This window comes from Drosophila suzukii, chromosome X, assembly GCF_043229965.1.
Source record: "Drosophila suzukii chromosome X, CBGP_Dsuzu_IsoJpt1.0, whole genome shotgun sequence".
Taxonomy (NCBI): Eukaryota; Metazoa; Arthropoda; class Insecta; order Diptera; family Drosophilidae; genus Drosophila; species Drosophila suzukii.
This window is the reverse complement of record NC_092084.1, coordinates 23,461,560-23,749,198: the sequence shown is the minus strand read 5'-3', so window position 1 is coordinate 23,749,198 and position 287,639 is coordinate 23,461,560. Positions and strand designations below refer to the sequence as shown.

The window sequence follows — 287,639 nt, the reverse complement described above, 5'->3', positions numbered from 1 at the left end:
ATTCTACATATTTATAATAAATCCTAGCTATCCAATAAAACCTTCTAGCCCTAAAATACAAATATATAGCAAATCTTTACAGCTCATTTAATTCATGTTGGTATTAAACCTTAAACATTTTCAATTGAACCTCTGTGATAACCCTTTAAAATCTCCAAAAACTCCCTAGACCTATGTCATTAATCATATTATTTGCAACTGATAATCGTCTATAGATCGAGTGCAATGGCATATCGAATTGCCTGGCCGATCTGCTGCTGATGCATTATTATGTCAGTCAGTTGAAAATGAAAATGCGGGCGCATTGCAGCGCTGAAAAAGGGTTAAACCGAATCGCACTCCACGAATTATCTAAGCTAATTTCGTTTTACAATTTAATTAGTTTGAATTTCCACATGTCCCGCATATGACCGAATTTATTAGCAACGGGCTGCGCGCATGCGTCTCGCCCCCTTTTTTTTTTTGTTGTTGGGGTTTCGGAACATTTTTGTTTTGGGCTTGGTCGAAGGTCCGGGGTCTTATCGCCGTCCCCGGCTGGATGATTCAGTCAAGGTAAGGCCCGCAATTGGGTCAGGGAGCCACAAAAAACTGGGCCCCGAAAAATATAAAAAAAAAAGTGCCAAGGAAATGTACGAGTATGTTTATATACATATACCAAAACCGAACCGAAAAAAATAAAAACAAAACCCAACTGTTGTTGTCATGCGTGAGTGGGGCGTACTCACTTCCGGCCTTTTTCTTATAGCTTTCATACTCATATTTCACGGCTGATTGAGGTGGAAAAATCGGTCGGGAAACCTCTTCGCTCTATAAAGTTCAAGAGAGTCTCCCCACAGTTGTCTGCGAAATAATAGTCATTCTTAGTATCATATCAAAGGTAGCTCTTACAATCCATTCATTCAGTTAACATCTACTAAAAATCATCTCAAAATGATTGAAAAACTTACGTCTTGGTTGAGAAAAGAGTTTAATCTAAACTGTCGTCTGGTGAATGGAATTGGTCTACTTGGTATTAGTGTTTTTCTTTTGGCCCAATCGAAAAAGTGCCCAAAACGTCTGGATAATTATGGAGTGAAAAGCTTGGCCACCGCCTTTGGACTGATGGGCGTGGCCCGTCTGGCAGATGCTGGTTTTTTTAAAGATGAACCAAAGTATTCGGAAATCAAGGCACCAAAGACCCCAAAGGATCATAAATTCTTCAACAGACGTTAAGCTAATTAAGCTGTGTTTTTAGTTGATATACGTATTTGCAAAATTATATGTTTATGTAAATAAAATATATAGAAATTGGAATTGCAGATAGATTTTACAGATACTTATTTGAAGGTATTTTTTCGGACGATTTACCTATTATTTTGATCATGGCTGTGGGTTTTGGGTTAAAAAGAAAGAGCACAGGCTTGTCTAAATTTGGCATTAATTGCTTGGAAAATGTCGCTCTGCCTTGGAAAAAAAAGGGGACGGCGAGTGGGCGGTGGTGGTGGTGGTGGGGGTGGTGCCGAAGTGGGTGGTGCGGGGCGGTGGTGCTCGTGCAGTTCGCCAGTTGCAATTCCAGGTTGCCAGCGTCTGCGCCGTCTTCGTCTTGAGGACAATAAAAGTTCGTGAGAACTTGATGCTTATCGAACTGAACTTGCAGACAATGCCGCAGTGGGCAGCGGGATCCAGTCGGGAAATTGGCTAGGAAAATCAACGGAAAAGAAGAGGGGGAAAAACGGTTGGAAGGGGTGAAAGGGGGGAGGGAGCCTGCTTTGATTAGCCTGAAATGGATCAAAATCAGACACCGATGCTCGCTCCCAGAATTTCCCACAGTCGCCGCCAGCCAGCTGGCCCTTCTTTTCTTTCATCGCCAAAAACCCGAAAAAGAAAACCCCCCCCTGTCATTTTCCACTATTTTTGCACACCTATACCTCTTTCACGTGACAATCCTGCCATGTACTATATACCATATACCATACATTTATACTTAATCCTTTTTCTCACGCACCAAAAAACATTCAATAAAAAGAGAGTGGTTCTCAAGCATCCTTCGATCGATGACAAGTCGCAAATATTGGACAGCCTGCAAAATGCGCACTCATTGTCCTGGCGATTTCGCCACAACTGCCCCTGTCTCAGTTCTGAGTTCTGAGTTCCGAGTCCTGGGTCCTGAATATCTGGATCCTTGTCCTTGTTTCCCCTATTTTTATTTTTGCCTTCAGGTAGCGAGCTATCATAATGATCATCGTGGCTGCATCTGCATCCTCATCGATCGACAATGGCCACAAATCCGAATCACGATCAATTCAATTACCAACTCCCCAAGCAGGACGATCTAGCCAGGATCTGCACAGGATCGCAAGAGGAGCCACGTCACCTGCTCGCCTTTCCCATGACAAATACTTCTGGAGTTTTCGAGGCCTATTTTTGCAACTTTTCCGCTATTCGCGGACCCTCTGCACTACCAGAAAATTTAGATTTTAATCTAAATATGAGGTTTCTTGCTTTAAATAATGATATGTGCTTAAGTTTCTTTTGATATCATTATATAGACAAGATATAAGACTGAAAAATATATTTAATACAGGGCAAACATAAAATACGCCTATTTAAAACTAATATTTATTTTTAATGGGCTGATTTTAATAATCCCTTAGATTATGTATGATATATACAATTATTTTATTCCAATAAATTCAATCTAGTTTCCTGAGAAAACCCAAGATTTTCTTTCCCTGTAGGGGCTAATCAAGTGGCAGCGGAGCTGCGCGAAGGACATTGTCCCAGGATCTTTTCGCATTTTCCAACGGCGCTGCATTGTCTGCGTATTTTCTGCTGAAACATGAAGCGGCCAACAAGTGTTTTTCGGGCCGCAGGATGCAGGACACAGGAGTCCGGAATTCAGAGTTCAGAATACAGAACCCATAACCCCGACACAGGACTCCTGCATATGCGCTTAGTGTAATGGGATAAGCTGAAGGCCCGCTCTTTATATTTTATTCCATTTCCCCTCCCTTTTCCCATCGTCTTGCAAGTGCGCGATAATGAAATTTTATACTTGTTCCTGCCACTGGGCATTTCGATGGTACTTTGCTGGGAAATTGTGGGAAAATCTTTGTTAATCCCCGCCTGATGAATTGTTCGATCGATTGCAGGTGCAGCCCCATTGTTCGATCGCAAAACGAGATCGCTTCGGTTGGGTTTGCTTGGGTTTTGCTTGGGTTTGCTTGGGCCCGCTGGTGTGAGGGCTAAGCTGGGGTTTCTGGTCTCGATTTGCACAATTGCGATCGCCGATCGCCGATCAGCGATTAACCATCGAGGATCTCTGGTGGGGAAAATAAAATTGGTTTTCCCCTAAGGTGCCCCAAAGTGATTGCACATGATCGAATCAATGATCATTGGGTTCCTTTTTTGATCAGTGAAAAGTTTTATCACCTAAAATAATTATAATTATAAGCTTGGATTTTCGTTTACTTTTTGAAAAAGATATACTAGTATATAGAAAAAAGCTACAAATCCAAAACTTCGAGATTCTATAAAAAAACCTTACTATTCATTGTTCAAAAGGTTTTAAGATCAAACGATCTACATTAAAAATATCATTAGTTGTTGGTAATAGGTTTTTGGATAGGGATATCAAGTTCTGTTATATAAATAAAAGTGGTATGCAACTTTTAGTAACAATATAACATCATATAAGAAAGGATCCTATTTTTTAAAATAATCTAAGATTATGTTAAGGATATTACATCCTGAGAAAAAGACTTAAAAATTTGTATTTCCAAAAAATAAATTTATCAAGTGGACTTATTGCCTGGTTCTTTGATATAATATCCCTCAAATCTGTTCAATTGATTCCTGTTCCGTATTCCCGGGTCTTTAAATAACCACCAATTAGAAGCACTGGCTCATTACTCACTGATTCCTCTGGCTTTTGGACCCAACATGTGGGAACCTGGGAACCCTTGGCGGACGCACAATGTGGTGCAAGTGGTGCCGGTGGTTCCGGTGGTGCCAGTGGTGCTGCCATTACCGTTAGACTCACCTGCAAAGAGAAAAGCCGAACATAAATTATTAATTAAGAAGGTAGAAGTATAGTAACATCGCACAGGTAGAGCGAATTCCAGTGCAAATAAATTAGTGGTGGGAAGGTGGTAGCTGCCACGTGTGGTGCACGCAAGAACCGTTCTTTCACCCACCAAAGAATCTAGAAACAACAACAACTGGTGACCAGTAATGACCTCTAGGAGCTAAGGGCCGCCACCGATTCCATGTGAATGCCAAATGCGGAATCTTTTCACACTGCACTTGGGATAAAAGACAAAAGAAGTTCGCATAACTGGAATTAAAGCAGCGCCAGCGGTAAACAGCAGCTCGTGGGTAGAGGGCTACTAGATGGTAGTGCTAAATGGGCCAAGAGGAAAGGGGTATCCACCTCCTCCACCGCCACCACCGATCCTCGCATGCAATCGAAGTGGACAACCCACTCCAAAAGCCAAGTCAGTCACCCCGAAAAAAAAAACAGAAGAAATAGAGGAGCTCTGGAGCTGTAGAGCTCGAAAGCCTCATCAGCGAAAGAGACAATGGTGGGAATATTCTCATATTAAGAAATCGCGCGATCTTCAGCGCCAGATGTGTCCGTGTCCGTAAGTGTGTGTTTGTATTTAGTGCAACGCCAGGTCAGTACACACCACCCAAGCCACCCACTGCCTCCTCCCACTTGCAACCAGCAACCAGCAGGCAGCAGGCAGCAACTAACAGCAGCTTCCCCGCAGCAACTAGCAACAGCACAGCAGCAACTTGCAACAACAACTGCTATGTTCATGGCAAATTCGCAACGTGTCGTGGTCGTGTCTTTGTTGTCATGTCCGAGAGTGTAACAAAGACCTCGACGGAGTGCCCCGCCCACCGCCCGCTACCGCTGAGGCCACCCACTCCCCCCTACCCCCCTTCAAAGTAGCGCGAATAAACATTCAGGCGGCAGCAACAACAATAATTGCATTACACATAAAAATAAATTGTAATGAACTAAAGGAAGAGACTGCAGAAGAGCAACAACACAACAGTGGCCAATGTGAAAATCGATGCGGAAGCAGCAGCACAGAAAGGGCACAGCAGCAACATCAAAAGCAGCAGCAACAGCAGCAGCAACAGCAACTGCAGCAGCAACACCACCTTGTTGTTGCTTTCGGCTGAGGAATTTCCTCCAATTCGTCTAACTGTAATTTTGTGTCGAGCTCTCTACCTGTTTTAAATATATTTAAATAACACGCCATCAACATGAGCAACAGCAACATCAGCAGCAGCAACATTTGGGAAAACGGCGGCAACAATGAGACATATTTAAGTAGGAATATATCAACAGGATATTCGGGAAAAAGTAGTTTCTAAAGTGTCAAATAATATAAGGATATAGGGCTAACAACATAATAAAAGGACTAAAGTTTCCTTGTCAATACAAAAACACACCGAATCCCAACAGCAACTTGCAACACATGTGCCTTTGCATATGTATTCGTTTGTTGGACAATTAATTAGCCATGATTCTCACGACCTCAAATTAAGAGAAAAGCCATAACAAATACTAAATGGAAACGGCAGCAACATTAGCAGCAGCAGCACCACCAATTGCTGGCACAGCAGCAACATCAAGAGCACAGCAGCAACATTGAAACGGACAATGGACAACGGACAATGAAATGGCCCTAAGAGCTGCCTTCCAAGACTTTTTGGTTGCTAGTCGCTGGTTGCTGGTTGCTGGTTGCAAGTTGCTAGTTGCAAGTTGCCGGTTGCAAGTTGCTGGTGGCAAGCGCCAGGCATTCGGGATTTTTTCGGGGGTATGTTGGCGGAGAGTTTGTCGAGCTGGAGAGCATGTCTGCTAGAGCTAGATCTGATTTAAAGCGAAATTAGGAATAATGGCTATGGCCTGCACATGACAAACACACATATGTACTTATACACTGGGCGAATAATCGGTAGGAGGGGGGAAATGGTTTCAAAGGGAGGCGTTGACAGGCAGCAAATGCGAACAAGACAGTTTTTTTGTTCTTCTATTGGTGGGGGGCATCCCCCCACTCGAAGAGAAAAAGAAATTATCTCACGGATAATCCGAACAACACGTTCAAACTTTTTTCCACCAGCTTTTCCTCTCTTTTCATCTGCTTTTCGTTTCGTTTGGTGGCCTTTCTTCTCGAACTGCTGCCGTTTCTCGAGCGGATTCCGCCGTGGGTGGAGGATGGAGGATGGCGGTTTTTTTGGATGGAGGATGGAGGAAGGTGGGCGGTGGGCTGGTGATGAGGTCTCACCCTTTTGGGACGGCCAAAAGGCATTGACAGTGCGGGGGCGCCTCGAAAACCCGGCTGAAACAATGGCAAACTCAACTCAAATGCACCTGACGGTCGCTCTGTCCAGGCAGCGACGTCGACCGCGACACTGAGCGAAAATATAACCGAAAATAAATATTATTAAATTAAATAAATGGATTAGCAATCTTTTGATTTATCAGTGTCTAATATAATATTTAAATAAGAAAGAAGAAAGTGTGTGTGTCAAAGCAAAACTACTATATAAAAGGCTCTATAAATATTCGGCACATGGTAACATGATCTAAAATTTCATGGATCTCAGATGAACATACTCGAAATATCCATTGTTTAGGATAATTTGGTTTCTTTGAAAATGCTTTTAAATATTTTTTGGTATAAATAAAATAAAAGGAAATAAAAATTTGGCCAAAAATAATTTTAAAATTAAGAGATTTAAGATACATTTGTAAGATCATACAAATTCCAATCGTTTTGGTTAAACTGGTCTTGCATAAATTCCTATAAACGTGGTTTAACCAATTTAATATGGTTGTCTACTTCTTGGGTTCGTTGGCAGTCTTGTTTTTGGTTAAAAATGTTATTTGAAATTCTAAAATAGTTTTTTTTTCAGTGTGCATACTGGAAAGTGTTGGGATGTCAGCTCTGTGGCTCTGTGGTTGGTCGTCGCTCATTGTTGTTGCAGAAAGCCATTTCGTATTTGCTTAGTCGCGCTGAGAGAAAGGGTAACAGATTCCCACAGTCGGCGAGACAACGGTACTCGGTACTCGGCCAGCAGCAACATCTCCGGCCCAAGAGCAACATCTAGCCAGCAGCAGCAGTAGCAACAGCAACAGCAACAGCAACATCAGCAGCAGCAGCAACAACCAGCCGTTGACAACTCGTAGGCCATTGTGCCCATGAATGAAAAGAAGCCAGAGTGTTTCTGTTTCAGTATTTTTCTCCTTTATTTTTTTTTTGTTCGCTGATTGATGAATGTCAGCCGAAAGTGTGAGGGCAGGGCAGGTGTCATGGGAACCTGTTGGGCGGAAGGGAAAACGGGGGCCCAGCTTAAAGACTGGAGAACACTGAAGGTCACCCAACGTGAGAAGCGAAAAATGTGGCACACTCTCTCATTTTTTTAGTGTTGTTTGCCTAGCTTCTGGCCAAAAGAGTCAACACTCGAAGCCTTCAATTCCTTCAATTCGAACGGCAGCAAACAAAAGGCACAAGTGACGTGCGAGCCACGAGCAACCTGCAACATGCCACGAGCAACATGCAACAGGCAACGGGCGAACGGGCAACAACATGCGGCACACTAACGGATTTGGCGGATGGCGGACTTAAGCAGTCTAACCTACAAATCATAAAAATGTACAGAGCAGAGACACCCGAAAAGGGAATAAATAAACAACTCAAATAAATTCGCATGGATGCAAAGTTGAAAGTTGAAGTCGAAGTCGAAGTTGAAGTCGCCACTTGAGCCGAAAGCCTTGTAACTGAAAGATACTCGTACTTGAAACGATGCGCACTCTGCTCCGCGTGATCGACCGACTGTCGAAGGGGTTTACAAACTGGCGGACGGACAAGCGGACATACGGACAAACATACGGACAAACTGGCGGACAAGCGGACAGAGCGACCTAGGTGCCAGCCATAGGGCATCCATATGGATGAGCTGTTTGTATTACGTTTGAAAGTCATGTTGCAGATACTCTCTACTACATCTGCATATCTTGGGGCACCTGCTGCCACCCGCCGACGTTGATGTTGCTGTTGCTGCTGCAATGTTGCTGCTGCTGCAACAGCAACATTGCCGTTACCATCGCTGCCGCTGTCGTCACTTGCATATCAATGTGGCCGAAAATAAAATGTGACGTCTCGAGGTGCACGATTAAGAGACTGCATCATGAGCCCAGGCACAAGTGCAGATGCAACTCGGATTTGGATTTGGATTTGGCCGCGGATTCGGATTCCGAATCGTATTTGGATTCAAATGCATCTCAGAGTCGCCCAGTGCGTCGCTTGTCGGCCTGTGACGCAATGCAAGACGGGACTGCATTATAGAATAAACAAAGCAGCGATCGGGACACTGAGAGAAAAAAGTGTCAACTTACTTAAAAAATAAAATATCTATATATATTTATGAAACTACAAAATCCTTTCAAAAAAGGAACTGTATTGAGCCGAGATACTTGAAAAAATTATAAACGAATTTCTAATCAGTTGTTTAATAGTTTTTATTACCACAAAAACTTAAAAATTATCTTTTAGCACTAGAGGGAAATTAAAAAAAAAAATTTAATATATTTTGTCGTTCATTTTATACAATAAATTTGACAATAGGTATTTTTTATGGTTGGTATTACAACTAAGGAAGTAATAGTTTTAATAGTTAGGCAGTTAGTGAAGAAATATTTTAATACTTTAAGACACTTTCTATAAAAACGAAACCTATTCAGGGGTATGTATACCAATTATCCCAAATATCTTAAATGCTTTTTTTTGCAGTGTCCCATAAACTGGCAGATTGCTTAGGGTAACATTGAAAGTGCAGCTTCGATGGCGTCGTGTTAGTTTGGTTTGTTGTTTCGGTTTTGTCTGCCATGGGTTTCTTCTATTTTATTTTATTTTACTTTATTTTAGTCTACCTTATTTTATTTTATTTTATTTTATTTTTACCCAGTGCCATTTGCTTGGGTCCACAGCGACTCTTGCCGTCTGCGGTCGTCGGCAATTGAATTCATTGAATGCCCGACCGACTTGGACTTGGCCAACCAACCAACCGACCAACCAACCGACCGTCTTGAGAGTCGACCGCAGAGGCAATCGTTACAACAGCTAAACATCAACCAATGTTGAACAGACCAAAAGCTGAGCCTGCGTCGCGGTTGCCTTTGCAATTTGTATTAAGGATTTGCAGCTGAATGGGGCAGGGATAGCAAATAGGGACACGTCTGCGGTCTGGACGAGCATAGCGCATTTAACTAAGTCGGCGGAGGACGGACTCCCCCTGTCAATCCAATTTTCGGCTGAGCATTGGCAACATTTGCATTTACACGCACTTGCCGCAAGTTGGACATGCCGCACAGTCCGCAGTCCATAGTCCACATACATATAGACATCCACCCACTTACCCATCTACCAACCCATCCAAAGGACACACAGGACAAAGAGCTTGTGGCTCATCCTCGCCGCGGGTATCAATCGGATTTGAGCTTTGAAAGCGGCCAAAGGACAATGGCCCAAATGGCAGGGTGAGTGGGTTAAGTCCCACGCCCCATTGTGCAGCGAAAGAGGCTTGAATTAGGGATGTCAGGGGATATTATGGTATTGATAGGGAACTGGAAAATATTAGCCTCAAATATATATTTTAGTAAGCCGATAGGGAACTGGGAAATATTAGCCTTATATACACCTACATTTTATAAAACCGATAGGGAACTGGAAACTATTAGCCCTCATATATCTTATAAAACCGATCCGAATATAAAAGAGTTCGGACTTCAAAATATTGTTAAGGTTTAATTTTGTTGTTAAGAAACTATATTTAAAAATATTTTTTAAGGAGAGCAGCATCCAAAAAATTATTGAATACAATTTCCATTTTAAAGTTGTAACGGTTTGAAAATCCAAAACTTAGAAAATATCAATCCAATTGATATATCGATTTTGTAAAACTAATCTGAGAAAAAGAAAAAACTTCGGAACATCAAGGTTTTGTTTAATTATATCTTTTGTTGTTAGGAAAATTTTAATAAACTATTTTTAAGATTTTTTGTGGATACAAAAATCAAAAATTTAGAAAAACCAATCCACATCTATATCAATCAAAATACATTCGAAAAATATATTTTTGTTGATTAACTGATACAACTAAACAAAAAATACCGTAATTTATTTATTGACTTAAATTACATAGTTAGGGTTAATTGACGGGCTATGAATAATTGAATTTTATTTGAATTTTCCAGCCGCACACGCATTAAATATTAAGCCAAATTTAAGCATAAATTATGGGCCAACAATGAGCTGCCTGAACTGAACCGAGTATTTGTGGGGCTTTGGATTTGGTGCTGCTTTTTGGCCCATGAACATTCACATTCACACTCATATTCACATTCGCACCCACCGATAAAATTTGGCACATACTCGTGTGCACTAGTATTCGTGTATTTTGCACATTTGCAAACTCCACAACCGCCAGCCGCACAAGCTTAACCCCTGACAGCCCCCATTCAGCCGGCTGACAACTTCTCGCCCTGCATTGACACCTTCCAATAATTTTCGGGGGGGGTTTTTTGATGGTTGGGTGGTGCAGGGTGGTGCAACACTAGTGGGTGGTGCACACAGTGTGTATATGTGGCATGCAGGTAGCTGCGTTGCAGCTGCGATTTGTTTCACTTAGTTTTCGCCCTCGTCGACTTGTCGCTGGAAAATTTGCGTACGGCGTCGCTGGGATTTGGATTGTGTAAGACATGCACGCAACATTACCACAACTCCCGCCCATTTCCCCGATTTTCACTGCTTTTCCCGCTGCTTTTTCCAGCTGCTTGGATGTCGTGTAAGTCAGCCGATGACAAACAAAATACACAGCAAGAAATATCTTAGATTGGTATATAGGGATATTTTAATTCTAAGTAAATCTACATTGTTATAATTTTAAAAACAGGTATCCTTAAAATATTATTTTGAATAAAAGAAAAATGGATTGTTAAATATTTTCAAAATACCTTATTTTAAACATTTAACAAAACACTTTTAATAATTCCATCTCAAAATTAAATTATGGTAGAATATTTCTTAGATTTAAAAAAGAATTCGTTTTTATAATTGTTCAAATAAAAAAAATTTCTATATCTTAAAAATCATTTGACATGAAGTAATTACTATTAAAAATAAGCTAAAGAAAAATTTAGTAAAATCCATAATTATTTTTCTGTAAGTGTGTTCGAATAGAACTTTCAGCTTGTTGGCAGTTGGATTTCGGGGCAGGTTAAATGCCATTCCACGGCTAACGTCCATCCATCCATCCATCCATCCATCTATCAGTCAGCCAGTCAAGGCCACTAATTAGGTGTAGTACCCACCGCCCATCCCAACCCATCTCAGTCCATCCCAGCCCCCTTCCCGCCCACTGGCCACAACTTTTCCGATGCTAATTAAGCGACGATGCATCAAAGTTGTTCTGGAAAAACCTGCGTTTCGCTGCACGAAAATTCCGATCGGTTCCCAGCAGCTAAGGCTACAGAATTAGGAACACGAGCAGCTAAACTACCTGACATCCACATCCCCATCCACATCCACATCCACATCCACATCCACCTCGGACATTGACAATGCGCCCTCTGAGGTTTTGACATGGCTGCTCCATTGCTCCATGGTATTGAGATGTCATCGGGATTCAAACACACCGACCCGGCCAACAAGCTAACGAGTCCCGGCTTTTGGCCATGGCTTTTAGCTTTTAGCTCTTAGCTTTTGGTTTTGGTTTTGGACTTACATAATTAGAGGCAACCCAGTCGGGCCGAAGGAGACCCCGGAGTTTGTCCAGGCCAGACGATTACACGCGCTGGCCATGTTATGGGGCCATGTTCGAGCCCATCTGATTGAAATGCCAAAACAACTGACACAGCGACCGCGGCCAAGGACCCGAGTTATACACTTAATACTCAGCCCATGACATCCACGAAAATGCTGGGGGAACTACGAGGGGGGGTTTTCTTCAAGAGCAACTCACCTATAAATATATAAAAGGGGGAGAATTTTTGGCATGAGTATAGGGTTAATTTTGGGAAACAGTAATATTAAAAAAAATATTTTTGCTTAAAAAGATATTAATCTAAGGATCCCCAATTATAATAATCAAAAGTATTACTGTGTTAAGAGATTCCAATTGGATTCCAATCCAAAACCAATTAGTCTTAAAAAAATATGTGATCTATTTTACTTAATGTTTTTAATCTGTATCAAGCTTTATAAAGTGAAAATTATTGTAAGAAAAAAAAAATCATACAACTCTACCTTAGGAACATCGATAAGAATATAACTAAACCCTATAAGAGCTTTGTTATAAGAAAAACACTTACTATCCTTGAAATATCCCTTACTTCCTTTTCATGATTTGAGTTTTTCCCATAAACACAGAAAGAGTGGCAAGCTTTTACTCGGACCACAGGGCACGAAAGGTTTTGGCACCTGGAGGGCCCGAAGCTCAGGTGTGTGTCATTAAGATTCTCCCACGCATTCAGTGTCGGGTCTGAAGTGGCCGCCTGGCCAAGATCTCAAGCCCCCAGTTGGCCCCTAAAAGAACAGCAACAACAACTAGAAGATCGAGCTAAACAAAGGCAATTGGACCTGGTCTGGTTCAGATCGCTTTGGTTCAGTTTGGTTTGGGTTTTAGTCTTAGTTCACCTTAGAGTTCTGAGTCTCTGAGACCGGTTCTGCGGTTCTTGCGGCTCTCGTTGCTCTGCCCGCTCTGCTGTTTGTTTGTTTGTTGCAATAAAATGAAACGTAAATGAAATCTATTGTATTCCATATGAATAATGAGACAATTTTAATAATTTATAGACAACTTTCGGTTAACCGCAATAAGTTAGCCCAGACTCAGACTCAAACTCAGACTCCAAGTGAGACAATGGCTAAGGCTGAAGATTCCGCATCCCCACCGCAGAAAAAAAAAGAAAAGAAAAGAGAAAAAAATAAACAGTTCGATGATCCTACAACTCGGATACGGATATATACCTAAATATATATATAATCGTATATACTTATATATAGGGTTTCTCAATCTCTTTGCGCTCTATGCAGTCCATCGTTAGCCGTGATAACAAATCGCGATTGGCATCGCTTCCGATCGATCGCACAGACAAAGGTGAGAAAACTTTGGCCCTGAGGTCTGAAGTCTCAAGTCTGTAGCCTTAGGTCTTTAGTCTGGGGTCTGGGGTCTGGAGTTTGGAATACGGATGGGGTCTATGGAGTCTCGGGAGTGGAGTGTGGATGTGGATGTGGATGTGGACCATTCATTCATTCATCCAGCCATTCAGCCATTCATTCATTGACCGCAAGACCCGCAGGCCAGGCCATATAGCCCATCGTTTGTAATTGTATCTGTCGCAGCAATAAGTCAAAGTTGTCTCAACTCCCTTTGGCAAAAATTGCAACATTGCAACTTGGTGGCTCCTCGGAGGATTGCAAATAAAGGTAAGAAAAATAAAAATTGTAAAATGTGGCCCGTGGTCCAGGGTCTCAGTTACATTTCGGTTACACGATCCCCGCCTCGATTTGATTTGCCTTCTGGTATTGTTTTATGGCTTGGCTATTAGTCGAGGAAGAGCTAATCTCCGCCAGCCACAGGTCGAAATGGTCAGGAGTTCCGTCTGTCGTCTGCCGACTGGCGGCAATTAAATGGCTTCAGGGCACGGGCGATGCCTCGGGCACAGGTGAGAAGGTGGGAAGATGGGTATCCCTTTATTTATAGGATGCGTTGCGGTTGCCATCTGACCAAGTAAAGGTATTTCCAGCAAACTATTGTAATTGATTCTATCAACTTGGAATTAGTTATACTTAAATAAAAAAATAAAACTAAATACTTTAAACAGTTGTGAACCCCCATATCTTCTATTTTCATAAAACTCCAGTAAAGCCACTGCAATAAAATTTTTACCAAATATTTTTAAGAAATACAATCGTTTTGGAACCCATTATATGAAAGTAAATCCTTGGTAGTCTTTTATAAAAGTTATGTATCTCAAAATATGTAGATAACTGATACCAAGTTAACATAGTAAATACTAAATTCCCGAGCACATTTCTGCCCCTGGCAAAAACCACTCAAGATATGGACTCTCATTTACCGAAATTGCCAAATGGGCGGAGTCCCAAACCGGACCCACATACGCATATAGAGGTATGTACCTACATCCATATATACATACACACATCCCCACTGACCGCACACGCCCATTCGTCCAGTTCCAGTTCCATCCGAAGGCTCCAACTCCATCTCAATAGCCAGAAGTCCCGGGTTTTTTGGGTCCCATCCCCCGGGGGCGTTCTTCGCATCCCTTGTGGACAACACTCAGCTCCAGCCAAAATCAATAGCGCCCCAATGTCGGGTTATGTTTGTTTTCTCTGGGGGAAGGGGTTTTTTGGGGGGTCCTTTCTTAGGGTGGGTGGTTGGGTTGGTTAGGTTGGTTGGTTCGTTGGGTCCTGCCTCTGCAGGTCCTTGCGTTCGGACTCGAACTCCAAGTGGAAGTTGAAGTCGAACTCGGACAGCCGGATGCGACACTTAAACGATGTGCAATGCCGATGAAGATGAGGCAAAGTGGGTGGTTCGGGGTGGTTTAGGGTGGTTTAGGGTGGCTCAGTGTCTCGGCTGACGCTCCTAGTGAAACCGAGAAACCCGCCAGGGACAGACGCCGACCAAATGTGGCCGATGACGTTGATAGTACACGTTCCAGATGCACATACACATAGATTTTTAGCAGCCACCGCACGAAAGATACAGATACATATGTGCTGGCTTGTTGGAACTGCAGGCGCATCCTTCGCATCCTTCGAATCTTTCCTTCCTCCCCAAGGCAACAATAAAAACTTGAATTTTGTTGATTTTATTTGCCGGCTAGGAGTTTTTGGTATCCAGCTACGTAGGACACAGCTCTTGAACTCCATCCCCATCTCCATCCCAATCCCCATCCCCATCCGCATCCCCATTCTATATCCTTGAAGGCGGCTGCCTGGCAACGATTCTCCGGGAATCGCCCAACTTGAACTTTATGCGCTGCGGCTGAGTGATTCGTGTTGGAGTCGAGTCTCCTCTCCTTTAGCTACCCAAACTTATATCCACACAAAAGTGGACCTCGGACGTTGTCTGGCGGAGAGACATCGACTCCGGACTGCAGGACCCCAGGACTCCAGGACTCTGGGACTCCATTTCCATTCCCATTCCGAAAACATCTCGCCCATCGAACGCCCAACTCCATCTGCAGATGACTAGATAGCACGCGTCGTTTTTGCCACTTATTGGACAGTCTCCAGTATCCTGGATCCAGGATCCGAAACTCAGACCCAGAAGCAGAACCAGCAGAACCAGCAGTAGACTCATGACCAGACCCCTTTCCCTCTCGGCACCCGACCACCCGAGGATGTTATGTATTTGCCGGCCATGTTACCCCACCGATTTTCAACCCAAGAAAGGGGGTTTATGGCCAGACTGCTGACTGCAATTTGGAGAACTTAACCGCAACTGGCAGCCAAAAGGGGGGTTTAAGGGGGGGATTTGGAGGAGCAGGACACCGCAGGGCAGGACACAAATTGCGAACAAATGAAAGTAGCGAAAACGTTCGACTGGAGCGGCGAATCCGCTGCACATGAAGAAATTACAATGTTAATTGAGATTTTTTATATATTTTAATAATGGTTTCCTACAAAAAAAACATAGTTTGCAACTAAATATAGCATGGATAAGTATTTCTAGTTCTAAACCAAATGTATCTTTCTATCTTTATTAAAGATATTTTATTACATTTCCTTATAACTGTATACCAGCATAAATTGAATTTTATAGTTATTATTATCACATTCAAATACTAGAGATCGTAATATTTTTTCCTCAGTGCCTTTTTAGGTTGTACATGTGTTCTGGTGCCCTGGGTCTTAGTCTCAGTCCTGCTCTTGTTTCTGTAGCAGTTTCTGTTTCAGCTGCCTCCAACTTCCGCCCTCACCTCCTATTTTCAATCTTGTGCCATCATCGGAGCTCCTTTTTTTCGGCAGTTTAACTGGAGGTCAAAAGACCACTGTAAGCCATGAATCCCACCAATCTGCTGAGGCATCACCTCCTGGTTTTCGAAGGGATAGGGTACTTTTCTGCAATTCCTGGTCAAGGGGAAAGTTCTGCATTTTGAACTGGTAAACTTATAATAATATATGAATTTCCCAAAACATCTAATGTTTTATAAGTCGTCTTTCGGGTATGCAACATTATTTATTATATTATCAGGATCTTGTCATTTTAATAATTTTACTAGTGAAGATATGTGAAACTTAAGACCTTTTCTAGTTCTTACCAATTCCTATGAACCATTAGCTTCCTTTAACCCTCGACTGCCCGCACTTAACCCCCTGCAGGTCTTGCCTTTTAAGCCAGTCACAGCTGCCATATTCAAATATGCGGTTTGGCACTCTTCAATTTACAACAAATCGTTCAAAACAACAGCAACAACACCATAAATCATACACACACTCACACTCACATGTGTGTTTGTGTGTACAATAGGGCACCCATACATACACTCATAAATATGTGTGGGGATAAATGCATACATGTAAATACTGTGAGTTGGATCCTCTGCTTGCATTTTCTTACACACAATTGTCTCTTTTCTTTGGCCTCGCACAATGCAAAAGTGGGTGGTGCAAAATGGGGTATGAGTGGGTGGTGCAAGTGGGGAGGTGGGTGGTGCTTTTGGCCTTTTGTGAATTGGTGTCCAAGCGTTTTATGTTTCAATTATGCGCAACTTGCGCCCAACAATGGTGCTGCCTTTGCCGCTTTTCCCTTCAAATGAGGCTGTAAAAGGACCAAGAGACCAAAAGGATCCACCACCTCCATTTGCTTCTCCACCTCCTCCTCTTTCTCCTGCTTTTCCCTTGGCTTTCCATCTTCCTCTGCTTCTCTTCGTCTGTATCTGTATCTGTAGATGTATCTGTAGTAGCTGTCTGTGTGTTTGTTGATGCATAAATTCCATCCACATATGCAGCCACATCACTCATACGCATATGTGTTCGTCCTGCAGGAAGATGCCCATGTGCAATTTTCGCAGAAAGGAGAGGCCTTTGCACTTTGTGTGGCCCGAGCTCTCTTGGAAACTGGCCAGAACCGGCGGCTAAGTTGGCAACTGTTCGCCAAGTCCAACTGGGAATTCAATTAGGAACCTCTTGACTTCCCGAGGTCAGCGCAACTCAGTTTTTTTAAGGGTCCTAGGATCTATTTTTTACACAGAAAGTAAAAATATTTAATATAGATACAACGAATGCAGAAAATTATAATATAGCTAGGGAATGACCGAATTTACTATGATCGCAACCAAAAAATCTTTGGAACTACAAGTAATAAACAAAAATGTTTTTCATATATTGGCATTTCAGGAAACGGATGTACACCTTACAAAATGTAGCTTAAACATAAAAACTGTTAAGAAAATGTCTTTCCCTTTGAAATAAAGTTATATTTCGCTATAACACTGATCATTTATGAGGAATATCTTTAAAAAGAAGTCTTATAAAAATGATCAACATTTTATTTTACAATTTATAGATTAAACTCGAGCTTAATAATAAAATCTACACTAAAAATGGGGAAGTTCACCGAGATCTTGAGCGATCTCTGGAACCCAAACCCGATTTCTTTTTCATTCCATTTCTGACCAGTCGAACCCTTTAACCCCTTATTTTTTCAGCCAATGGAGTCGGGCGACTTCAAGCTGTGAGAGGAACTTAAAGATGTAATTTTTTGGATTTTGTTGTAATATGAATTTCTTGTAGGCATTCCAAAATGGCGTTTTCCCCTTTGGAAGTGTGTGTGTGGGGCAGAGCAGAGCAAGCTGCGCAGTCGCAATAACAAAATCGCAAAATCTCGATCGAAAATCGCAGACGATGACGATGCTGTGGCCAAGCCCAGAAAGAGACGGGGCGATCGGGCATTGAGTGGGTGTGCGAGCGGGACAGAGGACGAGAGACCGCTGGGCTTGGCCCGAGTTTTATTTTTTTTAAGTTTTTTTTTTCCATTTTACGTTGGCTTTATCAAGGTCTGGCCAATCAAAAAGTCCAACGACACAGACGCACAAGCCAAATGGAGAAAGAGTGGGCAGATCTTCCGAAAGAGAGGCAAATAGCTGGGGGGAAAGAGACAGAGAGACGGGGCGAGAGCGAGAGGGGGGCAGCGGCGATCGACAAACAGACAGGTGTGAAGCAGTTTTAGCTTTTTGCAGCCGAGACAATAACAAATATCGTAATACAGTTGCAGATAAGGCAGTGCGAGGGTATTAAAAAAAGGGGTAGGGGTACTACAAAACCTGTTGTTGTTGCTATTGTTGTCCCCCCAACCAATATTCTCTCTCTGTATCTCTCTCTCTCTCGCTCTCTCTCTATAACTCGAACAGCCGATCGCCAACGAAGACGCCACCGATCGACACGACACGAAGGCGAATCGGGCCCGAACCGGGCAGGGCCAAAAAAAAAAGCCTGAGCCAAAGCCCCAAAGCCCCCGGAGTAAATAAGTTATCAGCGGAATTGTAACTGGAAACTGAATGAATAAATAAAAAAGGGGAGGCGTCAACAAAAGCAAAAGCCAGCAAAGCGAAGCAGAGCAAAGTGGACGGACGGATAATAAAGATCAGAGCGCGTCTTTGGGAATCGAGGAGAGAATCTACAGAGGGAGAATAAGATCGTTTCGGAACCCATACTATAATAAGTTTAAAACGATTTTTCTCTATAGAATTTAAGTTTAATAGGGTTATTTTATTCAAATTATACTATTTAATAGAAAATATATTCTAAACAAAAACCATTCCCATCATATATTGCAATTTAGAATTTAAGATTGGGTATAGTGGTTGTGATGATGATACTATCTCTATATTATTAAAGAAATTTTACATCATAAGATTATCATTTATTATTAAGTATTTATTTTATTTTAAGATCACATAAACACATAAGGTCACATAGATCAATATAAATATAGCATCTTTAAATTACAAGGTATCTTAAATTGTTTTCTGTGTGGAGACTGTAGACTGGAGACTGCAGAGAGCCACTTACGCACACCAATGGAGAGTGGGCTGGGAAAAGGTGGGCAAGAGGTGGGTGGGGGCCAGAAAAGGGGGCTGGGAAAGGGGTGGAGAAGAGGTGGGGAAGCGCAGCGAATGGCGAGCGAGCGAATCGAGAAACGGGGCAATTGAAACGCAGCGAAACGAACGCGTGCCCATGGAAAATGAAGCCAAGACGCATTTATATATGGGGATGGGCAAAAAATCAGATAGTCACTATATGCTTATATGTGGTTATACATATGTATTTAGAGAAGAAGCTGTGGCTGAGATGGGGATACGAAAGAGTCAAAAGTTAAGAGATCTGAAGCCAGAGATTGCACTCACTAAACTCACGATGAGAAAAAGGTTATAAATAATAAAATATGCATCTCAGAAACTAAATCACTCGTGAATAATGTTATGTACTCAAGGTGACTTATATTTAGAAGAAGTACTTTGACCAAACATTTACATTTATACCTAAAATGCAATATATATTTATTGAAGTTCTTTATCAAGTTCTTTAATAGAACATAAATGCCACCTTAAATTGTATTATATTTCTGTTGACTTCACCTTTAATACGCATCAAAATGAGGCAAGCAATTTACAAGAAAAGTCCCGCATCACCCACTTCCTCCCACAGGAAAAAGTCGATACTTCCCCCACAACTCCTCCCTCACCATTTCTACCCAGTTTTTTTTCCCCGGAGGAGGGATATCATCCAACGCATTGCTGCCATCCCAGCTGCATATCCCCTTCGATGGCTCTGGATCCAGCTCCACTTTAAGGTGTGCAATGCAATGTGACAATGGCATCTTAATGATAATAATTATGCTGATAAGATGCGTGGGGCTCAGGGAGAGAAGGATGACGAGGGAATCGGGATTGGGGTTTGGGGATTGGGGATTGGAGATTGGGGAATGGGGCATCCATCCAAGCGCTGATATAAATCGCTGGCAAACGGAAATGGGGAGTGCCGTGGACCCAAAGAACCATCGCATGCATTTGAGGTGGGGTCCCCCTTGAAAACCTCTAGAGTCCCCCACCTACCCCCTAACCACCTCGAAAATCCCTCCAGAGACCTCAATCTTTACGTTCAGAGGCCTTTGATTGATTTATTTATTTGTGCCGGGGCAACGCACATACGGTTTTTGGATTTGGATTCGCATCTTGGTTTCGTTTTAAATCGGTAATCATTGAATTAAATTATGCCGGGGCGAAACACGAAATGAGGGGCGGAAGAAGACGTTGGAGACCAAGATCCATCCATCCATCCATCCATTTATATATATTCGTCCAAGCCTTTTGGCCGCACCCACACCCACAACCTGGAGTACGACAGCAATCATCGAGGAGGAGTTGGTCACATGCCAAAATCATCCAGAAACAACAGCAAACCAGCCACCATCTCCATCCCAATCCCAATCCCAATCCCCATCTCCATCTCCAGCTCATTGGCTGTGAAGTTTTTATTGAATTCGCTGCCAAAACACCCACATGGCCCATGGTGAAGAATCCAAAATCCGAGATCCGTAATCCAAATCCGAAAATTGTTACCAATATTTGAAGCTACAGTGCGTTATGAAAATATCATATGATGGTGATTTAAGGAGTTTAGATCTTACAATCAATTATAGGATAATAGGAATATAGCTTTTCTGTATATATTATCAGTTCCTTAATCGAAGACTTATAAATTTGATTACCCATTATTGGATCATCATAATATATAATCTTTAACTGACAGTCTTATAAGAATTTGAGAATAAATTAAATACCATAAACATTTAGTTATAAGAAAGTTATAGATACATGTAAGTAATATACATATTTAAGGTTTGTCACAGCTTTCAAGATAATACTTATAATTTTGAATATCAATCTTTTTGTAGCCTTAACCAGACCTTCAATTGCGAGACGCACTGTACCCAGACCAACAGCTGGGTGTGTGCACCGACTGGGCTCGACTTCTCGGGGGATCGGATCGGAGGTTTCGGTGGTTTCGGAGGTCCGGCAATCCAACGGATTGCGTGGGCTTTGCATTTTCAATCTGCTCTTCGGTCGCCCGGGCTATTTATAAACGCAATGAATGAGCAAACGGATCAATGAATGAGCGAGTGCGCGCTGAGCCAGCAAAATAATAATTGCTTGGCTCAATTAAAAGCAAAAGGCGAAGAAAAGACGCGGCCCAAGAAGACCCCATGCCGAACCTAGCTGAAGAATTGAAGAAAACAAAAAATTACAAAAAAAAGACTCCGAAAGACAAAAGGCCGTCAACACAGAGAGCTTTGGAGGCTTCTTCTCGCTTCCTTCCTCTGCGATGCGGTCTTTCGGTTTCTTCAGGTTTCTTTGGATTTCTTCAGATTTCCTTGGGTCTCTTCTGGTTTCTTTGGATCTCTTTAAGATTTCTTTGGGTTTCTTTGACACTGCGTAGGCGCTGCCAAGCCCGTGGATCTTAATGAATGACTGCCACGGCCCGAAACTAATCACGCTGCAGCTTCTCTTCTTGGCAAAGACCCCGCCCATCCTATGCGCAGCTGAGTTATTTGATCTTGGCCTAATTTATGCAAAATAATTATTATTCCATTTCCAAACTATAATTTTGAATTTTTTTCCATCTTTTTTTAGTGCGTTAAACTGTTAAACTGGGGGATCTTCCGCATTTCCGGTTCGCTTTTGGCACGTGCTCGCAGGGGATGGGAAAGCAGATGTGCTGGAAATAGTAAACAAAAAACAAGCAAAGCCAAGGAAAACCCATTGAAATTTTCGTTCGCGCCTAGGCAAATTTGTAGCGCGTGCGCAGGCAAAAAGAAAAAAAAAATAAAAGGGGGCGGCAGTGGGCGGCGGGGGCGTGGCAGGATACTCCACCCATCATCACTCACAGTCAGATGTTCGCCTTCGAACATTTTGCGGTTTGTTTTGCTCGCCGGCTACGCGTTAAAAAAATGCACAAATAAAAAAAAGGAAAGAAAGGAAAGGAAAAGAAAAGCGAGTAAAAGAAATTGTGTTTGCAGAGAAAAGAGGGGAAAATTGGGGGGTTCGGGGTGCTCTAACTATGACAAAGGTGCCAAGTTCTGCTGCACCACCCAACCACCACCCCCCGTTTGGCCGTTGAAAGTGAAAAGTTTGCCAAAGTGCGGGGAGGTAAATCATACAAAAAATAAAACACAAAAAAAAGGAAAAACCAGCTCACAAAAAAATCGAGAAAAACCCCCCTAAGAAAATTCGCGTCAAAACAAACGCCGGGAAGAGAGTAAAAGATTCATTAACTTGTTAGCTTCTGTTTCAGGTCATTTTCCGGGATTCCCCGTTTGGGTTTTTTCTTTTTATTCTTGTTTACACTTGGCAAGGGTTAAGTATACGCCAAGTTGGCTCTCCAAATAAAATAATAATAACAGAATCAGGCAGAATTATTTACTGCTATTTGCAGGGTAATAATATCATTGTTTAGACAATTTAAAAATACAAAATGGTATGGTATCTTCTTCTAACCAAAATCTTTATTTCTATCTTTTTGTTCAGTCATAAAGTAAAGATACAAATTATTAAAGCAAAAGTAACTTCAATTCTAGTTTCATTTATTTAAAGAATACATTTAAAATAAATAAATAATGAATAAATGGCAACCTCCTATTCGATTTTATTCACACCTTTGTGATTTCCCTGCTCGGAAAAGGAAAAACGAAATCAGAAAAGCCATGCTGGTTAATAAAAGTCAGCGAATAACAAGCAAGGCATTCACACTTATTCGCTTTTTGTGCCAGTGAAAAAAAAACTTTAAAAATTAAAAAAGTCGGCAAACAAAAAACGGAACAAAAGCCGAAAGCCGAGTGGAAAACAAAGGCGGGTGCAAAACAATTCAGTGAGATGTGAAAGGGGCAAAGGGGGGCCACACAGGACTCCCAGGACTCGTAGGACTTCCCAGGACATGCAGGGCTGGCCAAAACGGATGCACCTAGCGAGACAGTTTGGACCAAGTCCTGCGGATCGGAGTCCTGGCCCTCGGTTTTAGTTCCAGATTCAGATTCAGATTCAGTCGCCGTCTAAATTCTCAGACTCGCCGCAGCGGAAGTAACTCGCTGAGCGCTGTTGTGGCTGATTATGCTGCCAGTGGCAGTAGTGGGAAAAGGGCATAGAAAAAGGGGGTTCCAGTGGGGGTTTTTGTGTTTTTTTTTCGAGCAGAAAGGGGGACCGGTGTCTGGACCATGTGAGCAAAGCTGGCGTCTCTCCCGCTGAGCAGCCCAGAACGGGCCAGTTTCAATTTATATCCGCCATGTCCTTGCCCCCCGCGAGCATTCAAATCCAGCAGTTCCCCCTTCTACACCGAAAGAAAAAGTGACAAAACTCATACCAGCAATTGGAAAATATTCCATGAATCACTTGAGCCTTAAAGGCAGCGGAAAAGTATTTCAAACATCTTTACAGCTGTGAAAACCACAGTTTATGGCTCATTATACCATAGAAATCTGATAAAGACCTGATAGGTTATAAAACGATATGCCAAATGATAATTAACAATTGAAATATCCTCTACTTTTCGAAAATTGGTTTTAAATGTTGCCATATAATTCTGAAAACTTGTAATAGATTTAATTTAGAAATTAATAAGATCGTTCTATTAAGATTAAATTATAAAATCAAAAATCCAAGGGTTTATAAATATATGTAAAGTTCAGATACACGGAACTAAAAACTGGTAACTATGAAAATAAACATTTTCTAATCTAATAAAATTTCAAAATACCAATATATGCAATTAAAATATAAACTTGTGAACATTGAGGTAATGATTATTAGAACATTTTAGGAATATTCAAGAAATGCTTATAAATATAATATAATATAAGTTTGAGATAATGATAATGAGAAAGATTTAGGAATATTCAAAGAAATGCTTATAAATATGTGACTATTATTTAATTAAATATTAGATTGTAGCTTTATCTTAGTCTTGAGACCAGTAGGTAGAAAATGTTTCTAGCCCATAATTTGTGTGATATTTTTCCCTATCTGTGTCCTATCTGCGAGCAGTTTAATTATACATAAATACGAGAGTTGGCATTCCGCCCGGAGATCCCTATTCCCCTGCCCATTCTCCATTCTCCCCCCTTTTGGGAGCCAACATCCAAAACTGCGGCCGCAGCTGGACAAAAGTTTGACGTCCACATGACGACACGTTGACACTGCGGGTGCAGGACCCTCGGGGAGTGGGTGTTTTTTTGGGAGGTGTGGGGTGATATGGTATGGGTATGGAACGGGGCACCTCTGTTATTTGTTATAACAATTGCAAACGGCTGAAAACGCGAGGAGGACGTTGCCATGGCGAACGGGAGCAGGATAACAAAAAAGGCGGCAGCGGTCGCCTGGTCGGTCGGTCGCTCATTTAATGGACACTGTTTGGTCGATAATCAAATTAAAAGAAAAACCCAAGGTACCTAAAAAGGCTAAAGCTTAAATTGGTAAAAAAAAAAGAAAAAACAGCCACACAAAAAAGAAGAGAAGGCGCCAGGACGACCGTGAGATGTCCACCCATTGGAAAAAAACAAACCCAAAACCCCCTGGTCAGTCATTCAAAGCGGGGGGTTAAGGGTTAAAAGTTAACAGCGGGTTAAGTGTGGGCACGTGGGCAGGTGCATTCGGTGTACCCAGAAGCCAAAAGCGTGCCGCTCGATTAACGCTGACCATAAAGAATCGAACCCCAGCCCAAAATCCCCATACCCGCCAGGATGTTTGTTCACCCAAGCTAAACGGACTGCAGGATATGCAGGAATTAACTGGTCGGCAGCTGAAATTTTATTGTTTAATCGAATATTATAATTGCCATCGATTCATTGATTAGTTGGCTGCTTTGTTTTGGGTTCTTGGTTTTAGAAACTTGTGAAATATCATATTATATCATAATAGATTGGAGCCTTAAGTTCCCAAGATAATCCTTCTTGCTCGCCCTCTTCTTTAATGCTTAATCGAATATAATAATTGTCATCGATTCATTGATTATTCTGGGTTTCTGGTTGGTTTTCAGAAACTGGTGAAATATCATATCATATCATAATATTAAAAGCTATATGTTGAAATATATGGAATGGTATAAAAACCGACTTCAATTGGTACCCCAACTTCCCAGAATTTGCCTACTTTTTCACCCTCTCTATTGTTAAATCGAATATTATACTATCATATCATAATACATATGGGATGGTACAAAGCCCACTCCAATTGGAACCTCAAGTTCCTAAGATCTCCCTACTTTTTCACCCCTTCTTATTTAACACCCCTCCCATTCCATACCATCCCATCCATTTTAGGCACTCTCAATAACTTGTCGTACATGAACATTGCGACTTGTTCTCGGAAATTACTCATCAGGCCCATTGTACCACAACCCCCCCGCAGCCACCCCATTTAACCCATGTTCCCGATAAGAAGAGCACCCATGGGCGGCATGACGAAATGCTGTAAAACTCATATTGTTTTTGTTGCTGCCGGAGATCAAAAAGATTCCCACTACAAGAAAAATGTCAACAAGCGAAAAAAAAAAATCGTGAGGGTTGGGGTAAAAAAAAAAAGAAAAAAAAAGGAATCGAAATTGAAATTGTAGCAATTAATTATGATAGAATGGATATTGGGGGGATGGGTGGGTGCGCTGGAACGGGGCTAACAACAGCAATTTTGGGGACAACAGATATCGATAAGGATGGGTTTGTACCACTCCGGGTCCGATGCTCTCCATCTGGAAAACACGTCCAAGCTCCGATCGTCAGCAATTAGGCCTCTTCTTATCATACACACACTATATATTACCTGGAAAAAAAGGGCGGCAGAGCCACCCCGCTTTGTTGATTTTGATTTGTAAGACAAATAGACCGAAAACGAAGAGAAAAAACCCAGAACAGCAAACAACTTTGTGAGCAATTAAAATTGTTTGACGACATGGGGATGGGATCGAGAGGGGCTCCAAAAGGCGGATATCTATACAACTGGGGAGTGGGCAACTGGCCGAGTCAAGTGCGTCATTGTCCACTCGCTCTGTGTTGCTATCTAGATAAGATTGATAACACTGCTTGCTCACTCGGCAAATGGAAAATCTGTGCAAAAAAAAAACAGCTTACCGCCCGCGAACCGGGCCCCAAAAAAAGCGAGCGAAAAAAATGAAGTTATGACTTTATGGCGCGGGACAATCCATATTATGACAATGATATGGATATGGCCAGGGCATATGAATGTGGCCCGCTATACCAGCTTTTTATGGCTTTACGGCCCTGATTTCCCTTTGAACTAAGCCGTTTTCCGACTCCTCCACTCGACCAGTGTCCAAATAATCGCAACAATTGGTAAGATATTTTTACGGAATGACCACGGGGAAATACGGCAATTTCTTGAAACAACAATTGTACGAAGGTAAAGCAAGTGGAAATAAAAGAAATCTGAAAAATCATTGCAAAACACACCTAGGCGGGCTCTGATTTAGGCATGGCGATATCGCCGCGATAACTCGACTAGATACAAAACAGAAAAAAAGCGAACTGAGGAGACCTTCCATATGGCAACGAAGAGGGGTGCGGGTGTACGATAGGTGTGACATGGTCGACTGATATGGCCTGACCATAGGCAAACACATCCTAATTGTCTAGCAAGTGGGTAGAATGGATGTGGTGACCCCAATGTTTGCAGAAATGTCCAGTTATTAAGTCCCTATCTCTACCAACTACATGATAACTGTATTACCTTTATATGGTAACGATTCTGGTGTAATATTAACAATATTGTTGAGTGGTCAAGTCATCTCAAATAATTTGGTGACCCCGATTTTTTCACTTCGTGTTATTTTTTAATACATCCCAAAATAATACTAAACGTGTTAAGTAATACCTTAAAAACAAAGCTATCTTAAGGCTGTTTGTAAAATAATTAAACTTTAAAAGGCTTTGGAAAAAAAGATATACTACCCAATATGATTTTATCCGTTTTAAAGCCCTTTAATTTAACCCATTACTCACGTTCCTTAGCCCATAATAATTTCATCAGCACCTGACAAAAACTTCCATCAGCTGTTTGAGCTTTGCAGGAAAAATAGAAAAAAACAGCCCAATTGGGATGTCCCAGCTGGAAAAGTTTACCATCCCAATCCCACTTCCACTTACCTTGTGCAATTCGAACCGCGGGCATTTTAATTCTCATTTTTGTTTCCAGTTTCCGAAGGTGTTTTTCAAACTTCCCAGACACAGGCACACAAACCCAGCGAAGGGCAATGTCCTGCCGATCTCGTTTATAAGGTTCTTTAAGTTACTGTTTTACTACTCCTCTTCCTCTTCAATTATTTATATTGCACGTGCCTCGATTTTTTTTGCTTATTTGGTTTAAAAAAATTCACACATTCACTAATTGGAATCCTCTAGCTTTTGAATTTTTAAATTTTCTAATCAGACAGCTTCAGTTTGGTTTTTGGGGGCTTTTCCAGGGCTGCCATTTTCAAAAAAAAAAGTATTAGATATTAGTAAAACACTTGTCACTTGGGTTTTTCTTCCTCTTTCCGTATGACTTTTGTGATCTGTGATTTTAACTGTAGTATAGGAACCTTTTCCACGGGGGCGCTCTTTATTTGATTTCTTAAAGGATTTTTTGTTTGTTTGGCAGTTTTGTTGTTGTTGTTGTTGTCACAAACGCACGCGGCTTTGTATTTGTATAGGAAAAAAATGGAAAACCAATTGGCTTTTTTGTGGGCTGTATATGTAAAAACCAATTGGATTTTGTATTTATTTCTTTTATTTTTTTTTGATAACACACGCCGGAGACACTTGAAAAAAATTGCACAAAGTGTGTTTATGTAGGTATTTTTGATTTAGTTGAGTATGTAATTTGGTTTATATTTCATGTATTTTTATTTGTTTGTTTTTGTTTTCGGGGAGTTGGTTGGATTGGCCGCGACGGCTAACGGTAAAAAGCGGTGTTTTTTTTTGGGTTTTTGGCGGCGTTTGTAGTCTAGCGGTTAGCAGCTCCGTTTTGTGTGTGGTGCTAACGGTAACGGCGGAAGTACGCGACTACTTGCGACGTTTTAGCGGCGAGCGCGTCTTCGCTGCCGCTGCTCTCGGCGGCGTCGCTGCAGCAGCGCGGCAGCTTTTGTCCAGCGGGCAACAACAAAACAGCGTGCGACAAAGCACACAGACAAGCTCACACACGCCACACAGGCACACACTTGAATAACGGACAACCCACACGGGCCAACGCGAGCGAACACGAACGAACGCGAACGAACGCGTTGCAAGCGAGCACGAAAGCTTGCTTGAAAGAGAGCGCCACAGCGCCAGAGAGAGACAGGGAGAGAGAGTGCTAGAGAGAGAGTGGCGACTCCGGAGCAAGCTTGAGCTTAGGCGAACATGTCCGAACGCGACGATGTCCTGCGAGCGACTGCAGATAATTCAATTTTATTTCAGGCTTTTGCACTTTAATGCCAATCTGGCAATTTGATTTTCGGTCGGCGACGACGACGTCAACGCCGACGCAACGCCGACGCCAACGCAGCCCTTTCTTAACGGTGTTTTTGGGTGGTGCGGCGGCGGCGGTGGTGGTGGGTTGTGCTGTTGTTGTTGTTGTTGGGTGGCAACCGGGCGTTTGTTTATTTGCCGCCGGTCATGTGTGTGTGCGTATGTGGGGGTGGACATCGAGCACCCGCTTGCGCGTTAGAGCGAGACAACACTTGCGATTCGCAGGGGTGGTGCCGTTTCGCCTTTCAAACTGGTCACTCTGGTCAATCGAAGGATTCCGGCTCGGATTTACATACAGATAGCCTTGGCTTTGGGAAAACCAGCATTTGCAACCCTCTCGCCGGCAGGACACAGGCACAAACAAGGACAACAACAAAACAACCGCAAGTTCACAGGCGTTTAGGGCGCGCGCGCACCTTTCGCGCGAAAAATCAAAGCATTTAAGGGAGCTTGAGGAAGGATCGCGTTTGTAGGTGACGATTCACATCCGATTACTTACTACTGTAGCTAAAGTTCTGAACGTCAAAAAATGTGTTTTACTTTAAACTTCAAAAATAAATGAACATAAAACCAAAGGCAACCCAAAAAAACCAATTGTTAGTTTCTGTAATTAATTGTTTCAAGGCTAGAATTTATAAAAATTATGTCTAAGCTTGATAATTTAAAACCTTTTTATAAGTCAATTTTCAGAGTGATTGCGTGTATCTTAAATCTTTTCTGTATGATGTTTTTATGAAAATGTTTTTCAATTATATTACCGTTTTGTCTAAATATTAAAAGAATATATATTTAATTGTACATATATAGCACAAACTTGTTTAAGAAATAGTTTAGCAAAACTTAAAATAAGCCCCACATTTTAAACTGACTTCTAAATTATGATGCTCTATTAGACCATGTGAATACATCAAAAAAGGAAAACTCTTTGCTTAACAAATATTCATATTTCATTGGGTGCAAACATATTTTAATGCTATTGTGTGTCTTTGTTTTGTCAAAAAATATAGTTTCTATATAATATTTTTAATGAGTGTTGTACAAAAAATGTTAGGACTACAAAATATTTAAGATTAAAGAAGTCATCTGTTTTTAAAAACTCAAAAAATTTGATTTTTATATTAATAAATAAAGCTGAACTTTGGGAACCTTTATAATCATATCATTCCGCTTTTTGTAAAACGTCCTCGTCGTTCGACTGTCGAAAAGCGTCTGATGGAGCTTCGTACTTATCGCAAGCAACTGGATGCGCCAGCCGAGCCGATTAACTTGCAACTTCCAACATGTTGCAAGCTCTCAGAGATCTTCAAAGGTCATGTGGGTGGGGGGTGGTGGGGTAATTTCTAGTGGCAGCTAGCCATGGGTTAAGGTGCATCCCTGAATGAATGATCTTCCCCCCTTTTTTTGGCCCCATCCTCACACCCTTTCAACCGCAACATCGAACATGTTTGCCCACTGGACCACCCCCTCACCACCCCCACCCACCCAACAAAAAAAGACGCAAACAAAACAAAAAACTGGACGCTCTCTGCCGGCGTCGCAGCCGCGGTCGGCGTCGCTGCTGCCATTAATGTCAGGCTCTTTGATATGAGAATCAGCGCACTCTCACATATGAGAGCTCCAATTGTGCGCGAGTGTGTGTGGTTTTTGTTTAGGTGTGAGTGGGAGTGTGCGTGTGTGAGCGAATTGTTTTTGTTGTTAATTGTTTTGGGTGGTGGTGGTTGAGGGGGAAGGGGTTGTAGTATAGGGTCCGAGTTTTCATCCAAACTTTTTTCCCCTCTTAGCCCGTTCACCTAAGATTTGGTTTTAGATATGGATGCTTATTTCGGTTGATCCAATCTTTTTTGATTCAAATTTACCTATGTATTAATATGCTAACGCTTTGATATTTCATTTTTTAACCAATAAGGTATATTTTATTCGTTACCTGAATGTTTTCAGTTTTCATAAACAATATCTGATTACTTGAAGTTCGGGTTAAGTAAGCTAATAAAGAGGCAAACCAATATAAGTTCTAGAAAGACGAATGTACTCAAAACTAAAGTTTTCCATTTACACATGATATTTTATGATATGTACGGACACTTGTTATAGACCATGATATAAAACATACTCTTGCATCGTTGTTTTTGCCAAATGACCATTTAGAAATATTTTAAATTAATCAGCTATCAATCATTGGATTCCAAAATGTTGATCCTACGTTGGGTCCTTGGAGATCTCCTAGTTTTTCCGTGTATTACATATATAGCATATATATTGGCGCTCTGGACTTGCACACACACACTCGCACGCATTTTCGCACACACACACGCACACATATGTGGCGTCGCACACGCGCGTTCGTCATCGATTGGCTCTCGCACATTTGTTTGACACTCCCCCCGCCCTCCGCCCGACGCCCCCCACCGCCTTAACCCATCCACAAACCAACCCCCCCACCGCCCACCTGCCGCCTCTCTCTTTAAGTTGCACACAGGTAGCTGAGAGAGAGAGAAAGAGAGAGGGAGCGAACGGCCGCAAACAGAAAGATTGCGAAGAGAGTGAGAGAGCCACCCCAAAGTGGGTGGGAAAGGGGGGCGGCAACAATGTGTGCCACCAAGTTCCAAGGTGAGGGCTAGTGGGTTGCAGGGGGCGGGAGGGGGCGGGAGGGGGCAGGCGGAATAGGGGTCGCCGGGCATCGCCATAACTCTTATCAGTCGAACGGTAACCGCTCACATGGAATAGTCGGTTGGCGGAATGAAATGGAATGGAAAAGAAACCCATTTAATAAGCTATGATACAAAATCGAGGGCTCTTAACTGAATTGAAAACCATAGCAAATTAAAGATATCCATACCATTTTATAGAAAATTTCATAGAATTTATATACCTTTGTTATTTCTATTTATCCCCGAAAAGCATCTAAAAATCATCTAATTTAAAGAGCACATCCTGAAAAGCTTAACAAGTTTATAAAGTTTTTTCAATCATTTATGTTTTAAAAGTAAAAAAAAATTGTTTAATTTGTTGTTTAAAAATGTTGGTTAAAGTTTTGAAGACCAAATATAATAATAGTTTTCATTTATTTAAATTGAGCTTAAATCATTCTCAAAGTGGCGAGGGATCATATAAGAAACATTTCCTATTTTTAATACATATTAGACCTAATCTTTCTAATATCATTCTCTTAAGAACTTTTCAGTAATCTGGGTTGTCACCTAAAATTATAGCTAACTGACCTGATTCGACATAAATATATTACTGCATAAGGTAAAACCTTGTGGGGGTGGCTACGTCTGCCCCTTGCAAGGCAGTTATGCGGATGAGATTCCGATTCCAATTCCGATTCGGCGAGATCAAAGGATCGCGATGGATGGTTAGGGAAGGGAGGGTGGAGAGTCGCGCAATTACCCGCGAATCCGAAAGGCGAGTGCGAATTTGTCAGACTTGCGATTCGCGACTTGAGAGGAACCTTCGAAATTGCAACGTACGCAATCATCGGGGTTACACTTACATTACACATGCATGCACTGGGAAAAATGAATGGTGTATGTTATAAGATGCAAGTCTCCTGATATACAATATTTCCTAAAGCCTTTGAGTTAGATATAATCTTGGAAACTCAATTTTTATTTGATTATATTTGGAAAACTAATAAACCAAATGATATGAAAATTGGTATACACCATTATTATTTTGTAAATTTTAATAAATAAATATATTTTCTAACAATTACCAATTCTTTCAATTGAAACTTAAATTAATGAAGTCTTAAAATTAAAATAAAAATGTTTAGCAATATGGTTATTTTTTGTGATAAGTTAAATTCATTTCAGGGGCTACCCCAGATATTTTTTGCAGTGCATATTCATACCTTTAATATATGCAGATGGAGGCCCGGCTCCGTCAGCTATCGATGGACGCCTGCTCTAACCGATCCGATCCGAAGCAAACCGATCCATTGTCGGCGAGATGTGAGATTTTCGCTTCCATTTTTGTTATTTCTTGGCAAAGGCAAAACCGAAAACTGAAAATAAAAACAAAAACTGAGAAAAAACAACACAAAAACCGCCATTAACAATAACGAAAATTGCAGAATTGCCGACAATTACAAGGGGGTGGCGATTTCGGCGGCGGGACGGGGAGGGGCGCTTTCAAATTGCATGTGACATATGCAAGGCGGGAAAATAAGGCAGAAAAAAAGGAGAGGAAGCGAGGCTTGAGATTTAGAGTGCACTCCGAAAGTGCAGTTGCAACTGGAAGTTGCAGCAGGAACCCGCCAGCAACAACTGCTGCATCATTATGTCAGCTGGAGGTCCTGCGGCTGCCATCTCCCCACCACCAAAAGACCAGAAGACCAGGAGACCCTGGAGATCCGAAGACCAGAACACCAAAAGACCAGAAGTGTCGGCAAATTGCCCCAGAGAGCCCCTCAATCTGCTATCCATCATCGACGTGGCCAGCACACTTGGCCAACGGCCAATGACCACTTCGTAGTTCTTGGCCAGCTCCATTAGCTCCGTGATTGCCGCACGGCTAAGTGGCCATCTAGCCAAGTGGCTAGCCACACTGCAAAAAATAGCTAATTAGTCCTTACAAAATTGGGAAAATAAAACTTAAGATTCTTTTCTGAATTAGACATTGTAGATTGACTGTATATCTTTAAACAATAAAAAAGCTGAACATTTTTGATAACATAGGAACAAATAAATCAGTCAGCACTAAAAATAAAAAAAGTTCCACAAAACTTGTCACTATAAAAGAAAAAAAATTTTAAATGATTGTTAAATTTTGCTTTTAAAGTAATAAGATTTATCCTTCATATAAATTAATACCTACACATATAAGACTTAAGATCTATTCAGTAAACGAAACCTCTCTTTATTGTCAACAAGCAAATCATTCATAGGTAAAGAAAAAAATTTTTTTTATGTGAGAAAAATTTTTATAAAGTTTTGTATTTGATATACCAGATATACCCAAATTTAAAAATGATTTTTTACCTTTTCCTTTAAATTATATGACGTAAATTCATACCTACATAAGTTTTCAACGTTAATTTTATAATGTTTCGTTAATTTCTCATATATTACATGATTTTTTCCAGGTGCATCGGTGATCGTTGGATGGCCATAAATCGTTTTGGCCAACGGCTGACCATTATCACAGCTACCGGTTCTGTGTTCATCGCTATCCGCCTTAAAGAGGCAATATCCCTATGCTCCCCAGTTTGATATCGGTCTTATGATTTTTTTTGGCTGCCACTCATCCCATTATTATTCCATCATATCCCTCCCCCAATTTTTTTCGACTATTAATTGTCGCGTGAACAGCTTTGTTAGATCGATTTGGGGGTCAGGCACACCAGTTGGCTACCGCTATGTCAACCACTGGAACCACCCACTGGCACCACCCACTCACTGAGCCACCCAATTCGGTGGCACCGATTCCCATTCGATTCTCAATGCCAGCGGCCATCCACAGTTGATCGATTAAACGACCTGCCGAAAGGTGAGAGGCGGAGTGGATGGATATTTTGGGGACCCGGTCTCCAATGAGTTAATGTCACACCAAGGAGAAGAAGAAGTCACAGTCCGCTCGCCAAGTTGACAAATTGTTGATTGACGCAATCCAGCCAACGAAAAAAAAGTATAATAATATATCCAAAGAAAGGCCGCGTATCCAAGGAACTGATGGCATTTTTGGGTAAGAGTTAAGATGGTAAACCATATGCATAGGAAAAAAATAGTCTTTTTAAGAAAAAATTTAATTCTTATACCGTGTAACTTATCATCCATTTATATTTCGGTAGTTGAGCGTAAATAACATACAGCTGCGGCAACAAAAATAGCACCAGTGTGTAGGCAATTCTTCTTTGTGCTACAGAATGGTAATTTTTTGCAATATTTTTATTCTGTTTGTAAGGGTAAGTAGGGTTACATATCTATTAACTAAAATAAAAGTGGTTACGCCCACAATACGGATGGTTTTTAAAATTTCGATACATTTATCAAAAAAGTAGCAAAGTTATGCGGCAACAAAAATAGCACCACTTAAATAAAAAACTTAAAAAACTTAAAAATAACGCGATTTGAAAATTTTTTTTGATTGAAATGTATGATTTCATACACCTTAAGGTAAAAAAATATTGTTCTAAAGCTTGGGCTGCAACAACAACAACAACAACGACCGACCTTGACGTCACTAGACACCAGAATCTTCCCTTGGCAAAATTGTTGTCTGGCTCTTTCAAAATAGCTCGAGGGCAGTTTTTTTTCTTCGGTTTTGCATTAAAAACATAGTTTTTAACATTTCTGCAAAGATTTTCGATGTGTTTTAGTTCTGGGGCTTGTAAGGTCCCCATTATACCATTTAGCTTAAGGGTTTTAAAACTTTGTACGACTTTCTGACTGATTTTTTTTGGGTTATAACCGTGGTAAAGCTTCGGAAATAAATTAGTTTTGTATTACGAATAAAATTGCATCACAATTTCTGAGCTATCAAGGTGAACATGTTGATCCTGTATGGGTTTACATTATGATATGGTACCAACATTATAGTACGAGAATATGCCCATACCATTATACTTGCTTCACCATTATTATTCTTTGCAAATGTGAAATGGGGACTCAATTTTGGATATGTAGGTTACCTGATGTGAATTTAAAGTCTTTTTCATCTAAACATGAGCAATTTTCAGCCGCCAGACCATATAAGAGTGTTCCTTTTATTGTGGGCCTTATTTAAAACTCGCCCTTCAAATTCACCCATGCTCTGCAGTCTAGGGAGATTTTTTTTTTGGACGTCAAGCGCATAATTGATTTTTATGTACATTATATCCAACTTTTTATGTACTTACAAATATTAAAAAAAAAAAAGCGACTTGATAGGCGCCTAAAACGGGACCTACTTGCATTCATGCAAATGACTTTTTAACAGTTATGGGGTCATTGCGGCTTTCGTACTGCGTGCTATTCTTTTGTGTTCTTGTTTTAGGTAACTACTAATCATTATTTTAAAGAATTCAACGATTCAACTTAACTTATCTTTTGCATTGCCTTTATAAATTAGCTTTTTAAATGTCCTTCTATCTGTATCATTACAGCGCGCTAAATGACCCATTGGGAACACTATTTTATGCATTATTTTACCAATTCACTTAGTAGTACTTATTCTTAATACAACAAAACGAAAAACAGCCAACAAATCTGAGCAAATGAAGTTTTATACCCAAAAACCGTTAATAGTGCTATTTTTGTTGCCGCATAATTATGCTACTTTTTTCATAAATCTATCGAAGTTTTAAAAACCATTCGCATTACGCCCACAACCATTTTTACTTTAGTTAAACGATATGTAAACCTACTTACCCTTACACACAGAAGAAAAATATTGCAAAAAATGACCATTTTGTACACAAATAAAAATTGCCCACACTTTGGTGCTATTTTTGTTGCCGCAACTGTATGATATTATATCAATTTCTAGTATCTTATAGACACACTGGTAATAATCCTTAACAAAAATAGTTTACGAATGTTGTGAGCAACATTATCATCCCATATATAATAGGCACAGATCTTGGTATTTTTTTGTGAGGAAAAAGATATAGTCACTTAAAAAAAATATTTTAAAAATGTAAAATTTATTTTATGATCCTCTACCGTTTGGGTTATATTGATGAGGAATTTTTCCCAGTGCCCGGATGGTTGGGGAGTCGGTCTCCTTTTGGTTCTTTTGTGGTTTTGGGACGGGGTCGCAATCGCAATCGCCCGGTTGGCCGCTCTTTCGACCGCCCGACTGGCTGACTACTTCTTGTTGTTTCCGCGCACTAAACAAAGTTTATCGATTTAACAAATTTAACATCGGCCAGAGAAAGAGAGCGAGTGCCACATTTCTAGTCTGCCGTCCGCGTCTCTGAGTTCCTCTGCCCCAAAGGCCTCTGTCGACTTTGTTTAGATGACCCAACAAACTCGGCCTGTGTCCTGGCCACCCAAGTGATCGATTATACATTCGATGGCCATGAAGGCTAACAACAGGCGTCCTGGCCCCTCGTCCTTTCTTCCAATCGTCCTTTGGCCCGCGAAAAACCACCGGCTGTCCTCATTGCCTGCGGTGGTTGCTCCGGCGGACCTTGTTTTTTTTCGGGCCATTAAGGTGGGTGTTTAGGGCCAACTAGGTGAAGGAATACCAGCGGAAACGAGGTGGGCTTGCTTTTGGAGCAGGAGCGTTTTCAAATGTCCTTACAGAATCTCACAGAGTTAGAAATGCATATATTATAAGTGAATCTAACGAGAAATGGTTGTGGTTTCACAGTTGAATGGGAAATTATATTTCGAAACTATAAGCTTTTTACCAATGATCATCATAAAAATTATTATAAAATTTCCTTCTCTCATTTTTGTCAAACTATTATAAAACATTTTGAATTTTAAAATTGTCTTCATATCTTGAGGTTTGCATATTTGATTTTTCCTTAAAAGTTAAAAGACTTTGTGCTCTACCTCAAAAATTGAATTACAATATCTCAATGATCTATACCTTATTTTAAAAGATGTTTTCATTTAGGATCCCATCTGGCCTTCTCTGGCCTGGGAATATTACCCCCTTCGAAGTGTCGGCACATCTTTTGGGAAAATAGTTAATTGAAATTCCAAATTTCGGGACAAGTGCATATAGCACTTGAACCTACTTGAAAGAGTCCTGACGGGATCCGCGATGTCCTGGAGTCCTGTCAGTAATCGGAGATTCCACTCGAGAGCCGTTGCCTTTTCAATCTGATTTTTTGTGGAACCCGTTGCTCGGTCTACATTCAGCTTCGGTTTTCAATGAGGTTAACCAAAAGGCGGAGAAGTCGCAACCAATCACCCACTTCAAAATCGGTATATTGGTCGTCAGGCAAATATAAATTAGTTTAAAAATATTTTAATTATTCAAAAACTTTTTAATATAGATAGATATATAAATAGATAGATAGATATATAGACAGATAGATAGAAATATAGATAGATAGAAAGATAGATAGATAGATAGATAGATAGATAGATAGATAGATAGATAGATAGATAGATAGATAGATAGACATATAGAAAGATGTTATAGATATTATAGGTATTATTATACCTAACAATTTTAAATGTTTAATACATTAAAGGATCATTGTTATCTTTCAAATATTACATATATAAACTATATCTAGCTGAGATGGATTCATCGTAAATCGATGAAATTCCTTTTGGATTACTATTATTTTGACCATAAGTGTATGTGAATCAGAGTTTCACTCTTTTTCCCCGTCAAGTCCCACTGTCTCTGTCTCTTTTTTTCCCTCTGCGATGATGCGATCACTGTCCAAGTGACAATTTTTGGGATAGGGATACGAAACAGTAGCACTTGGCCATAAATAAAACCCAGTGACAACAACAGCACTTGATATGTTATGTAGTTTGATTTGCCTGCCCTGCCCGTCTTGAAATTTCCGACAAAATGAAAATATTTGGGAATTAATGGAATCTCAAGTGTGTCCACAAATGGAACATTGACAAAGGCAGCCATCTTGGGAGCAGAGTGGGAGATATAGGGAGATCAGGGGGCGATCGGGGAGATCGGAGATACTTGGGTATGCATGGGATATGGCATATAAAGCGTATAGTACAGCCCCACGGCCAGTCTGGCCGTTTGTCCCACGGACAAACATATGGCAGACACATGTGAGCAGCCGAACTCAACTCAGGCCAAACAACGGACCCGGGTCTCCGATCTCCGATCTCAAGACCCCGCGTATTGTTATTTTAAGCCACGCCGCCGTGGAGATCACAGATCCCGGGGATGAGACGAGGGTTCGGGGATGGGGACTTGGGGTGGCTGCCTATACGCTATGCGCGCTATAAACGCTGGATATGTTGGATATGCTGGATGGAACACTGTCAGTTGGCTTGACACCGACAATGGTATGGCAATGGAAAATGGTATGGTCTTTGGTTTCGGTTTCCGAGACTCTTGCGACTCACTCGCAACGCTCCACTTTTGACCAGCCCCTCCACAACTCAGAAATCCAGGAGGGGGAATTCGGACAGATAGAGATGGTACGCATCGGGAACATCAGAACACATTCATAGCAGGGGGTGAACTTGAAAATCTCATCGTTATGTGCAACAGATATTTATATACATTTTCACATTTATTATTTTTAGGTCCCGGTATGCGCTGGAGCATTGTGGAAGTCAGGCGTTAGGAACTTTTTCATATTAGATATTTTGATGGGTATTTTAAAGGTTTTGAAATGGTTTTTTTGGATCTTAAATGCTCTGAAAAGTTATTATGACGATCTTTAAACCATTTTATTGTGGCAGGTTATAGATTTCCAGTATACCAACGAGTTCCAATGAGCAAACATATCTGGGAACTTGAATAATTGGCTAATATTTTTACCGCCATCTGATATGATATATCATTCTGTAAATACCAAGTGGTGTTTCTTTCCACTTTAGCTTTGTTTAATGTCACTATTAGACTTAATCTGGCATTAATCTCATGAGTGTGTTTAAGTCTGGTTGGTCAAATCCGGAAGCTGGCCTTTCCATGGGCTTTCGTTGCGTGTGCTGGGAATGAGGATGGAACTGGGGACACAGAAGAGTGTAGACTAGGGGGGACTGAAGACTGCAGACCGTAGACCGTAGACTGTAGACTGTAGACAACCGCAGACCCAGTCACGAACGAAGGGGGAGCGGCTCTTGTGGCCTGGTCTGCATTGGTTTGCCTTAGCTTTTTGGGTTTCTCTAGCCGAAAGCCGGCTTATCTTAATTGCAATATCGCTGGGATATCTTCCGATGGCAATCAGCGTGCACACAATGCGAATTTATCGTTGGGCCAGTGGGCTATAGTCTACAGTCTGGTTAACATATATATTTATATGTATGTTGTGTATCTCCCGATCTGTCGCCGGGTCGCTGAGATCTCGTTGGTGGGTGTGTCGCCGCCCCCCAAAATGATGGACAGATATGACAAATGAGCTGCTATCTCTCCAACAGAGAGCAGGTTAGGGTATGCACAGTTCACCTGAAGCTTATTAACTCCAAAATCTTTTGTTTCGCCTTGCTCTTTAGCTTTTAAGCGACGACAACCCACGCAGTCTGCGCTATGAATTCGAATGACTTGCCCCGGCCAGATCTTCCACATAATGAATGAATCGGTCCCTGGTCTATACACCGGGAAAAATGCCATTGACAAATATGGTAAAAGTCAGCAAACTAAAATTAATAAGCCCCTTCTAGAAACAAACAGTCAAACTTAACTTAATAATAAATAATAGTCCTTAGTGAGTTCGCAGTTTATATGATCGCATGTGATTTCAAATATTATTGGTACCTTTAATCTATTCCTTCTTTTTTGTAATGCTATGAAAGTGATGTTTAAATTTGAATTATTTTTTGAAATATATATAAAGAAATTCCCCAAACATTATTCTCTTTTTCCGGTGTTTAATCTTCGGGCCTGCTATTTTATTACTATTTTTTGTACTTGCGGCCTAGCCCGACTCCAATGACAAATGGCTGGCTGACTGGCTGGCAAAGGCTGTTAAGGTGGCGCATGACACCACCGCACAACTACTGGGCCAAGTCCAACTATTTAGCCGGAGATGATTAAATATATATCCAGGGGTGGTGGTGGTGTATCCCCCAGCTTTTGGGCCCACTTCCTGCTGGATTCGATCCTACACAGATCTCTTGGCCGTGCCCCACATCGATGAATATGAAATGAGCTTGTGGGCCTACTCGAATCGGGTTCGGTTTCGGGATTGAGACTGGGATTGGGATTGGGATTGGGATCGGGATCCCTGGGTCCCGGGTCCTATGTCTTATGTCTTGCTCCCATTTGGCCAGATATCGCGGCTGCTGCATCTGCACGCACTAGAGCGAGATATCCATAGGAAGATAAAGATATAGTAAAGAGAGATGGGGCTATGGGTTGCCCAAAAGCGTAGGCTGGGACAATTTTGTACTTGTAAGCGATCGCACTTTTTGGTTTTCGTTTTTTTTTCGTCTTATTTTTTTTTTGTTGTTTCATTTTTTTGGGTGTGCCTGCCCCTCTGCACCTCAGCAAAAATGAAAATGAAAAAAAAAACCCTGCCCAAGTTGGGCAATTGACGGGGCATGCCGGCCACGCCCAGCTTTCCTGGTCATCAATGGCACAAGCCCAAGAAAAAAAACGACGACGACGACGACGATGATGATGTTATTTCGCTTGGTGGCAGGCCTGGGCCAAGATTTAGTCGGAATCGAGGAATCAAGCTGGTGTGGGCACACTCACATAGCCATCGCCATCTGATGGATTGTCATGCATCGGCGACGCTCCGCTAATCATATGGCACCAATATGCGTGGACTCATCGCCAGGGACCCAAAGTGGGGCTTCACTTGGAAAAATATATACATTTATGATAATATATCATTTTTTTACCCTGGCTTAAAGACATTTTCAGACCACTATGTGGTATACTTAAAAAATGGAATGCCTTGAAACAAATGATTGAAGAAATAACTTCTGGTTGGCCAAAACTTATTGTCAATAAATTCTTCGGTTTGAATCTTATTCTACCACCCTAAAAAGTCAGTGTTTTTCGCAAAAAAAACATGATGTACCCCCTTGTAAAAAACGACAAATTAGGTCAAAAATTTTTTTCTTAAAGTAATGGGAATCGTTAGCATAGGAAACAAGCTGTTCAAAACAGTCGTTCTTTTAGCCGTACGCCAAGATTCAGCTTAACTACGCTTGAAAAACCGTAAAAAAGTGTGCATTTTTGACCAAAATCAGAAACCCTTTTTTTCGGCCTAAAAAATCAGTGTATTTGCTGCCATTGGGCAAATAAATGTCAGAATGAGGAATGTCATACCTCGTTGAGCTCGTAGTTTAATTTACATACCATTGGCATTCAAACCTAAAACTTTTTTTTTTCCAAACCATTTTTCGTCAAAAATATCACTCCATTTGAAAAATGCGAAAATTGGTCAAAAAATAAATTTCCCCTTAAGTGATAATGGTCATTAGTGTAGGTTTCAAGCTGCTCAAAACAGTCGGTCTTTTAGCAGAACGCCTTGATTTGGCTGAGCTATGGTTAAAAAAACACAAAAAATTAAGAGTATTTTTGACTAAAACCAGATTTATTTGTTCCCCCTAAAAAATCAGTGTTTTTACTAGCATTATACAAGTAAAGGTCAGACTGAGGATTGTCATACTTCTTAATTTAAATTTCAAGCCATTGACATTCAAATCTTCAAATTTTCAATACTGGACACTTTTTGTATGTGACCGTTTTCGAAGTTTTCATATCAGTTATTTTCTGTTTTTTTCTACAGCTTACCTTATTTTCCCTATTTTTTGCAAGTGTTCGGCCAAGATCCCACGAATGTCGGACCTCGAACTTATGATTTTGAGCACCTCTTCGATTTCAGCTGCCTTACTTTTGTATTTTAGTGGCAATTTCGCGCTTGAGCGGCGTTGACAAACGAAAAGCAAGAGGCCAGCGCGAAATCGATAGTGAAACCGGGCCAAAATCAGCTGGACATTGAGATTGAACCTCCGAACTGTCGAACTGCTGAACTGCTGAACTCCGGATGACGCGGCACTTTGCATTGTAGCCACATAGTTGGTAATTCTGGATTAGTCATGGCAGGGGCAGAGATTGGGCAACGGCAATTGCCCAATGTGACAGCTGATCTCGGAGGAGGACCCATGGAGATGGATCGATCCAAGTCGATCCAAGGCAAACGAAAACGAACCGACCCAATCCATTGATGACTTGCCCTGACAGATGCGGAGGTGTGGGCATGTGGCTAGAAATAGAGAGAGAGATGATGATGTTGCCGGTTGGTGGCCTCGACCCATGGGCTCATTATTTAAACGACGCTGCTTTGGCTGCTAAAAGTCATCAATAAAGGCTAGCTGACCACCGGTCTGGGCTTGGCAATTGCCTCGCACATGCAAATGCGAGTGGGTGGCACTGAGTTCTCCAGTTCTCCGCAGCCAATGTGAACCGCACCCACAAAATGCAGGCCACAGGCGGATGGGAGCAGTCACAGCTAAAGAAACTCAAAAGTGAAAAACTCAAAAATCGAGAAAAAAAACGGGGGGCGAAAAAACTTTAAGGAAGAGCCACACACACAGATTGTCGCCGAGATTTCACTGTAAGAGATTGTGGATCAGGCACAGCTTCTGTGTGCGGACTCACATTTTTCAAAGGGGGTGCTCCATTAGCTAATGGACTCGATGTCCACTTGTTGTGCAAACTCAATTTCGGGCTTTGTGGACAGAAGTCGCATGACGATTAAACACCAAAAGCCAAAAATAAACCACAATAGCAATGCACTGCAAACATATCTTATCGAAAAACAAAACAGATAAATAAATTGTAATTTCAAAGAAGCTTAGCAGTGTGGTCAGGTAGCAATATTTTCAGCAGTGCAAGGTCACACTGCTAAAACGTTAGACAGACAGTGTGGCCATTCTTTCAAATAACAAGTAGTGTAACCATGCATGGTAATTAATATCGTAAATATTATTTTCAAATATGTTCTTAGTTCCCAAATTTCTTTTCTCTGTGGCGCATTCAAAAACAAAACTCTTGGGCGGCTTAGGGGGAGGCTTTTCCTGTTGGCCACTTGTGCGGGTCGCTGTACCTGACGGTGGGTTTTCATGTGGTTCACACTCGAGTGCTCACAATTAAAATACAGCCTGTCCAACTGATAAGCCTTCCTGCATTCTTTTCCTTTGTCAAGGCAAAAGCACAACACAGGAATAAATAAATACAAGAAAAAAAAAAACAAGAAGCGAAAAAGAATTGAAAAGTTTTGCCCTGAACCGAAAGGAAATTTAAAGGGGAGGACACGCACCACACATAACACATGACCAGAACACAAACACCCACCCATCCCAGCACCACTTTTTAGCCCACATTCAAAGAGTCTTTGAAAAGTTATGCGAACGCAAACAAAACTTTTAATTTGGCCAGTTTGAAAAGGTGAAAAGAAAGCAACGAGCTGGGGGCCAGATAACGATGACCTGGCCAAGACGACCTGGCCCCGTATGAAATATTAATGCCGGACTCTTCTTCACAGATGAGATATGTGATGTGAGATGAGGGTGTTGGTTGATGGGTGATGGGAGGTGGGCGGTGGGTGAAGAGTGATGAGTGGGTGGTTTCCTCACTTTTTGGTCTGTTTTGGGGGGGGAGGGAATTTTTAATCACCCGAACGGACTTCAATCGAGGCGGGATATTCGATGGCATCGCGTTAGTCTAGCTGCGATTGTTGTGTGGGCAGCAGAACATTGCAACTGCCACTGCGGCAGCAACAGCAGTACAATCAGTACACTGGGAAAAATTTGAAAAATCTAAAAGACAAATTTTATACATTTTTTTTGTGGAACCCAAATTGCGGAAGAAGTATTATTTAAGATATTATTGGGTTTTTTTAAATCGAAATAAACGTATAATTTTTAATCAGGAGTTTTTAATTTATTATTTTAATAATAGTTACTTTTTTTTGGCTTAAACTTAAAACAATATAAAATAAAAATTACAAATTTGACATTTAAGTAAGTGTACTTTTATGAAATCATATGGTATATGATATAAGTTATCTTTTAAAGAATATTATACACTTCAAAATTATATCGTAGTCCCATTCTTCTGATCTTATTAACTTCCCCAAAAATTATAGAAATCTCCTAGGGTTGGACCTTTGATATAGATTTTTGCTGTGCAGGGAACTGCATCGCTCTACATGCCACATAATGGGGCATCATCGCCGGCTGTCTGGATGTGTGCCAAAGTGCAGAGCGGAAGTCATGACTAGCCAAACACGAAGCGATGAGTTGGGGATGGGGTATTTTGGATGAGCTAGGGATCGCCGGGGAATCGGGGAGTCTAATCGGGGGGCCAGGGATATTTTTTTAAGGGGGCCCCGAGACGTCGAGCTGAAACCAAAATAAGAAAGTTCGTACATTATTTCGGGCAGACACCAAAAATTGCGCGACCGTATAATTTGTGCGCGTGAAAGTGAGAAAGGTCCCAATTACTCAGAGGGGGAAGAGGGGGAGGGGGGCTTTACCGTGGTGGTACAGTGAAGCACCCACATCGCCGGCAACCGACCGACTGACTGACTGACTTAGCGAGTGGTGCATCGAAATTTGTCATAACCACGATTAGGATTTTTTCCTAAGTGTTTTTTTTTTTTGTAATTTTGTTGGTTTTTTCTGGAGCTCTTATGGCCAACAGAAGTAACCAGCGAAAAGTCGGTGGTGCGACACGAGCTGGCTGCACCACCATCTAAAATCCGAGAGCCCAAAGCCTGTGAGCTTGTGTCCTAATCGTGCCGCAGATAGATTCGTGAGTTTAGCATACATATGTCGGATGTAAATCATTTGACAATTCCGCAGACGTTATGTGCCACGTCTTCCAGACCTCTTTTTGTTTTTGTATTTTGCTTTAGTTGTACTTTTTCTCCAGGTGCTACTGTTTCCAGGGGCGGCGGGGGGCGGCCAAGGGGGGGTTGACACCTCCGCAGTTTGGAAAAAAAAATGGTTTTCCTTCACTGCACTTTTCCCAGAGTCTGCCGTTTTTCGGGGGCTTTCAGTGGGCGGCGGACAACGGATGTCTAACGAGACCACGGGTTAGCAATTAATTGATATCGATATATTATCAGGAAAGGCTTTATAACAAACTGAATTAGATCTTACAGTTTTTGGGAAAACAGATCATATTAAATTGGGACTTGTAGATATCCCTAATGAAATACATAGACAAACATAGTACTAATAGTGATACATAGGTATATAAATTCCTCTAAAATCAAAAGTTATTTATAACAACCTTAACTAAGGTATACCAAAAGAAGTAAAGTACCATCAAATACTTTAGATACTTTAGATAATAAAATAGTTTAGATACATTGGTTATTTTTTGGAAAACTGCCAATCAGTTGTTCTTAATAAATGATAATTCAATTCTTTGTATATACATTATTTGATCATCATCATTTGATTGGAAGTTATTATTCACCGAATGAGTTATTCCCCATTTAGGTGGAAAACTGGAGCCATTCTGGGCAGGATCGTCGTCTTTTTGGCCTGGCCATTATTAATATGGCTGGGCATTTTATTGCCAAGATCGTCGTGGTCTGTTCTAGCGTTTTTCGTGATTTATTTTTTAAGCAAATTGTCGCCAGTAATCCAACAATCCAGCAATCCAACAAGCCAACAATCCAACCATCCAGCAATCCAGCAACCCAGCGGTTCAGTAGCTGTGGAGCTGTCTCCGAATGGCTGCCATGTAACGGGGTCCACAGGGCGGGTGGTTGATGTTATGCCCAGAGGAAAGGGGGGTCTTTGGTGGCTCTGGGGCTTTTGGACTCCAGGGGAATCGTGCCTGCCCAGCGGAGCATCTGTATCTGTATCTGCGGCTGCTGCTGCTTCTGCTGCTCCTCTTCCTGAGCAAATGTCGCATGTGATTTCCCAAAAACTGTTTCCACGCTCGCTGCCCACCGAAAAGCCAAAAGCAAATGTTTGTTCAGTGGTGCTCTGGTGGTGCTTTGGTGGTACAGGGGGGTATCCAGTACTAGTGGTGCTTACTGCCTGGTGGTTGCCAGTTGCGGGGACCCGAGGACAGCCGCTGATTATCATCAAAAGATCGGAACTGAGCGGAGAGACAAAAGCGAAGACGCTTCTTCTCGTGTGAGTGGCTGCCTAGCGAGCTTTGTTGTTGCCCCATCGCTTGGCTGACTGTCGCCTCTCGAAGGCCCAAGTCGCCACCACCGGCAGCACCACCCCCTCTCCAATTCGGAGACACCTCCCCCTGCCCACGCCCCTGGAAAGCAGAGCGTTATGCCCTGTACCCACACTCCTCACAACAACAAAAAAAAGACAGGCGCTAGTGCACAGAAAACAATTGGGATGACCTCTTACTAATTTACAAATATTCATCTAGAGAAATAAATAATTTTTAATTTCTTATAATTATTTATTAACCACAAATACCATTTTTCATACACAATTTTTCTAATCGAACATTTTTTTGGAAATATTTTGAAAAACTATGTGGGGCAAGTTTACCAACTTCAAAAACTAAGAACATTTATCTTAAGAAACATATCAATTTAAATTACTTACTAAAAATAGATTTATTAATATGTCCTAACAACAAATTCATTTTTCCAGGCGCTAGTTTTTCTGATCTTATTTTTTCCGGAATTATTACAAAAATGTGAGGCCAAACCTAAAAACTTTAAGAAACTCCTAAAACATGTTTTTCCTTAAGAAATAAAATCTGATCTATTCAAGCGTAATTTTGTAATAAACAAAATTATAAATACCCTCTCAAAAATAAATATAAATATGTGCTAACAACAAATTGTATTTATCAGATCTTTTATTTTTCGGATATATTTTTCAAATTAGGTTAAACTTAAAATCAAAAAACTTTTAGAAAAAAAATTTTCCTTAGAAATAAAATCTGATCTATTCAATAGTAATTTGTAATTATAAGACAAATGATAAGAACACCCTCTCACACAGATTTTTTCTCCGTGTAACTTTGGCTTCTGCGGCAAATTAAAGTCCAAGTGCGAGTCAAATTATTTTTTTACAAGTGAGTTACTGTTTTCATTGCGGCTCTTAATGTAACTAACTGTTTAGAAATATTTATTATTATTGTGGCTCTGGGCTGTTTGTGTTTGTGTTTTCTTGTGCTGCAGGTGACGCTGCCTCGTTTAATCGGTTCCAAAGCCTTGATGATGATGATGATGCGGATGCCAAGACGACGGCTACGACGATTATTAAAAATCACTCCTAGCCAGGCTAAGCGCATCTAAGCGCTGACTGGAAATGCCCAGATGCCCATGGCCCGATAAAGTGGGCTCGAGTTTCTACTTAGATAAATGGGGAAAATGGGGAATACGGGGAATATGGGGGCGAGTGCCCACCGAGCGAAAACCAAAAAGCGAAAAGCTCAAAGGGAAAGCCCGAGGAAAATTTCAGCTTGATATCTAGGTGATCTTCAGCCAAATACCATATATAAACATTTGTCAAGTGCGGTCTTAATTATGTAGATTTCACTGCTTTCAGGGAATTTCTTAAACTATTGGAGAAACAATGAATTTTGACACGTAAAAACAAAGTGATGGTCAAATATTACCTCTTAATTAATAGAAAAGATTTCACATAGTTTGATAGTAAAACAGCCTTATAGTTTAATTATTGAGATAACCTAACTATAACTTAAATATTACTTATACCATTTATCGGTTGATATTACAGATATCTTAAAAATCATTTTCCTCCGATTTAAATTAATGCTTTAAATTTCCTTTTATTACATAGTTTTGCTTATTTCTGGGTCAGTTAATATACCAAATATAATTGTTTTAAATATTCAGACCACCAGCATGTGTAGACCACTTTAAAGATAATTTGGGACAATACCACCCCACCTTAGAAACAAATCTTCAAAAGCCAGGCAAGTATTATTTGGCCCACTCATCGGACTCTCCAGATTTCAGAGAGCGATTACCCGAGGTTTCACCCATATGATGACTGCACCATCTAATTTTTATTGGGTATGGGGTTTTTGGGAAGGGGTCTTGAACAAAAACTTTTGGGCTGGGGGATGGGGGTGTGGGTAAGGTAGGGCTAATTGCAAGTGCAATGACTTCCGCGACTCCACTTAAATGCGACTCGCACTTGAGCTTTGTCATTTATGTATGTATAAACAGATATATGTACAGTGGAACCTGGACAGTTGCCGCCAAGTTGTTTTGGCCGGGCCGAGGGAAAACACACATGTTTAGATACCGAGACAGAGATAACACTAAATTGAGGAGCAGAAAGGGGAGGGGGGGTGCTTGGTCTTGGCCTGGTCGGTTTGGGCTGGCTGCCCCTTGTCGCTTTCGCGGCTCAGTTAATGTTAATGTGCTCCAAAGTATTCTCGGCTATCTGTTTTGTGGCTGTGCGTGCAATTGTGACCAGTGGGTTAAACCAATTTCACGCCGGTAAAGCGCCAACAGCGTTGCAACCCCGGATGGTGTCATCTACCTTGTGCCTGCTGCCTGCTGCCTTCTGCCTGCCGCCTTCTCCAGGAGAATCCACATCCAGAAGAAGGGCTAGCTGGTGGCCCTCTGCTCGGAACTGTCTAAATGCGCATGACGTACACTTTTTGGACTCGCCGAATGGCGAATGTCGCCAACGCGCCGTGATCTCTGACGGAATGGAACTAAATCTAAGGCAACATTGAGAAAAATGCAATGTAACAAGTATTTAAAAATAAATAAAATGTTAACAGGAATTTATAGATTGATTTTATGAGGTAACAAACACCAAATTGTATTTATAATAATATTTAATAATATTTTTATCTTTATAAAATTTAAAAATAAAAGCCTTTAATGAATTACTTATGCTTAAAATGCTAAATTTGTAATAGTTTACTTCATTTTTGTAAGTATTTTGATTATTGGAAAATATAAAAATTATAAAGATGTGTAAAAATGGCATACCTTTTTGCTTAAACAGGATATAGTTTTCGAGGAACATATTTGTATGCCAAGAGAAATAGTTAAACAATATTCACAAATTTATAGATTTATTCTAGATTTTTACCTTATCTTTTTAGAAAACCATTTAAAAATGTGGATTAAAACAAAAACATTTTTTTAATTGTAATAAAGACATTTTAGATATTTCTCTCAGTGCAGACAATAGACCTTAGAAATGACAGTTGGACTGCGACAAAAGCGAGCTCTTCCAGTTTCTGGCTTCCCCGATCTCCGGCTCATTTTTTCTAGTCAGTCAGTGGAGCGCGAAGGAGTGCGACTTTAGACCGGGGATGGTAAGCTACGATGGTATGCTATGCTATGGTATGGTAAACTATGCAGTACTGGGGACCAAGAACCTAGGGTTAGGGCCTGGCCATTATCAACTGGCGCTGGCCACGGCGGCCCCACAATTGTCAATGTGTGTGGAACTCATATTAGGCCATTAAATGCAGGGCGATAAGAAAGTTCAGCGGAACTGAAGCGAGCAATTTCAGGCTTAGTTTAGTCTGCCATATGGTATATTACCAGGGGAGGGGGGTGCTATGGGGTCTTTGAGGGACTTTGGGGGACTCTTGGGGTCTAAGTCTAACCAACGTGTGTCCACTACGAAAAGCATCACGATCTGGCCCAACATGCAGACATGTGTCGATACATGCTGGAATATGTGTACCCGGGTAGATATATTTTAGATGTGGCCACAGCTTATACAAACATAAACCACTCGGCGTGCTCAGCGCCAAAACATAATTTTCGCCAGCCGAACATACACATACAGCGGACCTCGAGGCAGTTCCAGATCCATACACATCCATATGAAATCCATTATACGTACTCCAAAAAACCCGATTCAGATCCTAGCGAGCGGCTCAAACAATTTTATTGATTAATGAACCATAATTAGAGACATTTACAATGAGCAACAATAATTCTTCATTACCAAAAGGCGAGCGGGATGCGCCACACGCTCCTCTAGTCGACAGTGGGCATCCGCTAAGGAGTCCATCGCCCCCTCAGGCGGTCTCTTGAGTCCACCAATCGATTTACTCGAATCACTACTGTGCTCGCTTTTCGGCGACCCCGCCACGCAGTTGAAATGCAGGTTACAGTTGCCAGGGGCACTGCAAGAAAAAGGGAGCTCGAACAAAGGACTAACATGTCTGAAAAAATTATGGGCTAACTAGGAAGTTTAGTATTTTCAACTTGATAAAAATCTACCTAAAAATCTAAGTAATTTAGGTTAGAAAACAAAGTATTATTAAAAAAAAACATTTTACATTTATACGACATTTAAATAAATGAATCTAGCTAATAAAAATTGTTTGTATACTACATATTGGAATTCTTAAAATTGTTGCTATCTGAAAACTATTCATTTAATAATGTATTTACATAGATTAAAATGAAATTTAAATTTATAGTCCATTAGGGCTTTAATATTGATACTTAACACATTTTAGTCAATATAGATTATAAAAACATTCAAGTATGTTACAAACATGAATAATAATATTTATTTTTATTAAAAAATATCCAACTTATCCAACCAATTTAAAAATTCTATACAACAAGGGCATATTTAATCAAAATGTATACTTTTACTTGAATTAGCGATAAATAGATGTCTTATTTATTGGGCTTGTTATCCATTATACAATAATGATAATCTTAAAGAACTTGATTTATTTGAATAATTTCAAAACAAATCGCTGTTAAAACACCATATATTTTCTTAAAAAGTTGTAATTAATTTGTGGCTTATTTTATGTTTTTCCTGACACGTTTTTCGCACTGTGTAAACTCCCACCGCACCACTCTTGACCCATCTGCATTCGTGGAGCGATCGTGGCTCACGCGCACAACTCATTCAATTTCAGCACAGACACGACTCCAGCGGATCGCTCTGCACCACTCCATTCCGTTGCCCTGCGCCACTGCACCACTGCACCACTGTCCCCCACTCTGCAGCACCACTGCAGCACAACCACAACATCCACGAGGATCAGAGATCCACTTCAATGAATGAATTCGGCGTCTGCGCATTGCCAACATTCGCATTCGCATTCCCATTCTGCGTGGTGTGTTAACTTTCAGTTGGGAAATCGGGGGGAAAATCGAGGGAAATCGGGAAAAATCGGTCTTGGAACGTGTCAATCGAACACGAAACAAACAGGACGGACAAACCGCCAGGCGAACTCGGACACACACTCTCCATAAATACGTTTATAGATATATATCTATTTTTTCGGGGGGAGCTCTACTCTAATCACTTCCGACTACGAGTTCATAAATCCTCCAAGCCTTTTTCTCCACCTGAATTTTCACCTGGGAATGCATTTTCCCAGGTAAACTCCGCATTCGACTGGTCATCGTTGCGATAGGTAATTGAAAGCGTTGGGAGTCACTTGATTAATCGACAAGAGTAGGCGATTTAAAACGACAAATGTGCGAAAATAAACGAATGAAGGCCATAAATTGATTTAAATGGCCAGTGATTAGGCTATTGAATTTAAGTGAGCTACCAAATGGGTGATACAATTAATCTTTTTACAATATTTACCATTTATATTCCAAGTTTTCCCGAATTTGATCAGTCATTACTTAATTCATTGCTTAACCCATTACTTAACTCATTACATAACTCATTAACTTAACATGTCCCGTAACCATTAGAACTAGGGGTACTTAATCACCCCAGCTTATCAATAGCTTGAATATATTTAAAATCTCTGGAGTTCTAGGTCCCTGAACTCACGCCCATTGCTTTTCAATTATTTATATGCGATTTGGTTTTAGTGTAGGCCGTCGATCGATTAACGATAACTCAGCCGGGCAGCATCATCATGGATCCAGACTGACTTTACTTTTAGCCACTGTTTTTTTTTTGTTTGTCTTGTCTCCGAGATGGCCGCTCGATAACCGCCGCCAACAAAAGGAAAATCTATAGGAAAACTGTAGGAAAACTGCACAACAAAACAGTTGAGAGCCTCAAATGAGTTTTCTGCACAAAACGACGAGGAGGCCAATTTACTATGCATATTTATTTGGGAAAATAAGTAATCAATGGCGGGAATGGCTAAAAGGGGAATGGGAATCAGGTATTGGATACTATTGGGAATGGGGAAAGGGGGAATGGTAATAGAAATGGCAATGGCAGGAAGCCAAAAACACGACACCCATCCCCATCCCATTCCGTCTCTAAATAAATAAAAGCTGATTTATGTAATTTCACAAATTGCCTCGGCTTCTGGATTGCCATTGCTCCCATGATCCACATCCACATCCGAAACCAAATCAATGGCAATTATTAGCGGCCAGATCGGCTGACCAGAGATCAAAAAAAATAAAAAGAAAAATAAAAAGAAAAACCTGACCCACCGAGTCATGGCCAAGAGCCACAAAAAGCAAAATCAAAAGCAGAAACCAAACCAAAACAAAGAGCCGCTCGGTGCGAAATTTAAATTTTTCGCTCGAAACGCTTCTGGGGACATTGTCGCCCAGCGAAGGAGGGAGCGAGTGAGAGGGTCCGAGGCGGAGGGAAAGAGACGGCACTTGCCGTGGAGCGGAGACGTGGGAACTTACTTACTTGTAGTCCAGGCCAGTCCGAGCCCAACTCCCCCTTTCCGGCCCCATTCCGCCCCCTGGGCAACTGCAACTGCAACTGCCGCCGCTGCTGCACGCTGCTGGGAGCAGGCTGCACTGGGAGAAAAACATTGCAAGAAAAACCTAAAGCCAATATAAAGGATGGTGACCCAAAACTTTACCTCTGGGGTGCACAACTTTACTAATTTAAGACCGATTTCAATGTGCCATACATCTAAAGAATTGTGATTGAATTTCCTAACCAACTGCATAAACAGTTTTCTATATCTTGGAGCTCCATATTTTTACCCATTTTCATGTCTGATATTTTGAAGCTATAGGTAGCTTGCAAAAAGGTGACCCTAGACTAGACGTGCAAAGTCCATAACTTTACTAATTAACATCCGATTTTAAAGTGTCCTACCTCTAAAGAATTGTAATTCAATTTCCAAACGAACTTCATTAACAGTTTTCTATAACTTTGACCCATTTTCATGTCTGCTATTTCCTAGTTTTCGGTAGTTTGCAAAAGGGTGACCCCAAACTGGACTTCCAAAGTCCATAACTTTACTAATTAAAGTCTGATTTCAAAGTGTCATACCTCTAAAGAATTGTGATGAAATTTCCAAACGAACTCCGTTAACAGTTTTCTATAACTTTGGAGGTCCATTTTCGACCAATTTTCATGTCTGATATTTCCTAGTTTCCGGTAGTTTGCAAAATGGTGACCCCAAACTGGACTTCCAAAGTCCATAACTTTACTAATTAAAGTCCGATTTCAAAGTGTCATACCTCTAAAGAATTGTGATGAAATTTTCAAACGAACTTCGTTAACAGTTTTCTATAACTTTGGAGGTCCATTTTCGACCCATTTTCATGTCTGAAATTTCGTAGCTTTAGGTAGTTTGTAAAATGGTGAGCCTAGACTAGACTTCCAAAGTCCATAACTTTACTAATTAAAGTCAGATTTCAAAGTGTCATACCTCTAAAGAATTGTGATTCAATTTTCAAACAAACTGCATTAACACTTTTTTGTATCATTAGGGTTCATTACTCGACCCATTTTCAGGTCTGATATTTCCTAGTTTCCGGTAGTTTGCAAAATGGTGACCCCAAACTGGACTTCCAAAGTCCATAACTTTACTAATTAAAGTCCGATTTCAAAGTGTCATACCTCTAAAGAATTGTGATGAAATTTTCAAACGAACTTCGTTAACAGTTTTCTATAACTTTGGAGGTCCATTTTCGACCCATTTTCATGTCTGAAATTTCGTAGCTTTCGGTAGTTTGCAAAAATGTGACCCCAAACTGGATTTCCAAAATCCATAACTTTACTAATTAAAGTCCAATCTAAATTGTCAAACCACTAAAACTTATTGATGAATACCCTTACAATTTGAAAAAAAAAAAATTTTTTGTATTATATGGCAGATCATAATTTTACCCATTATTATGTTACATAGGTACTACCAAAAAATGCATGACTACCGAAAGGTAGGACTCAAAAACGCAATTTCAAAATTCATAACTTTAACAGTTCAAATTACATTTGTTTGAGACTTGGAGGTTTACTTTTAAACCAACATTCGTGTAATATACTTTCCATTTTAAATAGCTTGCAGAAAGGGGACCCAAGCATTACATCTAAAGACCCCATTTTGAACAGCCTAAACTTGATTTTAAACAGAAATACCTATAAAACCGTATGACTGCATTTTATATTTAATTTTTGTTGTTTTTTGTACCCCATATTTTTTCTCGGTGCAACACTGGCCGTGGGCTGCTAGGCTTGCCGCAGAATATCGCGCACGAATTGCGGGGCAATGAAACACAATGAAGGCGAACCACGCGGCCCATCCAGCTCGGCTGCCCCAACTTGTGCTCCCACTTTTCTGCAGCTCCTACTACTTGCAGCTCCTCCAGCGCCAAAAGCCAAGTGCCGAGTGCCGAGTGCCGAATGCCCACTCCCAGTCTTGGCCACATAGCCACATGGCCAAAACGAAACTGAGCCAAGTCAGGTAACTCAGGTAACTCGGGTAACGCTGTTGGGCAGCCAACAATGGTGCTATGGCAGCTATGTGGCTGTGTGGATCGATTAAATTGGTCGCTAAAGGTCGAAATTAAATCACGAAATAATTGTTACACCAAATAAGTTCTTCTATGTCTTCTTCTTTGCGGCTGATCTTCTTCTTCTTGCTCTTTTTGCTCTAGCCAGGGTCTAAGCCATCGTGCTGGTTCTTAACCGAACTGAACTGAACTGGCCCCTTGATCTATCTTCGGCCCTGATGACCGTTTCTGGCCCACTCGGATCCCCCTTTTCACCATCCCCAATCCACATCCACAGTTTTCCATGGGACAGTGATGCTCTGCTCGAGTTGCTGGACTCGGTACAATGCCCTTATCGAGTTGCAAGTTGCAAGTTGCTAACAGCTAGCAACAGCAACAGCAGCAGCAGCAATATCTGCCCCAGGCAATTACCTCGTGTCACAATAAATTGTTTCGTTTTGGCTTTTTTTCGGGGGCCCAATCGGACCCATCAGCCCACCAAATCACACACAAAGAAATAACCATTTTAGCCCTTTAAATATTTATATTATTTTTCAGAGTGTAAGGAATAGAATATAATAGAATAGGATATTGTAATATCAAAACATATCTGAATTAAACATTGTAGAGAAAGTTTAATTCAAAAGAAATATCATAAGAAATGTCAAGTTAATATAAATACATTAAGGTCCAAATATATAATATTCTAAAAATAAATATTATGATTAAATATATAGATATAGTTTGCCCCTGAACTTTTTAAAATGAATTCCTTCAGTAAGTCAAAACTCAATCAAGTGTCATAAGACCTTGACCAAAATATCTTAAATAAATAATAACTAACTAATTAATAGCCAATTTCTTTCAGTGATCGGCGATCCAGCAAACGGGCGACCACAAATCTTTCGCTTGTTTGACTCGCCGTGTAATATGTAAATTGAAAATGCTAAACGCCAGACACTCGACCTAAACGCTGCACAGTCATAGATACAGATACGCGATGTCGATACAGATACAGATACAGATACAGCTAGAGATACGGCTTTGGATTGGGATTGGAATTGGGATTTGTATTTGGATTTCGGCTTGGAAACAGATGCAATAACAATATCGGACAGGGAAACAAACAGAGGATCAGGTCCGAGGATCGCCTGGGGCTTCCAAAACCTCAGAGGCCGTGCGAATGTTGATGGAATTAGTTCAGCGGCGGGGATTGGGGAAGGGGTCAACTCGAAGACGGGTCAGAAGCTACCGGAAAAATCTATAATAAATACGAACAATAAACAAAAATTACATATTCAATGGATAATTCAAGGCTGTGTTAATATGAGTAAAAAAACTAAACCTCAGCTTTGGTTGTGTAGAATTCACATCCATCTTTGCTGATTGATCAATCGCTTGGCCTGCCTACAGTTGGACCCCATTAAGACCGACCATTCTCTTTGCCTTTCTCTTTGAATCGCAACGCTCTACTCTACTCTGCTCTGCGGCTAATTGAAAACGAAAACGGAGACCGAAATAATATTGAAAAACTCCCCAGAGCGGGGCAGAGATTTTTCCAGCCCCCCCCCCCATCCCATCCCATCCAATCCCCTTCCATTTTGGGGATCCCCCGGGAAATCCTCTCGAAGAGCACAAGAGCGGGACAACAATTGACAAACGATTGCCTGGCCGTACAAATTGAGTTATTGTAATTGCCCAAAACGTTCAAATCCATCTTCGGTCTCTCTGTTTTTTCCGTTTCACTCTATTTGGTCTCTTTCTCCGGGTTGGAGAATTGGGGGGTTTTGTTGGGGGTCTTAGAGGGGTTTTCGAGGGGGAGTTAGGGGGCTTATCCAGTGCCACGACTTCTTGAGTGGCATGTGAACGAACGTCTTGCGAAATGCGACCAGGATTTCGGGGATGTGGAACTGCACCATGGCGATGGAGATGGATCCAAGTCGCGTTTAGTGGGTGACTGATGCCCAGAATCAAGGTGCACTGCAACCGAAAGTCGCAACTGTTGCAACCGCAACAGCAACTGCAACTTGGCCCTGCTCAATGAGTGATTGTATTGGAGTCGAGCGGAGGTCAGGTGATGGACGACGGCGAAGACTCCAAAAATACAAATACAAATACAGATACAACTACATAGACAAATACCAATCCAATTTCAAAGACCGCGGCTCGAATCCAAAATCCGATTTAGACGGTGGCAGCAGCGTGCACCGCCATCCCATCCCCACATGTTTGTAAATTACACACGATCATTAAAAGATTGTATTCATGTCGAGATATTTCGCGCACCACTGTAGTACCTATTGTTTTACAAAATATTAAGGGGTATTTAAGGCAAAGTCAAGGTTTGGATGGTAAAACCTTACGCAAGAGTAAGCGGTTCTATGAATCTAAGTTCACAAACCATTTTAAAATTTATGAAAAGGACGGATTAGAAGAATGATTATGGATTTAAATAAAATACATACAATTTCAATAAATTGTTAAGATATATGTACATATATTTTAGAAATTTTTTAAGGGGTTTTCTTTTAAATAAACATATGGGAAGCATTACTTCGAAATGACATGCATATTTCGAAGTTTGATAGAAAAAGTTTTATATCCAAAGGTTTGATATTCAATTTAAATATTTTCCCTTAATTTCCTACCTTGATTTAAATAATTGTATGTTAAAATAGGTAATTAAAGAGTTTTGTATAAGATATAATGCTTTTTGGGTTTACTTTAGATCCTATATAATACGAAACGTTGTAAATAAGCAGATATTTATTTTTACTGATTAGTTTGTATATCACTAACTAAAATGATATATATTATTTCCTACTAGCATTTCCAGGGTATACCCCAGGTAAAACCCATAATTTTAGCCAAAATTCTCACTTGTTTGGAGTTGGTTCGGTTGCATGTCGGTGGGGCAAGCAGCGGCATCGCCTGTCATAAGCGGCAGGCTTTTTGGCTTGGGCCGCGGATTCGGCTTCAAAATTCAACCTCGACTCCGACTTTCGTCTTTAAATTTGCTTTTGGCTTTAATGGAGCAGCCCAAGCTATGCAGGTACGATTTGCAAGTACGGCCACATTAGCGCCACGAGGAACCACTGACAGGGGGCAGTGGAGGCTTAAGGGGGGCCGGGGGACAAGGGGACCAGGGGCCCAACATGCGATACACGTACTCCATAGACCATACCCCGAACCATAGCCCAAAACCACATCCCATACCCCATACACTCCAGCCAAGAGGCAACAAGGTTGTTTGTCCGACATGATGATGAGTGTTTTAGGCGGCTGGAGTCGAGCAGGTACACTTCGGGAAAAATTATATACAATTTAAGATCATTTCATTACGAAATATGTGAAAGAACTTGAATAAATGTCTGTTATATCAAAATATTTAAATGATTTCTAGCCTTTAAATATTAATCATTTTTAAAACTATCAATGTGTGTGATCTTGCTAAATTTTAAAGCAATATTATTAAATTCAATGTCAAATATTAAAATGATTTAAAATATTTAAAAGCCATTTTTATTAAAACATAATCTTGTATTTTAGTTAATAATTTTTTTGAGAGGTTTTTGTAAGAATGGTATACATTTTCCCATCTTTACAGGTATAGATACGGGATTTTTATGAATTTCTTAATGAAAATACTATTTTGTATTTACTTAGATTTTCCAAGAGCTGCCTATATTTTTTCGCAGTGTCCAATGTTCATGACTGCCCAAGATGTTGCCGAACTTTCGGACAAGTCGCTTTGGGCCCGGCTTTTAGCCAGCGAGTAAGCATGTAAATGAGCGGCGATGCGAGCTGCGAGCTGCGAGCCCAAGTTGCATCTGAATCTGAATCTGAATTCAAACCCGAATCTGAAGTTGCAACTGTCGAATGTTCGATGATGATCGCCGATGACGCTGATGACTATGATGATTATGATGGTGTGTGGTGGATGGTGGATGGTAAATGGTGGTGGTGATGGCGACGTTATTGTGCCAAGGTAAGAGATCGTTGCCAAATTGTTTTCGACAAAAATTCTTAAAATAGAAGGTACCGATGGCAAGGATTTTTTTATGCCAGTCACTGCCAAAAATTACAACAAAAAGCGGCCGAAAGACGAACCTCTCGCCGAAATCGATTTCACAACTCAGCAGATCCACTGATCTAAGACTAAAGGTACAGATGCATCTAGAGAAAAAATAGTTGGGGCTTCGGTAATAATTATTCACATTTAAATATAACTAAGGATAATACTAAACTATAAAGAAATACAAATATTCCTATAAACTATATGTGACAATCTTGTAAGTAAATTTTTGGTTAACACAAAATACTAACTAGGATAGATACATATATATTTTTCAGTGCACTGCACGAGCGATCTCCCCCGCTTGGCGGCAAAAGGTGAAGAATCCTTTGGATTGTCAAAATATTGTATGCCAAATACGGCTCACGAGTTGGCCAAAAAGTCTGAATGTCTGCCTGATTTTCCCAGCTTTCGGCTGGAAGTCGAGGAGCCGCATAAATACCAAATAAATGTCCGGCTGAAGCAATTGACACATTTGCATTTGGCCGGCTAGCGAATGTATCTGTATCTTGTATCTTATGGCTGTTTAGCTCTTTAGACTGCACTTGCAATTTGTCCGCTTGTGAGAATGTGTGAACTTGAGTTAGTATTTTATGTTTTTTTCTTGTTTCTATTTCTATTTACTTTTTTGGGTTTATAGTGGGCAGTTCCCGGCGAGAGATTTCGCACCAGCTGGGGGCTACAAGGGGGCCTCGGCCTCTCAGTCATTTTTCAGAGTCTGCTCTTTTTTGGGGGCGCAGCTGGAGCCAAGCCCGCAAAATGTTCATAATTCTCCAGTTGTCAACGGGAGCGGCTTCTGCACTCATCGGTCGGAGATACGGATATACACGGCCCTCGCCATTGCCAGCCAATAAAAGCAATTGTGCCATTTGCCGGCTAATGTCTGAGGTCCATGTCGCAGACGCTCCTCAGTCAGTCAGTCAGTTAGTCAGTCAGTCAGTTAGTCATTCAGTTAGTCACTTGGTGGGTTAGCCACTTTGCCACTTTAGCAACTTGGTGGCTAGCAAAATGCCATCATGGGCTGCGCCACCAGAGACCCAAAGAGTCATCGTCAGCGGTTTGGGTCCTACTGCATCACGTTTTCGTTGGCCAGCCACCAAAAAGATTTTGACTTTTGATTGCCGGCAGAAGCAGCCAGGCAAATTTCAGTCAACCCCAAAAAGTCTGACCGAAGCGAAGCTGCAACGAAAATAGCAAGGAAATGCACTCAAACCAAAGATCGATTCGGAATTGGGAATAATAAAATCAAATACATGAATCCATTAAGTAATATATTTAACCATAGTATAATTGGCCACCAGAAGTCAAGTTTCTGATGAGGAAACGGTTGTATTTTTGTTATCTAGCCAAGTTACTATGATTTTACCCATTTTACAACATTTCTATACTTAAATCTCTTTAAGGGATTTTGTAAAAATATTAAACCTCTTATAAATTGACTGCCATAACTGCCATATTCAAAGGACACCTTTTTTTCTCTCTGCAGTGAAAATAGCAAAGTGCAAAACCAAAAAAAATCGCTAAGCAGAAAAGCAAAACAGCAAAACCGAAACCGAACTGGTCATAGAACGATTCCAATTTCAATTGCGATTCATGACCGCTGGTCATGCTTGCATGCTCCACTGCCACTGCCCCTCCTCAACCTCAACCTCATCCTCATCCTCCTCCTCATCCTCTCGAGAACTGAGCTCCCCCCTTCGAATCGGAATCTCAGGGGTGCTGGCCAAAAAAGGGACAACCCGGCAGGTTGCCCCCGTACCGATGGCGATACCAATACCGAATTGGCCAGGTCCAGTCCTCTGGTCTATTTGGAACACCATAAAGTTCAAGCAATTTGAACTCTTCCCGCTCTCTGGCGTTCCCAAGTTTCCACAGTAACAGTAACAGGCAGCTAACTGGCGAGTCGTGAAATTCACAGCAGTCACATTATGTGTTCCGGGCCAAAAATAAAAAAAAAAACAGAAGAAAAGGGGGGGTTTTAGGGGGATTCTGTTGGCCAAGAACGTTGAGAGCGGAAAGTGTTGGGCCCACTCAAACAAACAGTCCACAGCAGCCAGCCATTTCTCAAGGGGCATTAATTGCCCACAGTTTCTGGGAATTTTTAAAGCACTCCCAAAGTCCAAATACTATGCTCTATAAGTTACTTGTTTAAACCAAAAAAATACGAAACATTTGAAATGTATTTCAGTACTCTGAACAACATTATAATGATATACTTGTATAATGGTATGCAAAAAATAAAAAAGGTTTGGTAGTGAATGTTTTTATAGGGATTTCCAAATCAATTTGTTCAATTAAATAACTTTCTTAAAAAAGAATTACCGTACATATATGTTTTTTACCACATAATCTATTGTTACCCCCAGTGTAGCATTAAGCAAAGATTCTAGTTCCACCTAGTTGGTTCCGCTCATCTGACAATATAATTAGAAATGGAAATTTTCGGGACTAAGCCCCTTTAAGACCCCGGCCGTTTACACATGTAAGCGATCGTGTCCGAGCCAAGTTAGCATGTAAATGACGAAACATGATCGGACCCCGGATCTCGAGATGGGAGGACTGGAATCTCAATTAGTCTGTAGGTCGGTAGTGGTAGGGCCCCTAGGGAAAGTCCATTAGCGAGCCGAAGATCAAGGAGATGCCACCTCGCTCCTCCCCCTCCATCTGCCGATGATCATAATCCCATCGAAACGATCTAACGATCTCACATATCCAATGGATTTCGCACACATTGGAAACGGATTTTGGCAACAGATGCCGAAAGGTAGCCCAAATATGTCCCCAGATCTTATCCAGCATGTGTATTTTCGGCAAATGGTATTACGTACTACGCCTACGAGGGAGTAGAAACGAAAAGAATCGAAACCCCAATTAAAATCAATCACATTTTCCCCGGGCAAAGGACCGAGCGGCCTCATAAGCAGATAAGCCATCCTCATCATCGGGATCGTGGCGAGTTTCCTTTCTCTTCGCCGGCCCAATCCCATCTCGTCGGTATTTGCTATTATTTTATTTTCTCTCTTTTTTTATCGGGGCCCACACAAAGAAGTCCCTATTTGGCGTGCGAAAAACGTGTATGGGGCCAGGACTTCAGGAAACCCTAGATCATTGTATAATATTTGTAAAAAAAAAAAGAAAGAAGAAAACTAGAGGGAAGAATAGAAGAATGGAGAAACCGCTAGGCATTTGTGTCTCAAGTATGCGTCCTGCGTCCGGCGATCCTTCAATGTTGTATCAGGATGTTGGTACCGCTATAAAAACGATCCGATCGTCTTAAGTTTCGCATCGGTTTTTTGTGCGTTTCGCTATTGAGTTTTTTTTTGTGCGGCCCTTGAAAGGACGTTGTAGGTGGATCCCTTGCGCAAGAGGGCATTGTGATCTGTTTTTTATTAATCAAAGAACTAACTGTATTTGGCAGGGAATGCCGAGGGTCTAGCGGGGTCAGAGTTCGTTTCAATACACCTCGCTGGTCATGGGAGAAAACTGAAGAGGCTGCCAAACATGAGGGACTAAGAATCATGTGGAGAAAGTTGTGGGATCCTCAAGTTGCTGAAATTAAAAGCAAATAGCTAACAAATAAGGGGAAAAAAGGTTCTCGAAACCTCATTAAACTTTCCATCTTTAATGATATATAACATAAAGAAAAGAATTTAATAATTTTAGGAAATAACAAAAGAAATCATAATCTTAATAGAAATATCTTTGAAGTATTTTTTCTGTTAAAAATATTTTTACTTTCCTGCGAAATCAAATATAACAGGTCTCCCACTTCAATGCATATTTACATCCATAAATAATTGGTTTCACCTATTGTTTCCTGGCATATTTTACCATTCCCTTTCAAAGGTGCTAATCGATCAACCTCCAAGCCCTCTAATCCCATCTGGACATCTCTAATAAGCCAGTTCTTGACCCTTGCGTGGGAATTATTCTAATCGAGCACTTTCACTCCACGGAGAACCCTTCGAAAAACGCCAGAAACACCTGATGCACGGATTGGGGCGAGAGAGGAAACGCCAGACGAATGAATGAATAGATGATCCTGGAGAACATGTGTGTTACAAATTCAGAAATCGCTACGCTATACACCATACATATATGGCATGGGGAATTGCTACAGACCCTAATGGCCAGCGAGATGATGATTTCCGGTGGTTCCCACAGACGATCGCCAGTTGATGATTGCCGTGCACATGCACACCCGCATCACAAGTGCCAGGATCCACAGGATACCAGGTTCCTAACTGTTCCTTTCTCTTTTTCGGTATGCTGATCGCGTTCGTATATTGGCACTGGGAAAAAATCTATATTTTAGGAAAATATCAACAGAAGGAGTTGAATATTCCAAGATATGATAAATGTCACGATAGATATATGATATATGATATGATATATGATATGATATAATATGATATGATATGATACGATATGATATGATATAAGTAAACACACATAATAATATTACAATGACACTAAAAAATTACTTTTATTTGTAATATATTTCATGAGAAATCGGTATTTACTATAGATATAAAAATGATCTTATTCGGAAAAAACAGTTTATCAGAACTTATTAAACAAAAATTAGATATATCATTTTGGTAAGACGAAAATACTTACAATTACAATTTTTTCCTTGGAAATACCTTTTCTCTCAGTGTATCTGTATCTGACTGTGATCTATTATTCTATTTTCAGCGTGTTTACAAACACATCACAGCTACACACAGATCGCCGAGCTCTGAAGGCAGCGCCAGGATGCTATTCTACCTGAGTTTTGCCCGATTTATGTTTTCTGGGCACATCTGGTACCGTTAAGCGGGCCTTGAAATCGAAAAACCCGAAAGAGAACTGGACCCAGCAGGTCATCGCAGGTCCCAACCTTTCACATTGCACTTGGCAGCCGATTCATTTTCGTGTCGACTGCGGTCAGTGGCAGGACTTCCTGCCAGGACATTGGCCCTAATTCGTATTTCACAGCGACTGCTGCTGTCGATGAGCGAAAATTGCTTAGCTCACCGAGTTTCCCTCCTAATTATTAGACGGCAAAATCAAAAAAAAAAAATAAAAAGCGGAAAAAATAAGGGAAACCACAGCGACCAAGTGTCCAACAATTGATCCTTTTGCGGATCTACACCTTAATTGCCTTTGCCGAATGAATGGGGAAAACAAAAAAAAAGCGAGGGAAATGCAATTTACAGACAGATCCCAAAAATAAAAAAGAGGAAAAGGGAACCCAGCATTAACTAATGAAATAGATGGCGAGTCAAATGCTTTGGTCATTCCAAATCAATTGACCGGACAAAAGGGAAAAGTCGGCGAAAACCCATTGAACGGCAAAGAGTTGGCGGGAGGAAAACGAAAATTGGTCAGGGGAGTGAGAAATTGAGGAAGTATTTAGCATTAGATAAATTAGAGGGGGTTTTACTGGAAGATAATTGCATTTGAACGTACTGTGCAATTTGTCTTTGAGTGGATTTATTTTCTGTAGATTAAATTAGGCTTACAACTTATAGATGTTTTTAATCTTATTATATTTATATAAATATTATTAATATGATTAGATTTTAAGTACTTATAATGAATGCAAAAATCACAATACAAAAATATAACAAATTTACCTTTCATTGGTAATAATCAGTTATCTTTCTAAATAATAAACCGTTTTTAGTCAGCAGCAATAGCCACCACAGAAAATGACAATACCTTTAAAAAACATTATTTAATATAGTTAGTTACATCAAATATTGCAATGCAGAATAATGACATAAAAGTTACATTAGCCATTACTGGGAACAGTTTTAATATAAGTACCTACAATAAAATGCAAACATCCAAAGTAAAGATATAAAAAATGCACACTTCACTGGGTTCACTTAGATTTCATTTGATCAGTCATCCCTTTAATGAATAAATATTTTCTGGTCAGCAGCCAGCATAGAATAGATATGGAAATCAGGGCTCGACCTCCTGTCCTCTCTCGTTTTTTATGGATTGTGTGTGACTGTGACCTGTGAACCCGAATCGGAACCGGATAAAAAAAAACTATAGTGGGAATGGGGTGCGAAATTGGTTTGGTATTGACAATGCAAATGCGGAAGAGGATGCAGATTCGGATGGGATGGTAAGGTATGGTATCGTATCGTATCGTATCGAATAAAGTGGCGGGTCAACCGAGGTCTGCCAATGGTGTTACCCCGAAGATGCGGTGACCCTACAGCTACCCCTCTCGGGGTCACCCGTACCCTTACCCTTGCCCTTACCCTGATATGCCAGTATGCAAAGGACGCATGTAAATTAATAAATTATAGTCAACTAATGCGGCCCTCACACCCTTTTCCCCGGGCCCATAAAAAATTGTCTGCATAGTTTTTTGTTTTTCTATTAGTTCCGGTTTTTCCAAAGGGGTAAACTCTTTTCGCAGCCCTTTATCGCTTTTCATTTTTTTTTTGGCAGGACATTGCACCACTTGGAACAGGGATGCATATTAAAAAAAATTCAAATTGTGAAAAGGAGGCGCAGACTTTTTGGGATATTCAATATTCGCGGGTACAGGAAGTGGCGCATGGATTTTTCTGCATCTGCAGCATTGTGTCGTGGGAATTGAAAAGCGCCCGAATAAATCAAAGTGCAGTAGCTCACAGATACATATACAAAGACACAGATACAGATACAGACACCGAAACGGATACAGATACAGATACAGATAGGAGTGCATCATTAGCGAGCGGATGCAGGCATCGCTGCTCCACTCGAAAACCCGAATGTAAACCAAACCAAACCAAGTCGAGATCCAAGGCGCCAGAAAACTCAGAAATACCGAGGGGGGAACCCAAATGGACACACATGTGTCACATGGTCCGACTCCAAGAGAGTGTCGCATCCGCGACCTCCCCCGAACACTTACTTATATGGTGCATATATGGTACATATGCAATGCCATCCCCATCTGCCGCATATCCTGCCCAGGATCAATGCTCCTTTTCACTTTCCCCGCCAAAGTATTATAAGTTATTAGAGCCTAGGTCAATGTGTTCTGCGTTTCGGGGAAATCGGAGTGTTAAAAAATGCAGTCTTATATGGGGAAAGGGAGACATTTGAAACTGAAAAAAGTACAGTTGGATTTATAAACCTATAAGGTCTTTGATTTGAGGGATCTTTTTTCGGATGTACTTTGCTATTTCTTATGAGTTTATAAACAGTTTGCATTTTATAAAAATTTTAGCTTGCATTTATAGTCCTTTATATTGATATAGTATTTTCATTATATTTGATCATTATTTACTTGGTTTGGTTTTGTTTTGATGGTAATGGATAAGCTTATAAAAAAACCAGCAAAAAAAAATATATATTTTTAGGACGATTGTGTAACTTTTTCAGCAATTTATGCATATTTGTAAGGTATTAGATACGATAGTTCTATGAAAAAAATATTAATAATATTATAATGGTGAACTTCGAAAAAGGAGATTCATACATATTATTTGTATTTTTAATAAAGGGCGGCCGAATAACTTTTTCAGCCATTTATGTATTTTTTAGGTGTAATATAAGCATAAATAAAGGTAGAAAATGGTATCATTTTGAAAGGTTTATTATTTTTTAATATTTCTTAGCCCATCAAATTAAGTTCAAGAACATTTTCCCTACTCAACCTTGAATGTCTCATTTTCCTAGCTGTAACAATAAGTTTGATTGCATATCAACGGCGACTCATGGGGTTACATCAAGCCAGATTCAGACAAAAATTTGCCGTGTGTCTGCGGCGGAAAATCGGGAAAGTGGCAAGGGAAAAGCGGCCTGCAATGTACAGTAACACAAATCGAAGCGGACACTATAAATAGCCACCCTCCGCGACGAAGACGAAGACGCCGGCTGTGGCGCATCAATATCCATCCATCGGTTGAGGTTGAGGTTGGCTTGGCTTGGCAGGAGTACGGAGGATATATAGGCTGGATATGGATGCTACTGGTACTGCAAGATGTACTGAGTATCTCTGGATATTTCAGGGGCGTAGTGCTGGGGGGACGGGGGGAACGGGGGCGCGGCTATTCCCTTGTCTGCCGGACGGTTGGCTAAATGAAACACATTCGAAGCGACATTAAGTAAACAGACTAGCAACCACGTCAATGTCAAACGCACTCGCCGACGTCGACGTCGCTGTTACCGCCGCTGCCGCTGCCCCCGCCGCTGCCCCGCCGCTGCCGACGTCGCAGTCTCCGTCGGGCACATGTGCGTGGCCATGTAACGGGAAAAAGGCCGTGTGGACACCGCTGGCAGGACCCCCTTCCCTATTCCCATCCCCATCCCAACCCACGCAGCCCCACCTCTGTTCTTTCTGCCCCACAGTAAACACTTCCAAGTATTGCACTTCCAAATTACGCAAGAATCCCTAAAATGAGTACGATTTTTCAAAAAATTTGCAAAGAAATTTGACCTTTGATTTTTAAAATTAAATATTCCATTTGGCTTGATTTATTTTGTATTTTTCTATGGCATTATAATGTTAAATATTTTAATATTTAATGTTTTGATTGACAAATCCTCTTATTAAAATGAGTTTATTGTATATAGTTTCTTAACAATCTGGTACTTTTAAAATTGTGTAACCCCCTTTCAGGTATTTTATACCCTAATAAAAGAAACTCAAAGCCAAATTTCCATTTTAATCGAAAAAATATAGCTTTTAAGTCTTGGTTTAAAATTATTTAAAACTTTATGGTGAACAATCGTATTGCGGTTTTTGTAAAATAAGGAACATTTTTGAAAATAGAAGAATGAAATAGAATACTAAAGATATTTAGCAGTACACGACTTTCTATCGAGTACAATTTTTTAAATGTTAATAAAATAATAAAAAAAATGTATTAAGAAAAATAATTGTAAAAAATTTGGGTCTTAAAAAACATTCTATCGGTTGGTTACTGTAGCACCATATCTCAGATGCAGGAGTTGTCGCCTCAGTGGCATCCTCACGGTCATCAGCGGCAGATGAAGAAGAAGAAGAGGAGGCGACCACGTCCACCCATCCGCATCCACATCCACATCCACATCCACATCCACATCCACATCCATATCCACATCCATGGGGGAAAGAGAGGGAAGAACCCAGAACTCCAGAGCTCGACGGATGCGCATGTTTATTTTAGTCGCCCCATGTGCGCTGCACTGCGTCCCACCAGTCATAAGAATTTATCTATTTTGGTACCAAAATGTTTCGAGGGTCCCCTCGCGACCCCCTCCCAGTCCGAATTTCCCCGTTTCCCCCCGCCCCATTTTCCGACCCACTCCACATTTTCCTCACAATGCCAAAGTCAAGTTCAACGGCGATCGCACTCCTCTGACAGTTTCCCGTTATAGAATTTTCTGAAAAAGAAAACGCATCACCACATCCTTGGGCAATAAATGCGGAGAAATCGTTTCTGGATTCTGGGACCAGCAATTATTGTATAACTTCTAAATGGATTTTGTTTTCTGGGAGGGCTGGCCATTAAAAAGTATAGTCTATTAAGGGCTTTACTAATTTTAAGGATTTAGCCTTTCGTTTTTAGATTTTTACAAATGACTTGAAAAATAGTAATATTATGTTATATCTTTCTTATGAATACAAAATTCTTATTTTACTAATAGAACTACTAATTTAATTATTTTAAAGGAGATTCCTAATTGAACTTTTTTTATTTAGTAAGAACCATTAAAAAAGCTCTGACTTTTTTTTAAATTTAGTTTTTTAACATTAATATTTCTGTAAAATAATAGAAATTAAATGAGTTTTATATATATTATTACAGTTAAATCTTTGTTTCAAAATAAATGTTCTTTCATGTTGGTGTTATAATATTTCATATTGATATTATCATATATTACCAAGTTTTTGTTTCAAAATAAATGTTCTTTCATGTGGGTGCTATAGGGTTTCATGTTAGTATTATCTTATATAACCAAGTTTTTACTAAGAAATGTTACTTTTTAGCGACTAAATCATGATAAAACGGCTTAAAAATAATTTTGATTTATCAAAAATACTTCGACAAGCTACGCTTATAAAAATCTTTCATCATTTCTTGTCCAAAACAAATGCAAAAATTACAAATCACAATGATGAGCCGCTCCCCCGTCCCTCGGAAAACCCCTGTGGAAAACACTCTTCAAACAAGGGCCCAAAAACCATTTTCAGCCCTCGAGGTTGTTGGCTAATTTCTGTTACACTGTTGCCGCATTTTTATTCTTATTTTTTCGCCTGTGCGCAATTCAATGAAAATAAATCTCAACCGCAAACAAAGTGTTCGATTCAATGGACAGCGGCCGGCTGTTGATTTGTCCGTAGAATTTGAATATGGATTAGTCAAATCGTGCGTGCGGCGTTGCATACGCCAAAAATCGTATACCTCACGCCCATGGATTTGCATTTCGGAGCTGGCAACTCGAAATTCTGGCAAAAATTCTCGAACTCGGACCCTCGGACAATCCAACAATCGGTGGAGGAAAAGGGAATTTAGCGGGCGGCAAATTGATTTTATCGCCGTGCCAAATGCGTCAGATGCCAATAAAACAATTTGACGGTTCGTTCCTCGACCATTGTTCCCCGATTTCCCCTCCCCAGGCACTTTATGTATTTTCACTGTGGGTAAAAACAATGACCCAAAGTCAGACGAAGGCAGCCAAGTGACCGGCAAAAATATTATATGAATAGCAAAAGGAATACTTAAATGCGGTATGGGCATCTTTGATGTGATTGCGCTGTGTAATGGAGGGCTTAAAGATGTTGGTAAAAATTAATTACAATTTATAGAGTTCCGTAGAGACTCTAAAACTACTTAAAACATAATTTAAAAAAAACATTATTTGAAGTTTATAGGAAATATATAGTGTAATATTGACTTAAACCCATAGTAAAATTTTATAGTTAATAAAAAAGTATTTTTAAAAAGGCTATATAAAGTAAATGGAAGTACCTTAATACAAAGTTTTGATGCACTTCAAAAATTATTTAAGTTAAGTCTAGAAAATAATCTAATAACTAATATCGCTAAAATAATGGTTATGTATATATTTTTAGACAGGTTTTTAAAAAGGTTAACTTTCAAAAATGGTTAACTATATAGAAAGTTCTTCTGAAAATTTTATTCATGGTAAGTTTTTTAGTCATGTTTTTAAAATCATCTAAAAGGGGAAAATATATGTTTTACGGATGAAATTACAAGTACATTTAACAAGATATAACAAAGGGTTTTAAGCAGTGGTGGATCCAGAATTTGGCTATGGGAGGATACGAAAAAAAATTGGTTGAGTAGAAGTCAAAAATTTGGAATAGAATACATATTACGTATAGTTTTTTACCCGAGGCGGGGATCTATCCCCCATATCCCCTCATTATCCCGGTTTAAAGACCCAAAAACAAAGTTTTTAGTGATTTTACTGTAGTTCCTAGTAAAACAAAAGTTACGCAATAGTTTCTGGTATACCACAAATTTTCCAGCTTCACCAGCCTAAGCTGGATGCAATTTTCCCACCGTCGTGGCAAAAGGGAGGAAGTGCGGGCAGGACATTTCTGACAGGGGCGTCATCATCCATACCGAATCGCCTGACAAGTGCTGTGCCAATTGTTTTTATGATCCCGAGCAATTTGCATACGGCTGGGAGACAATAGGCCTGATTGTGTGTGACTGGCGTGTCGATATCAACAAACCTTCATGTCACTCTATATAGGCATAATGCTATATGTGGTATGTGGTTTGTGGTATATAGTCTCCTATATGTGGGAGGTTTTTGATGGTGGTGGGAGATATTGCGTTAATTAGCAGCCTGGTGCGACCATGGCGAATTCTGTCGATCCGGGACAAAAGATCCAAGCTGATTGATTCCGATTTGATGGACAGATGAGGGCCACGACCAGGGGAACGTGTTGCCGCTGTCGAAAAAAGGAGGAGGTAGAAAAAAAAAGAAGCAGCAGGAGCAAGGAGCCAGGATTCAGGATCCAGGACCACCCGGATCATGGGCCATTGAAACCAATACGTCAAACGTGAGATTACATAAAAACCGCAAAAAATCTCCAAAACAATGGGCAAACCAGAGAGTAGGAAAAAGGAGGAAAAAAAAACAACATACAACACACCACGATGACCTTTCGCCCGGCTTTGTCCTGACGCAAATACTCGTAAAAAATGGAGACTCTTCGTCTCCGACGAGCCAGCATGTTAAATATTAAATCGCCATATAGGTATATATGGTTGTTTTGCTTTTTTTTTGGATTTCTGCACGTACCGCTCGCCGTTTTCCTGACAGCCTCCTAAAGCGCACAATGGACTTGGTCCAAGGATCTGGTCTGCGTCTTCGTATTCCTATTCGGATTCAGATGCTGATGCTGATTCCGATTCCGATTCTGGCCACCCGGCAACAAAGGACCTTTTGGCAGCAGGGGCAATCGGTTGGCATAACATTTTATTTTTTGGGGTCGACGGCTTGCGAAAAAGGCAGCTGTGACAGCCAGCGGATTTCGGTGCTAAAAAAGGCACTTAACCCATTGATCAGCATTAGCAAGTGAGCAGAGTCCAGAGGACTGGAGTCAAAATTCCACTTAGGGATCTGGGATAGGCAAGAAGGTATTCTGCGTTAATGTCTGCACGCTTTTAAAATTATAATTTCATTATAAAACAGATTTAATTAAGTTCTTGATCAAATAGTGGAACTTGAATTTCTAGGAAGCCTTATTTTTATTGCCTTAAAACTTATGTTACTTGAAAATCAAAAACCTTACTTATAGGTTTAATTTAGAAGACGATAATAAGTAACTTATAAGAACACGATTACAGTAAACTAGAGCTAAAAGAGACAAAAACCTTTGGGAACTACAACATTCCTATAATTTTTGTTAGAATATCAAACTACATATAACAAGTATATATTATATTTAGAACTATTCTCATGATTTTTGTTATATCATATATTTTATAACTGATTTATAAGAACACGATTACAATGAACCGGACTTAAAAGAAACAAAAACCTTTGGGAACTACAACATTCCTATAACTTTTGTTAGCATTTCAAACTACATATAACAAGTATATATTCTATTTAGAATTAAACCTCATCTTGAAGTCATAAATAACGATCTGCGGCCCATCGACAACCCTTTTGCGCGGATGCACGTGCACCAGAGTTGCCATAAACCCAACCCAAGTTGCAATGTTCGCCGCGCTGAAAGACACTTGAGATGTTATATGTGGCCTGGTGATCCCAAAGATCTAAGATGTGCGACGACAGGCTGCAACTGCAGGATGTTATGTTTATCATTGTCAATTGGATCTCAGTTTCTGCATGGCGTCCACTGCGGGGTGGGTCCCCGTTTCCATCCAGAGGCACATGTGCATCTGGGTTCCCGTTCAATAAACACGCTCCAACGTCTAACCCAACTAAAACAAAAAAAAAAAATACTACAGAGCTCGAGCGTTTTATTTATGACATCTTCAAGCGCGACAAAAAGGGATCTCGAATTCCTACTTGTTCGTATTGTAGATACATTTAAATACACATGAAGTCAAGAAAAATACGTACAGTTATGTAGGTCCCCTCGAAATACATTAAAAGTAAAGGATAAAAAACAGATGTTATAATATCAAATCGGTGTATTATATAGAATACAATATTATTATAATAAGTATAATAGGAAATTAGGGCAGTGACAAGGAATGAAATAATAACAGGCTTAATTTTACAATATATATTGTATATTGTAAAAAAAATCAAGGTAGTAATTTGAATACAACATTTTCTTTTAAGATACACAAATAGGGAACAGAACTTGTTCTTTCCCTCTGGTAATCAAGAAAATTCCAACTTAATCACTCAACCCTTAAACTGATTTCCCATTTTCTGCGCAATCTTGGGTCATCATATAATGGGCAATTAGGCTATGTTCAACAAGAGTTCTCACCTCTGACCCCTGTGACAATTGACCCCTAGGATCCTATCAAATTTCCACTTTTCTCTTACAACTTCCAAAGAAAATCGCTCGCTCGAGTTCCTTGACCAATTCTCGACCCTTTTCCTTTGCCTTTTCCCTTACTAAATGTATGTATATCCCTTGATTTGCATATGTGTAAGCTGTGTGTGTGCCACTCACATGTGTGCACTGGTGTGCGTTTGTCCATAAAACCACCCCGATGGCAACCAATTCGAGGCTTCCAATTGGCATTTACGTTTGCGCGTGTCCAATAAGCATGCTACCGCCATCTGTCGGCCAACGGCTGAAACTGGCCGGCCAACAGGTGGCGCTTGGTGGTCATGCGATAAAGAATCTTTATAACTTCTAATTCTATTAAAATTAAATAAAATATGGTGTGGTAGCTTTGGATATAATTATTAAATTAGGAATTTTACTATGAAATAAGAATTTGAACGAGTTAGTTTTTTTAAAAACAGCTAAAACCGATATTCTTGAGGAAATATAACCTATTGTGGTTTTTTAATTAGATTACACATCAACCTGAACAAGTTTTAAGAATATGATATAAGGTAATGTGATATAATACCAGTAAAAGCTCTAACATAAGGTATAAAGAAAGATCGATAAAAGAAGTAAGTAATAATACTAATAATAAATCTCATAATATAAGATCTTATATATGATTAGGTTAACGAGTAAAAATAGGTCTTGGTAATAAAGACTTGCTATAAAACCTGTACCATAATAGATCGCGAATAAACGATCGAGCACCTAAAAGTAGGCAACACAAGATCGTTGCTATAAAAACCTCCGATGGCTCTTGTCCACAAAAACCTAGTACAGTCGCGAACCCAATCAAAAACCGATCGATTTCTGGTCCATCGGCAAAAGTTAGTGGGTGGTTGGGTGGCTGGTTGGGTGGTTTAAGTGGGTGGGCAGGTGGTGGGGCCATCGTGTATTGTTGTTGCCGTCAGACTTGCCGACCATCCCCTAAACGGGCGTCCAAAACACATGTACATAAGCATAAGCCCACATATATGATGGGCCGAGGCATGTACATAACAAACACACACAGGCTAACACAAGGACGAAACGGTTATAATCGAAACAAACACACTCACACACACACTTAGATACAAGCGAAAGGACCAAAGGAGCCACCCTCGCTCGCCGTTTACATATGTCCTGGGTTGGTTTTTTGGCAATGCCAATGCCCGGTGGATTTTGAATTTTCGCAAGTGTTGGTGGCGGATGGCGGGTGGATCGGTGAGTGGGTGGTTGTTGGTCCTTTTTGGGTGGTGGCGGTGGTCGACTGGTCACAAGGGCCAGTGGTGGGTTTGTTATTCATTTCGCAAACCACCCTTTCCGCCCCTGCGGAATCGCCAGGATAACCCTGGATACCTTTCTTTCTTCCATTCATTCTATAACTTCCATTCCCTTCCCCCCCCTCCCATTCAAGCAACAATGTTCGCGAAAAAAGGACATTTTATGTGTGCACCATAAAGGCATTAGCATTATCGCTCGTTATGTCCTGAATGTCCTGAATCCCCCTCGGAATCCCCCTGGCGACCGCCTCTGTGTGTTTGTCCACCCTCCGAATCCTGGGCGGCATATGCAAATGAGCCAGTGAGCCTGTGAGCCTGCGAGGTTGTGAGGCAAAAGCCATCAATATCCTGCGCGTCTGGCAGCGCAAATTCAAATCCAATAATGCTAGGCAAGCGGATCTGGACTAACGAGAGTGGCTGCACGACATGCATATAAGGAAGGCTAGCCAAGGGTTACTGCGAATGGGGTTTACTCCTATCGAAATCCAGAAAATGGTTAATCAAAGTTGATAGGAAAATGTATGCATCTAATTTAAGAAATGGACGACTTTTAAGGTTATTTCAAAAAACCCTTATATTAATTTTAAAACCTCTCTGACACCAAGGGATTTTTTGGTTGGTTCTTTAACAATCCAAAAATATTTCGAAAATAATATATATTACAGTTTTGATGTGCTGGAAAATGCTGTTACATCTTCAACTCAGAAATTAACTAAACCTTATAACAGGATTTCGGAAAACAATGCTTCAAAGATATAAATGCAAAAGAAACGAAGTCATTTGGATCACTACAACCGAAGATATAGAGGATCAAACATTTGGATGCATTTTTTAAAATGGTCAGATTTTTGTCACATTTTACAAAATTCTATATCAAATACATTTTGCTTTAGTAAAATCCTGATACATGGTTTAACTTATTGGCCGAATAGTAGCTATACAAAAATGTTAGGGAGATCTAAAAATGTGACATATGAAAAGGTGTTCAAAATTATAACTAACAACCGATATTTATATCTAACTTTTTGGGCTTACTTAACAATAATACGATTTAAAATATTATTTCTAAAACTGTGTCAGTTTTACACAGAAAATAGTCCGTTACTAAAAGAGAATTCCAACAATTAAACTTCCTAAGAAAAATCTACAATGATAACTAAATATGATATTGCTAAAAACATATATAACTAGAACTATATATATATATATATATAACATTTATGAAACAGATTTATTGACTTGTTTTGAAGACCTTCATAAATGTTTTCAAATTACTCAAGAATTTCTAGTACCAAAATACTTCCTAAATAATGGTGGCCCTATCTCTATATATTTCCCCCTACCCTCTTGCAGGGTATCTATCCTTCGATTCGAATTTTACGAGTACCCTCGATGGCCGCTAATGCTGGCCAGAGTTGCCCGCTTTCCTTTGATTTTCCCCCATTTCGACCGACGTCTTCTGTCCTTTTCCCGATATCTCCGTCTCTATATTTGAACCAGAGTCCTCGGGGAGAAATGGAGAGAAAGGGGGAAAAGGGGGAAAGCCGAGGAACGTGTGCTCCCAGTTTTCCACCAAGCGAATTGGATCCGAAGACTCCTGTGTACGTGAGTGTGTGTGTGTATGTTTGTGAGCGATGTATGGCTATAGGGATACATACGTGTGTATGTAAGGACACTCGCACAAACACATACTCGTATTTCGGTGCTCATACATAGATTTTATGTACTGGCAAGTTGCCAAAGCGCATTAATCTAACGACCACATCCGGGCACACACAAAAGGGGCTGAAAGATGGGGGGGGTTGGTTTCCAAGGGGGGTTTTCCCGAGGCGGGGGAAAAGTGGGGAAAATGTGGGCGGTGAAAGACTACTCCTTATTCGACTGCTTATCCTGGGACTGTGCGAGTGTCCCTATGCCATTGCTTATGCTTATGTCCTTCGCATATTTGTCATTCGCCTCTTGCAAATTTCCCGATTTTCCCAAACGGTCGTCGTGTGCAAATATATATACATACAAAATATATATGTATGTATATGTGGGCATGTAAATATATCAGTATATATGTATATAGGGAATGTTCGACGTGGTGGGCTGCTGGCGATGTGTTTGCGAGTGTTTTGCATATCAGAAATATAAATCACTTGGCATCAGACCAAAGCCAAAGCCAACGGGAAACCCGCCGTCCAGGAAAACCGAATCCTGCCCAAACTCCATCCAGCTGATCTGCCACATCAACCATTCCATTTTCTATTTACACAGCGAAAAACATTTTAATAAAATTTAATATTGTGAAGTTATGAAGGTTTATGATTATATTTTGATTGCAATTTTAGTTTTACCTTGAAAAGGACATGAGCATTGTGGAGTTCTTTTACTTTATAATTATAACCTTACCATTGATTTTAAGATTTTATAAATAATAATTTATAGTTATTAAGTTATATGATTATATTTTGATAACAATTTTAGTTTTAACTTGAAAAGGACATAGGCATTTCAAAGTTCTTATACTTATAGAGTATGATATATGATATGATATATGATATAAGATTTCAGTATTCAAAGCACTAAAAACCATTAGAATCTGTACATTTTTGATTAAATTTAAAATCAATGCAAGAAATATTCTTTTATTTCGGTTTTTAAGAAATATAGTAGGCTATTTGACTGTATGTTTTAAAAAATAATATTTAAAAAATACTAAAATACCAGCAAGTATTTTGAAATAATCTGATTAGCTTTTTAGCTATAATAGTATTAAAATACCACCAAAAATTTTGAAATAGTCTGACAAACTTTTAAGTTAATCTTTTGGCATTAATCAACTACATATTTTTTCAATTGGCTATCGATTTATATACATTTTTTTTCTCTGTGCAGCATCCACTTGTTTGCCCAGCAGCCACTTGACTCCCCAGGGAAAATCTCTTCTTGTGGGTGGGGCGACCATCGAATGGGAATTTACCGTGAACTGCAAACTTTTTGCGAATGCTAAAAATTTACCCAGATTATTTTTGCTAGGCCACAGAAAGAGCGTTTGGAAAGACAGATAGAGAGGCGGCCCAAAGCCATCTAAAACCACCCAGCCACCCAACCACCCAACCACCCACCCACCGAAATACTTTTTTTGCCGCGAATGTTTCGGTTAGCAATTCGAATTCCGAAGCAGTACAGTTGAGTATGGAAAATGGAATTTTCCTCGTCGACATGTGTATGTGTGTGTGTGTATAAGCGACGCCATTGTGTATTGTACATGCGCACACACACACATACACACACATGTGAGGAGCACCACCCCCACCACCCACACATCGATACATACCAAAAAAGGAAAACTGGTTAAGCAAAATGAAGAAAGAAAATTCCGAACTGAAGAGGTCAACAAATCGAAGTTATTTAGGGGATAAAACGTAGTCGGTTTGAGGGAAAACCAACCGCACACAGATGACTACCATTTTGTTAGGGGATTTTAGGCTAAAAATGAAATAAAATAGCATGAATTTCCACCCCGAAAACGAGCGATGACCACACCCTCCCCGATTTTCTGACAGAGGACACGAGCCTAATCCCACACACAAACATATATTATTATACTATATATACATATATATATATATTCCCAATGTGGGTAGTTTGGTAGCAGAATTTTTGACCAATGTGCTGGCTGCATTTGCGAGATGCGAGTTTTGAGGACTTGGACAGCAGGCACAGGAATTGCAAAAAGGATGAAGGATGCAGGATGCAGTCTAGAGGCAACATCCTGCGGCCTGTCTCGACGATGGCGTCGCAACGGCGCATCTGCCAAAGGAAACTCTGCGATTTTCCGCACTCGGGGAAATCAGATTATGCCAGGGAATTTTATTTAAATCGCTCCTTGACTTAAAGAAGCCCCTCCTCATGTTAAAACATTGATTTTCAATTATTTGATGTAATACAAATATTTTTACTAAGTTTTCTTAAAGCGACTTAAGATTTATGTAGCAAAACAAATTTTTTTAAATATATTGAATGATTTTATATGAGTATAACTATCATTGAAGCATTTTAAAAATATAACAATTGTACAATGCTTTTTTTGGATTTTCTGTAATCCAAAAATGGCTAATATATTTTATTAAAAAAAAAAAAATGTTTAACTTACTGTTAAATATGTTATAATTCGGAAATTTTGTTTTTATAGTTATGCATATATTTAATTTTGTTATGGAAATATTTTTAACTGAATTTTTTATATTCCAAAAAAGGCTTGTATATTTTATCAAGCAAAAACACCTCGTGACGATCGCGCTATCAACATACAACCGTTCTGATATTAACTTTTCTGATGATGTACATTCGAATAAATAAATACACTTCCCAAAATGTTCTATAATTGGATTCTATGATTCGATTCGACTCTATGATTTTGAATGTGCAATGTCAGAAAAAAGTAATAGGAATAAGAAAAAATATGGCTAAAATGCAAGTTTCGATTTTTGAACAAATCTTTTTTTAGTTACTATTAGTTTTATTTGGAGAAACTTTTTGCATTAAAAAATGTCCCCTTTCAAGTCTAGAAAAAAGATCAAAGAGTAGATTCTCACAAAAATTCGGCATTTTAAATAAGTACTGAATAGATTATGAATAGTCTTGTATCATTCAACCGGAATTTGAATGACCAAAATGTACATGAAGTAAGTTCAAATTATGAGTATACTTTTGTTTTGTGTAATATATAATTTGGTTATGGAAATAATTTCAATAAATTCACATTAGTTCATAGAATATCATAAAATAATTTTGTATTGCCACAGTAGCTAAAGCTGCAATAAGAAACATAGGTTATAGGTAATTTCCAATTGCCTTTTAACCTGAGAATAAATAAATAAAATAAGTAAATTTTTTATTTTTTCCCTACCTCGAATGAACAACAAACAGGTATTTCATTCAATTATTTGCCAATAAAAATATGTTTACTCACTGAACCGTGCTACTTTTAATTTGCCTCACTCCTTTCACCACCTTTTAGCTGTTATTTTCCAGTTCTTGGCGATTGTCGACTAATTAAGTCCATCAAACGCTTAACCTTTGACCCTGAAAAGCGAGCCAAACGGCGAACAAAAAAAAATAAGGAGAGCAAAACTTGAGAGACAGACAACGATTCTGAGGAATTTTTCCCCGGAAAAGCGAGCGGAACCAGCTGATAAATTATGCAGTGACCGTTGGTGGGAGGGGTCAGGGGAGAGGGGCCGAGGAAAATGGGTGGGTGGGTGTTTGGGTGATTGGGTGGTACTTTGCAATTTTGCGAGTTCATTTGCCCCCCGCCTTCCTACTTCATCACTTTCACTTTGTCTTGCCAAAGCGAACTTGCCAACTTGTTGCTGAGACATTTCTTTTATTTGCTCCCCTCCACTTTCTTCCAATTTCTCCCTCTTTTCTTACTCTATTTTCCCCCTTTCTTCTCCTCTTATCTCATTTGGTATTATTTGCTTTAATAGCTAGACCAGAGAGAACAAAAGTCAGAGGATAAAACAAAATTCGTATAAAACCCACCCAAGAACGACACCGCCCACCGCCCACCTTTCACTTTTCGCCAGCCAAATAAAAAAGTTTTTCATTACATTTCCCACTTCCGGGAAGGCAAAATAAGAAAAAATAAAAAAAATTAAACTCTCAAGCGCGACGACCTTGAAAAATGCCAAACAAAACAGAAATAATAATCGTAATAATAATAAAAATGGCTGAAAAGAGCCAGCAAAATAAATCAGTCTGCCAGTCAGCTTTCTCCCGCCCACTTTCTCCCACCCCCCTTTTACCGCTTAGCGTAATTTCTAACAACAACAAGCCAAGGGAAAAAAACTTCCGCAGACGTTGGAGAAAAAAAAAAAAAGAAAAGCGCTGGAAAAATATGGTAACTGGTGGGTGGGTGGCTGGTGGCTCAATGTCGTCAATTAGAGACTCATTACGCTCACATTGCAGACGGCGGGCAGACTTAATTTTTCGCCCCTCCTTTATTTTCCCTCATTTCTTTTTTCTCGTCCTGCATTCTTTTATTGTTTCCTTTTCTTTGCCTCTACTACCGCGCTCTTCTTTTATTTTTAGAAGCAGTGAAAAAGTGAAAGAAATAGAAAAAAAAATTGTTTCATTCATGAAAAGAAAGCTTCGGGAACTTGGACAACTTTTGGTGTTTCCCCAAGAGTGTTTTTTTTCTCATCTTGTCGTTGTTATGTATAGTTACGTAAGCGTCTAAATTGAAGGGACTTAGGGCGGAAAACCATGGGATGATGTGCCTTAGAACTATTAAAAACTATTACGAGTCTAAGGAAATGTAACACTCATAAAATAGTTAAAATTATATAATAAATGGTATGCTAGTCAAAGATATCTATTCAATTTAATATGAATTAAAAATGTTTAGTACAGAATAGTTATTGCCAATTCAGGATAATATATAAAAAAACAAACTGAATAAGACCTTTTAATAATCTACTTAAACCTAGTTAGTATCCTACATATTTTTAAAATCTCATGAATGTTTTTTATTCAAATTCTTAATTGTCATATTCTTAATTGTCATATTCATAATATTCATATTAATAATATTCATATTACAAATCTTTTTAAAATCTTATGAATGTTTTTTTTTTACAAATTCATAATTGTAATATTCATAATGTTCATATTCATAATATCTATATTCTTTATATTCATATTAAAAACCTTTTTCAAATCTTATGAATGCTTTTTTTTATTCAAATTCATAATATTCATATTCATAATATTCATATTCATAATATTTAAATTCATAATATTCATATTAAAAACTATCACTTTTAAACTTCGATTTTCCTAAGCCTTTATTAAAATTCTTTATATTTATCTTCCTAATCTTAACTTTTACATGTTGTACGATTTTTTACTTTAAAAAAATAGGTCTTAGCCCTAATGATGTTATGTTTTTACGTGATTATTTTACACCCACCAAACCCAGTTATTTCCACTGTGCAAGGCCGTTGCCGCCGACGCTGCCTCAGACTGTAAATAGATGGAAAATTGTGGCATTTAAAATTAAAATTCAAATTGAGACTTGACTTGGCAAGGACGTGCCAGACACCCCGCCACGCCCCCTCAGACGCCCCTGCCACAACACCCCCCACCCCCCCAGACTCTCGCCTCTCCAGCCATTTTCTATTTGCATTTCGCTTTTCTTTTACACAATTTTTTCAGCGCGTTTTTGTGTCGCATTTTTATTTTATTTTTTTTCCTTTTTTATTTTGTCGTGATGGTGGGGGGGGGGCACATTAAAATGAGGCAACTTGTTGCGGCAGCAACAGTTGGGCCAACTTTAAGTGACCTTCAAACGGTGACAGACAGGCAGACAGACTGTCCCAAAAGGCTCAAAACTAGGAGCTGCGAAAAAGGCGGAAAAAAAGAGCTTGCATACTTGCGTAATTTATGCCAAGTACCGTGCACTTCGAGGACTCTTAAACACACGACGGGGTCGCCAAAAAATTTTTAAATAGTTTTATCCAGGAGCAACAGAAAACAGAAAAAAAGAAATCGTTGGAATGGCGTGAAGACCACTTGAATAATTTACATTTCCTTTGGATGCTGATTGGTGGTGGTGGTGATGGTGGTGCCGAAATAGAAATAGTGGTTGCCCATCTCAGCGGGCAGCGGTGCCAGCTGCCAGGATTCGGGTTAAAAGATCCAGGAGCAGGACTACAGGACACGCTATCGATGATCCTGGCAGGCGACAGTGTGTAAAGAAGTTCCAATTCGGACTCGAGTGGATGCTCGTCACGCTGCGATCTGGAATCTGGAATCTGAAATCCGAAATCGGGACTCATCATCAGTGAAATCGCGATAAGCAGCCACTGAATACATTATCCCGAAATTGGTCATCCAAAAGAGTCACAAAATAACTCAGGAAGGAAAAGGTGGTGCAACTTTGCAGAGCATAAAAATCAGATATATACATTTTATAGTTGGAAAAATGGATAGTATGGTACAAGTGTACCTGAAAGAAAATATTATTACAAATTTTTTATTATTTTAAGTCACACAACTTTTTAATTCTAACTATAATATATTATAGCAATTTAATAACCCATTGTAAACCAGTTGTTTCATGACCTATAAGACGCAAATTTAAATTGTTTGACTTCTTATAAGCAATATGAAAATCGAAGTAAATCTCACTTTATTTCTTTGTTTTAAAATGCCTTCATAACCAGGTTTATTTTTTATTTTAATCACATGAATTATTTTTTTTTTTGAACAAACAACTCCCAAAATCAAATTATAAAATATTATATTGATATATGAAGGCAAGTTTACTAACCCATTGTAAACCAATATTTTCAAGACCTTCAAGAGGTGAATTTAGATTTCAACTTCATATGAACTTTATAAAAATCAATGTAAGTCTTACTTGATTTCTTTGTTAAAAAAAGATAAGATAAACATGTTTATTCTTTATTTTAATTGCATACATTTTATAAAATAGAATACAAATATATTTTCATAGTATTTGAAAGTTTGATAAGAGGTTTCTTTATAAAATCTTACAAAAAAAAGGATTAAGCCAATTCAAAAATTAGAATAGGAACCGTTTTTTGAATAAAAATAAATAAACAAAATAAGTATTAACTGAGTTGTGATCCTGAAAACATGGGCTTAGAGGCCTTATCTTTATAGCAACTGTTTATCAGGGTTTTTCGGCACAACCTTTAATTAAAAGGAGTATAAATTCCGGATTCTGTGCCGCCCTTTCCTCGCTCACACATGTTCCACTCGCATTCGCCGCGCTCCAGTTGGGATGATCAAATCGCGGAAATTAGATAAGGATAAGGATGGGACGTGGTCCTGATATGGGATACTCGTGAATAATATCCTTCGCCAAGGAGTCGGGAGTAATAACTTCTGTGCCGTTTATGCGGCGTGTGTGTCGAGTTACACACTCTTACCCTTCCATCTGGCATATATATATATTTTTATTTTTTTGACGGGGGAAAAAAGCAGTGTACGCTGCCAATTTGCATGGGTAATAATTCTCGGGGAGGTCGGAAAACTGGGAAAACTCGGGAACTGTCGCGAACCGTTGCCGTTACATTTATGTCCGTCGCCTGTCAATCGCTCTCTCAAAGGGAAATTTATACCTTTTTCGAATTTTAATTAAATGGTCGACACATCCCGATTCTCTATTCTCGATTTACAGTCCTCCTTTTGCATATTGCGATTTTTTCCCGAAGGGGGGGATAAATGTAAATGTGCCTTCCTTCTAATTGCGGCACACAAGAAGGGTTATATACATATACACACATCTTGAGCGTAATCCTTTGGGCGATGCATCCCAGATAATTGAAGGCGAGAAAATTTACATGCACTTCCCGAATGCCAACCCTTTTTTCATTTTCCCCTTGCTCCTTTGCACCTTTTTGCATTTTTCCTTCGACAACACCCCTTTCGTGTGGTTTTCCTTTAGGATTTTCGGGCATGTAATTTGATTACGCAACGGAGCAATGCAGGTGAGGTCCTCCGAGTTTCCCAAGGATCGAAGGTGAGTTTTTCCTTTGAATGCGAGACATGCAAAAAATTGGGTTTTGGCGCAAAGGGCAGGCAAATTTCGCAGACGCATTTCTTTCGCACGATCGGTGATCCCTTAAGGATGATTTTTGCATGCCAGCGAAAAAGGATTGCGGCTTATTGAATGTGATTGACAGGCTTTGTGCCCAGGAGGTATGGAAATTGATTGGGATATAAGAAAATTTAGCCATGGGAATGCATTGGCATTAGGCGTTTCTTAAAATAATAAAATAAATAAATAATAGAGGGCTTACAAATTTAAAACGCGAACAAGCATTTCCTTTAATGACTATATTGCTTAAATAAATTGGTATCTTTTATAAAAATAATGAATACTCATAAAGAAATTCTTAAGAATTTTTATGATCAAAGTAATTGAATGTATATGTATTACATATTTCCCTCAGTAAATATTTAAACATATTAAAATATATAGGCATTTATACAATCACATATGTCTTTCTAAACAAAACCACCACTGAGTTCTTAAACTTTTCCACAAATATTCCGACAATGAACTCTGCAAACAGTAAATAAATACACATGTCAGCGATAAGCAAACACTCGATTAACTCCTATCGATTTCGTTTGCCTTCGTTTCCAAATTTGTCCCACATTTTGGCTAAGGGAAAATACCAATTTGATTCATGGTAATTATATTGATTACAATCAATCTGCAAATTGCCAAACGCAATCATTGCAAAGTTGAAAACTCTTTGCCTTGCAAAAAGGCAAAAAAAGCAGCCAAGGAATGTCGTTGGTTGTCAACGGATCCTGAACTCAACTGTCGTAATTGAAAACTGTACCTTCGCTCCCACACTCACACACATGCAAAAAGAGAGAGAGAGAGAGGTATATATAGGGGGCAGAAAGAGAGAGCTACACATCACACGTCAACGAAAAGTATTGACTTTTAACTCGAACACCCAGCCACCCAGAAAAACACACCCCCTCCATCCCAATTCCCTAAGCTTTTTGTTCTTGTTATTAGAAGCGAGTGTGTGTGTGTAAGGGTATACACACATACACCCACTCACACTGGCATACATCATTTGTCGAGCCAGCGAATTTCACTTCATTTACTCAAAGTTTGCGCCATTAACATATTGAAATCGATTTGCAGGCAGCAAAGTCTGCGGGTGAGAAAAAGAGGGGCATACTGTGAGCGAAAGAGAGGGCGAATGTGGACTTAATTAGGAGCCAACTCTCACATATATGTATGTATGTGCATATATTTAAACGCAAATGTATGCGAAGGCCCTCTGGTCAGAACGCCCTTTTCTGTATGCTACGAAAACTTCACTCGCTTGGCACTTTGTGTGTGTGTGTGTGTGGGTGTACAGGCTGTCAATATATGTGTGTTTGTGCTCGCATCTGTGTGTGTGTGTGTGTGTGGGTGAGCACACATATGCTCGCATATTGGCAAGATGGCCGCTCGGCTCGCTAAAATCCCACGAACTGAAAGGAAAGGCAGGGCAAGAGGAGCCTTCTCTTCATTTGCCAGCACCAAACTAATTTATGCGAATGACGGGCAGGTTCTCGAGGGTTAAAACGAGGGGGGGTTTTAACCGAAAAAAAATAAAGAAATGGGTGGGGGAGTTTCCAACCATGGGTGGCTAAAGCTGCGGGCTTAATCATCTAGTTGCTTAGCCCCGCTCTGGGGATACACAGATACGCACTCAGAGAAAGAAAAACATTTGCCTACTTGCATCTTAATTTCAGCGATTGAGTCAAAGTGTGGGTGCCATATAACTAAACATCTAAAAACATTAATCTTTAAACATTATATATATCCCGGAGAATGATATTTGATATATATTAACTTAAAGTAAAAATCGTAGTTATACATATACGTTTATGTACTGGTTGTACTGTAATAACGATATTTTTAAATCTATTCTTTTTATATTAACATTTAAATTTTTAAGCTAAATTAGCAATACTATTAAAATTATACAACTGAAACCGGATTATTAACTTTATATGATTTGTTCCAGATTTTTATATAAATAGACCGATAGTTCCTATAAGAGTTATAAGATTTGATATATTATTTTCTTGCCTTTTATAAAATATTTTCCAAATGTTAGACTTAATTAATAATACCATGAAAATGTTATCGTTGCTCTGAATTCTGAATGATTCCCACATATCTAATGTTTTGAGTTCTCAAGCATCGACACATTAACAACGAAGTTAATTCCAATTTCGTATTTTTGCCCTTTACCTATTATATATTTTGAAAACTAAAAAATGTTTTCCCCGAACGTAGATAAAAAACGATGATGTTTTACTATTTTCTAGTATTTCTATTGTTTTTGTCGTTATTCTTATGGCGACTATATGATATAATCATGGCGTAAAAAGAAGTATGATAAAAAAAAACAATGATGTTTTACTTTTTTCTAGTATTTATACTATTTTTATCGGTATTTTTATGGGGACTATATGATATAATCATTAGATCATTTGATCTTGACCGTTCGTTTGGTATATTGATGGTATATTTGATGGGGAATAATTATATCTAACCAAAATTGTTTTGGGTAAGAACAATATTTCGAAAAAAAAGAGCTATAATGGTCAGGACTTATTTAGATTAACTGATGGGACTTCTTAGGTTTGCAAATTTTTACCAGTGTTTACTTAGGACCCCATGTGAGTGTGTATGTGAACTGGTCGCCATTAAGGCAACGCATCAATTTTCCCTAAACGAAAAAGGGGAAGTCAATGGGTGGGTGAATGTGGGTAGTGGGTGGTGGGCGGTAGTGAGTGGCAGTGGGTGGCAGTGGGGCATTTCTGGGGCGACCAAGTGGCCAACGGCGACGTCGGCTGAGGCAGCGACCGCGACAGCGACGTCGGCGCACCCTTTTAACCGAAAAACCTGCGCAGCGTTTTTGGGGTTTGCAAGGGGAGGTGGGTGGTTGGGTGGTTGGGTGGTTGGGTGGTTCAGTGGGTGCCCCAATGGGTGGGGGGAGGTCATTGAGTGGTTGTGGACCGAGATTCTGGCCCGAAGTCGTCTATCGCCGGAGTGACAGCAACGGCAGACACACGCACACATGGGGGCATTCTATATATAAGCACATATACACATATGTGGAGCCAACCCCCCACCCCCCATGTGTGCGACAGAGAGGGCTGGTTGGGTGGGTGGTTAGAAAGAGAGAGGACGAGAGCCAGCTTCGTTTTTAAGGGAAGCAAAATGTATTGCTCATCGAAGGCTATCGAATGTGGTCGTCGTTTTCGCTCGCTCGCGTTGCTCTGCCGCTGCCGCTGCCCCTGTTGGCATCGCTGCCGCACCTCTGCCGGCGCAGAACAATGGAGCTGGACGAACATGTTGCGTCGCATGTGTGGGTGGGTTGTGTGTGTGTGTGTATGTCCTGTCCACCCGTGTGCGTACGCACAAACACACACATGTGAGCCACCCACATGCGCATCGTTGTTGCTGCCTATCTTTTGCCCTCCCATTGTACCACCCCCTTTTATCGCCTAACCTCCCCAAAACCCCCAACACCCTCCCCTCCCCTCCCCCCTTTTGCCTGTCAGTCCGTCTCGGCCAGTCGCTTCGTGTTTTATTACTCGCGACCTGCGTACACGAAGATGGCGACTGCTCCAAACTCGCACACAAACTCACACATGAGCATTGAATATTGGTAGCGCCAGCCGAAACCATCACCCACATATGTATGAGTGTGTATGTGTGCACATATATACAGTCCAGCTCCCATAAACCGAACCACTTGCGATCTATTAAGCCTACAGGGGACTCATTGAACAGTGAACTTGGAACAAAAGTTGCAATGCTACGATTAAGAAAACTTAGGAACCTTATTATTTCCAGAAAAGTAAAGCTTAAGTTTAATTTTCCACAATATGTAGGTATATGTAATGTAGGTAGGTAGGTATTTGTATCCAAAACTCAAATTGTATACCTTACTGTAGGTCCGATGATTTAAAACCGAAATTCGGCATGAATGAGAAAATAATTTTCAAAGATTTATGTTAAATCTATGCCTTTTAAAAATTTGTATAACTATTATTTATCTTTATTTTCTATAATTATACAATACTATATAAATCTAGAAATTGAAACGTTTTTAAAAGGGATCAAAAAAACAAAAAAATATCTTAAAGCATACTTGTAGGCGCCAAAAAAGAGATTTCAAATCTCTAGAGATCTTAAAAACTCAAAATTTTGTTTGGCAAAAGTAGTTGATTTACCGAAGTTGGACTGTACATGCATATGCATATATCGTAGCACGCATTTGGGCGCACATTTGTCCGCGTGTGTGTGTGTGTCCGTTTGTGTGTGTATGGAGTTGTGCTTTCTGCTTTGCACATTTTGAACTTTCGCTTGCTTTCGCAGCTCCATCTCCATCTCCACTTCAACATTTCCATTCTCCATTCCATCTCGCTCGCCATCGTATCTTTAATTGAAGGACTTTTGCGCAGCTCACACACACACACATGCCACTCCATCCTTTCTCCATCTCTTTCCATCTCTCTCTGGCACACTTGCCGCCTCTTTCTGGCCAACGGGGAATGGCTTGGTCCATGTCAGTGGCTATGTGAAGAATGAAGCAAATGAATATCTCATGCTTATAATGGTCGCCAAGGCGACAACGCCAAAAAAGTGGGGATGTCGGGAAGGTGAGTGGGGGGGGGGGGGGGGGTTGGGTGGTTACTTGGGTGGTGGACCTTAAAAGGTGGCAAGTTGAAAGATGAGAAGTAGCAGTGGCAGCATGTGTGAAGCTCCAAACAGCAAGTAGCCCTTTGAACCACCCCCATAACCACCCACTCCACTTTATTGTCTTGTCCCTCTCTATATATGTAAGTGTGTGTGTGTGTTTTGTGACTGTGTGTGTCTGTGTTTTTGCTCACATGTGTGCGAGAGTTGGAAATGGATGTGGAGAGCACTTTGAAGCATATGCACATTTCGTGCTATCGAAAGAGAGACACAAATGAAGGCAAAAGGGGGTGTGTGTGTGTGTGTGTGGGTTTTTTGGGTGGTTCAAGAGGTGGCAAAGGGGGTGGCTAAAGGATGGCAGGGGAAGGGAAGGGGGTGGCCAGGGGGTGGACCATGCTGGGCAGAAACTGAAGCTTATGTAAGCCAATACATACACAATGCGCAATATTTATGTGAGCACTTTGCCCGTACATGTGAGGATGTGCATGTGTGCTTGTATGTGTGGGCGATTCATTTGCTGCATATACTCAAACGCATACACACTCACACAAACGTTTATACATACATACATATATGGACCCTCGTGTGAATTAATTTTCATATTCGATTGCTAAAGATATAACAGCAAGTGGTTGAAACAAAATTGTATGGCATCAATTAAAAATGGAGTATCTAAATACAATATTTAAAGCTATTGAGGTTATCTTATGATTCGGAATTTTTAAATAAAAATCAATGAGGATGCAAATTGGTTTATATGTACATACGTATATATGGTTTCAGGAAACAATTATTAAAACTTAAAAAATATATCTCAAGATTTTACTAGAAGGTCCTGATAATTTTGCAATACAATTTTAAAAAACATTTATGGAGACTATGAAATAAACAAATAAGTATGTATTAATAATGTAGGCATGGTATACCTTCTTATAAAGTAATCAAAAGGTTTACGATCTCAAAAAAAAATTTGAAAAATATTAGCTTACATACAAGTAAGCAAATAAAGCTAAACATAGTAATATATATATTTGAATTATAATGATTACTAAATAAAAGCCAAAACATTTCTAGAAAATCAGCTTAGGGTCATTATTCTTAATAAAATTAAATTGCTAGAAATCACAGTCAGATTGTCGAAATAAATATTGAAAAAATATGAAGGAAAATAACAAAATCAGCCAATAGACTTTCTTATCGGGAAATCACCCAAAGCCAAAGGACTCGAGTGCTTTGTTCGGCAAAAGGACATCCCGAATAGTATCGATACCTATCTCAGGCCGCGATAAATTAGCCGATGGAGTCGTGTCTTATCGCCATCGCAGCTTGTAAAAATTGAGAGCACTTCACACCTCGCATGACCCGGCATCTCATCTCATTTCGAATAACTCAGATTGCCAAAAAAAGTAAGACCCTTTGGATCGGCTTTAAAAATAAGGGGCACGTAGGGCCCAGATGCGAAACCAAATGGAAAATTGGATTCCCGAAAAAGGGATGCGATTGGGTTAGGGGTTATGGTTATGCAAAGTAGGTAGCTGCGACCGGATGTGCAATTTCAATGACTGTAATTTGAATATTCAAATTTCAGAGCGAATGTAAAAAAATAAGTATGTCGAACACAAATCAATTATTTGCGAAAATGATGGAAATTAGAATGCAAGCAATGCATCTGCGCGCGAACGGGAAATGTGAAATGGTAAAAGGGTGTGCTTTCACCGAACCCAAAAAAGAAAATCATGTATTGTTTGCAATGTTGCAAAAGGATAACAGCGAATGCAAATTTGCATATTTATTGATTTGAGGATGGAACGGGGGAAGGGGCATTTAATGACAAGGCATTTTGCCGCTGTGAGTGTGACAACTTCCTGGGTTTCCAATTTTTATTTTTTTTTGTGTGTGTCCTGGTCCTGCAGAGAAATGCAAATTATAATGCCCGATCTGCGTCTCTTCTCGCGGCTCTGCCCGATCATTATAATCTTTTATTCTTACTACTTTTTTTTACCGGGGTGGGACACGGCATAGTTTGTAGAAAAGGGGCACTGTGTTTAATCCCGATAGAAAAGCGAAATGAAAACACAAACCAAATATGCAAATTTCCATAAGGTTATTTCTGTTTTTCGTTCATTCACAGGGCGCTATTGATATTGAAAAACGCGAATTCGCATAACAGATGTCCTGTTTGAAGGATGTGCGTGCCTAACTGGCAAATGGAACCGTATCGGAGTAATTCGGAGGGAATCCAAAAAGCAAAAACAGTCGTCAGTCGAGTCCAAAGGACAACACATCGTTAGGCGGCACTTGGGCTAAACAAATAAATAAGGTATGAAATAGAAACTTTTAAAAAATGTATTTTTATAAGATTAAAATCAATTAGAGGCTGGGATAATTCCAAAATTAATGTGGTATGGATCACTTAAAGACATATTATTTATTTTCTAAAAATCCCAAAGTAGTCCCAATCACTTTACTTTTATTTGTCTCTACAAAAGTAATTTAATAATATTAAAAGAACTCTTATTCTGAAAGACTTAACATTTTCTTAAATAAGCTTACCTTTTAAATATATTTTTATTTAGTATATTTCTATGGTATAGTATGTAAATACTTTCTTTTTCTTTTGAGACTTCGTACTCATGCTAACAAAATACTTTCCGAAAAAAACAATTTTATACCCAAAAAAAAATTGGGTTTATTAAAATAACCCAATCTAAAATAATTTTTTCGTTAACATAAAATATTATAAATATTATTTTCTTTTCACCTTAGACTCAGTATTCCAGCTAACAAAATATTTGCCGAAACGGTGAGAATTGCATTTAAATGGTATAATTTTTCTGTTTCGAAAGCAATCTCCTTAACTTGAATACTGAGCCTTAAACACCACATTATATATAAAAATCGTTTCCAAAAAAATTCCAAAATAAGCCTGGCACTTGAGAAACTTTATTTGACTTTTGCCCGACTCAAGTCCTCTCACAATGGCTGTCAGGATATTTGAAGACCTCATGGGGAAAACCAAGGGAACCAAGATCAGGCTCCACAAGTAAGGGAAGAAGCGAAAAAAGGGGTTAAAGGGTGCCGGACAGAGGGAGAGAAATCAAGGACGACACAATCTGAATTAATGAAATGTGTGACGCCGAAAGGAAGCGAATTCAGCGCTTGATTGACACGTTGACAGTCGCAGGACACCGAATACAGAATACATAGGTCGCAGGACTTTCGCAGCGGAACGGGTAAAAGCACAGCCGGCTACGAGACCGCCGATCCAAATCCGAATCCGGATCCCGTTGCGCCAGCGATCCTGCCCTGAGATTGTACTCCCAACTTCCTTTCCTCCAAACCACCCGTTGTGGAATTGTTTTAATATTATATTTAAATCAGGAGAGCACGCAAATGAATGTCCTGCGGCGATCTGATCAGCACACTTTTGTTTACCATACCCAAATGTCAGAAAATAATGCCATCAACTTAGTTTGATTTTGTGAACTATTTGAAAAGAGTAGACATTCAAATAACACACATAAGAAAAGAAAAGAACTACTTCTGTATATGAAAAATCTTATAAAAATCGATTAATGACATAAATATCACTGAAGCCCGATCAGTTAAAGTCTAAATCGAAATCAAGAAAGGCCCAGTTCTTACTTGGCATCTAAAGCCGTTGCGCTTTCGTGCCCGTCGTTGTTTTAATAAATTAAATTCCGGAAAATCCACAGGAAGTCTGTCTGTGCATTTTTCCTCTCTGTTTAGGGGAGAGGGTAGGAAAATGGGGGGCGACTGCAGTGGCAGCCATTCATTCTATCACTTCCTGGCTGCAGCAGAAAAAGAAGCGACAGCAGCGCATGCCGACACGGACTTAATTTCATTTAAGGACTCGCCCCGGACTTGGTTTATCACACAGAAAGAAATACATTGCAAATAGCAAAACAACTTATATTTGGAGTTCAAGAATTTTCTAATACAAAACCAGCAGTACGGTTTTGCTTTATTTGCAAAATTAGGCGAACAGCAAGGTCACACTGCATAGGTTAAAGTTGCCTGGTCACTCTGCATACAATTTTTGCATGTTTCCTCTGCTATTTAAATTATCGAATAAAATTTTTTTCTTTCAACCTCTTGAGAAAGTATTTTCTCAGTGCTCTACCACCATTGGCAGGGCATAAAATAAATGTAATAAAAGATAAATACAAATGCACCACCAGTCAACAAGTGTCGAAACCCCCACCGACAACCGCCAATAATCCAATCGAAGGAAGTCAGAAGGCACAACCTATTCCAACCAAACACGTGCCCTTGGCAAAGGTCCTGTCCCAGGAGGTCCGAGGTCCTCTCTGCGTGTGTGTGTGTGCCAAGTGCCAAGTGGCGAAGGTCACTGCCCAGCCGATTTCTGGGTTAATTTCGTGAAAAATGAAAAATTAATTGAGAAATAATGTTGACAGGCGCTGACCACCACCAACGGGGGAAAAAGAACAGAAAATATATAAACAGGACCGGATCTGGAGACCCCCTGCCTGCAGTGTCAATGGGCTGTCTAATCCCAAATCCCGATTGCACTTTGCCGCTCCGGGGAAAAAAAAAGGGACTCGATCGTCTTGAGGACACGTGCTCCTGACCAATGGTCAAAAGTTAAGTCGCCGTCAAGGCAAGGGCGGCCATTTTGACCAGCTGCCAACGAGCCAGAGAGCCCAAAAGGTCAGCCATCATCATTATCACGCTTATAAGCCGGGTTCCTCGTTCCCAGCCCATCCATCTATATATATGTGTGTATATAAAATTCCTTTTCCACCCTGACTGAGAAAATCAGGCCGAGCAATTGGTATGCAAATTGAAGTAAACTTCTTGCTCGATCGTTGTGCGTTTAATGAATTTGTACCGGTTTCGGAGGGTTCAGGATTCGGTTGTTTGTTGGGAATAGCAAAAGGAATAGGAATACCGAACAAATCCAGGGGGTTGGTCAATGGGTCAGAGGGTACGAGGGTGCGTACGAGTGCGACTGGCCAGTGGTCAACTTGATTAGTGACCGGGCCCCGAGGTCGTCGAGGCAAATCGCAACCCCGGGATAATGAAGCGTGCTAGCAGCGGCACGGGGAGTGATCTCTTTGGTAAAAACATTGCATTTTTCACATTAAACAGAACATAAATCACGAAATTAATGGGGCGCTGTGCGTGCGGTACAACATCCCTATCTCTCTACATACAAATTGTGTGCAAATAGGGAAAAAAAAATCTAAACTGGACACTACGAAGTAGTAAAGTGGGCTGGGCACACGATCACAACATGGTTGCCATAATATGCTGAAAATATTTGACTTACTGCTTACATCCTTGTGCGGCATGAATTATTATCGAATTGGCCATTATTATCATCATCATCAGGGGGGTGGCTTGTTGTCCTCTAAATATTGTGCCCCCGTGGTCATCGTATATCATCGGATTAAACTCGAAACTGGAGAAGCACGTCTCTGGGGTCAAGTGATTACGATGAGGAGAAATATTGGAATTTAATTGAAAGGGAATGAGAGAGTGTCCTCTTTTGGGCATTAGACAAGTGGGTTTTTCAGGGGGTTTATGATAACATCTTAAAGATTTTTTATTAGATACAAAATTATAGCATTTGTAAGTAAATATACAAAATTAAATTCAAAACAACATATAGTAGTAAACAGTTTTTTCTTGAAGTCCAAATACCTCATTAAGAAAGTATTTTCTCGTTGCGCAGTACAGATAATTGCATTGCAATTATTCTATTTCCCAGAAACCCTAATTGAATCAAATTGAATCATCTGCATAGAATCCAAAGCAAATTCACCTGCTCTAGGAAAAGCGTCTTATCAACCAGCCATTTCCACCAGTTTCCCTGACAAATGCTGTTGACATTTGAACTAAAACCGTTTTCTTATAATATGGCAAATAATAATCCCTAGCCAGATGCTTAAAAAAAAACACAGAAAAATGGGAAAACAAGAAAACTATGCCACTGACAGAGCTTATACGTACTTTCCGCCTCAACTGCTTGAACTGCTTGCGGCGGCGGCCACGCCCCCTCATCCCCTACCGCCTACCACCCACCGCCCACCGCCCACCTCACCTACGATGTGGAAAAGCTTGAGCTCTTTTTATTTACAAAAGCGAATGGCAAACAAGGAAAGCTGAGGGGAAACGAGTAAGAACACACACAAAATGTAATCCCAACGAAAAGTAAATTGTATTTCAGAGCAGACTTGTTGATGTACGTGTGTGAGTGGGTAACTGTGTGTGTATGTGTGCTTATGGTACCCTATAAAAAATTATATCATTTTGGAAAAAAAAATATATATTGCTATTCGATCTATAGTTAATATTAGAATTACTATATTATATCCCTTTCAACACCCAAATGTGAATACTACTTTTTTTAGCTTTAAAATATTTGTGGTATGATACTATATATAGGTTATATAACATTTTATAAACTGTATTATATATATGAAATTTATAGCAATATATATACAATGATGGCATTTTTCCTTTTAGGGTAATTCCTGTTCCGAATGCCCCTATTCCCATATGATTTCGCCCAGTCTAGGACTTCATTGCTCACCCAAAGCCACTGAAAATCTTCTGCGGTGGCGGGGTATGGGGTATACCTAAAACTAAGTCCTCATCACGGATATGAGCAAGACAATGACAAGGAACGACTGAATTAGATGGGAATTACTTCTAAGCGAAGACAGCGACAAGAACAACAACATCAAGTGCTTTCTAAGCAAGCCCTTCAAGTTGAGATTTTCCAGGGCAATAAACCACAAGCCAGTCGAGGATTGAAAAGTCCCTATGAGCTATATCTCTTAAAGCTTAAAATATAGATACCTAAAATCAAAATAATTAGGGCTCTATGTGATGGAGGTTTTTTAATATCTGTAGTGCTACGTTCCAATCATTTCTAGTCTTAACATGGAAAAATGTTAACTATTATTTTATAACAAAATGAAATCATCAAAACTAAAGGCTGTAATATCTTTGTTTCTTATCATCAACGATTCCTAATTTGATCGGCTTTATCTTTGAACTACTTACGTCTGCCTTAAAATAACAAAAGATATATATAGTAGTGACATGTACCTGTAAGATTTCAAAAACTTTAAGCCTTAAATTCTTAGTTTCTTCGTATCAACGACCCCCAAGTTGATACTCTTTGCATGGAAACTATTTACCTCTGCCATAAGTGCATTCCAATATGGAATATTATTCCTTAAATTTGATCACCACATCTTTGAAACTTAGATAAAATGACAAGAGATATTGATAAAGACGTCGCTATATGTAATATTTGAGATACATGTTCGCATCCCAATCATTCCGCCCATCAAATGGCGGGAACTTGGAATGGGGACAGTGGAGAACAAGTGCCCACCTAAGGACCACCTCTTACCTTCCAAGCCCCCCCACCGAATGTACCGTTGTCGCATTTCCATATCAGGACTAATGGAACATTCCCGATGCTCTGGCATCCGTCGGACGACTATGTGTGTCCGACAGTTTTCGCTGCCACTCAAACCGCTCAGCCTTCGTCTCCATCTCTTTTCCGTTCACTTGATGTTTTCCCGAGCTCACAAAGTCGATAAATATGTATACACATGTACACACACACACATATACAACGGCTCATATATGTATATATGTTCATATATATATATAGAGGTGGGTGGACTTGGTGGGTCCTGCTTTCCACCATTTCCCCCCAACTCGCAGCGAATTTCCTTTCCTGCTCCACAGCTGCACATGTCAGACTCGAACTTTTAGCAAAAGACTGTTTCGTCTGCTTCCGCTGTCGGTCCTTCGTCCTTTTCCCCCCCCTGAAAAATATTCGGGTTCTCAGTCACTATCCGCAGTTCGCCTAACGACCCATCCCCAAAACCATCCCATTCCCAAACCATCTACCTCCATTCTCGCGGGTCCTTTAACAGTCACCGATTTCTCTGCTTCCAATAACAATGTGTTCTCGTTTCTCTGCCCTCCAGTTTCCTCCGCTGATTCTACTTCTATGGTCGAGTTAACTTTTGCACATCCAAAGGATACTCACACACACACACACGAAGGCAGGGAGACATACAATTACATTTTTGGGTTCTTCCTGGGAGAGACTTCCTAACAATGATTTCTATTATATTAATCATGTCGAGAAAACATTCAAGTACTCCACTTAAATCAACTTATTTATCAATACAAATGTAAATATAACTGATCTTATACTCCATAAACATCTTCCTGAATAGTAATTGCTCTTGTAAAAAACAAGGTTACCAAGGTTATCCCACAAACACAACTCTTTTAAATTGAAAACAAATAAAGTAGAGTGATATTGAAAAACGTAAATACAATAATGGCTAGGATATACATAGGTTGACTTCATGTAAGCTCCAATTAATGGATGATGAACGTATTTTTTGCTAAAACCAAGTAAAAACATAGGGAAAAACAAAGGAAATTAGAACGCTTTGAGCAATACGATGCAATGGAAAAGCCATCAAAGAAACATAAAACACAGAACTCAAAGGCATAATAAGACATTTTGGAAATTGTGGAAATTTACAAGTTAGTTAGAAATCTCCTCCTGCTTTAGTTTCACTCAGCACACAATCGCTGGCACATGGATATTACGTACATATATGTACTATAGATGGAGCAAAGAAGGGGGAGTGATGAGGTGGGTTCAGAAAGGATTTTAGATCCTATTTTCCCATGGAGTGTAAGGACGTCAGTCGGTTTGCCACCGCACGAATTTCGAAACTTTTCCCAGACTCACACACACAGCAATTTTCATTTGTGTGCGCATGTGTGTGTCTTTGTGATTTGAATTAAACTTTGCAACTCACACACACACACATACGACATCACATCCTGTGTGTACACACACGTATGGAGAATTTTCCTGCAGACAACAAAAGGACCCAAAAATGGTGGTAGGGGCTAGATGATGAGGAAGTGGGTGGCTGAGGGAAAGGACATAGACTTGGATGGACGGCGCAATGGAACTTTTCTGGTGGCTCCTTCATATACGTGAGTGTGTGTGTGTGTGGGGGGGGGGGGGTGACATTTTCCACTTATGTCCCATGTCCTATGTCCTTTGTACCACCACCACCCCCTCGCCCACCCCTAGTTCAACCCTTTTTTGGGAAGTTTTGCCTCAAAGCTTTGTTGTCTTCGAGAAAAGCAAAGTACCTCGAGTATATACCCATATATGTATGTATTTCGGTTTTGAGGGGACGGGGGGTTTTGGGACTCGCAGATATCCTGGAAAAGAGCCCTGTGACAGCTCTTGTGGTCTGCCAGCGACATTTGAACATTCATTTCATTTATTTGGGCACATGCTTCACTGTACTGTACTGCAAAGGGAAAGGAAAAGCCGGGCCAACGATGGTCCAACCCCAAATCCCTGAAATTCAACCCGCTCAGCCCTCCATTTCAATGTTTTCCTGTTTCCCCAAAGAAATCTAAGGGGTTCTTAAAATAAATCCACATAGCTACCTTTATTTAGTTATGTACCTACAGCTGTGGTCAAAATGATAGTGGAATTAGTCTATACCTGTCTATAAAATAAGTTTCTTAATCAAATACATATCATTATCATATGATATTCTTGACCAATAAAATGTTCAATATATAATACAATCCCCCCTTACAATCATTAATAAAATTTTAGATATATTTCTATTATAATTTAAGCTTGTTAAAATACATTTTTGGTTATGAAAAAACCTTCGTTATATACATGACATGTAAAATATCATACACAAAACACTAATTAAATTTTTAAGGGATTAAAAGTCACTGGCATATTTCAAGACCTACTATTTAGACCCCAGCTGTTTGCACAATATACCATCAAGGAACGCCCAACACCTTCGTCCTTTTGATGAAATCAATAATCCAGACGCACCTGACTCCCGGCCACAAAAGCCCTGCGATGGTCATTTTGGCCATAACTGTACATTAACCCCCATCGGCAGATGGTTTTTTTGGGGGAAGGACCAAGTCGAAGTTGAAGCCCAGGGAAACGAACGAACGGACCCAGACGCATAAACAACTCCAGACGCGGAGGAAATCAGTGGACTATTTTTGGGGATTTTTCGGAAAGATGGGGGAAGGATACTCGCCGTTCATATTTCACCCTTACCGTATAATTTTTTTGGGGGGAAAGGATGGTACAGGGACATCGACGGACTGTCGACGTTGGTACGTTGGAAAGCAGGAGATAAGTAATAAATATTTCACGTCAGCCCGGTCCTCGGACCAGGACTTGTGCCCCCAAGGACCCAAAGTCCTAGAGTCCTGCCCCCCTCCGACCAACCTCCTTCGATAAACAAAGTTCGGCGTGTCCAAGTTTTTGTGTGACGCGACCGCGAAAAGCGGTAACAATAAATACACGCCCTGTCATCCTTTTGCCACCACTCGCCCCTGCCGCTCGAAACTCTTCCTGTTGTGTCCTTTCCGTGGTCCTTGCTCCTAGGTCCTTGGTCCCTGGTCCCTGGTCCTTGGTCCTTGGTCCTTTCCGAGGCAATGTCCTGCGCATGGACAGCAGACGTTCGCCGCGAGTTAGCCCTTGGACTTGCGACCAAAAATAGCTAGAGAGCCCCATGCAGATTACTGAATACACTGCGAAAAAGTGTTATAACAAACACCCCAAACAAGCTAAAATATTTTAGGGTTATTAAAATTATAATAGAATATATCCATCTTCCTAATACTGTAAATTGCACTTATTTAAACGTTCTTAATATTTTATTGGCAAATAAAATTTTATTCCATATCCACCTAAGTATTCAGCCATTAAATTTAAGAAAAAATTCCGTAAGTAACATTATATAATAAAAAAATTATTAAACTTCTAACTATTTGTTACTTTTTAGTATGAGTATAAAGAAATCAAACTTTAATCTGGCTTAAAACAATTATACTAACAATTTTGTCAGTAAAGTATTACATTCAAAAAAGTTTGTAGGTCAAAAAAAAATCGTCGGTTGTTATGGACTCTCCTAACCTACAGACCTTTCTTGTAATACTATCAAAAATTTAAATTAAATTTTTTAAGCTTCAACTTTTATAAAGTTGTACTGTACATTCGCAGTAGAAGTCAATCGTTCTTTGAATGTATAAGCCTTTTTATTTTATAATTTATGTGCCTGATTTACCAATATATTTCTCTCAGTGCTGGGCAGCCAAGATGACGACCCCCATTTCGCGGCTCGGATTCGCCCTTGAATCATTTCAATTTGAAGTAAATTGACATTACATTGCCGTGGGTGGCGCAGGGCCCCTTGACGTCGGAATTTTCCGGGGTGGGTTGGAAAACTCAATAACTATCGGCGTCGGATGGAAAATGGTGGGAGGTGTATCGTGGGGTGGGGTGGTAAATGAAATGCGAATCGAAGGCGATGACTCTGCTTCTCGGCCACGGGGCAGCCACGCGTTGACTGACAGCCCCCATGGAAACAGTCTGGGTTCTGGGATCTCGGATCCGGGATCCGGGAAAATCATGAGGGCAGGAGAGCCCAGACAGCAGCAAACAGCAAACAAAACCAAACACAGACAGAGAACCATGCAACTTTAGACCAGACTTTGGACCACCATTATAAAAATCTATAGAGCGGGTGGGAAATCCAAAATGGCCGTCCAGGCTAGACCTTTGTCCAGCAGGAAAATCAAATTGCGAGTGAAAACTTTCCACCGACCGAAGGCAGAAAATTTCCGGGAAATTCACAAGAATTGAACCAGAATGCTGTTTAAAAAGAAATAAAATGTAGGCAAAATCATGTGCCCTTGAGGTATTATAAATACTTATTTACCGAGCTAACCTCTAACCAAATTAAATCAAATTCCGCATTATTTAATTCAAGTTTAGCAGCCATCATCTGGTTGTTGACCTTTATGAAATTGAAACCCAAAAATAGGGGGGCTAAATCTGTAAATAAATTCATGCTTCCCAGTCAATGAACTTTATAATTAATTGCTATTATCAAACTCATGGCATGGGATAAATTAGATCAATAAATAGTTAGGAAAAGGTAAAATGATTGCAATTAAACATTTTGCAACTATAATAATTCTCTAAAATACAAATCTAAGCCATCTTGACCTTAAAATACTACAAATACTTTTATAGACCAATCAAATGAATCAGATTTCCACAAAATCCATCAGTTAATCGAAGCTATACAAACTAATCCATTAGGATTTCTTCTTTGTAGTTGACATCATTCTTCAGTTTTCTTTAGTTGGGCGTAATCCCCGCAGTGGGTTAACAAAGTGGATACAGTAATATGAAATCCTTGTTCCGGGGTTCAGGACATCCCACTACCCCCCACCTCCACACCCACATTCTCCTCTGAGAAAATCTCAAAAGGGTTGCCAGCACACAGCGGCAATCTTTGGTTTCTTGATTAAAAAAGTAATTAGAAAACTAAATGAAAGTTTTACGCAATGAGCAAGGAGGGCTGTGTGAAAAAGAGGGGGGACCAAACAAAGTTTTTCGGGTAAAATGGGTAAATAATGTAAACCGAAATGACTGTACATGCGAGTAGTAGTTATTCACACCCCCACCCCCCACACACACGCACGCCTTTGTTCTCGATTCTCCACTCTACATTCTCCATTCTACATTCTCCATTCTGCAGGATGTGGAAAAGGATGCGAAAAGTGCTCACCCCTTTCGCTTTTTGGGTGAGGAATGTGTCCTGTAGGGTTCACTACATCCACATACATAGCCAAATGAACACATACGTGCCACATATACACACATATACATATATGTATGTACAAGGGGGTGGTGGTTGGTCACATGGCGAATGGTGGGTGGTTGGGTGGTTGGGTGAACGGGTGAATGGGTGGGTGGGCAATGGTTTTTGGGTGGTTCTTACCCCGGCACATACGCTCGCGCAATAAATGTTTTCGAATGTCATTTGCTGCAAAGATGGCGACCATTAATATGGAACGAAAGGATTTGTTTTAATTTTGTTGCCCGTAGCAAAGTTGCGATATGTGTGTGTATGCGGGGTGGTTCAACAATAGTTGAGGGGGCGGGGTTGGGCTTTTCCATTTAACCCCTTCCCCTCTCCCATTTACCACACACATGTGAAAATTACAAAACTCACAACAATATATATGGTTATATGTGTATAAAGATACATGTGGAGCTAACATATGTAAGTAGGTGGAGTCGCTGCTCCTTAGATTGAGTAATTAAATGGCAAAAATGTTGAATTGCATTCCCTCCTTGGATTGGTAATGGTCCCTAAAAGGAGCTGATGAATTCCGGCGCATTAGGCGTGGCTTGTCCTTTCAAATTTTCTTGCTTGTAGATGTTTCTAAAGGGAAGTCTAGGAACTAATCAAGAATTAAATCAGCCTTAAGTGAACATACATAAATAAATACACACATAGGTATATTATTCTGCTGTAAGTGACATGTGTTTAAGTAAAAACAAAATCATAATATGAAAGCTTTTCAAATTTACGGACTCACATTCTTAAGCAGCGTAAATAATATTTCAAATGATTTTTTATTAAAATATTTCCAACGTTGTCAATCAACAGAATTACAACTAACAAACTAATCGATTCGAATTATGATATATAAGTTATGAACACAAATGTTTAGCATTATTTTAAATTGTGAAAATAATTTATCAGCTTTAAAACACTGTTTTTTTCCTAAAAAATATAGTAAAATAAGGAAACACCTCTTGATAAAGGAAAAAAAAATGTTAAAATCGCTACTTCATCATATAAAAGCTCTTATATAAACTCTTTTCAAGAAAAATGATTAAATATTATTTAAAAGAGACATATACCTTTATTTTCAATTATAATATTTTTAAAAAGGATTTAAAAACAGCCGAAATATAATAAATTTTAAAAGCTAAAGAAAACCCATTAATTTAGGTTCAACTCTCCCAAGTAATTTATGAAAATAAACAAAGCTGCTCAAAGCACACTTCACATTTTGATTATAATTTGTTTATTTTCCGCGAACCAAAGACCAATGACCAATTAATTCAAGGATGCTAGGCAGTGGATATCATGTGTATATATATTCATATAAATCCACTCATTAATTCCCCCGCCAGCGGTGGGGATGTTAGCTTTTCCGTGAAGGCTTTGGCTATATATGCCTAAGGATAAATGGATCTATGTGTAGGTAGGGCTATGTGGACGTTACCCGGGCAACATTTAAGTCCCTTTCGAGGACCCACCCCCGCTATAAAGATGGTGCGTGCCTGTTGTCCCATAACGGATATTTGCGTTGTCATATCAAAGTCCCATATGGCCCGTAAACGGCGGCGCAAAGTGTCATCAAAGCCTAGAGGCGAATCCTATATACAATACATACGTACATATAAAGACGGACGGACATAAAGGCTGGGGAATAAACGAGATGTGATAATAAAATACAAAACCAATAAAGGAAAGAGCTCTTTACACTTCACTTGCTCACCAAGAGTCGTTTGGGTTCCCCGGTTCCCCCCGTACCATATAACACCATTCTAAAGATGGGTGCCGCAACTTCCGCAGCATGTCAAAAAACGAGAAAGCCTACGGTTATTCCAATGAATTCGCGGCCTGGCCAAAAAGAAGAAAGTCCTCCCCCCCCCCTACAATCTCTCTTAGCCAACGGTGCGTTACTTTCTTTTTTTGGGAGGGGGGTAACTGGAAGGGGGCTTCATCTGGATCATCATTTTTTATTTTCCGCTTGAGCCCCGGCAGGCGAATGTGGAAAAGTACCCAACTCGACCAAATGCCAATGACGGTTTGCCCTCACCGCCGACATCCTTAAAAAGTGTATACGTGTATGTGCCACTTTTATATTCGCTATCAGCCATTTAGCCACACTCACACTTGCTGAGGAAAAGTAAAATGCACTGAGGAAAAACTAGAATCATTTTTGGAATGTTTACAAAACATTTCTTTCTAACGAAAATCATATATCTCTTGCAATCTAATAGTAAACTTTAATGTTAGACAACTTTCTTTTTTCCTTAAAAAATGGACAGCACATTAAAAAACTAGATTTTAGGTACCTTTTTATAGACAAAATGTGAAAATCAATGGATTTAGAAGAAGTTTCCAAACAATATGAGTCAATATTGTAATTATAAATGACCCATAATATGTTACATATTTCGTTATCCCGCGATCCTTGAATTTTTCTCATAAAATCAGAATTGGATTACGGTTTAAATTAATTAGAATTTTATAAAAAAAGAAGAGGTTTCCAAGTAAAATAAGCCAATATTGTAACTAAATGTCCGATAATATTCTACATAAATTTGTAATCCCGTGATCCTTGGATTTTTTTTTTAAATCAGAATTAGATCACGGTTTTAATTAATAAGAATATTATAAAAAAAAATACCAATCAAGTATCACTGAAAATCAGTCGTTAAAAAATGATTTCCCATTAAATTCGACGTCGAAATATGTCTCATTTTTGTAAATTCCTAAAAAATATTTTATAAATTTTAAAAATAGATATGTGTGTAATAAGATGTACCCCTTTTGTAACGGTGTACACCCACCATCCTCCCCCAGTTTTTCCCCCGGTACAGTGCACATTCATATGTCACCTCCAACTGAAACTCCCCACCTCCCCCGTCCGTTTTTACGGCCGTACTTTCGTCCTTTGGCTTGTCCGCCCGTTCTGCCGTCAACTGTCAAGTTTAGTGATGCCTGCCTTCGCTGTCAAGGATATACATACATACACACTCGCTTCAGGATAATATAATGCACAGCATCTGTTTGGGGGAGTTGGGAAAAGGGGGCTCCATCGCCACGAGTTCCGCTTTTTTCGGATGGCCTGCCAACCGATAACAATGGAATTTATCGAAAATCAATGCAAAAACGATCAGTATATCATCGCGAAAAGGTTCCGTTACAACAAAGCTTTGCAGACAATAAAAGGGTGGCAAACGATGAGAAAAACATGGGAGGCTCTCTTTCACCTTTATATTTTTATAACAGTTGTATTTTATCTATATATTTTGAAAATATAATATTCCTACCTTGTTTACTTATATAACTTTCTTTGGTCTTCTGTTTTTGGTACACATTTATAATCATATACTTGTATCACACCATAGTTAACAGTTTAAAAGGTATTTATTGATCTAATTCAACCGCGTGACGATCACGTCAGCTTATCACCATATACTAATTTCCACTATCAGCGATAACTAAAATAAGGTGAGAATAAACGGAGAATGAAGGATGAGAGAGCTTTACATGCTTGGGTTTTTGGATTGGCGAGAAAGGTAATGAAAGAGAATGTGCAAAATGGAAATGTTCTTGAGTGCTGATAAGGAAAATCACCGTTAAGCTGGACCATCATTGTCTTATTTCTGATATTATATTCCGATTCTCTTCTGTTTTTCACAAAGAAACGGTTAACTTCTGTGTGTATAACATCTTAGGGAAAAATAAGAAAGTTTTAAGCAATGTGCGTTGTATTATATGTAGGTATTAAATGTATCATTTTTTATTGGGAATAGTTGTTTAATTATTGAACGTTTAAGTTAACTAAAACTATTTGATTGAACATTGGAATGTACCTTGAATATTAAGTGCCATTCAACTTTTTTTATTAATGGTGATACTTTTGTCAATCAAATACATAGATAATTTGATTTCTTCAATTTTGATATACACATTTGATTAATTCCCCGCCTGATTACGTGGTAAGTGCTTACCAACCTGCTTACCCGCCATCATGAGTTAAGCCCCACAGACCCGTAGAATAATGGCACAACTGACTTGGGACATTTGGCAACCACCCATACACCCACAACCACCCCCTCTTAAAAAAAACCCCCCTAAGCGTTTGTCAGTTGCCATTTGACCTGCGTTTTTTGCAACACCCTCTTGCCCCCCAAAAAAACCACTCACCTCTGCAACCCCCCCAAAAAAATGCTATCTGAAAGGGTGTTTACCTTTAACGCGTGGTATACACGATATGGTCGCTTGTGGGTGGTTGGGTGAATATGGGTGGTCCTTGTTGGTCCTGGGCAGCTTCTGGGTACATTTTTGGAATATATTATATATGCAAAGTATTCGTGAATTGGTTTTTTCGCTTATCCAACTGCCAATTTTCTATATAGAATGTGAGAGTGAGCCGCCTGTCGGAGTTATCTTATGGCAATTTCGCAAAGAGGGCTCACGGCCCATTTTGCACACAAAAAAAAATAAATACAAATAAAAAACACCCACCCAACCATCAGAGTTTTAACCCCCCGAAGGTCCCAGCTTTTGACGTCAATATCGCCTGTTATTTAAAATGGGTTTCGCTGTTGTTGTTTGTGCTGTTATTGTTACGCTTACGCTTTGCAAAAAAAAAAAATAAAATAAAACGCCAAAAGGGGAGGGGCTGTAAATCCCCCCTCAAAAAAAAAAAAACTGAAGAAGACTTGGTGCGGAAGCCAAAGATAACATTTTTGCACAATTCTCTGGTGTCATTTCCATGCACATGCCAATTGATGTGTTTTTACTTTCACCGTTTTCCACACCCTCATCCCCCTGGATTTTCTCCACACCCCCTAAATTTTCACCCGTGGCAACTGCCAAACGGAAGGCGAAGAAGAAGAAACGGGAGCTTAAGATATTGCTGAAAGTATTTAAGGAATATCAAATGCCCTGAGGTACAAGAAAATACTTTTTAAATAATTCCATCTAATAACATGTCAAAATAATTTTACGCATTTCATTAAATCTGAAAAGGAGTTAATAAAAGACTATTGACACAGGGATTGGATTTTAAGCTATATATAAACCTTGTTTGTTATATTATAAAATAATATAATTATATTCATATTATTTAATAGTTTATGAACATATTATTTATTAAAAAAAATAGTTTGGTATTTATTTGTAAGCGAAGGCATTAAAAAATCAATAAAAATAAGTTTTCAAAATAAAATAAGTTAGGTTAGCTAGGTTTTCTTATATCTTATATCTTATTTTTATTTAATTTTGCATATAATTTTTATAGTTGGTAATAGACCAAAAATATACCTTAAGAACAGTATACCCTTACACATTTTCACCTTTGCTGTTTGCCAGACCAACCTTAGGATGAACTTTATCCTGCTGAAAGTCCTAGAGAACTGAAACCCCCCACTCGCAATTACAATTACCAATCCGAATCACATTTGTGCGTCCATTGCGGATTACTTGACTTCGATAAGAAGGCGAGGCAAAAACAAAATAGCAGAAAAACCGTTCGATAAGCCCTGGATGATGGGTCAAAAGTCGGAGGAAAGGACTCGATTGCAATCCGTCGATGGCCTCCAAGTGGTACTCCACATGTCGCACGAACTCACTCGGGAAAGTAAATGAAAACTCAATTGATTTATGATACATTTTGCAACGGCAACAACTCACTTCGCCTCGTTTCGTTTGGTTTTTTTTTTCATTTTCTTTTTTTGGGGCCACTTGCGAGTCACGTTTAGATTTATTACCTTTAACATTTCTCTGCGCTAACAAGTTTATCCCACCGATGAGGGAGTAAAAAAAAGGGGTTGGCGGGGCCTTGGGGGCGTGGCGGGGTGTGCATACAAAGCGAGTGCATAAATGCTAACGAACTAACTAACCCACGACGACTCTCCATGACTGACTATCCATGTAGCTGGAGGATTCATGTGTGTGCCAGCTTTCAAGGGTGGACACAATCCTATTGCACTTTATATTAATTATACCATAGATCTTATAATACAATATATCAAGAAAGGTAGTTCGAAATAAAGGTTATTGTAGAACATATAGTATAATATCAAAAGCTAATATTTTCTGTATATTTCATTTCATATCCACTTTATAAAATACCAAATTTTTAATTGGGGAACCAGATATAACTTAATTGGGATTTGATATCACTTCATGTCATTTTAGGTGTCTCAAAGTATGCAACAATATATTTTAAGCGCCAAAGTACAATGGGTTCTTACAGAAATACAACTATCCTTAATTCGTTGCATACTTTTAGACACCGTTAACAAAATTTACAAGTGATTTTAAGCCCCTAGTGTGTGTCACTTTTTTTAGTGATGATATTAGGAAGTCTATATTTTAGAGAAACCTATTCAAAAACACTTTAAGATCGATCTTTAAATATATATGATTTAAATACTTACAGCAGTAAGCTTAAAAAGTTTATCTCAAGCAAGATATGTAAAAAAATGTATATGGAATAAAGACAGGATAGGATCTTTAATACATTTCCATTTCCACAGCCATTTATTTTAAAGGTCCACCCTAACGTACACTCGTGTTAGTGTGTGTGTATCCCTATAAACGTCGTCCTCAATCACATGTCAAGCAACACGCTTTGCGGTGTTTCATTTTTGTGCGAGGACCTCTGCGGGCAGGGGCGGGCTTAAGGGGGATACTGTCATGGGGACAGTCAAATACATATGAGATAGAGACAGAGACAGAGGAAAATGAGGGAGAGCGAGCATGGACGGGAAAGAGAGGGAGCGAGGAAAGGAGTAGGCGAGCCTGTGTATGTAATGCCAATCCTTATATACCACGGCTTATACATATACCATGCATGTGCGAGTGCCCCATGTGTGCGTGTGTGTGTCTGAATAGTATTGCTCTTTTGTCCTAGTTGGGTCCTTGCTAACCGCAACCACCGCCCACCCATATCCTCCCCCCCCCCCCCCCCCCCACCATGCTCCTTTTTAGCCAGGACTCGAACTGAGGACAGCGCTGAGCATTCCTGTCGCTTCCACTCATGTAAGCAAAATAAGTGAAGGAGAAAAAACAAAAACAACAGCGGGGCAAAAACCAAGAGGAAAAACAAAAAAGAAAGGTAAAAGCGTAGAAGAGTAGAAGAAAAGGCAAAAGGAGACCGCCAGCAAGGACCAGACACAGATGCCAGGCACCACCTGGACGGACTAACTGCCATTTCTTGCAAATATCCAAAGGATCCCAGCTCCTTTTCCTTCGAAATGGGAAGGCTTTTGCACTGTAAACAAATATAGTAGGCTTAGGTAATGAACTCTAACTTGATGTGTGATTTATTTCCAACTTCTAAAGCACTTAAAAAATGTAATGTAAAATAATTTAAGAACATTTAGACTAATCCTATCCTAATTTTAAAGTTCGACTTCTTTTAAAGTTACTTCTAAAAAAACCTTATAAAATCTATTTACAAACCTCTTTAAAAGTGATAGCAAGCTACATTATTTTATATTTATAAAAACTTTCACCTTTTTTAATTGCAAAACAAGAACTTAGACACCAATTTCAAAAGCTAATTAAATAATTTTTGTTAAAACGTAGTTTTACAAAGGAGATTTCATTCGGTCTGAGTAGATGCTGAAAAGTATGCAATGCTTTTTAAGAATTTCTTAGACTTCTTAGAGTAGATACTTTTCTTAGCGTGTGGCGAGTTTCGTGCCCTGGCCATCGAACACGAGCTCTGTCCTCCAACTGTCCTACCATCGTACACCCCAAAACCCCCCACCCCCTCCTTTTTGGGGGTATATATACATATATGGGTATATATGTATATTCAAATATATAGTCGCCTGCATGTGGGGACAACTTTTGAGTGCCAGACAGCGACCGGCAGAGCAACAATAAATGGAGGAGGATGGGTATGGTGAGCAAATTGAGTGGGCGAGGAATTAAAATTTCAACATGACTGCCGCCATGATGCTTCGCTGGCCACACACACACATACGCATATACACACGGGGAGAAAGAAAGAAAGGGAGGGAGGGAGAAAGCAGCACACACATGTGAGCCTGGATTTAGCTTATACTATATGTGTATTTGTGGGGGTGGACAGGACATTTTCAAGGGGCGGGGGATTGACAGTTGCTGGCGGGTGGGTTTTTGGCATTTGCTGTCACACACACACCAACACACACATATACACGCACATAATCCCCACGTATGTTGGTGTGTGTGTGGGTGAGCTTGAATGGGTCTACTTTCACAGTAAGTATCCAGTGAAGCGTTAGGACTCGGCAGCCATGATGTCTTTTGTGGCCATCCGGCAGCGACATCCTCAACGGGGATGTTCCGTGCGGGTGTGTGTTTGTGTGTGGGTGTACGTGTGTGTGAGCCCCACATCACAGCCCACATTTCCCGCCCCCTTTTCCTGGCCCTGCTCCTTTGGGGAAGCTGCTACCAATGATGCTCCCCACGTCAATAGGTGGCTGAATCTGAAAATGCACAGTGAAAAAGGTATTTTTATTATTTAGTAGGTGAGAAAAAAGTTACATAATTAAAAAAAAATATGTATATTAACATCAGTATCCATAAAATTATTATTTAATATTAGTCATTCATATAAATTTGTATGAGTACACCATAAAAACCAAAAAGGTGTCTAAAACGCTTGCAAAATAATGTTTGAAACTGAATTAATTCCAAAAGAATGCATTCCAAAAGAAGATCTTTTTACTGCATACTTTTAGACACCTTTTAAAGCAAAACCAAACATTTTTAAAATTGGAAACTTATTTATTTTTTATAAAACAAAATGCCTACGAAATATTACCATTAAATTGAGATTCTTTATTATAATAATTTTGAATATATGTACTTAAAATGTTGTTAATGTTGTAACAATTTTGCTTTATTTTCTTAGTGTGTATATATGTTGGCCTCCCTTTCCTTGCCATTTTACCTACTCACCCGTGGGTAAAAGTCTGTGTGTGTGCTTGTACACCTCGATATGCCAAAAATTTAACTTTAAATTGATTGCATTTTTCGTAGCTACTGCTCTTGGGCTTCATCTTCACATTTCGGGGATCTTAAGATGATGATGATGATGCGTGGCCAAGTTCATTCTATTTATTACCGCCGGGCCTCAACTGAGCAAACATTTTCCGAATGCCTCCCCATTGGTTATAATCCAGATTCACCTCCTTACACGGCATCCTTGTATCCTTACGAAAACCAAACTATTCGCACGCTTTGTGTTGGATCAAACACATTCCATGGATCCTGCAAAATCATCTTTGCATAAATTCCAGAGTTTTCTAACCCCTTGATGAAGAGAAACTATGGAATTATTTTGCTGGGAAAGTTGTGTTCTCCTTGGGCTTAAGAAAATCAATTATCTAAATAACCGAAATATTTTTGAAGGATATTTACAATAGATAGATAGATTTGCAATACCAATTGTTTTAAAAATAAATATTATTTTATGTTATATAATATTAGACTTCTCTTATAAATATTATTATTTTGATTCTATAAATTGTTTTGTTTGTTGTCAATTTATATTCTTAACCATGCCTCAAAATATTTATGTCAAATATGTATTATGTATTTAAAAGAGCGCAACTTTATTAATTTTGCAAGCCAAACTACTGTCGTTTGCATACCATAATGTAATCCCGAGTTTACCCGATAAACAAATCAAGCAAAGATACTTTCCCCGCCCCCTTTTAAATATTTTCCATACCACATTATATCTGAAATCTGTTTTGCCAGACAGGCAAATCAATCATTAGCAGGCAGACTCCGTTCCAAAAAAAAAGGGTTGGCCAATCCACCGCAAATGAAGAGGATCTCGCTCGTTAGGATGCACCGGAAAGTGCAGTCTGTGACCCTCGACCCTCGAGTTCCGAACCCCGAACACCCGAAATCCTCCCTCCAGATGAACCACAGCCGACTGATGAGACCCTCATCTCGCTGTGTGTGTGTGTGTTTGTTGTTTGCATATTAATGTTGGCTTTTGTATCTGTTCCACGGCAACCGGCAGCTCTCGAATTTTGATTGCGAATCTGCGGATTAAGGTATTTGCGCACGTATAATTAATTGGATGGCACGGTTGGCAGTTCGCCGTTCGGCTACCGGTGCACGTGTCCCGGCTATAGACAAGATATATCCCGACGACATGCAGATACTATAGTGCACTATCTATATACATGTATATATGGGCGGGGACTTTTGATGCAGCACAGCGGGATATGCAGCCGCAAATGCAAACGGCATTTGCATTGAGACCGAATCCTTATCGAATTACTCCGCGGTCCTTTAAAAAACAAGTTGGTAAGGGGTTACCAATTTTTGCTGGTGGAATTTAAATATGTTGATGATTAAGGCCATACAGTAAATATAAAAACTGTATACAGTAATCTTCATTATATTTAGTAATAAATATTTATAATTATAATATGCTTCTTCTATATACAATAATCTTCATTATATTTAGTATAAGTATACAAATTTATGTAAGAATTTGTATTAAAATATTTATAGGATTGGCAGTAAGTATAGAATATTTGAAGAATTTGTAATGCATAATATATTTTATTTTTATATCACACCATTTATTAAATATTGCTCTGCCATCTGCATCCCTAAGAATATTATATTTATTCGCAACACAATTTATTCCGCTTCCGAATTTTAGAATGCAAATTGCGAGCTGCGACAGTGACATATTTGAAAACACGGGGAGCAGTTGCAGATACAAAAAAAAATGAAATTCAGAAACAGATTCAGATACATGTGCAGATAACAAAGTGTGCAGAGCCAATTTCGATACGCAATCAATAATTCTAATCAAGTGCGATTGGCAATAGAGGCGGCTGATGCATAAAAATCGCTGCCAGCTTCCTTTGTTGCCGCTGACTTTTGTCTCTTCGATTTTTAGGTGCCCATAAATATCTATCACCTCTCTACAATTTCTATCTCCGGCGACATGACCGTAAAAAAAACACGAAAGCAGCTCGTTTGTCCATGGGGGTGCCCCCGTTCAACACTCGAAAAAATATTGGTACAGAACATTTAAAATTGCTTTTAATTTATAGCTGATTTTTGTATATTACAGGGCTTAATTTTTTATGTGTCCTTATAAAAAGTTGCCAAGTTATCTTAGTTAATTTTTGTATATCCCAGGGTTTAATTCTTTCATGTGGCTTTATAAAAAGTTGCAACCTTAAGAATCGTTTTAAAAATATTTTTTCAAAAATTCGACAGCCTTTAAACTTTTTTTTAAGGTTTTTAATATTTTTCTTAAATTCCCCATTTTTAAAGACCATGTTTAAATATAAAATTAAAGTAAAGGAAGTTTAAAAATGTGAATTCCAAAATTAAAAAATAATATTAAACAATTTTTTTCTTGTAGTGGTAGAATCTGCAGTTTACCTTTGAGAAAAATTGCTAAATTGACAGGCAATCGTTTTCCGCAGTGTACCGCTCACTATCTCTCTGTGTCACACGCATAAAAAAGGGTAGGGACAACAGCAACGGGACCATCAACTGCCATCGTTTCGGTATGTAAATCAACTTTCATTGTTCGACAGCCAGCCGCGACAGAATCACATTTGAATGCTTACAAAATAATAAATTATCAAACAAAAAAAAAATTCGCAGCATAAGGGCAGCCCGAAAAAGTGAAATTGCAGTGGCGAAAAAAAAGGATATTGTATTACCCCCTAACCCTATAACCCATGGGTGGTGCAGGCACCCCAGCCGTATAAAAAAAGAAGCGAAAACCTTAACCCATTCCCATACTTTTCCCCGGTAGCCGAAGCAATCAGCATTTGCATGCTGGGCTGAGGAACGGGGAGGAAAGGGGTGGCTAATGGAAATTTGACACACAAATCTCATATAAAACAAAAAAATGCAAAATGCGCATTTGTATCTATTGTATGTGCTGTATCTTTCCATCTGCGAGTCCCTCTATCTGTCTGAATTTCCAACGATCCGCCCGTTCGACGTTATATGCTATATGGAATTTTTAGGGGCGAGAGAGCATAAATCGCAGTGTTGCCAAAATGGGATAACAACCTCGGATAAACATGACACCCAACTGTCAATAGATATTTCGCGGTTGTTTCCATTATGTTGCACACGACTATCTCTCTCTCTTTGAAGCCCGAAAATTCAAATCTGAACAAATGGATGAGCATGCAGCTATTTGATTTATGTCAAAATTCAAACGACCAAACTCCACCCCTTCTTTTTCTTTTTTTTTTAGGTTTTTACATTGGTTTCGATTGGATTCTTCGTCTTGCAGGCGAGATTCTTATCATTAATCAGGGGCCTCGTCAATAAATGTCAGCGTTGTGAAATTTCAATTTCACACCGAAACAACCTCGACATTGCCAATTGTCAATTGTCACTGTTATCGTTATCGCTTGGCTTCTATCGCCGGATTGACATCTTTATTAGGCCCTAGGAGCAATCGGCAGTCAGAGCTACTTTTAAACAAAGTGGTTTGGATTTATTGGTTAAAGGGGCACTGGATCATTTTAAGTGGGTGCCTAACGAAAGTACTAACTTTAAAAATAAAATCTTTGATTATTATTTATCGATACAATTATCGAATTTAATCGTTCTTATACTACCTCATTAATAAAATGAACATATTTTCTTTATTTTTATTAATGAAATATTTCCGATTTCTTTCTATTATTTTAAAAAGATAATTATTTTCTATCAAACATTTATGGAAAATTTGAAGGAGGTGCACAATTAAATCCAAGTTGGGGCTTCTTAAATCATAGCTATTTTCTTTAACATTCAATTTAATATTTGTTCCCAACTTATCGGCTTAGCAAGGCTTTGGAATATCGTTAAAAACGTTGAGTAATTAATCATGGCAAAGGCAGAAAATTGACGAGAAACCAGTTGAAAGCGGGCCACACCCTTTGGCCAATACCAATGCACTTGTACATACACGCGGGCCACACATGAAGCTCACATTATTGAACACACACGAGACAAGGCGAAGCTAACAATTGCATACCCACCGCCCCCTTAAACTTTCCACCCCCCACCCTCCACACTCCGCAATCCATACCTCCCTCTTTTAGCCCACTTGGTAGCCACAATTGCGAAACTGGTGAAACGGGCTGAGGCTTTGCAATTAGGAGGAGCCACGAAGTCCTCGTCGAGCCATCGTCCTCGTCATCGGTCGTCGTCTAAACAGAGAAAAGAGAACAGAAACCAGAAGATGGGGGACTATGCACTGGGAGAAATCTATTTAATTGAGACCCTAGTTAGAACTTTAAAATATTCTTAAAGATACAACTATGTATTGATGAAAAGTCAAGTTCTTCCGATTCATTGTTTATCGAGAGAATAATCGATTTTTGTAAATATCTGAAAAATGATTTTGTAGAAATTTATTACATTTAATTACCTGAAAAACATACAATATACTTTTTATTTTTGTAAAAAATATTGATGTATTTTGTATTTTATCGATAGATCATTTGATCATTTTCTATCGATCGATATTTTTGTCAAGAAAATATATTCACTATAAATTATGAACTGAAGCAATTTGGAATTCAATGACTTTTGATTGATTAAAGAAAATGAAAATATAATTTTAAAGGAATATATTTTTAAGCTATGTTATAATTTTTTCCCGTGTAAAAGGGGGAGCAGAGGACAGGGACGTGGAGTATGGGAATCTGAAAACTGGGAACATGGCCATCGCCGGCGCTATATACTCGTACTTAGCCATAAACTTTGGTTGCTTGCAGTTAAATTACCACACATGCCACGCCCACCACACACGCACACACACACACACCTACTCGCCCACAATCGCCCACCAATATACGTATACACATATATACATATATCTATGTGTGTGGGCCGCCAATTAAAAGCGGCATTAGAGCAGCGGCTGCAGTAGCAAGAAAATGCCCACGAAGATCTGCCGAAAATTCAGCCAAAAATGGGTGGGTAAAACTGGGATAGGGATTTTTAACAGGGAAAGGGGTAGAAGTACGTGTATGGGGCATATGCAAAATCTTCTAACCATAAATTGTCGAACCGAAAACTTCAACAACACAAAAGTTCCGAAAAGCCACAGGAGCTGGGGAGTTGGAAAATGAAGGGGATGGTGGAAGCAATCCACATCCGGCACATCCATAAGATGCCACATGCGCTAATGAATCCTTGCCTCCTCCCCCGCCCCCTCGATTTTTGGGTGTATTAGATGGGGGTTCCATGAACCAGGTGGTCTGCCCAAAACTAGTATTTGAACTTATATCCCAGAACCCCACTGCTCAGCCATAACAATGCGTCCAATCGAAGGCGAGTTGAGAGCACGCCCCCAAAATCCAAGGGGGTTTCTGCCAAAAAGGATCACAAATATATGGGGTTACAAGTTATGGCAGTACATATAATATAGTTTAGAAGGCGAAATATATTGTTTCACATAGGAATAGAAGACCCGAAGAAAAGCCTTTAAGAAATAAAGGTATAGCAATTAAAACTCTATATAATATGTATGTTTTATTTTAAAGGCTTACAAATTTATCTACAAAGTAATACAGTTTTGAAGGGACTTTACAAATAGTTTATTGAAAACTTATTGTAAGACATAAACAAATATTTATTTGCAACTGATTAGGGTCACTTGGGAGGAAATCAGTTCTTAACTAAAAATAAAACTCTATTGTAAAAACCTTTGGTAGAAATATAGCCGTTTTTCTTTACTAGTTTGAGCTCTGCATTGATTCTTAGAAACTTAAGGAGAGTTTTGTATACATTTATATATTTTTAAAAGGTGAAAATATATATTTTCACTCTGAGATTTAAATACCTATTTTACTGGTTAACTTTATACATTTTTATAAAGGATGAATAAATTAAACTAAAAATAACAGCAATGTGTTTTTTTATATAAAAACAAAACATTGGTTGGATTTCAAAAATCGAATTGGGTAAAAGGTTTCTTCTAAAAATAATAACTGTCTAAGTAATTAATAGACAGGGGTTAATTGTTTTTAAATGTTCAATGATTTCCGCTGGCAAAATCAGCATTTAATATTCATCAAGGAATATTTTATGAACATGGGTATATATAGATTGCTTCTTTATGTAGAGTGTGATTGATATGGCCATTGTCCGATTCGCGGAGGAGTAGAACAGAAGTGAGTTGATAAATAAACTGCCGGGGCAGGACCAACCCTAATCCAAGTGCACACATACATTAGCCCACAAACACACATAAGCACACACGTACATAGGGGGACACCAACACACTCACATACACACATGTGGCACTCCAACCCCAAAAGCACGAAATTGAAAAGATAAACTTTTGCAGCCCAAAAACAACTGACAGAACCCAAAAAAGGGGAGCTCACCTGCCACCCCCAAAATACCCCACCCCCTTCCCCTTTTGTAGATGTATTTATATATATATATATATATATAGGTATGTATGTGTGTGTGTGTGTATTGGCAATCGGTTCGAGCTGCGCGTGTGTTCCACTTGGTTTTGCAATGCCACTGATAACAATTCCCACCCACGCACACAGCCACAGTTACGTATGTATGTACCTCACATGATAAATGACAATGGGAGGAGGGGGGTTCCTGGGCTGGATATGAAAGGACCAAAGGATATGTCGGTCCCAACTACGAGTTAGCTAAATCAACAGCGAAGCGAAAGCCACCCCGCCAGCAGAGCCAAAACATTAATAAAACTTTGGCTGCTAACGTCCAAGTTGTGCCACTGCTGTACCACACACCAAACACCTTCCCCAAAACCCTTGGCAACCCATTACACTGAACGAAAAATAGGTCAACATATATATTTCATATACCATATTCGAAAGGCACCAGAAACGAACAGTTTAAGTACTTTCAACTATTTTTAAAGTACTAAAGCTATTTTTTTGGGTTTTTATAAAAATAAAAGGTATTATTTTGTATCAATACAAACTTAGACAGAAATAATATCAACCATTTCTTATAACCAAGAAATAGTACAAAATGTGGTTTCACCTTTATATTTTGATACATTAAAAACTTTTTCCATTTTAGTTTAGTTTTAATACACATTATATTTCATTTAGTAGCATTTATTGGGCATTCTTATTAAGTATACAATTTTAATTTACTTTTAAGCAATAACAAAGATAATATACAGAAATATCTCAAATATTTTATGATTTAAAATAAGATTTTTATAAAAAAATGATATATTTATAAAAAGTTTGTGCTTACAACAGTTATAAGTTATAAGTAAGATGAAAAAATATATTTATATCTAAAACATTTTATAATTTAAAAGTAGTTATAACCCAATATAACCCAAATATAATATAATAATCATAATACTCACAAGCTAAACTTTTTAAGGGTTAAAGATCAGAAATCAAAAAAAAGGCTTAAATAAATTTTACGTCAAGGTCACACCCATTTTTTCTCAGTGTATGACAGACACTAAACTGATACTCAATTATCCACACCCACACATGCAAACAGAGTGAGAAAGCGAGATGGCGAGAGCGAGCGCACGGCATATGTACTTTCATATGTATTGTCTCCTCTCCGGCATACATATATGTGTATGTGCGAGGGTAAGGGTGTGTGTGGGTGTATCCTGGCAGCCATTGCCATTGCCATCGGTTGTCCTTAGGCTTCGTTGCCCGCTCAGTGGCCAAAACCGCCGTGCTAAACAATCTGAGCCCCGTTCGACGCTGATTTTTGAGAGTTGAGTTGGCCCACTTCAGAGGCCACCCACCCACACACACACACATGCATATCCTTCGAATCCTTGGAGGTGGGTGTATCTGTATATGTATGTGTGTGTGGAGAATGCCTGCGCATGTTCACCGCTTTCGACGTCACGTGACCAATGGAGTTATCCTCGTCCAAGATATCCAAGTTTATTGTGGTCTTAAGAAAATTGATTAAATGCGAGATTGCATAAGTGGGAATAAAAGGGTTGTAAAAAGGGAAATGGGAAAGCTCCCTGGGGAATTTTTAAATCATACAAATTACTGTTACAATTATAAATGTATATATAGTTAATTACAACTTAAATATCAGTCCTATTACCCCTTTTCCCCTGTGAAAATGAATAATAAATACAGTTTTTTGCATTTTAATGGTTCCTAATTGCCGCACAAATAAAAAATCTTTGATGGATGTCAGTATTATGGTTCCCCCAAGGAAATCAAGCAAAATTCAATAGAAAAATCCAAACCTTTTAAAAAAATGATTGAAATTAATTAAGCAGCGCTTATAATACTATCTTACTATCTTACCTTTTCAATAATAGATTTTAAAAATAGTAGAGGTTATAATTCCAAGACAAAAAAATTATCAATTTTCCCCCTTTGAACAGGATGTTAATTGTGGAAAAACAATTGGAATCTTAAGTTCAAACAATAAAAACAAACGAAATGCGATAAGAAAATCAAAAACAAACCCTAAACAAATTTTTTAAATATCTAAACAATTTTGAAAAAGGTTAAAAAATCACCTCCAATCTCGTTAAAAAAAATATCTTTGCTTTTCGATAATAAATTATTATAAGCTTCTTATCAATCAGTTTCAAAAATATGAAAAATATAAACAACAAAAACATAAATTTAGAAGCAATATAAAACTTCTACTTTTCTATGTAAATACATTTTAAGAAAAATCATAAATTGATTCAACTAGTTTTTTATTGGTTTTAAATTTTTCAATTAGTGACTAGTCACAAAATCCCATTTCTTATATCCCTAGCAGACGTTCCTGGAAACCCAGAATATCCTTTCGTAATCCCCCCGGCTCTCCTTAACCCTTGCGCTCGCTATCAATTATGCAATGCACACTTGAAGGTTGTCTGATTTGGCAAAGGACCTAGGCATTAGGTGTCCCGGGGTCTCCTCGGTTCGAGGTCCTTCGGTCGGGGGGTTATGCTTATGCCGGGGTTACGACGGGGTTATGCCGCTCGCGGCGTGAGCGAAAACATCTGCCCCGGTTTCTGTTTCTGTTTCGGTTTCGGTTGCCTGCCCTCCACAAAAAAAAAAAAAAATGTGTTTTATAGAGTGGGAAAATCGGTTCGCTCCTCGCTTGGCTATATGCAAATGAGATGGGCGCGCTTATATTTATGAAAAGTAAAATATGATGCGTACAATCAGTTGTGCTCCGTTCATACACACCGTATATACATACTTACATATATATAGCCAACGTAATTGCGGCCAAAAATTGTATGTAGAGCAGCGGCTCGAGCTTAAGGAGCTGCAGGATTTTTGGCAAGGATGTGGCAGGGGGCACAAGAGCGTCTTTTGGATCAACTCACAACCCGAGAAACGTTATTCCACGCAAACTGCAAACAATAACAATCATGCATAAAATATAAAATATACAACAACAAAAAATACAAGCGAGGGGAAAGGACCTTTAGGGGGGCCAAAAAGGACCCAGAGAGGCGAACAGATTGCCATCGCGCATACGCTGCGTTGCCTGGAAATTGAAAAGTGCTCGCTGATAGACAGAGGAGCACGCACCTGCTCACAAACATGCAGAAAGATAGCTCCGCTGGATGTTTTTGCGATGATGAGAGCGTGACACGTTGTCTATAAGGTTCCAATTTCTCAGGGATTATATAGGATCTTTAAACGTTTTTCTATTGCAAGAAATGACTTGTTAGGATTCTTTTTATTTTGATTTGATTTTGAAATTCTTAAAAGTCTTAAATATATTACAAGGATTTGTTCCGAAGTCTTTAACTATATTTTATCTATTTGTAATTAAACAAATATCTATTTTTTCCAATTTCTCAAGGATCATATGGTGTTTTGAAATTTTTGTTGTATTTTAAGAAATTAATTGATTGAGATCTTTATAATTTCAGAATTTATTTAAGTTTATCGAGGATCACAGGGAATTTTTAAGTATTTTTATTTAACAAGAAATGATTTTATCTTGTATTCTTATAATTCTATTTTAATGTACACTTCTACAAATTCTAATTTTTTTCTTTTAAATATAAATTCAAACACATATTTGACTTGGGCTGTCCTAAGAATTTTCTTAAAATTAAAAATGTTTGCTGTACGTTTTTTATTAAAATTTCTTTCAAACATAAAATTCTAAAAAAAATGTGTGGGTTTTTTTCATGAGTATATGCATATCTAAAGTAAAAAACAAGTTAATTTTGAGAGTTTCCTTTAAAAACACTCGCCTTAACTTTTTGACTATTAATTCAAATACTTACTCAAATTTTGAGACTGTTCAGACATCGCATCGGATTAAACGTAACTATGAGAAAGCAATTTTTAAGCTATGCCCCGAAGGCAAAAGATGATGTGGCACATATTTGGCAAGCCCACGTCTTTGGCCCCTTTTTCACCAGTCACGAATCCATAACTCACACACTTTCCATCCCTAACCGCCTGTGTACTCATGGATATACATAGATATGTATATATTTTGCATACGCATACCTTGGCACACAAACAAACACTATTATCTGAGGCCATTATGCCCAGATTGATGTGCCATCGAAGGGAGTCCCAGAGATTGGATCCCCAAAAATGGGGTTGTATATCCCTTAGGGGGAGCGCAGGGGGGCGAAATATGAAGTACACTGCATGCTTGGTTGACCCGATAAAAAGTACTTTCGCCCCCTTTAGAATTTTCCCATTCTTGATATTGAATTGTGAACTCCACCTGGAACAACAGCAACAAATAACAAGCCAGTAATAAATGCAAATCATAATCATAACCAAGAAGCAATCCTCCAAAGGAGTATTGCCTTGAAGGCAATGCAAATCCAAATCCCGTTTGCCAAATTAATTAACCAAAGATTTGACCTGTGTCTACCGACTTCTGAAACTCCAGCTCAACCCAACGCAACCCAACCCCTTTTTTCACCAAAAAGTACTGGGCGTGACAACAGTGCTGTCCCATAACCCGATTCGACCTGATTTCGACCCCTCGAACATACTATACCATGGGTATATGGGTATATATATAAATCAAGCTGGAAATTGCGCAGCGCGAGCGACGACCCTCTTCAAAATATTTAATACCGCAAGTGACCCCTGTCCACCATTTCATCAAAGTCCAATCCTCGGACTTCGTCGGCCAGATTCCTCCCCGTATAAATCGCGAGCGAATAATAGAGGGCAGGGGCGGCGATAAGAAGGATTTTGGGGGATAGAATACCTATGGAAAAAATCCCTATCTCAAAAACAAAAGCTTAGAAATAATATCTTATGAAAAAACACTGGTTTTAAAATATATCTGCAAAAGCAATAGAACAATAATATTAGACCTTATATAGAATCCTAGGAAGTCCGATCTCAAACAGCTTAAAAATAATATCTAACTGAAAACATTGATAACACTTATTTAGGAACATAATTTTAAAATAGACCTGCAAAAGCGGTTGAAAAAAAATATATCACGGAAATAAAACTTTAGAAATATTATCTTAAGAAAAATCAGTAATGGTTAAGATCAACATTCTTAAAAAGAATACCGGAAAAAGCTTTGGAAAAATATAGATACTTAAATATAAAAAATTTAACTCATTAATTAAAAATCTTTTATATTTTATTTTAATTTAAAATAGATAGGTACAAATGGAAACCATAACTCAGTAACTAAAACTATTTTATATTGTATAAATTACTACAAAAATTAATTAATCAGGAATTAAAAGTTGATAATGATTTTTCTAATTTTCCAATGTTCTTCTTTTTATTATGGCTTCTTAACCCCCTTAAAAAGCTCGCTACCCTCGCCACTGGATGGAAATAAGCCGGAAAATCGGGTTGACAACTTTCCCAGATGTCCGCGAACTAATTTACATACCGTATTTCGCATGTCTGTTTGCCCAGAGTGACCAGTGGCCATCCGGGGACCTTTTGGGCGGGGTGCAAAGGTTACGCGTGCGCTCCGTTCGTGCCCATCCAAGTCCAAATACACATCCCCATTCCCAGGACACATCCACATCCACATCCTTATTGAAACCACAGGATCGGAGTGGTGCAAACCACTCGCCGTGGTTCAAAGCTGTCGCCGCGCCCAAAATTCCACAATTTGAGCATGATTTATGAACCAAATGCCCAGTGGTCAGCTGGAAATGATTAATCGATGCCAACAATTATCGAATGGGTTTATTTGCGAGGGCTAAGGCTGTTAAACACTTCCTAAATTGTAGGGACTTTTTGAAAAGGGGTTACCAAAATAAAGCATAAAGGTTACCAATTTAACAAGATTTATTTACACAACATTGCTATTTTCAAATATCATCTAATATAATATAAATATATACTCAAGAAGTGCTCTAATTGATATTTAGCAAAAATATAAAAAAATTTATAAGTAATAAGTTTTAATTTTGTAGTTTTACTTTATTTTACTTCAGCTTTTACTCTTTTTAAATATCATCTAATATAAAAGAATTACTCTTATTGATATTTAGCCAAAATTTAAAATTGATAAAAATAATGTCAGCCTTCTCAATACAATTTTTAGCGACTAAATCTAAATAAATAATATAACATTATTTAAAATAGAACTTTCAATTTATTGATTTACCCTTAAAAATGTTTTTATTATCACCGACGGTAATTACAATAAAATTTGTCCCAAAAAATATATGTTATATGTGTCTAATCTATAAATTTATATATATTAAAAAGAGAAAAATCTACGTGTATTAAATTCAATACATATAAGATAAAATTAAACACCTTAATCAGAGATAAATCTTAAAGCGATTGACTTAAAGAAGGCCGTGAAATCCAGCAAAGCAGTTGGGATTTCCCCCTGTTATTTTCCGCACACCTTGAATGCCAAATGAAAAGCGCGAAAAAAAGGGAAAACAGATGTGACAAGTGCAAGGCAAAAGTGTAAGGATACACGTACATATATATACTATATGGCATGGTGGGTGTACGAGTATATACTACTTAGATACGTATATAAATGACGACCTGGTAGCAACGACCTTTGCACAAAAACACACATGGTTACCATGCATATTTTTCCTGTTCCTTACAAGAAAATCTGCATATAAATTATGTAAATTTGTTCCATTGTTATATTATTAGATTTCAATGCATATATATCATATATTTTCCATTTGTTGTGACCGGTTTTCGTGGCAATTTCATTAACGAGTTGATTGGAATTTCCATTTCCATACCGAAATGCCAGCCAAACCCGTTTAAATACAATCCTTTAGATACATTTTTGGGGCATGCAACAGTTAGAGGGCTTTATGTAAAAATCCGGCTTTTATATGGATCCTTGGCAGGTGCAAAATGCAGCGGCAAGTGCAAATGAGGCAAATTTCAAAGTCAAGTTTACACGCAGCAAATGCTTTTGTGCATCAACGCGCTCCTAGTTTTCCCTCGACTTTTCTGCGACGCCTTCTCGTTTTCCCCGGCTTTTCCACTGACTTTTCCTCTGGCTGAGGTCCTGGGCCAGGGCTTTCGCACACCTTCCCCACTTTTCCCCCCTGAATTTCCCCACCCCACTTGCACCAGTTGCGACTGCATAAGGAATGCCACACTTTGCCCACACCATAAGTCAATTTTTTAGAAATCCACACCACAAAGATTATTTATATTCAAATAATCATCTCTTTAATTTAAAAATGTTTGGACAAATAACAGTAAAAAATACTACACTACTGTCTAAAGTATCAAAAATATTAATATAAATATTTCAACATTATTGGAATTTCCTTTGAATGCTAAACCAAAAAAAGTTATAGTTTAACAAAACATTTTTATTGAATTTTTATTGCATCAAATTACAATTTTTTCTTCATTAAGTTTTAGTTTCAACTATTTAAAATAAACAAAATTTGATATATTCTTATAGAAAAATTAAAAATGAATTGAACAAAAGTTTAAATGAAGATATTATTTTAACGACCATGTTCTTATAATTACATAATTTTATGTTATCTCTTATTTTAAACATATTTTTGTTCTTTCAATTGAAGTTACCACAACATAAAAGTAACAAACCTACCTACATTTTTATAAACTAAATTTTCTATAGATTTTCCATTGTTTTATTGAAATTCCAGTTTGGTTCTAAATTAAAAGATGTACAGTTTTTCTACATTTTATAAATTTATCTAATTTTTAATAGACCACAACCGCATATTGCTAGTATCCTGGGCACAATTGTTTTGGATGCGCTTTAATTTTTTTTCGACAGCGACTTCTCTGGGGCCTTTTTATAACACCTTTCGCTGCAGCCTGTGGATGTGTACAAAAAAATATATAAAAATAGATGGGCGGTGGGGTAAGCAAATGAACTTTATTTAAGAATGAGCGGGAATGAAAAGGAGCGTGAAATAAAAATGCAAGAATTGTTCTAAATCTGAGGCAGAAAAGTGAAAGTGCTTCGCCTTAAAATGCAAAAAAAAAAGAAAGTAGAAAAACTGCAATGATATTGCAAAAGGTAAGTGGAATAGAAAAAGCTATAGGAATACTTCAGGCAATCGGATTATGAGTATTTTGTTCAAGGAGTGGTGGCATATGATACTTGAATATCCTTTGTGCATCCCTTTGGCTAGCTGGTAAATTGATGTAAAGTTGAAAACTTTCATTTGGCTTTCGTAATTAGTTGGTAGTTGCGAGAAAGCCATGCGAGTGTGTGTGTCTTCATCCTTTCCACATATGTACACATGCATGTATGTATTTTACATTCTGCGCGTGTGCGTGAAACAACAACAATTTCGCACACATACGAGTCCTGCGAAATACATAGACGGCCAGCAGCTGTCTCTTTCTCGGCAGCTCGGACCCTCTCTTTTGCACACATGTGCGTATTTGTCACGTTTCATACATAAAAGTAGCATGTTACGTGTTTTTCAGGGGGGTTGAAATATATGGGCGTGGCTTCTGTTGGCAATATGTGTGCGAAAGAGAGGGCCAGTCGGGCTTAAAGGGAGATGGCAAACAGGAAAAGAGGCCAGTGTAAATGTAGAATCGCCAAATTTCAGTTTCTATGACAACTGATATTCATTTACCTCTTAAATTGTAAGCTGTCGAAATATAAAGTTAGTGCAACTTGGCTAATTACATATCTTATAGTAAATTCACTTTTTTATTTGGTCATTTACCCTACTTTTTTAAGGTTTCAGCACTTTTCTTTCTTTTTGTTTTTATTTCCTGCACATGATATCCTTTTTAAAAAAAGCTCACATATTGAAAAAGCGCGCCTTCTTAATAAAGCTTGCTGTTTCAAAAGCGGCTTTTGTAGCTTAAACAAATAAATTATACATATGATCAAAATTTTTAAATAAAATTGAATTTTATGAACAATAAAATGTTTGGTTTAAATTTTAAGAAGAATGTTTACAATTTGAAAAACGGTTTTCTGAGCTTAAGTAAGCTAACGCTAACTTAAAATTTCCTTAAATAAGCATGTTAAATTCCTTTATTGTTTTTAATTTTGTTTTCCTTGGGCAAATAATATTTTGAAAATTGCGCCTTCTGAAAGCTCACTAGAGGCTTACACACAATTCCACCAGATGGCGCTGGTATAACTGGGCCAAATAATATTTTGAAAAGGGCGCCTTTTTAAAAGCTCACTAGTAGCTTACACACAATTCCACCAGATGGCGCTGATGTAACTGGAATAAAGCTTAGTGCGGTGGATGACACCGCTAAGTTAGCGGAAACATCACTCTGCATATTTTAGTAAGAACATTTTTGTGGTACATTTCAAAAATTAAAAAGGTATTTAAAGTATTTTTCTCAGCGTCCGACGCGGTCACACTGACAACGAACAAAAAATAAAATAATGAATTACGAAGTAAACTAGTTGTTTTTAGTTTGAAAACAACATTTATATTATTTTTTTAAGTTTTTAAACGAATTTTAGTGCAATTCGTGAAAGTTTTAATGAATAACTAGATCGTTTTCGAGTTAATCTGTGGAGCAAAACCCGTTTGTCGACTAAGAGCAGCGGGGGTCGGCAAGAGGTGGAGAAAGGGGGGAGTGGTTGGGGAAGGAGAACGAGGTGGGGAAAGAGGAGAAGCGATAACAAGAACGACGCCGAAAAAAAGGTAGTTAACGAGTTGGAGTTGACAAGCTGGAAAGCAGTGGAAAGAGCGAGCGAGAGAGGGCGAGAACCTGGAACAGGTTACCCCTCCCCTTCCAGCGATCCACCGAAGAACACAGAATCTGCATAACGTTCGAATTCTTCGGGAAGAAAAGAGTGAATCTTTAGTGAAGAAAGCCCCAAGATCGGATTCTTTGGGAAGAACAGAAAGGAAACACCAAGTGAAGAAGCCCACAAGATCGGAGCCCTAGGAAAGGCAAATAAGAAACCCCAATTTCGAATTCTTCTCTTAAAAAGATAATAGGAACCTTTAGTGAAGAAATCCCCGAAATCGGATACTTTGCAAATAAAATCAAAGAAAAGCCAAGTGAAGAAGCTCCCAAGATCGGAAAACTCCGGAAAGGGGGAAAAAACCCAGATTTCGTATACTTCGCTAGAAAAATAATAGAAACGAGTAAAGGAACCTAAAGAAATGAAGCCTCCCTGCTTAATATACCCCCTGGTGCTGATCCTCCTCTATCCCCGCATTGCCAAGACCGCATCTAGTGGTAATCCCAGCGCCAGTTCCAGTTCCCCGCCAGAAATTCCCACTTTCCGGCAATGCGAGACCATCCGCATAGAGATGTGCCGCAAGATTGGTTATAATGAGACCTCCATGCCCAATCTGGTGGGTCACGAAATGCAAACGGATGTGGAGTACACCCTGCAGACCTTCGCTCCCCTGATCGAATACGATTGCAGTTCCCAGCTGAAGTTATTCCTGTGCGCCGCCTATGTGCCCATGTGTACGCCCAAAGCACCCGTCCATGCTATAGGTCCCTGCCGCAGTCTCTGCGAATCGGTGCGGATACGTTGTCATCCGATTTTGCAGGGTTTCGGATTCCCATGGCCACCGGCTCTAGATTGTGAGCGGTTTCCGCGGCAGAATAACCACGAGACCATGTGCATGGAGGGTCCCGGCGAAATGCATCAGCCGCAACATGATCAGGACCCATATGGCTTGCCGGGACAGGGGATACCAGGTGGATTGGGTGGAAAACTGCCGCTGGATTGCTCGGGACTGGCCAAATCGCATCTGTATGTGAGGTTACCCAGATCCGGACGGTGTGCACCGCTTTGTGAGGCGGATATACTGTTCACGCCGGCGGAAAAGCATCTGGCGGAGATCTGGGTATCCACGTGGGCCTATGCCGCCTTGGGATTGGCCCTGGTGGCCACTGTCTGTCTGCTGGCCAGCGATGGCAGCCGCTTGGCCAGTGCCAAGTGGTCCAGACTGTTGTCACCCCTGATCTGGTGCCACAACATGGTCACCCTGGGCTGGGCAGTGCGATTTGTGGTGGGGAGAACTGGCACTGCCTGTGGCACGGATCCGCAGGCCCCCAATGAATCCCTGCTTAGCGTGGACGGACTGTCCAATGCCTCCTGCGCCAGTGTCTTCCTCATGCGATACTACTTCGGAATGGCCGCCTGCGCTTGGTGAGTTATTCTGTATGAAAGTGAAAACTCAAAAATTTGTATTTTCAAAATATTTAAATTTGTTTTAAAACGAGTCTAAAGAATTATTTTTGACTAAAATCAAAATCCCATTTTTCCGCCCTTAAAAATCAGTGTTTTGAATGGCATAATGCGAAAAAAAAGGTCAAAAAGAGGTATGTCATACCTCGTTAAGCTTGAAATTTAATTTCCAATCCATTGGCATTCAAACCTGAACATTTTTAATTTTTGCCATTTTTTGCAAAAAATAGACGATGCACCCTTAAAAAAAATGCGAAAATTGGTCGAAAAATAAATGTTCCTTAAAGTGATTGGGATCGTTAGCATAGGTAGCCAGCTGTTCAAAACAGTCAGACTTTTAGCTGAACGCCTTGATTTGACTAAACTATGATTGAAAAACTGGAAAGAAAAATCGTATTTTTGACTAAAATCTGAATCTCGTATTTTAGACTAAAATCAAATTCCCACTTTTTCGCACTAAAAATTCAGTTTTTTGGCTGCTATAAAGAAAATAAACGTCAGATTGAGGAATGTCGTACCTCGTAGACCTCGTTGCTTAATTTCCAATTCTTTGGCATTCAAACCTGGAAATTTTTAACTTTTCGCATTTTTCGCAAAAAATGCAAAATTTGGTCAAAAAAAAATTTTCCTTAAAGTAATTGGGATCGTTAGCATAGGTAGCCAGCTGTTCAAGCCAGTTGGTCTTTTAGCTGTACGACTTGATTTGACTAAACTACGACTGAAAAGCCACTAAAAAATGTGTATTTTTGACCAGAATCTGAATCCCAAAAACAACCGAGCTACCCCCTTACAAAAAATTAAAAAATTTATCAAAAAATAAATCTTCCTCAAAATGATGGGGATTGATAGAAATTGAAGCAAGCTGCTCAAAACTGTCCGTCTTTTAGCTGTACGCTTTGATTTGGCTAAACTACGACTGAAAAACCACTAAAAAATGAGTATTTTTGACCAAAATCTGAATCCCAAAAAAAACTGATGCACCCCCTTATAAAAATTGCGAAAATGGGTCAAAAAACAAATTTCCCTTAAAGTGCTAGGAATTGTTAGCATATTTAGCAAGCTGCTCAAAACAGTCGGTCTTTTAGCTGTACGTCTTGATTTGACTAAACTACGACTGAAAAACCACTAAAACAAATGATTATTTTTGACCAAAATCCGAATCCAAAAAAAAAAACAATGTACCCCCTTATAAAATACGCGAAATTGGGTCAAAAAATAAATGTCCCTGAAATTAATTGGCTTCGATAGCATTTGTAGCAAGCTGCTGAAAATATTCGGTCTTTGGCTAAACTACGACTGAAAAACCACTAAAAAAATTAATATTTTTGTCCAAAATCTGAATCTCAAAAAAACGATGTACCCGCTTAAAAAAAATGCAAAAATGGGTCAAAAAATGGATTTTGCTTAAAGTGATGGGGATCGTATGCATAGAAAAGAAGCTGCTCAAAACAGGCGGTCTTTTATCTGTACGCCTTGATTCGGCCAAACTACAACTGAAAAACCGCAAAAAAAAACCTGAATCCTTTTTTCCGCCCTAAAATATCAGGGTTTTGTCTTTCCTTTTATAGAGCCCTAGAGATCAGGAATAAACTTAATTTGATACACGTTGATTCTTCTAGTTCTAATCCAAAACTTTCCTTTTACTTGTTCCAGGTGGGCTGTGCTCTGTTTGGGCTGGCACCGCGACATTCGTCGGCACAGTCCCGACTCCAAGGGCCATGTGGCCATTCCCGCCAACTTTGGGGGCAGTCCAGCGAAGAGGAGCAACTTCAAGGCCGCCCAGCAGGATCTAACGCAGAACAACTTTGTGTGCTTCGTGGCTTGGGGATTGCCCGCTTTCCAAACCGCAGCAGTGATTGTGGCTCGTTTTGTCGATGCAGATGAGTTGCTGGGTAAGATTTGCTATTGATCCCCTAGAGATAACAATGAGTAACTAAATTCCCATCGCTTCTAGGCGCCTGTTTTGTGGGCAACCAGTCGGATAAGGCTCTCCAGATATTGGTGGCCACGCCTGTCTTTTGTTACTGGATCTTCGGCTCTATGAATCTGATTTCCGGCTATCTGGTGCACTGTCGCACCAAGGAGATCTTGAGGAATAGCAATACCCTGAGCTTGCAACAGCAGCTCCAACAGTTGAGTGCTCACAGTAGTTCGGGCATTGGCGTATTCCTTTTCATCTATGGACTGGCGTGTGCCCTGCTTCTCTTGGCAGTCATCTACGAGTTTGCCAACATTGATGTTTGGCTGGGATCGGGAGATACGGATACGCCATTGTGGCCCTTTTTAGTGCGAGCCTTCATGGAACTAATGCTGGGCATTTGTTGTTTTGCATGGGTCCTCGGACCGAGTATATCCACGCTGTACAAAAGGCAAGTGGGCAATGGCAAGATGGTGAAGCAGCCAACCGCAGGAGGAGGAGGAGCTGGCCACATGGACGGTAACAGCAGCTCGCGGGGATCGCATGTGGCCTGCAATAGTACGGTGGTCTCGTATCATTCAGTGCGGCCCTCGATGGCCAGTGCTCCCTTGCCACAGAGTCCCTACAAACTGAAGACCTCGCCGGGTGCGGGCTCCATATCGCTGAATCAAATGTCCAACTACTCGCTGGGTAGGAGCATGCATCACCAGCAGCGCCATTCGCCGCATCACCATCACCAGCAGCAGCAGCAGCTCCAGCAGCACCATCACCATCATCACTCCTCATCTTCGCATCGCCTGTATTATCCACCGGGTAGCTATGCCTCGCAAAAGTACAGCCAGCATGGCAGCTACTACCCATATTTGCAGCACTACGGCGATGAGACGCTGCTCTAGGCGGGATTAGGCCCCCAATTTCCAGTCAAATGTTCCTGCGGCAGCTGCTGTGCCAAAGTCAGTCCCAGTACTATAACGTAAAGTGGTTGTAAAAAGGACTTAGGTTTAGGGTATCTCTACTGCACAGCAACTCGAAATGGGGAATGGACTAGTTGTTTGTTATAAAAATGATCGTAAAATAACCATATCCTAACTATTTTTAGGTACGTTGCCCTCCCATAGAAAACAATGAATAATACCTATATCCTATGTACTGTGTATATAACCCGGGAAATGCCCTCTTATTTAGTTTAGGGCCTTAACGATAGGTCAAAGGACATCTATCCAACCCCCACAATGTATTGTAATTGCCCTAGATGGGCGTCATATCCTATTTTTGGTGTGTACTTAATGTTGCTCCTGATTAGTTGCCCCCTGCGTTGCCTTTTTGCCGTTTTGGTGTAACCAAATTCAATAATCGCTCTTGCCTTTTAGACATCTAGACTTAATGTCGCCTGTGCGTACATATATAGCATTTTTATATTACTTTTTTTTTTTTGAGATAGAGAGAGAAACACGCAGCAACCAAATACTGTGATACGCATGTTCATGTCTTCAAAAACTAGCCCAGAAATGTGGGCGCTAACTTGCTGTCTTCTACTTCCACTGATGCCGAAACAAGTGTACTTAACAAATGAGAAACAAATGCAATTGCAATCCTAGACGTAATGCCTAATTGTATTCAGTGTGCCATTAGCTTTAGGGACTTGACTGAGCAAGTCAAAAACACAAAAATGCCTTGAGAGATCCGTTTTTTAAACGAACTTTGTGGGATTGAAATTGTTAAAGGGATCCTTGGAATTTCTATACAGTTCTTCGTTATAAAAATCAATTTGCTGGTGTTATAAACTATTTTTATACATTTATTCCACCGAGGTTCGTTAAATATTTTTTACTTCAACAATTTCAATGCCCTAAAGATTCGCCCAAGAACGGAAACCGGAACAAGGCCAATTTTAACTAAACCTTTATACAACTAGGGACTATACGAATCGTATAGATCCTAACTAACAGTATATGTATTTTGTATTGTGTACTTTTTTTATTATTATATGTAACTTATTTGCTAGCGAATAAAGTGTCGAAAAGTTAAGATCTGTTTTGATTTGATTTGATTCCTGCGGGCTTTACCAAGTAAAAAAGAGTCTCCAAGTGTACCAGTACTCCATGAGCATTTGTTCCGTCTTCAGCCAAGAAAACCCCACCCTTATGTTGGGTGGTTTTCCGCCTATTGCCGAGTGGGTGGCAAGGTCGCCTCACTGCGTGTTGGTCCGCACAAAACAATGGTCTCATTGCGGTTACTGTTGTTGTTATTGTTGTTGGCCTGCGGTTGCCAATTGTCAAGGTCCTCGTCGCCATTTTCCTTGGCCCTCTGGTAGTTTTCCATTTCGCTGGCATATTTGCTGCTGGTGATTCCCAGCAAGGAGGCCAGTCCACCGCCAACATAGTCGATACCGGCCAGGAATCGGTTGCCCATCCGACTGGCCTTGTACCGGAGGCGTGGTCCCAGCGCCATTTCGTTCTGAAAAGAGGTTACAATGAGTCACGATAGTGGTCAGCAAGTGGGTGGCACATGTGCCGGCTGTAGTCAGCCTCTTATCTTCAGCACCCAGGGTCTAATTGTTTACTTTGTAAGCGCACAAAGCCGTAAATTTCTATGGCAAGATATGAACTGTTTACAAATTCATCAAAATGTATTTATGTTGGGTGGGGTGAAATCACTTTTATATTTAATTTTAGGTATCTAAAAAATTGCTATGAAAAAAGGATAGTCATCTTTGTGAAATTCTTTTCATGGAATTCTTTATTTTGCTATGTACTATACTTAGCTATCCAGTTAAATATTTGTATTTAAACCTTTATGATCTACCCGTTAGATGATAATTGAAATCATTATTTGTCCTAACAAAACAGTATTTGTTTTGAACTTTATTAGCTTTACTGGCGTTTAAAAAGTGTTAATCAATAAATTTGTATAGGACGAATTATTGAATTTTATAATATCCAAATTCTTTAGTTCCAAATGATTTAGTATTGGCTTTTATCAATGCTTTTTTTAGCACGAATATTACCTCAATTTCCATTCCTTATTCATTCGTAACTTAAAAAATATCTACGCGAATTCTTGAGCTTCCTATGGAATGTTTTTCTAATGTTCATTGACCCTCAATTGAGTGTTCACAGTATATATTAGTTATCTATCCAAATCGGATATGGCAATCTTTCAATCACTTTTAGAGGACACTATCGTTAATTCCCGGTTGACCCACCTCATTCAAATGGACCTCGTAGCATTTGTCGCCCACTTCCGCATCCGCTTCGTCCTCGCTGCCGGAGGACAGCTCTTCCATGACTCCATCGCTGAAGTACAGCATGCGTTTATTGGACTGCAGTTCCAAGGCGGTCACATTGTCCGTTTCGGATGCACTTGCTCCAGATCCAGATCCAGTTCCCAGTCCTGAGCCTCCTCTGCTCTTGTTTACATCCACGTTATCTCCCGACATGGTTTAATATGGTATGCACTATATATTTAGCCGATTAAGTACCGCTTCGATTGATGGACGCCGCGCGAATGTTTTTAGCGGTTGAGCTTCGCTTCGTTTGAATCGCAGCCGCCGTTTTGGTCATGAAATAAAACGGGTGCGGGTTGCCAAATACAATTACAACTGCGGTGTGTGCTGCTGGGGGGAAGAAATGTCCTTGGGTTGGGGGTCACCGGCTGCTCACAGTCGCCGAGAATCGCGTGCCATGGGGCGCTTCACTCAGCCAGGTGCAAATCAAATCAATAAACCAAAAGCCGCTTCCACTGCCACATACAAAAACAACAACAACAAGGCACCCAAAACAAAACAAAGGCGCGGCAGTGTGACCAGAGAGGGGCTAACGGCAGAATGTCCAAGTTTGGCAATACCATCCACTCGTGCAATAGTATCGTTAGCAATAATTTAGGTTGTATTAAAATAAAATAAGGAAAAAACATTCAGAAGACGAAGACTAAACAACTTAGCCAATAGTTATTAAAAGCATGCAACTAAATTTTATTTTTATTTTAACTATTAAAAGTGTTTCTTGGCTTAAAAATTATTATAAACTACTTACTTATTAAAAAACTTATTGCGACTAGAATCGTGATTTCTATATTTATAGCTTTTGGCAACTTAAGCAAGAATTGAAAGTGTTTATTGACCCTCTGTCAATTTGTTATTTGGATTTTGTTATGAGCTGCATCGCCACGGATCTATTAAAAATATGTATTTGTATAATTAAAGGTTCATACTTAAATTAAATTTTTTAAGGTCTCTCCCTTATTTAATTGGTTAAATTGGTTAAATATATAATACAAATAAATTTAAAAATATTATAATTTTGTTTTTGTTCTTCCTAACTATCGGTTGCAATATATCTTCTCCGCCAACTCTGGTCACACTGAACAGCTGTTCCATTTGCGTCGTTTAATTTGTTTTTTTTTACAACAAATTGCATCCGAATCTTCCATATAGGGGATCCAAAAATGGAGTCGCCCACCTCGCACCTGGTGGCCAAAGGTGAGTAGTCCGAAAAAGTGCATGCAGTGGCATTGGGGTCACCAATTCGCGATTAGATTTCCAGGTGACAGGCGTTTCGCGCAGTGGACGCGTACGCAAAAAGTCGTCGAAACTGTTGGATTTTGAATCGCCGGAGGAGATCGAGAAGCGAACTAGGCGCCAAAGTGGCGGAAGGCAAACATCTCGATATTCCGGACGTGGCAGGCCATCGAATGCCCTGCGGGATGTGGACATCGACCAGGAAATGCTCGTGGATGAACCCATCATCTCTGATGGCGAGGATTTCACCGCGGAGGCATCGACTACCGTGGCCATCCTGAATTCGGACGACGAACTGGACAACCTGGTGCAGGATCTCGTCGATGGCGTCCAGGCGGAGGCTACCAACCAGGCGTCGCCCGTCCGCCAAAGTCTCTACATGCGCGAGAAGGCCAACAAACGGAAGATCCTCAAGGATGGCAAGGTGGTGACTGCCAAGGTGCAGCGCAAGGACAAGGGCAAGCAGCGCTACACCGCCTACAGCTTGTGGGCCAGGGAGGCGCGTAAGAAGGACCTCCAGGATCTGGGTAGGTTATGGGCTATAAACCTTAAATACTAGTAAAAGAAAAGGAAACTTTCAGAGTTTGGGAATAGTTAGCATTAAGTTTAGGCTTTAGGTAATGCTTGGATCATCCGGTAACTCAGTACTCTTAAGACATTATAAAATCCTATTTTCCTTTGTTTAATGTTCCTTCCAAACGCGAATTCTTTAGCTCCTTGCTATCTAACATGGTCTTTCCTCCAAAATACTTAACTGTATCAAACATGGATATAGCGCGACTTTTTTTTCTACCTTAATAGGTAATGATCAAAATATTCTTTCAGAAATATTGTAATTTTCGGAGATTGATAAATTTTAAAGGGTACTACCATCTTAAAATATTCATATTCATTAAGTATATTTATACTTAAGTTTAAACGCGAATTCTTTAGTTTCTTTCTTAAGTTTATATATTTGGTTCCGTATTTAAAATTTGTTTATTCTAATATTATTTCATTAACATATACTAAAACACATATACTATACCCCTCTCTTAGACTTTACCAGCGCCACAAGACGCCTCAGCGAGATGTGGGCGAATGTGTCCAATAGGGACAAGAACGCCTGGCGGCGCAAGGCCAAGATCCAGGCGTCCAGGGCCAGATCGCGCGACAGAACCGGTCTGAATGGCACACCTCAGGCGGCTAGTAATGGCAACACAGTTCTGGCAGAACCCACACCGCACGAGACGAGCTTCCAGAATCGGGCGACGACGAGTCGCACTCGCAAATTGGCCGCCGATCGGCAGCAATCCTCCCTAGACGCGGCGGCGGCGGCAGCAGCGGCAAGTACTTCAACACAGAGACGGAGCATTAGCACACGCAGTGCCAGGTCGCAAGCCTCAACAAGTGGGGCGAAACAACAGTCGCTCACGGATGCGGATGTGGGCAGCCGGACTGGAGGACACCAGAAACATGAGGAGTCCCAAAAATCGAGTATCGAGGTGATCGATGCGGCGGCACACCTAAAACTCCTGGGCGAGAGCCTCACGGTAATTGGCGAGCGTCTGAAGAAGCACAATGGATACGTAGCACTCTCGGGAAGTTTGTCCGTGCTCCTCGACAGCTTGCTCTGCGCCATGGGACCGTTGCTCTGCATGACCACACAGATTCCGGGGCTGGAGAACAAGGTCGAGCTAAGCAAAAACCTAGCCGACACGCTGGATAATATCGCCTACGTAATGCCGGGTCTTTAAGGGGAATTTCGGGATATCATAGCAACCATACAATGTAAATCTTAACCAGGCAGCTGAGCTTCCAACTGGGGGCTAAAATCGCCATCGGCTTATGTTAATTAAGAATTAGCCGTCAAGCAGAAAACTTTAATTTACACATTAAATATCCTTAGTTATAAGCAGAAGCATCTCGATCTTGAATAAGTAAAACTATCTATTCCCTGTACTTGAGTGGTTTTCTTTTGTTGGAAATGAAGAAACTAGTATTTTCCTATTTATTTTGCCAGAAAAATTTATATATTATGTTTATAATTTAGTTTTCATACATCTTCATCAAACGTTTATTATATTTAAGAATCCATTATTCCTTATTTTCAACGGATACTATCCTTTAAAATATCGCTATATATATAAGAATGTAAATAGTGCTTTGTTTCTTTTTTTTGTACATTATTAAGCTTGAAATTATAGTTATATCCCTTTAAGTTATGAAAATTATAATATTTGTAAATCTGGAATCCAATAAACTTTCACATCTTTGGTAGTAAAACTAATTAATTTGATTTAATTTGAACTTGAAAATATTTTTGAAAAATTTTTTTAGAATGTCTTTTAAAACTTTGAAATTATTTTTCTAAATACACAAATTCTACACAAACCTTATAATAAATAAATTCTACAATAATTGGAGGGCAAGACAAAAAAGATTGTTATACTTAAATCTTGATTTTTAATATTAATTGGAGTTCTGGACTACAGCCTTCAATTCTAACAATTTTTGGAAAATACACAGCACAAACATTAATATACGCTTTTAGGAATGACTGAAATTTCTCGAAAATAAATCCTGAAATGATTTTCGAAAACTTCAACTATCGCAATCGATAGGTATCGGCACGGTGTGTTGCGGTATCGAAGCGAGCGACTGTCATCGCTAGTTTGGGCATGAACCGCCCGAAATTGTGCCAGATTTCCATTTAACCGGGATCGGGAGTCCAGATCCCCACGAGAAACAACCATGTTGAGACCCCAGCTATCGATGCCATTGCCACAGCCGCCCGGTAAGCGCAAAAAGCCCGCGGAACTCCAGTTATCGTGCGGATGGCGCGGTTGCCAGGAGATTTGCACGGGCGAATGGAACCTCAATTCCCACATTGCCGAGCATCTGGAGCAGTATGCCCGGGACCAGGACAGTGAGGAGGATCAGCATCACTGCACGTGGAACTCCTGCGACTTCTGCACCGAAGACCTGGTCGAATTCGAACGACATTCGTACTATCACGGTTACTACCTGCACCTCCTGCTGCAGGGCAAACTGGAGTGCGACCTGCATCCAGAAATACCTGCCTGCACTGCTCCTGCCCGCCTCGTGGACAAGCTACCCATTCTTGGCCAGAATTTCCGCTGCGGCTGGACGGACTGCGAGCGGGAGTTCGTCTCGATTGTCGAGTTCCAAGATCATATAGTAAAGCACGCCCTGTTTGAGTACGATATACAAAAGACGCCGGAGGATGAGCGACCCAAGACCATGTGCAACTGGACGATGTGCCACAAACACATGGGCAACAAGTACCGCCTCATTGAGCACATCAGCACGCATTCGAACAAGAAGCTGGTGGCCTGTTTCCACTGCGGTGAGCTATTCCGCACTAAGACCACGCTCTTCGATCACCTGAGACGCCAGCCGGAGAACAACAGTGAGTGGTGCAGGGAATCCTCCACAACTTAACTTCATCCTCTTTCGGAAAAAAGCTAAAGTCTTAATTTTAAACTCTTTATTTGCTAGGCATAGTCGATATCCCTCTTTCACCTCTCACTGAACAGGTTGTACTTAAGAAGTCTACCTTCGTAATGCCTTTATAATGCTAGTCCTAACATCTATCTATAGATATATACCTACCATCATTGTGTTTTCTGTAGATGTTATAATGTCACTATAATTGTGGTGTTTTTTGTAGATGTTTCAATGACATTACAATCTGTATCAAGTGGTGCTTTTAATAAGATATTCCATGTGGTTAAAATCTATTCCTATATACCTAGAAACGCCCTTTTTTCTTTCTGCAAAGTTAAGCTACTTAACTACTTTTAGGTGGTAATATGTATTCTAGTCAAATAATTCTAATCAAGTTTACGCATTTCATTTATGCAATACAAAACCTCCATTTTGCAAACATTGATTTTTCAAGGGATAGATGAATGCAACTTTGATAACAATCACCATGTATTAAACCACATCCATAGGGGTGAATTGTTTGGTCAGCTCAGCTTCTCATTGATTATTGAAAACAGCCCTGCCAAATGTTGTCTGAAGTATACCATATCAAAATGAGGATGTGCAGCCCCCATCAAAAGAAATAATGTTATTAGTCAAGAAGTAAATGAAATAATATAATTAGAATCTATTTATCTCTACTGTTGTTATATTTGTTTACCCTGAAATCTGTAAATCTATCCATTCACAGCGAACAGCTTCCAGTGCGCGCAGTGCTTCAAGTTCTTCGCCACCAAGAAGCTACTAAAGAGCCACGTGGTGCGGCATGTAAATTGCTACAAGTGCACCATGTGCGACATGACCTGCAGCTCGGCCAGCTCGCTGACCACCCACATTCGGTATCGCCACCTTAAGGATAAGCCCCTGAAGTGCAGCGAGTGCGATACGCGCTGCGTCCGGGAATCGGATCTGGCCAAGCACATCCAGATTGTCCACTCGAAGACGGTGCACCAGTGCGAGCATCCCGACTGCCATTACTCCGTGCGCACCTACACGCAAATGCGAAGGGTGAGTCTGTCTTTTGAGTACCCAAACAAAGGCTAATACATCTCCTGTTTTTTTTTTTAACAGCACTTCCTGGAGGTGCACGGCAACAATCCCATTCTGTATGCCTGTCATTGCTGCGAGCGCTTCTTCAAGAGCGGCAAATCACTATCCGCCCACCTGATCAAAAAGCACGGTTTTCGGCTGCCCTCTGGTCACAAGAGATTCACCTACCGGGTGGACGAGAACGGATTCTATCGCCTGGAGACGACGCGCATCGAGAGTTTGGAGGTGACGCAGCAAATACTATCGCCTCAGGTGAATGTCTCGCTAGAGGTAGATTTGAAACCGGGCACTGGCACATGTTACGAGATCGTGGATCCCACAAACACCGAATTCGAGCGCATCATCGTCTCGAATGATCCGCACGAGGCGCAGCTGATGGGTGAGGTGGTCATCTCGCTGCCCAGCCTAACGGAGGAGCTGTGAGGAATGCAGACGTACGGAAACAACGGCAGCTAACACTTTTGATCTCGCGTGCCCCCCTTTAATTTAAGCACTAGCAGTTAGACTTAAGTAGAAAATAGGAAAATGAGGTGACAATTCATAACGCCCAGGTACAAAATGCCCATGACAAGATTAATCATAGCAAGTAATCAAAATCAAGGGGTAACGCCACTCCGGAATTAAGGAAACAACTGCCTTTGGGTAATAACTACCCTAACTATATGATGAAACTAATATTCATTGTTTTTGTATTTTGATCCCTACTAACAACTCACTTTTAAAATTTCAAGATTTATAGATAATTAACTAGAGTCTGTGTTTTGTTTCGTCTTTAATTATTTTGTGAACCACTCTTTTGATTGCCCAAAATTTTCGTATTCAAAAAAATATACACATAATTGTGGCTCATTTAGTAGATGAGTATATAAGTCGAAACACTATTTTTTAATTAATAATGCAGAAATGTTCTTTGTGTAAATTCATGTTGCGTAAATTTGACTTTATAATGTACAGAGCGTGAAAAATGTAAAAGTTGTTAGGCTCTTTAACTCATAGTTTATTTGAAATAATATTTCTTTTGGTTCTTAAATTATATTTGGTTCACTTTATTTTTAACATACTATTTAAATGCAATTAGTTTTCAAAGCTTTAAAACACTGTTCCCCGTTCCACTTTAACTTAAAAATGCAAAATCGTATTTGTGTTTTAACTTGTCCTCAATACGTATTGTTTTTACATGGGCTATTAAATTTTCGTAAATTATCAAAACTGGGCGATATGTCGTCACCGGAAAATTCATTGATTCTGTACAATCATATCTCTAAACCATTATTATTATTTAAGGTTGTATATGCGTGCCTGCCCCTCTGTGTGTGAAGTGTATGTGAGTGGTTGGCATTGCCCTGCAGTTCTGTTCATCAGTAAATCACCAATACAACTTAATTTTCATTGATGAGGTTGGTCATTGATTAAAGGAACTGCAGGGTACCTATCCCGGATCGGGATCCATTTGTCATTTAGTCCTAAGCCATTTGACAGTTTCCAGTAGCAACTTTATCGATTAAGGTGTGTAGCCAATAAAGAAACAAAGCCAAGAAGAAAACCGCTTTTTCTTTGTTTTACAAAGAACAAATTATTATGACTATCTCCCTCTAAATAGCCTTCTCTTCAAATAAATATTTTAAAAAGGTTAAGAACAGATGTTCCTTAACCATTACAAGATAATAAAGGGATAACAATTTTTCAGAACGTAAAATAGAACTGTTGATTGCCTTTTCTAAATGGAATATCTTTGATTAGAAGGTACTTCCTTTGCATTTTAGTTTAGGTGCGGTACTGGGTAATGTTGAGATTCCATGATATTGCATCAATAACAGACGCCACTTAATTTTCCTTGGGTTATTAGGTGAAATCTTTTATTTTGGAACTCGGGATTTGAGAATTAGTTTTCTTATGAAAAAATCCCCTCAAAGAAACCAGTAAATAAGATTCCATAATGAGTTTTTCCCTTTATTGTTTAGAGTAAAACAATTATATGGGAAAGACATTTCGACTAAACTCTAATTTAGATTGTACCAATCCTGAGGCTGGTACTTCACATATTAAGCTCTTTTTGCCTGGCCATTTGTTTGAGGTTAGCTTCCTCTGCACTCGAAAAAAATAAACACATAAAAATTGTGATTTTTAAAGGGTTTTTTGTTGTTTAATTCTGGGATGCTTAGACTCGCTCTCAAGTAACGTCGACATATATTTTGGGGTATATGTTCACACCGGAAAAAAATAAAAAACACAACACGGCGTTCCAAATGCTTTTTCCGATTCCGAATTAGATTCAATCCGTTTACTTGGCGTGGGTCTGGGCCTTCCTCAGCTGGGTGAGGATGTTGGACAGCTCCTCACGCTTCCTCTTGGCACGGATGTGTGTGCCCAGGCGGCGCTTGAGGAACTTCAGGGCCCTCTTATCCTTGGACACCTTCAGCAACTCCATGGTGCGCTTCTCGTAGGGAGCATGGCCCACCACCTCACGCACCAGATCGCGCATGAACTTGGTGTGACGGGTTTGGATCTGCAGGATAGAATATTACGAGAATTACAATCGATGTAAACAAAAGGCGGGATCTTGGATCTCGTAGTTGCGGATAAACAATACTCACGTTCTTCAAGCGAGATCCACGCAGACCCTTGACCTTCTTGTCGCCGGTGTACTTGACATTCCGGATCTTGGAGGTCTTGTGGCCCTTGTTAAGACCGATTGCCAACTCGTAGCGCACTGCCATCTTCACTGTGGGTTGAAATGGGGAAATATTAGTTCGATTTTTGGAATTCGTGGAAGATTGAGGAATGCCAAAAAAAAAAAACATAGTTAATGTGTGGTTTAAGTTAAGTTATTATAATATAGTATTATTATTTGACCGTCCGCGTGTTCTAGGAAACCGCCGAACTAGTTTTTGTGTATATTTGCAAATCTCAAAACTCCGCACCACGAGGTTTCTTATAAACTGGGCCTGAAATATGTGCGCGTCTCTTAAGGATATATGTAGATATAGAAATAGACTGGAAGTAAAGGAACAGATTATTTGGTATAGCCCATATACTATGTTCCCTTCCAGCCGCACGCACACTTGCAACACACAAATAATGGCGATTTCCACGAGCACGCGGGCCCCAAATAATTCCACAAAAGAACACACACAGAAAAAAAAATAGTTAAATTTGAGTGTAGGCCCCGCTCTAATAGATGATTTGGCACAATTTACCAGCCCTTCTATTAAAAGTCGGATTATTTTCACGGAATAGCACTCTACCTCAGTTGCTGTTAAAAAAAGAAAGAGCAGGAACAGGAAACCAGTGCAGTATGGCGGCCAGAGATGGGCGATAGGCGGGCGATAGTATCGATAGCTTGTGGCAGAGCTGCCAGACAGCTGCAAGGAAAAATTAAAAATATTGATATTTTACGGTCAGAATAAGCCGCAAACTAGCTTTAAATGGCTATAAGGCAGTACGATTTTATTTTATTTTTGGAAAAAGATATATATTGAAATAGAAACGAATTCAAATAAAATTATTAATGAATTGGGTGTAATGTCATAAATAACTTGAACAAAACCATATTTTGGTTTTACAAAGAATTTTCACTTCTAAGTAAAAATATTTATTTTACTACTTTAATATTATTTAAATTCCGTCAGATTCTTAAATGGTGCACTTCTTTTTATTCATAAAAACACCAATCGATTTGCACAATATTGATAATAAATTCAAACACTTTCATAGTTTTATTAAACATTGACCAATAAAATTATTTTAAGAATTTGGTAAAGCAAGTAGACAACAAAAAATTTGTTCGCGATTTTCAGCTTGTTTTTCCTTAAAACATTACAAGTTATAAAAATTAAAGTGGAGGTCAGAATGTTATTTGTCTACCTCCAAAAACATTGAGCTGAATATTTTTTATTCTAATTAGGTTATTACTTCCAACTTTCAATAATATGATCTGAAAAAAACTGTTAAAAATATATCTTGAAAACTTTGGTTTCAATTTATTTTATTTTGTGAAGTTTTCTTAAATTTAATGCCAGACTTACTATTAAAATGGTCTAACATTAAGTAATGGGCTTTTAGTTTTGAAGAATTTTTAAGGAAAATACAAAACAATTGGGGTATTTTTATAGCGCAACGCATTTACCAACACTCCTACGCGCAGCACGGCGGCAACTCCGCTCCAGCAGCTGCCACTTCAGGGTTGCTCGCCCACAATCGATAGGTATCGATGCAAAGTAGCAACCCTGTTCGTGGATGTGTTGCCATTCGATCCGATGACCAGTTCTCCACACACGTTTTTTTCGGCTTTGTGCAAGCAAATCGAGTGCAATTCCAGCGAAAACCCTTTCCTTTGTGCGCGCCGCGTGCAACTTGGCCATTTGTTTGTCGCGAATCGTGATTCCCCGTGAGGCAAACGATTGGCAGAGTTTCGGCAAGGGATGGCAACACTGCCGCACGCCGGCCATGTTATTGTGATTTGTAAAAGGTGGAACGTAGACACGTGTTTAATTCGTGCAGCTCTGTAGCGCTGAGAAATCGCCTTAAATCGCCAGCAAATAAACAAGTAGACCATACAAAACACGCGAGTGCAGTACATTCAATTGAAAACCCCCAAAAATAGTGAGCAAAATAAGTTATCCAAGCGGTTGCGAGAGGTAAGAAATCGAAGCACGCGGAACATAACCTAGTACAAAAAGTGCGTTGTGTGTGTGTTTGGTGTGCCAAAACAGAGAGATGGTGGCAGAAAATGGTGTCATGTTCTGTCCCGAATGGACTTGTGCCACTGTCTCGAGTCCCGAGTTCTTTTTGCATGCAGTTCTCCTGCTCGCTCTCCTTTCTCTACGCTTCCCTACTCTCTTCTATTTTTTTTAGTTTTTGTTTAAGTGTATGCCCGTCTGCCGTTGTTTTTGTTGTTGTTCCGGCAAAGTGACAGTGGGTGGCAAAGGGAAAAATTTGGAGTTAAAATCGACGATTACACAATGCCATCGCACAATCACACTCACCAAAACACACACACACACTCACACATACTGAGCATAAGTATGCTAACTCTGCGTGTGTGTGTTTCACAGCTTTCACCGTTAATTTTGGGTTTTTTGTATTTTAGCTAGAAAGAGAGCCAAAAAGGAGCAGCCACTCCCACAATATATATAAAAGATATAGATATATTTCCGCCCGATTATACAATCCCCGCCCATTTTTGGCCACCATATGATCGGAAACCACGTTGCCAAGATTATAACAATGTGGATTTTTCGGCTAGCTGGCAATGTTGTTGCACCTGGCTTGTTGTTGTTTTGATGCCGCTCGCTCTATCCCTCTCCCTCTCTCCACTCTTGCTCTTGCGGAGTTTAAAGGGGAATTTAACATTTTTCGGCTGTTGCTTCCCCGCCCCTTTCGTCGGCTTCTTCATTTGACCGCATGGAAATTCGAGTTTCGAGCAACAACAACAACATGCAAGTTCAAAGTCAAAAATAACAACTAACAGAAAGACAAAAAAACATGCCTAAACATGTTTGTTTGCATGCCAAGACACGCACGCACACACATCAATATGCATGTGTAAACAAGCTTACGGAATAAGAAATTATTAAGAAACTTGAGAATGGCAAGACGAAGATTATATACCCTGCCTTTTAATCTCATATAAATATGTACCTCTAAAAACAACAACCTTTGCTTTGAAAAATTTGTTTATTATAAATCAAAAATCTATCATCTTAGAAATTAAAGAAGTTGTGCAATCATGTCATTAGATAAAATAGTTAAAATAGTGTTTGTTAATTTTATTGAATAACCAAGTTCGTAAGTTGCAAACTCTTAAGTAAACTTATAATACTGCCAAAGAAGGGTATGCAAAAAATCCCCGTCACCCAGTTTTTTTACGATTCGGAATTGCCACAGCTGTCTGGCCGATTGCCCTTCCATGGGCATTTTATAGCACCCCATTAGGCCCCACCCCCTCGCACGACCCCTTTGCCAGCACGGCGATCTGTCGCTATTTGTTGTTTGGTTGTTTGGCGATTGGGCTTATCATCTGTCCACTGTGCGGCCGAGGACCTTTGGGCCCTAACGAAGTGACGAAATCGAGGAAGGGGTAGCTCGCTACAGTGGAATGAAACAGATTGAGATAGTTATGGGTGTGTTCTGTAATCATGAGCCTCTGTCGTTTGTTAAATTATTAATATAAATGCATATTAAATTATAAAGCCGTTTCTTCAAGAATCCCTAACAATCCAAAATTTTACTGGATAAAATGCTCTTAATCCCCACTGTTCAGCATGACTAGCACATTTTGGGACCACTGTGCGGAAATGTTGACAAAATTTGAATGTGCATTTGTGGCGTATTTGGATGGATTTCGAATAACGGATTTCGGATTTCTTTTTGTTCTAATGAGCTCGCCACTCTCTTTCTCTCCGTCCCTCTCTTTCCCACTGGGCTGCATGTGTGTTTGTGTGTGGGTGGAAAGGGGCGCTAAAAAAAACTTTTCACGCATCCTCTCTTTTTTCGCGGAAAGGGGCAGGAAAAGAAGATGAAGAATGGCGGATGGAGTGAAGAGCGGAGAATCGTTGCCGAAATAAAAAAAAATAAGCCCGAAGAAATGGCAATTAGAAGGCGGGCAAAGTAGTTTCCCTTCTTATATCGAGCAGTCGATATCTCGAACCTCTCGAAAAATTTCGCCGGCATTTCGAAACCGAAAAAAAGCAACAACCAAAAAAAAAACAAACAAAAGCATACAGACTCCAAATATAATCAAACCCAAACGAATTGATGCCATAAAACGACAAAAAGAAAAATACAAACGAAATCTGAAGAAGAAAAAACGAACCAGTTTTTTAGGCCATTTAGTGAATTGGTGATATCAAATAGTGATATTTATTTAGTAAAGAGGTGAAGAATTTCTGGCAAACTGTTGTTTTCGTAACTTTTAGTTTTGTTTTGTAATGATTTCGTAACATTTGCCATTGCCATACGTAAACGTAACGGTTTCTTCTTGTGCTCTCGCACTCACAATCTTTCCTTCTCTTTCTTCGCGTTCTTGCGCACGCGCTCTTCGCTAGCGATCTTGCTCACACTCTCTGTCCCCCTGCATCGCTCTCTCTCACTCTCTCTCGTTGCGTTTTTCCCTTCCGCGTGGCATTCAAAATCGCTTTGCACCTTCTTCGCTCTCTCGACATTTTTGTTGTTGTCTATATTTACGTATTTATTTGTTGCTATAAATACGCAAAAGTTCAGAAAGGAAAAAGCCAAAATCAAACACACACACAGGCACAGGGGAAAAAAACTTACAAACACGCATGCACACTTATGCAAACAAGCACATGCACGCGGGTCTCGTGATTTTCAAAAAGAATTGAAAACCTTTTAATAGGTTTTCAAATTTAAATATAGTTTAATTTTCAAATAATAGTCATGTGGTGGTTTTTACATGCTCAATATATCTAAAATTATTTCCAAATACTATGTAAATCATATACCGAATTCATTCAGCATTTGGTTATTCAACAAAAATACAACTTTGTGTACTTGTTCTTATCTTTTGTCATGACAAGCATTTTAAATAACAATATACGACGCTACTTAATTTGTAAATTGTGGTCTTGATAAGAATTCAGCAATATTTGCTGACTATACACTAAACAACTAACTATTTGATTTGCAGTTTTATATATTTCATATATATATTTATAAGATACGGCATCTGACGATGTTGAAAAGATTTACTTTAAGCGATATATTGGATTTACATAGGGATCATATTATTGTTTATTTTGTTGAGTTCTGTCTTAGAATATCATTACTAAGACTTTCACAACTAATGCATTTGAAAAACAAAATCAAAAATTATAATCTAGCAACCCGTTTAAATTCCGTCTGAAATTTACATTTTGATCTAGGAACCCGTTTAAATTCCGTCCGCCTTTTATTAAAATTCACCCTAGCGTGGGACATTTATTTATTATTACTTTTCAAAAGGTATTGGAGAATCTGGGGAAACTTGTTGAAAAAATAAATAAAATATATTGATCTCATCTAACTGAAAACTATCCACCTTTTCAGATCTTTCAATATTCAGCGAAAATGGTATCCAGTCGTCCTCTACTCTACCTCTCACTGCCCGGTGTAGCATTTATACTCGGCGTCTTCTGGTTTCGGCGTAGAAATAAAAATCGTTTAGACAAGCCCGATGACGAGGACACATCGGCCATCAAGGACTCGGCGATTGAGCCCACTCTGCAGGCGCGCAAGGCCAATGGAGTCCTGCAGAATGGTAAATTGCCGCAGCAACCGGCCAGCAAGTCGATGAACATCAATGGAACCATAGCCAACGGAAGCGGAAGTGGTGGCAGTAACAGCGGAAGTGGCAGTGATGAAAAGGATAGTCCCACTATGTTGTATGGCAAATCCGCACCGATCAAAATCCAGAGTAATGGACGCACCTCAAATGGCAAGCATCAGCAGCAGATCGATTCCGAAATGCTCAAGTCAAAGATCCAAGATGCCGAGCACAAGAAGCTCTGCTCCATAGATGAGGATTTCGAGAATCTATCATCGCCACGTGATCTACCAGATTCGGTAAATACACGTGTATCGTTTTATAATCGTAAGGCCAGTCAAAAGACAGTGGAACCGGTGGTGATCAAGGCCACACGTACACCGAAGATATCGCCGGAGAACTCCTTCCTAGATACCAATTACACCACCAAGGAGGAGTGTGAGCAGAATAACAACTGTGAGCCCAAGGAGAAGGGAAAGAAAGAGGATGTTGCCAAGGAAGAGACCACCAAGAAGTCCAATGGGGAGCAAGAGCAAGAGCCGGATCAGGAACCGGAACAGACGGTGCTGAAGGAGGAACTGGTGGACAGTAATGGCAATCAGAAGCGCAATGTGGATGCGGCCAGCCCATCGCTGAGCATTTGCAGCGTTCAGTCGGGCGATTCCGGCAAGGGATCCAGTCTGCCCCGCTCGGAGGCGACACGCGTGAAGACCACCTATGAGTTCCTCTTCCCCATCAGCCTGATTGGTCACCTGTACGGCCGCAAGCGGACGTTTATTAATCAAATCAAGGCCAAAACCCTGGCCAGCGTCGTTCTTAGCAAGAATCCCTATTCGAGCAAAGTGCGCATCTGTACCATTGAGGGTACCGAAAGCGAAATTGATGCCGCACTGGCCATGATCCGTCAACGTTTGCCTGCCAAGCGGTATCCCAACTTTACCATGCAACGCATCCACTTTGCGCTTCCCCAGACCATAGTTCCTCTTTCGACCGAAAGCCTCTACAATCTACAAGTGAGTGATGGTGTGACGATGACAATGACAATGGTGACGATGCCGCCGACACGACATGGTTATAGCCGATTAGCTAGCTAATTAGCTGATTTGATTTGATGATTTTATGGTAGTATTCCTCCCGTTGAATACGCAGAGAGTATTTTTGAATTTCTCTAAGTGGTTGGACACTGTTCCTGTCGTGTCGGCGCAATCGGAAAGTTTAGATTTCGAGTCCCCATCCATCCATCCGACCAACCAACCAATCCATCCATATATCACTAATGCCTTGGCTAACTCCTAACCCGCAGCTGAAACTGATCGAGGGCATCAACAATGATGTGGTGGTGAGCGCGGTGCTGTCCGGGTCGCATGTGTTCATCCAGCACCCGCTGCATCCCTCGCATCCATCGCTGCCCATGCTGCAGAAGCAGCTGTACGATAGCTACTCCACCATGGAGTCGCCCCTGCTGCCCAGCTTGGAGGTCAGTGCCGTGTGCGTGATACCCATCAATGGGGTGTGGTATCGCGTTCAGATCGTGGATACGGATGCCGAGGACGAGGAGCGTTGCCTGGTCAAGTTCCTCGACTTCGGTGGCTACATGAATGTCGGCTTTGACACACTTCGCCAGATTCGCACCGATTTCATGAGTGTGCCCTTCCAGGCCACCGAATGTATCCTGTCCAACATTGAGCCCATCGGTGAGTGTTTATAATCCATGATGTTTACCAGATATTTATCATATATTCCTTGGTTTTCATGACAGGTGAGACCTGGTCCATCGAAGCGGCCGAAATCCTCAACCAACTTACCAAAGGCATTGTCTTGCAAGCACAAGTCGCCGGCTACAATAGTCACAACATACCAGAAATCTATTTATTCGCTTCTCTAGGTCCCAATGTGAGTATGAACCATCGATCAGAGAGAGATGGCATGTTTGTTGAGAGGGAGATAGCTGGTGACAGCGCGTGACATAATGGCAAACCTATTTCCAGCTTACTCTTCTAATATTATTTTATTTCTATGGGAAGAAAACATTCTTTTGTGCTTAAAAAGCCATACTTAATTTAAAGTAAACCTACCATCTTTTTAATTATTTGTTTTTTCATTTTTATTTATTGTTTATTTTAATACTTTAATCAATTTAAGGAAAAAGTCAAAATTAATATCTTACCTAAAAAATAACAAGTATAAATGTTTTAAAATTATATTAATATTAACAATAACAAGTAAATATCTTAAAAATTAAAAATGTGTAGAAGTGATTGTGTACCTTTTTAAAACAATGGGTTTACTTTTATTTTAGCAAATCACACCAAATAAATACACCCGCCTGTTTTAAAATGGTACAACTAGTCTTGAACAGAAAGTTTCTAACTCGTATTTTCTAATTGCAGAATGTAATCTTTATCAATAAGGAACTGGTCGCCAGAAACCTCGCAAAGTGGGTGGAGATGCGTGACTAACAGCCTTCGTGAACAACTCAACTAGTAACCAAGAACTAAATGAAAACTAAAAGCAAACTTAAACAACAATCACTCAACACACAAATCAAGCAACTTGGCAGTGCAACAAGGGAATGCTTGAGTCTTGTGCAGCAGGCTCCAAAGGGCTGTGTATCCGGATGACGAATGCGGATGCAGCTTTTTTACAGATAGCATGTAGGCACATAGAATATAGCAAACGGTAGATTCCAGAAGAACTGCCAAATTGCAGAGGCCCCAAACAGAAACAAAAACAAAGCAACACGTTCGTTAAGTTGTAGAATGCGACTGAGCCTAGGGAAAAAGCGCCCCCTTAATCATTACATAACATAACAAACACAACACCCAAACGCAAAATACACACACGCATATATGAATAAGAGCACCGAACACCTCACTAACACACACATTATACACAAAAAAAAGGCAAACGTTTGTTTGTTGACTGCCCAGGATTGGATACCAAAATGGGGGAAGGATCAGGCTAGGTTATATGATTTGTGACCTCGTGGCACCAACGGGCGGGCGGGCATCCTACGGATCGGCTAGAACTGTCGGATTTGAGAACGGACCGCTTAAGATATTACCATACTCAGTTTATAAGTAGGCATTACTCTACCTAGTGTAAATAGTTTTTATAAATTTAACAAAAATGCAAAAACAAAAATACACTAAATATAAACTTAACTAAAATATCAAGCGTTCATCAGATATAAAGAAAAAGAAAAAAAATATATATATCTTGGCAAAAATAGAGAGAAACCTGATATAATTTAAATTTTATGTTGCTATTTGCTGAGATCTGTAAATATTATAATAGGCCTTTTTAAAACTGATAATATCTGAACGATCATTTTATATATTTACATGCATTATGTAACTTTCGTTTAATTTGTATTCATACTGAAACTACTCAGACAACGACACCAGACAACCAGACACTTCACTTCACAGCAATTACCAACAAGTGTAGGCGAATTTGAACTCGACGCAACTCAACTGCGGCTAAAACAACTGGGGAAATCTTCGGTTGGTCAAATATTATTTTAGTTTATCACAGCTCTTTGGGGGTGGGACTTTTAAATTTATTTCCGTACAACTAAAGAAGACTATGCAAATTTCACATTTACGATTCGCGATGGCCGAAACCTATATAAAAACAGGAATTAAACATATTATGATTTATGTCAATGGGAACTTGACAATTCCTCATTTTCCAATCCTCTTCAAAGGGATGAAATCGCTCTGATAATGCAAAATGTCCGAAATAAGCTCGAAGAAGTCAAAAAAATCCGTAGAATGTGAAAAACAGGAATTAAACATATTATGATTTATGTCAATGGGAACTTGACAATTCCTCATTTTCCAATCCTCTTCAAAGGGATTGGAAAATGAGGAATTGTCAAGTTCCCATTGACATAAATCATAATATTTTTAATTCCTGTTTTTCACATTCTACGGATTTTTTGGACTTCTTCGAGCTTATTTCGGACATTTTGCATTATCAGAGCGATTTCATCTTCTATATCTTCCTCGGTAGAAAAGTTATTATGGGCACTGAAGTCCTCATTCATCGATATCGGCGATATTGAAATTATTCCCTGCCTGATCCAATATTCCAGTTTCCTAGTTTTACCATTGATAATGTGTTTTGTTTTCCGGACGCCTCCAAAGGCCGCTCGAAACGCGTGTTTTATAAATATTTTTTTGCAAAATTTTTCACCCCAAAGTTTTCGTATGGTTTTGCCATCAAGAACGTTGGAGAGTACAAGATTACTTTGAACAGCTGAAAGTAAGATGGAGATGATGGAGTTAGAGAAGAAAGGAAATTAGAAAAGAAACAACCCCTCACCTCACCTCAACACCCGCACTTAAGCCGCAGAATGCCTAACAGAGAAAAACCACTTGAAAAACAGACAAATTAACAAGTTACAAATTCTAAATATCTATATATGCGTGTGTGCCATTGTTAGTCAACAAACAAACATAAAATAAAACAAAACAAAAGAAAACAAAAAAACAGAAAAAACTATTAAACAAACAGAAATGGATACGTTTTCCCCCAAAAAACCCATTGTAAATAAAATCCATTTTGACAGACAAAGAAATGCAAAAAAAGAAAAAACAAAACAATAATTGTTGCTACCAAAACTAGCCTCTTGAAAAACGGAGTGAAAACCTCTAAATGCCTTTCTTTCAAAATTCTTTTGTATACGCAAGAATAGCTAACTCTTAAAGCAAGGAAATTGTTGCAAACTAATCGCTTACCAGTTAGTTACCAATTCTGGGTGTCTAGCCTAGCAGCAAATTAGGTAGAATTGTTCTAAATGCAGCACAACCACAACAACCACAACCACAATACATCAATAATACAATAACACACTAACCAACAAATCAACCAACCAACCAACCATGTTAACCATATTTATTTTGTTCAAAAGAAATGAGTTTTATTTGAAATGTATTTCACATTGAGAATAGATCGGCAGCAACGGAAAAAAATATATATATCATTTATGAAGATTTCAATATGATCAATCAATCATAATTCAGCTAAATAGTCGTCGTCGTCATTGTTCTCATTGTCGTCACCGTCATAAATAAATAATTTAGTTAATATAACGTACAAGTGATGATCCACACACATATTATATCTATTTTGTCAAAATGAAAGACTTGGCGTGTTATTCTTCTTAGTTTACTATTATTATTATCGCTATCATTATATCATTATTATTATTATTACACTTTTTTTGCTGTTTCTTTTTAAATCTTTCGTGTGTAATTAATTTACCATTTACTTGATAATTTAAAGTAATTCATTCTTATTGTTATCTTAAAAACATTATTGACTTGATCAACTTTTGGAGGGGCCAAGGAGGTTTTTGGCGAAGGGGATGGGGGGATCTCAAGCCCCCATCCCCCACTTCGCCCCCTCCCGCTGCCTTCCACACTGTAGTGCAAATTCGTTTAATGGATCCTTGTTTTAATGTCGCCTTTGAAAATTCTAATGAGAGAAAAATACATTTTAGCCTATGGAACATTACTTATATTATTGGTTACTTTTAAACGAAATATTAAACTTAGTCAAAAGTCTAATTTCAATTTGTATTCGCCAGAGTTGTCAACGTTCTCGGTGTTTTATCGAATTCATTGTAGATTTGTCACTTGTACAATTGTTGATAAACTGATAACTGACATAGAGATAATGCAAACACAACAGACATGATGTAGAGCACATATTGAAACTAATCTTAGTGGATAGCGAGAGAAGAGTGTCCTCCCTTAAAGATCATCGTATGTGTGTGGTACTTCTATTTTTTTTCTTATCTAGTAATGCTGAGAGACAAGAGTTACGAATAAGATTTAATTTATAGACGCATTAAAGTGAGAATAATTTACAAATCTAGTTATTAACTAAATATAATGCAAGTACATTAAAATAAAACATTATTGAAAAGGAATTAAATGAGATCAAGAGTTTTCTTATTGGTGGGGTTTGGGTTCTTCTTTCAGCTCTTCGTTTTTAAACGGTTCTACAAGGAATTATCCTAAGAAATGGCATATCTTACCGCTGTATTTTATAGCCTTCAATGCTAAACGTACAATCTAAGTTTATAATTTATGTACTTACCCGACCAGTGTCAAGGGTTCTTATCCAAAAGTTGGATTGTTGTTGAAGCCCGATAAGGAAGTTGAAGTCATCGTCCTAGTCCGATATGGTTTGCGATCCCCCAATAATATCGATTTCTACTTTCCCGAAAACCAATTCCCATGATTCAATGCAATTGATCAAATGGAACTTGCAATTGCCGCATTGTATTGTATCGTCTGACGTTCCATGATATCTTAGATATTACGAGTTTACGATATTGAACTTGAACCAACAGTTCTATGCGTCACAGTCGATGGCCAAAGATTTGTTTTAACTTTGGAATCAGTCCGTCCGGTTAGATCGAGGTCAGAGTAAAACTTTCATTGACCAATGTTTGGAATTCTCCCGAATCTATATGTGCTTCCTTAATTACCCTTGCGATTATCGATTCCTAATTGGTTTTGTCTGCAATTCTGTTTTTTTCATGTTTCTTGATTGGTCATTTTGGGGTGATTTCTCAGCTGGCCTAATCTATATAGAAAGTGGCCAGTCACGGCCGGTTCGGATAAGTTCGTAAAGTGGTTTTACTGTGTCTGCGTCTGCAGGTCCGTCTATCGGGAGGTATTTACTACTGCTGACCATTTAGGGTTGATATTGGCCTGCCGGTTTTTATATCTAAGTCAGGAGTTTTTCTACATAGCGACGGACAGTGGGCCCTGGCTACGTTGCCCCACTCCATTTTGGGTGGTAAATCCATGTATCCACATGTGATTATCTATCTCTACTTTGGGGTATACGCTGTGTTATCAGGCATCTTTTGCTTCTTATTCGGGGTTTCCTTACACCCAGAAAAAAATATTCCTACCATTTAACAAACCCACGATTTTATTTTTATTACCACCAGCTTTTTAAATTAGAGTAACCTGGAATTCGTAGGTTATCTCACAGGTAATATAAATGGCACGCTAAAAGTTAATTAGGAAATGGAAAGCATTTGCCTAATGACTTATTTACATTCTTGTGTTATGGCAGCAGTAAGATCCAGTAGATTGGACGGTTTTGGATGTCATACGAAGAAGATTTTGAATACCTCTAAAAATAAATATGGGAACTCAACAGGTGAGTAGTAAATTGAAATGGAAAATTTTATATTATAAGGAATGGTTTAAAGGAGATTAGACTTTCTATGATCAGTAACCATTTCCTCTTTTATTCTCGAAGTTATCAATATTACATATTTACAGGTTTAAAGGAAGAGTCATTTTCTATCATCAGGAACTCTCCAATTAAACTTTTCTATTTTGAAATATGAAATGTTATCTATTATCAGAAACCATATCATGGTAATGGTAATGATGATGTTATATTCTATAAGTATTATTTTTCAAAGACTCGAGGATGAATTACATTTTTAATTATTTAAAGAGTGATATGCCATCTTAGCTTTGATGCTTTGATTTTAGTTTTTTTTTTGAGTGCAGACTGTTTATTTGAACGCCGACACATTGTTGGGTACACTCCGTACGGATTTCTTCTGCCTTTCGGTGGGTACTTCCTTATCCGAGAATTGGAACCCCCGTTCTGGCCGATCTTCGTGATAACTACGATCGCAAAACGAAGAGCACACGAGAGCACGATACTAAAGTTTTCCACCCTCCCCCACTTCGAGTTCACTAAGTGTATTACCTGGTACAGGTACTGCTGCAGGTTTTCTCTGAACGGGCATGAATGTGTGTGAATAATTTCACGCTTATTACCTGCTGAGCGCTGGCGAAAAAAAAACGCTGCTTGACTTTGGCGGTTCTTAAAGCGGCCAGCACTCGTAAAGTTCTCAGTTCCAGCCGCGGCGTTCACGGCACCACAAGCGCGCCTCCAGCACCGCCAAAGCCTTAAACCCATAAACAAAAAAAAATAATAATTAAAAAAACGATTCCGAAACTGCAGTTGGAGTTGCCAAACCAACCATAACCAAGGGCTGGTCAATGCAATGTGCTAATTAAAAAAAACAGCAATTAAACAGCAAAACGCAAATAACCATCAACAGTTGTTACAAAGCGAGTAGTCGTATTTTAAACTGGAAACAAAAATGGAGTTGAAAGGAGTACAGCCGACGAATGGCACTGCAAATGGAACCCCCAACGGATCACCGGAAGTAAGTCTAAAAAAATCAAAGAACTTATTATATCCCTAATGGAATTGCTTTTGAGTGGCACTCGAAAAATTCAAGTGGCTAGAACATCAGATTAGAAACAACGAAACAGTCCGAAAATTAAGTATACGCCCATTGGGCAAAACATTCCTTTAAAAACGTCATTTATAGAACTTAATAGAACTATAGGATATATAAACATTTATCAAGTTACCCTGGACTTTCACCCACAATTATGCTTTTGATTAGCCCTTCGTCATATCTGTCCATTCATTTCGCTCAGTGTGGGCTTTACAATCTCTGAATGACTTTATGATCATTGTGATCATTAAGGCAGTTAGGGTTTAATTGCAGGCTAATCGACCGACAAACGAAAATGCGATTTACGGTCCACCCCGAAATGTGGTAAAAGACTCTGTCATGTGGATACTATATGCATATCTTATACGCTTTACGATCCCCTGCGCCACATAAATATCTGAGTACGACGTCTTTTGTTCTATTTAGAGCTCAATAATGCCCTAAAACCGTTAGTTATCTGAGCAACTAGCGCCCCGCTTTAGATCAGCAAAAACTATACTATATATGCTATATGGCCGAAGAGCTGGAAACCAGTTTTCACTACAGCAGCCATAAACTGACGAACAAATAATATATATGAGTGTTTTCCGAAGTGACAAGTTCGCTTCGCCTACCTCCATTATATATTACAACATTTCCCAGAAATTGCAATGCATTATAAAAAGACATGAACAAAATTGGTTCTTATAAACGTTGCCAAAGTTGGTCAATAAGATATCAAAAGTTTAGTTCTTGTAACTCTTTACTCACAAATAGATCATAACAAGAACTCTAAATATATTTCTCAAATTCTCTGTATCTCAGTAATTCAGTTTTTGAATAATTTCTCGATTTAAAATCTAGAGATAAGATCTTTAATGATTCCGCAGTTGCAAGTACATCTCTACCCTAATACCTACATGTAAATTGAGGTAATTCCCCTAAAGAGTCATCCTACCTTGATTGCATGCGAAATGCAGATGCTCTATGGATCATCAAGGTTTTTTTTTAAATAACTAATTGATTTAAAAATAGTTATTTCCCCAGGGGAAAGGCCCGCACAAACTGACATGGCCAGCTCAAAGCAAAGCTACATTAAATTGCGGTCAACATAAGTTGAATTTATGGCTTATACAATTAAGGTAATTCCCGAGTTAGAATTTCCCAGAGTGCAAAAATACCCTCAATTATGCATTAGATAAATGAACATCGGTTCAACAGCCTGTGGTACAAATATATTCACATTTATAAATATCTTTGTAAGGCATTCAAAATGGAAAGGTAATAAGAAGATTGTAACACCTTTGCCCCTGGAGATAAAAATGGATAAGTAAACAGTTGGGCTTCGGCTATTTCATAGATATCCCATATGTAGATATGTCTTGATGATGCAGTTTCGTTTTCATTTACCTCCCTAATTGCCGAGGCTTTCCCGTCCCATTGCCCACTCCACCAGATGAGTTATTGTTTTATTTAAACAGCTTTTTTTTCGAATAGTACAAATATGTAAGCGGCAAAACAGTTCTCGCGTTCCCAGCACTCTGATAAAAAAAATGAAAAACAATAGCAAAGCTCCCCAACAGCTGCTGCCGTGCAAATAGATGGGCTGCAAATAGATTTTAACAAATGGCAATCAAATTATTACAAATAATAATAGTAAAATTATAATTTAATATTGTTGCAAGGTATTTCACGAATAGAAGTTATACGAAACTTTAGAAGCAACATTCTTTACAGATGGCTCGTGATTTAGTCGGAACATTTTTAAATGGGTCATTCGATACTCGATTTTATAGTATTTTAAGATTTAACTGTTACATGAGACTTTTTTCTTAGTTTCTTAATTAGAAAATAGTAAAGCACAGTAATGATTTTCTACACCAAAAAATAAATCGTTTTTCCGCATGCCTCAGTTTTAAACGACAGATGGTTTTTTGCTCAAAACTAATTAGTGCTTTCGAATATTAGTCACCAGCTGGAATTTTTGTCCAATTCAGGTGTGAATAGTTTCAAAGTCTGGAATCCAGACCTACAAATCTCTTTTTTTTTTTTTAAATAAGTGTTTATTCATAATAAGACATATGAATACTATTTGCTAAGGGATTCCCAGTTAAGGTATCCGATGACTTAATTGAAATCATTATGAATGAATGAAAAGTGAATTTTTCACAGTTGCGCATTAGGCAAATTTCTTTTTCCCTTAATCGGGTGGGCGTGGTTTGTAATTTGTAATTTATAATTGTTATTAATTGAATTTAACTGAGGTTATTACCGTAAACAACTTTATGACTTTGCGAAATGAATTTGTAGGTGGCTTGAAAAAGATTATAACCCGCATTTGTTTACTACCGAGATGATTCCAAGATCCAAACTTACGTCCACATATAGCTTCAAGGAATTAATGATCTTTGAATGATCTTCAATAAATAACTAAGGAATTCACAATAAAAAATCGAATTTTCTTAAGAACTTGTTGTAGTCCAATATACTTAATCGATAACTTGGCGCCTTCCTTCAGTGCCTACTTGAAAGTGATTCTAATCTAATCATAATTGGGCGTACTAAGATAAATATTCCATAATGGGCATTTATGTGCACTATCAGGCGAAGTCAGGTGGCGCATTAATTTAACTTGTCCATGGGTTATCTGACTTTGTATCTGGAAATGGCGCACACATGACGCAAACGTGTTTGTCCAAGAGTCCAAAATTCGGGGCTTGACTGATGCTTAAATATTTAGTCATGTGTCTGGTATTTTTGCGGGCTATTAAATCTTGTATTCCCCGAATTGCGATACCACTTGGCACACATTTGCTTAACAAAATTGGCAATTCGTTTTTAATTACAGAAAACAGATGCCGAGAAACAGACTGCGGAGCGTACCAATTGGGGCAATGGCCTGGAGTTTCTCATGTCCTGCATATCGGTATCCGTGGGATTGGGCAATGTCTGGAGGTTTCCATTCACGGCCTATGAGAATGGAGGAGGTGCCTTTCTGATACCCTACATCATAGTGCTCTTTTTGATTGGTAAGGAAGCTGAATCTTATAAATTATCTTAAAGCACAGCATATAAATATTTAATATTTCGATGTATCAGAGGATCATATAAGATATTTATTGTTATAAATTAGGGTTTATTTGATGTTTCGTCATATTTTGTATACTCTTTTGTAGGTAAGCCCATGTACTATTTGGAGATGATCATGGGGCAGTTTACGAGCCAGGGAACGGTGAAGATCTGGTCGGTAGTGCCGAGTTTTGTTGGTGTGGGCTATGGCCAGGCCTTTGGCACCATCTGCATTATCTCGTACTACTCCTCGTTGCTGGCCCTAACCCTCTACTACCTCTTCGTATCCTTCCAATCGGAATTACCATGGTCCTATTGTCGAGATGAGTGGACCAACTGCGTGAACTCGAGACCTCAGGAATATGTGGAAAACCTGCTAACCGGCGTGTCCCTGGCCAATGAATCAGCCAGAAATTTAAGCACTTTTGCGACCAATACAACGCAGCTTCAAAGCAGCTCCGAGCTCTACTTCCTGTAAGTATAATACTATATTAAAGTTCAAATACAGAAAACCTTGAAAATAGGCAGACATATTTGATGACCAAATTGGGTTATTCATTGTTGGTTCAAATTAAATATTGTGGTACACAGAATAAATAAACAATTGAAACATTTTCTTTCCTGACTTGTGCACAGAAAGCTAGTTCTTTTCATTATCACCCATGCCATTCACTTACCTGTAAAGCAGATTATAGTCACCGGTGATGCAAAATACTAAATACTTATTTAGCGTAGTCATCATTTATTTGGATTTCTTTTGTTGTTTATGTGCTAAGTGCAGTCAGTGACAAATAAGAACGAGAATTTAGCTGATATTTGTGTAAATTCTTTATTGTCTCACATAAATAATTTACTGCTCAAAACAACGATTGAAAACCCAATAAATTTTCCTTAAAGTAATTGGGATCGTTAGCATAGGTAGCCAGCTGTTCAACAGAGTTGGTCTTTTAGCTGTACCCCGTAATTTGACTAAACTACGATTGAAAAACTGGAAAGAAAAATCGTATTTTTGACTAAAATCTGAATCTCGTATTTTTGGCTAAAATCGGAATTCCACTTTACCGTGAATACCATTTTTCGTAACAAACGATCAGTGTCTTGGATGGCATGAAGGTCAGTCAAAATAAACTAAAATTCGTACGATTTTTAAGCAAATACTGTGAAATCATTAGATAATATTTTTTTTTGAATACTTGCGTTATTAGGTTAACCTTTTTTTAATGAGATCATTTCTATTTAATGTCATAAAAATATTTTTGTTACCTTATTTTATTTGTTACCTTATCCTTCTTAGGAATGTAGTGATCAAGGAGAAGCTGGACATAACGGACGGCGTTGGTGACCCCAGTTGGCAGTTGACCCTGGCCCTGTTTGTCTCCTGGGTGGTTATCTTTCTGGTGATCATGCGTGGGGTCAAGAGTTCCGGCAAGGCGGCCTATTTCCTGGCCCTTTTCCCGTACGTAGTGTTGTTCGTCCTTCTTATCAGGGCGGTGACTTTGGAAGGTGCCCGCGAAGGCATAATCTTCTTTCTGGAGCCCCAGTGGGGGGAACTCTTGAACCCCACCGTTTGGAAGGAGGCGGTGGTGCAGTGCTTCTTCTCCCTGGCCGTTGGCTCTGGACCTATCATTATGTTTGCCTCGTACAATCGATTCGATCATGGGATCTACAGGGATGCCATGATTGTAACCACACTCGACACATTGACCAGTCTTCTGGGTGGAATTACGATATTTGCGATATTGGGCAATTTGGCGCATAATCTACAGATTGATAATATCCGTGATGTGGTGCGAAGTGGCACGGGTTTGGCCTTCATCTCGTATCCGGATGCCATATCAAAGTTCCAGGCGGTTCCGCAGCTCTTTTCAGTTCTCTTCTTCTTCATGCTCTTTGTCCTGGGAATCGGATCCATTGTGGCCCTGCAGAGCACTATTGTGACCATTATTTGCGACCAGTTCAAGGGATGGAAATACTGGAAAGTGGCGCTGACCACCTCCGTGTGCGGTTTTCTAATGGGCTTGGTCTACGTAACGCCAGTAAGTTCCTTATAAAATATCAATACGTAATCTCATATTTTTTAATAATACATACATTTCTAACGTTTCAGGGTGGTCAGTGGATCCTCACTTTGGTGGACTTTTATGGCGGTACCTATGTGGTCTTTATTCTGGCCATTTTCGAACTGGCTGGAATCGTGTGGGTTTATGGTGAGTGTACTTTAAACAGGCCAACATTTCTTACTTTTGGTGACCCATGATAATCCTTACAGGTCTGCAAAACTTCTGCGATGACATCGAGTTCATGTGCAATCGTCGGGTTTCACTTTACTGGCGGATGTGCTGGTCCTTCTTCACGCCGGTCATGATGATAATTATATTTATATACTCAATGGCCACCATCGAACCAATTAAATACAGCGAAATTTATTTCCCTGAAGCCGCCAATGGTAAGCTGTTAATTGAAAAGTTAATAGTTGGATTGGAGTTAAGTTTTTATTGCCCATTTTATTGCTAATTTCAGTTGCTGGCTGGCTGCTGTTTGCCATCGGAGCTGCCCAATTTCCACTATGGGGTATTTGGTACATCTCGCGTCATTCAGAAGGCACCATTTGGAAGGTAACACTAAATATAAATATGAAAATATATTATTATTTTTTAAAGGATCCCAAATCGTTAATTTTAAATGCATTTTTCCTAATTAAAAAAGTTTTGTATTTTATAATATAATATTAGTATCTATGTACATATATCATTCTATAAAGAGTGTTATGATCTAAAGTAGGCAATTTAATTTTAAATAAAGCTTTTGATTTCCAATTCGTCATACTAATTAAAACCGAATGTATCCCATTTATTTACAGTCCTTTAAGGCCTCCCTGAAGCCCAGTGATCGATGGGGCCCTGCGAATCCAGATACAAGACGTGAGTGGGTAATCTTCAAGAACCAGAAGGCTGCCCAAAGAGCCGCCGAGAAAGAGTCGTCTAAACTCGGATTCTTCTGGCGGAAAGTGACAAATTTCTGTGGCAGCAACAAGTAAAAGATCGGGGAGCAGAGATGGGGATATCGTGGGGATATCAGAGATTACGATTAACCATAACCACTTGTTATTTATACGTACATATACGCCATTGTCAGCCTCTATGAAGCCATCACAAATGCGAAGCAATCCTTCGACCGAATATATCGCATCTATCAATTAATAAATACCTTTTTTTTTGTTATTCTATGTATGTACAAACTTAATTTCTATATGTGATAATATTGAGCAGAAAAAAATAAATTATTGTTATCAAAGAAATGTTCATTGGTTTTTTATTTATATATATGTTTTTAGGACCACTTCTTAAAATAGTTATATAATGTAAATCATCTCCTAAACTTTTATGTGGTCATCTTTATTTTACCAACTTATGACAACAACAAAAGCCTAGAAAATTGAATATTTTCTTCAAAATCCCATTTCGTAATCCACCAATTAAAAACATCCATTCCCAATTTTTACTTTTATTTTATTTTTATTCAGTTTTTGTTTGTTTTTCTTTCATACAAAGCCCTTTATTATTGTTAAAATTTCAATTATTCTCTTTGGTTTTTTCTTCATTAATTAATAATTTACAGTTTTATGAGTTTTCCTCTTTCCCCTCGACTTTCATCGATCTCTCTCTTGTTATGGTTCTTCTTTCTTTTACTTATCGTTTCCTTGGGGTTGTACATTATAACAGTACAGCAATTGATTTTATGTAATATGGTAAATTTGCTATAAATAGTGGGAATTCTTATGAGGTAAATGCTTAATGAGCAAAAAAAAAACAATTACAATCGTCATCAGATCAGATCAGTTTATACTACATACATAATACATATAATATATATATGTATACAAAATAACAAATCGTAAGTCTAATAAACATTCTTAAAATTCATATCTCAAATACAAATACAATATTTGCTTTAGCTGTTAGTTGTTCTTAATTTGTTTTGGTATCGGTTTTGGTTTTCTTTTTGTTTTTGTTCAGTGTATTCGTTTTGGAAAGCGACGTTCCTAACTTTTTGGGATCGTTTTTCAATCAAGCATTTTACTATTTCGTGTATGTAGGTGTTGGGTTTAGGTTTAGGTTTGGTTTTTTTTTTTGTTTTTAAATCGTAAAATACTAATTTAGCAAATGTAGGCACCCTAAATATTAAAGCTTTTGCAAAACACGGTTCCTCGATAAGATATAACAATATATTTTGTTTGGGGTTTCCCTTTTTAAATTTAAATATACAATACAGTAAATTCAAAATAAACTATTTCATTAGCCACTGAATTTTTTCTGTTTTTTTCTTTTAGTTTTTTACTTTATTTCTTTTAGAAATTAAATCTTTTTTCCTTTTTAGTGGTTTTAATTTTAATTTACTTCAATTTTAGCATTAGTGTAGGTTTAGTTTTAGTTGACATTCGTTAGTTAAGTTTTGGGTTTCTATTAGTTTTTCTTCTCTTTGTTTAATTCATGCAATGCATTCTAGTTTACTTGGTTTTTTTTTTCAATAAAAAATTGTTTCTTCCTTCTCTTACATTTTTATTGTTTTATTTAACATAATAATTGTTTTCCATTTGGGTTTTTCTTATTAGTTTGTTGTTAATAAATTGGTCTTTGCTTCGGCTTTCGATTTAGCTACTGAATACATTACTATAATACATATAAAGTCAAATATGATCTTATTAGTGTGGGGTTTTGGGTTTTTTGGTTTTTAGGGCTTGGTATATACCTCATAGACCGTCTGTACATGTATATACGAGTATATGTGTGTTGTATATCTAGATATTGTATATGTAACCATATATATTTTGCATACCTCGCTCTAGTTGGGGGCGCGGGGAGGGGGAAGGGTTATGGGGGATATTTTTGGGAGGACCCTTTTCTAGTTCCTAGCGTGTAAATTCACCAAAATGACTGCGTTTTCGTCATAATCCGGTTCGATACATTTTCGAAAACTCGAATCCAGTTTTTGTAGCGTTGGCATTGGCTGGGCTATATGTATGTTCTATTGGACCTGGTTTGGCTAGAAGAGTTTCGGCTGAAGCGTGATTCTCAAAGTACCCCTTGAGCTCTATGATTCGCTAAAGAAAAGAAAATATATATTTTTTTGATTCAATTCTGGTTTACGTGAACAGAAATACATAATATACACAAAAGCTGGACGTGGGACTCGGACCTATGTATGACGTTACGAAAGTCAACCAAGGACATTGTGCAATACGATCCTTATTTGTGTTTTTTTTGTTTCTTTTCTTTTTTATATCCCAGCTCAAAAGCGGCTAAAAATCTTCGGTATTATAAATTGTTACTGTTTTGGGCTCAGTTTTTGTAGGAATTCTTTGTTAGTTGGTTTGCTTTTGCTTTGTTATTTTGGTTTAAAGTTTTTCGGTATTTTGTATAATAAAGACCTGTCTTTGGAAATTCGGTCCCTCATATCAAAGTTTTTGGTTTTTATCTCGTGTTTAAAGGTATTTTGTGGGGCTTAGGAAACCAGTTCAAACGGGATTTTGATCTTGTACCAATTATTCAATTCAATTCGATTTGATTTTAATCGTATATCGTTAATTGTTAATCGTATATCGATCCTTGTTCGGTATTATTTTGCGTATTCGTTTTAAGTTGTTGTAGAGTTGAAACCCAAATATGCATAAATACATAACGTTAAAGCTGGGCGCATTCCATATCTCGTTTCAGAATCTGTGTGTTATTGTGTGTCTTTGGGTGTCTGTTCCGATTCGATAACCGATATTCATCGATCTCTTTAGTATAGTTCTGATCTGTTCTGTTCTGTTCTGTTTGGTGTGTTGTCGTCTTGTGTAGATCTTTGTTATTTATTGTGATAAAGCTATTTTGACAGCAGTCTTGAACGTTCTTTTCAATTTAAATATTCAATATTATAAATAGGTATACACACATTTGTTTAAGGGTTCATTTAGTTGGTTTGTTTGTTGTTTCTTCTCCTTTGACTCATTTACTTGTCTGGGGTTTTTGTTGCATGTATATAAGTTAAGACCTATCAGACAATTGGGGGAACTTTATGGGCTTTTCTTTTTCATAAAATCAAACTCAAGCCAGGGGTTTTGGAGATGTGGAAAATCAATACGGCAAAACTTTGATACTCTTATTAGTTGGCTAAAGTGGACTGCATCCTATGGCTATATAATCTATAGTTTACAGATATTTTGATCCTTTCTGGCCCTGGTTCTGTATAATATGCAGAGTCTGTCTTACTGACTGGGAAATTGGGAGACGGGGCGTGGTAGGAACCGGGATTTTTGGGGAGGGCGGGGCACTATTCGGGGAATTCAGTTGTATATCTCTTTTGCCTTACATTTGGGAACCTAACAAAGCGTCAGAAGGTTGCATATTACCTAATTTTTTGTTACTTTATTTTTGCTTTGTTTTTCTTTTGGTTTTAAATAACTTCGATGCTCTCAGTTAATACTTTATAGTAAGTATATAGTATATATAATGTTCCTTTTAGAATCTTTAGAAAATCTTTACGTAGCTCGGCCACTTCTGCTATTATGTCTAAACTATTCTGCTCTACTCTTTTCAATTTCAATTTCATATCAATTTCAATTTCAATCCGCTTCTTTTCGTTTCGGTTCTATTATTTTCTATCTGGAGCTTGTAGTTTGTTCCGTTGTTACACATTTACCAGCTAGTTTGTATATTAATGCGAATTACTTTTAATATGTTACAAAATTTCAATTAAAATTGTTCACTTTAGTATGTAGACTATACTAAATAGGTTCGTTTTCTTGAATTTCTTCTCAATTGTTTCTTGGTTTTGTCTACGCTACTATATCATTATATCATCGTCTTAAACTTCGTTCGAAAGCTATTCAGGTTCTTAATTGAGTTAATAATTCTTGGTAGAAAAGAATAGGCCAAAAAACAACAACAACGAAAAAATATATATGTATATATACTATATATATTATAATATATGTGTAGAAAAAGAAGACAACAACAAACTTGTTTCCTTTAAACATGTTTCGTTAGTTTAGTTAAAGCCAGAGCTAGTAGATGTTAAGTAAGAACTCTCATTTGTGTGTGTTTGTTTATCTTTATCCTCGTTTTTTTTTTGGGGTTTTCCGTAGTTTTCATTTATTTACTTTTGTTTTTGTTTTCTATCTCTTACTATTTGGTTTTCTGGTTTCGCTGTTTTCTAAATCTCGTAACATACATTTTACAGTTAGATAGTTTTTCATTGTTCTTGGTTGGGGGGGGGTATTTTAGTTTTTTTCGTTATGCTCGTTTTGTATATAATTGTTGGGGGTTTTTTTTATGGGTTCCTCGTATGCTTTCACTTTCGCCTTGCACACACAGTCAGGTCAGACACACATCCTTCGGATACAGACATATACATATATCTCTTTATATATATTTACACACAAATTTTGGACAGACGGACACTAGAATTTGCCATGTTCGTGGATGTGTTGCAGTTGGTTGAATGCACCGGAAACGGAAGTGCTAAGGGGGATCTTTCAAGGGGGGTTGCCTTTCTCTGGGAACATATGTATGGGTTTGCAGTTCTACTAGGGGTATACAGATACTGGTCTCTAGTGGGGTCTTATGGTGCCAGATTTTTCAGGTTTACTTTTGCTATTTTTGCTTTGCTGAGCGTTATTCGTTTATATACTTCGATTCTACTCGTACATGCTGCTGTCCTACGATCTATATATGTCCTATGACCTTACTTTCTAACCATTCTCGCCCTGTACACTCGCATTCACACACATGCACACTATGTTATGCTATGTTATGTTATGTATTTTAGTATGCAAGTACAGGCTGCCTTGGCCCAAGGTGAAATATTACAAATACATTTAGCCTAAAACTTAGAAAAAAAAAATTTACATAATTGTATATATATGTATACATATATTCTGTTTGGTTTTTTGTTATTGTTTTTTTTTTGGGTTGTTTTTTTGGGAGTTTTATTTTTTTTGGGAGGGCTATACATCCATACAGTTACGGATATATAGTATGTGTGTTTGTTTTATGTATGTATATTATATGTATATGCTAACATTTGACTTTTTTTCTCATCTCGAAGAGGCTTATTTACAAAAGGCCGAGTTCGAAATTCGACTTGTAGAATTACTAATATTACTATTACCTCTATTATTCCTATCACTATAGCTAACACTATTAACTACTATTATTGCATACACGTTCTCTTTTCCTAGTAAACTTATTCGAGGCAATCGGCTTGCCACTCTCCGTCGCAATCGGTTCGTTCATCGTTATCGATTTGACAATGCCACCGCTAGTTCCGCTTCCGGTCGCTGTGAATGCGGGCGTTGAACTCGATGGCGGTACTGTACTCATGTGCACATTTTGCTGATCGGGCGAACAGTTGCTATTCGTGTTCGATTCGGCATCTTCGGGTATCACTGATATTGGTATTATCTCTCTTTCCATTTCCAGCCCACTTATCTGATGCAAAATGTGTTGGTCTTGCGATTGTGTCGATGATTTCGATAACGATAACGACGGCGATGGCCCGCGTTGCCTCAGCGCTGTCTCGGCGATCGCGAATTCGGGTTTAGACTTTGACGTAGACATTGATGTTGATGTTAAGTTTTGGGGTGCGGATGTTGATGATGATGTTGGCCAGCATCGATCCGGCCTTATTGTTAGCATCTCGATGTTAATCACGGAGTTGGAGCGCTCTCTTTCTGATATTCAGCTGCCGTATTTGTTGGAAGATGCGTAGCTATTAACTGCAGATCCATTTGATGGCATGTGAGTATCAGGCACTAAATGTGGTGTTCTACTAGATATAGGTGGCAAAATAGGGCTTGTTGGCCAATGGTAAGTAGCAGCGGCGTTATTGGATGAGGGAACACTTCTATGCAAAAAGCAGTATGTTAATTGTCGTTATCAAGTACGCTTTCAAAAATAAATCAAATTTTTGTTTCTGTTTTTTTTTTGTAGTTAATGGCCATGGTTTGATTCGATGGAAATCATGAAATGTCAGAGTGATGGAAAGCCATGAAGAGTCAATAAAGAGAAATAAATAGAAAATTGAAAGCCCTAAGGTTAGTGTTCGTCCAAAGATAGAAAAATAAAAGAAGAGCCAAAAAAGTAACCTCAAGGATTTTTTTAATGGTTTCCTTTTGTAAATGTACTTGTAATGTCCTTCTAACCTTTTTTTTTAATGTATAAACTTATAATAAAAGGAAAACAGGAACAAAAAATGAACTTCTTTACTTCAATTGACTTTCTCTAAGATATAAACTATAATTTTCTCAATCACAGTCTTAAATCACTTGAATCTTGCATAGAAGACGGAGTAGGTTTCTCTTTTAATATATACAATTTTTTTTTTTTTTTTGGGTAGCCACAGGGATTTTGGGTTGTAATTTGGAGGTATCAAGTGTGTGCAATGGACAACTACGTAGTATATATTTACAAATGAGTACGCGAGATGACGGAATGGATGGGTTCGTATAGGGGATGTTTTTTGGGATGTGGGGGGATCTAGGGACCCCGATATTCCCGGCAAGGAGACAAACGACTCGCAGACGAACGAACAAAAACAAATTGAAATGACAAGCACAAATCTCGCTTTAATGATATAGACATATGGATGGATTTAAGTGTGTGTCTGTGCTTGGATGAGGATAATGGGCATGGCTCATAGACATATAGAGATAGACAGAGACAGAGACAGACAGAGAAAAAGAGACAGAGACAAACAGAGAGAGAGGCGAGAGAAAGAGAGGGGACGACTCACCTAGAATGGGGAAACAGCATGGGCGCTGCATTGAACATCGATTGGGGCGTTGGCGCTTGAATGGGGGCAACTGCAGCTGTGTCAGGATGTAAAAAGTTCCGCCGCTGCTCGATCCGCTCCTGGTGCTGGGTCAGACATCGAGACAATAGGTCTGGAAGGCTTTCCATGTGCTCCTGCAATAAAATATTTCCAAAGGGGGAATGGGTTTTTAGTAAATCACAACTGAAATAAACCAGCACCGATTGTTTGTCATACTTGTATGCTCTGCATTTTGTCCTCTAGGTTGGTTAGGCGCTCCTCGATGGCATCCTGACGGCTAGACATGTCCGATATTATCTCGTAGACCGTGTTTTGTGTCTGCGAACGGTATTCACACAATCACAAACATGCATTACACAACGGCTCAATCACAAATCAAGTGTGTTCTATAAAGCCATACAGTCGAACCTCGATAAATCAAATCTCAAACAGAAATATCTTTGATTGTAAGCAAATCAATGTGATTTCTCTGGAATAATCTATTAAAAATATCCTATCGATATAAATAGAAGGTTCTTGCTTTCAAAGCAAAAATCGTTATCGGTTAGTCATTGTCTATCGATTTCTGCAGTTTAATTGTTTAAATTATTATTTAAAAGTAATCAATAACGAAGTTCGACTGTATTTTTTTCTGTTTTCTAACTACCTTGGCCATGTCAGTTATTGTGTTTGCATTATCCATTAGTTTGCGCTGATCCATTTTTACTTTTCGCAACCTGCATCGCATCGGAAGAATCATCAATATTATAGAGAAAATTATTTAAATTCAATTTGTTAGATCGCCAACACATAATACTAAGCGCGTAAAAATAATTAGGCATTTTCTTACAATGAAAACACACTCACAAACGATTAATTATTTGAGTGTGGAAGATTCTTCGTTTCGTCTAGCCGAAAACTCTCTTTCCATCCAGGAAAATCACTCAAATAGATTATTATTACATATCGGACAAATAGGTAGCATTGGGTTTCGAAACTTTAAAAACACAAATTTATAAGATAATTTAAAATGTCCGATAGATAAGTATAATTTTTAAAGTTCTAGAGGCAAGTCCATATATCTTTATAGTTACGAATCGCACTGCTCATAGATAAGATTCACTGAAAATGTTATTTATTTGTTTATTATTATTTTTTTGGTGTGAAGAATTCGTTGTGCCGTAGTTTATATAAAGATTATACAGGAGTAAGCAAAAAATTCCATATTTCTTTTTGGGCGTTAAAATTGCAGAAAATCGTATCGTAAAAGTATCATCATATCATTCGGCAGACCCTAAGCCAATCCCCGGGCGTAAAATATGAGGTGGCAAGATGAAACTAAGACGATACACAGGATTTAATGGGACGGGATCAGAAGTTTTGGACAGAGTACAAGAATCGGGTGTTACGAATGCAATGGAATGCTGTGATGGCCTTTTGATTTTTCGTTTGGCAGTTAGTAATTATGATGTAATGACATTTGGGCACTAGGCAAAAGCACAGATGATATTGCGATAGTTTTAGATACGAGATTCTAGAATATTTAACGCAGCATGCTAGGTTATGTGGCTAGTCTCGGTTATTGCATAACGTAAAAACAGGGCTTTACAACCTATTTACAGGCTAGTAAAACGAGTTCAATCATTTGTGGTTTCAACATTTCAGTTTAGTACTTGTTAGGTAATTATCGTTTTTAGTATTTTAATTAGTTCGTATTTTTTCGTTTTTCGTTAAGGTTACACTTTCTTTACGTACGGATGTATATACAGATATCTGATGGATGGCTTTCCCAAAAGCTTTTCTACGATTAATTGATGGGCACAAAGATGATTCGATTCTAAATATGAATGGAGGGCGTCAGGACAGGAAACAGGACAGGGTTAGTTTTACGAACCAGGGAACGGATACTTTCTTTTTTTTTTTGCAACTAATCTGACAAACATATAACGTACAGATATTTATGTGGACAAATGAGAGCTTGTTTCACGAGAATAGATAGAGACGAAAAAGCGACAGAACATATACGATCAATGATTTCCCCAATCCAAAGACCCTGGGGTCTACTACTAATTCGATCTGATATCATTTTGGTTCTTAGTAAAGTTCTTAGGCACTCATTTCGATTTAAGTTATTATCTTTTTGATTGGTATTCGTTCTTAGTTATTGGTTGGTTTGGTTTGGTTTGGTTAGTTGTTTGGTTGATTGGTTGTTGATAGATCTCTAAAAATACTCACGCATATATAGCTAGAAGGAACTTTCTTTGGTGGGTTCTTACACGGCCGGGATTAACCCGTTTTACTAGTCTTGTATGTTTGTAAATGAGCCAAGTTTCACGCAGAACATTCGCCGCAGCATTTTTCAGCTAAATTTTGGTCCAAAGAAGAAACGTATACAAAGTAATTAGAATGCAATATGGATATACATGGTATGTACATGGTATATGTTTGTTTTTTGTTTTTTTTTTGGTTAATATGGTACGAGTACGAGTATCTCCGGTTTGGTCAGTCGGTCGCATCGAATCGGATCATATCTTGAGACTTGAGACTTGGAACACGATCAATACCCGTTTGGTCAACTGCGTGTCCATCATGAAGTTGTGCACATGCTTCTCGGCACGGGTCAGCTCCAGTTTCCGGGAAACTACGGCCACAAGTAGAGCCGTACAGCCGGCGCCCTGTAACGACGATGTGGAGAGTGGTGAGATTGGGCTTTGGTTTTCGAATAGCGCGCGCAACTGAGGTGAGTTTCGACCTGATCTGAGATCGGAGATCTGGGATCTGGTATCTGGGAGCCCCGGACACCCAACTCCGTAAGTGCATATATTAGTTATAGGTATTACTTGGTCAAATACAGAAAAGTGCCTTAATATTAAAGGAATATATACTGAATCGAGAAAATATCCAACACCCTAATAATATTAATATTTTATAAAAATTTAATTTTAAAATGCTGTTCTATTGAAAAAACATTACATTTGTATAGCACTAAAAAAAATATACAATTTATTTCTAGTTATAGAGTTATAGAACTCGCTAAGTACGTTTTCACTGATGACTAACCAACAAATTGTTGAAATTATTTTCCAATCATTGAAATAGAATACAAAATCTGACCCAAATTATAGATAATAGTATGATATCTAAGGAAAATGTTGCAATATTCTTAACAAGAAGAGAATTTCCCCAAATTGGCTGAAATTGGCGAATGGTCAAAGGCAATTTTCTTAATTGTGACACAATTGCACTCATTTTCTTTGATGTTTTTTTTTGTTTGGGGGTGGTTTTATGGGTTTTCTGGGTTTTCGGGGTTGGGTGCCCGGCCATCTGTAATGTCAGTTGGTTATTTTCACTTTTGGTTTATGCATTCAAAATGAAAGTTGCTTTTGTTTATCAAGTTATATAGTCCAGAACTTTTTTTGTTGCTCTCACAATAGATATAGTAATTTTATGGATGTTACAACATGTATATATGTTATGTTTTAGTTTGTTCTATTTTTCTTCTTTTCTTTTTTCTTTTTCTGTTTTCTTTTTTTTTCTTTTCACTTTGTTATTTCGTTTGCTTCTCGATGGTTGAACGATTAATGGGTGAGTGGGTTGAATGAGTATGGATGTCTGGATGAATTCCTTCTAATTGATATTACGATATAGATGGATAGATTCGAATGCAGCAACGTTTTTGGTTAGAATTTAGAGATACGGAGTTGGATGTGGCGTTTAGATTCGGATTAGAGTAATATCAAAAGAGTTAATGGATTCGGGTTCGGCACATGTCTATATGTAATACAACAGTTAGAGGTGTCTGGCAGAGAGTTACATACACACATAAGTACGAAACAATTAGCTAGGGAACAAAGTCGAAACCATAAATCACAATTCATAGTTAAGTTAGGATTGGAAATATCTATCATAGCTTTAATTACTTTTTTTTTTTTTTTTTGTATTTTTATTAAGTTTTTTGGACCACTACGACATGATAAATATCTCAAAAAGTCTAAGAAATAAGCAAGATAGTCAGACGACTGGTAGAGGGGGAAATCGAAATATAGTAGTTATATATTATAGAGAGAGAGAAGGAAAGTAAGCCACACAAAAGCAGAACTGGATAAAAAGTGGAGAAAGATAGAAGTATGGAAAAGAAATATTTAATTCGGTTATAAGCACTAATTCCTATGCTTGATTAGCGATTTATTTATAGTTATTTTCTTGGTTTCTTCACTCGACTGGAAAATTGCTCAATCTCATCTTGGTTTTGCCTAAAAACATGCGATTTTCTCCTCAACTCAAAGTTCTTAAGCTCGTTTTGGTGATTCAACTAGGTTTTTTTTGGATAAATGTATGTACAGTTTTAACTAGAAATATTACGATTCAGGTGAGTTTAGATTTTAATATATTTTTTTTCTTTGTGTTTGTTTGTTAAAAGTGGCGGCGAGGGGCGGTTGTGGTGGGCGGGTAAACATTCGTATGCAGCTTATGTAATTATTTACACGTGATTTTGTTCTGTTTGAAAGATCTTGATATATTTTAATTTTCCACAAATAATTTTTTTCTTTTGTTGAACATATAATTCTTGATTGTTATGTTGTGTGCAATTGTTGGTAATATTTTGTTGTTAAAAACTCACCATTATTCCTGTACTGACAGCGATACCACGTCCACAGTACGTATTCGGAACAATATCACCGAAACCAACACTCAAAAATGTTATCGCTATCAGCCACATTGCATTCAAAAGATTCGCATGTTCTTCATCATGAAATCTGTTCCATAAACCAGCACGCGATTTTGATATCGATTTCAGTTTTTTTTCGTTTCATATATATTTTTGTTTGGTTCGAAATATATATATATTTTTTTTTGAATTGATTATGGAGTATGGATTTAATCAGTTGTAGTTTCAGTTTCAGTTTCAGGGGTCAAATTGAATACACGCGTTTATTTTTTTTTTAAATGAAAGGGAAAGAGAGATAGAGAAAAATATCGTATTGTTGGCTTAATGTTCAAAAAATAAACCATAAGAATCCATTAAACAACTAAATTGGCACAGGTAAAATAAGTCGAACGTAAAAATCAAACAATAAAATCGTAACGAAAATAGTAACAAAAACGATAAACGATACAACGGAAAAATTAACAATTGTGGAAACGAAAGGTAAAAGTTAGAATGGGCATTTTGCATATAGGAAAACGAGATTAACAACAAATGGACGAGTAAACGGGTGAGCGCACACAATACAGTGGTTCAAAAAGAGCTTGATGGGGTTTATATTGTTTTTTTTTTTTTGGGGGAGAGGTTTTTGATTTTCGGATATATTGAAATGTTGACAGTTATGAACGTAACCGTTAATATATATGTATATATGTACAACCTTGGGGTTTTTTTTGTTTTAGCCCAATGTAAGCTTGCTGTACAAAAATGTGAGAGTTGAAAATATGTATTTATATTTTTTTATGTAATCTAGTGATTTTCTTAAGAATGGAGCTTCTAGGGTGCAGAAAACAATTCAATTTAATTTTCCAAGGCTCACACACACACACACACCGAGCCACTCACACAGGCACACTCACACCCAGACAGTTATATGTGCACATTAATAGAATTTGCCGGGGCTGTCAGAAAAGATTTGTTTTGATTTTTGTTTTTGTTTTTGCCAGGAAGCAAAAACTTTTCTCGGTTTTTTCCTCTGCTTCCTCTTTAAAATATATCTGTGGTTGTGTGTGTGTGTGTGTCAGGATTTTTTTGTTTTAGTTTTTGCTGGCAGAAAAAGGACAAAAAGAAAAGTTACATTGTTATCTGCGCTCTTTAATGCTGCAAAAACACACTCACACACACACACACGTGGTGATTATGCACATATATTTAAATATATATAAGTATGCTTATGCTTATAATACAGCACACAAACACACACACGCACACAAAGTGGGTGGTAACATATATGTATGTTTATTTATTTGGGTGATGATTTACAACAGATTGCCAGTGTGTGTGTGTGTGTGTGGGAAGGTCGTGTTTGCTTGTATTAATCGCGGTCTGAGTGAAACAAAAACCAGATAGAGCGAGATGGATATAGATATGGAACTATTGCTTGACATTTGCTTTCCGCATTTTTTCAGTTTATTTTGGCTTTTTTTCTTGTTTTTGTTGTTTTGGCGACGATTTGGGCAGACAAAACGGAATCTAAAATATGTGCGCTGAAATGTATGCTACGAAAAATGGATATGTGTTCTTTTTCCTCCTCTTGTTTGTGTGGGTGGAGCCTCCATCAAAACGGATTTTGGATATTTGAATTTGAATTTATATCTTGGTAAGGGCGGCAAGGGGAGGGGGGAGGGATTAAGAGAACGACGACAAGATAGGTCAGGGAATACGCCCACACACGTACACAGTGAAAATAATGTGTAACATTTAAGCATCTTTCATATCGAACATCGAAATTTCTTTAAATTTTCCTCGTATCTAATTCAATACTATTACTCTAAAATATATTGAATTTAATGTTATCATTGTTTTTTTTTTTTGCTTATTAACTATTACAAATGTTTGGTATATTATTCTAAAATTTTTTTAATATCTGGTATTTTTTTAAATTTGAATATTTCTTATATTATTTTCATCCAACAAAATTTTAAAATTTTTTGGCAGCACACAGAAATTAGGTGACTTAAGACCAGCCAAATGAAAGGTTTTAAAAAACTTGCTCCTAAAATTTGAGCAAATTTACTGTATAAGACAAAAATCCAGTGTTGCAAAACTCTATAGATTCTGTGATGCCAAAATAAAAATTTGGAATGTAGATGATAATATTGAAAACAATCTTTCTATCAAAACTTAGTGATACAATTTGTTTGTGAAATATTCAGAGGGAAATGTAGAGAAATTTCAAATCTCTAGAGATTCTGCATCGCTCTGTGTAAAGAGAACTGTGTGCGTGCGTGTGTATCGGTTGATTTGGCAGGTACAATTACTATAAAATACTATGTATGTACATTTGTGCGGAGCGGGGGTTTTTGTTTTCTTTTTATTTTTTCGGGGGCGCCTCAATGGCGGCTACTTTTCTGGGGCCCCCCCTTTATCATCCTTCTCCTCCTCCTCCACCTTCTCCTCTTTATATTCTACTACTTTCACTTCTGCTTGCGATGGGTTTTGATTTCTCATATTTTTATGCATGAAAGTTTGCTGTTTGCTGTTGTTGTTGCTGTTTTTGTTGATGATGATGTATGTACTTGTTGTTGTTGTAGTTTATTGTTTATCTTATTATAGGATTTCCTTATTGTTTGAATAAAGAAATGTATATTTTTTTTTCTGTTCTGTTTTAATCTTTGCAACTGTTCTGTTCTGTACTGTTCTATTTTTGGTATTTATTTTAATTTAGTTTGTTTTTGGTATTTTTAAGGTATTTTCGGTATCATAAATGGAGTTTTTGGGAGTCTTTGTTTATTTTTGGTATTTTTTTGAGGTTTGAGGACTTTTTTCTTTAGGTTTTTGAGGAAATACTTACCACCATGCCACAGGTGAGGGTGATACCGCGTCCACAGTACGTGTTTGGCACAATGTCGCCGTAGCCGACACACAGAAATGTGATGGCTGTTAGCCACATGGAGTTTAGCAAATTCGCGTGCTCCTCATCGTGGAACCTTTTTTTGCGGATCGAATCGGTTCGGATCATATCGGTTTTTGGTTTGGAATTTATCGGCATGCGTTTGGCATTGTGGGAATATATGGGGTACGAATTTCAGTCATTTCGTTTTGATTTTTCATTTATGATACGTTTGTTTTTTGTTTGGTTTTATTGATTTTTGTTTTGCCGTTGTTGTATTTTTTTTCGTTAGCGGTTTTACGTTTTTTTTTTGCGGTTTTCAGTATACAAAAATATATATAGAGAATTCGGTATTTCAGATGCGTAGTGCGTATTTCGTATGCGTATTCAAGTTGCGGTTATTCGGTTGTTGTTTGGTATTTTTCATATATATATTCGATTTCATACATTTTTGTTGGTATATATATTTTTTTTTTTTGCAATTTGTGGATACAGAAGTAGGGTGAGAAGTGGAGTAAACAAATAAACAGATGTGAAATTATGTGAACATTTTTTGTTTAAATTTTTCTATTTTTTTTTGGTTTTGGTTTTTTGTTCTCCAGAGAAATTAAGAATACAATTTGATAAATTTGTTTCATATTTTTAGACAATTTCCATGTATTAAAAGAGTACTCATAAATACAACGGAAATCAAAGAAATAATTAAAACAATTACAAAACGCAAAAATAAAGAAAAAATTTGTTAAGGGAAAACAAAAAACAAGAAGGAAATTAAATGAAACAGGAAAATAATTTGCTTTATCTTTTTGGCTTGTTTTTTTCTTTTTGGGCAACGAATTAAAAGTCCTTAATAGAATATAAGAGCGAGGTAGTAAGATAGATTGAAAGATACAGATAGGTAGATAGATTCTTTTTGTAAAGAGGGCGGCGGGGTAATATTTTGAAATATACAATGACATGGATAATATTGAATAATTATAGTTTGGATAGTAGTTTGGCAATTTGATTACAACACTTGCTTCGGCATCGGTTCAAAAACTGCTTTCCTCTCAATAATACTCCTTTTATCCTCTTCCTGCTCCTTCTTCTTCTTCTTCTGCATCTCTTCCTGCCGGGGCATGAAAGTCTGATTGGAAAGGGGGGTTCTGGGATTGGGCTTGGGATTTGGGTCTTTGTCTTTCAACTGATAACTCTTGATCTGAACAGCACAGATGCGCACATATGTTGGTACATATATAGTACTTCGCACTCACACAAAACGGCGCACACTTGTGACTACATGCAAATCGACTAAAATGGCCCATCCGGCAGTTATGCCCCATAATACCCCGCTGTTCTACTCGAAGAGGCCACCACCTGAAGCCCTAGAGATGTGGCCACTAAATGCTGAAGCATGCCTGCCGGCACAGCTCCATTGGGTGCCGTTTTCCGAAGGGCGAGTGGGTGTGGGTGGCTTGTGTGTGAATGGAGGGCTTAAGCAATTTGCAAAGAAAAAATCATAATGAATGCCAAGAGGCCAAACACTGGGAAAACAAAATTTGTTTTAGGTATTAAGGTTGTTCCTGATAAATAAAAAAATGTTTATATTTTAATATCTCACCACATGAACGTTTATTATTAAGTAACAATATGCTTTCGATGCACACAAAGCACACACTGACACAAATAGCAGAAGGTGCATGGTCACACTACGCTCCTGAGTACAGTGTGACCATGCAGTCTGACTAATACTAAATGAAAACGTTATTAATAGCTCAAATTGTGAGTTAAAAAAAATTAAAATATAAAAACGGACACTAACATTATATTCGTTTGTGCTTGTCTGTTCGGTGTTTGTAAATACCCTTTTAATGCCGCACAAAAAATTTTCTCCTGCTTTTTCCCCACATTTTTTCTCACAGTCCCCCCCCCTGCACTATTATCTAACTCACAGAGCTTTGATCCGAGCTGAGCAGAGCATGCATGGTTGGTTAAGATACATTTTCCAGGGATCTCCAACAATACGCACATACACATACAGACACACATACAGACACATAGATAAATGTTTAAAAACGGAAAATAAAGTTGGGACCATAGGAGGGACCCGGCTATAAAAACAGACATTTCGGAACATAAACTTTTTTGGAAATTCAGAACAAAGTCTACCAATTTCTACAGAAAAAAACATTGAGATACGAATTAATTATGGATTTCGAAACAAAATTCAACATCGTTACAATAAATACATATACGTGGGCTGTGTGAGTTTGGGTGTTTGTTTTCTTGATTTCAAATTGAAGGACATACATATTCGTTGTATTTATTTTGTTATTTATTTCTCAATGAGCTTTTTCATTTGTTTGTTGAACAGTTCACAGTCCATCGCCATGTGCCAAAAATAATATAAAGTAATGAAAATGGGGAAAGGTAAAATCAGAAACAAATCGAGCGGAGGATGTTGCACGCAAATCAATACGTGTCACTCATCTGAGGCGAAAATAAAATAAAAGTCGAGAATATTTAAATGGCATATAGTAGTTGAGGAAGAAGACGAAGAAGAAGGAGGGATGTACAAGTGCATCTGTCTCTCTGTTACTTTTCTGTCATTTGGCTGTTATTGTCCGATTTTCGACATGCCTGTGCAGTCGATGCAAAAAATAAGTATGATGTATGTTTGTATATATGGAAAAAACTGCACAGACATGTGAGGATATATTTTGGCTACAGGAACAACGCAACAACAAGGACGACAACAACAACAGCAGCAACAACAACAACTTATGGAGAGGTGTATATGCCTTCGTCACTATACTGAAACACAGCTGTTGGCTTTATCGGTTGACTCGAAAGACTTATGTATTTGGGATCCCTATACAAAAATATATGGATGGGTATTTGCTTTAATTTTCCTTTCGATTCGTTTTGAGTTAACACTTATGTTTCAAGTTTATTTTTGTTTACATATATAAGGATGTTTAGATATGATCTACAGCAATGCAGGCGCAGTTAAGTCCACAATTTAAAGCTTAATTGTTTAAATAAATATGCGTTGTAAGAATGATTTATTTTTATTTTTTTTTGTTATGTTTCGTTTTCCAAAACTAAACAGCAACAACAACAAGAACGAAAAACATAAGGAACGTCGTAAATTCACAATAAAATTAAATGAATAATGTAAGAATCGCAAGAACAACTGAATTGCATCAATGTGAGAGTGAGAGGTCAGAGGAAATTGAAAAAGGACAGAAACAGGATACCAAAGGCCAATAGACTGGGAACAGTATAGAGAGAGAGCGAGAGGGACGTATGGTGCGCCAATTCAATTATGAAAGGTGTCATTATACATGGTTTTCTTTGGAAAAGCAAGAAGAATTTGCAGAAGAGGAGCGAGATAAGTAAGGGCAAAAGAGAGCGATAGAGAAAAATAGACAGAGCTAGCATACAACGTTCAAACACAAAGATTCAAAGTTTTAAAAAAGTATAGAAAAATTTCAAATGGGTTAATACTGGCTTAAAGATAAATATGCATGTATGTTTATACGATTTAAACGCGATACAGAGAACTAAGATGGCTTAAAGGAACCGTTATTACTTTTACTTTGCTTGAGATGCATACAAAGCACGCAGTGTGACTGCACTTTTAATTGGAGCACGGTGTGACCATGCGTTTTTATGTGATCTTGCATCACCTTGTTTCTCTGCATTCTCATTCAATTCTTCTTACTGCACTCTCCAATTCTACGTGGTATCTTTTTGATTTTTAATTTTCATCTGTATGAGTGTGTGTTTTTTGCTTTGTTGTTGTTGCCCCCTTCCCCTCGATAAGTGCAGGACTTCAATCAACTTTCATCGAATCTATCGATAAGTTGTCAGTTGTCAGAAAAGGGGAAAAGTACAGGCAAGATAAATGTAAAAAAGCAATCAGCAATCAGGGTTCTTTGGGAGAGGATGGGGGGAAGTGGTAAAAAACAAGCGAATCCGAATGCCAAATGTAAATAAATTGAAACACATGCAAGCATTATCCATTATCCAATCGTTCGCTACGTGACAGTGACAATTGCATTTCGATTGTTACAGATTCGCATTCGAACTCGTTACAGTTTCGGTATTTCGTCGGGGATTTCGTTTTCATTTGTGTATGTGGATAAAATGCAAGCTACATGTAAATTCTTTAGCACGTATGAATAAGCAACAATGCACATTCGCTTTTACTTTTTTGTATCGTGTATGTTGTAAGCTGTGGCTGTGCTTAAGTCCCCCTTTGCCCCTTTTATCCGGACTCTAAAATATGTATTCAACAACTTTAAAATATGTGTTATACAGGAGAGTACGAAAAAAAAGGCAAATACAACTTGTGACGAAGATGTTTTAATTTTTTAGTTTAGTAGTTTTTGTTTTTCGAGTTTCTTGGAGAAGACATTACGTAATGCTTGGCACATACATTTATGTACATACATACATTGATATTAAATACATAGTTATGTCAAAGTATTAGTGGCAAACACATTGAATCAGAACGTTAAACGGAAATGGCGTTCAGAGTAAAACTTAAGAGATATACGGATAACGCAAAACGGAGTACGGAATAAGAAAAACGGAAAAGCGAAAAACTAAGGAAACCAATCAACCATTGAGACCAAAAATAAAACGAAAGCATAAGAACAATCAAAAATCAAACGAAAAAAATAAAGTAAAATTAACTTCTCAAGAAGTATAAATATCATATCATAAATATAATAATTGAATATGGCCATTACCTTTCGCACTGTCGCAGCGTCCAGGATGCGATGATCCACAGCGAGACCATGAAAACCAATAGAACCGTTCCCGGGCATATTGTCATTAGAGTTTTTAAAACGAATCTAAAACGGATTGGCAAATAAGGGAATTAGTGGGAGCATTATAAAAATTATAAAAAAAAAACTTAGTAATCACTGCGATTTTGAAAAATCCCAAAAAAGCGTATAAAAGTATGCAATAAGAGTTCATTCCGAAAACCGATGTTAATAATTTCACTGCATACTTTTAGACATATTAAAGAGTGCATATATGCTTAACTTAAATGAATAATGCTATAATTATAATATAAATATAATACTTACTTATATTTCTTAACTCACCTTGTGTTAAAATTAATCCTATTGAGAGCGCCAATGCTCCGTGATGATGCGTCTGTGAATAGCTTTGAATGCAGCAGCATTACGCGGCAGATTAAATATAATCGAAGGAACATAGGTAATGATAAAGCTACGTCATATGGCACCATTTCGGTGCCAATTGTTTTATTCTTATTGGCCAATTTCGTCGTCCACTGGAAATAGTATTCGCCAGGAATTGGATGTATAGCGCATATAAAAAGTTCTAACCCTATTTGACTAATTCGTTGCCATGTCATTGCGATCCTCCAATCGTCGGCGCAGTTATCTATCATGAATAACTGTGATTTTTTTTTTCGATTTCGATTGGGATTGGGTTTATAATCGCATATAGACATAGACACATGGGTATACGATTGTTTAGTTCGTTGGTGTGTGCCAAAAAAGAAAAGTAAACGAGAAGGGAAGAAAAAGGAGAACAAGTATATAATTTATTAATTATAATTGGAGATTTATTGATTGGGTTTTTGTTTTTTTGCGACTAAACAAAAATGAATTACACTCAAATATACGAGCATGAATTATTTGACAAGTACAACGTCAATGGGGTGTATGTGTGGGTGTGGGTGTGCTGGTGTTTAAGTGTGTGTGCCTAGGTGTGTGTTAATGGTTTCTGTTTTAGTGGTGGAAGCAATTTCCGAGTCAAGTTCAAGTATCGTAGGCTAGGAATCTTCTCTGAAATTCATTTCGTGTCTTATGTTTTATTTCTTATTTTTACTTTTTTTTTTCTTTTTATAGATATAGGTATGTGTGTATGTGTTGTGCGTGTGTGTGTGCTCTGGTGCATGTGTGAGTGCAAGTACTTACTAGAAAGCAGCGTGCGTGTTCTCGTGTAATTAGCACATTTCACTCGGTTTCGTTCTTGTTTTCTTGGTTGCTGTTTTACCTTTATCCTTTTTCTTAACTTTCTCGTTATCAAATCACTTTTTCTAAAGTTCAAAATCACCCCACACTTGACTTAACCGGGGGTAATCGGAAGAGTCCTAAGCTTAAACTGCATTAATTTAATGTTCGCAGTGCAATTAGGCCATAAATACAAAACATCTATCAATATCACAACAGCTAGGCGGAGTAGAAATGGCGAAATATCGAAGTTATCGGTGGTTTTACAAGTATTATCGATGGTTTTGGAAGCAAAATCGATAGACATTGATATTTCCCCATCTCAATTGCAAAGGCTATTCGCACAAGAAGCTAAATGATGTGAATTTCCCCTCTTTTGCTGGGGAAAGGCATGGTCTCCTGATTTGTGTGTCATTCGTTTTTAATTGCATATGAGCCATTCGCAAGTTAAGCCGACTGATTAATTGATTATCGATTAACGACAAGGTCCGGTTGCAAGGTCTTTCCTATCTCACATTCACAAAGTCCTGTGTTCTCTTTTTGGTTGGCCAACTTTAGATGTTTTTGCCTCTAATTTTGGTGATAGATGGGTTTGATGTTTGATAGTACATATATCGATTAATATATATATAAAGATATATATATATATATTTTCAGTATCGACTTAGCAATGGGAATGCTCATATGTATGCGGGTATGCTTGTATGTATGTTGTGCACATGTACATCTATGTTATATATGTGCAAGCCGATTGGAAAATGTTTCTCAAATGATTTACGAATTATTGGAAGTTTTAATAAGGAAACATAACCTTTAAAAAGTAAGGTTCAAATTGATTTTAAAATGACAAAGTAAAAGGCTTTGGACGTTTTTGTTTTTGTTTAGAGTCGTTCCAAGACCAAAGAAAAACCATTCTCAAACAACTAAATTTGTTATATCTCCAATTTTTTTCCAAATGGAATCATAAAATTATATTAGGACTTTGGAATAAATGTTGCAAATTTAAAAAGAATTTGTAGTTTAACAGTAAAGTTTAGAGGTAAGTAATTAAGCTCATTAAATGAAATCTAAAAAATGTTAAAATATTTTCGTGTTTTGAAAATTGTTATAATCTTAAAAACCTTCTACCATCTATCAGGAAACTTGCTTCTTAATTCTTTTAAAGCACCACCTTAATTTTCAACATTTCCACAATCGATTCGCACATGGCCAGTGTTTACTGTATGCTGTACTGTACTGCAAGACAAGGTGAGATTGCGGTTGGGTGGTTTGGGTTGTTTCTGGGTGCAAAGCTAAGCCACAGTTTTCGCTATATAACAGCCAAGCGGTTGCCTTTGATCTTGGATGGCGTGTGACAGTATTATTGGTTTTGCAGTTTTTTAGTTTAGATTTCAGAAAAAAAAACAAAAAAAAAGGATTGACTATATATACACTAGACACGATATAGGTACAGACGCGGGTTCAACTAAACATCGACTTGAAGTTTGCTTGATTGCTGCTTTTTGGCTTCAGTATGCATTTTTGGGTATACATATGGTATACATTTATATATGTACGTATACCCAGTCTAAGTACGATCTATGGTTTATCTACTCTAGGCATGTTCTGTTGGTTCGGTTTATGGTTTTCAGTATTTAGTTTTTGTTTTCTGTTTTTGGTTTTTGATTTGAGTTGGTTTTGGTATTGGTATTGGTTGCTTCCGTATATGGTACATAACACTATGCATGGTTTTGATTTGGATTTACTCACAAATATTGAAGTATGTATGGTAGATATTATAATAAGTATTACTTACTGAATTCTGCAAAGCATAATGGAAGGTAATTACATATTAAAATTTTACTCTTAAACATCAACATTAATTTAGGGGTATAAACATTTATTCGGAGTTATTATTATAATAGAGAGAGAACAAATTGTGTGAAGAGATTTCGAATTATGAGATTTTTGGGAGGGGGTTTATTGTATATATATATATAGAAAGTATATCAGCTGACTGACTGGTTTGATTGACTGGTTGATTGACGACTGGTTTTGTTGATTGATTGACTGACAGACGACTGATCAATGACCTGACTTGATTGAATCATGGACATGGAAATGGTTAGATGCAGTTGTGAGAGTTTTTGGGGTATAGGGTTTATTTTTTTCGTTTTTGCTTTAGCTTTTTCGATTGCGATTGCGATAACGAGGCTGATTTGCTGACTATCGATAGCCATATCGAGTTATCGATATGGAAACTTCAATTACCAATCCAAATTCGATCACTGAACACAGGACTTTGTCCCTACAAACATTAGTATTACAGTTTCATTCGATGAAGCTAACGAAAGTTCAGGGTTTTCGAGTATCTCCACTTCTCTTCGGTTTTATTCGAGTATTTTGCTAATAGATAATATTGTTATCAATCATGTTGTTGTATATAATAATGTTTTGTTCATGTTTTTAGATAGAATCAATAGAATTACGAACTAGGCAAATAGATGCTCCCATGCTTTCTACATATTTCTAAGTTCCAAACGAAATGACCCCCAACCGTAATTTTCTAATCGGTTGGGGTATGTTTTCTAGTTATATTTATTTTTCTAAATATTTTTAACTCATGCCAACGATAATTTTTAACACATGTCTTAACTAAATTTACTGGTTTTTGTAGTTAGTTTTTTTTTTTTTTGTAAGGTAAACGAAACGAGAAAAGTAAGACGAAACCAATAAGTTGAAGAAGAGGAAGTAGAAGTGGAAATTGTATAGATTATATATAAATATATATATATATATATATGGATCATATATATCAAAATGTTGAGCAAATTAAACAAATTATAGTGCTGTACATGCAACTGGTATTTGAAGCGCATATTGGAGGTAAACGAGTACGAAAACAATTTTGGTATGGAATGCATTGAATTGTCATTAAATTCCGGTCTATATTATGTTTAGCGGATCTGCGGAAAATGGAAATGAAACGAAATAAAATGAAAATGCCAAGATCGATTGATCGATAAAAAAAATTTCACCACAGAGGATGTAATTTTTATTAAGGGTTGGGTTCGCAAAAGGTTGTTTTACAATCTGATAATAAAATGTAATATATTTTTTTTGAAAATTTTTTTAATAACACAATAGGTTAGCTTAACTTGAGAAATTTGGCTTAAATGATTTTTAATTATATTTTAAAAGCGAGGATTTTGAATTGAAAAACAACTGTGGTGAACAGAGTGAGTGTGGTCAAGGTGAGTTGGGTGAATGAGAATGGTTAGCTTTATGTACAGTGTTTCAGCTTTCATAACCTTTTCTTTTTTTCGTTTTAGATTTTTTGAGGTGGAATGAAACTCTCTTCTTTTGTTGTTTTTGTCTTTTGTAGGGGGACTTTATGAAAAATGTCCAGAGAAATGGTGGAATGGAGCGAGGTAAAGAGGGGAACGTGGGAAGGTGGATTGTGGAATGAACGAATGGGGCAACGGAACCGGAACCGGAAACGGGTTGTCACTTTCTCTCACTCACACTAACTAAACACGGCACATGCACTCTCTATCGCGGTCTTCCATACTCTTGCTCACGCTCCCAATATGCGAGAAACACATTGAAAGTAAAAGGAAAAACAATGGAAAGTAAGTTGAAATCATAACCGGATACAAGAAAACGTTTTTCAACAGCAAACAAACAAACTAACTAACTAACAAACATACAAACAAACCGAGATGGCGATGATGACAGGTGGACAGGAGGGGTTCTTGGGATTTCGAGGGGTTAGCATGACCATAGAGGGGAAATTAATTTATTTTTTTTTTGGTTGGGGGAGGGGATATCTGGGGTACTATCGGTTATATGGTGACAGTGAGCGAGAGTGACGACGGCAACGTTAAACAGTTAACGATGACGACCATCAGCAAGAACATCAATAACATCTGGAAGAGAAGAATACAATTTGCACTCACTCTCACCTGCACTTCCAAAGCATGGTAAGCTACTATAAGTCCTAAAAGAATCACAGTCGAAACAGATATTAAGGTTTTTAACGCTGTCGAGTAGAAGGATGCCTGCAAAATAGGAGAACAGTGGGTTAAGAGATTAGTTATAAGAGTCTTTAAAGATTTATGGATAACATATTGGTCAGAATTTAATTGATTGTGGCACAGCTGAGATTTTCAAATAATTTCGAAATAAATCTATTAGGTATTATTTATTAAAAATTAAGAGGAGAGAAAAGAGCGAGGATAGCGTCTCAAATTGCTCTGGTTAAAAGGGAGACAGCAATATTTAAAACTCTCCGAAATGGAAAAAGAGATCAAAAGCAAGATGGCGGACGTATCAAAGTGATACGCAAAGTATTTAGATAGAATTGATACAGCATTTAAAAAAAAATAATCATCAATATTTAAAACTCTCCGAAATGGAAAGAGATCAAAAGCAAGATGGCGGACGTATCAAAGTGATACGCCCTGTATTTAGATAGAACTGATACAGCATTTTAAAAAAAAAAATCATCATATCACTTGTTAAACATTTTTTAACAAGTTAATTTTGAAATTTTTCTTGTAAAACTATACGCATGGTTTGCTTACCTTTGTGTAGACACCAGCACTGCTCAGCTCATTTTCGATTACCATCACGATGATCCCGAACATGCCCATGACCAGGGCGTAATCGCTGATCCGTTTGCGCTTCTCGAAGAGGGCTTTCCTCTTTCCCAGGCGATAGCCCACATTGGGTTTGTGTTTGGCCGAGTTTGTTGATGGCTTCCTGGACGTATTGCCGCCAGTAAGAGCACGTTCTTCCATATACCTGCGGGGTTATTGGAGTTCAATCAGATTGACAATGGGTTCTGCAGAGCCCACACTCACTACCACACTTCCCACTCCACACTCGCCATCCATTTTGTTGTGCTACATTTTCCACTACCAATAAATCGATTGTTGGCTACTTTAATTAACGGATGTGTTGGGGATGTAATTATAGTATCAACACATTTTCACTCTATACAGCTATTGGTCTCTAGTTGGTTTTAATAAACTGATGGTTTACTATAATACTTTAATAACAAGGGATTTGTATTGGTATTATATGATAAATCATTAATCTCTTTAGTGATTTATGTCTTTGTTCTAATATCGAATTTAATTTAATTATTTAATCTTCAGTCAATGCTTTGATTGCACTTCCATTCATTTTAGTTTCTTTGATTCTTTGACCTTTCAATTCTATTTTTTTTTAGCTATTCAACCTTTTCATTAATTGTATGTTTTTTGCGGTAAGAATATCTAAGTATGCATGTAACATTAAGCTCTTTTAATTCCCTGACATGAATGTTTCTATTTATGGATTGAAATCTAAAGCTACTTGTGATGTGACTATTTATTTATAGGCTACTAATGAGCTTAACTAATGTGGGTTTTTCTCTAATTGGTATGTGCAACACTTTTCATAATATCTCAACAGAAGAGTATGCAATTTATAAGCTGATCTATTTTTGTTTAGATGGTTAGATTTTATTCCTGATTGAGCAGGTACCAACATAATGGATTGACTTAGATAGACTGCCAGTGATATTGTTGAATTTCCTTTCATTAATTGAATTTTTATTTAATCAACAAGGCTGTGCCTTAGTTGTTTTGTTTGCCTTTTATTCAAATACCCATTATTTAGTACTAAACAATTAGAAGGGGATTAATCGTTAACTCCTGATCCACTTTCCTTACCATTTTCACAGGTTCTCAACCCCATGAGGACATTCCACAGATCGCTGACTAATGCTTAAGTGGCTGGAGGTCTGTCGAGACTCCTCTGAGGTGGGGTTACTGGGGGTTAAGTCAACCCAACTCAACGGAACTCAAGTCGAGCGAATCCAACTCAGCTCCGCTCAACTCTAGTCGGCACCTTAATAAATCTTACAGCCTGAATGACAGATTTGTGTGTTTTCGCTTTGCTCCGGCTTTCCTAAATGTGTCATATCAATTTGTATCTTATAGATACACAGACACCGATGACGAAAAACGGAAGGGAGCGGGCAGGGGGTATTGAGAATTTGTGGGGACCAAAACCCCAGCTCTTTGGATGAGCCAAAGATGGCCAATAAAAATTTTGCTGACAAATGAAAACATATACACACACAAACACAGCAGGCTGTCCTCGTTTTCGATGCCCATATAGCCACAGTCACAATCGTAGTCATAGTCATAGCCATATATCCAATCCCCTGTCTTTTTGCTGCCCCCTCTATAAACTGCTGAACTGTGCCAAATTGCCAACGTGATTGCAGGAAAATATCTTGCCATCCACGACATTCATAGAGATTTATGTGGACACCAGAGCAGCAGAGGACCAAAAGAACAGAAGACCAGGACTCAGACCAAACCAGAATCGAATCCATTCGTGAGCTGAATTCACTTTAGAGTGCTCAAATTGAATCGGGCCGGGCTCTCGAGCGCTTCCCAATGAATATTACACCGGACATTTGCCCCATTTCAATTTTCGCCCACGCAATATCATCATCATCATCCCGGGGTCACTTGTCCTGACATTGACAGCTAATTACTGTCCCCGGGTCATCCATCAGTCAATGATTTGCTCACAGTTACGGTTATCGTTTCCCTCAATATCGGGCTTCAGTGGCACGGCACTTTCATTAGCTCGTACACTGAGCGAAAATTTGACTTTTAATTAATTTCAAAACAAATATATCGGGGATGCAACTTTCAAAGAATGAAACAATATATATTAAATTCGGTAGTACAATTAACTAATTTAGTCAGTTTATTCACTGCATACTTTTAGACACCTAAAATGACATATGAAAGTGGTTTGTACACTAGGTCTGATGAGTATGGCACCCCCTATATTGTGATTTGTATCACTACGATTACTTTATTCTATCATACATATATTCCAAATGTATCTCTTTGTTTGTGCAGCCTTTTATTTCCGCATCTTATACTCTAGTTTGCTTTAATATGTTTTTCAAAAATTTCCTATTTATAAAAGGGTTCTTTTAAGGGTTATTAACCTCTGCTTTTATAACCTCACTTTTGAAAAACAAATTTATAAATTATGTTTAAAAGGGAATGATATATATTTATTTACATTAAAAATTCTTCAAACTCTTTCCATTAAAAAAAAAATGTATGGATTTTTGTACATCGATTTTTTTTGTAGGTGTGGGAGCAACAAAACAGTTTGGATACAAACTCTAGATGGAGGAGTTTATCGACTGGGCGGGGGAGGTTAAAAGGTTAATGAATGCACGCTGCTGATATATACATACTCTACTGTCGGTTTGGATCGGGCTATACATACATTTCATACCTAGGGTAGTCTGAGTGGATACCCACTAGTGCCTCGGCCGCTTCTTCGTTGCATCCAGATGAGATCTGTTCCCGGTTCGCAATGGAAGGTGTTTTCATCGAGCCAGGAATTGAGAGTGTTGACGCCGGTTTGCGGAGCTAGAATTTATTTATATGCAAAACCATTATCAAGATTGATTTGAAAGAAAGTAATCGAATAGTGTTTGTTACTGGTTTTGTGCTGGGGTGCTTAAGCAACTAGCATTGTGTGAAAATCTATATAAGTTAAATTGGATCTATATACTTTACCATTTCTTATTGTTAGAACCTCTTAATAGCTAGCTTTCTTTATGGTTTTCATTTTTAAAGAAAACTCTGTTCCTTCTCATTGGAATAACAAATTTCACTTATGAATATCTGCAATTTGAGTTCCCTTCACAGCCCACATCCGCATGGAAAATACACATAGACTCATCTTCCTGCCAACCGTACTTTATCCTCCGCAATGACGACATCATCATATGCCACATCCCTATCCCTATCTTCACTTCCTTTGCCCAGTTTTCATCTTGATTCTTGATTCGGTGTAAATCCAATTATTTTCGTCTAACCAAAAATAGACGGGAAAAAAGTGGAATCGAGATGAAAACCGGAATTGAAAGGGCGGGCGGTGAATAAAAAGAAATCCACTTGCTTTCTGCTCCATCTTTATCTGGCTATAAGATAGAGTTTTGCGTGAAAACAAAAACCCAAGGAGCTCCTCTTCATGCTTTCCTTTTATACAAATACATATACATATATATCCCTCTAATGGCCGAGAAAAGTGAAAAGGAAAAAGCGGCGTGTGTGTACAATTTGGTCTTCATATTTAAATGAAAACTAAAAGATAAGTAATCTGCTTTCCTACTTGTCCTCCAATATGGGTGCGGTTTTGCATAAGCACTGAGGGCGAAAAAGAGAGAGAGAAAGTCGAAAGAAAGTAGTAAAAGTCGTAAACTAGACACACACACACACACTGCCACAGAGAGAAAGCGAGAGAGGGCCCCACAGGACCGCCTAAAATTCAGCTTGGAAATAAAATTCCTTCCTTCCTTTAGCTGCTATTAAGTTTTTTTTTTGCCTGAATTTAAGCTTCCTTTGCCTTCTTCCTACTGCTCACTCAGTTGCTAAATCCAAATATTTGTTTATAAAGAACAGCACGGTCCCCCCTTTTCGTGTCCCATTCAAAAAAGACACCTCTCTGGGAGAGAAAAGACTACGTGACTGGGCGACAAGGCCCGAGCTTAACTTGTACTTCACTTACGGGATCTTGTGAGAAATAGAATAGAAAAAAGAAAGTATGGGAAAGCTCTGGACTGGCTCGGGGGTCCAAGAAAAGCAACCAAGTTGAGTGGTAAGTACATAACATTATTTTTAATTTCACTTTCTGAAAATGTTTCAATTTTCACTTGGAGTTGAATGTAGTTGCAGCCTGCTTTCGATTATTTCTCATTTAAGTTGTGCCAAAAGTGCACTGAAAGAATAATTTGAGTAACATACACATCCTCAAAATGTACTTGTAACAATTCCAATTCAAAAACAATTTTTTAATTTTTGGAAGAATCAAAGGGTGCAGTGTGACCAGACGCATTGGCCACTATAAACTTAGCTAGCAAGGTCACACTTTGGAAGTATAGTGTGACCATGCCACTGGTTTTATGTCCTTTTAATTGATTTTTAATATTGGTATTTTCTTTATTTTTAAGAGTTATTTTTTCCGAAATCTTTCTCCTTGTGTGGTTGTTTCCCCACTAGACCAAACACATTTCTATTTGTCTATTTGCAAGTGCAGAATGCTGTCGCTTTGAATGGGTAAAGCCATAATCAGTTTTTGGCTTTCGCAGTTTGTCAGCTGCTAGGTGAAAGGCAGCCACTCCCCTGTAATGAAAGCTGCCTGCTTCTGCTTTCTCCCTTTCTATCTCTATGTACGCTTGTGTGTGTGTGTTTGCCCCCAACCTGCGTGTATGTGTGTGTGAATTGGTTTATGCTAAGTAGATTTGCTTGAATGTGGCTCCCGTTCCTCGTGCAGTTGTGTTACTTGTGTCACTGTTTAAGCCAGCTGAAAGGAGATGAGCCAAAGTTGTCCGACTTGACTGGGATTTCCTGAGGTTGAGGTCTGTCTGCTCTGCCGCCCTGCTCTGTACATACAGGAGGCGATCATGTGGATAATTTGACAGATTCGTGGGCGTGGACGGGCTGTCCTTTGACCCCCGGCCCCGGAGTAGTGCTATCCTAATTGAGTGAAACGACAAATCGGAGTGCAAGTGTTTTGTTTTCTTTTCGACTGAGTGCCGGTCAAAGGGATAGAAGATGTAGAAGTAAAGAGGTGCTAATGTAATTATATATATATCTAGATTTACCTAGGGATTTCCTTATAATATTTAGACATCAGAGAAAGCAACGAAATCTATAGAATACTTTTAGAAACAGTGGCTGTTTATGAACTTAAAGGACAACCTACCTATAAACGTTTCATCTGTTTTAAAGTCCCAAAATGTAGCACTCTTTGGATCATGAAAACCCGATTATTGTAAAGTGTATACGAAATGTAAGCCAAAGCTGAGAGTCACTTGAAGTGGCTAAAATCTCTTCAAGGACACATTTCCCAATTGAAGCCGGTAAACACGACTTAAAACACGATTCCCAGCCCTGCCCTTACAATCATCATTTCGTACGACATTTCCAAAAACAAAATCAGGGAAAGACAAATGGAGAACTTGGAAAAACTGGGGGATTTTGGGGGGATGGGAAATGGAGACACTGAGTATCCGAATGTCGTTGCCACAATTGTTTGTTATCGTTTGTTTGTTGCGTGTTGGACGAACAGGCGCCCAGCCGGCAAACCCACACAACCCACATAAAACACGACCCCCCCCCACCCCAAAAGAAAACCCCGCGCACACACGCACAATTTCGGGACACACGCAACGAGGGGGTGGCAATGGGAGGAAGGACCTTTTTGGGGGCGGGCGGGACACACACGAGACCAACGTCAACATCAACATCAACGCCTACTTGTCAGCAAAGGGTGTGGATTTTGGGGGGTGGCCAGTAAAGGTCCTGTTTTCCCCACTCATACACATATGCAAAAGGAAAAATCTATTTTTCGGCAGATGCGTGTGTTTGTGTGTTGTTTTTTTTTTTATTTCTCGGCTGCCATGTGCTCATGAAAGCCCCCAGAAAAAAAAAATATATAAAAACAAAACAAATTGCGCATATTCTGGGACATCTAATGTCAATGATGTTAATTGGATTTCTTAATTAAGTTGAAAAGCGAAACGGAAAGCGTAAAACCCCAAGAATAATAAAAGCGGCAGGGAGAAAACTCAGTAGAAGATTAAATAAATGCCTCGAAGAAAGTAATTTAACTTGAAAATGTTGCAAGTTTTAGCCATTTCCGGGGGCCCTTCAATTGCCAAGACCATTGAGCATAAATTATAGGCAGCCGCATTTATTCAATTCGTTTCAAATGGAAAGCCATTGAAGTATAAAATAGCAGAGAAATTCTATTTACACTGAATTTCAAATGCGAAATGTTTATGAATAGGATAACTTAGAAAAACCCAAATTGTTCATGATGGCATTTCAATAGTACCGCACGAAAAATCGTATTATACGCCACTTGTCGTGGAATTCAATTAAATTCCTGGTAAATGGGAAAATCCATGTGTGTGTTTAACTAAGCATAATGAAATTTGAAAATCCATACAATCATTTGGAAAGGCCACAAAATAAAATTAGCTCGGGGGCCAATCAACATGGGGTTAATGCAATTGAAATGGCCAAAATGGCAGAAGGTTGGCTTTTGGTTAAATAATAGAAATAATATTTATTTGCCTTAATCATTTAAACAAATGGTATTTAAATGTTATTAAAACAAGGTAAAAGATCTCATATTAAGAAATAAAATTGGAAAAGCAAACTAGGGAATCTTATATTCCTGATAAATTGACATTCAAGTCTTTATGAACTAACTTCGAAAGCAGTGGAATTAAAGGGTTGAAAAGTTTATTGCGAAAGTGCAATTTTGTTGGGTAATTTTCCGTCTTTTGCGGCAAACTTTTGTTTTCGAAGTACTTTAGTAAGTTATTTCGATTGGGCTGGGTATATGGAGACCAACCCCATTTACCCCCCACTAATTTTATCTGTCTCTTTCCTTTTTGTAGTTTTTTTTCTGTTGTTTTGGCCGATCACGCACATGAAAGAGATGTTGTTGTTGGCATTGGCATTGGCATTTAACCGATGCCACGCCCCAAAATTATTTCTCACCTGCGTTCTCACCTCTAACCAAATTAACATACTCATTGCCGACACACAGTTTATGAGCTTCGCATGGACACGCATACTTTGCCAGCTAACAGGGCTAACACTCACACACACACATGCAAAAGGAAATTGGTGGAAATTATCGAGTTTCCTATACAAAACGCGGCCAACACGCAAAAAGTAAAGTGAAAGTGGCAAAAGGAAACGAAACTAGGAGAGAAAATACGAAATAAGCGACGAAATTGGTAACCAACTCGGGGTTAGAAAATCCAGGGTGAAGAGGTCCTGAATTTTCGGAGGTAACGATTACGATAAGGCCCAGCCTCATAAGCATGTGTGTATGTGTGCATGTGTACTCGTATATGTGTTTGTGTATTTTTGGGGTTTCCCCTTCCTTTTGTCGGTTTGCCTTGGTTTCCGTTTCCGCTTTCACCCCCCCCCAAAAGCTCACTCACTCGTTGTTGCCTAATAAATTTAGCGTAATTCACATTACATTAAGGTTACGTTTTCTTTTCTTCACCGGGAAATCCAAACACCCCCATCGCGCCCTACAATCTCTGCCAGCCGGAGTGCAGGAAATATATAATGAAGTGTTCGCTTTGTTGGAGCTTAATTAGGCGGATAAGTAATATTTTTGCCCTGCCTTTCAGCGCACCCTTAAGATTTTTTTCAGCACAGGGAAAAAAGCTCTTGATTCGTTTTTAAAAGGACTTTTCTATGATATGTGGGGATCTATCATAAAAAATGTTTTCATTTTACTTTATTATTTTGTTTGAAAAAGTTGTTACTATCCGATGTTTAGCATTTTCAAAAATATTTAAATTGTTATTACAATATCTAATGCTTTCAATTAAATGTTACTATATTTTCTAATGATATTTTAAATGTGATCTTTGATAAGTGTATCATATAATATGTTTTCTTATTACTAATATACTATATTATTTTTTTAGAAATTGTAACGTTACAGTTCTAAGCATTTCAAAAATATCTAATGCTTCTAATATAATATTGATATATTTTTAAATGCTAAAAACTTATTTGTTTAGATAAAACTATTTGGGTTCGTTCCAGAAAGTATCCTTTTTATAATATTCCAAAATTCGTTAAATCATCAAAACTTTTTTCAGCAACAACATACTGTTAGATTTAAGATGACATATAAATTATGATTTTTTCTCAGTGAACTTGTATGTGAGTTGTGTATTTGGGACCTGAAAACTTTGAATTACACAATTAGTTCACCCTGAGTGCACATTTTGGTCAGTTGGGGGTTACCCATTTCTTTCCTTATTTCTTGGGGAGTGACTGCGGTTAGTTTGTAGTTGGTCCTTCAACACTAATCAAATCGGTTCCATTTGCCATTAACCCCGAACTGGGGTTCCTTAGATCTCCTGGTTGAGATTGATTGCCGGAACCACCGACTCTGGCATATATGTAAGACCATTCCTAATCAGGGGGGCGTGGCAGATCGGGGGCGGAGATGGTGGCCATAAGGCAACTGAGGCTGGAGCGTGCCAAAGCGGCGCATTCATTTAATATAATAATGATAACTCGACAATGACAGGGAGATGTCTTCGGGCCAAACCCTTCAAAGGCGACTCAAATGTGGCTAATGTCAATGGGCGGGGCGTGTCACTGGGCTGGTATATAGGTATATAGCATATATATATATCGGTATAAATATATATTTATGTATATGCATGTATATAATGGGCGAGGTGTTAGTTGGACTTTGCATGTTGCAGGTTCTTATGATCGAAAATCAATATATCTAACCCTATTGTTACCGCACACTCACACAGTCCATTGAAATGCGAAAAGACAAACGCAAGAATCGTTAAGGTGACTCAAGTATTTAGTGGGTGGGGGGGTATGGAAAACCACAAAAAAATAATAGAAATTGTTGAGGAATTGAAAAATGTTTACTTTCGACTTGTGCGCCAAAGTTGACACACTTTAGCGACTGCATAATGAAACGACTGGCAATGGAACATATTAAAAATACAAAAGAAAAAAAAACAGAAAAAGTCGCACAGGAAAACAAACAAACAGAAAAAGACGGCAAAAACTCAAATATTTGCCAAACCAAAAGGTAAACATGGTAGCAAAAATTGGGTGGGCAACTAGAAAACGGGGGATTACGGTTAAAGCCAAAGTTATACTGCAAAAATCGAATCGTATTTTATATATGAGATCTCAAGTAGTTTTCAATGGCTATACAAATTTAAAAGTATAGAAAGTAAAACTACAGAAAAATATACAGGTTACAAAAAACTGATGTAGCTAACAAGAAAATTGTTTATGCATTTTAAAAGTATTACATGTTTTTAATCAATAAATATTTTGTATATATGGAAAAATTATATTAATATTGTAAAACATGTGTCTTAAAAATATTATATTTGTTGTAAATATTGAAACACATTTTACATATACTAAAATATATGTGGATATATTATTTATTATAAATAATATACTATATATTATTATATATATAGGATATATTTTTATATATTTTTATATATTCCTATATCATATTACAATATTATAAAATACAAAAAAAATTGAAGTTGGGCATGTTAAACAATATGAGCAATAACTAACTATTATAAAAAAAAAGTTAAATAAATATTTTTAATACAATTTGATTGCTGCTTTTGTAGTTTTTGATCTTGTTATCTGAACAGAAAATAAAGTCTATGTAACATATCTTGAAAAAGAGTTTAAAGGTGTTCAAAATAAAAATGCCACAAAAGGTAAAAATATTTTGTAAGCTTTGCATATAGGTTTTTAACCAGCCCCCTTCTTTCATGCACTCACCGAAAATGTTGTGGGGAAAATCAGCCTAATTACTCATTTGACTGATTACTCATTAGGCTGATTTTCCCCCACAAGATTTTCGCTGAGTGCATGAATGAAAGGGGCGGGTAAAAGCCTAACCAAATAATTAATAAACAAACGATTCCAAATAGACAGAGCCATTCGCCTGGCCTTGACTCGAATGTTTTCACTTTTGGATGGGCTGCAAAGGGTCAGGAGATGGGGGGTTTGTGGCTATTCGATGGCGTCGCTGAGGTCTAGGGTCTAAGTGGGTGTTGGAGCTAGCCAGCTAGACCAGCTAGACTAGCGCTAGTCTGGGGCTAGCTGAAGGTTGGACCCAGTTAGGGTCGCATGCTTGCTCAATTATCGAGAGGGAAATACTGAAATGCAAATAGCAGGTGGCTCGAAAATGGGGGAAAAGGGGGCAAAGGGGCAACGAGTCATGGGCAATTTGGTCTCATTTACAATGATTTCCTTCCGCCATAATGACAAACTACCCAAGCAGGTTCAATTTGATTCGACTCGATTGGAATTGAAGTTCGATTTGCTGTTGATTTTGTTGTGTTTGTCCTTATTTTTTTTTCTTTATTTATTTTTTTCTTCTGATTTTTTCATTTTTTTTTTCAGGACATTCCAATATGACGGTCATGGCCACGTGCTGCTCCCATTTGCCCAGTGCGAAAACAATAACAGAACTTGCAGCTCACACACGTGGACAGGTGAGTGTGTGTGTGTGTGTAATAAGGTTGGGAATATCAAAAGAACATTTAACCGGCGGTTGGGGAAAAGCGCAGGGAAAACACAGCAGAACAGAGCTGAAACAGGCATCCATCCATCCATCTCGGGCACGTGTCCCTCCACGTTTGTATATACATATATTATACAAGATACACTGCAGGAAATTACAATGCCTTGGCCTAAATATTCCTGGGAGAAGTGCGAGGAACCCAAAATGTTCCTTTGTGACGTAGCTAAGAAGGGATTTGGCCGAATTCCTGCGAAAAATGCCCCCAAGACTGAAGTCCAACCTATTTTAAGATGTATTTCAAAGACCATTTACTTCCTTGTGTATATATGCATGCATAATATACACTTGGAAAAATACAAAGTTAAGCTTCTAGTTTTCCCATGTTACGAGTAGTATGCTTATCCTTCATGTCATTTTCTACCAATAAAATAATCTGTTTCCTTTTTGTATTATAAATAATACAAGTATATATATGGTTAGAAAAGAGATCCCTTCAAATATTTAAGAAGAAAGGTATTCAAATATATGATTTTTAATTAAAAATGTTGCAGCTTGAATTTAATTGGCATATTTCAAAGTACAATTTTAAAATTTAAGGCGGTTCCAAAAAAGATCCAAAGGCTATCAATTATTTTAAATGTACAATGAGTTACCTTTTTATTTAAAGGAACCATTTTGAAATATTAGGTGTTTTTGAAAGGTATAAGCTCCAAACTGTAAATATTTTCATGTAAATATATCAATTATAATTTTTCCTCTCTGTGTACGTTTGTTTGTGTGTGCTGAGGCATGGAAATTTAATCCCTTAAAGAAATTCTCCTCATCCCGGAACTTTTTGCCCTGTAGATTTGTTTATGCGTGCGCCCCATAACGCGAACGTTCGAAAGGCGAATTTGTTAATTGAAAATATATTTTTTCTTTTTTATTCGGTTATTTTGTTATTTTCCACCTTCAATTGTAAGGCACCTACCAAAAATTCGCGGAAAACGAGGGGAGATATATAATCCAACCAACAGCAGAGACGTACGTAAACCCTCGGCCAAATCCCATTTCAAGTGAGTTTAAGGTCTTAGGGGCCAAGCCTGATTGAGTAACTTAATAATTCAGAATTGTTTGCAGCCAGTGGGCCTCATTGGGATTTGCATCTTTTTAAGCGGCGAACATGGACCCATGCGGCGTATGCGTTATCTTTCGAGTGCCAGCCGCCCACTTGGCCACGCCTGCCTAATAATAACAACAACAACAATAACAGCAGCAGCAAACGTTGGCAACATGACGTATACGCAATAACCGACATTCACCATCCGCCCCGTTGCCATTCATTCTTTTTTTTCTTTTTTCTTTTTTTTGTTTTTTTCCTTTCTTTCTTTCATTTATTTCCCGTTTTTCTGCGTTTTCCCCCCTCTTGTTTTATTGTAGATTATTTGGAGTTTTTCACGTTTCGCTGCTCATTTCGTTTGCGCCTGGCTCTTCGATGCTCTTATCTTGGCCATTGTTGTTACATCCAAGGCCTTACATAACAAGCGCCCAGCCAGCCACCCACACACATTTCCAGTGCCACTTGCGGTTTATCAAACGAAGCGAGTTGCATAAGATTGCCATTGCCATGGCCATTGCTACACGAAAAAATGTCATTTTTTTCCACGCCCCCCTTCTTTTTTTTTGGCCAAAACTGTCAGCCGGCTAAGGGATACGGCTAACACGAACGCACACACGCACACGGCATGTGACAAAGTCACAAAAAAAAAAAATAGAGAGAGAGAGAGAGCGCAGAGGAAATGTCAATCAACAAGCCGGAACTGAAACTTAATGCAACCGGCTTGAAATTTCTACACCATCGAAAACAGAAACAGAAAATGTCATAAAACTAGGAGTAAAAACTACCAGGGATGAGGGATCAAAACCTAGGAGAAAAGCCAAGAGAAAAGCTGGAAAAACTCAGCAAAGTTAGTTAGGTTGAAGGAAAATCAGGTAAGACAGGGCCATGAGAAACAACACACAAAAATGTGTCCATGTGCTGCCGGTTAAATGGGTTGACTTGAGCCAGTCTCCAAGGGCTATGACTAGGATAACTCAACTTGAAGTGTAGCAAAAGCACCAAAGAAGAAAAAAACCAAAAAAAAAATAACAGAAAACAGAACGTCGGGCCAAAATACCGAGAAAAAGGGAGAGAAAGCAGATGAAAGTATGGCCAAAATGTGTCGTAACTCTTAGCCGGAATGCTGAAGAGATATGACAGGCAAAGCCCCTACTTGTCCTCCCCCCTCGAGTGACTGTAATTATATTAATATTATCCCTCTCTTACTTTTACTTTGAAATTTACACGAGATGTTTTCGTTGTCTTTTATAAAGTCCAATATATATATATATTGGTCGCTTAATGATGGACTTTACTTCAACTTGTGTACTTCATCTGCCTTTCATAAAATATTCAAGGCGCAGAAAAGTTTATGGTTGAACCAAAAAAAAGTTTGAATCACTCTTTGGGCTTCTTTCTTTGCGCCCTTCCATTACTCACATATTGCAATATATATCTATCAGAGTATATATATCTTCTCGTCCGCACACATATGCGGGAAAATCATAAATTTTGCCTACGCTTCGGTTGAAAGTTTTCGCGTATTTTTTTCCTCCGCCGAGTAGCGGGCGCCAAGAAATATGCTATATTTTCTATCAGAAAGTGTGGAGCAACGATAAGAGGTCTATCTACTTTTTTGAATGGGTTTTTGCTGATGTCAATTTATATATACATTCAATAAAGTCGATTGATATTTTCAGGTAATGATGATGTTCTCTGTTCTATTTACACTTTTAATAATGGTAAAAAGGCAATATATTATATGGGGCTGCAAGACACTTATAAAATACAAGATGGTTTTCTATTATTCGCGGCCATTTTTGGTAGGTATTTTTTCTTCAATAATATTTATCAGATTCATATTACTCATTTCCTAAGTTTTATATTTGTTTGTCAATCTTGAGGATTATAAAACCATCTTGTTAAAAATTACTAAATTAAACCCACAAACTTGCTTAGTTATAAATGTACTCAAATCATTATTGATTTTCATACTTGTTAATTCCTATTTTATTATATTCTTAAAAAGTAAAAGAACCATAAGTTAAAGCTGTCTTTATAAGGACCAAGATGTACTTATCTTTGCGAAACCTCTCAATATAAACTACATATACGGTAACTTTCTTTGTTCCGGCTTTCCTCTGCCACTTTATTTTCCTTTGCCAATTTTTTGGGCCAACATCTTTATGGAGAGTATTGCAAGAGATATTTATCTATGGATGGGAAATATTGTGATATATTACTTTCGCCTTTGTTCGGCGTTATCCCAGCTCTTTTTTCTTGTTATTTCTGTTCTTTAGCTGTTTTCTTCGGCTTTATGAGTCTTTTATGTGTATGCCCTCTCTGGCTGTTTTCCTTTTTTATTTCCATTTACTTTATTTTTTACTTTCTCTTGGGCCGGAGGCGATGCTTTGCCGGCAGAGACGTTGGCAGAGGTACTCCCGTTACTTTTGCTAGGGCTATTTTATTTGTTTTGCTTTTTTTGGTCAGTTTTTAAATATCCCCCCCAAATATATCCCACTAAATATCGCATTGTTATTCACCTTAATTCGCTTGTTGGTTTCTTCTTTCTCTTATTTGCTCGTCTTCCTCTTCTGCTTCTTGTAGTTTGATTTGTTTGTTATAGTTATCCCGTTATCGCATTGTTTCGTCTTTCATTTTCAATGTTTGTTCGACTCTCTGTGTGTGGGTGTGTATGGGATTCGTGTGTGCGTGTGCGTGTGAGCGGAGTGGGTGTGTGTGTGGTTGTTTGTGTCTGAGTGTGTGTGTGAGTGTGTGTAAGTACCGGAATCCGGTTAAAAGAAAAGTAACGCTATTTCTTCTCTATTTTGTTTGTTTGCTGTTGTTGTTGTTAATAATAACAATTTCACATACACGCACGCACTGGAAAAAAAAACGGGACTCGTAAACGTAATTGTAAGTGTAACGGTAACTTGAACGATAACTGTTGTTGGTAATTGTAATTGTAATTGTGGCTATTAACGTTATTAAAATTATTGTAGCTCCTGTTCATGCCTTTCTTGTTGTGGTTGTTTTTTTTGTTTCATCTGTTATTATGTATATATATATATATATAATACTCTTTTTGTTTTATATATATATTTCGATATTTTTGTTGTTGTATGTTATTATTTATTGTATTATTATTTTTCGCCTTTGAAGGTTTAGCTCTTCTGCGCTCGCTACGTCAGCCATGGGTGTAAACACAATACAGACTGAAACAGAAACCGACCGAGAACTGAAAATGAAACGAAACGAAACGGAATCTTCAAAAGCGGCGGCGAGGACGCCAACGGCCAGCGTCTCAGTCGCAGTCGCCGCTGGCAGCGACGCCGGCAGCAGAGCCAGTTCGAATTAACTCGACCACAGTTTTTCCCGTTACGAAGGAGAGAGCCAAGAGCAGTGTGCGAAGTGCGAAGAACGAAGAGAGGACACGAAACCAGAAGCAGAACAGAACGGAACACCCGATCTCTTCGCTTCCAGATCCCGTTACCAAGCCACAGTTGATAAATAGCCCCAGAAATACAGTGAAACCTACGGAATGGCAACTGAAATTTGATTGCTGTCTTTAAAAGTCTATAAATAATCCATATTTTTTCCCGATCAAAATGTAACTTGGCTTAAAAGTTTTAAGTTAAACTAAGCACAGTGAAACCCCTACAAAAAATTGTAAGTATTTGAAAAAAGCTTTATATTTCAAAAGGTTGTTTAGTGGTTCGAGAAAAAATGCCTGATCACACTATTAAACAAATTGTAACCCAGACTTAACTTCGCATTTTATAAAAGGTTAAAAGGAGAAAAAATGACAAGCAATTGTTTTTAGAAACAAAATTGATTGATTAGTAGGAAAATTCATACAAAATTAGAATAAAAGTAATAAAGTTGAAGATTATATAAAAACATATTTTTAAAACGTTTAAATTTTCAAATTCTTAGTAAATTACTATTGAAAATTTTTTACAGACCGGTGCGAAAAAAGCATTTTTTAACACTTCCAAAACTTGTTAGTAAAGTATAGCATACTTTTTGGAAAAGCATACATTTGCAGGATTTTAAAGAGTTAATTAAATTCCTTTTTTGGAGATTGACCTGTACCTTTAAAAAGTGAGCAGCCTGCAAAGGGGTGTTGGTGTGTGTTTTGGGTGTGTGGCTAAGGGGTGCTGCCAGTCTTCTTCTTTAGACCCAGATTTGCCTGTCAAACTGTCTTTATCAGCTGTCGCTGCCGCCGTCGCAGTCGGTGCTCTCGGTGGCAGAGCTGCCTGCTGTTTTCTTTTTTACTTTTCGCTGCCATTGCAATTGCAATTTCGTTTTTGGGCATAATGAATTGGCAATGTCATGTGTGTTTAATTTGGCGGCACGCTAAAGGAGCACCCAAAATCTAAGGTGGGGAAGGGGGCAAAGGGGAGCGAGAGTTGGAGAAAGTCGGAGAGAGAGTCGGCGCCGCCTCGCCTTTCACTCTCTCCCTCTCTCTTTTTTCTCTCTCTCTGTCTTCTTTTGACTGATTTCCAATTCACTCAACTTTAGTCCTCTCTCTCTGTAGGAGTGTGCTATGGCCATCTCGCTTGCACGCACCCACGAATACACGCACAAAGCAGTAGGAGTAGCGCACCCACACACGCACACCAGCGAACTTTAAGGAGAGGCAGAGCGACGTCGACTGCGGCAGAGGAAGAGAAATAGAATTGAAAAGAAGAAGCTGCCGTTGGCGCTTCTGCTTCTTCTTGATTGAACTTTGAGCTTTGGTTATGACTTTGGGTTATTCTTTTTTTTTGGTCCTTCAGTTAACTAAAAAGTAACTATAATAATGGTCGACTGGCACGCGATACGAAAATCAAAATTGAACTTTACAAGTTAATCCTTTTGCGGTTACACACAGACAGTCGCACATCGAGAGATACTCCTTTACGAGGCATTCAAAATTACTTTTTTAGAAAGCAAGAAGAGAGAGAGAAAGCAGTACAAAAGACAGGGGCGTAGACAGAGGGCGGAGTTTCACTAAAACTACAAAAAGGATCTTGAAATATTAGCTGATAAAAATGTTGTATGACTCATATCGAAAATCATTTAAAGATATAGCCATACTCTTAGGGAACCTTTCTGATGTTTACAAATTGTTTTTCAAGTAATGACAGTATAATTATTGTTTTTTTTTTTTTGTAGAGCAAGAAAGAAATGTTATTTTTATAAAAATAGCAATACTAGTATTAACTTTTATTTGATATAATCAAATATGAAATATTCGATGTAGCTTATGTGGAGTTATAACAAGTTAATGAAATGATTTTTAAGGGTTTATTAAGGTACCATTATATTATGAAACTACTTTAGAAAAAAAAATTTTGTTTTATTAATCTAGTAATATTATAAAACCATACATTTTAGGTTCACAAATTCTTGAGGGGTATTCTAGCCCCCGAAAACCACTTCTTGCATCCGCCAGAGGAAGAGAGTATGAGCGAGAAAGAGAAAAAGAGAGAGCGGCTTTGTCCGTGGCCTTCGGATGGTCCTGCGCATTGGATAACTCCGATTTGCGTAAGGTGATGGTCTCCGCGCCCCTCCCACCGCCCATGCTCCCCCGCAGGACCCCCGTACTCCCCCTCACATCTAGGCAGTCCCAAATGGATGCTCAATTCAAAGTTCCAGCTACGCGATTTCATTGTCATCGGCAATTGCCGCTGCCCCAGTCGTATTCGACTGTAGTCACGTTGTTCAGCTATATTTTGTGCATGCAAAGGACATACGATAGAGCCTCGATAAGGATGGTCTTCAAATCCAAAGTTTTGTAAACTACTTATCGTTTTATTCAAGTCCCTCAGTCGTAAAAATAATTTGTTTTAACTGTTTAACTTAAAAATATTTTTTTTATTTTCTTTCAATCCATTTCGATTTTTTCAGATTTTTTATATGCATAAATCTATCATTAGTCTATGAATAGGTTTTTTTTAATATGTAAAAAAATCATGAAATAAATTTGCTTCATTCGTCGAAAATAAATATAAGAGTTGGTTAAAAATGTTATATAATTTAAAAATATAATTTAACATTGCCTAGCATTCTAAGAACTATGTAAAAAATTTTTAAGTGGGTCATTTCAAGTGTAATGTACAATGTATGTCCAAATCGTTAGGAGATTAGGACAAGATTTATTTATTAATAATATATTTTAAATCAACATTTAGTTTGTAAATAAATTGATCAGATACATGTTCTTGAAATGGTAACACCATGTGGCGGTTTGCTTTAGCGAGGTTCCACTGTCGGCCCACCTCGCTCTCGCACACACGCACACACATAAATCACACAGATACACCCGCACTGGCACACACTTAAATAACGCTCTCACAGATACGAGGATGCATTCTTCGGCGCTGATGAACTGACAAATGAATTGGCCTAGCAACCGAAGTTGATGGCATAGCGACGCACATCCCCCACATTCTTTCAATCCTCGAAACCCACCCACTTCTCTATTCCATTTAGCCCCTCTTTAAGCCTTTAATACCGCATCAGGAATCATAAGGAATCACACTCGAGCCACGGAGAACTTCAATGCATATTGCATCCGCATCGAATTCAAATGGGTATTGCATTGCCTTGTTTTCATCCGTCTAATTAGGATCGGGCCCTTTTCAACTAGTACTTATAAACAGAGGAAAAAACATAATAATTCAAGGCTATTTCTGTTTTACTTTGTAAGATCTTATAAATCTTTACCTATGTTACAATTCACTTTAAAAATAAATAAACAAATGATATACATAGGTATATATTGAATTTAAATATAATAATTTTATCAAACTTTAGGTTTAAGAGACTCTTAAAAAATGTATCTATGGTGTGAAACGAAAATTACACACAAATAAAGATATATTTATTTTAAGCTTAATAACATTTGGCTATATTTTTTGCGCAGTGCAATAAAGCGGCTTTTCTTGCCGGGGCAAAACAATCAACAACTTGAGCTCGGAATCCCTTACCTGGAATTCGTGGGCGGCAACAACCACTTCATTCATATGGTACTACAAAGCCTTATTAAAGTGCCACTCATTTAAATAAATTAATGCATTTTGTGCAGCTTCAACGGCAATTGTCTCGAGTGTCCATCACTTGAGGATGACATTAACGTGCACATAGGACATCGCACCTAAATCCGAACCTCCGGAGTCCGCAGTCCGGACTCGAGACCCCCTCCATGTGACATACCCATCTCATTCCATTCCATATCCTCCTGCTTTTGCACAATCGTCGACTCGACCCAGATATCAAATAGAAATGTCAACGCAAACGACAGATAGTCAAAATGTTGTCATGTCGGATTTTGAATAATTCATTGAAATGAAAACTTTATGCATTTGTCAGCCATTTGCCATTCCGGCACCTCCTGCCCCCCACTTTCTCTCGTTTTCAATACGGGGATTCGGTTCTTCGATGGCCAGGATTGGATCCATCTTCAGCGGTGGCTTAGTCCTTGATTGTCTGCCCATAAAAACGAGCGGAGGCGACTAAAAGCTGACTCACAAAAATTCTGCGGATTAGCAAGTGGCAATTTGGGGATCTTTGTTTTGACTAGCCATGTCTTGGTCCTTACTCAAGTAGTTTTAGTTTAAGTCATTCACAGCAATCGAGTTTTCAGAGGTTTGCTCTTTATTTAGTTTTCAGGATATGTCAACAACAAGCTTTAAGTTCACTTAGAACATTTAAGCTTATATTTAATACCTTTTTTTTTTAATCTTAGCTAACGCTTTTGGAGTTATAAAAACAAACTTTAAATTAAACGGTTTTTTATAGAGCCTGAAAAAACATTTATGTCACAGCAATTTCATTGTTAATTTAAGCAATAACGGAACAAAAATAAAAAATATATTGACCATAAACTTTAAGGATGTGCAACTTTAATATATGCACATGGTAAATTTATTAAGTGTCATTTATCTCTCCTTCAAAATTCCTGAAGTCGCAAACGAAAAAGAAAAAGAGATATCTTGATAGGATTTATACTGATCATACTGCTTTCATTAAGATGATCATCATATCTAATTAACTTTTTTATCTGGGTGGGTCAACTTTCTTAAAATCTGGAATGCTTAATAATATATAATATAAAGGGTGTCAAACAATTCGAAAAATATAAAGCCGTAAATCACTTGTGACTTTTGGCAAAGAGTTATAACTGGTAAAGTTAAGGACTCTAGATCTTTATGATATAGAACCCTTCTAAACCCTCTGGGGAACGTCAGAAAAGCCCCCTTATCGCTATACAAATGATCGCGGGGTGAATGAATCATAGATCAACCCGGTCATCGCTGCACCTGCACAGGTGTATGCCCTCAAAGGCCGGACATTGGGACATCTGCTGAACTGACCAAAGCACATATGCCTTGGCAAATGACTCAGAACAGCTGTACAAGGGGACTCGGTATAGTCGGTATAGTCGGTAGTCGCTGTATGGCGCGACCTTTAGACGACGGCGACGATTTCAGACCCATCCATTCGAACCGTTCAATGTGCGATGTGGTCTTTAGTTTTGCGGCGAACGGTTTACGGTTTACGGTTCGGGGACAGTCCTGAAAGCTGAAAGTGCCTCTTGTCATATTTTATTGATGGACACTTGGGCAAACAGCGTGCATGCACTTGCTAAGATATATGGCCGGGCATGGGGCACTGTGGCACATCCATCTAAACGGATATATAATATATATATATCGTATAAACTGCAGTCGCGGTCGAAGACTATTATCATGAAATTTTAAAAAGTTCCTCGACTATTTTTCGCCGCATAATGCCGTGGCAATAAGTTATTGGACTATTGAGGCCACCTGGGCCAACATTTTTCACAGTCGCGTGAAGGCGAATGGTCGTTGGAGAACCCATGTCCAAAGTAAACCCAAACGTAGATAGACTGACACACAAAGTTGACTCTTGGTCGATTGAAAGTCCTCGAAATACAGACATGTGGACATCAAGTCAAAAGTCGGAAAGTAAACGCCTTAAATATTTCAGATGACACCCCGTAATACCCATTGGGACTGCATGTGTATAATATTTATCATCATCTAAATATGCACGCATGTGTTGTTCCGCCCCATTTACATTTGAAGGGGGGGTACTGGAATAGGGAATATACTTATATAGCATATAGTATGGTATAGCGGACACTCATCGATAATTCATGTCCACGATCTGAGGACCGGTTTTTTTGTTCCCCAAGGGTTCCGTTCTTTCATTGCCCATATGCCATTAATTACGCCGCGATTGGCATTGTTTAAATTGCCCCAGAATTGCCTGGTCAATCGGCAAGGAGCTCTATATATGCCAGATATGTAACCAAGAAAATAAAGCGGTAGCCTTATTTATGGACTATCTTTAACCCGAAAATTTTGACCCTGAATCTACTTTATTGCAATTCTCACAATATAGAGATGACGACGACGACGATGATGATGCGATCGTTATCCAAATCCGAATCGGATTCGAAAACGCCTGCCTTGTAAACAATATATCAAAGCGATTTATACAGATGCTCGAGTCGACGGGCGATACGATCCGAACACTTGAGCAAACTTTATGTCTTTATGGGCGTTTTTCTTGTGTTTCGAATACTGATGATGGAATAGCCAAATAGGATGGCCACCCCTCTTCAGACCCGCCCCCTTGTCTGCCTCCTTTGTTGATGTGCCTTTTTCCCACATTTGTTTTGTGTTATTGCTTTCATAGCCCCCACTCCTCAAATTAATATCCTGCCATTATCTTTCCCATAAGGGTGTTTTCAATTGGTCACTCTTTATGGCGTTACCTAGTATATCTGGAATATATCTGTCTTATATTTAGAGTGTTGTATACTGGGTATGCAGAAAAATAAACAATTAAAAAGTCGTTACTGTAGAATTCATCAATTTAAGGAACTATAACTTAAATTGTATCACTTGTGTATTTTTTGCTCGTATTTCAAAATTATTTTTGTTACAGCAATTATTACTGATTATTATGTCCCACGTTCCTCATTCTGTATTTATATTATTATCAGCACATTACCCTGAGATGGAAAGACATCTTAAAGTTTTAGTTTGCTAAAAACGTAGCCTGTACTTTTTATTTGAAAACTGCAATCTGTATAAAACCCATATAAATTCCCAGTGGCAGTATTTACTCTGCAAAATTTGTTTTCTTCTGCTTTTTGTACAACCACTGAGATTTAGCAGTTCGTCGAAAATTTGGTAAAACTTTCGCCACTTTCTACAGGGTAAAAAAGTTTCGTTGCCCAAACCTTTTCCCCAAGAGCTCCATCGTGTGTCTGCAAATTGTTTTTGTTTTGTTTTGCAGATGCTTTGGTTGAAAATAACTTCGAATCGTACAGAGACAGTAGAAAGAGATGGGAGACAGAGAAGGAGACAGAGACAGAGACAGAGAGAAGAAACGCGGGCGATTTATTTATTTTTATAGTTTTGGACTCTGTGGCAACGTGGACACGTGGAAGCCGCCGACGAAATGGCGAATGGAAATGGGCATACAAATGGCCAGCAGATAAGCTAGATACGTCATAGTTTTTTGTCAGCACTGAGGAAATATTTTTAAATCAATTGTATAGTTCGAGCATAAAAAACTTGCTACAAAATGCATATACATTTTACAACAAAATTTTCTCATATCTCTTGATCAACATGTCGTATGCGTGTTCCTCCTTGAAACCTTGAAGCCAATAATAACGTATACGACTCGTTGTACAGTTGGAAATATTTTGTAGCATACTTTTTGACACGTCAATAAGTGTTTTCAAGGCTTTTTGTATCAGGCGCGAATGTATATTTTACTTTAACGATCATTGAAATCTGTTGGTATTTAAATTAAAACAGAAAAAATGTCTTAAATTTAAAATTTAAGAATAAAGTTATATTAATTTAAATATTTTTCTTGTTACCATTAATGATAAATAAAAAAATTGAGAGCTGTTTCTTAAGGCCTTTTTTTCATTTTATAAAGTTTCCATAGAAATATTAATTATATAAAAATATTATCTATACTTTGACAGCAAGGGGATTTGTTGGATATTTAAAGCACATCAATTTTGCAACTCACGATATTTTCGATTGTTTTTCAAAAAAATAGTAGTTGTAGTATCTAAGTTTTTCAGGAAAGTAAAGTAAAATACAATTACCATTTTAATGATTTTTTAATTTACTTGTTAGTCCTTACCCTCGAATGGAACGTCAGGAAACATAGATGTTCGAAAACAATCGAAAATATCGATAGTTAAATCGATGTTTTTAAAGCTCTATGTTTTTAAGTTATCCGTAAAAGGTCTGAAGCTGTGATTTCCAATTGAATTACTATTCGCTTACAACAATCAAAGGTTTGCCCAAGAAGCAAGCTTTTTCGCTGATTATGCAGGGAAACAAGACGAAATTTTTTGTTGAGTGTAAGTAGTCTTACCAGAATGGGCCGCTCGTTGGCGTAGGACAGCTTGCGTGTGTTGCGCAGCGTTTCCAGCCAAAGGGAGTTCCTGCGGGCGGCACTCGTGGTGCCACCGACACTGCCCGTTCGCGTCATCGGCGTTAGCCGCTGCGACATTTGCGTCTGCGTTTGCGTTTGCGGTATCTGCGGCATCTGGGGCTGAGGCGACGTCATCATCATCAGCGTCAGCGATGGCGAACGCGAGGGGGTGGGCGAGGGGAAGGGCGTGATAGTTGGGGAGGGGGAGGCCGATGGGGTCGATGACGTTGACACGACCACCGGCGTGGGCGGAGGGGGCGTGGCATGGCATTTCCTATTGAGAGCGCCCTGATTACAATTGTTATCCATGCAGAAGGCCGGCGACATGCTCTGCTCTCCTCCAAGATCCAAAAAGTTCTTTTGGGACTTCACAATATAACGTTTTTCCTTTAAGATCTCTTTTCTTATAATAATATCCTTTTATTATAATAGGATCAAAGTTCTTTTCACTTAATATTGTGTTTTATTTCATATTTTATAAGAGATTCGTTCCGCGGTTGAAAAAATTTCATTTAAGCATCCAAAGTTTAAATCTTTACTGAAGATCAAAAATTTTCCAAGAATGGAACATTTTCAAGAACCGTTTCCTTTGTCCAGCTCACTGTTTTTGTTTTCTTAATGGAAGGCAAATATTTATGTTTTCAGTAAATTACCAGTACATACAAACATGTTGCCTTAATTACTATTCAAAGATATTTCGAGAAAAGAAGTACATTGTTTATTTTAATTGGCAATTCTCAGATTTTGCCGGTTACAGGCTAAGACCGCAATGTTTAAACAATGATTTATACACTTTCTTCCTGGAATTCATTATATTTCACAATTTCGCAGGCCAAGCAACTGGCGCATTGTCAACCAACATGAAACAAAAACACGCACAGCAAAAAAAAAAAGGATTTTCTTCGCGGAAAAATCAAATCCATGAACCGCAACCGATGAAAAACCGATGGGTTTTGATTTAATTTTAATCTGAATTGGGACTATTTCGGACCAACAGTATTTCGACTTTAGACTGCGTAATTGTCCAGAATGTAAACAGAATCCGGGAAGCAGCAAACACAATTCAGCATTTCCACAAGCCGTTCACGTCCATTATTGACCGATCCGATCGGATCCGATCCGCAACCGATCTGGAAAATGAGCGACAGACAACGAGAGTTCCCAAGATCCAAATTGAGATCGAGATCGAGAGCGATCCCTTCCGACGGTGCCGCACAAATGGTCTGGCCACCAAAAGTTTTATTTATATTCCAATCTGGTGCGCTCCTGCCTTTTTGTTCTTCTTTTTTGTTCCGCTAATACAACGGAACCAAGGAGAACGATTATGTCCCCGATCCTAAGTACCGACTTTTCGATGCCCAGTATTCAAAAAAGCTAATTATTTAATAAGTAGATAAGATAGATGAGAAGCCGATAAATCATTTGACTGATATTGATCCATTAAGATCGTCTAAAATTCAAAATGGATCAAGAAAGATGTGAAATCTGAAAACTGAGTGTATTGCTTCAAACCCGAACCCAAAAACCAAAATCGTAATCCTCAAATTTTAGACCGACAATATACCCATGTTCACTGGTAATACCTCTTTACAAAGAACAACTTCTTCCATCAGCATGCTTGGATCGTGTGGATTGCGGATCGCAATTGGAAGGTGGGATCCAAGTGGACAAAAAGCAGCAGGTGGATGGCCCAGATGAGAGAAACTATTTTCGAGAGCGATGAGAGAAATATCCGTTGGTGAAAAAACGGAGAGAGGGTGTACGGGAAAGAACGCAAACGGGGAACACCTGATCGCGTCGACGTCATGGAAATAAAAATGTTGCAGCTTTTACTGAGGGAAATGTTAAACGCTTCCGCTCAGCACTTAATTGCGGGCCCCCGAAAAAAAGACAACGCTACACCTGACAAATACCCTGGATATTTAATTAATACCAAAATTCCTAACAGTCGATATATTAAAAAAATATTTAATTTGAGAATATAGTAAATATATAAATATCTCATATTTTAAAACTAATGTATTGAATGGCTTAAAAAGTTTGACCTGGAAAACCATTTTTTCGAAATTACACTTTTTCCCCGTAGATAATTCCCCCTATAAGATTATAATATTATCAAAACTAATCGGTGCAATTTGTTTTCATCACAAATAACGACAATCAGTGCAAAAGAAATCTACAAATTTCCGACAACATCTTACCTGCGGCGATAAATCTTCGGTTAAATCATATACGTAATCTAATTAGGGGTGATACATTAACTACGGATCTACATTCAAGAACGGATGCAAAAGCATACGGGTTGCTGAAGCGGATTTGGAAGTGGATGCGAGATTATGGGATGCGGAAACTTAAACTTGAGCTACAAGCGGCCAAAATGCTCAAAACGGTTTTAAAACAGGTATTTTTGAGTTTCATTTTTTTTTGTTTTTTTTTTTATTTCAGTGAGATTTCTATGGGGAGATTGAATATTGGACATTGACGCAGTGCACACTAGGAAGAAAATAATGCCAAACGCAAACCGATTGCACAGAGGCATTTAGCATTTTGCAGCATAATGCATAATGTTATCGATAACAAGCTACTTGACCGCTGGGAGGCGGAAAGGTCATTGCGGTGCCATTGAAAATGAACTTTTGGTATTAATTTGGGTTTTTTTGTTTTTTGGTTGGTTTTTTTTGGAAGTTTGGAACTACTTTGGTTCATTCTAAATATTTATGTACACATAACACAAAATGGTTAGTTTTGGCAAATGGGTTTTGTTTTGTAGTTTTGCATTATTTTTGTTGTTTGTTTTTCTTAAATACCATTTTGGAGCATTGGAGCGTTTCGTTAGTGGCCTCGGTGAAGGCTCTTCGAAGGCGCAACTTTCGGCTTTCGGACAAGGTGCGAGGCATTAGAAGAACGCCCTGAAGAGATTGCGAGAGTTGATGCGACAGCGATTAGTACAGATGATTTAAGTTAACTTAGTTAGTTAGGTAAGCTAAGCTACTTTCGGTTGGGGATTACCAATTGGGAGTTTCTGGGTTTTTGGGCGGGGACTTAGACATAGGATTATGGATCTGAACGGATGAAAGCGATTGAAATACCTAGAAATTAGACATAGATATAGTCCTGCGAGTACAGTGCGTTGCGAAAGTAACAGGTGGTTTATCCGATTTGTATTAGTTTGTTTTGATACTATTTGAATCTTTAAAATACAACATAAGATTATTATCATTGACCTAATATATAGATTCAATGAAAAAAGCCATAGAAAATAAAATGTAAATAGTTAGTATGTTATTAAACGAAAATATTTATTTAAGTATTCTTAAAATGTTTTAAAACTTTAAAAAATAAAACCAAATCGATTAACCCACTTTGCTCTTACAAAACGCACTGTCCATAAATTTAGATAAAAGTATACAAGAGTTTGGTTATTTAAGAATACTGTCGAAACTACATACATAGATATTATAGATATTAGTATTATAACTAAGGGCTATATTTGATTACAAAGATATGATATATACGGTAGAGTTAGTAATGAAGTATTAGATATGTGAAAAAAGTATTAGGAAGATATATATCTGAACCTAAGGGACAGCCAAAAGTCTATTATGAGATACTAGTAGTATTTATGCGCCAAAGGGGTTTTCAAACTAGAAAAGTAGGGATATGCCTGATAAGTAATGACGGCACGTGTGTGATCCTGAGGGACTGCGAGGTTTTTTTTTTATATAAATAGTGTGTGTGTGTGGAATGGATGAAAAGTTCGTTGCATGTTGCATAATTAAATAGAGAGCTTTTAAACAATAAAAACAACAATGGAGGGGTCAACAGCAGCGGAAAATGGAAAAGCGGAAAACCGAAGACAATTGAAAACTTGAAATACGTTGAAGCTTTCGCTTTACACTTAACCCCATGCGGGAAAAGCTTAGCGGAAAGCTCGCGAAACGAAAGCGAGGGGGTTAAGTGTAAAAAAGGTGACCGCAGGGGAATTGCATATACAAATTGTTTGTTGTCTTTTTTATTCGTGTTAAATGTGGCTTGAAAGCTTTTGGCCCATTTGCGTGGAGGGCCGTTAAATGTGGGGGATTCCCCCCGCTCATTTATACCATTTACTTTCGCTATCCTTACCGCTAGTTTTTTGAAAACGAAAAGCTCTGAAGCTTCCATAAATGTTTTACTGTTACCGCCCCCCCCTATTTCTCCCTTTTTTAAAGACTACTTCTTATCCCCCTGACTATTGCCGAAAGTGTCTGCCAGAGAACCCAACGCAATTATCTATAAAGACTGGGGGAAAAAAAAACACAAAATAGGGGGCGGTAACCGGGGTCATCGGAAGAGAAAAATAGGAAAACGCGACGGCAAATGTCAAAGAGTGAAAACATTCATCAATCATGGTAAGGTCACTGCCAGCATGAAGGAAGAAGCGATATCATTTTTTCCCCATCTATATATATTTACTTCTCGTTTCTTGTTGCTTTTTTTTTTTTTAGATATTTATGGACGGCAAAAGTTCAGACACGTTGGGCGTAAATTGATATTAATTATAAAGGAGAGATGAAAGATATAGATAGAGCGAACTAGAAATGGTATTTTCCCTAGCACTTAACAATTCAATTGCCTCATGAATAATCAATTTGCCGGCTGCAGGAAAGAAATGTCTTAATTGCGTTTGCTGGATATCCACCATTAAATGGTAAAATTCTAAATGCTAAATGCTCTTGGGCCCACCTACTAAGACCCCATTTCCATTTTCCATTTCCATTCTGTATTTCCCCACCGATCAAATGGCATGTTATGCCCACCGAAAGTAATGCAAAAACAAAGCTGAGAAGAAATAAAGAAAAATTAAAAGAAATATATAGGTAGGTATATATTTTGGGGGGGGGGGGGGGGGGGGGGGGGGGCGGCCAAGCGGGCAAATGAACAAAATAATTGTTGAACCAACGCCGCGTATGAGCAATATTGATTTTCACTAATTGGATTTTGGCGCGCGAAATACGTTAAATGGCCTAAAGAGGGAGAAGGAATAAAGTCAGTGAAAGCAAACCGAAAGAACAACAGCAACAAAGTAAGCAAATCACAAATGGGCAGCGTTTTATGATTATTAGAAAACATCTATGGCATAAATAAAGAAATACGAACTGAGCATAAAAAACATCTTGGGAGGGGATTTTCTTGTGTTTATGGAGATGAGTTATTGGCAGTGTTTGTGACGGTGATAGATACATCTAGGAAATAGCATTGGAGTACGGTAAACTATTGATAGATTCTATAAGTGGGACATAAAAAATGTGGGCGATTTGACTAGGCCTAAAAATATCATTAATAATAGTCTACTGCAGACAATCAAGAGCCCACATAACATATTTTTCACAAATGCTTTCTTTTGTAATTCTTTAATTACTATGGTCACTCTTTTATCGCTTCCTGCAAGACTGGCCACTTTAAATTTCTAATAATTTTTTAACATTAAAACTTTTCAAAATACTTTAAGTTAATAAATACCACATGTACTCGTAATTAAATTGACTTCTACTTTTTTCCACTGAACTTGAATATCCCTCAACCCAACTATACAATCTACACAAGGAATGATCTGAGAATTGTCTTTATGAACACAGAAAACATCGAGTGCGATAGTGGCTACATAACATCCAATTTACGGCTATAAACTTATGTATAGAGAAGGGATATGCTGAGTTAATATACTATATAGGATACATAGAGGTCTGTGTATACACCGAGCGCTAAGGGTACTCTTGGGCCACTCGGGCATTTATGAGCTGATTGCAGATGGCTTATGTACATACATGAATTATGTACAAGGGAGTCATGGCATTGTGGGCACTCGAAAAAAAAGGGGCGAGATTAGAAAATCGCTTTTGATATGTTGTAAAGGAATTAAGCTTTGTTTTAGTAACTTTAAATAAATGGAATAAACATATCCTATTATATCACATTTTAAAGTAACCAGCGTCTTGAGCTCTTCAATGATATAACCATGTTTATATTACAAGGCTGGTCACCTTAAAATTTCACAATTGTTCCAAACAAAATGGCAACGCTGTATTTTGATATATATTTTTAAATGTTCTTAGAAGAGTTATGTTTATAATAAATTATGTAACCTTGTTTACTTCACAGTGCTGGTCACCTTAAAATTTCTTTTTTTTTTCCAACCAAGTTGCAACAATATATTTAAATATATATTTAACATTGTACTTAAAAGCAATGTATATATGAAATCAATTGAGGATACTAAAATTTAAAGGCGAATTTTCCCTGATATTTTTTTCGAGTGCGGGTAACTAAGTTTGCCTCATCCTTAAAAACGAAAAAGGGAGGTCGGGTGTTCTGGCGAAGGGCGTTTTTCATTTTTTATTAACCGTTGAATTCTCACCTGCTTGAAGGGCCGCATTCCCCCATTAATCCGCAGGGAGTCCGCTGCAATGCCGGCGATTCCATCGCCGGAACTTTCGCGCAGTTGCTTCAGCGAGACGTTTGGAACCGTATGCGAATGCGAGTGGGCGTGGCCAACGCAGGCGGAATGCGGTCCGCAGCAAATTGCCGTACTGCTCGATTCCGGCTGTGAACTTTGCCGTATTATCCGTGATCCATTCGTTGGCGATGATGTGATCAAAACGGGTGGCACCTGCTGTTGCTGCTGCTGTTGCAAATGTTGCAGATGTTGCTGCTGCAATTGATAGTGTTGCTGCTGTTGCAGATGATATTGCTGCTGCTGCTGTTGCTGTTGCGGCAGGGCCGAATTGGATATGCAAATGGCCATCGAGCCACTGAGATTGCCCTGCTGGAAGGCACTTTTCACACTGTCGCGGGAGGCGGAGCGATCGATCAGCGTGGTGGGCGTGGTGGAAGCACGTCGGCTGCAATTGCGGCACGCCCTACAGCGACTGGGCACACTGGGCGGTATGCTCGATGCGAGATTCTGATATGATGAGGTACCCAAATTGGGATGACTGCCCGGACTGGAGCTATGGCTATGACTATCGCCGGGCTTTAGGCTTAAATTCATAATTGATATGGTCGGTTGTTGCTGTTGGTTATTGGTCGTCGTGGTCATCGTTCCGGATCCCTTTCCCGATCCCTGTTCTTGGTCCTCTTCGTGTACTTCAATGTCAGGCACTATGCTACTACGGACCAGGCCCTGTTCCACATCCTCATCATGACCGGCGGCACCACTGCCACCTCGCATACTCTCCTCCGAGCCCATCCTCACATGCTGCGACTGCTGTGGACTCGTCAGATATGTGGAAGTGCGATCCTGCCGCATCAATTGCGGCTTGGAAGCCCCAGCACCAGCTGCGGAATTCGATCCCGTTGCCGATCCACCACCGGAACCGGAACCCGTCACCGATCCGGATGAGGAGGTGGACGCCCCCGTCGTTGGGCCATTCGTGGAGCTACTCTTCACCTGGCGGAGCAGGGCCGTCCGACCGCCGCCCTTGGAGGGATTCGAGCTGCTCACCAGCAGCGAGTCCGTCTCCTCGGAACTCACGTAGCCCGAATTGCTGGTGTCGTTTAGCTTCTGAATTGACATCTGTAATACAGGAAAAATCAAATGTTAAATTCATTAAAAATGCTATCTGAATTGTATTAAATTAAAAACTTTTTTTTTTAAATTCTTTGTATAATTATTTTGTCAAATTTAACTGCTCGAAAAATATTAAAACAATTTTTGGCTGATAAAAAAGTATAATATAAAATAATGTGAAGTATTTTTTTAAACTTTTTTCTTGGAATTGTTGTTATAACATCATAACAATAACTTAATATAAACAAACGCTTTTACCTTGATGGTAGAATAGTAACAAAAATCTCATAAAAATGTAACAGTGCTATTTGATTTCATTAGTTTTCTTTTCGTTTTGGTAAATTTAAATCATGTTAAGTTTTTCTTGTAAATGTTGTTATAGCACCAAAATTTGATGAACTATTTTACGGACCATAACATTAATATAAACAAAAGATTTTGATTGAATGGCAGAAACTGAACAAGACTCTCATCAAAAATTTAACAGTCTGCATTCGATTTCGTTTATTATTTATTTCACTCTTGTATTAAATAATTAAGTGTAAATAAAACCACTGCCATCTTAACTTAATTCATAGTTTAAGGAAAACGAGCATTAAACAAAAAGAAAATCCTTATGGAAATGAAATAATCAACTTAACTAAAAGAAACTGAAGGTAAAAGAAATCACAAGTCATAAAGTCAGAAACAAGTGAAGTGAGTCCAAGAAAAAGACAAAGGAGCGGCTTAGGAGCCCATAAAGAAAATGGAAAATGAAATGAAAGACCGGTTCGAAAGCTGTGGCCAAGCTTTCCGGGAAAACTATTTGCCAGAAGTTGGACCTCGTTGGCCAAAGAACTGATAAGCCACAAAAGCTTCAAAGCCATCGCACACACATGTGGCAGGAAAAAGCGGGAAATGCGGGAAAGCTCGTTGACCGCAAGTCACCCATATGAAAAAAAAAAAGAGAAACGGAAAGGACAACCTCAAAAAAAAAGAACGAACAAAAAATTTGAAACAAATCTCGAAAATGTTACAAATGAAAATCAATAATTCAGCTATAAATACGAACGAGAATTGTAAATGAGGTTGGTAAAAGCGAGAAATACATCTAAAAAAAATGAAAACTAAAAAAAATATACAATTTATAATAGGGGCATCAAAAAAAAGTTTATTTTAATGTTTGTAATCAACAGTGCCTCAAACTTTTAATAGTTTTCCAACTAACTAACTATATAAAAAATTAATTGGACAAAAATAATTTCTCTTTAAATATTTGTTTGTTAAAAATGTCAACTCAACTTTAAAATCGAATACACTTTTTGGAAATTTTCAAGTCCAGTCTAAATTTTCTCACAGTGTTCTTTTGGGGCAACGGCAAACGTTGTACCAGGACAAAAGGACATTTTCGGGGACCTGGACGAAAAATGTGAAAATTTGAACACCTGCAGAGTAATGAATTCTGCTGGATGACTGGCTGGCATGGCCATATATATCCATATATATCACCGACATTGTATGGCCCACATGTGCAGGCACACATACCATACCATACACACATAATATATATGAATCCATTATACGTTTGCATGTCGAGCGTGCCGCTAATAATAGTTGGGGGCCCCATAGCCCATAGCCCATAGACCAAAGACCAAAGACCATATCAGAGGAGTCCGTGCCAGGCAGAATGCCATAGATACAGATACGGATGAGGGCAGTGGCGCACGCAGGAGTTGATCCAGGGGGTAGGGTAACTAAGATCTTGAAAGGATGGTCCTAAGTCAAAAATCCCTTATACCTTTTTCTTAGTTTTCCAATTATTACTGAAGTAAATGTAAGAAAAAAAAGCAAAAATATCCAAATTTTGACTTTAAAAATACTATTTATTTCGAATATTGGTATACTCTTAGGTCTGGTATTAAAAATATTAAAGTGATAAGGAAAATTCTAAGGTTTTTATTATTGTCAGTACATCGTGTAGTTTTTTTTCTCCATCTTAAGTACATTTTAAAGTACAACCCCCTTTGCACGCCACTGGTCTAAAATACCCCCGAAGATATAAGGGACGGACGAGGAGTGTGGAACGTGCGGAACGTTCTTGCTTCAAATTGGGTTAAAATTCTTTTTCTCTCTTGACGACGGCAAATGCAATCGCATTTTCGGGTCGCAAATGAATTCAATTGTTTATGAGCCATTCTTGATGGGTTATCCTATAAATAAATATCATCCATTGCTTATTGATTGATTTGTCAGTCAGTCACTCTGGTCGAAACGAATAAAAAAAGCAAATATGTATGAGTCAGCAGAAAAATATTCATTCATAGATGAATCTGGAATACTTGATAAACATCTCGTCTTTCGAAGCGCCGAGCCTTAATTCGATTTCGTTCGATGAGTAGAACTGATGAAAATTTAATCGCACCATTAAAATGATTGCTTTATCGAGCACAGGCACGTACAGTGCGGCTCAGCTGTGTAATTCATTTGGATTGTTTGACGATAATCGCCCCATAAATATTTGTAAATTAAACACTGATTTTAGCAAATTTATGAGATGCTTTGCCAATGAGAAAGCATTATTCACTAATGCAAAAGCTATCACTAAAAGCAATTAAGTAATCCAAATTTGAATTATATAGCAGCTAATTAATTATACTATTTTTGTATATAACAAAATACATATTCTAAGGTCTCGAAAATATGTAGTTATAACCTATAATTCCCCTTTAATTAAAGGTAAAGTATGTAATTCAATTGCGGCGAAGTCTAGAACATAATGTGAATAATTATATAATATGGAAATACATAAGTAGTTACAACTACCAATCCAGCCTTATAAGAATACCAATCAATAACCTTCCCTTAACCCATAATATTCCATGGCCGCCATAAGCTCACCTACTTAAATTGATAATTTACTTTTCTCCTGTACAATGGCCAATCAAATTCGATTGCTAAGCACAACAAATCACGGTAATCCAAGGTGGGAGTCCCCTTGTTACGACACCGCAACATGGGGCATTAAGCCATCAATCGCCTTACAACCGGGCAACGCACTGTACAGTACAGTACATACACCTACTGACAGCCCCCCCACAAATTCCATTCAGCATGCACTGGATAGAAGTAATGGAACCAAAAGGACAAAATAAAATAAGGAGATGTACAATGTGAATGTCCTCGTCGATGGTCAAAGGAGGAACCTCAGCTCCGAATGGGCCTGGAATAAGTTAAACGGGTGAATGTAGGTAGCTATATATTATATATGCAGGTCGGGGAGCCCCAGGTGACCCAGATGTCATTCAGCACTCAGCGTTAAAACATGGCCCGCAACGCAGCTTGGCCAATAACAATAAAGCCAAAAGGACCATGGGCACAGGACCTCGAACTACAATCGAATTGTAGTGCTGTCGTTTCGGCCTTTATTCCATCAATTGTTGCATCCCCTATTGGCCGCCATTGAAGTGGAAATACCTGTTATTCCGTAATTAAGTGCCAATTGCTGGCTTTATTAACTCTGGATGGGATAGAAAGGTTACATTTGCGGTATGTTGGCATTTTAAAATGTGCACTAATGGCTTCTATTGTTTAAAATCAATCTATCTGTCAATCAATTAGATAAATTATATAAATGTTGCCATGGGCACAATAAAAGGAAAACCTCTTAAAAAGGAAAGAACCGACATATTTCCATGGAAATAATTATAAGGGTATATCAACAGAATATATCTTTAAAAATATATAAATATAAATAAATAGTATAATAAATTGAAATACGTGCCAAATTACAATCCAAATAATATGATCTTATAATACAAAACCACCATAATTTTATAAAGTATTATAAAAGCGATATTTATGGTCGTTTTTTATCTTCAGCTTTAAAACAAATATATAATGATATTATTAAAAAACAGAAATAGGCTTTTAAGATGTTGTAAGCTCCTCAAATCGACCGGTTTCCCCTGACTTTCTTTTCTTTTCCAGTTAACCTCCTTTTTAATGGCCAAAAGAACCGACAGCACTGAAAGGAAGGCAATACAAATAATTTGGAGCGACACAGACAGGAGAATTCTATTGTGTAATGGCCGCCTCAGGTTCTCAGGTCCTCCGGTTTTCAGACTGTGACGGCGTTGTTTAATGGCCAACGGGACGGGCCGGGAAACCCTTCAATCCACAGGATTCACACTCACGTTCAGGTCCTGCTGACTGCTGACTGGCAGCCATGTACAGATAAAAATTTATTGCACAACTCAAAATCAGAGGCAGAGTGCCGAGTGGCCGAGTCCTTTGGCAATTTTTTTTTTGTGCCCAAACAGGAGCAGGACCCTCTACATAAATTTCATTCGCAGAGCACACAAAAAAACAAGAAAATCGTTAACTTGGCCAGGTTTTATCCTGTGCCAGGAGTCCCCACACAAAACATTATGCCCCCTGAATTTTCACTTCCCCCTCCCAAAAAAAAAAAAAAACCCACCTCAACAACAACGACCTCGTTGCATTCGTCAAAAGCTCTGTTGGCACTTTTTTTTCTTTTCGAGCTACGAAAAACGAGTGGAAAATATGGAAGGCAAACAAAAAAAAAAAAAAAGAAATAGAAAGGATGCCACAGGCTGGCCAAAGTTGAGGGGTCACCCTCTAATTGCACGGAAACCCTGGGATTATAAGGACCGACCCTGATAGCTTCCTCTGGGAATCTGTACACTTACCGCCTCTGTAAACCGGCTGCTAATCTCAGTTTGGCTCTTAACTTTGACTTTTGACAGTTTTAGCACGGTCAAAGGTTTCAGTTTCAGTTGAAACACCGGTCTAAAATTGCATACTTAGATGGGATTTTTGGGAAAAATGTCACCGGTAAAGGGAATATGCTTTATACGTAGAAACAATCAGGCAAAGATTATATTTTCTGGAAAATTCTCATTAAGGGCCAGGAAGTTCTTTTGCAAATTACTGGTTGTAAAATCTAGTATTTCTTGTACTTTTGTTAACTAAAACTCGTTATTCTTTTCATCAGAATACCATATAGTTAGATACAAATTATGGAAAATAAGCAGAGACTAACTTTCCTTTAATATTCTGTTTAAGGAAACAGACAATTGTGTTGTAAATCCCTGGGTATATAAGTATTACTTTAGTATATTAACAAGAAATAGTTATTCTTTAAATAGTAGTAAATTTATCATAGTTCCCATCATGGAAACAAGCTCAAAAGGTTTTATATATCATACAAGCAGCTATGCTACTTCCAAAAACCTGCTAGAAACACTTAATAAATAACAATTGAATTAGGACTTAAGCATCACAGCTAAGGTAACAACAGAAAGTTAACAAAATCACCTGGGGGATATGAAAAGGCTACCTACAGAGTTTATGAGTTTACCACCCTGCCTTTCAGCACAAAAGGACGCTAAGCCACTTTACCTGCAGTCCTAGACTTTGCCCAAACTTGAATTGATTGAAACACTTGCCTGGAGCGGAGCTCCACCGTTTGCCAACCTGACAACACAATCTACTTGTCGTAGTTGCGAGTCCTGACATTTTCGATATGGGTCTGACTTATCCTCCGGGCCCCCGGGCCAAAAGTCCATCAAAAAGTGTCCAAAGAACAGGCAAACTCACAATAGATGATGGACAGCGCAAAAAAAAAAAAACAATGGGGCTAGCCAAGCCGGGCCAAGTTAATGAAGCCATCAACGACGAAGTAGGAACCCTACTTACAATCCGTGTGCCAGGTCGGCTGCCATATATAGGCTATATATATAACTACCGACCGAGTGGGGAGAATCCGAAACCTAAACAGAAACCGAACCGAAGGCAAAAAAAAATTGTTTTGACAAGAATTGACATTGCTATCCGAAAGTTGTCGGCACCTGTCAAGATAGATGCCACCGATATACCCACATCTACATCTAGCCATGTACTTATGCATACCATATAGACATCAAACGCACACTCCAGATCTAAATCCCCCCCTCCCCCTTTCTTTTTCACCACCCCCAGGGACTTGGGCTCAATATCTTTGGCATCTTGTGTGGAAAACAATTACACATGCCTGAACATTTTTAATGGCCGAATGCGGGCGGGCGGTCTGAAGGTCTAGAAGTCTGAAATGTGAAATCCGAAGTCGTGGGGGGGGGGGGCCGTTACGCACTACACTATGCTGAGTCATAAACGATTCTACCATTTTCCACATTTTCCTTTCTAATTGAGTGCGTATATACTTAACATATGCACAGGTACAGTCGGGGGAAACATAGTAAGGCAATTATAGTGTATATATTCCCAATGGGACTTTGTACACTAAAATAAAATAGTCTCATGAATGGTAATTTTTAAAATAAGTTACAAAAATGATTTACTCCCTAAGAAAACATTTTTTAAATAAAGTAAATTTAAAAAAGTTTTAACTTAAAAAAAAAACTGCCATTAGTTCCTAATGTCATAAATTCAGAGCGTATATTTTTTTGGGTGTAACTAATGTTTTCGCCCAATATAGTTTACATTATATCATTAAACCAGTAAATTTTTATGGTTCGAATCACTATCTGTAACCTACAACTACAAACTTAAATACCACCTATTCCATTATAGATTCCATTTTACCTTGTAAAAAAAAACCAAATAAATATAATTACGAAGTCAAAGTGCCTAATTGTTTTGCCAGCCTTTCAAGCAATATGCCATGAAATTGTGGACACACGGCAAAGGTTAATTTGCACTGCTATTATCTTGTCCGCAACTGTGTGCCTTTGTGTGCATGCTTATATAGACACATTAACATTGTGGGCCGAACAACAAAAACGCTGTTTTCCTTTGGGCCAAGTCGAAGCTGTTAATACCCTAAGCCCCCCCCCCCCCCCCCTCCCCCTCCGCTCCAACCACCTTCACACCCGTCACCCCCTTTTAGTACGCCCCCTTGTTAAGCTGCCAGGCTTTTGAAAAGGGTATTAGCCAAAGGGAAAATCGGGTAAAACTCAGTTGGATGGACAGACGGGAAAATTGAATAAGCGAAGCGTTGGCAATATGGATATTCGGGTTCATTGCTTTGACATTGATGAGACAGGACAAGGCTAGACACACACAGACCAACACCCACACACACACACACAAACGGACAGACAGCGGGCAAGGTTATGGAAAGTTGGGCGGCATGTGGGCGCGGTATGGTGCGGTTAACAAACACACTAAAACCCACAAAACACTCGGGCAAAATCACTCACACACACTCACACCCATACACAGCTGGACTTATGTAAATTGACTATGCAAACTGTATAAATATTTGATCAATTTCCATGTCTCCTCGCGCATTGTAAGCCGCAAAAATAAATGTATTTTTAAGTAGATGCAACCACAACTCACACGCATGCAGCTATAAAGATTTATAGCTATACGAAATACGGGTAAAAACCAACCACAAAAAAGGGCGTTAACACTTTTTTTAAATTTAGTAATTGTGGCAATAGTTGTTACAGAATTTAATGGATTTTTTGAGTTAAATCCTTACTTTACATTTAGTAATTGTTGCAAAAATTGTTACAGAATTCATAGAACTTGTTAAGTTATTTTATCCCTATTTCGCAGATCCCAACAATGATCATGATATAGAAAATATAGATTCTATTCTATCATTTACTTTATAATACTTTTTAGAAGCTTGGAGATTATTATTTTCATATATATTCTTACAATTAATATTTTAATTATTTATTTATTGGCTTTATCCCAGTGCTACAAGTTATTACTTATTTGTAATGCACTTGTCACTAAATGGATTAGAAAGTTTCCATCAATTTCTTATATCCTTCCTATATCCCCCCTATATTCTGCAAAATTTAACACTGAAGTCGTTTTATTAAAAAACCAAATATAACATCTATATCTATCTGAGATTTTTGAATATTCATAACTCCTAAGGATTTAATATAGAGATTTCCAAAACCAATTATGAAATCTATATCTAAGATTTTAAAATACTCATAACTCCTAAGGATTTAATATAGAGATTTCTTTTCCTTTTAAACTAAGTCCATACAATTTTTTAATTACAATAATTTCAAGGGCGTACTGTTATCTAATCAAAAATTCGATCGGTAAAAGCTGTATATTTTCCAGTGTACAAGCGGAATCAATCAACAGTATATGGACGCGTCAAAAATCAGCAAATGTGAAATACTCACCCACCAACATCCCGGCCCAATCGAGGTGAAAGGTTATCGGGGTCCTCGGGGCTCCTCTCGACTGCCACTCCCCCTTTTTCGGTCACTTCGGCCCCCCCCCAGGACCCAAAAGTAAATGAAGCAAGAAAGAAAAAACGAAGCGAATAACGCAAAAGCAAAAAAGGAAAAGGCCACAGGCAATCGATGAATTCATTTTTGGTATTCACCGAAATTGTTCAAACAATTATCGATATGAATAAAAGAAGCAAGAGCTTTCTCCGGCGATTTTTATGAATAGCAATCTTGAGGGGCATTGAATTTTCGGCAGGGATTTATTAGAGGGTAGTCCTCCAAACAAAAGTTCTCGATATTCATGAATTCAAGTGCCGAACTGAAAGAGGCTAAAGTTGACTCAAGTGGTTTTTCCTTTGCTGAATTAATTATCGATAACGAGATAACGATGTGAGTGCGTGTGTTTTTTCCATTGTCCCATTTTTTGCCAATGTACAAGCTAAATTAATGCCAATATTTATGGATGTTTTTGGCCGATAAGCTATCCGAAAATCAGGAAAGCCAACTTATTACAACAGGCAGCTATTGCGGCTGGTAAATGTCAATTAACCATATAATTTGCATTTGGTTTGGCATTTATTAGGAACCATAAAAAGGAAAATAAATGTTTTGTATAATCTACATTTCCTGTAAACTTCCTAATAGCTTATTAAAATTCAATGAAAATAATAGGTAGGCACCCATTGGCAGTAATCTTTTTTAAAAACCTACTAATGAACCAATCCATACAGATTATTAATTTAAAAATAAGACAGATCAAAGCAAACTCAATTCTGAAGAATTCGCCACAAAAGCGTGCCACATACGAATAATTAACTTTTTGAATTCCCCGAAAAAGGCCAAGTACCTTATGAGAAACAAAAGCAAAATACTGAAATATGGAGCTCATTGAACGGGAAAAAATAAGAAATCAGAGATGATGACTCGTGGACTATGACCACAGACATATATCTATATATATATCTATATGAACATATCGTATAGATATATACACCCTCGCTGACGTCGAGTGAGTGAATCGTAATGAGTTTTGAAATGTACACCAGGACGCTTTTGTGTCATTACGGGGCAGAATGGAAAATGGGGCCCCCATCTCACTGCCATTAGCATTTAGTAGGGATGGAACAGGAGGGTTGATATATATCCACCTCTGCAGTGCCACATCCGACAAGAATATCAAGAATATTGGACGGGATGGGTCGGTTAATTGGAGCGCATGATTGATTACAGTTTCCATTAATTACGCTCACTTTGCTCGCTTTTCTGGTCATTAACCATTCGACAGGGGACTTTGGGGAAAAGCTATCAACGCGAAACCGGCGGGGTGACGACTTTTAAATTCAAAAGATTAACGAAATAAATCAAGATTCGATTTGGGATTGGGGAATTCGGTGGGAATGCAATTTTCCATTAGTCCATTAGCTTAGCAAGAGGCTACTTAAGATTCCCAGGGGACAGAAGATTTGGGAGTTCTTGTTTAAAGATGTATATTTATGCGTAAGCAACTAGGAAACGGGATTGGCATCTCGGGATCTCAGGTCTATTTATGGCAAATTCCCACATCGCAGACATATTTCACATTCAACACGATCTCTCTCCCAAAAAAAAAATAAACATATACAAGTGCATTGGGTTGGATATATACATATATATCTGGGATATCTCACATCGCCTCGTATAGAAAGCGAAAGCGAAAACTGCGACATCCAGATGAAATGAATTGCAAAAAATCTAAAATGAAAAAAAAGAACCAAAGAAAAGCCAAACAACACCGAAATTTCAGGGGAAAAAGTGTAAAAATGTTTGTGTTTTCTTTTCAGGAAAGTTTATTTGATGTATTTTTGGATAATAGGTTGGGAAATAAACACAATTGACATTTTATTTACAATAGTAGCAGTATGGTATAGTGGTATATATATTTATTTATATACATCGGGGTTTATGATCTCTATTATTTACAGTAAAAACAAGAAATACCTAATTGGGGTTTGGTTTTTATGTGTATTTCTTAGCGATGGGTAATTAACAATGATTTTGATGAGAGGAACTTTTCGTTTTAGTGCCTTTTGAGATAATAAAAGAGCTATTAACAAATTTGGGTTATGGTAGGACGCAGAAAAATAGTTTTAGATCAAAGCGTATTTCGGGATTTATACTTATTTTTGTTAAGCAAAGTGTGTAGGTATTTTGTTGATAAAGATTTGTTAAGCAAAGTGTGTAGGTATTTTGTTGATAAAGATTTACAAACTATTTTCTTAGCTAAGTATTGCCTTAATAATCCTAATGAATCACAGTTCTTTTCCATTTATAAGGTACTTTATAGTCTCGTTATATAATTCTTTCTTCTTTTAATTGGAGTTTCCAAGCAAGAGGTATTAGTTTGACTTACAAGCCAAAGGAGCCATTAAATCATTTTCAATTGTCCTTTCTAAAATGCCATTAGAACTTCCATATCCCCAACAAAGCCTGCATTCAATTACTGACCCAATTCCAGTAATTGTCCCATTCACTATGCTTTTAATTTCCGTTGTAAAAAGTTCAGCTTAAAGTTCAAACCCCCCGAATGGTCTTAAAGTTGCCCCCCATCGTACTCAATAATTTATTTTTAGTTATGTTTTCGGGTTCGACCACAAACTCAATTTGGCTCTTCATGAATTTTCCATGTGCATCAAAGTGTGGGAAAACGGGAGGTCGCAAATGGGGGGGGGGGGGGGGGGGGGGGGGTTAAAAGTACGGTGACGACGGGGTCATTGTTTTACTGGGTCGGGATGTCTGAAAGTCGAAAAATCTCATATTCCACCCTTCGAGGACTAATCCTTATGCATTTGCATGACCGCAAGCAAGCCAGCTACCCACTGCTCTTTCTTCACGGGTCCTTTCTTTGGTAACGGATTTGGTCCTTTGCTCCTGTTGGGTTCCTCAATTTCCTTCCTTTGATTGCACAGCTCTTGAAAGCTCCTGTTCGTTCTTGTTCGGTTGCGGTTTGCGGTTTGGTTGCTCAGCCAACTTGGCCTAATCTGCATATACTGCACGGCGAGCAAAAATGTCAAGTATTCCGCACTTGAATCCCGTTCTCCCATGCTTTAATGCCGAAAAAAAAAAAACAAAAAATTCCAAATAGACAGTTGGTAAGGCCCCACATTCTTGTGGGAGTGGTCCGAAAATCTATTTAAGCCCCTGTTGGTATGCCAAGTTGGACTAATTTTTGTGAAACAAAACTTTTGCCTGGTTTCTGTGCTGCAGACAATTTTTGGGGAATATTTAACATAGCAAGAAGAATTTTTGATTTATTTATGAGATTGCGGGCACTTTAAAGTTTGTTTCGGGTAATTTTGGTTCCCATTAGGAGTTTCTAGATTTGGCAAGTTTCTAATTAGTTTAGTGGTTACTTTTGGGAGTTATATTAATTGAGGAAAGTTGTTAGTTATTTCGTTTTAAGCAAATAGCAAAAAATAAGTCTAAGGAACTTGATATTTTTGATAGTGAAAAGAGTTAGAGAAAGACTTTATACAAATTATAAGGGATTTAAATATTATAAATCACCAGGAAGTCTTTATAATATTATATATCTAACAGTGATTTTATATTTTAGTAATACTGAGAATAAGTTATGAACTATTTACTTCTATTTCTTGGACTCTTGAATGCTTTATAAGTCTTTTGTAACCTTTTCAAACTAATAGTTCATGTTTTATAATATATTTTATGTGAACCAATGGAATGCTATTGTATTGTAGTAACTGTAGTAAGTTAAGTTTATTCAGAACTTATATAAGGCGTAAGGCGAGTGAATTGCTCCTTATTTTCTTTTAAGCCGTTCTAATAAGTCCAAGACTTTTCTCTATTACCTTCTTCACTTTTACTTACTCTTAATTATGTAGGTTTAATTTCTTGAGCTGATAAATTGTATTAGTTTGACTTTTAATTCTAAAGCTATAAGGCACTACCAGTTTTATAAGAAAAGCTCTTAACTTTTAATGGGCTTAAGAACTTCTAGTTATTCGTATCCTTTGCTGCTTTTGGATGTGTTTCTTCGGGATGTGTTAATTGTGTGATTTTTACCCGTTTGGGCAGTAACTTTCTCTCAGTGTACGTGTGAGTGTGTTTGTAAGTGGCCAACTGCAGCTGTGAGTTGAGGAATGTGCACGCATAACTCATTTAGCATTCCTCCTAGCTCCCTCCTCCGCCTTCTCCACCTTCTTCTCCTTCCTCTCCTTCTGCTTCTCCTCTTGCTCCTGTTTTCCCTTGCCCTTTTGTCCTCTTCAGCTGCTGCTTGCACTTTGGTTACAGTTATTGTCGTTCGTGTCGGTATGCCAAGTTTGGTGTGTGTGTGTGTGTTTGTGGGTGTGAAAGTGCAGGCGGGGTTTGCGGGTGTTAGTAAATATGCTATCTTTGTTGCAGTTGTTGTACACCGATAAAAAAATATTTTATTAAATTAAACTTATTTTAATGAAATTGTTTATATATATAAAAAGATTATTACTTTGGGGTATTTGAAAATGTATAAAAGAACAGGTATATAATTTTCGAATGACACTAGCTGAACTTCAAAAAGGTCTTTCTCGTTTTCTCTCTTTTCCAAGGAAGAGAAAACGGTAAATTGCCTTTTTCAGTATCAAGTTAACATTTTATATACATACATATAAAAAACGATGAATATGAAATCAATCTGTACATATATTTTTTTATCTGTTTATTACTTTTAGCGGAAGGGGTACCCACTTTGATATTTTGCGACGCCTTCCAGCTATGTTCGTTGTTCTCGTTGTTTTTGTTCTTGTAATGGCTCCCTTAGTTAATAGCTGGTCCCGCTGGCGTTGTTGTTGTTGTTGTTGTTGTTGTTGTTGTTGTTGTTGCTGCTGCTGCTGCTGCTGATGTTGTTGTTCGTGTGATAAAATCGGCAATATTTGGCACGCGCGTGTCACTGTGCTGGTATACCAATACAAAGCAAATGCTGCTGCTGCTGTTCGTCCATATTGCCATTTATGCACATGCATGAGTCCCTGTGTGTGTGTGTGTGTCTGTGTCTGGTGTAGACGTGTGTGTGGTGTGTGTGTGAACGCGCGCGACAAAGACGGAAAATCGTTGGACTTATGTATTGGGGAACTGCAGTTGTTGTTGCTGTTGTTGCTGTAGAATTTGCGTTTGTTGTCGAATTTGTTGCTGCTGCATTTTCTTTGGCATTTCCATTGGCCGCATTGGGCGCTTATTTTTCTTGCACTTGTTTTCTTTTTATATATATTTTTTAACTATATATATTAACTATAGAATAACAAGAAAAAAAATGGATATATATATATTGTTTATATATAGATGGGCAGGCATCTTTATATACATATATGTGTGTATATTTATGTGTGTACGACACCCACGACAACGTAAAACGAACGGAGAGCATTCAACTCCACTGCATGTCGAATTTGAACTATTTTACGGGTTTTTATTTTATTTTAATATATTTTTTTTGGTTGCATCTGTGCCTGTCTATTCTGGTCCTGTCTTTTTTTTCGAGGGGCTGTCGCAAACTTTTTCAGAGTTCAAAGCACCGAGAACTGATTACATTTGGCAAACTTTGTGTGTCGAAAACTTTGCCCTCTACCAAGGGGTGGGGGGGATTTTTTAACTCTCTTGCGCTCTAATTAACGGATTGACGTTGAATCTAAGCCGCTGATTGCCGATCCTGCTCTCCTGTGCTCCAAATGGCCTGTCTACACGAACTAGATTTAATTAAAGTTGCAAACTTGGTTAATGGTATTTACTAAATACAATAGTTTTCTTGGAACAATTTGTTTTAACTTTCTTATGTGCTGAACTAACATTTCATTTGGCATTTCCAAATACAAGGAAAGGTTTTTTAAGAACTTTACTCGTGTAGAAAGGCCCTAAGCCGCTCTCCCTATCTTTAACATCTAAGCTACTCTTGAGATCACACTTCTCTTTTCTTGGCTTAATCTCACTCTTTATAAGATCTAAGCTTTAAGCAACATCGCTCTTTTGCTAACTGTTGTTGTTCTAGCACCTGAAGCCGTTGTTTTTGATTATAACACCTTACTGTGTGTGTGTGTGCCAGTGTGTTTGTGTGTGAGTGTTAAAGTTTTTGATTTTTTTTTTTGGTATTTTTTTTGGAGTGCGCGACGTAGAACTCTCAACACACAGACAGACAGACAGACACAGCATATAACGGGACGGAGGGCGTCCGTCTCGCTTTCACGTTGATGTTTCCGTTAGTGTTGTTTGTGCGATACTGACTCAATTTGTTGCTCGGCACCGTGTATATAGCATTCGTCGGCATTCCCTTGCTCTCCTCCTTCTCCTGCTTCTTCCTCTGCTTCTGCTGCTGCTTCTTCTTCATTCTCTCCGCTCGGCTGTCGGTCGTTTTGTCGTTCGGTCGCCCAGCGGCTCTCTCCCTTTTCGCTTCCCCTCTTTCGCCGCCCGCTTTCTCCCGCCACTTTCTCTTCACCTCTCTGTCGCACTTGTGGGCGGGAAGTCGTTTAGTCCGTCCAGCGGCGGGGACATTTAACATTGTCTTTTGAGGGGGGATGGTGGGGCGCTTGGGGGTGTAAAAAAGTTTGGATTGCACGTTTGGTAGGGAAAAACCCCTAAAGGTATGCTATTTTTAGATATCAACTTTCAAAACTCCTAGTTAAGAACCAATAACGATTACATTGTATCGCGGAAATCTAATAATAATGATAGCTAAACAGAAAAAGCGATGAAAATAAATTGAATTTCCGAACTTTTAGGGACTGCCTTATATATCTAAAGAATGGAAACCATATTAAATATATGTACAGGACTTTAAAACAATATTCTTCAGTAATGTATATTTAATAATCAGAAAGTCCTTATAAAGTTCAACAAAAATGTTGGTCTACATGTCGTATGAGTAATATTTCGGTAACTAACCATGAAAAGGCAAGTTTCTGACATTTCTATATACAATACTTGTGATTTATTTTAGCCACCCCTGCAGAGAACTCCCCACGACGCCACTGGGCCACACTTGCCACTTGTGTGCCACCAAACGAAATAAAAAAAAAACACCATACAAGTATAAAGACACTTCGTTGAGTGCATGCAGGGCAACTGAATCGGGAATCGGGAGCTGTTACTCGGAATCGAAAATGGAAACAGAAATGGATTCAGAGTTTAAACCGGAGTCGAAGCTGCAGAGTCCCGAGACCTACAGGAGCGGAATAATTAGATAGCAATTACCAGGGATCTCTATGAAATGTACTACCATTTTCCATCTCGTTACGCTATAAACCTTTGTCTTAGTACATTTCCAAAGCAATTATCATCATTATTCCTAATTAAAATTAAGTTGTATTTATTTTTGTGACACATTTTATTTAATTTAACACATTTTACGGTTTATTTGAGACGGGGAATTAGAAATATTAACCTAATTACAGTTGGATCCACTGAAGCTGAATGGAAGATTAGAACCCAACTGCCCATTTTCTTATGCTCTGGTTGAGCTGTAAGTATCCATTAAATTCATTAGAGTGCCTTGGCACTTGTCAGTTTTACTGCCACATTTCAGTTTACGAGAGTATGAGAAAGCAGCCAAAAAGCACTTAACATTGACCTTAAGATGTTTAGACCTAGGGTTCAACTTTAAATGCAAATGAAACAGCTTCTAAATGATTATATGTGTTATTTTAATGATTAAGAATAGTGCTATTAAAAATTAATGTTCAGTTTAAATAAATGTCGTGTGAAACTAGCCAATAGTGTTGATGGAACTCTTTTAAGTAATTGTACAGATAAAAAATACAAGATATACAAATAGATATAGTTATAACAAGTTCTTGAGAACTAAACAAAGGTGATTATTAATAGAGCTGTTAAGATTTTAGTTTTCATTTTCATTGAGTGTTATATTTTATATATATATATATTAAAATTACAGTTCTACAAAGGTAATGCTTAAGGATATATGTATGTATATTTGGTATATCTCTTTGAATTCCCATTGGAACCTGGAATCGCTGCCTCTAATTCGAAGGGTTAGTGGGTCAGGTTCAGGTCCGCCCCTGGTTGTCGGTACTCGTATTCGTATTCGTATTTCTATTCGTATTCGTGTTTTCTGTTTTCAACTCCTCGGATTCGGGTTCTGAATCGGAATGGAATCGGGGTCTCCAGAGTTCCGTTGCGTCACCGGCGTTTGTTTGCCGCCACCTTTAATGGGGGGAGTTGGTGGGTTGGTGGATTGGTGGATTGGTGGGTCGGTGGTTCAGTGGGTCGTCGGTGGGTCAAAGGGCCTCCGCCGGGGGGGAGGGGGCGGTGCACTGTTGAGGTAGCTGCGTGGTAATGGTGAATTTATGACTCTGTGGGCGGGAACAGATGGAAGCGAAAGGCGCGGAAGAGAGAGAGGAAAGAACGCTCCCGGCACTCGGCGCTTGGCGCTAACGGTGGTTGTTGATGCCTTGTTTTTTGTAATTCCCATTCACATTGTATATTGTATATTTCCCTTTTACCATTCTTTCGCGTTTTTGCGCTTGCCGCTTTTTGTTTTGTATGCGTTTTCGGTTACAGCTCGAAACTGGCACGAGTCAACTTTTATCGCACAATACACACACACATGCCACTCAACCGCACTAACACAAGCGCACACTGGGGGGCGAAATTATAGAAATGGCTAATTAAATAAATTAACCAAGCAATAAACTTAAAGCAATGATAAGAACAATAGTATTCACGTACAATCCTTTTACGATTTTCTCATGCCTAATGGGAAATTGCTTGATACCCATTATGAACTATTTAACATTTTTAAATATCTTTATTTACTTTGATTTTTTTGCTTGAAAGCCCTTATGATTTATTTAACATTTTTAAATATCTTTATATACTATGTTATTTTTTATGTAGATCTTAGACTATACAAAAAGAGTACTATCTCAAGAAACGTTGTTTACTATCATCATTTATAAATCATTTTTCGGAATTGAAGGAATGATATTAAATTGGAAAAGATCCTAATAAAAAAAATGCTGTTTATTGTGGATATCTTACAAATTTTAAATTTTAGAATCTTACAAAATACTTATAAATGTTTTTAAAAGGAAAATGTTAACAAAACATATAATATGCAACTTATCAAGAACCCTGACATCTAATATTTTGACCTTAACTGTCAATGAAAGACACACACATGGACATTGATTTGGCATTTGTTTTTGCAGGCCCGCTTTTGACTTAATGCCGCGATTATTATGGCAAAAACACACAACCCAAAATAAAAGAAAAAAAAATAAAAAGAAAACCACGCCAAAACAAGCAACAAACTAAAAAGCTTTTATTTTTCCCCAGGTGGGTTGGCTATCGAAAAACTAATGCCAGAGCCAATGGGCTCTATGTTAAACCTAGAGATTTCGGTCGGCAAAGGAATATGGAGAAAAAATGCTGACAATTTCGTTTTTAGGTTATACGATATCCCTTACCTGTCCAAACTTCATTCCACACACTCACACGTTTCCATAGATATAGAAATATGTACATATATATATAAAGGGCATATTGATTTGTGTTTTAGTAAGCCAGGTATTTCCCCCCTTGCTCAACCAACCCATTTAAATTGGGGAAATTTTTGTACATAATTTATAAAAAGCCTTTTGACTTAATAGTTGCCTCTGAAACAAAGTTATTCAGGCGAAATAAGTTTGGGGCCCCCAAAAGGTTTCCAAAAATAAACGAAGCCAAAAGAATCAATAAGATTGTGTCTTTTAGATTCGGGGCTTAATTATGCCATAGGACATCAAAAAATGTATTTGGGACTGGAATAATTAGTTAAGATATTGAATACTATGGGATATGATAATAGGGTTTGTTATTCGCGAACCCTTTTTTATATATTTATCGCAAATTGCTAATCTCTTGCACCTTGTCTGGATAATATATATCACCTGTCCTATGCCTCAAAACCCATCGAAGTTACAAATTGTATCTGTCCCATTAATATACAAGTCCTGCTGTTTCACCTTTAAAAAAAGAAGACAAAATCGAGAAAATGATAGACGCGAGTTTGGAAAGAAAATGCCCGATTATTGGGGCCTGGCGCAGTTACGTACCATCCGAAAATTGGAGCACATTAATCAAACCAATTAATACCAAAGGAAAAAGGTCAGCCGTGGGCTCGTGACGCAGCAACAGGAGCGAAATTAGTGGGTTGAAAACGGGTTGAGGGCGGGGGTTACCCTCAGTATTAACCCTACTAATTTTCAAAATGGAAATGCCTTCATTTGGAAGTTGGGTTGGCGGGGGGCGTAGGCGGGGTCGGGGCCTAGGCGAAAATGATTAACGAACCAGCTTGCGACAGACAGCATATCATAATTTATTGATACCAGGCACACACTCACGCATTCTCGCCCCACACACACACACACACACACACGAAGGACCCTCGCAGGGCCTCCGGAGCTCAGTAATTCAGTAGCCCAGTAGGTGACTCCGTGGTCAAGGCTCTGTTGCCGTATAAGTTCTCCACGGACCCAACAGCTAGTTGGCTGGCTTCCTGTTCATGCACTCGAAGAAAATCCAGTTGATTATGATCATCAGGAAGCGCACTCGAAGTAAACCTCGTTCGATCATCAGAATACTATAATAACTCATATTTCTATATCTTTTTATGGATATTTTAATCAGACTTAAAGAACATTTCAACGGATGGTTTTTTATTTTCTTGACTTATGAGGTGATCAAGGGGCGTATACGTAATATGAAATTAATTGGATATTGATAAAAGCATTTTCTTTACCTAGGGTATATGTTTTTATCATATTATACACGCTTAAATACAACAAAAATATTTTATTAATAATTTAAGTTCAAATATTTTTGTTGTGGTTTATCACTAAAAATACAAAAATATGTGTAAAACTTTTTGTGCTTCAAGAAATATTTCAGTTTAATTTGAAAACATTTTAAAAAAGTGAGCCAAAAAAATAAAATTTTACTTAATCAAATTAACCAAAATTTAAATTAGTAACTCCCTTTTGGTCTACATAAAGTAGTTACCAATTACATATATCAAAAAGGTTACGAAAATAATAGACCTAATGTTCCCCCAAGGCTTTGGTATTCCGTTTTGAAAGAACATTAGATCTTTTAAATATTTTTGTAACACTTTTAATATAAGAAGTTAAGTAATAAAATGTTTCGTTAACTTAAACTATTCCTTTTTTTCTGGGTGTATTACACCTCACATGAGGGACGTCACACACACACACGAGCAGTTTGAAAATCGGTGACCTACAAAACATTTAATCGTTGCCAACGGCCAAAAAGTTTTCGGTTACTTTCGGCGTGTGGTATTCTCCTACTTTTTTTATGGTGACGGTTTTTTTTTTTGGGAGCATGGGTTTGGGGATTTCGGGGGCTCTGGGAGACGAGCTGAGAGACACGCACGTGTTTTTTTTCCAAGGACTCGCGGACCGAAGGACTCGAGGACATCTGCCTGTCGGCCAAAGAACCCAGCCCATTTACACCCACTTTTACCCAATAAACGACAAAAAAATAACATTGAGGCAAACGCGTGTTCGGGGTTCTTTAGTTTAGCTTTTCGATAAACAGTGTTTAATTGTAGTTGTAGTTGTAGTTTTCTTCTTTTTTTTTACATATCTTATACACAACATTTAGTCAAGAGATGAACTTAAGTGTTAGGCTTGAATTGAACGTAGAGTTAGGATATAGTACAAACTAGTTTAATATGATGCGAGCAATCCTAAGTAACCTATCCGAGCGAAGGGCTTATCGAAGGTATGGCAAATCGCATGGGGTAAAGTACCAGAAAGTATGCCTCATAGGGATAGAGATGAGTTTATAGTGAGTGGTCCGTTGCCGGTGGTTTCAAGTATGAGTATAAGACACAATTCATTGCATTCTGAGGATGAGAGGTCGATCAGGTGTGGGTCTAAGTGTACTATATATGCGATAGGTATCAATAAATCGAATAAACTGCTTCGTTTTTGGCACGCCTCAAACGCCCGCACAGACTCACAGACAGACCATTTATTATAAAGCTGAACCGGTTTGAAGGAAGGGAAGGTACACACACTCATTTTGGAATCATCCTACTATATATATATATATATATAAATGGTCTCTTAGACATCGACAACCATTTTCTTGTGGATATCGGTGTTGCCCACCACCGAGCAGAATTCATCGAACGATATCTTGCCATCCTCGTCCTTGTCCGCAAAGCAAATGGTCTTGTCCACGATCTGCTGCAATTGTGTGTCCTTCAGATTGTTGCCCACCATCATCTTGAGCACTTGGAAGAGTTCCCCATTCGAGATGTAGCCATCATTGTCCATATCGTAAATCCGAAAGGCGAATCGCAACTTGGACAGCTTATCGCCGCGCACACTAAACTGCGATACTCCTTGGATGAACTCCTTGAAGTCCACCTCGCCGTTGCCATCCGCATCGAAAATGTCGATCACCCGCTGAACCAGCGGATTCTGCTGCAATTCCGGTAGCGACATGAACTCATCTATGCTCAAGGCCCCCGAATTGTCCAAATCCAGTTTGCGGAACCGCTTGCCCAATCTCCGGATCTCGTCAGCATCAAAGTTGGAGCACATGTCCATGGGCAGGGAGGTTTCATTACCCATGTTGGCTTTTGGTTATTAAATTCTCTGGTCTTGATCTGCGGAAAGAAGTTATCGTTAAAACGGTTTAACTTTCTTATTTGCAGGGAAAATAACAACCAAATCAGTTTCATCATGCTATATGTACCTATTGGAGTGTTTTCAAGATCTGAGGAGATCCTATAAACAGTGAATAAGATCGTATGGAACATATGCTATCTTTTCAAAACCCGATCGTACCAGATGTGTCTACAATTGAGAAAATTACATGTGTTCTAAAAATTATTCACATATTCAGGATAAAATATGCTTATAGCAAACTTTTAGGCAGGTACACATAGCTTTTTATTTCCTCAATTATAAAAAAAGTTTATGGGAGTTCTAAAGTAATGAATAGTTATATAGACTTCTTAAAAAATATTTTTGCTTCTCTGTGATATAAAAAAAATATTTATGAAGATCACAAAAGGACCACCTATGCTAGAAATTATTTTAGATATTGTTCTAGATTTGGTGGGTATTTTTTCGCTGCGTGTACAGTACGACCTCTTACCTGTGCTTTTGGTCTCCGGATTCTGGGGCGTTCAATCTCTTAATTTTCCACCGACTGACACACTCTATAAAGAAAAGGGGGGAGTGCAAGTTATCAGCATACTTTTAATTATGGCTCAATCGTATCGATTTTCCAAATTTCCAGGGATTTTCACTACTCGTTTCCGCTTTAACAAAGGAGTGGATTATCGGAAAATAAACCGTTTTAGGTAGTGGAAATAAGCCAGGAAGCTTTGGTATTGCCCATTGAAGGATTCCTAGTGGTACCCATAGATATTTACCATAAATAAACAATAGATCTGGTTTGTAAAACTCCCAAAAGTGCTCTCTACTCGCTCGACAGCAAATACACGACTGTGGACGAAAGAGAGAGTTTTTCACCATTAACGTGGATGCACTGTCTTTGTGTGTGTGTGTGAGGTGTGCGTGTGTGTCGCGGAGAGAGCCAGGTAAATGCCAAAAGTGAGAGCGCAGCTGTCAAATGCAGACAGCTGTTGCTTTTCCACCTGTTTTTTTGGGGGTTGGAAATCGTTTTGCACTGTCAACGTCGATTCCTTTTTACTTTTAAAGCATATTTTTAGGGTTTACAAGAGGCTTTCCCAACTTTATATAGCATACTTATTGGTTGACAGTCCTTTAGGGTTACAGGAAAACGCGTTAGGAAATTATTATTAAATTCCTGGTAGAGATGGACCATTGCATTAGGCTAGAGACGAGGTCATTCGATAGTTATATTTAACACCTTTTTAAGTAAACATTCGATAGATCTTAGTCACTTTAAAGAACTTTTTACATATTATTATAGGAAGTTATTCAAAAATCGCTTAGTGGCTTTACTACGAAATATTCTGTTTCACGGTCCTATTAGGAATTTTAAATAATATGATATATTATCTAATAGATATTTATCTTAAATTTAAATGTTTGCTTAATTTAGGAAACCTTTATACTATTCAAAAATTTGTTAAAAATTTATTAAATAAATTTTATGTATAACTATTTTTTTAAATTTCAGGAAATAAAAACCTGGCGATGAAGTATTTTAATATTGTTTTATTATGAACGGTCCAAGCCGAACAAAAAACTTAAATATTTTAAGAATGTTATAACAAACACATTTTGGATTCGTCGAATTTTTGTTGATACTTGAGTGAAGAAAATATGTTAAGCAGTTTTACTTAATAAAGAATACTGCATGAAACTTGCCCAAAAACATTAAAAATGGGCTCCCAAGAATTCAAGAATTACTTACATACAATTTAAACATATAGAGGTATACAAAAAATATGAGATTTGAAATGGCACTCAATCCGCAGCAGTTATCTGCTTCTTTTTTAGCACTAGATAATCCTCCTCATCTGTGCTAACATCATAAATATCTCGAGACTTTACCGGAGTCTTAACTTTGGCCTTCTTTACGTTGTTTTCTAAGGAATATATTTTAGATATAGAAGAAATAATTTAGACATTGATCAAATACTACCTTGCGTAACGCGCTCAAGTTCATCTTCCGTATCAATGCCCGACGAAGCATCTTGATTTAGATCCCCGTTTTTCTGACCTACTGGATCAGCATCATAGGTAGCCTTCACCTGGTTGTTCTCCACCATGACCACATCATCCTCGCTGGACTCGCGTCGCGAAGTTGGTCTAGTCGCCTCATCGCACACCTCCTCATCGCTTTCCGGCTGACTAAGATCATTGGTATCTAAAGCGTATCGTCGCCAGGGCAGATACTTCTTCAGCTTATAGCATTTCTCGATCCAACCGCGTGTTACAATCTTTCCCTTGCCCTTCACTTGATTATATTTGGGAGTGTTTTTAAAGGCGCATCTGGTTGGGTAGAAGTTTATTTGTTAGCAGGTGTATTCTTTTTTAATAGGTCTTCACTTACATCAGGTGAGTACATCCTGGCTCCCAATCAGCTTTATATTTGGCACCCAAAGCGACGGCTTTCGCACGCAAATCTGCACGATCGGGATTCTGGAAGGGTAAAAGATGGGGATTAGTTCAGCAGTTCATAAAGCATCCCTAAATTAAACAAATATTTGTACCTGTATGCCGCTGATTACCAGGAACACTCCATTTAGCAACTGATTGAAGGGACGATATTGGATTGGTGTGTCCTTGACCTTTTGTTTTTTGGCGGGCGTGGCAGATCCTGCGGTGGGCGATGAGTGCCGTTTTTGTGCAGATGGACGAGGACTTTCCCTGGCCTTTGAGGTATCCCCGTGCTTGGAGGTGTCATGTCTAGCAGAAGATTTATCCTCCTTCCTGCCTGATTTTTCCTTCGAATGGGAACTTTCCTCTTTTTTTGATGGTTTGTCTTCTTTTGTCGAGGATTTGTCGTCTTTTGTCTTTGATTTCCTTTCTCTAGAGGAAGATCTGTGTTCTTTTGACGAGCTTTTGTGTTCTTTTGATGAAGATTTCTCCTCTTTGCTGCTGGACTTATCCAAGGAGTGCCTGCTGGACTTGTTCTTCTTGCTTTCCCTCTCCTTTTCCTGCTCCAATCGGCGGCGATCCTTGTCCGCCTCCAGATGCTTGCTCAGCCGCTGTTTCTTGGCATTCCCCTCATCGACAGCCTCGTCCTCGTCATCATCGCCAAACAATAGGGAAGCTCGATTGCGATCCAGGGGCTTGGCCTCCGAAGGAGCAGGAGATCCTTGTGGCAGTGAACTGGGAACAGGCGATGGAGAAGGTGAGGGTTTGGGCGAGGGCTTCGGCGAGGCAGAGGGCGATGCAGCCAGGCTGGATACCTTGCCAATGCTTAATCTTCTCAGGGCTGTGGAGCCCGCATCCCGTATGGCAGCCGCTGTGGAGACAGCAGACGGTTGAGTCTCCTTTTTCCAGCGCTGAAATCTGGTGACCTGATTGTCTGTCTCCGAGTCTGGAGACTCCTCGCGAAGCTTAAACGCTCCGAACTGCATCATTCCCTGGGGCAGCAGTGATTTTACCTTCGGAGGAGCCGCCGAATTAGCCGGAGCAGCCACCACATGAACCTTGACGAAGGACAGGCCATATTGGACATGACGATTGAAGGGCTGCGTGCAGACAATCTTCAGTAGCTTCCACTTCTCCGGCAGGACACTTTCCACCAGGGCCGAGCCACTGAAGCAACGCACCCGGTTCTGGTTGCTCGAGTTCTTGCTCTCAATGGGCGTCATAAACGAGCTGGACAGCAGGAGCTCCCGGAAATCGTCTGTCTGACAGCCCGTCCGGCTGACCAAGACCTCTATAAAGGCGGCATGCTCGTTGCCAATATCGATGCCGGTGATCTGCTGCGGTTCCTCGAATTCGAGGATCACATAGGCGGATTTTTCACCGGGCGACTTGATGCGCCACTTTTTGCCGGCATTCTCCTTCAGCAGATTCGCCGCCACGTGCACCTGGCAATTGGTAATGTTGTTACTATATGAATCTAAAATCTATGTATCAGTTCTTACCGCATCTTCACTGCTCACTTCCCGTACGGACTTAAAAACAGCAATTGGCATTTCGCAATTTCATCAATTAAATTCAGACGCCGCTAATTTGGCGGGAAATTCCTTTGGCTAAATTTGTGGAAATAATAATTCCGCTTTTGACAAACAAGTTCAATCTTTTGGCTGTGGAATTGGCAACTAACCAAAGTGCTTGTTTATTTGTTTTATTGCCAGAGACAGATGTAAACTCTGATATTTTTGTTTTGACGAATATTTTAAAAATAAACACTGTGCTAATCGCACATCTCTAATAGTGCTGGCACACTAGCTAGTTAATACTAAATATAGTCGTATCTGAAATCTAGTATTTTTTGCGATAGTCGAACATAAATAACAGTGCTGTCAGGCTTACCGCCAAATATAGCTTATTATAAAACTAGCTAGTTATTATTAATTATAGCTTTTTATTAAAACCAGTTAAAAAATAAAATGTTTAACTATTTGTTGCAAGTCTAATGATGTTTATGATAATTCATTTCAGAGCCCAAAACTGACCATTTTCTAAACTGGGATAAATATCTTCTGCTTCATGTATTTGACTTATCTACATGTTAACTTTTATAACTCATTAATTAAGTTCAACTCATAATTAGTTTATTATCCCTAAAAGTTATTCCGTCAAAGTGCCAGCGTCAGTGAAAAGCAAAAATGAATGACAACAAAAAGTGAAAGTTTTGAAATGAAAACATATTAAATAGTGATGATCAATATTAGCAAGCAGTGACAAGCAAATAAGATAAATATTTAAAAAATATAAACCCACGAAGAGAAAACAACTAAATATTATAAGTAATTTAAATTACAAGAATTAAAAGGGGTTAACTCACATATTATATATTCATTATTGAGCCCTATTTTATTAATTTAATTAGTAAACCGTGACTGACGATGACATCGTTCACGGTTAACAGATAGCAGCAGTTGCCCATCCCTGATTCCCCTTGTCAATGTCGCAGGCAAATAAATAAATATCAACAAATTACAATATAGAATGAGCGCGGATGCAGGGACCAAGGAGATCATGGCGCCATCGCGGGACAAGGACAACGGCGTCCAGATTGAGGAATGCGATGTGGATGCCACCAACTCGAATCCGCAGCCAAGTGCCAGCGATTGGGTGAACTTCTCGCAGTGGATGCACTGCTTCTGTGTGGTCACCTTCGATCTGAATCTTGGCCAGGCCCTGGAGCACGTCTATCCACCGCAGTTCATGCCCAGCGAGCAGGAGGTTAGCAACATCTGCTACATGGCCTTTCCGGACTCGAATTCCGGCTGCATGGGCGACACCAAGTTCCATATGCGATTGCGCTGCACATCGCGTCGGGAATCCCTGCCAGGATACAATGCGGAGTGTTCGCCTGCCCTGCGCCAGGATGCTTCGCACTACTGGGGCTTCGTCTACTTCCGGCAGAAGAGGGATGCGAATCTGCCGCGCGGTTACTTCCAGAAGAGCTTCATCATTATCACACGACTGCCGTTCTTCAATCTCTACTACGATATACTCTCGCAGCTGGCCCCGCGCTACTTTGACGAGGGCACGGATGTTTTGAGGCTGGCCAGCGAGCAGATCAATCGCCAGTGGCCCGGCCTGAGGGTGGGCAATCCCCTCCAGCTGCCCCTGCTGGAGTGCAGCTATCAGATCTGCATACCCCGCACTAGTAGCAGTAGGAAGTCCACTGCAGATAGTTCGGGAGGCTCAGGGGAATCCCCGCCAGCCCTGGCCGCTTGTCCGACGGCCAAAGTACTGACCTCCGTTAACGAAATCGAGCTCTTCCGCTCCCTGGACTTTGTCATGGAGCAGCTGTACACGTTGTGGGAGCTGGTCATCACCGCCGAGCCCATCGTTGTGGTGGGCACCTCACCCGCCGACTGCTCCCACATGGTTCAGACCCTCCTGGCCCTGATAGCTCCACTGGAGTACTGTGCCGAGGCGCGTCCTTACTTCACCATCCACGACAGCGAGTTCCGGGAATTTACGCAGGAGTGCACCAGCAAGACCACACTACCCGCCTGTATTTTGGGCGTGACCAATCCGTTCTTTGTTAAGCTGCTCAAGGATTGGCCGCACATGCTCAGGCTAGTGGACAACCAGGTGAGAGGGATAAACAAATCGCACAAAACAAGTTACTCAACTCTATCGCCATCTCGCTCATTTTCAGAAAAACATGCAGCAGCAACAGCAATTGCTGATGGGCCAAAAGCATGCGAGGAACATCGCTTCGGCCACCTCCTTCTCCAGCTCCACGGAGCTGGCCGGCCGACCCCTGAAATCCAGCACAGGACTGAATGGCAGCTCCAACAATGGCTCCGGCGATTCCTCATCCGCCGGGCTGCACAGCAAGTACAGGCCGTATCTGAAAAAGGACAAGGCGCTGATCAAGAAGGTGCTGCTGGGCCTGAAGACCAAGCGGCCGGAGCATGTGCAAACCGCTCTGATCAGGCGCCACCTCCTCGAGTTGACCCAGAGCTTTATGATACCACTGGAGCGTTATATGGCCTCGCTGATGCCGCTGCAAAAGGACATCAGTCCGTTTAAGTCGGCGCCCAATGCCAGCAGCTTCAAGCTGGACGACTTCTTGGCCACCTTAGAGACAGCTGGACCGCAGCTCACTTCGCCGCTGAAGGGAGATTGGAAAGGCCTGTACAGACGTTTCTTTCGATCGCCCAACTTTCGCGGATGGTACGAGGCTCGCCACCGGGAGCTGCAGCTAACGCTACAGGATCTCCAGCTGCAGGCGCTGTCGGAGGCGAATCTGGAGCACTGGGCACACGACAAGCAGGAGGTAGAGATCATCGACATGATACTCAAGCTCAAGCAGAAACTGAATCTCTATGGCGACAAGGCCACGCAGCTGGAGGGGATCAATGGCACTCAGCAGCAGATCCGGGCACAGATTGAGTGCATGAAGGGTCTGCTGCCGCCGGATCTCAAGAATGTGGTGAACCTCTGATCGTAGTTGCACCAGCCTAGCTAAATCTTGTACTCCACCTCTCTCTGGCTGCTCCATTTCCGCCCAAGGACTGCCGCCTGTCTGTTTGTCTGTTATCCTGTGATTGTGTGCGATGAGTGTGTTTATATCTCGCGATCCTTGGGAGGAGGTGCTCTTCATTATTGTAAATAAGTTTTATCCGGAGATTAGTCGCTGTATTTGTGTCTAGTTTAATTGTAACATAATCCCAAACAAACAAAAAGAGAAAAAGTTGAATGTTAGTCCAAGCCAAGTATTAAGTGTAATCGATGCGATATCCTTTAAATGTTTTCAAATCTATTCGAAGCGTTTACCACTTCTTAGGTCACCATAACAAATGCTCATGTCCTTGACTGTCTCAAATAAGAAAACTATACTTTTTAAATGGTTCAACCTAACCAAATAATACGAATTTGTGTAACTACATTTTAATATTACCTCGATGGAGTTCTTAATGTTAAGATATTTTTGTCATACATGTAGAAAAAAACATTGTTTATGCAGCTTATGAAAATTTCCGATGGGTTGAACAATGTGATTTAAAGCCAGTTTTGCTCTACTTTTATCTTGATTTCAAATCGTTGTGCAACTTTGTATATCGCTAAAAATAAAGATTGTTTATGTCTATGACTGTCAAATATAAGATAACTTTACATTACCTTAAAGATTAAATGCTTTTTTCTGATGGGATCTCATTATTATACCCGTTACTCGTAGAGTAAAAGGGTATACTAGATTCGTCGGAAAGTATGTAACAGGCAGAAGGAAGCGTTTCCGACCCCACAAAGTATATATATTCTTGATCAGGATCACTAGCCGAGTCGATCTAGCCATGTCCGTCTGTCCGTCTGTCCGTCTGTCCGTCTGTCCGTCTGTCCGTCTGTCCGTCTGTCCGTCTGTCCGTCTGTCCGTATGAACGCTGAGATCTCGGAAACTATGAGAGTTACAATACTCGGATTAGGCACGCAGATTCCTGAGATTCCTGCGCAGCGCAAGTTTGTTTCAGCACAGTGCCACGCCCACTCTAACGCCCACAAACCGCCCAAAACTGTGGCTCCTACAGTTTTGATGCTAGAATAAAAATTTTAACTGAAATGTATTGTTCTCATCAATACCTATCGATTGACCCAAAAAAAAGTTTGCCACGCCCACTTTAACGCCCACAAACCGCGAAAACCTGTGACGCCCACAATTTTCATGCTAGATAAAAAATTTTAACTGAAATGTATTGGTCTCGTCGATACCTATCGATTGATCCAAAAAAAATTTGCCACGCCCACTCTAACGCCCATAACGCTTAAATCTGTATACCGCCGGTAGGTGGCGCATTTTAATCTCGCTTTGCTGCTTGCATATCTCCATATAGCTGAGTAACGGGTATCTGATAGTCGAGGTACTCGACTATAGCGTTCTTCCTTGTTTTGTATATATTTGTTGGGGAAACTATCATTTTCTTTAAAATTAAACAAATGATTTGCAATAGGAGTGCCAAAATGTTTATTATCATATAAATATAAACAAAAAATACAACTTAACTGGTACATGAACGTTATAATAGATAATAGATGCAATAATTTGATGGACATGGTGAGAGCGCCGTCGGTGGAATGTGAGATTAGATGAGAAAGACAATGTCGTCGGCCACCATGATCTGGTTGTCCTCGGTCATGCGATGGACGGCGGCCTCGATCTCGCCACCGGTGAATGGCTCCTGGTTGCCATCGTTGATGGCCGTGGTGATCCTGGCCAGCGGTAGGCTCTGTTCGCGTGCCTCGCGGAACAGCCTCTGCAGATTGTTCTTGAACTCGCCCAGCCGTGGATCGCTGATTGAGGCTGGCTCTGCCGGCGGTGTGGCAGCCACCGACTGCTCCTCACTGGAGGTGACCAACTGGGAGGAGGCTGCAGAGCGAGCGGGCAACGATCGGCGGGTCTCGCGGCGCGTCAAATCCCCAGCATCCGGCTGAGGTGTCTCAATATCCTCCTCATCGCTATCCGCACCAACAGGCACAGTACGTGTGCGTTTCGAGCGACGCGATGGGGATCGCTGGCTTGCCTGATCGTTGCCGTCCTCCTCCTCGGATCCACTGTTCCGGCGACGTTTGCTGCCGCGCTCCTTCTCCAGCACCTTCTTGAAGTAGGCGAACTGCACCAACTCAATGGCTGCATGGGCATCATCGATGGTAACGGACTTGGACATGCGTGCCCTGGCATGGGCGGTGGATAAACGGATCAGGGTCTCCAAAGTACGGGCCGTAATCGGCTGGGTGCGAGCCACATCGGTTTCCACGGCCTCCTGGGAGCGCAGGCGCGAATACTCATTGGCAATCGCCTCGCAAGCCTGCTCACCCAATTTGGGCTTCATGCACTTGGCAATGTGGATGTACTTGCGCATGAACTCCACGGACAAGATCTTCTCGTGACGCTGACGCGATTTGCCATGCAACAGGGCATCGTATTTCTCGTAGACCTCGGTGTCCTTTTTCTGTAAAAGCAATTTATAGTTAAATATTGTCACATGTTATAAACAGTGAGCCCAAACCCACCTCATCGCTGCTGGAGACAAAGGACAATGAGTCCGCATAGGAGCTGCCCATGGACAGGGGTTCACCGTCGGCCTCCTTGGGATTGCGATAGCGATGCATGCGCACCACATGGTCCGAGATCATCTGGTCCACATCGCTGTCAATCACGTCCAGCATCACGAAGAGCAGATCGAAACGGGAAAGCAGCGAATCCTGCAGTCCAATATTCTCCATGGGCGTTTTGTATTGATCGTACTATAAACGGATATTTAATTAATAAGGAATTCTCCAGAAAATTAGCCTGTAAACTCACCCTTCCGTACACCGGATTGGCGGCAGCCAAAACGGAGCATCGAGCATTGAGCGAGGCATGAATGCCCGCCTTGGAAATGGTCACTCGGCCCTGTTCCATCACCTCGTGGATGGCTGTGCGATCGATATCGCTCATCTTGTCGAACTCATCGATGCAGACGACGCCGCGATCGGCCAGGACCATGGCACCCGCCTCTAGACGCCGCTCCCCGGTCTCCTGATCGGTGGTAACCGCCGCCGTCAGACCCACTCCACTGGAACCGCGTCCCGTGGTCGGGATGGCCCGCGGAGCTGTGTTCAAAACGTAGCGCAGCAACTGTGACTTGGCCACCGAGGGATCACCGATGAGCAGGATATTGATATCGCCACGCAGGCGTGTGCCATTCGGCAGGATCTTCTCCACGCCGCCGAGCAGCAGGCACAGGATTGCCTGCTTCACATACGTGTGTCCATGAATGGATGGAGCCAGACTCTTGCTAAGCAGCTCGAAGATATCGTTGTTCTTGGCCAGCTTCTTGCACAGCATGATGTCCTCGCGTGAGATGTCCAGATTGCTTTCCTTGCTCAGCAGTGATATGTTGTTGGCCAGCAGAACGGTGCGGAAGGTGCCAGAGGTGTAGCCACCCCGTTTGCCCGGCAAACAGCGGTAGCTTCCAACGATTTGTACCCGGTCGCCGGGTTTGCAGCGATCCACTAAATCATCGTCGCAAACGATGTCCACAGAACGGGGCAATTGACCCGCCGGAGCCTTCTCAGGCATCTCCTGAATGGTCAGCGTCTGGTGATCCTTGTAAACGGACAAACCGTATTCGGTTTCCAACAGATTGCCATCCTCGTCCTTGGTGGGATAAGCGGCACCGGAGGGCACAGCCTCGAAGGACGTGAGATCGGTGTACTTGCGCTCCATGACTTTGCGGGTATTTGGACAATAGTGGACACTGCGCACCACCTTGGGCCGGATCAGGGAGACCTTGGTGACAATGCCCTCCACGCAGACCATGTTGCCCAGATACATGGAGGTCAGAGAGCGCGGCGTCACATGCCGATTGCCAAAGCAGCCCTCGAAGCCGACGAACAGATCCTCGTGCATCTTGGCATAGCTGGGATCCACCGTCGAGGCGTACTCCTTGAGGGCCCGCCCGAAGGCCAGCTGCTCATCCGCCGCATTGCCCAGGAGGCCCAGGGCGCGCTGCGGATTCTTGCGCTTCAGATCGTTGACATTGACGATGAGGCGCTTGCTCTTCTCCGCGATCATGTCCTTGACGTGGCCGGCATAGATGCCCTGATCCTCCTCATCGTCCAGGAAGTCCACATACTCGCGCTGGATGTCCTTAATGAACTGCTCCCCGTCGTGGGCCATTGTTTTGTGTGATTTGTTGGGTACTTCGCGGGATATACACTATATAACCAGCTTCGAACCGTTCGGTAGCGCAAATTAAACACAAATGCAAACAAATCGGGAGAATAAATTGCACGCCGTATGCGAGGCTTTTTTGGCGGGAATGCAAGTGCAGTGTGACCAGGCGGTGTGCACTGCATTACTAGCAGCCAATGATATTTCCAGGGCTGACGAAATTATCAATCGAAGTATGAGCACTCTGCATAAACAGATAATTAAAAAGTTAAGTAGTGGAATCAATTAATTTTTAAATTTTCTTGCTATTTGGGTAGCAAATCAAATAATCTAAAATGCAGAATTGTTTAGAAAATTAGATCTATGATCCCCATGTTCCAAATTCCACCACTCCACTTTTGTTGTCTCGGCTAACATAGAGAGGACACCCTCCTAGCATACTGAAATCTACGCAAAAGTACGTTCACACGCGAATGTTAGGAGGGTGTCTCGGCTAACGCTACCATTTCGTGTCGGTGTTTTTGGTATTTTTCATGGTATATATCAACGGTATTTCGAAAACGGTCCCACGCAAATATTAAAAGGGTGTATCGGCTAGCATAGCGAGGACACCCTCTTAACATTCAAATGAGAAATTCAACTCTTTTGCATGTCAGGCGGGTGTCTCCGCTAGGTTAGCAACGGCACGCATTTTAGTGTGACCATTTTTTGACTGTTTTGTTATCGATGTTTGCCATTCGATAAACGATACAGCTAGAGCAACAAAGCCAAAGTGTCAGCACTGGCTGGAAACTCGAAACTGTCACCTGAAAACTAGCTCAACTCGCATTACACTCAATTCAAATGGTGGAAAAAGGAGACTTGCAGAAAATCCCAAGAATTTTTTCTTTTTAAAGAGAAGGGCAGTGCTCGATAGAAATTGCAAGTGAAAAAAATTTAAAGTTTCGAAAACCGCGATATTTGTTTCGCCAACCCTGCAGTGGGGGTCTTGTTTTTTTGTTTTGTACCCGTTTTCATTCGCAAACGAAAAGATTCCTAAAGAAAATTGAAGAGTTAACCAGGTAAAAGAGCTAGGAACATGGACGGCGACAAGCAGGTGAGCAGTGGAGACTTGGGTGCAATCCCTAGATTCCCTAACCACATGGTTTGATCAAACATTGCAGCTGGAAAAGCAGCTGGAGCAAGAGCTGGACGACATGCCGGCGCAGGATTTGGACGACGACGATACCTACGATGAGTACGATCTGATAGTGATCCCCGACCAGGCCAAGACCTCGCCAAAGAAGGAGACGGCGGCGGCCGAGGAGGATGAGGAGGAGGAGGAGATCCAGGAAGTCGAGGACGACGACGACGACGACGACGATGAGGATGAGGAGGAGGAGGAGGAAGATGCTCCGCAAAGAGTCGTGACAAAACTGGGGCTGCGCTGCACTTGGCCAGATCCCGTCGCCAGCGAGGATTTGACCACCATTGAGTTGATCTCCTCGGACGATGAGCCGTCCATGGAGGAGGAGCCAGCTGGCAACCGTTCCCCTTCCTCCTCCAACAGCAGCGATGTGGTGGGCGTAATCGAGGACTCCGACAGCGAGCTCTCCAGCGACAGTGACGGACCCGGTGGAACCAACCAGCTGGAGCAATCCTACGAGGATCTAATGGCGCAGCCCAACAAGCACTTCGCCCAACTGGTCGCCATCAGCGAAATAGCTTTGTAAGTGGGGAAGGGAAATCTTATATCTATAGAAAAACACCTAATTCAATGATTTACCCTATCTTTCCCCTAGCAAACTAAACGACCTGGAGAAGATCGAGTCATCGGTGCTGACCCTACAAAATCTGGCCACTGTGCCGGCTCATATTTGGCTAAAGTATCTCAAGGCCCGCCTGGTGGTCACCCAGACGCCCGACGAGCGCAAGGAATTCGAGGAAAAGTGCGCCAAAGCACTGAGCTTCTACTACAGTAAGTCAAAGAACGCCTCCTAAATCAAAAAACCCACTAATAACATTACTTTACAGACATACCGCTCTCCGAATTCATTGTAAACTACCTGGTGGACCAGGGAAATGTTGAGAATCATGTGCTCTGGGCCAAACTGCTGGCCGACTACCACGTGGAGCGTCCAGACTTTGGCGACAAGCTGCGCCAGGTGCTGTCCACCATCACCGACGAAAAGGAGGCCGCCGCATTTGAGGAAGTCCTGCAGAAGCACTGCGTCAGCTGGAAATGCGGCAAGGAACAGCGCCAGGTCATCAAAGCCATCGTGGACGACTATAAGCGTTATCTGGACGATATGAAGACGCAGCACAGTGACTGGGATTGGACCAAGGTACTCAAGCAGCATGTGGCCGAGGCGCAGGTGGTGTTCTCCGAGGAAGACCTCAAGAATGCGGTGATCCGCTTCTTCTTTGAACGCACTGTGTCCAAGTTTCCCATAGCCGATATCCTGTGGCTCACCTACATCGAGTTCGTCCAGGGCGAAGGCGGCACTGCCGAGGAGGATGAGGAGGAAAACGCCGAATTGGCGGCCAAGAGACTAAGCCGCTTGGGCAAGGGCTTCTTGCGCTGCAACGCACTGGAGTTGGCCAGGCGCGGCGTACGCAGTCGTCCCAGTGTGCGGCTGAATCACAAATACCTGGATCTAATGGAACGCGCCGACTTCGAGCAGACCGCAGTGGACGAACAGATCCGCACAATACTGCAGCGCATAGTGCCCGATATGACGATGACGGTGGAGCTGCATCTGGACTATTTGGCCTATCGTGTGCGCAACACCAATGCCGGCGACGAAGAGCAGGCCGCCAGTCTGCGTGCCGCCTTCAACAGCGTCTGGGAAGAGCTCTCCTCGCTGTATGGCGACAAGGCAGACACTCGCTATGAGGTTCTGCAGCTGTGGGCCCAGGTGGAGTACACACACCTGGCCAGTCCGGTCAATGGATCGCACATTTGGCGCCAGATAATGGGTGAGTAGGCTTTGCTGCCCGTCTTAAAAACATTGTATTCAAATCATTCTTTCCTTAGGCTATCCTGGCAGCTCGCAGCGCGGCTCCCTTTGGCTGGGTTATGCCCAGATGGAAAGCGAGTACAATGCTGGCCAGGGCACTCGCGATATTCTCCGGGAGGCCATTTCACAGCCCACCCTGGAGGATGGCATACTGGTGATGGAGCTCTATCGTCGCTATGAACGCTGCTATGGCACCTGTGAGTCTATTGCGGCCTGTCAGGCCATGGAAATGCCAGGTGATAGGCCGCGTCCGCGCATCAAAGTCCAGCAGGTATATCCTCGCCAGCAGCAGCAGCCACCACAGAATCGGGAGCCATTGAATCGCGAGCAGCGTCGCCGCCAGGCGCATGAGCAACAACAGCCGCCGCTGGGCAAGAAGAGGGCTCTGCCCAAATCCGCATCTCGTACTGAATCCCCAGAAGGCTCACAGCCACCATCTAAGGCCAGGCTCGCCGAGAATCCGACTGCTGCAGAGGCAAAGGAATCTAACTTTAAGTATTCGCGTGAGTCGCAACGGTTAGCCACAAGTTTCATCCACTTAAGGCATTTTTATTTTTGCAGCCAATTTGGAGATCAACAAGATCTTTGTGAGGAACCTGCATCCCGCCTGCACCAAAGAGGAGTTGCATGGGCTATTCTCGCCCTTTGGCAACATCAAAGATGTGCGCCTGGTGCACAAGCAGTAAGTGGAGGGGTTTTAAGTCAAGGATTTCAAAGCTAATACTTATGTTTTCTGGACCAGGAACAAGCAGTTCAAGGGCATTGCCTACGTGGAGTTCGAGAAGCCAGGAGAGGCTCAACGAGCAGTGGCAGGATGCGATGGTCAACTGCTGAGGGGCATGAATGTGAGTGGGACTCTCCCTTATTTTATTCAAAGCTAGAATGATAAACTTAATTTTTTTTGCAGATTTCCGTGGCCATATCCAACCCACCACCGAGGGGCTCCACCTCTGATGCTCCAAAGCCCAGTGTGGCGCCCAAGAGACGCGTGCCCACCTCGCTGATACCCACGACTTTGGTGCGCCAAGAGGTGGCCGCCAAGAAGCGTCGCCTGGAGCAGGTCACTTTGGAGCGCGACGGCGACGGCGACGAGGCCACTACGTCATCGACTCCAGCTGCCGCCGACGAGTCCACTGAGCCAGAGGCCAATGGTAAACCAACCATCCCCGTGGAGGAAAAGAAGGAGGAAGAAGAGCCAGCCGCTGCGCCAAAGTCAAACGATGACTTCCGCAAGCTATTTCTTAAGGATTAGAGTGTAATCCCATCTGGCTGAGCCAGGGAGCCAGCAGCTAGGAGCTAGGAGCCAGCCAAATGTTAGGCCCAGCGATTAGTTTGTATTTAACGACGAATATTCGGAAATTACATTTGTAAGACTTTAGGCAGCCGAAACTGAACCAAAAGGTAAATTTAATGTACAAATTGAAACAGACAGACGTAAGACAACGGTTTGTTCGATCCGTAATTGGTTTTAAATGTTAACCAAGTAAAACAAATGCAGAATAAAACGTACATCTCAAAATGTTGCCGAAAAAAAAACAAGAAAATACATATGAATATAAGTCAGTTTTATAAATGTTAGCCCTCTAGTTGAGAAATCCTTATATCTGTGAATCCTGGAAATCCAGAAAATGCCACTACTTGTCGTTCCACAAAGACGATTTTAAAAAGTACCCGAAACCGAAATAAATGTACAAAAAAACGTGAGTTGATTAAAACAAAGGTTGTTTTTAATGATTTTTAATAGATAAGTGCTAATTGAACTAGGTGCGGAACTTGACGCTCTTGGTGACGGAGGCCTTGATGCCGGACATCTCGCCGCCGTACCGCTGGAGTTCCTTGCGCACTGTGCGCACGGCTCCCTTGCGCCGGATGAGGGCCTTTCGGTATTTGCCGCGGTGCTTGACGCGCGGATTGCGCAGCTCCTTCTTGCGGTGCGGAGTGAGGCCCTTGTTCTTGGCCATCTGGTAGGTGATGCCACGTCGCGCCAGCTCTTCGTCCTCCTCATCCTCCTCCTCCGCCTCCTCATCGTCTGGCGCCTCTGCCTGGCTCTGATCCTTCTCCTCCTCCTTATCATCATCATCGGAGCTCTGTTCGGCCTGCTCGCCATTGCTGTACTTGTTCAGGATCTGCAGCTTGGCCTTGCGCTGTGCCACATCCAGCACCGTAAAGGCATCGCCATCCTGGATCCTCTCCAGCAGCGCCTCCAACTGTGGGCGTATGTACTCCTCGTAGCGCGGCGTTAGCTGCTCCACCAGCTGCTTGATCTGCACCAGCCGCTTGACCACCGGATGGAACTTGACGCTACTGCGGCGTGCCTTGAGCAGCAGATAAAAGGCCACATTGGAGCAATAGGTGGAGAGCACGGTGTGGTAAAGGCTGGCGTACTTGAGAGCCGGCACCATAGGGACATTGTGGTTCCTAACGTAGTTAAGAACTGGTGTGATGAGATCCTTGACCTCGTTCAGATGCTTCTGAAAGTCCTGTGTGAGGCCAATGAACTCGGGCGAGTCCTTCTGCAGCAGCTGCCGGCGTTCGCGGGCTGTCAAACCGGTCAGATCGGTGGTCACCTTGGTGACTTCGCCCTCCTCCACCTCGTCGTCATCGTCACTGCTTCCGTCGGCCGCTTGGACATCGTCCAGCTGGAAATCGGCCTCGCTGAGCCGTTTGGCCAGACGCAACTGTATCTTCTTGGCCTCCTCCTCCTCGGCGCGGGCCTCCTCCTCCTCCTGGGCATTGTAGCTGCTGTAGTCCTGGTCCACGAAGTCCGTGTTGTAGTAGGTGCTGCGCTTGCTGCCCCAGTCCATGGTGTTGGGCAGATCACGGTCATCGTCCTCGGCGCCCTCGATGTCACTGTCCCGCATCAGCTCGGCCACATCATCCTGCTCCTGATCCTCCTCATCGTCGTCATCATCGCTGAAAGCCAGGACTTCCTGGACGGGATCTTGCTGCTGTCGCTTTTTGCGCTGCTTGCGCAGATCCTCCAGAATCTCGCGCTCCTCCGCATCATACTCCTGCTCGGAGCCGGTTAGCTCGTAGTCGTCGCCCTCGCTGTCCATTTTCTGGCCGGGATTTGATTGCCTTTTTCAACAATTAAAACTTAAAATTTAAACGCAACACGTGCATAAACAAACGCAGACGAAATATCGATAACATATCGATAAGTTTAAGCCATCTAAGTTTGGTCATCTCTAATTTTCAGTTATTTCGCCAGCGTTGCCTGACCAAAGAACCGCGGCACTTAAAATTACAGTTGCTTTTAGGAAGAAAACTTCCAAACAAAAATTCCCAGAATGAGAGGGCGCAGCATGATGGGAACTCTAAAATTGCAGATCAAAACATTAATGATCCAAAATCAAGTATCCCAAATACCCAGAATACAACAAAAGATGGCTGCAATGAATTCGCGTGCAAATATTGACCAAAAGAAGCTTATAAATCCGGTGAGACTGTTTTAATTAAGGTAATATCATCAAATAGCAATAGTTTCCCTTTAAGATTCCTCCCGAACCCAACGAGCGTGATTCGGCGAAGCCATGTGACCACGGAAAGCCCACTGAAAAGCCAGATAAATCGAAAGATGTTTCACATCAGGATTCCCAGGGTCCTAAGCCACGTGACCAGAAAAAGTCCACCCCGGGGTTAGCCCCAACTAATACCCATTTTCAGATAAGCCCTGAAAATCCTAAAATTGAACCTGTAGATCTCTTACATCAGGATCCTCAAGATTCTAAACCATCCGACCAGCACAAGCCCAATATGGCCTTAACTGAAGCATCCCCAGCTTATTCACAGCTTCAGTTGCACGCTGTAAAGCCTAAAGATGAGCCTGTAGATCTTTCACATCAGGATTATCAAGATCCTATGCCATGTAACCAGGAAAAGCTCACGCCGGGGTTAACTGAAGAATACCCAGCTATTCCGCATTATAAGATAGATCCTGATAAACCTATAGATCTTTCCCATCCGGATCCTAATACTCATTTTCAGATGGCCCCTGAAAACCTTAAAGATGAACCTCTAGATCTCTCACATCAGGATACTCCACCAAAGGATTTAGCTAAATCATCCCCAGCTAAGCGCTGTTTTCAGATGGTCCTCGATTTCCCCACAGATGAACCTCTAGATCTTTCACTTAAAAATTCTCAAGATCCTAAGCCATGTGACCATGTGGTCCCTGAAAAGCCTCAAGATAATCCTCTAGATCTTTCGCATCCAAAACGTCACAACGTGGAACAGCTTAAGAAGCCGTATTTAGCTTCAAGAAACTTTAAACCGGTGAGTAATCCTAAGAACACATTTATTTTGATTATCCACCAACTATTTTCCTTATCAGCTGGGCCCGCCGCCTGAGCCTCATCTATTTTCTATGTCCACCTCAAAACGGGCGCTTATAAATTTGTGGAAGGCATTTACTGAGGAGAAACCTATTCGCCAGGTGAGTTTTCATAAGATTATGTCAGCCAGGGCTTTAAAATATTTAAAATTCACTGTTTCAGTCGATCTCTAATGATCTAAGCGATCCCGGCCCTGCGGCCTCGCATTCCAACAACTTTAAGTCCCAGGATAGTAACATAAAAATTGATCCTGTAGATCATGTACTTCCTGTATCCACCCTAAAACTGGAAAATATAACTTCGTGGCAAGCATTTGCTGATGAAAAGCCCATTAGCCAGGTGAGTTTTAATAAGATCATGTCAGCCAAAGCCAAATATTTAATATCCGTTTTTCAGCCCGACACTGATGATGCGTTAATTGATCTCCTAAGCGATCCCGGTTGTCCGTCCTCAAACTCCAGCTACCCGAAATACCAGGATGGTAGCAAGAAATTGCGTTTTCCTTGCTTGCGGACGCTTGATCTGTCTCCGAAGAAGGACGTCCACCCAGAAGCCAGTCTTAGTACCTTGGCTACTGAGCAAATTCCCGACAGCAAGGAGGACTACATGAGGCAGTGGCTCTTGGCCGTGACTGAATCAAGCTTGTCGGAGGATCAGAATCCCAAGGAATCTGAAGCAGAGCTAAAGCCTCTCATTGAATTGCCTGATAGCGACGACGAGGAGTTGGCCGATGGGACAAATCCCTTTGCCAATGATATGACAAATGCACAGGAACTTCCAAAACTCGAGGTCCTAAGTGCTGAACAGGCGGAGGAGCGAATGGATGACTATATACAGCGATTGCGGTTCCGCGTGGCAATTCCAGAAGGATGTTTGGTTGGTTTAAGTTTGCCATGTACAAGTAATTTAGTTAATGTTTCTATGCCTAAACAGACGGATGACATATCTAGGGTGGACAGACCCAGTGATGCCGTCGTCTTGGGCAAGAAGCTGCCTCCCATGCGTCTGCTGGACAACTGCAAGGAAAAGGATTTCATCGTGATCTCCGTGTGCAAAGTAAGTGAAGCTAAAAACACTTGGAATTCAATTTGTAACTTGTATTTCCCCTCTATCCCCAGGTGTATAGCCCCTTTCAGTTTTGGTTCCATTTCGTAAACCAGACGCACGACACCGATATGCTGGAGGGAATGACCAGAGACATGAAGTGAGTCCATGCGGATATCCATCTGATATCCAGTCAATAATAATTTTTTGTTCTTGCACCCGCAGCACGTTTTATAATTATGAGAATAACCCCAAGTACGGCATTCCCGTATCGAGTTACTACCTGAAAGCCGGCTATATTTGCGCTGCAAAACACCGAACCGGGTGGCGACGGGCCAGAATATTGATCACACCGCCAAAAGATGCCGAATGGGTATCCATTTACTATGTGGATTATGCATCGGCAGCTGAAATATCGCCGGATGATTTGAAATTCTTGCCCCAGTGCTTTGCGGATACACCGGCACTGGCTGCCCGGGGCACTCTCTCGCACATCCATCCATTGGACATTCACTGGCCACAGGATAGTACGCAGCAATTCCGGCGCTTGGTGTTCAGGAGGCACGTGCACGCCCACGTCATCGAATTGGATGCGGAGGAGGGCATACTCTTTATGCGGCTCTCGCAGAACAAAGACTTTGAGTTCTCGATCAACAAAAAGCTAGTTGATGCCAAGCTGGCTGGGGAGAGCCAACATTACACACAGCGGCTCATCGATTACAATTGCGGAAGAAGACTTCGTTACCTCCGAGAACGATTACCCAGGTGGGAGTTGGATACTGTCCTATATAATATACCCTTTACCAACCTTACTTCCCTGTTTTTATAGCTTTGAAATTCTGGAGGCGCGATTGATTCCCCTCAAGGACGAAGAGTTTGAAATGGAGTTCGATGATATCATATATGCTCCCTCCTTCTACAAACATTACCAGCTGCCCAAGCTGCCGAATCCCTTTCGTGCTGGCCTCCTGGAAGCGCTGGCCGCTTGGATGCCCGGCTATCGAAAGGATCAGGAGCACTGGTGCCGGATTTACAGGAAGGCCGATCAAAAAATAAGGGAGAAAGCGTTGGAAAGACAGAAGACGGCTCTTGAGAGGTATGATAAGTTTTGTGCTAAGATCGACGAAGAAGAAAGGCAAATTCTTCGGAAGAACCTTATGCATCCGAAGACCAAAAGAGAGTTCATGCTGTACCTTCAACTAAGGGCTGAAGAGGGTCCAAAGGAAGAGCACACAAATCCTGTAGAGCAAACGGCTCAAGTAAATCCAGCTGAGCATGGAGTGGAAAAAAATCCACAAGACCAAAGTGAGAAAAAGGTTACAACACAGCAAGTTGAGAAAGATCCAGAAGACCAAAAGGAGGAAAAGTACAAAGATCTGCAAGCGGAGGAAAGCGAACCAGAAGACCAAAAGACTGAAGACTTAAAGGATCTTGCACAGAACAAAAAGGAAGAACATAATGCGAAAAATTAAAAAGGAGAAATGGAGTCACCGGAGCAGGCAGCCCAAAAACATCCTGGGCTGAAAGAGGATGAGCATCAAAAAGAGGTAGTGGAGTCCAAGGCGGAAGTAGAGCAAAGAGATCCCAAAGAGAAAAACGAGGAAATACAGTCAAAGGAAGAAATTGACCCAATGGATCCAGAAGAGAAAAAAATGGAACCTCCAACAGAGTCCAAGGAAGACCAACAAAATCCAGAAAAAAAATATGAGAAAATACAGTCAGAAGAGCAAAGAAATAAAAATATTACAGAGAAAGTGGACTCCAAGTAGGAAGTATACAAAAGAGATCCTGAAGAGAAAGTAGATGAAGACGCAAATAATGAACAAACCCAGCAGGATCCAGAAAAGGAAAATCAGTTCAAAGAAAGGAAGTACAGCCAATAGAGCAAGAAGAGAAAATAGAAGAACTATCAAAAGATTAAAAACAGTTACAGATCAAAGATGCCTTTAAACATTCATTGTCTTCCGCATGTTACTTGTGAAGCCGATCCCTAAAATCGCACATTTTTTAAATGCCTCTACCCCTCTATATTGAATTTTACCCACTACCATTTCAACTTGACAAACTTTCCTTAATTACCAATATGTTTTTGTTAATCTTAATGCAGACTTTGAAAATTAATTTAGTCACTTAAGTTTATGTTTAACAATACAATATATTTTTTGTATTCAAAATCAGTCATATTTAAAGTATGAAAGTTACTTGTTTCTTTAATTATATTTTTTGAACAAATATGTATTTACTTTCGAAATCCATACATACATTATTTTTTAAATAAGTTTTATTTATCAAAAATAAAGTAAAAATCAAATATTTTCTTGCCTTGTCGACTAAAAGCTCTGAAACATTTATAATGTTAAGATGATTTTCGATGTTTAAATGGTATAAATAATACATAAAAATACAAACATGTATGTAGAAAGAAAGAATTTTATTAAGCCAACTTAAAACTTGAGTGAATTGTTTGCATTGTGTTAATGTAATGTACCCAATTTCATATTTCAGTACGGACCGCTGTCCTCGTGGATAGGGCACAGATTTGGTACTGGAACTATGACTTGGACTGGGAATATGCACGATCCGATCCGATCTGGTCCTCTTCAGGATTCCTACCGCTCGGCAGTTCCAATGAAATCAAAGGTGGACAGCAAGAACTCGCAGTGGGGAGGGGGAAAGGGTTCCTCCTCCGCCTGAGTGGCCACATCGCTGAGCTGGTAGGAGTACGTGGGATTGGCATGTGGGCCAGGTGCTGACGCCATCTCATCTCTCATCTCGTAGTTGCTGGGCTCGAGGCTCATCCGGTTGTCCGGAGGCGGCGGAGTCACAGGAGATTCAGATTCAAGGTCGGGAAAGGCCTTGAACCAGGGTAACATCAGGGAAATTTGCCTCCACCGGTTGGAGGCGGAAGCCTGGTCGATAGGATAGTCCGTTTGATACGGCACACTCTGAGTGGGTTGATGCGAAGCTATGGTAGCGGAAAGGGAGGCCAGGCCCAAGCGATCCTCGTTGTTGTTGGCCAGCGGAGCAGTATGTACCTCCAGATTGGAGTCCATGGAGCCCATCTCTGGGTAGGGACACCGAATATTCATGGGGGATGTGGCTGCCGTTTCCACTGTGACATTGGTGGCATTCGTGCCCTCCGTCGAGCTAAGCGAGATGCGGGCCAGCCGCAGGGGCGAGGTTTCCTCGTGGAGATGACGCAGCCGCCGCTGCAGCAGCTCCTCCTCTTCCTCGTCCTCCTGCTGTCGTCGCCGCCGGCGCTCCAGCTCGTCGGCCAACTCGGGATTCTGAAGCCTTAATTGCATTAACCGCTGCTCCTCGCTATTCTCTTCATCCGGCGATGACATCGAGGAAGCTTGTCGGCGGAAATGCATATGGTCCTCCTGTTCGGAGGAGTCCTTCTCTTGCTGCCTAAGCTGGGCCTCCATCCTTAGTTCCTGCTCCTTCAGCCGCAGCTTCAGCTCATTTTCTTCCTGGTCACGTTGGATTTGGATCTCCTGCGTCGACGGCTTGTTCTCAACCGCCAGGAGTTGGAGCTGACTGGGGGTCAGCTGGCGGTAGTCCGGATACAGGTAACTGGGTCTACACAAGGGAATTTAAGATAAATAATTTATGATCAAAAGTTGGATTATTTTTATAGATGCTTCTATTTGTAAAAACATTACCCTATTAACTCAGTGTGATTTCAAATGTAAAATTATCTTATTTCAGAATAATATAAAATGTGACTCAAGTCTAATATAATAATATTTATATAATAGTATATCATTGTAAAACTATATACAAATCATTTTAGACTTATTTAATATAAAACAAATTAAAATATTTCGCTTGTATTAAGATCAATTACATCAACGCAAAATATCGTTTTTTATAAACGGTATCAGTATATCACTGTACTAATGCATATGATTTATATATGTATGTACAAATATAAGTACAATTATAAGTCAATTTCAATTTTAAGATCAAATAGAAAAATAATATAGTTATCAATTTAAATTTTAGGATCAAGATCACTTAATAAAAAGAAAAGCAAAATCTTTAGGTTGTATTAAGACCAAATATATCAAAGTGAATTATCTATTTATAAATGATGTCAATATATCACTGCAAAACGATGTATGTATATTCATAGATAATTATATAATAATTAATAATAATATATATATATAATAATAATCATAAATTTAATTTTAGGATCAAGATCATTTAATATAAAAGAAATTAAAATAAGCTTGAATTAAGATCATATAAAGGTAAAATACCCATTTATAAATTGCATACGATGTGAGATAATTACCTTATCTCCTGTCTTGGAAGCTGTTGGGTTATGGGCACCTGGGCATCGGGTTGCAGATGAGACCGATTCCCAGCAGCCTGGGCATGTCCTCCGCCGAGTTTTCGCTGGCGAACCTGGATCAATCGCTGGAGATTCTGTCGGGACTGGTCGTTGCCGTACGAGATTCGCTTGGCAGCCCGTTCCCGGCGTTCGTCGGCATCCTTCCGGGCATCGGCCACCGCCTGCATCTTGGCCGTCAGCCGGAGTTCGCTCCTCAGGAATCCTCCGGTTCCGGCCTCGGCCATCTCGGCATTTCTTCGCGAGATCTCTTTGCCCAGTTCGCGGGCCCTGGCCAAATTCTCCACCCGCTGCTCACGGATCCTCTGCTCCGGCGTGATATTTGTTAGTCTTACATTATGATGATTCCTACGCTGTAGATTCCGTGCAGCCGGAGTTGGTGAATTGGAAGCACCGCGAGATCTGTTGGGACTGGTGGGCTGAGAACTTCCCGCAGCAGCAGCAGCTGCAGCCGCCGCCTTCATCTCCTCAATCTCCCGGAAGAGCCGCTTCAAACGCACCTGCCGCATCTTCTGCTCGATAGTGCGATCATTGAACTCCTGGATCCTCTCGTACTCCTCCCGTAACTTCTGCAATTGGCCATTCTTCTTGCTATTGTTGAACATCCGCCGGAAATATGGCGTCGATTTGATCTGATACGACATGGTCTATAGCTGTGATGGGTCTATGTGGGATTCGGAATATCAACGGCACTTGGCAATTTTGCACTTTCCTAAAGTTTTTTCTGAATATTGACTGACGAAAGTGATTTTTTCATGTGTGTGATTTTAAGTTTAGTCAGTGAATGCCAACTGGAAAGTGATATACCTTCTGACTTGACTACCCGAAGCCTACTGAACATTGGGACAATCGAGCATGAATGCCTTGACATTTCAACAAAATCATGACCTACTTTGTAATATATTTTCTTAAAATTATTACTTACTAGAAATATTTGATACTTTTTATGATATTGCTGCAAGTTACATAAATTATTGGTAGTTTCATGGTCCTAGAAACTGTTGGGATTTTCCTATTTTAAAGACGGAAAACCCTCAATTATAATGATTGCTAGCTATGAAAAGTTGTAAAGTTAAGATTTGTCTTTAAAAAGTACGCAAATACCCGAATTTTTACATATACGGGATAACCCAATAGGACAGCTGTAAAATTAAGAGTTAAGTAAATCAAATGTAGCTTTTTAGCTGAAAGAAAGAAAAACGAGTGTATCACCTGTAAAGATCTGAAAAATAAACCCCAACCCAAAAACAAAACTTGGATGGTTAATTATAGTCAGAGTGGTTACAATTTATTGATCGAATTGCTAAGTGCCTAACCTTAAAGCTAATTTGTTTGTCCAAAATGGCATTTCGAGTTGATTTTAAAACAGAATACAATTCTCAGACCTAAGAGGTTATGTCGCAGACACGCCTCCACGCACTATAACATACATATACAAAATGGTTTCAATGAAGATTGAGGTTAGGTTTTTTTCGTTTCATTTTTTTTTGATTTTCGGGTTTTACCCAAGATTTCTGCTTTTCTCTGATTTTATGACCACACGCGCATCTCCTACTCCCACATCGCTTACGAGCTATACATCATATATAATAGTTGAGTTAAGACAAGTACAAAAAAAGAACACTTTGAACATGGGTTAAAATCTATAGGTGTAGAGTCCTGCTCCGAACGATTTATCACTGGGTTTTTATAATTTTTTCTAGGCTTTTACCAACTTGGCCATCATGTTGGTCAGTTTGTACTCATCAGCGCCGGAAAAAGCGGCCACACGACGGTTGTTCTTCAGGAACACAAAGGTGGGCATGCTGCGCACCTTGTAGCGCTCCGTCAGCTCCTCGAACTTGTCCACGTCGATCTTGAGGACCACGGCCTTGGTGGAGTACTTCCTGGCCAACGACTTCACCGTACTCTCCATATCCTTGCAGGGACCGCACCATGTGGCGTAGAAATCGAGGACAATCAGCTTGTCGTCCGCCGCCTCGATCCTCTTGTGGTAGTCGTTCATGGTGCGGACAGAAGCCATTTTCACGGATTTACTGAAGAGATTACGGGTTTCAAAGGTGTTATTTGAAAGTAGTACTTTTTTGTCGGCTAGGCGGTAACCCTTTCGAAGCAAAATTCTGAACTGGAAGCACATGCGGCCCCGGGGGGCTTTTATAGGGCCCCAAATGGCGGATTGGAGACTGGAATTCCCGCCATTTTTCACGCCGAACTCGCGATTTTGCCGCCTCTCGCGGTGGTAAAAACAAAATGGCCGCCGTGACAGGGCTGCCAGGTGGTCGAAAAAGCAGCGAAAAGCTGCACTTCAAGGGTTACACTATTTCACCACACCAAAACTATCGCAGCATTGAATTAGTTTGCATTTAAAAAGTTAAACTAATTAATAAAATATTAAAAATGTACATATATACTATGTGTAGTATTTTTTAATTTCGCGATTTCTATGTCCCACCGTAATATCTAAGCAATTTTAAATTATAAAGGATAACAATTATATAATTACATATTTAACGTCGATAGATAACGCTTGGGATTATGTTGCATTAATTAAATTAAATAAATAAATTAAATATAGTATGGCATTATCTAGTGATTTATTTATTTATTTATATAAAGCTAGCTTAAAGTTAAGTCTATAGGCTAAGGCCTTTAGCTCGTCTGAGGTGTGGAATTAATTACATTATTTAAATTTAAACTGTAAACTTAATTTGGGCTTTTTCAAGGAATGATTTTAATGACGTCGTCGGGAGTTGGGTTTGAGATAGTGTCGATGGGGTTAAGTGAATGGAAGGATTCTGGATATCTAGTGATTTAAAAAGTATTTTTTAATATAATTAAATATAATTTTCTTAAATAATACGTTTGTTTAACCAGTTATACAGCTAGCCAGTTATATTTATTTTTAAAGTCGTGGCGAACTTTTAAAAATGATTTGTACGGCTTATTTTAAATATTAAATTCTTTTAATGAATGTGCTATTTCTTTAGCCTCGAGTGTTATGGTTTGTTCAACACTGCAAGTCAATAAGGATTTTTTCAGTGGTCTTACTAATTCACCTCAACTCACCCCGAATGTCATTCAAATATTTTTTTTGAATCCAAGTAGGCAAGTTCAAAGGAATTTTACTTTCCTTTTAATTGGCAGGGCACAACTTATTCATTTCGGTCTGATATTTCGGTGTGAGCAGTCGTTCAGCTCCAAAATTTCAAAGTAATAAAAAAGAATAAAAAAAACTTTCTAAAAATTATAATTTTTTTTTCAAACTTTTTTTTTGTTTTTTAGTTCCAATCATGGTGTACCTGGTGAGGAACAAGGACGATCTCGACCAACAGCTGGCCCTCGCCGAGGACAAGCTGGTGGTGATCGATTTCTATGCCAACTGGTGCGGACCATGTAAAATTATTGCCCCAAAATTGGAGGAGCTGGCCCAGCAATATTCGGACCGTGCGGTTGTGCTCAAGGTGAATGTGGACGACAACGAGGACATTACGGTCGAGTACAACGTGACCAGCATGCCGACCTTTGTCTTTATCAAGGGCGGCGAAGTCCTGGAGCTTTTCGTTGGCGGAAACTCTGATAAGCTGGCCAAGTCCATGGAGAAGTTTGTCGGCAACGTGGCGGATGCAGACGCCGCGGAGCAGCGCCGTTCGTCCAGTCACCTGGGAGCGGGATTGGGATCCGAGGACGCATGCAGCGCCGGGCCAAGTGCCTCCTCCAGTGACATTGTCAACGAAGATGTGGTCATCTGCGAGATGTCCGAACACGAACACGATCAGTTTAGCGCATAAAGCTGATTCTTTGATTTCCTCAGATACCATTTAAGACACCATCATATACCGAAATCCCGTTAATACATCCATCGATCCAAACCGATATCCCTAAGGAACAAAACCCCTCTAATCAAGAATACTTTCAATTGCTATAAGGTTGATGTTACGGCGGACTTCAACCTTGTTCTATAATACTTAAAACTATACATGAATCGTTATCCTCGGTCGATACTCCTTGGCATATTTAAGGAAAACTACACATCGTGTCCGCTAGCACTGTGCTCTTATAACTTAGCGATGCTGCAACCATAAAACCAAACCATTGTACCACAACACTAACACAATAATCTATACACTATCTCAACTGAACGGAAATATGTACAACCGACACTGCTGGTCAGTTTTCCACGCATTGCTGGTTTCTTGTTAACACTACATAATATTGTTGCCTAACACAAAAACAAGTACAAAATATTTAACAAAGACGAAGTATAACAAACTGATTTTTTGTTTTAAAAAATGGAATTAAGGGGATTCAGTTTTAACTAAAGATTTTGGAGGATTTGAGTTAGAAACTTTGGGTCTACTGTTTAAAACCAGACGAAAAGATTTGCCAATATAGGCAAGTTAGTCATTTAGAAAGGGATGAAAATAGTTGCCTTTCTGGTCTTCCAGATTGCTAAACGCAATCCCTTTAGCTTAATTAACATCATTCCGTAGAATCTCAAAATTATCTGTTTAGGTATATATTTATTCTATACTTTAAATTATAAATGGAGTTGCTTGAACACCCAGCGAGCGACGTTTGCATTTACACCTAATCTGTGTATGTGCTGAGCTCACTTCTTGGCGAAAGTGATCTTCATGGCGTGCGTCGGTGTGATCTTGAAGCCCTGCAGCGCCTCCTTGGCGGCATTACTTTGCAGCTCCGTGGTAAACTCCACGAAGGCGATGTCGTGACGGTTCGGCACGAGACGTACCTCCTTGAAGCCAGGGAACTGGTTGAACAACATGGACAGCATCATCTCGTTGGTCTCCTCGGGCAGATTGGTAAGGAAAAGGATCTGGTTGGGCGGCTGCTCCGTTTGTGTGTTCGGGTTCGAGTTCTCCGCGCTCGAAGGCTTCTTTTTCTTGTCCCTGTGGGTCGGAAAACGAAAAAGCATCAGTAATGGTGGAAAAATGTATCGAAATGAGTTGTTCAATTTTGTATTGTTGATATTATATTGTCTATTTCAATAAAAGCTAATAAAACCGTGTGTTTTATCTGTCTTAAGCAGAAAATTATGTTCAAACATGTAAAATATTTATCAGGAATATGAAGTTGATAGAAAAACTCCTTAGAAAAGAAAAGAATGCCTGAATTGCTTGCTTTTAAAGGCACATAACACGGTTTTTAGATTCTGATGACTGAAAATAGGCCACATTGTAAGGAAAACAACTCCACAAGACCTTGACAATATAATGCATGTCCAAAACTGTCTTTATAGACTTGACAGAACTGGTCCAAATGGAAGACCATGACAGGGCAATAATATCTTGTGTTCGAACAACCAACATATTAAAGAACCTGAGTAAGATACTCACTTCTTTTCCTCGGCACCTGGCGCCGGTTTTGGTGGCTTGATCTTCTTGGGGCGCTCCTTGAAGGTTCCCTTCAGCTTGGCCACAATATCCGAATCGGACTTGGAGTAGGCAATCTGCATGGGCTTGTCGTAGAAGGGGAATCCCTGCATTGTGCGCAGGGCATTCGAGGCGCTCCCGATTTCCTTGAAGATCACAAATGCCTGGCCGCGCATTTTCAGGGTTTTTAGTGCCACAATGTCCAGGATTTGGCCGAACTGCGAGAAAATCGCGTAGAGGGACTTCTTCAGCTCCTCCTTCTTGATCTTCTCGTTCAGGTTGTTGATGTAGATGGTCTGGTTGGGTCGCACGTCCATCCTGCCGTCGTTTTATTCAATTAAATCGACAAAAACAAGAAAGTTTTCTAGTTTTTTTTGGTAAAAAAAATGCTGGCCTGTCTAGTGTTGACTAGTGCTCAAACTGTCAACGCGTTGCGCACCGGTATCGAATGGTGTTGCAAAATGGCGGTAGAAACTAGCTAGATGAAGCTAGATTTGGAAATTAAAATTAACTGATAAAAATATAATCATAGTAATTTGTATAAATTATTCTTATAATGGTTATAATTTATTTTGAAAATTTAATCCAAAGCAGAAAATCAGAGTTGTTATCTTATGTTATTAAAAAGTCATGGCAACTCTGTATCAGCAGTACTCATTATTTAATCATTACAAATAATCGAATCTGATTGAATATTCAACGGTATCCATATAAGGTCGTTCCTTTTATTGCTAAAATTGCCTGTATAATTTTTAACAATTCCGTAATCTAACAACAGTCTAGGGAATCCCAATAATATTTTTGACAAATATTTAATTTGTTAACTATTTATTTTTTATACCGCAGGCTTAATTATCATAATTCAGTAGCCATAGCTGCTTCAACACGTGTTGGCTTGAAAACAGCCATCACTGTCATCCCTGCACCGCGATACCTTTTGCCGGCTGCTATCGGAAATCGCCTATCGGATATCGGCCATCGATAGCGTGTGCCAAATTGAATTGTTTTGGTTTGTCCTCGCGGCATTTCTTTGTTTTTGTGTTATTTATGAGGCTTTCCAACGATGCTGCCCAATCCCAACGACAAGAAGGATCGCTATGCCAAGTTGTCTTTCCTCGGCGAGGGTCAGGTGAGTTCTGTGCAAACAAAAGAGGCTAAAAAAACTGTCAAACTAATATGGGCATTTCACTTACCGGCTGCGGCTTCAGTTTGCCATTGTCTATAAGGCCCGGGACACGGTGACCAGCCAAATTGTGGCCGTCAAGAAGATCAAGAAGGGATCCCGCGAGGATGCACGCGATGGCATCAACAGGACGGCTCTGCGGGAGATCAAGATCCTGCAGGAGTTGCAGCACGAGAACATCATTGGTTTGGTCGACGTTTTTGGACAGCTGTCGAATGTCTCCCTCGTTTTCGACTTCATGGACACCGACCTGGAGGTGATCATCAAGGACACTAAGATCATCCTGACCCAGGCGAATATCAAGGCTTATGCTATCATGACGCTGAAGGGTCTGGAGTATCTGCATCTGAATTGGATACTCCATCGCGATTTAAAGCCTAATAACTTGCTGGTCAACAGCGATGGTGTCTTGAAGATTGGTGATTTCGGTCTGGCCAAATCGTATGGCTCACCGAATCGCATTTACACCCACCACGTGGTCACCCGTTGGTATCGGTCGCCGGAATTGCTTTTCGGAGCCCGGCAATATGGCACCGGTGTGGACATGTGGGCAGTGGGCTGCATTATGGCCGAACTGATGTTGCGGGTGCCCTTCATGCCAGGCGATTCGGATCTGGACCAGTTGACTCGGATCTTTTCCACCCTGGGAACACCTTCGGAGGCGGATTGGCCTCATTTGGGCAAGCTGCATGACTATTTGCAGTTCAGAAACTTCCCGGGAAATCCACTGGAGAATATCTTTACAGCCGCTGGACATGATTTGATCCACCTGATGAGCCGACTGTTCGCCATGAATCCACTGCGCCGAGTATCCTGCCGGGAAGCCTTGAGCATGCCGTACTTTGCCAATAAACCCGCTCCCACGGTGGGCCCCAAGTTGCCCATGCCCTCGGCCATTTTGGCCGCCAAGGAGGGCGCCAATCCGCAGGCCGGCGAGGAGAAGCCTGCACTGAAACGAAAGCTGGTCGAGACCACAGTGAGGGGCAATGGATTGGCCCAGAAAAAGCGGTTGCAGTTCTAGCGCATACTTAAGGTACCGATAATTTGTAATGCATTGCATTCTCAACGCCAATCAGTTGTCAGAAACTTTTTATTATATCTTAAATATTTGTACAAGTAATGTTTAAGGAAAAAATTCTCACGATTTGTTATACAATCCTTATTAGAAAATGCCACAAGGAATGCAATGCATTCCTCACACTAATCACACATTTTCTAGAATATCTTAAGTATTTATGCTGATGATTCTCAAGGATTTTTAATGAATTTGCATTATTTACTTGTTGGTTTCGCTCCTGAAAGATTCCTATTCTAATTTACTTTTTGTGAAAATATGCATTCTTAAAACAAATCACACAAATATTTATAACTGATAGTTCTCATGGAATTGCAATTAATTTGCATAACTCCTTAGACTTTTGTTTTGCTCCTAAAAGATTCATATTCTAATTTACCTTGAGTGATAGTGATGAAATATTTCACTTAACGGAAAGATAACCTTTTTGGCTCAGTTGCAATTGAGCTGCCGACATATACCTTAGTTTGCATTGTTATAATTTGAAATTGACTTGCAAACCCTCTCCCAATTCAACATACCTCTTTTTTTTTTTATATAAACGAGCAGAGGTGGAGGAAAAGTCCGTATGAGTAAGTTAAGACTATGCTTAAGATGAAGATGATTTATTAAAGATGTGATTCAAAGCGATTTAAGTGGGTTGTTCTTCAGATGAAGTGTTTTGAAGCCAAGGTTCTAAATTTGGAAATACTTTAATACGTATAGTAACTTATCCTAGTAGCTTTTTGATTCCCACATAGACACTTTTAGCTACCGATTCCCAACCCTCATTCGAACCACATCCGAAACCCAAAATTCTCAGCGCACATTTCGGTCAGCGTTTTTGTTTCTATAAACCCGAGTTTACCCATATCGCAATCCCGATTGAGAGGAGACCATGTCGAAGGCGCAGCATCTAATGGCCAGGGACCAATTGGCGGCCATTGCCCAGGAGGAGGCGCGTCGCAAACGCGCCGAGATGCGTCGTAGTTATGGCAACAAGTTCTCCAGCATAAATCTGATCAAGATGCGGCAGAAGCAGGGTACCAGTGGCGATTCGGTTGGCACCAAAGCTGCGATAACGAAAGCCATCCCTTTGAAAACGAAAACCGTCTCGACGCCGCCACTGCCGTCGCCGCCTAAGGATAAGGATATGTCATTGCGTCGAATTGCCTCGAGTTTTGCTCATGTTCGTGATTTGGTTAATGGCAGTAGTGCCGCCTTGCCGCTGGAGGATAGCGATGAAGATGCTCGTGAGGAGCGTGCCGAGGTGCTTATCAACAGTCAGACAATGCCATTGCCACCATTATGTGACTCTTTGATGTCAGTTAACCCCCCGGAGGAAGCCGTTGTGCCTGTGGAGCCACCAAGCGAAACCGTTTCCCAGCTAGGATCCGTTCAGCTGGCCAAACTAATGCCCGATCCCTTGCACATTGAATCCCGGGCCATCGAACGTTGGCGACAGGTGGGCAGTACGGTCTCGGCACTTTTCCGTGCTCGACGCTACGTCGACGGCTCGGAGACCCCGGTGGCGCAGACCCGACGATTGCGAGAGCAGCGCGAACTCCTTGAGGCATTCACCAGACCCTTCCTCTACGAGTCCTACAAAAAGTAGTTAAAGAACCCAGTGGACCCACTTCTCAGCCATCCCAAATCCATTGAAATTCAAACGAATCAGCTCATATGTTGTCAATTAAATTCAATTCATTGGAACTCGTATCTGTATATCATTTATCCTCCTGGTGGGCAATGGGTGGGCAGCACAGCTGTAGCTCGCAATCCGCAGTGATCCTTGAAGCGGATTAGTAGCAGCGGCACCTGTCGCTCGGACACTCCGATTCGTAGTTGAGGCACTTATCCATGCAGTAGGTATCGGCTCCCTCTTGGCCAGCATACTGTCCGATGGCATAGCACTCCTGACTGTCATATGACACAATAATCCTTATTATAAAAGGTTCATTCTTGGTATACCTAAAATGGGAACTATACTTACGGGCATTGACAGGCGTCCTCGGGACAATTGGGAGGATAGCGCAGGCAGTTGATCTCGCACCAGTTGTCGATGCCGGGCAAGGATCGGAAGGCTGGGGCACCTATGCACTTCTGGTCACTAAAAGTATAAGAACGAACTCAATAACAAAAACTTCCAGACCGGAGAGGGTAGAAAAACGGAGACTCTAAGGTTTATAAGACAAAAATATAAAGGGGTTTGTCTTGTCCATTCAACATCAAACCATAAATCAAAGGAATGATATCTCAAAACTACAAAAAATATTTCCATTAAATCAATATGTAAGCGGTTGTATGTTCTATATCTGATAAAGAATCAACTCCATTACAATTATTAACATTAACACCACTAAGTCATTTAATCAACATATTAATCGTATATATAATATATAATAATGGTTTAACATTCATTACAATTTGGAAAACTTAGCAAACTTACCGACCCCTGCCCTTTCCCTAACACAACATTAATCTAAAATTATTTGTCCCCTCAGCTTTGTTTTTGTCTTGAAAAAAAATTCCCAGTTTGGATCAGGATCAGGAGACCCAGCTAGGAAAGAAAATTGACTACTGTGTGATGCAGATGTTCGAGGAGGACCGTCGCCGAGCCGCGTACCGTCGCTATTTGGCGGAACTGCGGATTAGCTACGGTAATGCCATCTCCGACAGCAACAAGCGCATCCAGGCCGTCCAAGCGGCCCAGTCTCCCTTTCGTTCCCAGTTCGGCGATCCTGGCCAGCCAATCAGTCGGGTCCGACGTCCTAGCAACGCTGAATCGCCAGCTCGTTTGGCCACGAGCAACTCCTACAGCTGGCAATTGAGCAGTTCGATGGCCGCTCGATCGGTCACGACCCCTTCCACAACCACGCCCCTTTCAAAGGATCGAAAAAGGAATGGGATGGCGAAGGGGCTGCCGGTGAAGAAGGACTCGATGGGGGACACCAATCTTCGGCAGTACGAAATGCTGCAAAAGCGTGCTTTGGCCAACTCCCTGTTGGCCGAATTTCTCAGTGATAACGAAACGCTGAACAAACAGTGGTTTATGTAGCGATAAATATAGAAGAATTTTACTTTCTAACCTATTCGATGGAGCAATACCATGGGTTTTTATAACATGTGGGTAATATGGTGACTTAGAGTTATGGCACTTCAAAAAACAGCTAAAAATTTGTCAAATTTGGGTCACCTTTTTATAATGCATTGTAAACTTTGAAATGAATAGCCTAAAAATTAGTTAACAAATTGACCAATAGATTTTGAAAGCAAACTATTTTAAGATAAGAGTTCAATTGATAAAGCTATGGTCTGTAAAATTAAAGTTTGGGGTCACCTTTTCCTTGGTATAGCCTAATTCTAATCGCAGTAGCTTTTATACTCGTATTGTCACTGGACTGTCAGTCTGATTTTATTCCCAAACATGGACGTCATCTGAGCTCCTGTCTACATATTGTTTAATTCATCAGTCAACTAATACAGTTACTCAAGGCACTCGACAGCATTCCACAAACATCACCAACCAAATACAAAGCTCCAAAGACTCCACATTCCGAACCGCCCAAGATCGCAGATGTCGCAACAGATCGCCGGACAGCAGCAACGAATATGAATCGCAATCGTCTCAACCAGATGCGCCAAATGGATCGGGGAAACGAGGGACTGCAGCAGGTTATCCAAATGCAGGCCACCGCCGCAGGGGCTCAGGGTCAACCGCAGGGTCAAGTTGGCGCCCAGGGACAAACTCCGGCCACCCAGACCGTGCGCCGCAAGACGACCTATACCCGGACGGAGATGCTGTCACGGGGACTGCCCACCAGTGAGTAGATGCTCTAGGTTAAGCCACCAATCTTTTTATCTCCAAGTTGGAAATCCCTTAAATGTGTTTTAAAGTAATGGCCAATCTCTTTTGATCTCTTTTATTTTCCCATTACATTTAATTCACATTCCAAAACCTCTAGAGGTCTTAAAAGTGTTCATATGGAATTCAAAAATATAACATAGTATATATTATAATAATAACATATATAAATTAATGTAATAAGTCGGTGGATAAAGGATTTCAAGAATCCTGACAAACCAACCAAAGCCATTATCATTTAATACATAAACTACAATTTTTGTTCTAGCTCAAAACTATCGCAATGCTCCGCCAGCTGGGCAGGATTGGAGCAACCAGTTGTCACCGAAACCACGCTACCCCCAACCCCCAAAGGCTGTCGTCCCCGCCACGCCATTGGGACAAAGCACCAATGCCACCAATAAGAACACTACTCCCCGAAGACAGCGAAGTTTTCTGCCCCGGGTAGCCAGATTGCCGGCCAAGTCGGATAAATCGCCCAATAGGATGCAGAATCGATTGGGTCGCGAGACTGAGGGCAAAGTGGAGCAGTCACACATCCCTGTGGGTACTCATAAGCCCATGCATTTGGTGAATTCGCCTCAGGACAGTGATAGCAGTAGTCCGGCTCGAAGGACCATGATGGCCAATGGAGATGGCCTAATAAGCGATAATAGTAGCTTCTCGGAACGCCACAAGATCAAGTTGGCCAAGGCCATTCGCCTGCCAGATGATCAGAACAAGAGTTTCGTATATCTTTGCAAGCCGGTGAAGAAGGTCAAGGAGCTGCTGACTGCTAGAAGGCTGCGCAATAGTTGTGAGCAAGTAAACGAGGCGAATGAAGGGGATTTCCTTCTGGAGGAGCTGCAGTCGACGAAGCTGCAATTGACCATTTCCGAGGAGGCACTGCGCAGCAAGGGCGGCAGCGAAGATTACGGCGACTGCATTCTATCCCCCATCGAGGGTCTAACGCAGTCATCGAGTTCCACCAGTCAGTTGGACAGTCCCACATTGGAGGCCATGCAGCAGCGGCAACAGCAATTCGAGGCCAAGGCGATGACCAGTCAGGAGCGTTTGAAGAACCGCCTGCTGGAAGTTCGTCAGAGGCAGCGACATTTGCTGCAGTTAGAGCACGAGCAGCGCCACAAGGAGCAGCGCCAGTTGGAATTGGATCAGGTGTGCCAGAATCTGCCTGCTTTGCAGCATGAAATACGAATGCTTCAGCAGTTGAGCGAAAAACTGGAGGCCACACTAAGGGTGTCGAATATACCAAAGCCCTCGACGCCTAAGAAACGAAGCTCTATGGTAATCGTGGATGATTTGAACCAGAAATCATCTACCCGTTTCTATACGCCACGTACGAGTCCCTATCAACTGGATGAACTGCCCATCACCAAATTGTGTTGTCTAAGTATAGAACAGATTGTTGAGCGTCCGCAAAGGGCTCGCAGCGTGGCCATGGCTCATCATTTTGGTTTGGTCCAGGAGTTCCGTGTGGAGACCAAGACCCTGAACGAATTGAAGACGGCCGATGATTCGCAATGCTTTTATTTACCAGTTCCCAGGGAGGAATTATCATCGTTGGCCTCGAAAACGCACAAGGAAGCCGATCCCCTGCACCGAACTAATTTCCGGAAGTTACGGGAGAACCCGAACATACTGCTGCAGCAACTGCGACCACTTATAGCGGGGGCTGGAAGACCCTTCAACCTGTTGGATCAGGACACCATGTTTTTCAATAGCCTGGCCTATGGGGAGTCCAAACCTTTGGCTGGCAGCACTGCCGAGCAACTCGAAGTGGCCACACGAGAGGCGGGAGGCGGAGGAGGATCCATTGCCAGTTATGGCGGAGCCATCGCCTATTCACGCCTCTCGGTGCGGGTCAATGAAGTGGGAAGATCAGCAGACCAGGGGGACCAACTGGCGAGAGCCTCTCTATTATGTCCTAGCCAAGTTCATAATACCACGCAAACGGAGCTTGAATCGCCGAGGAAAAATAAAATTACAGAACAGGAAACGGAAACGGATATTAGTTCCCCCGATTATACACCGAATCCCAGTCCCAGGCTAGTCAAGCGAAAGAAATTTGATGAGGTTAAGGCGAAGGTACGCGGGCAGGAGATTCAGGAACCTGATCCAAAACCGAAGAAGACCAGGAATGTCATACGTCGAGTGGCGCCCCAGTCGCCCATCGAAAGCCGCGTAGAGCCCAAGGTACGGTTGCAGTTGCTCAAAACCGTGCTGGTGGGAATGGTCCAAGTTGCTGTTATTTTAGTTCTGATCATGGCCTTCACCTATCCGGATGTTAGCTGCTGAACCGTCTACAAAACCAATCAATCTCATACACACAACACATCATATGTCAGCAAAACGAAACCCATTCTTTCCAAAATTGTCCAAACTTGTGAGATTTTTATCCTTAAACGAACCAAAACGAGGGTTATGCCATAGAAAATAGGATAGCACAATAATGGCTAGACAAGCAAGCAACGGAAAAAGCGAAAGATACAAAAATCAATCCACATAAACTCCGATAACCGATTCGGTGTTCGAGCTCTGACTTACATTTTCGAATTTATTGTTTTCTTACTGGGCCGCCGCGATGCCAAGTCGATCAATGTTAATAAAATTTCATGTGCAATGTGAACCGTTTATGCCCCATAGCCAATTCGATTCGGTTCCGTATCGGTTAGGAGAAGCGGTTAAGCCAATCAATATAAATGCATATATGTATATACTGGTTTTGAGTTTATTTAAGCATTTCTATATATACAGCAGTGTTTGTATGTCTTTATGTAAGCATATGTTTACCATAACCGTTTAAAATCTTAAATTTAGGCTGTCGAAAAATTTACCTTTACCCGTTTTGTTATGAACTCTGACCCGATTTGGGCGGAAATCCAGCTGAATGATTGTTTGGTTTTTGTATTTGGAAGCAGTTTCGACTAGGCTAGAAAAACGTTTTCGAGCGAGTAGCGGGTAAGCGGTTTTAAGCAGGTTCGGGTAAGCGGGTAAGCGGTTTAGCCTTGCCTCGCTTGCGTGCATGCCGCGTGGCATTGCTAAAAACCAAAGCAAGAGTTTAAATCGCAGATCTCTTTACAAAACATATAATGTTCTAAAAAGAACATTGCATTGGTTAAATGAAAGCGGAAACAGTTATTGGGAAAGCAAGCGTATAAAGAGAAACTGGAAAGTAGAGTTGTTAAGAAAAAAGTTAAAAAAATAAATTAAATATACAACAAACCTAATAAAAAGTGAAAAATTAACGAAATTATTGAAGAAATCTGAGAAGATTATTGAAGAAATACGTCGAAAATCATATAGTAAAGCCTTGGTACCGGTTCGGAATTCAGAAATTGTAGGTTATGATAGTATATAGATTTCCAGATTACCAATCCCCTACTTACCGCACAATAAGTGGAAAGATGTTGTTGTTCGGTGGAGCCCGATAATCGCGATAATAGAGCAGATATGGTGACTTGTTGTTGGCGAAACTTGGCGGTACACCGCCTCCGGTGTTCGAGACGATGGCTATATCTGCACAATTCCGGAAGGTTTCTAGAATTTGCATTAATAGTAAAAAAAAAAGATGTTAGAAAATATTTCTTTAATCAGAATTCTATAAAGTCTAGACTTTTTTGGTCTTTCAACTAGTTTTCTAAGTAGAAATGTAATGTATATTCTGTAACTTAAAGTGAGACGCTCACCAGCCTTGCCGCATCCTACGGCTTCGGTTCCATTGGCGCAGGTGCCCCACATATTGGCGGTATAGTAGGTCCACTGCAGGACGCACTGCGTGCAGGTGACATATGGCGGCAGTCGCACCCGATACCGGAATATATCCTTCTTCTTGGCATCGCGCGGAATGAGATATCGATGCTCCCGACTGCCCGAAATCAGCAATGGATACCGATCTAAACAGGCCTGACTGGCCTCCTGTCGCGGATTATTGTTCGGACAGAGGAACATCTCGAAGCGACCATAATGATTGGCCGTTAGTTCCACTTCCACATCGATCTCCTGACCAGAGGTATAGTAACGAGAGATGATGCCCTTCGCATATTGCCCGCCAGCTTCATGGGGTCTTGGCTTCTTGACGTGATAGGCATCGCCGCAGACACCACAACGACCCTTATTTTTCTCCCATTGGACCGCAAAGCCACCGCAGAATAGCTCGTTATCATTATAATTTACGGGATTGGGATAGCCAAATCGCCACATTGCATTCCTGGCCGGTGGATCCATCAGACGACCATGTCCCCGCACCGATATCATCATTTGCAGGAGTATAAATCCCAGCTGCGGGGAAAGAAATAAACGAAAAAAAAAAGTTATTAAGTATTCGCGGTCCACGACCTCCGTGTTGACTACTTACCACACCCACTGGCAAAACGCCCATTTTGGTGGTCGCTGTCAAGTGTCGCAGCCCCATTCCAGATTCTCAGATCCCCAGATGCCTAGAAAGCAGACGTGCAACATGATATAGTGCATCAGGCAGAGGGCTTAAAATCGAATACATTTTATCAACAAACGAGTTTTCGGGCTGACCAAACAGTGGAACTCATTAAACTATCACAGATCTATATTATTAATTATATATTTATATTTATTATTATTAGATATTCAGTTTATAAAATGCTAGTCTTTTTTTATATGACAATATTTAAAAAATTAAAAAAAAAAATCGGTTATAAGTAAGTTTTTTATAATATTTTGTTAAGTAGATTTTTCATAAACTAAGTTTTTAGCAAACATCTACACGACAGTACCGATTTTTGGTAAAAAGATGCATACTACAGCTTTAATTGTATGCTTTTCTGCTCCAAAGCTCGCGTTTTACTCATAAAGATACATCATTTTGTGTGCTACCCTTTGAGGATATTTTACTTAATAATGATAAATCCTTTTCCCCCACTTTTCCACCACTGTGAGCAGTACTTGGTGCATTAACTACAGATTGCAAGGACGTCCACCTGATCCGCTTTTCGACTTTATGGCCGGTGCCCTTTATAAATAAATTCATGCCCACACACAAACGCACACACATTTCCGATGAGACCCAGACAGACGGGGATAAATGCAAGTATATTTGCCACTTTTTGTTTAAATAACTACTTTTTTTTTTGCTCTGCTGTCATTTCCTTTGGGGCTTATCTTTTATGTTAAACATGTTTGCTGGCTTGTCAAGGCGTTAAAAAAACGAAGAAAAAAATGTATTAAACTGTCAATGGATGGATGGTGGCGGCCTGGACCCTTGGTTGATTTTTTCATTTTAGGTTTTTTCAATTTCGTACATTACTTTTAATGGCATCATCTAGTTTACGCACATTTGAGGGCGCCGGCAGGGGAATCGGTTGCATAAACGGGTTTACGCCGGGCACTTGAACTTGGTCCGGCCCCCAACGAAATCAAAATATTAAATGCGAAAGCTTTGGGCGTGAGGCGAGCGCAGATTTCTGGGCTAAAAATATATATGCAGATGTTCGGGTTCGATTCTCATTAAAAAAGCAAGAGTTCACTGACAAAAAAGGTGTTTTAAGATCCGTTAAAGTGGTTTGGATTGAATAAAGGGTATTTTAAGGTGATGTTTTTAACTTATTTCCTAGAAACTCTTGTCAAATTCGAAATTTTTTCATGGGCAATGATAACAATATATTGTGAAAAATAATGTTTTTCTAATATATTATATTTCTAAATCATAACAATAGATTTAAAAAGCAATTATGCCTTAATAGAAAACTAATTTTTAATTATTTTTAAAAGCTCATATGAATTTCCCAATTTTTCTCAGTGTGCTTTTATTTACTAGCAATTTTAATGCCAAGCATTCTAGCCATATCAAGACATTTTTCAATTTATATATGGCTTAAAAACAAATTGATTTGTCCATCGGCGAAAGACCACAACAAGAATGATGAAGACTTCGAGGAATCTCAATATTTTCAGATATGTTTTAGTAAATATTTATCTTGTTGTCGTTGTTTTCAGCCTTTTGGCCATTGACTCTGTGTGGCAGTAAACTTGGTTATTTAACGAGGCGCAATTATAATTTTTACAGAGTGTTTCGGGGGCATAAGGAAATCGGCTGTAAAAGTGATTTTACAACTCATAAATTTATTAATAATATATTGATTTTATTTTATTACCTTTCAATAAGCAGTTGTCAACCAAAAATCAAAACAATATTGACGAGGAGTAAATAAAACCATACGGTGAATGATTATTCGATGACTAAACCCTCGATTGGCAGCCAAGCGGTTAATTAGAAGTTGCTGCAGGTCGGAAAAGTGCACCTCTTTTTTTTTTGGTTAACCCAATGTATACCCAACTTAATATATCGCATTTTAAACATATGTTGACTTTATAAAATGTGATGCTAAAAATATTTGTTATAAAAAAATAATATTTTAAATTTGTTTCTTATATTGAGCACAATTTTATTAAATTATAATGATAGATTGTTATATTATTAATGTAATATTTCAATTGAAATTTAAACGAATATTAATTTTATAAACTGTTTATAAAAAAATAATATTTTAAGCACTTTCTTTAAATTTAAAGCAATTGTTTAATAGGCAATTATATAATAAATTTATCATTTCAAATTGAAGTTAAAAGAGACTATGGCTTGCTAAAGAATATCATAAACTCCCGAGCGTAAAAAAAATAAAAACCAGAGCCCAATGAAGGGTTAAGGCCTGCATTGATTAACCCCCAACCGCCCGATTTTTGCCGACGATGTAATTAGGCAGGAGTGCTCGATTTTAATTGGACCGCCGAAATCAATAAGCCGCCAGGTGGAAAACTCCTTGGCGTTAAATGAGCGTGTTGCACGACAAAGTGAAAATCGGGCAGAAAAAAAGCTATTAATCGTCTACCCAAAAAGGAGTAAATGCTGAATAAGCAAAAAGGCAGGGACAAGGATCAAAAAAAAAAAATGCCTGAAATAAGGCTGAAAAAAGGCGTCCTTGCAATAACCAATGACCAACAACGTTTATCATAATTGTCAGGCCAAATTAAAATGTACGAAATTTTCAGCCGGGCGACGATAAATTGAAAACCATGGCAGAAATTAAGTTGTAAATTAACCAAATTGCACAGCCCAAAAAAAGGCAAAAAAAGGCAAAAAAGTAAAGACAAGGGCCCACCAACATTGTTCGTTGTTTGTTGTTTTATTTACATTGCGTGTGCTTTCATTATGCAATCGAACTCAGGTCCCGACTTAAACGTTTACCCCCTTGAAAATATCGCAAGAAAAAAAACAGCACTCGAATGAAGTGCAAAAAAAGGAATGAATTTAATGCACTATATATCACCTTATGCAATCGATGTCTTGTACTTTTGGGGCCTCGGGCTTTAGGGGCGTGACAGTGACCAAAAAAGAAGATACCCAAGTAATAAAGTTGTCACATGGGCCATCCTCACAAAAAGTGTCAAAAGTCAGGTCATGCAAGGGATAAAAGGCTCTTTAAATTGTGTATTAAATATTCGGGAAGTAAAAATACTAGCCATCAAAATACATTAGATATTAATATTTCGATCACATAGACAATGAAAACGAAACCAAAAGGAAGCTCAAGTGTTTTTTCAATTATTTCCTCCGTTTGCCAAATTAAACAATTCGATTTTTAAGGTACTCTATTAATATGGCGCCGGACAAGAATGAGTAATCAATTATAGGGAAATAAACGAACAAATGAAAAAAAACCCAAACAAAGGAAGAACCCGACGAATGGGCGACATAAATAAATCACAGATAATGATATCGATACGCATAATATTAATCACCATCAATATTTTCGTACAAGTCACGATTCTGTAAGCGGCATGACAAATTGATCATCCGCCCCCCGTAATCCCCAAAAAAAGGTTTAAGACCCCTTTTGGAGGTCGCTCGATAGAAAAAGAATATATTCAACTGATTTGCAAACTGGAACTGTCGAATGTAAATCGGTTTATAACATCTGTTTTTTTTTCTAGCATCTTTCCCGCTTAATTGCTTTCGAAAAAAACACTAATTGGTTGGGGGAGCGGTAAGTTTTGAAATTTGCCACAAAGAAATAAATCTATCGCGATTTTGAATAAAAGCCGTGTTTACAGCTCATTTTTTGTTCTGACTAATGGCACTTTGATAGCTATACTTTATATAAAGCCTAAATGTTAATACATAAATAAAACATAAATTGATAAATCACCCCTATTAGTGTCTGTCAAGAAAAAAAAGAAATAATAGAGTTTTAGTGGGTTTTGGCTCAATATTATTTATGAGTTCCAATTGAAATGTAATACTCATTAGTTTTGTTAAATGATTATAAGGTTTTAAGGTCTGCCTTAAGTATTTTCCAAGCAACTCTGCCTTTATAACCAGAAAAAATGTAGAAATGTTTTGAAAACAAAAGTTCTTAAAAATGTTGTTTCTTAAATTAAGAATTTTTTCTTCTAAAAACAATCTTGTGTCGTTCTTAAATCACTTCATTTTAAGTCCTTAGATCAAGAACGTTCGTTCTCAAATCCATTATTTCGGTGTGGAATTATTTTGTCATCATTTGAAATTTTTGTTCTAGGATCAAGTAAATTCGTTCTTGATTTGACATCGAAATACTCAATTTTTCCCTGAATGTAACGCATTTAATTTTCTTTTTGTGTTCGATTTTACTGATAGATCGAGGTGATTATTTTTTCCAAGAGGATAGGGGTCTTTCATGTGGTTTATTGGGTGTCCAACTCAATGGCCTGGACTTTTCACGAATTTCAATCACGTAAACAAACATGCAAAGCATGAAGCATCAAACATGCCTAAATTTTATAATCAAGACAGGGCTTCAATTGATCGGTGATTGTCGATCGTCGATCGGTGATCGGATCGAATCAATGCTATATGCTATATACCCAAGCCGCCTTCAAGGCAAGAAAAATGTGTCATTGTGTCAATTGGATTGGCGTTGTCCAGAAATAAACCGCAAATGAATCAAACGACTTGGCAACGATTGCCGAAAACAAATGGCCCAATTAATGGCTTAGAATCGGCATACAGGTTGTCGTCTTCAATGCACAATAAGACCTCACAAATAGTTAGGTGAATTATCCAGTTTGGTTTGAGGCATCGCACAGATATTTCCGTTTTTAAAATTTCTTTTGTTAGCAGGGGTCCGCTTTTAAATTTATGGCCAAGTGACAAGCGTGAGAACAAGCGTGCCAATCTCTTTTTGGTCGGGCAACTAAATGTATATTAAAATTAAAGGAGGATAAAAATCTGGTAACTGGAACTGGCTGGCTGCGCATCCTTACCACTTTTGGTATTTAAAAAGTGTTAATCGAAAGCGAAACCTGGGGTCAGTAAACGTCGTAACGGCCCCAACGAAGGTCAGTTTTGGAATGGCAGCACCATCAGCTGATTACTATCAAGATATCTTATATATTATACTGCGAAAAATCAGCTTAACATACTATAAATTTCAGAATATTTTAGAACTAAATAAATATATATTAAAAAAAATAAAATAATTCAAAAATCCTTCGTATTTTTCTGGTTAAATCTTTAAATGTATGTAGAAAGACTAAAAAAATAATTTTTATAATAAACGTTTTGGTTGAAATCTATTATAAAATAATAATATATAACACATTTTTGTATGCAAGTACAAATGTATAAATGTGTTGTATCTTTTAAATATATGCTATGGATTTTTATTAATTTTGTGGGAAATTCTAATACACACATATCATTTTTTATAAGGTATGAACCATTTAATGTCAAGTATTTTAAGTATATTACATAAAAAATATCAAATGCTCAAAAGCAATTTAAAACCTATTATTTAAAACTACCTTTCTTAGATTTGAAAATGAATAATTCATAGGTGCACCTTGTAGATATTTTACCAATTGCATTCAAGAAAGTACAACCAATTAAATAGCCCCTTTTTGGTAGAAAGTTGCAATGAAAACGAAATTGTCTTGCGCAACAAACGTAATAATTAAACTTTTGCTTTCTATCGAGTGAACCCAAAATTCCGAGTTCCAAAAACGGAGAGCCACCAACGTGAGGCCCATGAAATTGGGCTTGTCTATATGCTATATAGGCTGGTAGTGCCAAAAAAAAACGAAGAAAAATAAACAATAATATTTTGAGTCATTGCCGCAGGGTTTTCGGGGGTCTTTTGTTTTGGATTTTCGATTACTCAGAGCCACAGCTCATTGAAATGCAGGCATAAAACTCAAGGCCCCTTCGTCCCGCTTTTCATAGCGGGTTCTATGGCATTAACTGCACTTGGTCCCTATTTTGGTATGCCGATCAGGTATTTGTCCACTTTTCAGTCCATTGGGGAGAAAGGGGAGTTGGATTTGTGGGTTTATCGGGGAGATTCGGGGCTAATTCGATTATTTAAATGACAGCTGAGGAGGGGAAAAGGAGAAAAGGAGCACTCGAGATTCTCGAACAGGTGCAATCGGAATTTCGCTGGCAAGTGTCGCTGAACTCCTAATATTTTTTTCAGAGACATTTTTATGAAACGCTCTCTGTTTACTTTTATGTGGTATTATATTGGGTATAAAAACGATTTTTGTTTACTTTTATTATTATTTTAGCTTTGCCCGTGAATTTTAAATGCAGTCAGGCGTTGGGATTGTAAATTTATTGAACATTTCACTAAAAGAAACCTTTTGTAATTGATTTTCTTGCTTTAAAAATTTGAATAAAAAATTTAAATCGTATAAAAATAGTACGTATTTTATAAGAACTAATACATTTTTATTTTTGACTGAATGAATATAATTTCTTATCAAAAAGGACAATGGTTTTTTTTTAAACTTAAGAAAAGCCTGAAAATCTCTACTTAAAAAAACCTTTTTAAATAAACGTATTTTATTGTACACCTAATAAAATACGTTTATTTAAATAGGCTTTTTTTAACAACTTTTTTTTTGTTTTTCAAAATAATTAAAGTCTTGCATAAATTATTTGAAAACTCCTAGATTTAATTGAACATGTTATTTCTTTTCTTCCTTTTATGAACTTTATTACTTATATGTGTCCTTGCTTATTTGCTTAGTCATTTAAATCGGTAAATAAAAAACCCACAGTCACTTAAAAAATAGTTTTCACTTATTGTTGACCATTAACTTGAACTTGAGTGAATTACCTGAATATTTTCGTGTAATTTACGCTGTATTCCGCACAAATTGCTGGCACTTAAAATTGTTCACGCACACACAAGATGCACAAAAGAAAAAAATGCGTGGAGGTAACGAAGTGTTAATTTGATTTCCAAAAATTCCAGCGAACTTGATTTCGAAGCTCGAAACTGGGATTTAAAAAATGCTTTTTTCGAAAAATTCCTGCAAGCCGGCTTGCATGGGCGGTTGGGCGGCGGGGGCGTGGCGTCTCGGTGTGCGTGTGTGTGTGAGTTTTTGGGGCGCGTGCTTTGCGTTTGCGCAGCGGCAACGTTCTGAGTTCGTTTGCCGCTCGGCGATCGAATTTCAATGCGCGGTACGGCGGCAGAGGTGCGGCAGCGACGCGGCAGAGGCGCCGGCAACAACAACAACATCAGCAATTAATACAAAAGACATATACGCTTCCGAGTCCCGACTTCTTATACCACACCCTTTCAAAAAAGTGTTTTCATTTTGGTAAAAAAATATAATATAAAATAAAATAAACAACAGATAACCTAATCAAAAAAACCATATGTTATAGATTAAATATATTTCAGAATAAGGTCATTTTATAGCTTTAATATAAATATTTGATATATGTCTCTATATATATTTATTTATTTTTTCGCCAACAGATTTCGAGTCCTTAACTGGGTACTTTAATGTTGGCGAATAAATAAATAAATATATTTTAAACTTATATATTTTTTTATGTATTTTAATTTTTTTCTACTATGCTATAGTATATAGAAAAAAGTCAACCAATCCCCAACAATTTTAAGTTGCCGGAAACATTTTTTTTAGTTTTAAAATAGCATTACTACCCATATTATGTAAATGAATTACATATATATTACAACATACTTGTTTTTTTTTTATAAATTCATTTTATTAGGTTTATTGGATTATTGTAGGGTATTAAAACGTCAACTTACCCATGTTAACTTCCTATCTCGTTTTTATTTTAATATTGGCCACGCAGCGTCGCCGTCGACGTCGCTGCTGCTGCTGCGCATGCGTAATGCGTCGGTGTTGCTGCTAGCAGTTGATGTTGCTGCTAGCAGTCGATGTTGCTCCTTGTTGTTGCTACTGTTGCTTAGTTGGTTATGATTTCTTTGTAGCTTTTGGTCTTGATTTTGTTAGTAGGACCACAGATGTTGCTGCTGATACAATTGCAACCTGCAACATGCAACTGTTGATGCTGCTGCTGTAGCAAATGAGCCAAATGAAGCCTTAGTGGTGATTCTTATTAGTTTTCCTTTATCTTAGAACTGGTTAACCCTTGGTTTCTGAGTCCTTAGTCATTATTTTTAGGAAATAGACTTTAATTGCATTGTAATACTGCTATAAGCAATAAACGTATTTAATTTAATGTTATTTTTCCCTCTTAATATAATTAGTATATTAAATTTATATATACGGAATATATGGATGATATGGATATTTTTGATCTATCTATGCCATCGAGAGGTGTTAAAAAACGCCTAATTTTTCAGAAACAGAATGTCTGTTAAAAAAGAGGTCTACCCTACTTGAGTTAATTACCCCATCGGGCCATCAGCTGATTAATTGGCTGGATCTCAAGGGTCTAGACTTCAGAATCGCAGCTATTTCCGTAAGACAACTCAGCGAAGCCGTCGAGCGAAAAAGAACCAGAGGCAGAGGCGTTGTCACCGCAGGCAAAGAGGGGGCGCTATTAAATTACCATAATACTCATATGTAATACCAGACCAATTGACTTCGGTATGTCTTCTAACTGTTAACGAATTCTTCCGGCAATCCCTCTCAATTCTTCCATTTGCAACACCCTTTGACTCCGTCTCATTTATGTCACCATCTGTCCAACCACATTTTGATTTATGTCGTCCACTCTGAGTGCTGAATATGAAATCAATAGATCGATTTCGGGCTCTTTTCGCTTGCAAATTGAAATCGTGACTTGAAGCTTTAGATAAGACACGGCCCAAATGTAATTGGTAGAACGAACAACGAAAAAAACTATGAAAAAACTGTCGAAATAGAATACCTTTAAAAACCCATAACAACTTTTTCTTTAACACAGTTCAATGAACTGTGATTTTTCGAATAGCCCGCCATGATTTTCGTATAACAGTTTAAGGGAAATTTTAAACAGCTGTTAAGGATATTTTAAAATTTGTTTGAAGAGAGTTTTTTGAACTGCGCAGAAGTGGGAGAAGGCAATGAGAAAGCCGGAGAAATATGGAGAAACCGGGAGAATTTCGAGAGATGACAGAGAGAATTTCCCCCTTATGGGGAAACTTCTGGCAGCTGGTCAAATTTCGATGGTTTCGTCCTGGCTGTGATTCCGGTTTCGTCCTTGTCTGCGGCATGACTTCCTCTCCTCCTTTTTTTTTCTCTCCTTAGTTTCTCTCACCAGCCCACCACCCATCGAATGATTAGGTAAACAACAGCGGAATGCCGTGCCCAAAATTCAATTTAAATTTTCTACCAAAAAAAACTTTAAATGTCGGAAAGTCAGGAGGGTGTAAATCGCTGCTTTAATTTTTAATTCACTTGTAATTTATCATTTGGCTTTCTTACACACATATATATATATATATAATACATTTTTTTTTATACATTTCATACATATACTTGGGTTTTTTTTTTGTGTTTTACCTTAATATTAGCATACTTAGCCAGGCCCAAGCACATTACACATACGCACCGTTGGCTCCGCACTTTCACCTCTGGCCAGGGGCGTAGGCGGAGGGGCTTCTGGAGGGGTTGGTTGGCCAGGTTAGCCAGGGCTGCCTCCATTCACTGGCAATTTACATGCTTTATTCGAGTAATTTAATTGCAAATGTCCCATTAGTGGCAAAGTGAAGAGCCAAAGGGGGTGGCATGGGTGGGATTTTATACGATGGTGGGCAGGGGTAGTCCTTGAGAGGGGGTTCGGGGGATGGTCACGGGATGGGGGTTAGATTGTTGCCGCGCTTAGCTGCCCAGTGTTAAGTACAGACAAGTACAGTGCACAGAAGTAAAACTATATTTACAGCTGTTTATAGCCTGCCATTATTCCTTTATGGGTTTTAGTTTTCTGGTTTATTTTAAATAACAATCACCCCTATTTAGAATCTAAGTATAATATTCGTTTCTTATTATTATTATTATCATTATACCTGTTTTTTGTATCATCTTGTATCACTAAATGTAATTTTCTTTACTTAAACTTTTAATATATTAAGTTCGGCTGGTTAACAGTGTTGGAAAGGTCTGTTATTTACAGATTTAACTTTTAAAATATTTTACTAAATTTATTTTGAACGTTTCTATACAAAATGTACAATATGTAACTTAAATAAACGGTAGTATAAAATAAAAATCGAACAATTAAAGATTTGTAAGGTAATTTTCTGAATTTAGGTACCTTTTTTAACGTTTTTTTGGTAGTACATATATTTTTAAGGTATTTTTTACAG

General features: G+C 39.4%; 24 protein-coding genes across 39 annotated transcripts; 13 read left to right on the top strand and 11 right to left on the bottom strand.

Moving 5' to 3' along the window:
- The first annotated feature begins 125,848 nt into the window (after window positions 1-125,848).
- fz4 (frizzled 4) lies at window positions 125,849-131,610 on the top strand. Its single transcript, XM_017067755.4, has 3 exons — window positions 125,849-127,625; window positions 129,318-129,556; window positions 129,619-131,610. The coding sequence occupies exons 1-3, from the start codon at window positions 126,622-126,624 to the stop codon at window positions 130,476-130,478; spliced, it is 2,103 nt and encodes a 700-aa protein (XP_016923244.2). The 5' UTR covers window positions 125,849-126,621; the 3' UTR covers window positions 130,479-131,610.
- Window positions 131,540-133,362, bottom strand: LOC108004732 (protein FAM177A1). Its single transcript, XM_017067757.4, has 2 exons — window positions 132,788-133,362; window positions 131,540-132,039 (listed from the first exon to the last, which is right to left on the bottom strand). The coding sequence occupies exons 1-2, from the start codon at window positions 133,019-133,021 to the stop codon at window positions 131,746-131,748; spliced, it is 528 nt and encodes a 175-aa protein (XP_016923246.2). The 5' UTR covers window positions 133,022-133,362; the 3' UTR covers window positions 131,540-131,745.
- Window positions 133,363-133,905: 543 nt separating this feature from the next.
- Window positions 133,906-136,042, top strand: LOC108021830 (uncharacterized). Its single transcript, XM_017090635.4, has 3 exons — window positions 133,906-134,062; window positions 134,119-134,628; window positions 135,140-136,042. Exons 1-3 carry the CDS (start codon window positions 134,029-134,031, stop codon window positions 135,835-135,837), a joined length of 1,242 nt encoding a protein of 413 aa, XP_016946124.2. The 5' UTR covers window positions 133,906-134,028; the 3' UTR covers window positions 135,838-136,042.
- A 695-nt stretch (window positions 136,043-136,737) lies between these two features.
- Window positions 136,738-140,183, top strand: Hinfp (Histone H4 transcription factor). The gene is made up of 3 exons (XM_017067634.4): window positions 136,738-137,513; window positions 138,282-138,598; window positions 138,662-140,183. Exons 1-3 carry the CDS (start codon window positions 136,835-136,837, stop codon window positions 139,061-139,063), a joined length of 1,398 nt encoding a protein of 465 aa, XP_016923123.2. The 5' UTR covers window positions 136,738-136,834; the 3' UTR covers window positions 139,064-140,183.
- A 572-nt stretch (window positions 140,184-140,755) lies between these two features.
- Window positions 140,756-141,918, bottom strand: RpL36 (ribosomal protein L36). Its single transcript, XM_017067635.4, has 3 exons — window positions 141,886-141,918; window positions 141,235-141,362; window positions 140,756-141,146 (listed from the first exon to the last, which is right to left on the bottom strand). The coding sequence occupies exons 2-3, from the start codon at window positions 141,355-141,357 to the stop codon at window positions 140,922-140,924; spliced, it is 348 nt and encodes a 115-aa protein (XP_016923124.1). The 5' UTR covers window positions 141,358-141,362; window positions 141,886-141,918; the 3' UTR covers window positions 140,756-140,921.
- Window positions 141,919-142,893: 975 nt separating this feature from the next.
- spoon (A-kinase anchor protein spoonbill) lies at window positions 142,894-151,909 on the top strand. 2 transcript variants are annotated; one of them, XM_017067631.4, is made up of 5 exons: window positions 142,894-143,277; window positions 146,687-147,916; window positions 148,207-148,597; window positions 148,663-148,796; window positions 149,294-151,909. In XM_017067631.4, exons 2-5 carry the CDS (start codon window positions 146,708-146,710, stop codon window positions 149,360-149,362), a joined length of 1,803 nt encoding a protein of 600 aa, XP_016923120.2. In that variant the 5' UTR covers window positions 142,894-143,277; window positions 146,687-146,707; the 3' UTR covers window positions 149,363-151,909. The 2 variants fall into 2 exon arrangements, with proteins under 2 accessions (XP_016923120.2, XP_016923121.2); XM_017067632.4 differs by lacking the exon at window positions 142,894-143,277 and adding an exon at window positions 145,324-145,516.
- A 2,897-nt stretch (window positions 151,910-154,806) lies between these two features.
- NAAT1 (Nutrient Amino Acid Transporter 1) lies at window positions 154,807-161,551 on the top strand. The gene is made up of 8 exons (XM_017090616.4): window positions 154,807-155,127; window positions 158,033-158,213; window positions 158,361-158,727; window positions 159,548-160,289; window positions 160,361-160,460; window positions 160,523-160,699; window positions 160,774-160,868; window positions 161,114-161,551. The coding sequence occupies exons 1-8, from the start codon at window positions 155,062-155,064 to the stop codon at window positions 161,288-161,290; spliced, it is 1,905 nt and encodes a 634-aa protein (XP_016946105.2). The 5' UTR covers window positions 154,807-155,061; the 3' UTR covers window positions 161,291-161,551.
- Window positions 161,552-163,207: 1,656 nt separating this feature from the next.
- SK (small conductance calcium-activated potassium channel) lies at window positions 163,208-230,303 on the bottom strand. 14 transcript variants are annotated; one of them, XM_065867637.2, is made up of 15 exons: window positions 229,764-230,303; window positions 215,680-216,837; window positions 212,093-212,194; window positions 188,858-189,003; window positions 186,130-186,349; window positions 185,503-185,604; window positions 180,686-181,002; window positions 180,323-180,427; window positions 172,667-172,802; window positions 170,610-170,720; window positions 170,281-170,408; window positions 168,713-168,782; window positions 168,283-168,384; window positions 168,028-168,200; window positions 163,208-163,354 (listed from the first exon to the last, which is right to left on the bottom strand). In XM_065867637.2, exons 2-15 carry the CDS (start codon window positions 216,835-216,837, stop codon window positions 163,345-163,347), a joined length of 2,880 nt encoding a protein of 959 aa, XP_065723709.2. In that variant the 5' UTR covers window positions 229,764-230,303; the 3' UTR covers window positions 163,208-163,344. The 14 variants fall into 14 exon arrangements, 13 of the variants coding, with proteins under 13 accessions (XP_065723709.2, XP_016923100.2, XP_065723710.2 ...); XM_017067611.4 differs by lacking the exon at window positions 163,208-163,354 and adding an exon at window positions 165,356-167,139; XM_065867638.2 differs by lacking the exon at window positions 163,208-163,354 and adding an exon at window positions 165,356-167,011.
- A 6,848-nt stretch (window positions 230,304-237,151) lies between these two features.
- CanB (Calcineurin B) lies at window positions 237,152-238,552 on the bottom strand. The gene is made up of 3 exons (XM_017067489.4): window positions 238,474-238,552; window positions 238,194-238,257; window positions 237,152-237,699 (listed from the first exon to the last, which is right to left on the bottom strand). The coding sequence occupies exon 3, from the start codon at window positions 237,662-237,664 to the stop codon at window positions 237,152-237,154; it is 513 nt and encodes a 170-aa protein (XP_016922978.1). The 5' UTR covers window positions 237,665-237,699; window positions 238,194-238,257; window positions 238,474-238,552.
- A 673-nt stretch (window positions 238,553-239,225) lies between these two features.
- XRCC1 (DNA repair protein XRCC1) lies at window positions 239,226-241,919 on the bottom strand. The gene is made up of 5 exons (XM_017090625.4): window positions 241,636-241,919; window positions 240,247-241,578; window positions 240,087-240,175; window positions 239,676-240,025; window positions 239,226-239,619 (listed from the first exon to the last, which is right to left on the bottom strand). The coding sequence occupies exons 1-5, from the start codon at window positions 241,684-241,686 to the stop codon at window positions 239,498-239,500; spliced, it is 1,944 nt and encodes a 647-aa protein (XP_016946114.2). The 5' UTR covers window positions 241,687-241,919; the 3' UTR covers window positions 239,226-239,497.
- Window positions 241,920-242,595: 676 nt separating this feature from the next.
- On the top strand, window positions 242,596-245,308 carry LOC108021812 (protein DENND6B). Its single transcript, XM_017090614.4, has 2 exons — window positions 242,596-243,766; window positions 243,834-245,308. Exons 1-2 carry the CDS (start codon window positions 242,666-242,668, stop codon window positions 244,623-244,625), a joined length of 1,893 nt encoding a protein of 630 aa, XP_016946103.1. The 5' UTR covers window positions 242,596-242,665; the 3' UTR covers window positions 244,626-245,308.
- Window positions 245,309-246,116: 808 nt separating this feature from the next.
- Window positions 246,117-249,000, bottom strand: Mcm3 (minichromosome maintenance 3). The gene is made up of 3 exons (XM_036821110.3): window positions 247,479-249,000; window positions 247,187-247,420; window positions 246,117-247,125 (listed from the first exon to the last, which is right to left on the bottom strand). The coding sequence occupies exons 1-3, from the start codon at window positions 248,835-248,837 to the stop codon at window positions 246,259-246,261; spliced, it is 2,460 nt and encodes an 819-aa protein (XP_036677005.2). The 5' UTR covers window positions 248,838-249,000; the 3' UTR covers window positions 246,117-246,258.
- A 609-nt stretch (window positions 249,001-249,609) lies between these two features.
- Window positions 249,610-253,549, top strand: Rnp4F (RNA-binding protein 4F). The gene is made up of 8 exons (XM_017067709.4): window positions 249,610-249,927; window positions 249,995-250,539; window positions 250,613-250,788; window positions 250,845-251,789; window positions 251,848-252,333; window positions 252,392-252,512; window positions 252,573-252,675; window positions 252,738-253,549. Exons 1-8 carry the CDS (start codon window positions 249,910-249,912, stop codon window positions 253,080-253,082), a joined length of 2,739 nt encoding a protein of 912 aa, XP_016923198.2. The 5' UTR covers window positions 249,610-249,909; the 3' UTR covers window positions 253,083-253,549.
- On the bottom strand, window positions 253,532-254,982 carry Sas10 (UTP3 small subunit processome component Sas10). Its single transcript, XM_017067710.4, has one exon. The coding sequence runs from the start codon at window positions 254,884-254,886 to the stop codon at window positions 253,591-253,593; it is 1,296 nt and encodes a 431-aa protein (XP_016923199.2). The 5' UTR covers window positions 254,887-254,982; the 3' UTR covers window positions 253,532-253,590.
- Window positions 254,983-255,043: 61 nt separating this feature from the next.
- Window positions 255,044-259,523, top strand: LOC108004777 (uncharacterized). The gene is made up of 9 exons (XM_017067826.4): window positions 255,044-255,270; window positions 255,326-256,105; window positions 256,164-256,265; window positions 256,327-256,503; window positions 256,561-257,040; window positions 257,098-257,220; window positions 257,283-257,368; window positions 257,434-257,973; window positions 258,038-259,523. The coding sequence occupies exons 1-9, from the start codon at window positions 255,121-255,123 to the stop codon at window positions 258,678-258,680; spliced, it is 3,081 nt and encodes a 1,026-aa protein (XP_016923315.2). The 5' UTR covers window positions 255,044-255,120; the 3' UTR covers window positions 258,681-259,523.
- On the top strand, window positions 258,690-258,977 carry LOC139353362 (uncharacterized). The gene has a single exon (XM_070997307.1). The coding sequence runs from the start codon at window positions 258,690-258,692 to the stop codon at window positions 258,975-258,977; it is 288 nt and encodes a 95-aa protein (XP_070853408.1).
- A 97-nt stretch (window positions 259,524-259,620) lies between the features above and the next one.
- LOC108004564 (centrosomal protein of 55 kDa) lies at window positions 259,621-262,414 on the bottom strand. The gene is made up of 2 exons (XM_017067499.4): window positions 261,512-262,414; window positions 259,621-260,790 (listed from the first exon to the last, which is right to left on the bottom strand). The coding sequence occupies exons 1-2, from the start codon at window positions 262,210-262,212 to the stop codon at window positions 259,818-259,820; spliced, it is 1,674 nt and encodes a 557-aa protein (XP_016922988.2). The 5' UTR covers window positions 262,213-262,414; the 3' UTR covers window positions 259,621-259,817.
- A 416-nt stretch (window positions 262,415-262,830) lies between these two features.
- dhd (deadhead) lies at window positions 262,831-263,701 on the bottom strand. Its single transcript, XM_017067521.4, has one exon. The coding sequence runs from the start codon at window positions 263,589-263,591 to the stop codon at window positions 263,268-263,270; it is 324 nt and encodes a 107-aa protein (XP_016923010.4). The 5' UTR covers window positions 263,592-263,701; the 3' UTR covers window positions 262,831-263,267.
- A 940-nt stretch (window positions 263,702-264,641) lies between these two features.
- On the top strand, window positions 264,642-265,841 carry TrxT (Thioredoxin T). Its single transcript, XM_017067530.4, has 2 exons — window positions 264,642-264,778; window positions 264,851-265,841. Exon 2 carries the CDS (start codon window positions 264,859-264,861, stop codon window positions 265,354-265,356), a length of 498 nt encoding a protein of 165 aa, XP_016923019.2. The 5' UTR covers window positions 264,642-264,778; window positions 264,851-264,858; the 3' UTR covers window positions 265,357-265,841.
- A 227-nt stretch (window positions 265,842-266,068) lies between these two features.
- On the bottom strand, window positions 266,069-267,370 carry snf (U1 small nuclear ribonucleoprotein A snf). The gene is made up of 2 exons (XM_017067515.4): window positions 266,923-267,370; window positions 266,069-266,475 (listed from the first exon to the last, which is right to left on the bottom strand). The coding sequence occupies exons 1-2, from the start codon at window positions 267,273-267,275 to the stop codon at window positions 266,178-266,180; spliced, it is 651 nt and encodes a 216-aa protein (XP_016923004.1). The 5' UTR covers window positions 267,276-267,370; the 3' UTR covers window positions 266,069-266,177.
- A 550-nt stretch (window positions 267,371-267,920) lies between these two features.
- On the top strand, window positions 267,921-269,846 carry Cdk7 (Cyclin-dependent kinase 7). Its single transcript, XM_017090634.3, has 2 exons — window positions 267,921-268,087; window positions 268,167-269,846. The coding sequence occupies exons 1-2, from the start codon at window positions 268,022-268,024 to the stop codon at window positions 269,160-269,162; spliced, it is 1,062 nt and encodes a 353-aa protein (XP_016946123.1). The 5' UTR covers window positions 267,921-268,021; the 3' UTR covers window positions 269,163-269,846.
- A 140-nt stretch (window positions 269,847-269,986) lies between these two features.
- On the top strand, window positions 269,987-270,914 carry LOC108004766 (uncharacterized). Its single transcript, XM_017067809.4, has one exon. It carries the CDS (start codon window positions 270,094-270,096, stop codon window positions 270,808-270,810), a length of 717 nt encoding a protein of 238 aa, XP_016923298.2. The 5' UTR covers window positions 269,987-270,093; the 3' UTR covers window positions 270,811-270,914.
- LOC108004765 (uncharacterized) lies at window positions 270,878-284,494 on the bottom strand. 2 transcript variants are annotated; one of them, XM_017067807.4, is made up of 6 exons: window positions 284,184-284,494; window positions 277,415-277,496; window positions 276,747-277,338; window positions 276,447-276,597; window positions 271,189-271,305; window positions 270,878-271,115 (listed from the first exon to the last, which is right to left on the bottom strand). In XM_017067807.4, exons 2-6 carry the CDS (start codon window positions 277,469-277,471, stop codon window positions 270,998-271,000), a joined length of 1,035 nt encoding a protein of 344 aa, XP_016923296.2. In that variant the 5' UTR covers window positions 277,472-277,496; window positions 284,184-284,494; the 3' UTR covers window positions 270,878-270,997. The 2 variants fall into 2 exon arrangements, with proteins under 2 accessions (XP_016923296.2, XP_016923297.2); XM_017067808.4 differs by lacking the exons at window positions 270,878-271,115; window positions 271,189-271,305 and adding an exon at window positions 275,880-276,098.
- On the top strand, window positions 272,613-275,707 carry LOC108004764 (uncharacterized). The gene is made up of 2 exons (XM_017067805.4): window positions 272,613-273,018; window positions 273,329-275,707. The coding sequence occupies exons 1-2, from the start codon at window positions 272,808-272,810 to the stop codon at window positions 275,353-275,355; spliced, it is 2,238 nt and encodes a 745-aa protein (XP_016923294.2). The 5' UTR covers window positions 272,613-272,807; the 3' UTR covers window positions 275,356-275,707.
- Window positions 284,495-287,639: the final 3,145 nt, after the last annotated feature.

Coding starts and splice junctions, on each gene's coding strand:
- fz4 (XM_017067755.4), top strand. CDS start 126,622: ATGAAGCCTCCCTGCTTAATATACCCCCTGGTGCTGATCCTCCTCTAT. Junction 127,626..129,317: donor GGAATGGCCGCCTGCGCTTG/GTGAGTTATTCT, acceptor TACTTGTTCCAG/GTGGGCTGTGCTCTGTTTGG. Junction 129,557..129,618: donor CGATGCAGATGAGTTGCTGG/GTAAGATTTGCT, acceptor CATCGCTTCTAG/GCGCCTGTTTTGTGGGCAAC.
- LOC108004732 (XM_017067757.4), bottom strand. CDS start 133,021: ATGTCGGGAGATAACGTGGATGTAAACAAGAGCAGAGGAGGCTCAGGA. Junction 132,040..132,787: donor ACGAGGTCCATTTGAATGAG/GTGGGTCAACCG, acceptor ACCTCTTTTCAG/AACGAAATGGCGCTGGGACC.
- LOC108021830 (XM_017090635.4), top strand. CDS start 134,029: ATGGAGTCGCCCACCTCGCACCTGGTGGCCAAAG. Junction 134,063..134,118: donor CTCGCACCTGGTGGCCAAAG/GTGAGTAGTCCG, acceptor ATTCGCGATTAG/ATTTCCAGGTGACAGGCGTT. Junction 134,629..135,139: donor GAAGGACCTCCAGGATCTGG/GTAGGTTATGGG, acceptor CCCCTCTCTTAG/ACTTTACCAGCGCCACAAGA.
- Hinfp (XM_017067634.4), top strand. CDS start 136,835: ATGTTGAGACCCCAGCTATCGATGCCATTGCCACAGCCGCCCGGTAAG. Junction 137,514..138,281: donor ACGCCAGCCGGAGAACAACA/GTGAGTGGTGCA, acceptor ATCCATTCACAG/CGAACAGCTTCCAGTGCGCG. Junction 138,599..138,661: donor CCTACACGCAAATGCGAAGG/GTGAGTCTGTCT, acceptor TTTTTTTAACAG/CACTTCCTGGAGGTGCACGG.
- RpL36 (XM_017067635.4), bottom strand. CDS start 141,357: ATGGCAGTGCGCTACGAGTTGGCAATCGGTCTTAACAAGGGCCACAAG. Junction 141,147..141,234: donor GTGGATCTCGCTTGAAGAAC/GTGAGTATTGTT, acceptor TCTATCCTGCAG/ATCCAAACCCGTCACACCAA.
- spoon (XM_017067631.4), top strand. CDS start 146,708: ATGGTATCCAGTCGTCCTCTACTCTACCTCTCACTGCCCGGTGTAGCA. Junction 147,917..148,206: donor AAAGCCTCTACAATCTACAA/GTGAGTGATGGT, acceptor CCTAACCCGCAG/CTGAAACTGATCGAGGGCAT. Junction 148,598..148,662: donor GTCCAACATTGAGCCCATCG/GTGAGTGTTTAT, acceptor TTTTCATGACAG/GTGAGACCTGGTCCATCGAA.
- NAAT1 (XM_017090616.4), top strand. CDS start 155,062: ATGGAGTTGAAAGGAGTACAGCCGACGAATGGCACTGCAAATGGAACC. Junction 155,128..158,032: donor CCCCCAACGGATCACCGGAA/GTAAGTCTAAAA, acceptor TTTTAATTACAG/AAAACAGATGCCGAGAAACA. Junction 158,214..158,360: donor CATAGTGCTCTTTTTGATTG/GTAAGGAAGCTG, acceptor ACTCTTTTGTAG/GTAAGCCCATGTACTATTTG.
- SK (XM_017067611.4), bottom strand. CDS start 216,837: ATGTCAATTCAGAAGCTAAACGACACCAGCAATTCGGGCTACGTGAGT. Junction 185,605..186,129: donor GTGCTGGTGTCTACACAAAG/GTAAGCAAACCA, acceptor CCTATTTTGCAG/GCATCCTTCTACTCGACAGC. Junction 170,409..170,609: donor ACACGCAGTTGACCAAACGG/GTATTGATCGTG, acceptor ACCAAAATTTAG/CTGAAAAATGCTGCGGCGAA.
- CanB (XM_017067489.4), bottom strand. CDS start 237,664: ATGGGTAATGAAACCTCCCTGCCCATGGACATGTGCTCCAACTTTGAT.
- XRCC1 (XM_017090625.4), bottom strand. CDS start 241,686: ATGCCAATTGCTGTTTTTAAGTCCGTACGGGAAGTGAGCAGTGAAGAT. Junction 241,579..241,635: donor AAGTGAGCAGTGAAGATGCG/GTAAGAACTGAT, acceptor ACCAATTGCCAG/GTGCACGTGGCGGCGAATCT. Junction 239,620..239,675: donor ACTTGAGCGCGTTACGCAAG/GTAGTATTTGAT, acceptor TATATTCCTTAG/AAAACAACGTAAAGAAGGCC.
- LOC108021812 (XM_017090614.4), top strand. CDS start 242,666: ATGAGCGCGGATGCAGGGACCAAGGAGATCATGGCGCCATCGCGGGAC. Junction 243,767..243,833: donor TCAGGCTAGTGGACAACCAG/GTGAGAGGGATA, acceptor GCTCATTTTCAG/AAAAACATGCAGCAGCAACA.
- Mcm3 (XM_036821110.3), bottom strand. CDS start 248,837: ATGGCCCACGACGGGGAGCAGTTCATTAAGGACATCCAGCGCGAGTAT. Junction 247,421..247,478: donor CCAATCCGGTGTACGGAAGG/GTGAGTTTACAG, acceptor ATCCGTTTATAG/TACGATCAATACAAAACGCC. Junction 247,126..247,186: donor TTGTCTCCAGCAGCGATGAG/GTGGGTTTGGGC, acceptor TTGCTTTTACAG/AAAAAGGACACCGAGGTCTA.
- Rnp4F (XM_017067709.4), top strand. Junction 250,789..250,844: donor AGCACTGAGCTTCTACTACA/GTAAGTCAAAGA, acceptor ATTACTTTACAG/ACATACCGCTCTCCGAATTC. Junction 252,676..252,737: donor AACTGCTGAGGGGCATGAAT/GTGAGTGGGACT, acceptor TTTTTTTTGCAG/ATTTCCGTGGCCATATCCAA.
- Sas10 (XM_017067710.4), bottom strand. CDS start 254,886: ATGGACAGCGAGGGCGACGACTACGAGCTAACCGGCTCCGAGCAGGAG.
- LOC108004777 (XM_017067826.4), top strand. CDS start 255,121: ATGAGAGGGCGCAGCATGATGGGAACTCTAAAATTGCAGATCAAAACA. Junction 257,369..257,433: donor GGAATGACCAGAGACATGAA/GTGAGTCCATGC, acceptor TTGCACCCGCAG/CACGTTTTATAATTATGAGA. Junction 257,974..258,037: donor CTCCGAGAACGATTACCCAG/GTGGGAGTTGGA, acceptor CTGTTTTTATAG/CTTTGAAATTCTGGAGGCGC.
- LOC139353362 (XM_070997307.1), top strand. CDS start 258,690: ATGGAGTCACCGGAGCAGGCAGCCCAAAAACATCCTGGGCTGAAAGAG.
- LOC108004564 (XM_017067499.4), bottom strand. CDS start 262,212: ATGTCGTATCAGATCAAATCGACGCCATATTTCCGGCGGATGTTCAAC. Junction 260,791..261,511: donor CTTCCAAGACAGGAGATAAG/GTAATTATCTCA, acceptor TCCCTTGTGTAG/ACCCAGTTACCTGTATCCGG.
- dhd (XM_017067521.4), bottom strand. CDS start 263,591: ATGGCTTCTGTCCGCACCATGAACGACTACCACAAGAGGATCGAGGCG.
- TrxT (XM_017067530.4), top strand. CDS start 264,859: ATGGTGTACCTGGTGAGGAACAAGGACGATCTCGACCAACAGCTGGCC.
- snf (XM_017067515.4), bottom strand. CDS start 267,275: ATGGACGTGCGACCCAACCAGACCATCTACATCAACAACCTGAACGAG. Junction 266,476..266,922: donor CCAGGTGCCGAGGAAAAGAA/GTGAGTATCTTA, acceptor TCCGACCCACAG/GGACAAGAAAAAGAAGCCTT.
- Cdk7 (XM_017090634.3), top strand. CDS start 268,022: ATGCTGCCCAATCCCAACGACAAGAAGGATCGCTATGCCAAGTTGTCT. Junction 268,088..268,166: donor CTTTCCTCGGCGAGGGTCAG/GTGAGTTCTGTG, acceptor CTGCGGCTTCAG/TTTGCCATTGTCTATAAGGC.
- LOC108004766 (XM_017067809.4), top strand. CDS start 270,094: ATGTCGAAGGCGCAGCATCTAATGGCCAGGGACCAATTGGCGGCCATT.
- LOC108004764 (XM_017067805.4), top strand. CDS start 272,808: ATGAATCGCAATCGTCTCAACCAGATGCGCCAAATGGATCGGGGAAAC. Junction 273,019..273,328: donor GTCACGGGGACTGCCCACCA/GTGAGTAGATGC, acceptor TTTTTGTTCTAG/CTCAAAACTATCGCAATGCT.
- LOC108004765 (XM_017067807.4), bottom strand. CDS start 277,471: ATGGGGCTGCGACACTTGACAGCGACCACCAAAATGGGCGTTTTGCCA. Junction 277,339..277,414: donor GCGTTTTGCCAGTGGGTGTG/GTAAGTAGTCAA, acceptor CTTTCCCCGCAG/CTGGGATTTATACTCCTGCA. Junction 276,598..276,746: donor CGTAGGATGCGGCAAGGCTG/GTGAGCGTCTCA, acceptor TGCAAATTCTAG/AAACCTTCCGGAATTGTGCA.